We start from the raw sequence: 288,358 nt of genomic DNA, 5'->3' as shown, positions 1-288,358 counted from the left end.
GTTTTTTAAGGCACTCACAGTGCAATCCTAAGGGTACCCTCCTGGTAGTAAGCACCACTGAATAGACCTTAGTAGAATTCAAAGTAGACCTACTTGCTCTCGTAGTGACTGTTTTCTTTTATCTTTATAGCTAGATTCAAGTCTAGCAGCACCTTAGAGACCAACACGATTTTCATTAGATGAGCTTTCAAGAGTCAGAACTTCCTTCTACAAACCCCCATGGCCACCTTCTAAAACTATCTTAAACTTTTATGTATTTTATTAATGATCTGGATGAGGGTGTAGAGGGGCTACTCATTAAATCTGCAGATGACACTATATGGGAAGGAGCAGCAAATACACCAGAAAGGCTGAGGGATTTGGGAATGTTCAGTCTGGAGAAGAGGAGGTTGAGGGGGTACATGATTGCTCTCTTTAAGTATTTGAAGGTCTGTCACGTAGTGGAAGGCAGGGAGCTGTTCCTGTTGGCAGCAGACGACTCATAATAATAGGTTTAAATTAAGGGTGGGAAAGTATTGACTGGATGTTAGGAAAAACCTTTTAACAGTTAGAATTGTTCAACAGTGGAATCAGCTACCGAGGGATGTAGTGAGCTTCCCCTCACTGGAAATCTTTAAGCAGCGGCTGGACAAACACTTGTCAGGGATGCTGTAGGCTGATCCTGCATCAACCAGATGGCCTGTGTGGCCCCTTGCAACTCTAATTCTGTGCTTCTATGATTCTGCAAGAGCCAAGCAGAAGCAGAAATAGAGAAATGCCACTTGTTACATTTTGGATTCAGAGTGAGAGGGCTTGACCAGGTAATGCTTAACTTTGTGTCACCTCTTTATAGAAATCAAGCACACAGTACAGGCATACTGGAATCAGTTACCTTGGCTGAGAAATATGGCCCAACAGGATACAATCCATCTTCAAAATCTTGATAAAGCACAACCCTTTCAGAGTGACCTACAGCACAAAACAGAAATAATCATCTTGTGGTTCTTGCTACAGTGTCTCAGTGCTAAAGTTTGCTCAATTTTCCTTTTTTAATCTCTTGAAAGCAGTAATAGCATAGGAACTTACATTTTGTTATTCCTTCAAAAACGACAGTGAAAGGAATGAGGGCTCCTATCATATACAAAAGTGCTGATGTATCCTGAATAGACAGCCTGTTTTTTCCATGGCCATAATATAGGAAACCAATTAACAAAGACATTAGGAGGGCCTCAAATCCACGAATTAACAAAGCTGAGAGATCGCGGACATTGTTGGAGAACTGCCGACTGCAACAAGAAGAAACAGTGCCACTAAATATAAAGTCTGAAACATGGTAATTTTTTTTAATGCAATATGTTTTGTAGAAAGAAATTGCAAGAATGAGATTTATATGTGATTACATGTAAACAGAACTTCTGCCATAGGCAGGGAATAGAGATAACATGTAAACAGAACTTCTGCCATAGGCAGGGAATAGAGATAACAAAAAAGTGTCATTGCTATCATATTTATATGATGTTGAAGTGTAGACTCACTCCCAAACTAATCCATTTTAATTAGTTTATTCGATATATAGTGTTTTCAACATGAACAGGGTTTTACAAAGTACAAGAAGGCAGGTCTCTGCCCTGAAGAATTTACAACCTCAAACTTGACATCAGGGCAACAGCAAACAGAAGGGAGAGAAAGAGGAAGGTAGTGGTGTGATTAATGGAAGAATGTTAGATCACTTCAGTTACATTATACTTAAGCATTTCAGCAAAGGACAGAGTGTGAATAGGGTAGGAAGAGAATCATTTGTATTTTTATTTACAAAAATTGTATCCTGCCTTTCTTCCCTTACAAGGCCATAAAGATGGCTAGCCAATTTAAACATACATGATAAAATCACATTTTAAAATATACTCCCTCCAACACACATCATTAAGACAGCTAAAAACAGAGTTAAAATACATACAAGACAAGAAAATGGCCTTTAAAACATTGGTTAGGAAAGAGGGATCACCGAGATTTTTTTAAAAAAAGTCTTCACCTGCTGGTGGAAGTCAGCAACAGAAAACAACAGAAGGAGACAGACCAATCTTCCTGAGGAAAAGAATTTTGGAGCTTTGGTGCCATGACTGAGATGGCTGTCTACTGGGTTGACACCTGCTACTCTCTAATTTTTACGACAGATGACTCACATTTACTCATTCCTGGAATATAAAGGGCATTTTCGCACTTACCTTAAGCCGGAGCGACGTCCCTCTTCACCACGCAGCGTCTGCACGGTTTTCGCACTAATTGCTGCGGAGCACCTGGAAGAGCCGCAAAGTCCCGCGGCTTTTGCGGCGCAAATGTAAACCGATTTTGGCGGTTTACATTTGCGCCGCAAAAGCCGCGGGACTTTGCGGCTCTTCCAGGTGCTCCGCAGCAATTAGTGCGAAAACCGTGCAGACGCTGCGTGGTGAAGAGGGACGTTGCTCCGGCTTAAGGTAAGTGCGAAAACGCCCAAAGTTTTAGACCACTGTAGCAAGTAGGACTGATTTGTTTCAGTGTCTTGTGTTTTTCTTTACTGAGGCTTTTGTATGCTAAAAATGGTTCATCTGTTGTGAATAATTCCTACCAAACCCACCCAAAACCTTGGTAACCTTCATAACCACAAGAATTCATCATGTCAGAGTTCTCAGAATCTTCCCACAATTGCCACTAGTTTGAGGGGAAAGTTTACATTAGCCATGTTGGCGGATGGTGTCTGAGCTTTCTTTCTACTGTTCCAGGGCCAGTTCATCCAAAGGATACAGAATGGGTGTCACAGGGAAAAGGGCCCCAATGCACTAAAGACATTTCTCCCAGCCATCAGCAACATAGGAAATTACTGGCATCCACTCCTGGGCTCACACTACTGCTGGCCAGGTCCAAGTCAATGTCCTGTGTCATTGACATAGTAACTGGATTTGGACTAGCTCACAGCTCTGAAGGTTAAAGTTTCAAATGGTGTTAGAAATAGTGCGATGTGAAGCTTGACCAAGGTGGTCTCCACCTTAACCCTCCACCTGGCAGACTGATTTAAAGTGGCTTCTAAATGCAGTTGTTTCAGGTAAGGCATTAGGGAAATGGGGGAAAAGTAACTTCTACTGAGTTCCTTGGAGAGGGGCATAAGGGTGTTCAGCAAAGATGCTTGGAACTATCTACACTTGAAACACACAGCATGTGCTGGGCTCATCCAGCTATTATTTTACAGATGTCAGTTCCTGAGAGCAGATATCAACCAATCTTTTAACTCCTGTGGTGAGTATCTGGCCTTCCCACAACCTTATGAATATCACAGTATAAATGTGAACTCTTCCTTGAAACTCCAGGGTTTTCTGGCCAGTTTTTTTTTTTTTTGCTCTGAGACAATTAAAGTCTCCTGAGAGGGAAAATTCTTCCCATCTCACTCCCTGGAGGCTCTCCCATATGGCTCCTCCAGCATTTCATGGATCGTAATTGGCTAGTAGCTGCTCTTCCTACACACCAAACAGCCATACAGGGGACTGGTGACTGACAGAAAGGGGCAAACCTTTGCCCATCCATCACAGCAACATCTGCAGCGCTTTCCACCCTCCTTTCCTGTTTGTTATTCTTTGATATTCTATCAATGGAGAACCACTTTGTTCATTACCTTAGTAAGATGGTGAATTGCTGAAACCATCCTGGCAACTGCTCGACTGAATGGGGGTTAATGTTAATCAGCTCCTCTGAAACAAATGGGGGGCTGCCAAAAGAAAAAGAGGAGATGGGAATATCTCAAGATTTGCACAGCAGTGATTTCAGAGTAAGCTGATCATGCTGTCCATGTGGTATTTTTCACCTTAAGTCTCTGGAAACAGACACCATATTTTCATCTTCTTCTGGTCTTCTTTTCCATAAAAAGTCATTAAAGTGTTTGACTTTTTCATGGAATAAGGCAGCAAGTGAGCTGGCTCTCTGTTGGCTTTCCATCGCAGTTTCTTCAGTCTGCCTGTCAACACTAGTCAAATCAACTGTAAAACAATAACCAACCAAAGTTTATATAACCAACATGTACTATATTTATCTTCACATTTATTAAACTACTTCATATATTTTTAGTTACACAAAACCAATTATAATCAATTCTTTTAACAAAGGAGGTAACGAAATTTATGTCTTCTTGTGCTCTGTTTTCTTGGTTATATACAGAATAATTCTTACAGTAACCTCCTATGCAGTTACCAGTTATTTTTTTTGTTGAGAGTTTGTACATGTCCAATAAGTGTAGATAGGATTGTCAACCTCCAGGTGATCCCTTGGAGTTCTGGAATTACAACTGGTCTCCAGACTACAGAGATCAGTTCTCTGGGGGGGAAAAGATTGCTTTAGAAGGTGGACTCTATGGCATTTTACCTCACTGATGTCCCTTTCCTACCCAAACTATGTCCTTTCCAGGCTGCACCCCAAAAATCTCCAGGAACTTCCCAACACAGAACTGGCAGCCCTCAGTGTTACTACAATCAGAATCAAGTGTTTGAGGATTCGCCTCTTCAAGCAGGTCTCTGAAGCAGTAGCATACACATTTTTAAATTCAATCAATAAATAAATGACTAAGCTTTTCTTTAACTGTGCCATTTAAGTATGCCATTTCAACTCTGCAGTGTATTTGTTCCCTCATGGGAAAAGTCCATTATGATGCTAGGAGAGAAGAGTTCAGCCTGGCCATTTCCCCAAAAAGTATTTTTCTATGTGTACAGAGTTTTTACCTAGGAGTTCAAACATTCACAGATCCCCCCTCACAATATGAAATAATACACCCCAGAAAAATGTGTGTCCATTTAATGCTGTTGCATGTATCTCTCTCTCTCTCGGCTTGGCTTCGCGAACGAAGATTTAAGAAGGGTGCAATAGTCCACGTCTGCTGCAGGCTCGCTGGTGGCTGACAAGACCAATGCGGGACAGGCAGGTCCGGCCACAGTGGCTGCAGGGAAAAGTCTGATTTAGGGTTGGTGCTGTAGCAGTGCGATTCTTCCTCAATCTCCTTTTGTCCTCAAGACCAGCTATGCGTGCGATCTCAAAAGAAGAAACAGCCTGGTTGCATGTATACTCTGTTCCAAATAATACCTGTTGAAGTATTCCAATTTACAGCAGGTTTAAAAATTACTGCTCTCCTGATTCACTATAGAGAGTGAAAGTTTAAAAACTGTCATGTCATTGGATTTGAATTTTATTTTCTGGCTCTCATTGTGCCACAAATGTCTGACACAGGAATGTTTCAGCAAATGAACTACTAAAAACACTTGAAGACCTATTGCAAAGCTGCTTTAAGGACATATTTTCAGGCACAGAAGTTTTTTTTTTTTTTTACTTTTGAGCCTTTCTCACAATGTTTATAGTGCAAATGCAAAGGAAGGAGGAGGGGGGAGATGATTGATAGGTAGAGAGAGAGAGAAGGGCAGATATTCATAATACCAATTAGCATTAGGTTTAATTATTTTGTTAGAAGGTGCTTTAAGTCCTAGATTTTGTTTGGGGGGGGAAGAACCCTCACTTTTGGGATTGTAGGATAGCCTATGTGTTCAGCAACATAAATCAGGCTCCCCAAAATTACCCCATGACAGCTTGGTGGAAAGGCCACCCCAGTCCCACCACCAGCAAACCAGTGGAAATCAGAATTTTCCATTTAATATGATCATGTTGCTATGTTATGAAGTAGATGTTGTTTCATGAGGTAGATGCTGGATGAGGGAGCCACCTCCACCTGGCAGAGACAGCTATCCTCCCATCCAAACATCAAGGGCACAACTCTCAGGCTACATGCTGGGTCACCCAGGGGGATGGAGGAACATGCAGAGTGTTATGTCTTGAAACAGAAGTTAATGTACCGCATGGTGATCACTACAGAGGCGACCCTGGGAAACCCACGGATCTTGATGGGCTCGCTAGACGCCCCGCCCATCAAGATCTGTGGCGGGAAGTTTGACTGGCCAGGATTGGACTGGTCATACTGGGGGGCAGTTCCGGGGAATGTATATAAGCGGGACCCGGCCCGCGTGTTCCCTCTCTTGTAATGTACCACTGAATAAAGCATGTTGCCTTCAAACCGTCTTGGGACTCAGTACATTACACAGAGGGACAACAGGAGGCCTGGGTCCTACCTTGTGAGGTCCACAGAGGGGTAGCCCAGCAGGGGGAGGTTGACCTTGAGGAACACCAACTCATCCACCCTGGCCAGGTTAAAGCAGGAGTGGTGGGAGAACACCCACTCACTTTGGACACTGATGGGAGGGTGGGAGAGGAGATTGATAGCAGTGTAAGAGAGGTTGGGCCAGGTGGAAGCTTTGTGTGACCAGTATTCTAGGGGATTGGCAGAGGTGGGCTCAGGGATCTTGGAGAGCCAGTTTGGTGTAGTGGTTAAGTGTGCGGACTCTTATCTGGGAGAACCGGGTTTGATTCCCCACTCCTCCACTTGCACCTGCTGGAATGGCCTTGGGTCAGTCATAGCTCTGGCAGAGGTCGTCCTTGAAAGGGCAGCTGCTGTGAGAGCCCTCTCCAGCCCCACCCACCTCACAGGGTGTCTGTTGTGGGGGAGGAAGATAAAGGAGATTGTGAGCCGCTCTGAGACTCTTCGGAGTGGAGGGCGGGATATAAATCCAAAAAAAAAAATTAAATCCAAAAAAAAATTGGTGAGGTACTCCCTCATCATCACCTCAGCCAAATCCTCTGTCATCACATGCCTGACATCCCTACTGCTGCTGGCCTCTCAGTTCACCACTAACAACCAGTCAGTGGGACTTCTCCCTGGTTGGGCTCTTAGGCACAGAGGTGCCAGGATTCTGCATCCTGGAGAGTCATGATGCCTTTTATCTGAGTATAATATAGTGGGTTCAACGCAAGGAAAAGGCAAGGTGGTAGTGATCATAGCTATTCCAGCACATCATATTATAGGGCTGCACTCTAAGACTGCAGAACTGGGCCAACAGGGCCAACTATATACACTTCAGGGTTCCCGTGCAAGCACGCCATTGGATCATTCAAAACAGCAGGGGGCCTGTGATTGGAGCAGGGCAGCAGGGATTTGGATCCTACTGCCCATTGTTCCCGAGTCCCCAAGCTCAGTCCTACAGGCTCTAATGAGCCAGGCAGGAACACCATTAAATATACACATTACAGTTCACATACACAACACTGGGGGTCATACATACAGCTCAGCCTGTATTCCCCTTCCTTGCAGAGAGGATGCAGCCTGGTGGTGAGGGCCACCCACAACCTCTCTGTCAATGCCGTGGCCCATAAGCTTATGAGAGAATAGGTCTGACTCCAGAGCAGAGGCCAGAGCCTGCTCTAGCCCTTGAATAAGGGGGATGACTTGTCCCAGGGTGGCCATATGGGTGCAGAGCACGCCAGTGGTGTCCTGGAAGAATTTGAGAACATGTACCATTTGGGAGAGGATCAGCCAGTCATCGGAGCTGATGCGTTCTTCTGTGTGCAGGTTGGTTATGAGGGAAATGACATCCTGCATTGCCCTTTTCTGCTCCACACAGTCATGGCATTAAATAGAGTTCCAGCAGTTGGATAAGTCCAGGATGAGCCAGTGTTCAGGCTCATCCCCTGCCTATTATGCAATAGACAGACAGACTTGATGCTGTGCAAGATGGGCACCCAGGCACTAGCAGGTCTCCAGGAAAGCCCATATCTCAAGGGTTGCAGTGTCCCAGGTTGCCTGACATTGCTCCCCAGTCACACAGCACCCTTCATTACCTGTTGAAGCATATACACCAGGCTGACAATGCCATTGTCTTCACCCTGCCAGCATGTTGGTGCTGGTGTCCATCACCATGTTGCCATGGACAATGTTGCCACCACCAGTATGCTCCTTCAGGCTACTCTGTATCACAGCAGCTGATGTTTTGCACTGTGTAGTCTGCCTCCATTGCCTGTGCATGGGGCGGAATCACTTTGTAGCCCTGTGGCAGGACTGTCCCCTCCTGGGGCCTGGGCTGTGCTCTGACAGTCCAGACAGAGAGTTCCTCTGGTTGCTACCAGTGGGCAGTGAGGAAGAGATAGCCATGTTGCTGGCTGTTCCAGAGGTCTGTTGTGAAGTGCACAGTTTTGCCCTGCAAAGCAGGGCATGGTAGGTAAATGGTCCTTTGCGAGGAAACAGAGTGCCAGCAGTTGGTGAAGGGCTATGTCCTCCTTGAGGGAGAAGGGTTGGCCCTCCAGAGCAATCATCTCATCAACAAGGCAAGTGATTGCTACCTGGGCCTCCACATAGCTCTTCTGGATGGCCCTGTCTGCATCCCTGGGGGAATGACCACTTGGAGGGCAGCCTGCCGATGTCCCACCATCCACACCACCCTGAATGCAGGGAGACTTTCTTGGAGGGTTGTCCTGCCCCCCCCCTCCACTTCTTCCTGCTGAGAGGGAGTGGGCTTCTTCTTTCTCCTATTAGTCACCATTCTTTCCTCCAGCTTACCTACCCCAGTGGCAACCTAATGCCTGCAGAGGATGCAGAAGGTCAAACATTGGGGGTTTGCACTCCTCCAGATGTGGTTGTGGCACACATGGCACTCTGCCACACAGGGGAGGGTATGGAAATGGTTCCAAAGTGTGGAGTGGGCTCCTGTGGGCTGGCAGGATGGCTTTAGTGCCTGTGGTCAGGGCCGGCTCGCCCCCTAGGCAAACTAGGCGGTTGCCTAGGGTGCCGGGAGGTGGGGGCACCGAATTGGGCTGCAGAGCCGCAAAGGAGAGGAGGGTGGGGGTGGCGAGGGGGATAAGCATCAGCCTGGAGGGGTGGGTGACAGAGCGCGGTTCTACAAAGCAGCACCGCAAAGGGATGGATGGAGGCGGGGGAGGGTAAGGATCAGCCTCGGCGGAGGGGGCGATGGAGTGTGGTGCTGCCTTGTAGCACCGTGAATGAAAGGATGGTGGCTGCGGCAGGGGGGCCGCAGCCAGGGAGCCTGCCTGGGGTGCCACCACGGGCCCACAGGCTGGCACTGCCTGTGGCATGAGTAGGATTGGAAGTCTTTTCCCCCCATGACAAACACCCATTGTACTCACTTTCACCCTCCTGGCACAGAAAGGTTAGTTCACAATCAAGAGGGATGGGAGGGTATAAGATGTGGGTCCTCGGATTGACATGAGCAGAGAAATAGGAGTCTCGGTGCCCTGAGCCCACCTAATACCAAAACCCCAGCAGGGGAGAAGAGTTCCCAGTCAGGAGGAATGTGTTCTTCTATTTCACTTTAAGAAGTTCCCTGCCTTTCTCTGTAACTGCAAACAGCCGAGAAAAAACCTGAGCGTATATATAGCATTCTGATCCCATAGAGCAGAATGGGAATTTTGTTATGGTCAGCCAGCAGTAACTGTTAAACTTTGAAGGGCTGCTATTGGTGTTTTCATGGCTGGAGAATTCTCCTCCCCCCTCCAATTGCTTTGGAGTTTTGCAAATGGTTTAATTGATCAGAGATTGTCTGGAACATGTATCCTCATGAACTGTCACGAACTGCCATGAACACTACCAAAGATAATGAAATGTTCATAACAGGCACTGGCACCCTTCCACAAACATCACTTCATAAATCACAAACTGACCAAAATTTCTGACAAACTTTTAGTTTGTGAGCGGGTTCATGTCCATCCCTAGGTCTCACTTTTCAAAGGCAGGGGGCACAAATTAATAATCCCTAATTATCAACAACTAATATATGACACTTTTATTTCATCCTGTCTCAAAAAAACACAACAGCAAATATGATTTCTCCTTTCCTTACTTTATTCCCACAACAACCACCCCAGGCAGATTAGGATGAGGAACAGAGGTGGCCCAAAGTTATCCAGTGAGCTTCATAGATTAATTGAGATTTAAACCAGGGTCTTCCCAATCCTAATCCAACACTATAACCATCTTTCCATGTTGATGTTGATGATGATTAATATTAACAACAACAACAAAACTGCCCTCCCCTGAGGGTGGTGTACATTGTTATCAAACATACAACAAATTAAAACATGCAATAAATAATTAATCACAAATAAAATCAATAAATCAGTAAATGTCATTAGTCATAAAGGTGCCATGGGACTCCTGTTTATTTAGAAAATTTTAAGAGCTCAAGACCACTCATGGTTAAGAAAGCACTGACAATACCAACCATAGTAATCAGCAGGGTTGCTGTATGTTGGGCAGGGATATCCATTTTCCTTGAAGTACTGGACCATGTCCCGGGCTGCTCCAGCATAGATTGTGGCTCCAGATGTCATCAACAGAACCAGGTCAAAGAGCTGGAAGATATCTGATCGTGGCTGGTGAACTGACAGAAGGACTAATCTGTTTCCTCTGGCCAGCCTAGATAGTGTTATTACTACGTTGTGGGCAGTGAAACTGTCCAGTCCAGATGTGGGTTCATCAAATATTAGAATTCCTGCCACAGACAAAACCACAATTATGATCAACTATAACAAGTTCTAGCTCCATAGTTACTGGGCTGCCAAAAGTATGCCAGCATTGTGGGCAATCGCCCCCCCCCCCCGGCTATAAGCACAGAGCAACATTGATCTGCATTAGATTTTGCTTGCCTGTGTTGTGAGGGTTCCCTCTAGGCTGAATTAGTATGAGCTAGCTCACAGTTTTTTAGCTTCCAGCTCCCACATTTTTGTCTTAGCTCAGGTAAAATGGCCCCAGAGCAAGCTAATTTATGCAGTAGCTCACAACTTTAATGCCAGTAGCTCATGAAGTAGAATTTTTGCTCACAGGACTTGTGAGTGAGGCTGTCTCTACACAGGTATCCTGGATATGTGAGCCTCCAGAGACCCTCTGATTTAGCCACAGAGGCCTAGATAAAATGATCCAGTATGATATCAAAATAGGGAACCATCAGGAATTTCTCTGTGGCTCCTTCTACCATATTTGGTGGCAATGTCCCAAAGCAAAAATATATTGGGGCCAAATCCACAGCTGGCTCCAAAAGGTATTAAGAAGATACATAAACCACCAATCCAAGATGTATTTACTAAATATATGCCAGAGGGGTATTTCCAAACCTGTATACAGATTTCTAGTACATGCAGTAACAGCGGCTAGAATGGTTTATGCAAGATAATGGAAAAGTAAAGCAGATTCCTAAACAAGAAGACTTTTTACAAAAACTGCTTGAAAAAGCAGAAATGGACTTCCTTTCAGTGAGATTGAAAGAAGGAAATGTACAAGTGTGTAAAGAAATGTGGCAATCTTTGTACGATTGGTTAAAAAAGCCATGATAGTTTATTTATAGAGATAAATGAAAATAAGGGAGAACAATATAAAAATAAGAAAAAGATGGAGACAATAAGGAAAAAGTTCATAATGTTAGAAATTGGAAAAAGATTAATAGACTAAAACAAATATATTGCATTATCAACATAGAATACCATCGATTAACAGCAAATGTATTGGGATTAACTAATTTCAACCTTCATTCTCCAGTATATTGTTTTGTTTCATTATTTTATGCTGTTCGTCTTTTTGTTGTTGTTTGTGTTTATTGTCATATCAATATTGTTAATAAAAACTATAAACTGAGGGGGGGGAGGAATTTCTCTGGATGTTCTCACAAAGCAGTAGCCCACCTGATGGAATGCTGCAAAAAGCACAATGTTTAAAGGACTATGATCCTCAGCATTCAGAAGCTCCCTGACATTTGAGACTCATTGACTCAAGTTTGCTGGTTAATAACCTAAGACTATAGAGCTTTCCACTTCATCCAGCCTAACCCAGCAATTCAATCCTGAACCTATAGAGAAATATTACAAAGCTGGTACTCAACCTTGGGTAGAACAATTTGAGCTGTTCCCAAGTTCCAGTAACTCAATCACCTCACCTAAAGAAAACTTCTTACTACCTACTACATGTAGTATCCCACACTCTTGATCCAATCTTGCTGTAGAATCCAACCTCATATTTACAAAAGCCTAGAAGATGGGCATTTCAAACCCCTGCAGTTCTGTAGCTGGTTTCATAATTCAGCCTGCATCACCAGCCTCAGGGTTCACCTGCTTCCCAGACCCTTCCCATTTTGCTGAACCCCTTAAGTATCTCATTTTGGACCCTGAGCTTCTTACTTGGTTTTGGTTTGGATTTTCCCTATGTCCCAGACTAGCTTTCCTTTTCTTCTCCCCTGGATCACAGTCTCATAGGCTCTTCTCTTCAGGATAAGGCAACATATGTTTTTCTTTTCACCCTTTATTTTCTCTTAAACTCCCTATTGACCCTAATCAGGCAACAACCAAGGACAGCATTGCTAGGATTATGTTACTATATTGCAATATCATTTCATGATTTTGCTTTCCCTTGCATTTCCTCTTTCTAGCCTTGTATCTTGCTAGGAGAATAAAATTATTTCTCTTTGAAGATCCCCTGTCTCTGTCTTGTTTCTCCTTCCAAATCAGAATGCTGAGCCAAATTGGGACCTAGGTATCCTCCAGGCTGTTTGACCCCAAAATAGTTACCCCAGTGACATGTGTAGGGGGCAACCTGTATATTATGGACCCAACACATGTTATTGAGGGGGCTGTCATCCAGGGGAGAAGAAAAGGAAAGTTGCTCTAGGAAAATCCAAATCAAACAGTATGCTGAGAGGAGTTGTTACTCCATCACCCCCCCCCCTTTCTCTCACAAAAGGTTCAAACTAAGGAAGCCACAGCCCTGATGTGGCCACCTCTCCAAACCCCCTGACTGGTAAGCAATGAGAGACTGGTTTGGGAAGCCTCCCTCAACATTAGATGCTTCAGAGTGGTCACAACTATCTTGAGGCCAAGCCCATACTATTCCAACCAGTTCCAGATAGACTTAACCAGTCCAAATCAGGTCTATCTATGCGAGTCTTACTCACTATGGGAAGAGTGAACCAGATTAAAAGAACTCCTCTGTGGCCAATTACAAAAAATACTACTCAGTCCTGAAGCAACCAGCTAATTCCCACTTTGACAAATACAGAGATGGATGGGTGGTCACAGCAAGTGCTGTTCCCAAAGGAGGAGCAAGTATGTAAAGTTTGCTTTCTTTCCCTCTGTAACGGACTCAGGCAAGTTAGCCTGGAAGCTGGAAACAGCCTTGCAACGATTGGCTGGACTCCAGCTATGGAAACGAGAATGTAATGAATTGAAGGGGCTTGCAGAAGGAAAAACTGCCTCAGAGTTTTAGTCTGGAGTTGGGGCTTGAGTACTGAACAGTGTGAAGAGTGGTATTTAAGCTGGTCAGTTGTGGTGTGAAGCAACTGGGCAAAGAGTTGAGAACAGCCAGTGAGGCTGAGTTCCTTGGTAGACAAAACTGAGCTAAGCTTCTGTCTGAGTAGGAGAGTTTTTGGACAAAAGGGGATCACAGTCAGGCACCTTCTGTGAGGAGAAACTCTGTGGGGTTCTATCAGCACAACAGGGCAGACGCCTAGTATAAACTGAGAACACTTCACTACACAAATACTGTGACTAGATTCTTGTGACTAGAAAGGGATCCCAAGAGTCAGACTAGGAATCTAGCTGGGACTGAGACACACCAGGAGTTGAGGGGCTGGTTAGAGCACTCAAAAGGGTGTGAGTCCAGTGAGCTAGTGTGTATGTCTGTGAGGGAAAAGTTATCTAGCACAAGTAAGGGGTCCTCAGTGTGTGTGGAAAAGAGTGAATGTCAGTTTATTATTTTTATGAGTTGAGAAGCCAGCGCATAGAGCAATATCATCATCTCTCCAAAGCATTTCTAGTGCCCAGTAGGCACTGCCTGCCTGTCCAAGGTTTTTGTATAGTTCTAAAGCCTGCCTGTTCATAGTTTTGATATCATATTTCCCTTACCTTTTGTGAACCAATAAACATTCTTTTTGATTTTTTAATTTAAAACCATCTGGTGCCTAGTTTACTTTAGTTCTGATAGGATTTCTCTGTGTGTGCCTGAGGAATGAGGGAAGGTGACTGGAGAAAAATTTATAGTGGTCACCCTCCCAAGCCAACCCTGACCAGTTCCTCACACCCTCCTTCATGGAAAAGGAGCCCAGTCTCTTCAAACAGCCACCAACCACCTCAAAGCTTGCTGTCTCCCTTTTTTTGTAAAAGGAAGGTAGACAAAGGTATCTTCCAAGCCACAAGGGATGGAAACTGGACTTCCTTTCACAAACAAACATCTGTGTTGCAGTGGCCATTTGGAAGCTTTTTATGAGTATTATTATTTATTTTATTTATTTAGCAAATTTATATTCCGCCCTTTCCCATAATGGGCTCAGGGTGGATTACAGACATAATAAATAACAGTTAAAACCCAACAGTAAAATAATAATGAAACAATGACATAATAAAAATAATAAATAATAAAATGATTAACAATAATAATAAAACAACAAAATTAAGCAACCAAATGGGGATTTGGATATTTGCTTAGTGACTTCAAAAAGAATTGAAATTGTAGAGTAATGAGAATGGAGTAAAATGTACCTCTTCATGCGGTGGCCTGTATCCAAGACAAAGTTTACAGGGAGTCACCATGTGACAGACAGTTATATGCCCATAGCTGAAGCGATACCTGTCTTGCCTCACACGTTATGTCTTTTCATATAATGCCAGTTGGGTGCTAAAGCACTAGGTCAGAAACCTAAAATGGTAGCATATGGACCATCTCTTTGTTCTTACCAGGATTCCACAAAAGCTGGACCCCGATGCTTACTCTTCTCCTCTCACCCCCAGAAACACCACGGATATACTCATTCCCAACTTTTGTATTTGCACATTGTCGCAATCTCAGTTCTGCTATAACTTCCTCTACCTGAAAATTTGATCAAGGACAAAACACTGTTTTTATTTTAGCACAGAGATCACATTCAAAATATTCTCTCTCTCTCTCTCTCTCTCTCTCTCTTAATTAAATTACCTTTTAAATTAAATTACCTTTTCCTGAGGCAGCCTTACTCATGGACCCCAGTTGGGGCAACTGTGCTAGTTCAGGTGACAAATTTTGAATGCAGTCATTACACATCTGCCATTCACTGGCATAGAACTTCAAAGAAGAACTTCCTAATGGACTTTCCTATTTTAAATAAGGGGAAGTGGATCTCCTACTTCTACTACCATACCTGTACTAAAATGGCAGGGGAGCCCTGTTGTCTAGCCCAGCTTTTCCTGGAGCCACTTCCAGTCCTAATCCGATACATGGAGCCCAATTTAAAACTCTGTATGATGATTTCCCCCCCCCTTTGGTTTAAACTAGATTAGATGCTGTAGACCTCAAAGCATTTGAAGTGGCAGACTGGATTTAATTTGGGCTGTGAACTCCAAAGGCTGAGAGAGTGGCAGAGGGAATTTTACATTTTACATTCTATTCAGGTATTCCAGTCAGATTATTTTCTTCTCTTAAAGTAAATCAATTCCCTCAAAGATGAAGCAAGCAAATGAAGATATTGCCATTGGTAAGACCCATCTTAGGCTGGAGCACATCTCAGTTGCCGGTCCTGACCTACCAAATGAAAACAAGTGCTCTATCTTACATTAGTGATTAAAAATTTCAAAAACTACAAAAAAAACTTTAAAAAATGACTGTAATCCATTTTTCTTTGTGTTCCTTTCAGGAGTTAGAGAAGTGCTTGCATTAACAATCTGCCAACTCTTAAATTTCTGTAGGAAAGTGTAAACCAAGCAAAACTCAATGGCAAGGCAAATGAAAACCAAAGATAGCTAAAACAAACTTTAACAATAAAAAAACAAATAATCACATTCAAATTAGTTTTTCTTTATCCAACATGCTGCACAGTCACTTAAGTAATGTTATTAAATAAAGTCTTGATAAGTTAATTTTCTTTGTAATTACCCTTTTTTCTCTTTCTGACTCAGAAAATGTCTTTGGGAGACGCAGTTTTGCAACGAACAATAATGTTTCCCTCACTGTCAAGTTGGGTAGCAGTCTGTCATCTTGTCGTACATGAGCAATGCACTTCTTAACCAGTTGGTGGGTACTGGGTTTTCCATTGATTATAACTTGACCTGATACAATTTTGCCTCCATGGTCCCTACATGTTATCACATCGAACAAAGATGTTCTTCTGCAAGCTAGAAATATAATAGATTACAATGTTAAACATCTATGGTTTGATGGCTTCTTTACAAAATCTATGCCTCCCCCAGGGAGGATGAGGTGGATCCCATAGTTCTGTTTTAATAATGGCAGCACTTTCTCTTGGTGAATGGAGGCATCCCCTCGTGTGAAAGGCTCAAAGAACCTGCTATTGTCAAGAAAAAACCACTTGTGCTGCCATTCATGAAGATGCTGCCATTAATGAAACAGATCTGCAGCATCCAGCCCAGTAACTATGCCAGAAATAATATGAATCCATGTCATTTTCAGGTGGCTGGCAAAACTGATCATTTATCATGCCCCTGATTGGCAACCCACTGGACATAGCTTGTGGGCTGTGTGCCTTGCCTGATGCACATTATGGTTCTCTTTCTGGTATATTAAGAAGATATTGGATTTATATCCCGGCCTCCACTCCAAAGAGTCTCAGAGTGGCTCACAATCTCCTTTACCTTCCTCCCCCACAACAGACACCCTGTGAGGTGGGTGGGGCTGGAGAGGGCTCTCACAGCAGCTGCCCTTTCAAGGACAACCTCTGCCAGAGCTATGGCTGACTCAAGGCCATGCTAGCAGGTGCAAGTGGAGGAGTGGGGAATCAAACCCAGTTCTCCCAGATAAGAGTCCACACACTTAACCACTATACCAAATTGGCTCTCCTTTATTAAACTCTTTTAAACTAAATACAATCCATCAGAAAGTCCTCCTCCATAGTGTGGTTTTCCAAAATGAATGGGAGATGTTCTAAAGCATGAATATGCTGTAGCACAGCTTTCATTCACTTTGATGTGACATGACAGCGTATCTCTGTAGGATTTGTGGAATAATGGAACTGGTTGACTTGTGGCAACAATTTCACATTACAGCTATACCATGGATAGCACCCAACCAGATATTCTATATACAACATGTGTAATTCACAAGAATCACCATTCCATACGTTACAGCTGCCATGTGAAACAGCCTTGGCATGTAAGTTATCGTGAAAAGCTTTCCTCATATAAGCACAGACTGTGGACTGGCCTTTGTTCCATAGCAAATACTTGGCAGTTTTTCCTCAGCTATGGCTTAGGTTTAGCACATTTCCAGAAACCATACAAGAGAATTTAGTAGGGAAATATTCAGGGGATTAATCCGAAGAATGAGGAATTTGTACATAAATTGCACAATTGTTATTGAATTGCAGCAGCATACTAAGTCCTTGTAGAATGATGGAACATTACACTTAACTTCTAAAGCTCTCTTCATAGATTACCTGCAAGAGAACATCAGAACTCATGTTCTTTGACAGGTAGTAGTGGAAGACCCTGGAAGTACTACTGTGTGTTAAAGTCTCCATCACAGCATATAGGCTCAGCAATGACTCCTTGTATGCAAGAGGATGGGCTGAGCAGGGAAAGTGTAAAATTTCAGCCAGATTCCCAACTGAATATTTTGTGTCTTCCAAAAATACAGGTTGCATTTTTTTAAAAGAAAAGAAAAGAAAGCTCATCAAATGCATCATAATATAATAGTCATTCAGCAAAATATGTTCCATTTTTCTATACCCAGTCTTATGGTATATATTGCTATTAATCTCACCTATTACTTCTTTTGTATACAATCAATAGGGTGGGGGAGAAGCAGAAATCTTTTTACAGGGCTTTTTTGAGCAGAAACACACAGGAAATGCAGTTCCGACTGGCTTGGTGTCAGGGGGTGTGGCTGAATATGCAAATGAGTTCCTACTGGGCTTTTTCTACAAAAAAGCCCTGCTTTTTAAAAGCGTTTCCCAGTAGGAATAAGTGTTTCTGTATATAGGTTAAATTAAGACAATTTATCTTGCTTAATATATTCAGAGCTTGGCCAAGCAAAAACATTTCCTGACAGACAACTGACACTGTGTGCATGGAACAAGTGTGATATTGTTATACTATTTGAACACATGACATTTCCTTATACTGAGCCAGAGTTTACCAGGATCGAACTCAGGTCATGAGCAGAGTTTGGACTAAAGCAACATCACCCCAGAGTCGGAAATGACTGGTGCTTGCACAGGGGACTACCTTTACCTTTTACTATAGCTTACCACTCTGCACCACGAGGCTCCTCCTCTGCGACAGGAGCCACATGGTGCAGAGTGGTAAACTGCAGTACTGCAGTCCAAGCTCTGCTCACAAGCTGAGTTTGATCCTGGTGGAAGTTGGGTTCAGATAACTGGCTAAAGATTGACTCAGCCTTCCATCCTTCCAGGGTTGGTGAAATAAGTACCCAGCTTGCTGGGGGTATAGTGTAGATGACTGGGGAAAGCAATGGCAAGCCACCCCATAAAAAGTCTGCCATGAAAACGTCATGATGCGATGTCACCTCAGAATCAGAAATTACTGATGCTTGCATGGGGGACTACCTTTATCAGTTTGGTGTAGTGGTTAAGTGTTCAGACTCTTATGTGGGAGAACTGGATTTGATTCCCCACTCCTCCACTTGCACCTGCTGGAATGACCTTCAGTCAGCTGTAGCTCTCACAAGGGTTGTCCTTGAAAGGGCAGCTTCTGGGAGAGCTCTCTCAGCCCCACCTACCTCACAGGGTGTCTGTTGTGGGGGAAGAAGATAAAGGAGATTGTAAGCGGCTCTGGACTGATTCAGAGAGAAAGGTGGGGTATAAATCCGCGGTCTTCTTCTTCCTTTACTCTTTATCTGATTTGGAGCTCTTGCTACTTAGTTAATTTGGGAGACTCTGAGTTCTAGTGTTATGGGACACTGAGCTGCTTGTTGACTAGATTTTTTTTAAAAAAAAATCATTAAACTCTTTGGGGTGGGGAAACTGTTTTAGGAAATTATTTGGCAGAAAATGTTAAAAATAATGGTAAACTTTACATTCTAAATTAAATCAAGTGCCCAGAAAGACAGGGCTCCTTGTATTCATTAATTATGTTCTGGTGATCTTAGCATTCTGGTTTAGAATATTTGTCTATAAAGAATGTTTTTCTCAAGTAGATGACTTTGCTCTGATGATGGACTGGTAGAATATGCAGAGATGACTGGTTCAAATCAGAATGCAATACTTCTTACCAGAGCTTTCTATGAGGGCAAGCATCTGCCCACTTCTGACTTTAAAGGTCAAATTTTGGATGGCCATCACATGGGAACTGTGGTCTGTGCCACATGTCCAAGGCATCTTTAGCTCTGATAGTTTCTGATACCATGAAATCTGTGAGGCCACATCAATCTAGTGAGAAATAACATAGTTAAAAAGTCAAAATATAGGCAAACATTTACCCACAGATGAACTTAAACTACAGAAGAGCTAGAGTAATCTTCATTTTAAATCTAATGATTCAGTTTTATTACAGTCCATGACCAGATCCAACTGACAAAACAAAATATTATCAGGAATACTACTGTACAAGTTAAGAGTTGCAGTTAAAATGTAATAATAAAATGTATCAAAACCTAGATAAAATTACACTGTTGTGAGAAATCCAACCTCAGAGTGTGCCCAGCTGAGATTTTCCATAGAGTAGCAGCACCTGATACTCCCTTCCCCCTAAAATCCCTAAGTTACAAGAACACACCTGAATCACTTCTATAACGTTGTATAGATAGGCTATTACAATGTCTCATAGATAGGGCAGGCTATAGGATTGATCAGAAGAGTGAGAGGGAGCCTTCAATTTTACTATATCAGAGCTGGCACATTTTTTCCTAGTGTCCCACAAAATGCTAAGAGTGAAGATACACATTTGCTGCATTTGTTTTCAAGGCAGAGAACATGTGTTCAGACCAGCAATGTCACCTTTAGAATGCTTATCAGTGTCTACCCATTTTCATGTCCCTTCCATCTCTAATCTCTAAAACTCTACTAATTCTAGTACCCCTTCTTGCCATTACCAGACTCCCTTGTACCCAACATCTATCCTTTCCAACAAAGAAACTTGAAATATCATCTGGTTGTTCCATATTTTGGTCTTCAGTTCTTTTTAGATGGGCTTGACTATGTTAACCAGATTGCTGCCAAGCCCATTTATTACCCCTTGTATCCTGTTCTTGGAAGCTAAGCAGGGTTTGCCCTGGCAAGTATTTGGATGGGAGACTGCAAAAACTAGGGTCACTATGCAGAGGAAGGCCACCTCTGAACATCTATTGCCTTGAAAACTCGATGGGGTCACTATAAGTCAGCTGTGAATTGGTGGCAGGAACAACAACAATAATGATGGATCATAGATAGAGCAAAGCCAACTTCTCACCTGATAGTTGAGGTCTCTGACCTCCAGAACATTTGATTTGCCACTGTATGTGAAATACAGACTGCTATCATCTTCTGAGCAAAAAATACTGTCTTGGAATCCTACCTTTGCCTGTAGAAATCATTATTAGAAAGTCATTTTCTTAAAACTGTAGTGGTTTTAAAAACAAAAGGAGAGAGAGGTAACATATGAAGCTGCCATACTGAATCAGACCATCAGTTCATCAAAGTCAGTACTGTCTACTCAAACTGGCAGTGTCTCATTAGGGTTTCAGTCATTCACATCATGGACTACCTGATCCTTTTAACTGGAGATGCCAGGGATTGAGCCTGGGACATTCCATGTGCTAAGCAAATGCTTTACCATTGAGCCCTTTTCCAATGCACACTCTAGAGTTGCTGCATCACATTGACTACTGAATCAGTACTTGCACGATCAACAAGCAGAGCACTTTTCAACACAACATAGCAAAACATTCAGGCCTCCAATGAGCTTACAACAGAAGTGATAGTGACAAAGTGATGGGGGGGGGGAGGATTTGACTAACACATCAGTGACTTCTTAATGCTCCTTCACATTTTGATGTCCTAATAAGATCATTTTAATGCTTTCCATATCAGTACTAGTTCAAGTGTTAATCAATCTAGATGAAATATGAAGTTTTCTGATTACATTTCTTGATTTATTTACATTTCAAAAACCTGACTAAAATCCTTTTGATTTGTCATACTTCTGGATCTCAGTCTTAAAATTTTGCTCACCTTCTCGTTGTCCTCCTTCACAGTGGAACAATCCATCTTTATTTTCCTGCTGTGATTATTATTGATCACCTCCTTTTAAACTCTATTTCCAATTGATTGTGTGTTTTCTTCTCCTTTTATTTTAAAGCCTAACTACCGTCTCCTTTTCTCTCTAGGAAATTCACCCAGACTGGCTTTCATCTGGTCCACACCTACTTCTGTAACTAGTAAACAATTGTTGCTATCATTGTACTACAATAAAAAAAAACTCCCTTTGACTAAAGGTTCATCAGATAATGATGGTGGACGAGCAACTGGAAAGAATTTTTTTAAATGCAAGAAGCAACAGACTGGGATCACAGAAGTTCAAGAGCTACTCAGTACAATGCTTTTGGAACACATGTGTTTTAATTTGATTAACTAGCTTACCATTGACTGGTAATCACCAGAGAAAAACATACATATTGATTGGACCCATATCACTGGAATGCCAAGGAGAAGACAGGAAGATGGCTTTAATATCGCACAATAGTGTTAGTATTGTGAAGGTGTCTTATGCAGTCAGGTAAGTACATGCAGCTGCATATGTTGAGAGTTTATCTCAATTATCCACCAGGGACCACTATTGTAGAAGGCTAGTGTGTCATATGAGGATCTGGAAGACCTAGACTGGATCCCCACTCTGCCATAGAAGATTGCCAGATGACCTTGGGCTAGTCATACATACTCTCAGCCTAACCTACCTCACAGGTTTGTTGTGAGGATAAAATGGAAGAGGGTAAAACAATGTATTAAACTCTTTCAGGTTTCCATTGGGGGGGGAAGCAAGATAGAAATATTTATGTAAATAATGCCAGAATAAGCAGAATACAATCATGACCAAAGTATGTTTGATCAAGGTTAATCCTCAGCTTGTTTCAAGAATTGTGACCCTGTCATTGACTCAAGATATCCAAAAGGATTCTCCATTATATATTATATCAGCAATTTAAGTGGTTGATTTCATTTAAAAAATCCAATTTCTCTGAAATTATTCTTTACATCCTGTAAAAGTATACCAATTATAGTCAGAAAATCCTGGCATAGTATTTCTGATTCTTCTTGGATACAAAAATATGGGGAGCACAAATTTGAAAGCCCTGTGACAACAAAGATCCTTGGACTACATTTGTAAGGTCTTTTAATTCTTCCAAATTACTCTTCATGTGCCTCTCTCCTTCTCTCTCCCTTTTCCTCTTGAAGGGAACGTGTAGGATCATGGTGGGATATACCCTCCTACCATAGGAAGTGGAAAAGGCAGATTCTCAAAGACGTTTCATTTCATATAGAAAGTGGCGAAATCATGGGCATTTTAGGAAATTCTGGTAAGTAAATATATCTATGTTTCTGAGTCAGGTCAGAATTTCAACAGTGTGGTGTAGTGGCTGAATGCCCATGCTGCCATGGAATCTTGCTGGGGGACCTTTGGGCCATATTAAGAGGATTTGTTGTGATTATGATTTGTTTATGGTTTGGTATGTCTATATATCTATTTCTCAAATGTGGCCCCAATCTGCAGATATCTAAATCAGCAGATTGGGGCCACACTGAAATGAAACAGATTTCCTGAACATTTGGGCACCCCCCCACCCCCGTTTACAGAAAACATCTGAAATGAAAAATACAGAATAAATTAAATACATTGAAATACATTGGGGCTTTAAATCCCTTCCACTTATCTCTCTCCATTTGAAAATGTTCCTTCTATACCCCATGCAAATTTCTATCATGCCCCAACCTTAGTTGCTCCCCCACTCCTAAACTACCCTTGGCTGACTGGCTTGAATTCTCTCTCTCTCTCGCTCTCTCTCTGTCTCTCTCTCTCCATTTGAAGCATTAATATTAGGCACACATTAGCATTAATGTGTTCATCTAAGTAATCTCAAGTGGAAGAATATTTTAGGAGTTTAAGATAGACATGAGAAATCATATGGTAACAAATCCAGATTTGCAAAGGGCATAGCTAAAGATACAGTGTTAACTGTGTAAGGTATATATATATTTAGGACCAAGTATCCTTCTTTAGAGATCAATCTCAAACCATAAATTGCTTTAGGAACATTACATTGCTGGAAAACAATTCAAATTGTGCCCTGGATATGAAAGTGCCTTGTGAATGGTTTCACTGTGAACCTGGTGATGTATATTGTGTTGCTCTTTTTTAATTGGAGCAAACTCCCTTGGTAATTTGGTATCCTTAGTTAGCATTAGATTCAGCCCCTGACAGAATGCCAGCACAGGATGCCAGCTAGCTAAAACTCTGGACCAATTAAAATCCATGTATGCACTGTAAATATTAATTATATTTTATAATGTTTGCTTATGTTTTTAATTGTAACAAGCTTTGCAGTGGAAAAAACAGCTTATACATCTAACATCTCCTATGGGCTCTGTAGTTCAAATGGTTCCAGGAAAGCTGATGTAGTCTTGCATTCATATTGGCAAATATTGAGGACTAGGAATGTGGGTGTATGTATGTGACTGCTGTGGTTAATCCTGTACCTACTGCCTATCAATATGGCTGTGATAGAACAAATTATTGTTGTAGTTCCAAATCTGTAGAAACTATTGAGTTTCCCTTGAAGAATGTAATGTTTCAAAGGCAGCCTACTGGGTTGCCAATCAGCCAGAAAAGAAAACCCAACCTGGTCTGCTGTTTTAACATAATATTTTATCTGCACATATCAACAAGTTATGTTTTAATGTCATAAATATAATGACCTCCTAAATGTGTCAGCTCAAACTGTACTCGCAGGGATAGCTACAGAAGTTGTTTCAAATGCTGGCAGATCATTTATCTTAACTATTTGTACTAGGATCTGGGAAAACTACTCTGTTGGATGCCATAGCTGGAAGACTCAGCCATAAGAGCAACTTTGTCGGGCAGGTTTATGTCAATGGACGTGAGCTGCATCGGGATCAATTTCAAGACTGCTTTTCTTATGTTCTCCAGGTCTGGTTTTTAAAATTCAGCTTCCATATTTTTGCACATATTCTATGTACACCCATAGATGAGGAATGCATGGGAGTTTGGAATATGATCTCATGTCCCTTTCATGCATTCAGCCAACATAGTTTCCAATCAGGGGCGTAGACTTTTCACTTTCGGGGGGGGGGGGGGGGCTGGGGCCCAGCCAGAGACATTTGATCCAGTGACATCATAGGGAGGAGCCAGTGACATCACAGGGAGGGGTCTCCATTATCACTACCTATGAATTTATGGAGAAGCTCCCTCCCCATAAATTTAGGGAGCACCCCTCCAACAATAATAATAATAATAATACTTTTTATTTGTATCCCGCCCTCCCCGCACAAGCAGGCTCAGGGCGGCTCACAACATATAAATGCAATACAATGCAATAAAATCAAACATAGCAATAAAATCATCTTAAATCAATATACAGTTACATTAAAATTAACATTAAGGTGCTAAATAGATCTTCTTAAGTTCAGCGGAAAGAAAAGAAAACATACACAGCGGCATTATCTTAGCTCGGTATGGGCGAAGGCTATTTTGAAGAGGTATGTCTTACAGGCCCTGCGAAATTGGTCTAAACATCGCAGGGCCCGTACCTCCTCCGGGAGTTGATTCCACAGTAGTGGGGCCGCAATGGAGAAGGCCCGATCTCGGGTGGTCTTTAATCTGGCCTCCCTTGGCCCAGGGATATTCAGCTGGTGCTTACCAGCTGACCTCAGTGCTCTCTGGGGCTCATATGGGGAGAGACGGTTTCTCAGGTAGGCAGGCCCTCGGCCATATAGGGCTTTAAAGGTTATGACCAGCACCTTGTAACGAACTCGGTAGACCACTGGCAGCCAGTGCAGTTCGCGCAGCCCTGGCCGCATGTGCTTGGGAGCCCCAATAGCAGCCTAGCCGCAGCGTTCTGCACCAGCTGCAACCGCCGAGTTCGGCACAGGGGCAGCCCCATGTAGAGGGCATTGCAGTAATCCAGTCTCGAGATGACCGTAGCATGAATCACCGTTGCCAGGTCCCGGCGCTCCAGGAAGGGGGCCAGCTACTTTGCCTGCCGAAGATGAAAAAACGCGGACTTGGCAGTGGCCGCTATCTGTGCCTCCATTGATAATGAAGGCTCCAGAAGAACCCCCAAGCTCCTGACCCTGTGGGCCACTTTCAGCGGCACACAGTCAAGAGCTGGCAAGGGAATTTCACTTCCCGGGGCACCGCAACCTAAGCAAAGGACCTCCGTCTTCGCTGGATTCAACTTCAGCCCACTCAGTCTGAGCCAGCCAGCCACGGCCTGCAATGCAAGGTCCAGGTTTTCTGGGACGCAGTCAGATCGGCCATCCATTAGTAGATAGAGCTGGGTGTCATCTGCATATTGATGGCACCCAAGCCCAAACCTCCGAGCAATCTGGGCAAGGGGGCGCATGTAGATGTTAAACAACATCGGAGAGAGGACTGCCCCTTGTGGCACTCCACACACTAGTGGGTGCCTCCGGGACCGCTCTCCCCCAATTGCCACCCTTTGTCCCCGACCATCAAGGAAGGAGGAGAGCCACTGTAAGGCCGACCCCCTAATCCCTGCATCGGCGAGCCGGCGATCCAGATGCCGCTGGAGGTCATCGACCAAGGCGACCAGCACTGTCTCCGTGCCATGACCTGGACGGAAGCCGGACTGGCAGGGGTCTAAGGCGGAAGTGTCATCCAAAAAACTCTGTAACTGTAGCGCCACTGCCCTCTCAATAAGTTTACCTAAAAATGGTAAGTTCGAGACCGGTCGGTAATTCGCCAATTCGGCCGGGTCTGCTGTACTTTTTTTTAGGAGGGGGTGGACCATGGCCTCTTTCAATGCTGTTGGAAATTGCCCTTCCAAGAGGGATCTATTTATGATATCCCGTACAGGATATCTAAATGCCCAGGGACCAAGCCAAACCCAGGAAAAGGTGGGCGTTGGCCAGTGGCTATAGTGGATAGCCATGTTAATCATGTAATCCCTGCAGCTTCTAAATTGTTATAATAGCATTTCAAATTTGTCAAAGTATTTTATAACTTTTTATCCAAAAAACCACCATGTAAAATAAGCCGCAATAATATTGTTATATGCTTAGAAACCAATTTGTGTTAGTTGTATCTGTCTAGGTAGGGTTGCTAAGTCCAATTCAAGAAATATCTGGGGACTTTGGGGGTGGAACCAGGAGACTTTGAAGTGGAGCCAGAAGACATTGGGATGGAGCCAGAAGCAAAGTTGTGAAAAGCACAATTGAACTCCAAAGGGAGTTCTAGCCATTACATTTAAAGGGACTGCATGTCGGAGCGGGAGTAGCAGAGTGAGGGAGATGACTTGCCCGACACAGGGCTTCAGGAAAGAAAATCAGGCAGACACGTGCAACTAGTGCCAAAAGGTGTATTAACATATATACACAACAAGTGCTCTCTTGTGCAGTCTATACAATATCACCTCCACGGACAAAGTGCTTCGCCTAACCACCATCTCACAGGGAGAGACCTGTGTGATGCACACACAGATCATATATAGTCCAAGCAGCCAATCCTGGCCGTGCTGACTCAGCAGATTGCATCACTTGGCTTCTGCCGGCTCAAGCCGGTCTGCTGATCAGGTCACTGTGACCTAGCCTGGCAGCTAGATCACCAGCTGTCATACTGTAGCTGTCAGACTGGGTTTATGTAGATTCTTGCTCCAACACACCTCCTAATCTATTTAAACCCAGTGCACCAAAACACTTTACACAGTTTACATACATGTCCACCAGCAACATTACAGTTCATATTTACGTAGCTCGGAACCCTTTCCGGAATTCGTTCAGGAACTCATCATGATTGTAAAACACATCATCGTGTTCCTGTTCAGCCAGCTCTTTCAGACGCTTGGCTTCAGCCTCCTTCTCCCTTGCCTCGCACTCTGCCACCCAGGCTTTCCATTTCTTAGCCTTTTCTTTTAACACTTCCTCAAATCCGGGTGGGTCTGGATTGACAGTCAGAGTGACATAGGGACACTTGTACCTAGCGGGACGTTGGCCTTTGGTGGACCTGGCAGACACCCGTGGCCCTGTGCTTGGACCAGCTTTGTCTTCTTCGGGTTGCTCTGTTCCCACCTCCTGGGCTGGTTGCTCTGCCCCTGTAATTGGGTGTTGAACCTCCTGACTCTCACACTTTACCTCCAGTTCCTGCATTTGAGGCTCTGCCTCCTGACTCTGCTCGTCAGGCTCTGTGCCAGCATTCGGCTCACCTTCTCCAGCCCCACTGGGTGCCACCTCCTGGGCTGGAGTTCTGGGCTGCGCTCCAACATCGTTATTGCTACTTGGCAGCAGGACAAATTGTTTCTGCAAGGAGTGCAACCTTGGCCAGCTGCTTTCTTCATTGAACTGGGCACTCTTACTAAGTGTTATCTTGCTTTTGCTATTGCAGAAACGATAACACCTGGCCCTTGGCTTGTAGCCCAGAAAAATTAGGCTCACTGCCCGGTCACCTCCTTTCCTTCTATGTTTCAGAGGAATATTCACCCAGGCTTGGGTTCCAAATACCCTCAGAAAGCTCAAATCTGGGCAGTGGTTATATAGCCGCTTATAAGGCAAATCATTTACAGGCTTACACCAAACCCTATTATGTACGTATGCCGAGCAATGCATCGCTTCCGCCCAATAACGAATTGGCAGCTTTGCATCCTCGAGCATGCTGTGCATTAATGTTTGTAACACGGCGCCTGTTCGCTCGGATAGCCCATGTTCTTGGGGCGTTGCTGGGTTCGTCAGACGGTGGGCAATGCCCTTGTTCTCCAGCCAACGTTTCATCTGGTTAGATAAGAATTCCCCCCCTCTGTCGGTTTGTACAGCCAGGAGATTAACCCCTAATTGTCTCTCCACTGCTTTGACCCACTTGGTGAATGTCTTATACACCTCAGACTTATGCACCATGGTGAAAACCCACGCGTACCTCGTGTGGTCGTCGGTGGCCACCAAGCAGTATCTCCTCCCCGACAGACTCTTTGGCAATGGGCCAATAACGTCTAAATGGACTAGTTCCAGGGCTCGTGTGCTTTCCCTTGAGCTTTCTTTAGCAACAGCACACGCCTTGCTTTTGGTCTTCTTGCAGACCTGGCAATCCAAGTAACATTTGCAAGGATTTACTTTCAAACTAGGCACAAGCTCCAGGGTTTTCTTTAACGCCCTAAATCCGCAGTGCCCGAGTCTCCTATGGAGCAAATGTATACAATTATTGTGCACAGGCTCATTCGACACCTGAGCCACCTGGGCACAATCACTCTGGACCACATACAGTTTACCTTCCCTCTTTCCTGTCACAAGCAACTTTCCCCCACCTCCCAGGATTTTGCAGCGGGTTTTCTCAAATCTCACCTGGTATCCCTGGTCAAACAGTGTGCTAACACTCAACAGGTTAGACTGCAGTGAGGGTACATACAACACATTTTGCAACATACATTTCAGTGCAGGAAATTCCACATTGCCTGAGCAAACAGAATTGGCAGTGGTCCCATCAGCCAATCTCACATACTTATGCTCAGGACTGTCAATGTTTTTCAACAACTCCTTCTCGCAGCAGAGATGGCTCGTTGCCCCGGAGTCTAAAATCCAAGCAGACCCTGTGCTCTCTACTGCAGACGTGACCAGCCGGGTTGCTTCCTCACACGGGCTGGCGGTCCTCCGCTCTCGCCGCACACGCCCCCGCCTCTTCTCCCTCTCAGGGCAAGCTCGGAGCAGGTGCTGCGACGACCCGCATCCATAGCAGCGACGGACTGCAAACGCAGTCGGCTCCACTTCCTCCACCTTCGGACGCCTGCCAGCAGCAAAAGCTGGCTCATTCTTGGCTGTCTTCCCGGACACACCGATAACAGCACGCTGCCTGGCCGACACCCCCGGACAGCTCACGGCCGCAATTCTCTCTTGGAAGTCAAGCAGGTGGGCACAGACGTATTCCATGGTCAGGGTCGCTACGTCCACCGTCTCCAGAGAAGTTATCAGGGGAGTGTACTCAGGTGGCAACGACGACAGCAAAATGTACACTCTGTCGTCTGGAGCTACAGTCTTGCCTCTTGCCTCCAGCTCAACGAAACAGTCCGTTAGCCGTTTGATGTGATCTTTCACACACCCTCCAGCCGGCATAACGGTGCGGAACATCCTCCTTGTCAAGGCCATGAGGGAACCAGCAGTGGTGCTAACATGCACCGCACTCAACGCGTCCCAGGCAGCCTTGGGAGTGTCCTTCCCTCGCACATAAACCAGCTGGTCATCTCCTATAGATAGCACTATGTTGGCCAGTGCCTTATCCGATAACACAGTCTCGGCAGGAGATAAGTCAGCAGGGGGGTTACTCACGAACAGCCATTGCCCTTCACGCTTGAGGTAGTGTTGCATTCTCAGGCTCCACACCGCGTAGTTGGCTGAGGTGAGCTTCTCAACGGCTACTCCAAGCTGTTGCTGAGCCATCGTGCCGACTCCTCCTCACGGCTGGCTGCCGACGTCCCTCTGGCTCTCAAACAGAGAACGGTGGTGCTTCTGTGTCCTTCACCGGCGTTCCTTGCCTCCGGCTCTTTCCAAACTCACAGTCAGCTCAACTCTCAACTCTCTCCTCCGCGCAGCGGAACCGCCCTGGGCCCATAACCCTGTCGGAGCGGGAGTAGCAGAGTGAGGGAGATGACTTGCCCGACACAGGGCTTCAGGAAAGAAAATCAGGCAGACACGTGCAACTAGTGCCAAAAGGTGTATTAACATATATACACAACAAGTGCTCTCTTGTGCAGTCTATACAATATCACCTCCACGGACAAAGTGCTTCGCCTAACCACCATCTCACAGGGAGAGACCTGTGTGATGCACACACAGATCATATATAGTCCAAGCAGCCAATCCTGGCCGTGCTGACTCAGCAGATTGCATCACTTGGCTTCTGCCGGCTCAAGCCGGTCTGCTGATCAGGTCACTGTGACCTAGCCTGGCAGCTAGATCACCAGCTGTCATACTGTAGCTGTCAGACTGGGTTTATGTAGATTCTTGCTCCAACACTGCACACCTTTTCAATGCCTTCCCTCCATTGGAAATGATGACGGATATGGGCACCTTCTTTGGGGGCTCATAGAATTGGATCCCCTGGTCCAATGTTTTTGAAACTTGGATGGTGTTTTGAAGAAAGGCACCAGATACTATGCTGAAAATTTGGTGCCTTAGTCTCAAAAAACAGCCCCTCCAGAGCTCCAGATACTCACAGATCAATTCACCATTATACCCTATGGAAATCGATCTCCATAGGGAATAATGGAGTGTGTCCAGCAGACATTTCCCTTCCCCCTGATGTTTTCTGATGACCCTGAAGCAGGGGGAGGGCCTCCAAACTGGGGGATCCCCTGCCCCCAACTGGGGATTGGCAACTGTAATGTACTGAGTGATGAGATAAAAATATGGAGCAGAGGTCCATCAGTGGCTATTAGCCACAGTGTGTGTGTATATATAAAATTTTTTGCCACTGTGTGACACAGAGTGTTGGACTGGATGGGCCGTTGGCCTGATCCAACATGGCTTCTCTTATGTTCTTATGAGATGAGTTGAAGGCAACATGCTTTATTGGCGAGTACATCACAAGGCGAGGAAACGCGGGCCGGGTCCTGATTATATACATACCCCGGAACAACCCTCCATCTGGCCAGGTCCAATCCTGGCCAGTTAAACTTCCTGCCACAGATCTTGATTGGTGGACCGTATTAGCAAGCTACATCTGGGGACCAGTGGGCTTCCACTGGTCGCCTCTGTAGCGTTCGCTGTGTTGTAACTTCAGGACTGAAATGCAAGACATAACACTCCTCCTCTCCTAGTTCAGGACACAAAGTCTTTCAAGTAGGCTGGCGCCCTGCGTTCCCTGGTCGACCTCCTCAGGGCTATTTGGAGAGTTGGAGCGGCCGCCGTGGCTGGCGGGGCGGCTGGTTCCTCATGGTGGGGTGACGTCGGAAGAGGACTGTCCGCCACTTGTCGCTCTTCCGGAATCTCCTCTCTGAGGGGGTCGCTCCCACCGCTGTGGTGCTCTTCCGCCCATATAGTCGGTGCGGTCGGCATAGGCTGGGTAGCTCCCGGGAGTGTTGCTGTCAATTCTCCCCTGCTCCCCGATTGCTGTCGGTTCCTTCAGCAAAGTGTGGCGGCGCAGCTGGTCGAAATGCCTCCTTAGGATCTCCCCCCCCCCTCCGACGAGACCTCGTAGGAGCGGGACCCGGTGACCTGCAGCACATGGGCGGCTAACCACTCTGGGACGCTTGCAAAGTTCTTAGCGTACACCGGATCCCCTGGAAAGAACCTCCTAGCGGCTTCCCTGGTTTTGGGGGAACTGCGGAGGTCCGTGGCCCGGTCAGGATGCAACCTGTCTAGCCTCGTGATCAACTTCCTCCCCATTACTAACTCGGCAGGGCTTAACCCAGTGACGGGGTTGGGAGTGATTCTGTTATCAAATAGGAAGGCTGTCAGGTGGTGGTCCCAATCTTCCTGTACAATGCGACCCAGGGCCTCTTTAGTGGTGCTCACCATGCGCTCTGCTTGGCCGTTGGTGACCAGATGGAAGGGGGCAGACCGAATGTGCTGGATGAGGTATCTATTCAAGAACATGGAATTTCCAGAAGGTGAAAGCGGTCCTATTGTCCGTGATGATGGTATCAGGGATCCCATGAGTGCAAAAGACCCTACGCAAGGCTCTGGCCGCCGCCACAGTGGAGGTTGAAGCTACAGGAATCACTTCCAACCACTTGGTGTATGCATCTACAAAAATAAAGAGTATTTGGCCCTGGTATGGCCCCGTAAAGTCTAGGTGTAACCGGGACCATGGCCTCCTATTGGACTCCCAGCGGTGGACAGGGGCACTGGGCGGATCAGGCCGGGACTCTTGGCAGAATTGGCACCTTCGAACCCACCCTTCTATCTCTTCATCCATTCCCGGCTACCATACATAGCTACGTGCCAGGGCCTTCATCCGCACTATCCCCAGATGTGTTTTGTGTACGGCTTCCAGCACTTGTTTCCGCAATGGGGGGGGGGAACCACCACCCTGCTTCCCCAGAGAAGGCACCCCTTGTGCATGGACAGTTTTTCTCTGCGTGATGTGAACGCCCTGAATTCTGCATCCTGTTTGCCCGCGGACCATCCCCTTCCCACCCAGTCTAAAACACGGGCGAGGATGCGGTCTCTACCCGTGGCCTTAGCTACCTCATCGGTGTGGAGGGGCCTCTCTGGTAGAGTCTTTATAAGCATCACATGGTGGGCAGGGGTGGGATCCGGGTCCATAGAGGGCAGCGGCAGGCAGCTGAGGGCGTCAGCGTGTCCCATAGCTTTGCCAGGGCGGTGGACCAGGGCACATGTGTATGAATTGAGGAACTGATTCCACTTCAGGACACGCTGTGACAGAATTTGTGGCATCTGGCGGTCTGGGGCGAGGAGGCCCAGTAGCGGCTTATGGTCCGTGGCGATTGTGAAACGCCTACCATACAGATAGTCATTGAATTTATGCACACCCACCACTATTGCCAAGGCCTCCTTGACTATCTGGGCATAGTTGCGCTCGGCGGTAGTCAGGGGCCTTGAATGATAGGCCATGGGAACCTCCCTCCCGTCTGGGAGTTGGTGCCCCAAAATGGTGCCCACCTCGTACGGGGAAGCATCACAAGCCAGAATCACTGGTAAGGATTTGTCAAAATGGTGGAGCACATCATTGGAAACTAGGAGGTCCTTGACTGCCTGAAAAGTGGCAGCCTGCTTCTTTCCCCAGACCCATGGGGTGTTTTTATTGAGGAACCTATGAAGGGGTTCTACGATGGCCACTTTGTGGGGCAAAAATGAATGATAAAAATGTAATAATCCCAAGAAACTTTGCAACTCCGTCTTACACGTGGGGGCTGGGACGTGGACAATAGCCCTGGTCTTGTCGGCCGTCAGGTGGATGCCCGCGGTGTCTACTGCAAACCCCAAGAACTCTACCCTCAACACCTCAAGGGAACACTTCTCCCGCTTTACTTTAAGTCCGGCCGCCTGGAAACGGTAGAGTACCTCACGCAGACGGCTGCTGAACTCCTCAGCGCCCAGGGTGGCAATCAAAACGTCATCAAAAAATGGTTGCACCCTGGGGATCCCTTTGAGAAGAGAATCCATTATGCTCTGAAAAATCCCTGGAGCCACACTAACCCCAAATTGCAACCGCCGCACCCGAAAAGCTCCCCTGTGAGTCACAATGGTCTGAGCTTCTGCTGTCTCGGTGTCCACCGGGAGTTGCTGGTACACCTGGGCCAAGTCCAGTTTCCCAAAAACCTTAGAGCCAACTAGGGCTGCCAGTACGTGGCTGACCACCGGAATGGGGTATGGATTGTCCTGAAGTACCTTATTTATTGTGCACTTATAGTCAGCGCATATGCACACATCTCCATTCAGCTTCACTGGAGTGACTGTGGGTGTTTCCCATGCAGCATAGAAAACCGGTTCTAGCACTCCCTGGGCCGTGAAGCAGTCTAGCTCCACTTCTATTTTTGGCTTAAGAGCGAATGGAACTCACCTGGCCTTCAGCCTTATTGGTCTCACGTGGGGATTGAGTGGTAAGGTGATGGGAGGCCCTTTGTAGCACCCCTGGGACCCATCAAACACTTCCAGAAATTCCCGGCACATGTGCTCGAAATTTTGCGCTCGCAACTGCTGCACCCCCAGTATCTGAATACCAAGCGGTCAAAACCAGGCCAGCCCCAGTAATGTGGTGAGCTGGTGTTTGACCACGAGTATGTCCAGTTTGTTTTGTGTTTAGTTTAGTTTATTTGTAATTTGTATCCCGCCCTTCCCACCAGGTGGCTCAGGGCGGCTTACAGCATATAAAATCTAACATAAGAATATAAAAATTTAAACATTTCACACAGTTTACATAGTTAAAACATTAAAACATACAGCAATCTTATAAAAACTACACTCAGTTTCAAGTTTCAAGTGCCGGTTAGTTGTAAGCCTCCGGAAGAGGACTGTCTTACAGGCCCTGCGGAATTGAGCGAGATCCCGCAGGGCCCTTACCTCCTCCGGCAGCTGGTTCCACCAGGAAGGGGCCATTATGGAGAAGGCCCTATCCCTAGTAGATTTCAAACGGGCTTCCTTTGGCCCGGGGACAACAAGGAGATTTTGAGTTCTTAAACTCTACCCTAACAGTGGCCCAACCCAAAATCCCACAGTATGAAATCAGCCGGTCGCAGCCTGGGCTGGCCACGGGGGCAAAGTTTTCTTAGAGACTCCTCCAAAACTATGGAGATGGAGGAGCCTGAGTCCAGCTCCATTAGGCATGGAGCGCCCTCAATTAGGACTCACACCCTGACCTTATCGGGGGTGGTGAGGGGCAAGTTCATTACCCGCAGGCTAGTCGATGTGGTCGAGTAGGCATTGGTCAAGTCGTGGTTGGTGGACTGGCATATGCGGATGGCCTTGGCCCGGCAAGCCTGTGCTATGTGGCCCACTCTTCCACAGTTCCTGCAGTCTACGTTGCGTTAGGGGCAGTCCCGTCACTTGTGTAGATCCCCACAGCTGGCGCACTTGGTGTTGGTTGGTCTCTTGGTCGCTCGTGGCTGATTGGTTGCTCTTGGCCCCATTCCTGGTTGGCAACGGAGCTGGTGTGCCTCCTCCTTCTCTGGGTTGCTCGGCGCCATTTCCTCTTGGTGGACGGCTTCTGCTCGTGGATTGTGGAAAGCTTTGGTGGCTCTCTCAAATGCGGTGGCTTCGTTGAAGGCGAGTTGGAGGGTGAGCTCCTCCTTTGCAAAGAGCTTTTGCTGCAGTCTTTCGTCTTGGAGGACCCAGACGAATCAATCCCTCAGGGCTTCATCCAGCTTGTTGAAGCTGCAGTTCCCTGAGAGTTGGGGGAGGGTGGCCAGGTAGACTGTGGTCATCTCTCCCGCCCCTTGATCCCTCTTGTGGAAGAGAAATCGGCGGGCAATGATGGATAGCTGGGGCAAGAAGGTCCTGGTCAGGGGTCTGACTATTTCCTCATACGTTTTCTCCGTGATCTTCGTGGGGGCCGAGAGACCCTTTGCGATCTTGAATGTGGCCTCCCCACAGACACTCAGGAGCACATCTCTCTTACGGCTGTTGTCCGTAATCATGTTCGCTCATAGGTAGCAGTCGACCCGCTCAGTGTAGGTCTCCCACCTATCGGGATTGGCAGGGTCGAATTCTACAAGGTGGGCCATCGTCCCACTTGGGTCAGCCATGGCGGCGGCAGGCACTTCAGTCTCCCTAGACTGCGTGCCTTCCTCGTCTCCGGCCAGGTCAGCGAAGTCCCACTTGGGAAGTTACCTGGCTAGGATCCCACCTTCGTCGCCACTGTAATGTACTGAGTGACGAGACGAGTTGAAGGCAACATGCTTTATTGGCGAGTACATCACAAGGCGAGGAAACGCGGGCTGGGTCCCGATTATATACATACCCCAGAACAACCCTCCATCTGGCCATGTCCAATCCAGGCCAGTTAAACTTCCCGCCACAGATCTTGATTGGAGGAGTGTATTAGCGAGCTACATACGGGGACCAGTGGGCTTCCACTGGTCGCCTCTGTAGCATTTGCTGTGTTGTAACTTCAGGACTGAAATGCAAGACATAACAGCAACCCTATACCTAGGTGGTGAACAATTGTCAATACACACCTACTTGACCAAGTCTTTAAGAGTATAGTCATTTGGGGGGGAGGCTTGCTGGGGCCATTAATTTTCAAAAGGATCTGGTTCAGCATTCACTTAAATGAATGTAAACAATCACAGGCTTGAAGAAGACACAAAATATCTATCTGCCAAAAGAACCCCCAAATATTATAGCAATATGTATGCAACATAGTAATACTGTGTTATTCTTCCCCCCAATTTCTTCTTCAACATATCTACCCCACCTGAACTGAATCCATTAGGAAATTTTTAAAGGCCTCTGATCTTCATGTCCACCCACACTCAATCTCACTTTCCCCCCAAATGTAAATTGGAACCAAGCAAGTATGTTGAATCCACCAAAGAGAGCCTGCAGCCTAACTGTTGGTACATTAAAAGTGGGTGTAGCCAGCCAGGCTTTATTTTCCAACAGACACCAAACTTATAAGGATTGATATGTGCTGGATATTAACACTTTAATCATTAATCTAGAGAATCTAAAGATACAACTGAAAACTTTTGCAGATCTCAATTACCTTACAATATCAAGCATCTTTCAACACTCTAGATCGGCTGGATGGATGAAAAAAATAGCCACTTTAACTAGATCTCAGAGAGGTCTGTATCTCCTGTGTGCTGCAAAAGCTATTGCCAGAAAGTTACCAGATCTCCCCATCCTCTGCCAATGTATTGATTTACCCAATTAGAGTTTAGGAACACTGGTTAATATGCATATTGACACCTAGACTCTGGCGCCAGGGAGGAGAAGTTTCTCCATCCAAATATCTAATCCATTTGTGTCTTCTAGCTCAATTAGCATTTCTAAGAAGCTGAGGTTCTAAGATCACCACTGACTTCTTTGCAGCCCAGAGGGAAAATCATGCATACTCTACCACCCCATCCATGTCCTTGAAGATAATCTCCTCCTTGAAAAACTAAAATGGAAGCCCCCAAGTCCTGTGTTGGTTGCCCGGAGGGGGCTCAGTTCCTGCTGGGAAAATCCGGCGGGGGGGGGCTGAGCCCCCAAGCCCCCATGTAGTTTACACCTATGTTTCCAATCGCAAGAAAAAGGGACCAACAAGTATATTTTAGTTACTGTGGTTCTGCTCTTTTGCATTAGATTGACTGTACAGAAGTTAGTGAATTTATACAATTAGGTTGCCCCTACAAGGTTAAAACAGTGCATGTGTTTCTCTTTCAGAATGATACTTTGCTAAGCTACCTCACCGTAGAAGAAACTTTGACATACATTGCTTTACTGGCCCTTCAGAAACATTCCTGTGACTTCATAAAAAAGAAGGTCTGTACCTTTTTCTTTTGGAATATATATTGGGTGAAATGTCTTTGAACTCAGAAAATAGGGGTATAATCCTGTACACACACTGCTTGAATTCCACTGAAGGCAATAAGATTTAAACAGCCTAATATTTTGCAGGATTGCAATCCAAGTTGGTAAAAATCTGGGCACTTTTTTTCTCTTAGGGATGGAACTGGTAAATTAATTACAAGAATGTCTGCTTCTTCACTATCCAAGGAATCAGCAATCCTACCTGAAGTTGTACCCTCCTGAGTCTACTGAAGTCACACAGCTGGCCAGAAGCAGATCCTAAGCAAATTTAATCTCCCAAGGCTCAATTTTGTTCCCATTACCATTATTTGGGGAATACTTGGAACATCTATTGGTTCCATTGTTGATGTAAAATGTATCTCAGTATGGAAACAGCTTGATTGGAAGTTGCGCAATATATACTCTGTAGTATTTTAAAATTATGATTCTGTGCTAAAAACTTTAATTTGTATGTCTTTGTAGAAATTATGCATTTGTATTTATTTCTTTTTTATATATTCATTTCTATCTCTGTTAGTTCCACTCACCCACTAGCATTGGACATTTTACCAGGAATTGCCTACACACTTTCAAATCTGTATCCATAGCCATTTATTTACTTATTTACTCTATATCCCACTTTTCTCCCAGTGGGGAGGGACCCAAAGCAGCTTGCATCATTCCTCTGTTTTATCCTCACAATAACCTTGTGAGGTAGGTTAAGCTGGGAGTTTGTGACTGTCCCAAGGTCAACCAGCTAGCTTCTGGGGCAGAGTAGGGATTCAAACGTGGACTGGGAAGATCCTAGTCCTACACTTTAACCATTACATCATGCTGGCTCTCTAGCCAGAAGGGCTAGAAACCTGCTTTTGGTTTTAAATTGAAGGGAAGGTTTCCAGGAAGCTAAATTCTATACCTGTGCATGAAAGCACTGAATGGTTGAATCCACACAGCCCAAATTCTGCATTGTGATGGCTCTGATCGGAAAATGATAGATGCACCACCCACTTCAATTCAAACAGGTAAATAAAGTAAAAACATGATGCACTGAAAATGACAGACACTGCTATCCTAAGCAGAGTCATGTTCTTCTAATCTGTTGATTTCAATGGAAATAGAAAATAAATCTGCTTAGGGTGGCACTGTTAGTAATTAACTGAAATAGTATGATGACTTCTTTCTCTTTCAAATCCTTCAAGGGCATCCTATTCCACAATCATTCTGAATTAAGAGTATTAAAACATTCCTATTCTGTCATGTGTTTTGCAGGTTGATGCTGTTATGGCTGAGCTGGGGCTCACACATGTTGCTAACAGCATAATTGGAAGCCGTATTTTGGGGGGAATTTCTGAGGGTGAAAGGCGTCGCGTTTCAGTCGCAGCACAGTTATTACAAGATCCCCGTGAGTATGGCATGTAGCTTTTCAGAACAAAACAAATATTCTGTCCTTTTTTATTAGACTTCTGCCTGGTACACACTCCTACCACCCACCTCCACCCAGTGTTTTTCAATAGAACTTTCAATCTGTCACAGAGCCAAAATCATTACTTTCAGGAGAAGCCCAATCTATAACCTAACTCAGCAGTGATTTAACAGAGTCTGAGTTTCAATCTCTGCTTGGCCACTGATGGGAGATGAAGACTGCAAGTAACCAGCATAGGAAAATGTTTTACAATAACCCAATTCTAAGAAAAGGATGGCAAGTTTGTACTGTTGGATATGAGGAGCTGCTCAGTGGTTCATCCAGCCCAGTTCTGCCTATGCGGATTTGCAGAAACCTTCTGGAGTCTCAAGAAGACTCTGCACATGGGTACTTGGGATCTTTTGGTTCAGCTTATATGCTATCTTTATGGTGTGATTATCACTACAAAATGTCCCACCCAACAATCAGAGCCCACACTGCGTCAGTAATCAGTTGTCTTTTACCATACATGATCTGGAAGAGAACTTCTCACATGTTTTCCATCTACTGAGGCTTCTGATGCTGGTATCTATATCATCAAGCCATCCAAGTTTGGGAGATAATATATTTATGTTCAAGAAAGCATTATCAAATGAACTGGTATGCACAATGAGGAATAGGTATTAGTATGCTTGAAGATGATTTTATGAAGCATACTCCAGAATAACAGGGTGAGGGCTGTGAGCTGGCTCTAGAGCATCTGCTTTGCATGCCAGAGGCCCCAAGTTCAGTCCCTGGTTTCATCCAGTGAAGAGGATCAGGTACTATGAGAAGAGAAATATCTCCACCTGAAACCCTAGCAAATCATTGCCAGTCAGAGTAGGCAAAATTGTCCTTGCTGTATATGATTTGACTGAGTATAAGGTAGTGTTCAATAACCTTATATACCAATTTCTAAAAGTAAACATTGGTATAAAATCTTTTTTTAAAAAAAATATTTATTTTATTTATATCCCAGCTTTCTTCCTAACAGACACTAAAAGTGGCTTGCATATAATATATATGTAGCAAATATGAAAATTATTCAATTTATCATACACAAAGAAAATCTTAATACTTTCATTCTATCTTACTATATAGACAGAAAGGTGTAAGTGCTTAGAATGCAATGTAATCCTTTCACTAAGGCTATTGTGCTATTAGCAAGCAAATTAATCAACAAATGACTTAGCAACGGAACTAGATGTTACTGCATCATGTTACTTTGGTTTGCGGGGAGGGCAGGATATAAGAAAATATAAATAAATAAATATTATTGAACTGACTTTGGTTTTGACAACAATTTTGAACTGGGAGGGCATTCACAAAGGATAACTAGTGATGGGCGAAGAGCACTTAACTAATATCCTGCATGTTCCCCATCAGCCTTTTTCTGCTTTCCAGTATTTCTGGCCTTGACTGGAGGAAGGAGAATAATTAGGGAGAATGTAAGGTTAGGCAGGGAGAAATGGTGAATGGGAAAGGGTAAATCCTATTTCAGTCCAATGACTGACCCTGGTAAAGCCCTCATCCTTGCTTGAGTACTATGAGGCTAACACAGATTTAGGAATCCTCTATTTGCAATTAAAGCACATGGATTTAGCTGAACTTCCAGGAAGTATTCCTGCTGTTTTCACAGAGGTCATGTTGCTAGACGAACCAACAAGTGGTCTGGACTGCATGACAGCCAATCAGATTGTATTGCTGCTTTCAGAACTTGCTCGAAAAGGCAGGATAGTAATTATTACAATCCACCAGCCACGATCAGAATTTTTCCAGGTAAGAAATATCAAGACACAGATTTCCATTCTGTTAGGCTTCCATAGAAGCTATATTTGAAAGAAATAATGGGATAGATCCAGCCTAGAGTTGCCAGCTGCCTCCCCGCAGCCACTTGCAGGTGATGGTGGGGGGTAGAGTTGTCAGATCCAGGTTGGGAAACTCCTGGAAGTTTGGGCATGGAGTCTGGGGAGGACAGTGACTTTAGTGGGGTGCAATGCAACAGAGTCTACCCTCTAAAGTATCAGTTTTCTCCAGAGGAACTGATCTCTGTAGTCTGGAGATGATTTGTAATTCCAAAAGATCCCCAAGTTCCACCTGGAGGCTAGCATCCCTATGAGACCACTAAGCAAAGTTTGACACTTTTCTAAGGAATCTTTCTCCAATTGAAAAGACTTTTCCTCCAAACATAAGAGCTACTTAATTTGTACAGAGGCTCCTTAGCTACAGCACTGGCTAGTCGCACCCCAGTATGAGAGTTATCAGAGAACATTGCTGAAAATCCAAGGTTCTGGGGTAAATTGTACTCCTATCCTATCATCCACTGACCAAAGTTTGAAGGTTTCCAATAACATGTGGCTTTCCTTCAAACAGAAGAGCCACTTGACTTAGAGGAAGCTGGAACTACATCTTGAAGCTCACTAGAGGACGCTTCATGAACACACAGATTTCCATATGTGCAGAGGTGTTTCACTTCTCTGATTCAAGGAATGCTCCACAGAGAAGTGCTGATGACTGAGCCCTTCGGAGATCTGAATGTATCTGAGCCCTTCAGAGCTTTGGTTTTCCACTTTCCTTTATCACAAACATTAATTTGTAGCCCAAGGCATACTTTCTTGGAGGGACTCTCCCCCCCCCCCCGCCACAATATGATACACTGTGCATTTTCAAAACCTTGTTCTTGTTAGAGTTTTTCACATTAATGTATTTCTGTTTTTCCCAAAAAGGTATTTCATAAAATTTGCATCATGAGTTTTGGAGAATTAGTTTTCTGTGGAGGGCCATCAGACATGATTGCATTTTTTGGGGGTTGTGGTTACACTTGTCCAGAACATTCCAACCCCTTTGATTTTTATGGTAAGCATTTCTAAGCTGGGTTTTTAAAAAGAGCTGCTTCTAGCCAAACAAGTTGGAGGGAATGTTTGGGTTGGATTCCTGGGCAGACATCATTTATTCTGCCTCTTCCTGAGCAAAACAATTACATTCAGTTGTTTTTCTGTTTTTGAACGTTCCCTTTATCTACAGCAAAACAGGAGCTATGCCATTTTTCAAAGTCTTGTGGTCTAATGCTTATTTTAAGCAAATAGTCTGAACATAATAGCGGGAGTAGTGCAGAAACAAATCAGGATTTTATGATGCGAATTTTAAAAAGGATTTCTTTGAGTAATGTTGCACACACTCTCCATGTTTGTGCTAAGAGTTTAGGGCAAGAGGAGTATAACATGCATTCCATAGTTCATTTATATAGAAAATCTAGAATGAAGAAAGGACAAGTAGAAGACCCGTGAGACTTGTGTGGTGTGTTAACTCTCCCCTTGCCTTGCTGCACTGCCCACTCTGTGCTGGCCACTCAATGGCCAGCCCACTTGCCTGTTGCACAGCTGCCTTTGCCTGCCTGGCTCAGGAGGCAGCCCCTCTTCCTTCTCCTCCCACCTACAGCACCACCTCCTCCATCTGACTAGCTTATGCAGTGGGGGGCAGCTCCCACTCTCCTTGCCTCCTACTCCACCTCTGCCCCTGCCTAGGCCATGCAGGAATGGTGATGAGAGTTCCTGCTCCTCCCCCCTATGCCTTTGCAGTAGCAGGAACAGGAAATGGGACCAAGGAAGGCAGCCCTCAGAAGGGGCAGCACACAGCTCGAGTGGATCTGCTCCATCCATTTCATGCTTCTCATGAGAGGGAGCATGCCCTCCAAATGATGGTCATTTTCTCCTCCATAGTAAGATGTATATATATTCAGATCTTTTTTGCTAAACATCTTTTGTCTCAGTACCTAACCCCAGTTTGTGGATTTAATGATCTGCACTCCAAGGTTCCAGTTCAGAATTACATGTATGATAATGTATAGCCTGATCCACAAATCATCCATATACATGGCTAAATGACTAAATGTATTTATATGGATAACTTTAGATATAGTAAGTATCTAAGAAACATTGAAGAATGAGGGAAATCTATGGCATATAGCCTTTTCTGGATATAAGCTCTATAGGCAGGACAGGGAGGGATGTGTTGAAGGAAGTGTTATGCTGTGCATCAGAGAGCATAGAATCCAATAAATTTGAAAACACTGGGGGATTAACTCCTCAACAGAAGTGACAGAAAGAACTGAGTCAAATTTAGGTGATGAGAGTTGAAGTTCTATACCTAATTGAGAAATTAAAAACTAATAGATCTCTAAGTCCTGGTGGCATATACCCAACAGTTCTCAGGAATTCAAAAGTGGGATTGTTAATCTACTAACCCATATTTGGGTCACTAAATTCAGCCGCTGCACCAGAAGACTGGAGAGTAGTAAATATTACACTGGAGAGTAACAAATGGTTTTTAAACATTTTTAAAACAGGAAATTATAGGCCAGTTAGTTTAATGTCTGTCCCAGGTGAATTAATAGAAACTATAATCAAAGATAGAATTATTAGGCACATAGAAGAACACAGGAACAAAGTCTGTTCAGGGAAAATCAGCGTGGCTTCTGCAAAGGGAAGTCCTCCCTCACCAAATGTTTAGAGTTCTTTGAGAATATGAACAAGCATGTAGATAGCAGTGATCTAGTAGACATTATATACCTGGACTTTCAAAAAGCTTTTGGCAAGGTGCTTCACCAAAAACTCTTGAGGAAAATTAGTAGTCATGGGATAAAAGGACAGCTTCTCTTACGAAATAAAAACTGGTTAAATGATAGGAAGCAAAGAGCAGAAATAAAGGGAAAGTTTGTGCAATGGAGGGAAGTAAGCAGTGATCCCACAAGCCAAGGATTGGTATTGGGGCTAGGGTTGCCAATCCCCAGTTGGCAGCAGGGGATCCCCTGGTTTGGAGGCCAGTTCAGGGCCATCAGAAAGTGAGGGGGAAGGAAATGTCTGCTGAGCATTCTATTATTACCTATTGAGACCAATTCCCATAGGGTATAATGGAGAATTAATCCGTGGGTATCTGAGGCTCTGGGGGGCTGTTTTTTGAGATACAGGCACCAGATTTTCAGCATAGCATATGGTGCTTCTCCTCCCCAAGTTTCAAAAAGATTGGGTCAGGAGGTTCAATTCTATGAGCCCCAAAAGAAGGTGCCTCTATCCTTCATTATTTTCAAATGGAGGGAAGAAATTTAAAAGGAGTGTGGTCCCTTTAAAATGTGATTATCGGAACTCCCTTCAGAGTTCAATCATGCTTGTCACATCCTTGCTCCTGGCTCCACCCCCAAAGCCCTCAGATATTTCTTGAGTCAGACCTGGCAACCCAAATTGGGGCTGATGCTATTTAATAAATAATTTAGGGGTGAGTAGTGTAGTGGCCAAGTTTGCAGATGACACTGAATAGTCAGGCTTGTGAAAACAAAGTATGACTGGAGCTCCAGGAGGATCTCTCCACAAACTGGGTGAATTGGCAACAATGTGGCAAATGAAGTTCAGTGTTTGTAAATACAAGGTGACACACATTGGAATTAAAAAATCTCAGCTTCAGGTATAGGCTAATGGGGTCTGAGCTTGGTGAGAAAGAGAGGGGAAAGATCTTGAGGTTGTGTGTTACAGTCGTGAAAGAGGCAAACCCTATGTTGGGGATTATTAGGAAAAGGACTGAAAATAAAAAGGTCCTTGTACAGATCTGTGGTGCAGCCTCATTTGGAATACTGTGTGCATTTCTGGTCACCGTATCTCATAAAGGACATTGCAGAGCTAGAAAAAGTACAGAAGAGGGCAACCATGATGATTAGGTTGTTGGAGCACCTTCCCTATGAGAAAAGAGACAACTAAGGGAGAACATGATAGAGGTTTATAAAATTATGCACTGGGTAGAAATAGTAGACAAAGAATTGTTTTCTTCCCCTCCCAAAATACTTAGAACTCAAGGGCATTCAATGAAGCTGATAAACAATACATGCAAAACAGATAAAAGGAATTACTATTTTGTATAGTAAGTAAATAAAATGTGGAATTGGAATTCACTGTCACAGGATGTAGTGATGGCCAAAGGCATAGACAGCTTTAAAAGGGGATTAGATAGATTCATGGAGTATAGGTCTATCAGTTGCTACTAGCCATGGTAACTAAAGGGAATCTGGTTTAAGAAACTGAACCTCTATGTTCAGAGGCATATGTTCAGAATCCCAGTGCCAGGAGGCAACACCAGGGGAAGATTTCAGCTTCTATGCCCTCTTGTTGGATCTTCAGGGGAACTGGTTGGCCAGGCCACTGCGTGAGACAGGATGCTGCACTAGATGGACCGCTGGTCTGATCCAGCAGGGCTCTTCTTATGTTCTTAATGTGGAAAAAATGGCTCCAGGCTTGATAATTTTCTGACGGGCAGGTAAATTACAAAAACTTTGTAGTTTCAGTATTTGATTATGCTAGCTCTGCGTTACAGGGGAAGAAAGCTCATAAATGGAGGAGATATAGTAGACATGGCCCCTTGTTTCTACGTGTCTGCCCTATGAAACCTGTGTTGTGTAATACTGAGGTGAAATAAAGCAAGGTCACTCAGTTCACATTTCTTCATCTCCTCTGTGTGATTAACTGTCTTAGTCAGTTAATCAAATTGATGTCTTTATAACCAAAGTTTTGTGGGGGTTTTTTAAAGCATCGTCTCTTGAGCAGATAAATGTCTGTGCGTGTGCGTGCACACACATGTATAATTTAAGATGAAGAGTAAAAATGCATTCATATAAATTAGGGATTATTGCAATGGTATTGCATTTTTTTCAGTGGATCTAACATCAGTTGACACTCAAAGTAAAGTGCGCGAACTGGAAACATACAGCCGAGTCCAAACTATATCCACAGCCTATAAAAGTTCAGAAATCTTTTGTAAAACTTTAGAGGCTATTGAAGAAACGAAGTGCAAAGTGAAAGACCTGCCACCTATACCTTTTAAATACAAGGACTCGCCCAAATCTTTCTGCAAACTATGGATTCTTTTGAGGTAAGTGCTCACCAAACAAGTCAGTGGCCATGAATGCAAGCCGACAGCAATGAAACCTCTGCCCTCAACCCCAGTATCCCACCACTGAGAAATTGAGACACAGGAGAAGAAATGGTGGCTGGGGAAAAGCCTTCACTTTAGCATTTTCCCATGTCTCTATCGCATTTGGGACAGAGCTTACAGAAAATTCCTAGAACATTACCTGGAAATCATTTCGTATCTTCCCCAAACTCTCCCCTTCCCAAGTGTCATACTTGGCATTCCAAGTGTCTCCTGGCATTTTCCAAGGCAGTGCTTGCAACCCTAATGTAAGGCCAATTTCAAAGCAAGCATATCTTGGTCTGGGTTGGAAGCAGTGCAGTAATGCTTCTTCATTTTCAGGAGGACAACAAGGAATTTCTCCAGAAACAAGGCTGGGATAATCATGCGGCTTTCCCAAAACTTATTGTTTGCCCTTTTCATGGCATTCTTCCTCCTGAGGCTGAATGATGACCTTCTTAAAGGAGCAGTGCAAGATCGTGTAGGGCTCTTTTACCAATGTATGAGTGCTCCACCATATACAGGAATCATTAATGGTCTGGCCCTGTGTAAGTTTCTACATTCTTATTGCTAACAAGTATAAAAAAGGACTTCCACCCAAAAAACAACGCTACTAAAGAGATATATGTGCTTTATCTAATAATGGCTAACTTCCCTTTGTATACATTCCAGTTCCTGCATTACGGGCTGTGGGAGACCAGGAAAGCAAAGACGGTTTATACCAGAGATGGCAGATGTTGCTCGCCTACATACTTCATTTCTTGCCCTTCAGTGTCATCAGCATAGCACTTTTTAGCATCTTTATATACTGGTAAGTGCTTGGCAAATAAGCAAATCTTCTTGCATATAAATTGCTACTTGTCAAGAATAAGACTTGTGCTGTTGTCAAATAACACTTTGCTTTCGTGGAGATTTAAACGACAAGAATAATGACACTGTGGATTTCATTCTGTCACTTGTTCCCATGATAAAAAATGTGGCCCTTGGCCTAAACTCATTACTGGGTAGTAAAGATTGGTTTCCACATTTGGTAAACTACATAGTACCATCCTTTGGGGTATGCACCACTTGGGACTGAAAAGAATCATATTTTTTATTGCATGCCCACGTTAAAAAAAACCCCAACCCTCTGCTTTGGCCCTCTGCATGATATTCTTCTGATCCACTGCTGGATTTGATTCTCACCAACAAGGAAGAATTGATTGAAGTGGAAATAGTGGGCACCCTGGGCAGTAGTGACCATGTGATTTTGGAATTTACAGTCTTAGGGAAGGGAAAAGCGATACGTAGTCAGACTTATAGGTTGGACTTCAGAAAGGCAAACTTCGATAAACTTAGAACTATGCTGAGTAAAATCCCATGGTCAGAAATACTTAGGAGGAAGGGGGTTCAGGAGGGGTGGGAGTTTCTTAAAAGCGAAATACTGAAAGCGCAATCACAGGCGATTCCTATGAGAAAAAAAATGGGAAAAGCCTAAAGAAGCCGAAGTGGCTCCATGGACAGCTCTTTAAAGACTTGAGAAATAAAAAAAGACTCTTTTAGGAATTGGAAGGAGGGCCTTATAACCAAGGATGAATATAAACAAATCACCAGTGCTCATAGAGAAAAGAAAGGAAAGCTAAAGCTCAGTATGAGCTTAGGCTGGCCAAAGACGCTAAAAACAACTTATGTTCAGAGTAAGAAAAAGAGCAAGGACATGGTAGGCCCATTGTGAGGGCAAGAAAGTGAAATTGTAACAGGTAATGAAGAGAGGGCGGAACTGCTCAATTCCTACTTTTCCTCAGTCTTCTCTTCTGAGGGAAATGTTGCTCAACATGGAAAAAACAGAACATATAAGGAGGGTATGAAGTTCCAACCTAGGATCAGCATAGGGATAGTACATAAACACCTAGTTTATTTAAATGAAACTAAGTCCTCTGGGCCAGATGAATTGCATTCAAGAGTTCTAAAAGAGCTTGCGGATGTAATTTCTGGGCCTCTGGCTATTATTTATGAAAATTCTTGGAGAACAGGAGAGGTGCCAGAAGCTTGGAGGTGGGCAAATGTTGTCCCCATCTTCAAGATGATCTGGGTAACTACTGACCCATCAGCTTGACGTCTATACCTGGAAAGGTTTTAGAACAAATCATCAAACAGTCGGTCCTGGAACATTTAGAAAGAATGGATGTGACTACTAAGAGCCAGCATGGTTTTCTCAAGAACAAGTCATGTCAGACTAACCTGATCTCTTTTTTTGAGAAAGTGACTACCTTGCTGGATCAGGGGAATGCTGCAGACATCATTTATCTTGATTTCAGTAAGGCTTTTGATAAAGTTCCACATATTAACCTTGTTGACAAGTTGGTAAAATGTGGTTTGGATCCTGTTACTGTTAGGTGGATCTGTAACTGGTTGACAGATCGCACCCAAAGAGTGCTTGTGAATGGTTCTTCATCCTCCTAGAGAGGAGTGACAAGTGGAGTACCTCAAGGATCTGTCCTGGGACCTGTTTTGTTCAACATCTTTATCAATGATTTGGATGAAGAAACAGAGGGAATGCTTATTAAATTTGCAGATGATATGAAAATTGGGAGGGGTTGCAAACAGAAGAAGACAGAAACAGGATACAAGATGACCTTGACAGGCTGGAAAACTGGACTAAAATCAATAAAATGAATTTTCACAGGGATAAATGTAAAGTTCTGCATTTAGGTAGGAAAAATCCAATGCATGGTTATAGGATGGGAGAGACTTGTCTTAACAGTAGTATGTGCGAAAAGGATCTAGGGGTCTTAGTAGATCATACGCTGAACATGAGTCAACAGTGTGATGTAGTGGCTAAAAAGGCAAATGCAATTTTGGGCTGTATCAACAGAAGTATAGTGTTCAGATCACATGATGTGATGTTATTGCTTTACTCTGCTCTGGTAAGACCTCACCTGGAGTATTGTGTTCAGTTTTGGGCACCACATTTTAAGAAGGATATAGACAAGCTGGAATGGGTCCAGAGGAGGGTGACGAAAATGGTGAGGAGTCTGGAGACCAATTCCTATGAGGAAAGGTTGAAGGAGTTGGGGATGTTTAGCCTGGAGAGGAGTCAGCTGAGAGGTGATATGATCACCATCTTCAAGTACTTGAAGGGCTGTCATCTAGAGGATGGTGTAAAATTGTTTTCTGTGGCCCCAGAAGGTAGGACCAGAACCAATGGGCTGAAATTAAATCAAGAGTTTCCGACTCAACATTAGGAAGAACTTCCTGACCGTTAGAGCGATTCCTCAGTGGAACAAGCTTCCTCGGGAGGTAATGGGCTCTCCTTCTTTGGAGGTTTTTAAACAGAAGCTAGATGGCCATCTGACAGCAATGAAGATCCTGTGAATTTCGGAAGAAGTGTTTGTGAGTTTCCTGCATTGTGCACGGAGTTAGACTAGATGACCCTAGAGGTACCTTCCAACTCTATGATTCTATGTTACTAGTAAATGATCAGCTAACAAAAACCTGTTTCCATAGTGATCTCATTTATTTGCTCAGCCTTCCTCCCTCACCACCCAATACCTAAGTGTGGCTGAAAAGATGGAATAGTAATAATATTGCTTCTTTTAAAAATACACACTTTTATCTGTACAGGACTGTAGGATTACACCCAGATGCTTCAAGTTTTGGATATTTCTTTGCTGCGGTTGTAGTACCCCATATAGTAGGAGAACTGCTTACACTTGTTTTTCTTGGGGTAATCCAAAATCCCAATGTGGTCAATGGAGGAGTAATGCTACTTACCATAGCAGGAGTCCTAGCAGGAAGCGGACTTGTAAGGTACAGTAAAGCATTACCTACAAATTGGGTTTTTAATAATATGCTAACAGGAAGTCTTTTTTGATAGCTATGAGAGCACAGATGGATTCTCTGCTGTGTTCCTTGGGAATATCATCTATTTATTTTTGAAGTCAAAAGAAGAAAGTTACAGAATTCATCTCTTTTTTCTCTATCTTCTTCTTCTTGTTCAAGCTAATATCGTGGCTCTAACAGGTAGTACTAATAATTCCCCCTTTCATGAAATCCTGTTTTCATGATGGGGTGGGGTGTGGGGAATAACTTCAGTGTTACCATGGAATTTAAGATTAAAATTAGCTGTTCTGGAAAATGCTGCTAAAAAAGTACTTCATTATCAAAAAGTCTTCCCTAGAGATAGTAAACAAGTGCACAGGTGAGAGGGGGTGAAATCTTTCCCAAGCTTATCCCTCTGCAAACATTCACTTCTGGCACTTTTCTTGCAGCTGGACTCCAATAGCAAAAGAACTGAAATCAATAGTAATGGAAATGCTTTAACACTGGTTGACTTCCAACTCAGGCTAGAATTAGATTTTATGGTGGATGAGGATCTGCTGTTTTCAGTGGCAACCCTGTGTCTTAGGTGGAATACAAGTCAACCAAGTTAATTTTTTTTCATTACTACTGATTTCAGTAGGATAGTTATGTGTGTGACTAAGTTTTGTCATTTAAATCCATGGTATTTAGAAGTGCTTAAAGATGGTGTCTTGAAATACCAGAGATGATCAGAAAATTTATTATTATTATTAAAATACATGGTAACTTACAGGAAGAGCTCTAAAATAAAGTATGTTTGGTAATTGTACTGAGGAATAAAAAATCTAGAGGGAGAACTTATAAAAGGGAGGAGGGGAGGCAAGCTGTATGAACATTTCTGCAGTTCCAGAGTACAGATGAGCACGGATCAGGACAATGCATTTCAGTATGTGGTTCATGGTGTACCCAGTTCATGAACCATGAGCAGCCACAAGCCTTGGTGGGGCTAAACAAACCAGTTCAGTCCATGATGCTGTAGAATGCCCTGCCCCAACTCACATGGGATCTCTGGCTGACTCTCCTCTACCTGCCTTCCAAGTTTGGTGCCTTCCGAAGAATGTGCCCCCAGAAAAGTGCTTTTTGGAGAAATAAGAAAATGTTGTAATAAAGATAGTAACACTGCCAATTAATGTATTATAAATCTTAAAGTTAAAAAAATTACTAAAATAATCCAATAAGATCAAGGAAAGAGCATGGAGTCTTCGTTGGGGTCTCAAGAACAATCCAGCTAGTGAACTTCATAATTCATCAAAATTCACACGAGAATCTTAGGTATAATGCCTTGTTTTGGTTCCCTTCATCACTGAACAATTTTACAACAATGTCTCTTATTATAATCTTTAGAGTCTTACAATATCTTATAAGTTTTGTATGAATATCCACTAGAATAATTATGTCCTCATCGGTTCAAATAGCAACTTGCTTGTCTGGTGTGGCTGGGGTGTCCACCAAATAACCCCCAACAGCTTGGCAGGTACCCCAGCTACACCAGACAAGCAAGGGAAGCTTGGCCATAACTCTCACGGCCCTCCCCCTGAGGGCTGAAACATGCAGGTCCTGATCAGAGCACACCCATCAACGACAGTGAATTCTTCTGCTCTGCAGAGGGAAAGAAACACCGGTTGAGCTGACTGGGCCACTCCCAATTCTCCAAAGGCAGATTTGGAATGACAGAACATAAGAGAAGCCATGTTGGATTAGGCCAATGGCCCATCCAGTCCAACACTCTATGTCACAGAGTGGCCAAAAAAATTATACACACACACACACACATATATATATATCGATGGTGCGGTCTCATTTGGAATACTGTGTGCAATTCTGGTCACCGCACCTCAAAAAGGATATTATAGCACTGGAAAACGTCCAGAAAAGGGCAACTAGAATGATTAAAGGGTTGGAACACTTTCCCTATGAAGAAAGGTTAAAACGCTTGGGACTCTTTAGCTTGGAGAAACATTGACTGTGGGGTGACATGATAGAGGTTTACAAGATAATGCATGGGATGGAGAAAGTAGAGAAAGAAGTACTTTTCTCCCTTTCTCACAATACAAGAACTCGTGGGCATTTGATAAAATTGCTGAGCAGTCGGGTTAAAATGGATAAAAGGAAGTACTTCTTCACCCAAAGGGTGATTAACATGTAGAATTCACTGCCACAGGAGGTGGTGGTGGCTACAAGCATAGACAGCTTCAAGAGGGGGTTAGATAAAAATATGGAGCAGAGGTTTATCAGTGGCTATTAGCCACATTGTGTGTGTGTGTGTGTGTATATATATATATATATGTGTGTGTGTGTGTGTGTGTGTATGATGTCACGATGTCACGAGTGACATCATCACACCAGCAATGTCAGGAGAGGATTCCCCTGCCAGCCCACTGCGGGCTGGCAGGTTAGAGACCCCTAAAGCAGGAGACCCACCCCCTGTGAGCAGCCCTCGTTGAGCCAGTCAGACCACTTCCAAGTCTCCAAAGGCAGATTCTGAATGACAAAAAGGCAGACATCTCCAGAGTTTCCACAGGGGTCCCTCAAAGTAACCCCACACCACCATGGCAGGCACTCCTTGCAAGCAGCAGAACCCAGTGAGGCATATCCACAACACTCCCAGACCCCCTCAGACCCAAATGCATCAGTCCTTTGGATTGACCTACCCCTACTTGAACTTACTGGTTATTCACCATTAGCACCACACATTGTACAGTTAAGTGATCACATGTTGTGCATAGTACAAATGCAATGGAAAGGGGCTTGCTTGTACAGGCAGATGTTCAATGAGGTAGGTGTTGTTCTGAAGTAGATATTGTTTCATGAATTAGGTGTTGGGTGAGGGAGCCCCCACCCCCACCTGGCAGAGGTGGCCATCCTTCTACCCAAGTTCCAACGGCACAACCCTCAGGCTGCATGCTGGATCACTCAGAGAGGAAGAAGAATGGAAGGGATATGTAGGGGACAACAGGAGGCCCAGACCTTACCCTGTGAGGTCCAGAAAGGGTTAGCCCAGCAGGGGGAGGTCAACCTTGAGGACGGCCATTTTGTTCACTCTGTCTGAGTCCAGGTGGGAGTGTTGGAACTGAGAATGTCTCCCTGGTGGGAGAACGCCTGCTTGTTCTGGATGCTGGTGGGAGGGCAATAGAGGAGACTCATGGACATGCAAGATAGGTCAGGCCATATGGCAGCATTGCATGACCAGTACTTCAGAAAATTGGCAGAAGAGAACTCAGAGGACTTGGTAAAGTACTCCCTCACCATAACCTCTAACAGATCTTCTGCCATTGCCTGCATGGTATCCCCACCACTGTTGACCTCCCAGTTCACCACTGACAGCCAGTCGCATGGCCTCTCCCTGGTTGTGCTCTTTGAGTCAGAGGTGTTAGACTGCAGCTTCTCTTCCCCCACCTCTTCCCCTGTTGTTCCTTCTGGCTACATCTGTTGGCCTGTAGCCTCTGTTTAAGATCACTGAATGCTATCCTTAAACTGTATGGAAATTAGCACCAAATTGTTTTAATCTAATGTTTAATTTAACTGTTTTTATTGTTATTCTATTATGTATTGTGAGCCCCCCTGAGCCTGCTTCAGCAGGGAGGGTGGGATATAAATAAACTAAACTAAACTAAACTCTGTACTTCTTTGCAGAGTTCATGCTTTCATTGCATGCGCTCTGCATTCTGGAGAGCAATGCTGCCTTTTATCCAGGGGTCACACATTCAGCCCTGCTTATACTCCCCTTTCTTACAGAAGAAGAAGTCTGCAGATTTATACCCCGCCCTTCTCTCTGAATCAGAGACTCAGAGCGGCTTACAATCTCCTATATCTTCTTCCCCCACAACAGACACCCTGTGAGGTGGGTGGGGCTGAGAGGACTCTCACAGCAGCTGCCCTTTCAAGGACAACTCCTATGATAGCTATGGCTAACCCAAGGCCATTCCAGCAGGTGCAAGTGGAGGAGTGGAGAATAAAACCCAGTTCTCCCAGATAAGAGTCCACACACTTAACCACTATACCAAACTGGCTCTCAGAGAGGATGCAACTGGTGGTGATGGCCATCTGCAACGTCTCTGCCAAAGTCCTGATCGGTGAGAGGACACTTGTCTCCTTGGGTCCTGGCTCCACTTTGAAGGCCAGCACCTGGTCCAGCCTTTGAATCAGGGGGATAACTTGCCTCAGGCTAGATGTATGGGCACAGAGCATGTTGGTGGTGTACTGGAAGGGCTCAAGGACATGCACCATTTGGAAGAGGGTCAGCCAGTCATTGGAGATGATGCTGAGTTCTTCTTCTCCAGTGTAGGATAGTCATGGAGGAAATGACATCCTGCACCATGCTCTTCTGCTCCACAAAACATGCGATCATGGCATAGGTGTAGTTCCAACAAATGGATAAGTCCAGGATGAGCCGGTATTCATGTTCATCCCCTCCCCCTGCCTCTTGTGCAGCAGATGGACAGACTTGATGCTGTATGGGAAGTGGGCAGCCAGGTGCTGGCAGGTCTCTAGCAAGGATCACATTTCAAGGTTGGCAGCATCACAGGTGACCTTGAAAGTGTTCCACTGCTCCAGAACTATCCTTCACCAGCATGTGAAGCATGTGCACCAGGCAGACAATGCTCTTGAGGTGTGTAGCCTTCACAGCTGCCAGCATCTGTCACCATGTAGCCATGGACAATGTTGTTGCTACTCACTACTCTCTCAGAGTTTGGTGTAGTGGTTAAGAGCAGCTGACTCTAATCTGGAGAACTGGGTTTGATTCCCCACTCCTCTGCCTACAGCTGCTGGGTGACCTCAGAGCTGTTCTCTCAAAAGCACTTATCGAAGAGCTCTCTCAGCCCCACCTACCTCACAGGGTGCCTGTTGTAGGAAGGGGATTGTAAGACACTCTGAGTCTCCAAGTGAAGGGCGGAGTATAAATTTAACCTCCTCCTTTGTATCACAATGGCAATGTTTTATAATAATAATAATATTTTATTTATATCCCGCCCTCCCTGCCGCAGCAGGCTCAGAGCGGCTGTGCCATGTGGTCTGCATCCATCCCGAGCATGGAGCAGAACCACTTCGGAGCCTGGTGGCAGGACCATCCCCTCCTGGGGCCTTGGCTGTGCCCTGACAGTCTGGACCGAGAGGTTCTCTGGTTGCCACCGGTGGGTGGTAAGGGAGAGGTCAACATGCTGCTGGCTGCTCCAGAATGCATGGTTCTGCCTTGTGCTCTAGAGAGCTCAGCCTTGACCATCACCATTGTGAATTGGTGCATGGGGGGTGGGGGAGTGGAATCACTTGGCTCATGGTCCTCTGCTAGGGGACAGAGTACCAGGAAGCCAGATGTTGCAGCAGCCAGCAAAAAGCTACTTCCTCCACAAGAGAGAAGGGGTTGCCATTAACTGCAATCATCTTGCTAATGAGGTGAGTGACTTCTTCCCTGGGTCTTCCATATAGCCCCTCTGGATGGCACTGTTGGCATCCCCAGGAGAATGACATCTTGGAGGGTGACATGCCTTGATATCTCACCTGTGGCAACCCAAGTGCACTGAGCCTTTCTTGGAGGGACCTTCTGTTCCCCTTCTGCTTTTCCCTGCTGAGAGGGAGAAGGGCTTTTCCTCCTGCTGGCTGCCACTCTTTCCTCCGGTGGGAATATAAAGGGGTGTACCCTTTGCAGGCACCTGTGGATGACGGAGAACAAGTGTGGGGGGTTTGCACCCCTCAGGACATGGGTGTGACACACCTGGCACTCTGCCACACAGGGGTCGTTGGGGAAGGTGCAGAAATGTTTCCAAAGTGTGGGCTGGAAACAGCCACAGAGGGGTATACTTGAGGTGGAAACAGCTGCAGGAAGTTGTGATGTGGAAGGGGAGGATACATCGCTGCCCTCTGAATCACTGCTGTCAGAGTCCTTCTCTCCAAAATGCATTAGAAACAGCTGGTATCTGAGCAGTGCTGAGAATACTACAAGGGTTGAGCTACAACAAACAAAATTTTATCAAAAGAAATATTTATTACTTTTTACTTATTACTATTTATTACACAAAATATAATTAAAATATTACACAAAAATATAATTTAAAACATAGTATCTAAATATCAGGTACATTAAAAATAATCGAGAACAAGCTTTACCTAAGCTGTAATAATTTCCCATACAAAGTTGATAAAAATGTCAAATGACTGACACAAGACCATACAAGTTTTGGCCACAACAGTGGTCATTAATACATAACATATATCAGCTCTGTTTTTCTTCCCCTCTCTCTTTTGGGAGCAGGATTACATGCCACATGGGAGGTATTGCATCGTCCTTTCTTTCCATCATACAGCTAATCCTATAGTGACAAATGCACCATTTGATTTCATTTTCTGGTTGATAACGTACACATCTGGGACTATTTGAAACTATGTACCAGGTTAGTGGCATTTGCTTTTCTGAGACTTAAATGTTCATTTGTACATTTATAAAATTTAGCTAATTTATAATTTTTGATTTATAGATTATTATATCAATGAAGATGTATGTGTGAGTACAGTTACCATATGAAAGGATCCAAGGTCTGCCTTATAAGCTTACATCAAGCCACACAGTATATGAGGTGCAAATATTTTTTGCAGAATTTTCCAGTTCCCCCCCCCCCCAAAATAGAATTTATGATGCTTATAACAATTTGGCTTTTGTCTTCCCTGTTGTATTTCCAGATAACACCACCTGGTCAGGATTATTTTCTGGATGTGTTTCTAAACACAGTGTATTAATGACCACTGAGGAAGGCTTTTGTGGCTGAAACCTGAATGGTCTTGTGTTGGTCATTTGACATTTTCATCAACCTTGTATGGGAAATTATTACAATTTATGTAAAACTTGTTCTCGATTATTCTTAATGCAGCCTGATATCCAGACCCTATGTTTTTAATTATATTTTTGTGTGCACATTGTAATAAATATTTCTTTTGATAAAATTCTATTTGCTGTAGTTTGGCCCTTGTAGCATTCTCGATATATTTTGGACTGAGTTTGTTTCCAACTTCCTTTGTCTGGGCAGTGGTAACAACTCTTTGTTCTGTGAGGAGAGCCCCAAGAACAGATCAGAGAAAGGAAGCTCCTAGACCCCTGGTGATTCCCTGCTAGGGCCAGAATAAAGTGGGCTGGCAAGATGTGTTTGGTGCCTGGGATGGCGGCCTTGGTATGGGGAGGGGGGGGCAAAGGATTGCTTTCCTCCGTAATGAGCAACCTTTGCACCCACTTTCACCCTCGTGACACAAAGGTATCCACAATCAGGAGGGTATTGGTCCTCAGCCAAGGCACCCAGTAACTGAGCCCCTCTGCTTGGTATAAGCAGAGAGACAGCATAGCTCAGAGCCTTGAGTCCATTAACACCCAAACCTCAACTGGGAGAGTAGTTTACCATCAGGAGGGTATGGGTCTTCATCCAAAGCACCCAGTAGCTAAACTCCTCTGCTTGGCATGAGCAGAGAGACAGGGTGGCTCAGAACCCTGAGTCCACCTAACACCCAAATCCCAGCAGGAGAAAGTTGACAGTCAGAAAGAATAACGTCAATGCCTCTCTGCATAACTGCCAATAGCAGAGAGGTGTATGGAGGGTATATATAGCATTCTGATCCCATAGAGCAAAATGACGACTCTGTTATTGGCAGCCAGCAGTACCTGTTGAGCTTTGGAGGGCTCCAATAGGTGTTTCCAAGGCTGAAGAAGTTTGCCCACCTGTTACTTTGAAGTTCTGTGAACAAGCCACGACAAACAGCACCAAAGTTTGTGGAATGGTCATGCTATTCATTCTTTCATGGACATTGCTTTGTGAATGAAGAACTGGCCAAAATTCATGATGAACTTTAGTTTGTGAGCCACTGTACCCATCCCTATTCCAGAGTTCAAAGGGCTTTGATTAAAGGTAGTGCCAAACAGCAAATATACTCTTTGACTTGAAGCTTTCAGTTAGTGTCATAACAATCTTTAATTTAATATTTTGGCTTGAAGGTCATGTTTGCTGATAATTTATCTATAAATTTATAATTGGGAGAAAGGATAGTCTATCAGTAAAGTGTGGAAACCTTTACTACATAACAAACAAATACAATTACATTATCCTTCACTTGCTTTGCAGAGAACAGGAAATTCTAGTGTTGCCAGCATAATGACATCTACGTAGCACAGATAGAAACAGACTTTCCTTCTCAAGATTCTCGTTAGTTTTATCAACAGACTTACTATTGACGCTGACAGCAAAGATTGGCAAAACGTCTAAAGAGATACGTTTTTATCAACAAACATGGCTTTCAAGCCCAAAAAATGTAATTAAAGATTAGCACATATATTCCTTAATGTTCTGCTTCTTCAAAGAAAACAACCCTTATTCCAAAGGCTAAGGCAGACAGAGGGATGAGAAGTCTGCCTTGAACTTCTCTTGCCCAATCTTCCTAGCCTGACTCATATGCAACATTAGACCCGGGTAGGGAGAAAAGTATCTGAAGAGATGAGTGCAGGAAGGTAAGGAGGCAGGCTGAGAGTCAGCTCTCATCCCTCATGTTCTCTGGTGATTTAAATAAAGAAAGAAACAAGACTCTCGTGCCCTTCCTCCACATTATCTATGAACATGCAAACGATAAACCTGCTTCCCTGTAAACTGTTATGCATTAATACATATATTTAAGTAGTCCAGTCATTAGCAGCTTTACTGAAGTGGGATACAAGTGTACCACAGACAGCACACATCCATGTAAAGATTTCAATTTCCAGGCAATTCATTATTGAACCCAGAAAAACAGTTAATACTTAAAACATTAGATGGAATTGAGCAGACTTACAGAAATCGGGGTGTTTAAAATTAAGCAGCAGAGAGAGATCAGCTGTGGCAAATGTTCACTGACTTTCATCTCATTTGTTTTGTCAGGAGCTTGGAAGACATGCCAACTGCTTTTAAGATGCTAAGTTATTTTACTTTCCAAAAGTATGGCAGTGAAATTCTCATTGTGAATGAATTTTCTGAATTAAAATTCACATGCGGTGGTAAGTGCTAAAAAATATTCCCTAATGTACATGTTGTTATGCAAAACCCACTTCTCCAAGTGATGAGATGTTCCAGGACCAGCATTCATCTAAGCGGGGTCCCTTTGGAAGACAGAGCGTTGAATATTTGTCCCATTTTTGTAGTATTTGCTTTACTTAAATGTATACAAGCACATGTGGTGGAGGAGGCAAAGAAGCATTCCTACAGGTCAGCAGAACCCCTCCCCCACTTCAGCTCCCAAAGTACCTGCACTCACCAGATGCTTTAACCAAATCAGTCAGTCTGCTTCGCTGGCTCTTCCTGCAGAGTGAAGCTCCCTTGTTTTAGCCTTCTGACACAAGGCTAAAACATTTTTGTTCACCCATGCTTTTAATAGAATTTTATCTCTTTGCTCTGTCATATTTATGCTACTTGATTTTTTGCTCTGATATTGCCGTTTTTATTGTTTGCTACTTCAAAATAGTATTGGCTTTATAGTTGCAGTTTTACTTTATTTTTGTCCACTGAATTATTTTCTTATGATAGTATGATAAATTGGATTTTTATTGTTCAGCTACATTGGGCAAACTTTGGAGAGAGTGGGATATAAATCTTTCAAATAAATAAATAAAATGACCAAAATGTGGACCAAGTAGGAGAATATGAGTTTACTAATCCAAAATGAAGTTTTCTTTGGCTGCTGACTTATCCTTGGGAATCTGTGCCCCTCTCAAAGTTTCCAAGCTGTTAACTCGTCATGTAGGTCTAACATTGTACAGCATATTCTTAAAACAAGTCAGAACTAACAACACAGCATCATAATGTAAACATACTCTTTTGCCAGGTCTTTTTAATGTTTCTACTGGAATTGGAGCATCTTGTCCATTCTCTCACGGGATTCAGTTCGTTGAAAGAAGCTATCCTGGAGCAGTATCCCGGTTCACAATTGACTTTTTACTATTATATGCCTTTATCCCAGCACTCGTAGTTTTAGCAATTATAAGTTTTAAAATAAGAGATATAATTATTCTTAGGTAATAAAAGTGCCACTAAATGGTTTGTAAAAGTGCTATTTTTATACTTTTTTTGAAGCTGAAAGTGCAGCTTGAACTGTGAAATCAAAGCCTTTTTCTGTTGTTGAATGACTAAAGACTTTCCATTTAGTCTTCCATTAACACTTCAAAAACAAACTAAGGAAAAAAACCCAGTTCTTTTAATTCACCTTAGAGAAATTAAATAGATGATCCAAGAAGAGGCAACTTGATGGTTATTTTTCTCTTTCTGTGATATCACAACCTGGCTTGCATTTTCAGTTATTCTTTTTAGGTTGTCTTAGGAACAAATATTAAGTATTACGACAAAAATAAGAAACTATAAATGCTATGGAATAAATTAAAAATCTTAAAGTTACCACATTCAATGTTAATTTCAACATTGCACTTTGCACTCACATTTAACACATTCATACCAATTTAGAAGTCTGTGAAGAATGGGGGGGTGGGGGGGTTGGAAGACCCACACAATATCATCTTTCCCTGCAGGATTCTATCAACTCTACACACTCTTTAGGCTGGAAAGAGGTTCCTACCTACCTTTTAAAATCAATGCTCAACTGTCTTGACATTATTTTCCTTCTGGAACATTCTTAGACCTCATAAAACTGTTTTGAGGGACCTTTACCTCTTTTGATTAATTGACAAAGTCATATGTTTAGTGATCCCTGCTTTGTGGGTGGCCCAGTTTTGCTACTTTTATTACACAAGTATCAGCTATGTAGAAAATATGATCAAATTGTTCCTCCATTCTGATTCCTCACACGCTCCCAGCTTATCCAGTATTAACTAATACAACATACATATACTGCTGTTTCTTATCAGGTACATCTGAGTTTCTTCTTAGTAAGAATGAGTGAAATGAGATATTCAGGCATAACCCACTGGTATCTATCATGAACTGATAACCACAATTATGATGAACTACTTGCTATATGTTTCTTACATATTTTATCAAATGTTCTCAAATCCAATGTAAAGGTACAAAATACAACATTAAAGTTGAAATCTGGTTGAAAGCCAAGTATTTCTCATAGTCAAGAATCAAACTCCATTTCTTTCCATGTCTTTGCAGCATTCCTTTTGTACTGTTCAAGTTCCTAAAATTAAAGCATATAATAATGGAACATTAATAGTCATTATATTAACAATTACACATCTATTTTTAATCTGAGCAGGCGCCATTTCCTCCTTCATTATACCAAAAACCTCACCTAGTTACACCATTAGGGGAAAGTTCAGTTCTTTGTATGCTGAAGGACTGCCAACAGGAAAGGGATTTAGTTGTGGTAAAGGTGAGAGCAGACCGGTGGGGAGCAAACTGGGTTGAGTTTGCACTGAAGGTATACAAGACATTTTCAGGGGAAAAGATTCCTTCTGACTGGCATTTAAGTAGTAACTTCAGAGTGATGTACTGAAGAAAGTTATTATGGCATTATAATATCTACCAATGCTAACTCCTATGACCCTTCCCAAAAATGATATAGTTTCTTATTTTAAAATGGGTATAGAACACCAATCTGGTATTTCAAGAATCTCTTTTATATTAAAAAAATACATACAAGTCCAGTAGTACTTTAAACACCAATCACATTTATTTCAGCACAACCGTTCATGATTCAGAGCTTACTTCCTGAAATAACTGTCACTGTTAGACTTTTAGGTGCTACTGGACTCCTGTGTAACTATGACAAAATAGGAATTCAGAATTGTGTGTAAATAGCATAGTATGATGCAGAATTTTACTGTTGTCACTATCTCCTCTTCTGACAGACTAAAACAAGTAGTTTCTCCTGGAAGGTATACTGTTTTACGTGAAGAAACCTTCAAAAGTTCATTTAAGCCCTAGTGCAGGCAAGCCCAATCTCACAAGCTAAGCAGGGTTAACTCTGAAAAGTACTTGGATGGGAGACCTTCTTGATATACCAGAAGTTGGGAAGGCAGGGAAGGGCTTTATTTAGCAGCTTCTCAGAATATCCTCCATGCCTCCAGTAGAGGTCAGTCACCAGAGGTTGCCATGGCTTCCAAGTGTGTGCATGTGCGGACACACACAAATATAAAAATACCCCCCAAAAGTTCATTTAAGGATTCTAGTTTATCCTCTCCTATACTGTCTCATGGTTTTGGAAAATATGTTGTTTTCCCATCAGACATAGGTCAAGAGGCCAGCAATTTACAAATATTTTTTATTTTCTCCCATGGAAAGGGTTAACAGATTGCTTTGCGAAGAATTTTGAAAATATTTACAATTCCACCACACATCTTAGGTTGGGAACAGCCAGTAGAAAAAGAATACAGTTAAAATGTATGTGTTTAGGAAGCAGAAAGCAGAAAGCAAATATTAGCCAAGCTTATGGCCTTTTATTGTAACATTTTAAATGATTTGTTCTCCTGGTTCATTATTCAGGAGATACACACTCCCCCATCTCCTGTTTGCCTTTTCACATACACCTACTTTAATTTCTCCATAAACACAGAAAGACTACATATCAAATGTGAGCCTCTCCCAGCAACCATGCTTCATTGGCATGCTTCCTCAGAATATTGGTTCTGAGTCCCTGAGATTTCTGCCCCAGTACCTCTGGTAGTTTATCCCTGTCTGACCAAATCCAGAGGTCTAACAGATTTTTGCTGTAAACTCAGGCCCTTAGCAACAAGAGGGGGAGATTGGGGGCAATGCTCCCCACAGAAGAGTACCATCCCCCCACAGAAAAATTCAACCCCCCCCCCCCAAATTAAAAAAAAAATTAAAAATCAAATGCAAGATTAGCACAGAGTTTCCAAAATGACCCTGGGCACAGTTAGGGAAGCTTCAGTCTCATTTTCTTTTTTTCTAGACAAGATATAGTTTTTTTAATGCAAAGCAAAACAAAATAAAATAGAAAAATACAAAAGGGAGTCTGAGATTCTCTCCTCCCTCCCAAATTCAGGTAGATAAGGAAGCCAGTAGGGTAACAACTGGCTGCGGGTAGGGGAGCTGTTCTGTCAACAGTTTTCAAGTCTCTTATTTTTTCCCTCTCTTCCCCTAGCTCCCCTACCCCAAAGGACTTTTAAATGCCCTGCCACTCAAAATTTTCTGGCTACACCCCTGTAGTTCCTCCATAATTCCATCGACCCTGAAGGGCCACTATCTGCTCTTTACACACCAACCAGGCATAAAGGGGACAGGTTGTGTATAGAAAGAGGCAGGGCCTTTGCCCATCCATCACACCCTCTATAAACAGTCCCAGTCCCGAACACAGTTATGCACACTTAAGAAATCTGAAATCACTGCGTTATGGTCAAGTGGTAGGAAAACTTAAATGGATTAATATAACAATAAAAACAAAAAATGCAGCACTTTTGAAATAGAATAAGCAAGCACAACAAGTCATAAAAAGAAAACTGTGTGGGATACACTAGCAATACTTGTAAATCAGTTGTAGACTTTGCAGGCTGTATGGCTGTGGTCTTGGCATTGTGAGAACTGACGTCTCATCAGCAACTGTGACTGGCATCCTCTGAAGTATAACCTAGAAAACTGGAGTTCTCTTAAAGACAGGGCCAGTGCATGGGGTTCTGCTGCCCACGGCAAAATCCTGATTTCTCCCAGCCCTGCGCGCCCAGAAACAACGCAGTGCCTTTCAGTTCTGGCTGCCCCGGGTCAAAGCTCTGCCGGACATTGTGCACCTCCTGCAGCCACTGCTGCTCCGAGCCCAGCAGCAAATTTGGCTGCACCACCCGCCCCAACATCCCGGGCAGGTGCCGCATCTGCAGCCCCCCCAGCCCCTGCACCAGTCAATCCCCCCAGCCCGGGTGCAGCACTCGGTCAAAGAGCGGACACTCCACCCCTGCGCGGACAAAGTCCTCATCCAGTGAGTAGGTGAAGACCTCTGCACCAGACCCTCCTCCTGCTCCTCTTCCTCTTGCAATGAGGGGGGCCGGGTCATCGCTATGGGGCCGGGAAGAAGGGAGGGAGGGTGACAGAGACCCTGCAAGGGAAGAGAGGCCCAACAAGTCGCGCTCAGCAGGGAAGGCTGAACCGGAGCAGCAGCAGCAGCTGAAAGGGGTGCACCAGCAAGTGGATGCTCCCAAGGGGGAGGCGGCGGCAGCAACTGGACCTCCCTCCCTCTCTGTGTGGGGGGCTGAGGTGCCCAACCCCTTTCCCACCCAGCCTGGTGGTTGACTTGTGGGGGGGGGGAGGCAAGCTGCCGGCGCTGTAGCGCCCATAACTGAAAGGCACCACATTGTTTCTGGGCGCGCAGGGGCTGGTAGAGTTCTTCCGGCCCTTATGTGCCTCCCCCCGCGAAGAGCTGGCACCCGAGGCAACTGCCGAATGTTGCCTTATGGATGCCCCGGCTCTGCTTAGAGAGAACTCCAGTTTACCAGAGAGAACTCAAGTTTTCAGGGTTATACCTTTGAGGATGCCGGTCACAGTTGCTAGTGAAAAGTCAGGTCTCAGAATGCTAAGACCACGGCTGTACAGCCCGGAAAATCTACAACTAATGAACTTCAGCTTTGAAAGTCTTCAACAATATGATACTTGTAAACCTTAATTATAAATATGTTGTAAATGAAATCCATCCTGTAACACACAGACTGTAATCTGTAAAAGCCACTATCAGACATCTTTCAGACCACTAAACAAATAGCAGTTTTATCTTTCAATTTCACAATCTGGTTGTACTGTATGTCATTCTGATTCTAAAAGCTATTGCTCTAGCTATGTTGCTTTATATACTTCAACAGCAACAGTTCAGGATTACTTGTACATTATTTTATTGCATCCATATCATTTTACTTTTCATTATTATCTACTACTTGCAGTTCAAGGACCAGCTATCCAAATGCTACTGAACTAAGGAAACATGTTAACATGCTCAAGTACAGTCTAGAGCAGAAGTGTCAAACTCATTTGTTATGAGGGCCGGATCTGACATTAATGAGACTTTGTTGGGCTGGGCCATGTTGGGTTGGGCCAAGCCATGTCAGGCTGAGCTGTGTGTGTACCTATTAAACATTAGATAAATATAAAGAACACAGAGATAGATAAATATAAAGAACCCAAACACAAATATATATTTTAAAAACTTAAAACATGCTTAAAATGTTAACACTCATTGGTCTTAAAGATGCTTTCTTTGTATTTCTCCCACGGGATCCAGGGAACTGGGCAAAGGAAGCACTGGCTCTTTTCTTCCTTCCCCAGGGGACTGGGGGAGAGCCTCAGCCAACAGAAGGAAAAGAGGCTTGGCTCAGTAGCTCTGCTGTACGATTGAGAGAGCCTGACAAAGCAAGCTCTCCCTCTCCCCCTTCCTCCCCAAGGGAGTAGCCTCAGCCAGTGGATAAAATAGAGAAATAGCTCCAACAAGGCAGTGCAAAACTGTATAGTGGACAATATCAGCCTACTTATCTGGGAAGTCTAGGTTAAAAATCCCCAGTCTACAAGGGAAATGGGCTGGATGAACTTGGTCTGGACACAAACTCTCAGCTGAATCCACCTCAGTGGCTTGTTGTTATTGCTTATTTAAATAGTTCACAATGCTTTCCTACTGAGAAAGACTGGATTATGAAGGCATGAATACTGTGAAAAGAGGGAGGCAAACCCAGTTGCACTCAGGAGAACCCTGGTGTAATAAGCCAGCAAAACACGCACATACTTCCTCTCTTTCTCTCTCTGTAGCAAAGCAAAAAGCTCATTCTTTGAATAAAACTCTGTTGGTCTTAAAGGTGCTTTTTATCTCTCTCATGTGATCGAGGGAACTGGGCAAAGGAAGCTGTGGCTGTTTCCCTCCCTCCCAGGGGATGAGGGGGAGGAGCCTCAGCCAACAGAAGGAAGAGAAGCTTGGCTCAGTAGCTCTGCTGTGCAATTGAGACAGCCTGACAAGCAAGCTCTTCCGCCCCCCCAAGGGAGGAGCCTCAGCCAATGGAGAAAACAGAGGATTTGCTATGTAACTCCAGTGTGATTGAGCAAGCCTGGTGAAGTAAGCTATGATGCAGAAGGAAGCGAGAGAAAGAGAGAGAGAAGGTAGTAGATTTGCTTGCGGGCCTGATAGGAGCCCTCTGGGGGCCTGATTTGGCACCGGAGCTGCACGTTTGATACCCCGGTTCTACAGAGTAAGGCAGAAAGCACCACCCACTAATCCAAAGCAAATACCAAAACGGCAAGCAGTACCTGCCAATCCAAATCAAATGTCATCAAAAAGAGAAATATTGTTATACCCCTTTGAAATATTTGGATGGATGGCACCAATTTCACTTCCAGTAAAAGTTCCACAAAGTTGTCTGTTTTAGAAGGTAAAATGCTACCTGGTCAATCTTTGTACTTGCCTATCTAAGCATAACGCAAAGCTTAAAATGACCTGGAAACTGCAAGCCTGGTATTTTAGAGGGAATGTAGGAGATGGACAAGAAGATGAATTTAACATAAACTACCACATTCAGCCAAAAAGGAGAGCCACCACCTCCGCCTCCTCCCCACTTCCTTCCTGGATCGCGTGGGAAGGAAGTGGGGAGGCAGCAGCGGCTCGATTGTCCTTCCCACCGCCGTTGCCCCCGTGCTGATCATGAGCGCGCCTGAGGGCCAGCATAGGAGCCGCTGGCCTCTGGCACGGTTTTACCCGTTGATCAGCTGATTGGCATGGGGGGCCTTTAAAGAGCCTGGGGAACACAGCGTTTCACCACCCGTTCCTAGGCATTAAAATTATGAGGAAGGGAGGGAGGGGGAGGCAAATAGGGATTTGCCTAGGGGTGGGGGCGAGAGCCGAATTTGGCACACCTGCCCTGCTGGCGTCCTAGGCAAATGCCTAGTTTGCCTAGTGGGTGGGCCGGCCCTGGTTGGATGGGAGGAGACTACCAAACTTTAGGAAGGCCTTGGCCTAGTCTCCTGTCTGTAACCAGTAATCTGAAGGCAACTCCCTAGAGTAGGGGTCCCAAATCCCCCGCCTGGGCGGGGGTCCCCCGATTTGGGGCCTTCTCCCCCCGCTCGCCAAAAACCCAGAAAGCGGGAGGAAAGGCGGCCCTTCCCACCCAGCCGCGATCCCAGCAGCTTCTCCCCACCTTTGAGGGCAGCCTGGCCAGCAGCTCCAGAGGTGGTGGCGCCGCCGGGCACGCCTCACTTCTGGCTGGCTGCCCGCTGCAGCTGCTTCCAAAAGCGTGGCCGGAGTTAGAGGCGAGCTGCAGCACTTCCCTGGGGCCCTGCCTCCTGCCTTGCCCTTGCCTTTGGTGGCTGAAGGAGCATCTGTGAGGCGTTGCAGGCGCTGTCGGGGAAGGGAAGGCGCGCGGGGGAAGGCGTTGCAGGCGCTGTTGGGGAAGGCGCGCGGGGGAAGGCGTTGCAGGTGCTGTTGGGGAAGGCACGCGGGGACCAAGCGGCGGCCTCCCTGCAGCCTTCGCCGCTCAGGCAGGCCGGGGGGCAGGGACGGAAGAGATCCAAGGCCCCGGGAGTGGAGCAGAGTCCAGCTGGGAAGGCGGCGCTCAGCTGGGCTGGCCGGAAGGCTCTTATGGCGCCGCAGAGGGAAGGCGCGGTGGTCAGTTCTACATCTACACTGGGGAGAAGGTGGCCTCAAGGAGCTGAGCGCCGATCAGCGTCTTCCCTAGTCCCTGATCGGTTTGGCAGCTCCTGTGCCCAGGAGAGCAGAGAAGGAAGCCGCTGAGGGGGGGGCCGCACCCCCCCCACCTTCACACCACCCCCTTAGCCAGGCCTCTGGAGGGAGGCCCAGAAAAGGCCACGGAAGGGGCGCCTTTTTTCCGAGAGCGCGCAGAGCGCACGCCCCACAGAAGAGCTCTGGCAGCTGCAGCCAAAGAAGAGCCGAGCGCTCCCCTTCCCCGCTGCTCCTTTTCGGGGCCTTGAGCCTGCTGCCTTCCACCGCTGGGCCCAGCAGCCCCCCAGCCTCCAACATCAGCTCCGCCCCGACGGTGGTGGTGACCTTGGCTGCGGTGCTGCCCGAGCGCAACGTGCGCTGCGTGTGGGCCTGGCCGTGTGTAAAACCTGCCCTGCGCTTCTGCGCTTGGCCCTGGGGCGCTGAAGCCCTAGCTGCTCCGCAAAGGCCTCGCCCTCCGCATTGTCTTCGCCTCTGCCGACCACCACGGGGACTGCTCCTACAAAGAAGCCGAGCAGAAGGCCCTGAAGCTGCGGGCCTCCCGCGATCCCGACGCGCTGCTGGGCCTTGGCTGCAACTCCCCCACCTTCGTCGCCGGGCACAAGGCCTCGCAGTGGTGCCTGCCGCTTCTAAACACAGGCGACTACTACCAGGAGCCTGGGTTCAAGACCCTTGTGTACGCCGGGCCGTCGGGGCGGGAGCTCAACGTCTTCCTGACCCTCCTGCACCGCCGCTTCAACTGGGCTGCCTGCGCCACCTTGGCCTCCAGCGGCGAGGCCCTGCATTTCCACCGCTATCACGCCCTGTTGCGCATTCAAGGGCGGTGGCTGGGTGCCCCCAACTTCTTCATCAGCGGAGGAGTGCATGATCGCCCCCAGGACACTGTTGAGTTCATCCGAGCCCATGGACGAGGTGAGTCCGGCCAGACCAGGGCTGGATTATCAATTAGGCCAAGTAGGCACCGGTTTATGGGATTCTGTGCCTTTAAGGGCCCCGGGCCAGCTTTTCCTCCATTTCCCAAGTGCAGCCAGTAACTGAATCGCTCTTTGCCCGACTGGAGATGTGGGGGGGGGAGGCTGTTTTTTGAGGTAGAGGCACCAAATTTTCAGTATAGCATCTAGTGCCTCTCCCCAAAATACACCCCAAGTTTCATAAAGATTGGACCAGGGGGTCCAGTTCTATGAACCTCAAAAGAAGGTGCCCCTATCCTTCATTATTTCCTATGGAAAGAAGACATTGAAAAGGTGTGCTGTCCCTTTAAATGGGATGGCCAGAACTCCCTTTGGAGTTCAATTATGCTTGTCACAGCCTTGATCTTGGCTCCACCCCTAATGTCTCCTGGCTCCACCCCCAAAGTCTCCTGGCTCCACCCCCAAAGTCCCCAGATATTTCTTGAATTGGACTTGGCAACCCTACCCTAGAGAGGACAGGAAATTCCTCAAGGTTAGAGGAAATCTGCCCCAGAATGTTGCAGATGAGAGACAGTTCCTGGAGTGGGGGGGGGGGAACTGCTGTATATATTATTGAGTTGCCAGGCCCACTATATATTTTAATACTGCATGGTTAATAATTAAAGTATTTTAATGATTTTTCTGTGTTAAGGTAAAGACGTAAGATACAGTTTCTCTTTCTCAAGTTTAACATAGCAGGGGTTGGGGATATCACATAAATCAGCAGACAGACCATACAGTTCAAATAAGCTAAACATAATATTGTTCTGAGTCCTATCTGCACATTGCATAAATAAAATGCTTTTGCAATGTGTGGCACAGTGGTAAGCGAGTCAGTCTAAGATCTAGAATACCCAGGTTCGAATCTCTGTTCTGTCATGAAGCTGGGCAGCCTTGGATCAGTTACACATATTTAGCCCTAACCTGTGGTTAACGGGGCTGTTGTGACAATAAAATGAAGGAGAACCATATCTGCAACTTTGAGCCCTTTGGAGGAAGGGCAGGGCAAAAACATACCAACCAGATTCTACGAAGGAAAATCACACCTTGAGGCAAGCTGTTTCCACAAGCGCAAACAGGATTAGACAGATTCATCAGAATGTATCTGTCAACGTATACTAGCAATGATGACTGGAGGGAACTCCACATATAGAAGCAGCAAACCTCTGAATACCAGTACTAGCGGGCAATTTCAGGAGGTGTTCATTGGCCCTTCACAGCAACTTTAGCCAATGACTCAAACAAGAGACCAGTTCTGGACTAGATGGACCACATGTCTCGTCTAGTAAGGCACCTCTTATATCCTTATGTTCATAAACCAAATAACTTGAGAGAAGCAAATTCTGTTTAAACATAGTACTGTTAATTTAAAATATGTGAAACAAGGGTAAGGTATCTCTGGGCAAAATGTTCAGTTCCTGGTACCAGTTATATGTCCCAATTCTATACCCTACTGCTCTACAATGTTAGCATTTAATGCCCATAGTAGACATATTTTACTGTTTTCCATTATAGGTTTTAGTCAAATTTCAGATTTTTTTCTATTTAATTTCCCCCAACAACCTGCAAAATCTGATCTGTTCTGAGAAAGTCACAAGAGTCTAGAACAGGAGTGGCCAAACTGCAGCTCGGGAGCCACAAGTGGCTCTTTTACACATATTGTGGCTCTCGAAGCCCCCACTGCCCCGTCTCTCTTTAAATCACTTCTCCAAGCCAAGCCAGCCAGAGGCTTGAAGAATGCATTTAAAGTTAACATTACTTTCTTTCCACCTCTCCCTCCCTCCCCATCTTCCTTCCTTCCTCTCTCCCCTCCTTTCTCGCAAATGTCTGATGTTCATGTCTTGTGGCTCTCAGACACCTGATATTTATTCTGTATGGCTCTTACGTTAAGCAAGTTTGGCCACCCCTGGTCTAGAACATTTGGACTATATAGCTCTTATATATCACTGCATAAGGGTTTGAAGAAACACTGATGGATCAGTAGATAGTGATAGTTTCTTTCATGCCCTTCTTAAGAAGGCTTCTCTAGAAATGGAGTGCCTCGTTATTGTTTACAGATGCATAGCCCTAATGTCAGCAGTTATATTATGCAAAGAATGTGAAGTGAATTAAATGCTATAGCTAGTAGTTCTGAATCCAGAGGGCAACATGAAATGATCTGGGAAAAATGCACAAAAGTATACTTTTCAACTGGAATAAGAAATTCACATGCTTGAATACTTTTGAGAAACAGAAACACAAAGCATTATGTTTGATGCTACATTTTAACATAAATGCTCCTCTCTACATAAATGCTTTATCTTTAGAAATAATGTATGGAACAAAGGATTGTAAAAAGAGGGGGGGAGTGGAGGAGATTAGGCTTTTGAAGCATTTAATACTTATGATAGTTGATGCTTCACTTTCAGTTTTCATATAATTATTGGAAATCCTAATGCATTTAAAAACTGAATATCGCCAGGGAATTGTTTTCTTACAGATGCATACAGGGTTATCTTGCAGCTTTTAAGACCAAATAAAATACACCCCCCCCCAAAAAAAATGTTTTCATAAAAGCCAGTTCAAATTGTACAATAATCTTATAATAATAACTGAACTTCAAGGTGGAATTTTAAGGGAAATAGCTGCAGATAATTTTCTTATGATAGAAACTTGTGTATTTCAAAGGGTTCCCTCCCCTGTAATAGTACAAGCAACAAAAGCTATACCAATTTCCAAAGGCATGAATAAAGATAAAAATCTTCATAAAAAAAGAAGGGTATGGAGGGGGACAATTAAAAAACATCTGGGAAAAATATTAATTTTCGGTATCACTTAATAGCCCTTTGTAATAACTGATTTTAATTAATAAAAATGCAATCAATAAACACAGTCTTACTGTATCTCTAACTGAAAATTCTACTTGGGTAACACACTAAAATAAATGCGCCATAATGTACAAGGCTTATGCAATCCATTAATTTTATCTCACATGTAAATGCATGGTCCAAAAAATTGTTTATATTCAGATTAATTTTGCCTTCTAATTTAAAAATGATAATACTTTGGGAGGTAACTGTAGATTAATACCATAGAATATTCCTTTGTTTTCTTCTCAATTCCTTTGTTATCTAGAGGAAGTGGTCTGGAGCAGTGTTCCATCTAAGCTGAGTTATAGGGTTGCCAAATCCAATTCAAGAAATATCTGGGGACTTTGGGGGTGGAGCCAGGAGACTTTGGGGGTGGAGCCAGGAGACATTGGGGCGGAGCCAGGAGCAAGGGTGTGACAAGCATAATTGAACTCCAAGGGAGTTCTGGCCATCACATTTAAAGGGACAGCACACCTTTTAGAATGCCTTCCTTCCATAGAAAATAATGAAGGATAGTGGCACCTTTTTGGGGGGCTCATAGAATTGGACCCCCTGGTCCAATCTTTTTGAAACTTGGGAGGTATTTTGGGGAGAGGCACTGGATGCTATACGGAAAATTTGGCACCTCTACCTCAAAAAACAGCCTTCCCAGAGCCCCTGACACCCGCGGATCAATTCCCCATCATTCCCTATGGGAATCATTCCTGGAGGTGCATAATGGCTGTGGGGGTGGAGCTTCCCCCGCCGGCCAGCTGGCTGGGGGAGGGGGGGAGCCTTTAAAACCAGGGGATCCCCCGCTGGGACCTGGGGATTGGGAAGCCTACTGAGTTAGTGTGAGCTAGCTCACAGATTTGTAGCCTCCAGCTCACACATTTTTGTCTTAGCTCAGGAAAAATAGTCCCAGAGCACAAAAATTGATACAGTCTCTAGCTCACAACTTTAATGCCAGTAGTTCACAACTTTAATACTAGTAGCTCATGAAGCAGAATTTTTGCTCACAAGACTCTGCAGCTTAGAGGGAACACTGGTCTGAAGTATATATATTAACTGCAAGGCTTTTTTTTTTAAATCATAAGTAAATAGTATAAATTTACAACATCAGTATGATTACCATTGGGCTTGGTTTTCAAGACATGGTCACTGAACTGCATTCCAGATGAACTGAAGTAACCCTAAGTTTACAGTGTGAATTATGAAACTTCTACAGAAAGGTTACCTTAGATGAGTAGTTGCACTACAAGGTTACCTTAGATGAGTAGTTGCACTCATGCAAAGGTTGTTAATGTCTACAATTTTAAGCTGTTTTAAAACCCAGTTTACTATAAAGTAAAATATTGCTTTCTAAAAAGGGGCCATATCCATTTTAAACAACTGCTTTATGAAATAAATTATTAAGGATAATTCATTTTTACAATTAGGGTTGCCAATCCCCAGGTGGGGGCAGGGGATCCCCTGGTTTGGAGGCCCTCCCCCCGCTTCAGGGTCACCAGAAAACAAGGGGGGGATGTCTGCTGGGCACTCCATTATTCCCTATGGAGAACGATTCCCATAGGGAATAATGAAGAATTGATCTGCGGGTATCTGGGGCTCTGGGGAGGCTGTTTTTTGAGGCAGAGGCACTAAATTTGCAGCATAGCATCTCCTCAAAACACCCTCCAATTTTCAAAAGGATTGGACCAGGGGGTCCGATTCTATGAGCCCCAAAATAAGGTGCCCCTATCCTTCATTATTTGCAATGGAGGGAAGGCATTTAAAAGGTGTGCTGTCCCTTTAAATGTGATGGTCAGAACTCCCTTTGGAGTTCAGTTATGCTTGTCACAACCTTGCTTCTGGCTCCACCCCCAAAGTGCCCAAGTGAATTGAACTTGGCAACCCTATTTACAACAAAAGATGCCATTTTATATTAAATCCAGGTGGGCAGCCATGTTGGTCTGAAGCAGCAGGGAAAAAAATTAAATTCAATGCTGGTGGGGGGTTGTCAGGAAGGGCTAATTAGAGTCAAGAAAGAGATGGTAAATTTTTACTGCTCACCCTCCTCCTATATGTACAAATGTAATTTCCATTTTTGTTTCTGTCTCTTTCTAATTGGCTCTTTCTGGCAACTAAACACCCCCCCCCCTTCCTATATGTAATGGTTATGGAAGTTCTGTTTCACTGTCTGAGGAAGTGTGCTTGCACATAAAAGCTTATACCTTGAATAAAACTTTGTTGGTCTTAAAAGGTGCCACTGAATTCAAACTTTGTTCTACATTTTATTTTGAAATCCATTATTTATCATCATTTTTCTAAACAGGAAAATGGAAACACAGATCAAGAACTTTGGAAATGTTCCTGACCTATAGATATATTTAAAGGTAAAAGGGTAGTAATGCTGTTTTGGCTGTAATCAAACTTTATAGTTTATTCTCTGTGACTAGGCCTCCAAAAGGAAAGTTAAACAGAGCCATCAGTTGCACAGGTCACCCCTAGAGTGAACAAACATTACAGAGAAGAAATACTGTATTTGTGGCTCCCATTCTTCTTGTGGCCAGGGCTCACTACTAGGGTTGCCAAGTTCAACACAAGAAATATCTGGGGACTAGGAGGTGGAGCTAGGAGCAAGGTTGTGACAAGCACAACTGAAATCTGAAGGGAGTTCTGGCCATCACATTTAAAGGGACCGCACACCTTTTAAATGCCTTCCCTCAGTTTGGAAATAATGAAGGAAGGGGTACCTTCTTTTGGGACTCATAGAATTGGACCCCCTGGTCCAATCTTTTTGAAACTTGGGAAGTGTTTTGAGAAGAGGCACCGTATACTAAGCTGAAAATTTGGTGCCTCTACTTCAAAAAACAGCGCCCCCCCCCAAGCCCCAGATATTCACAGATCAATTCTCCATTATACCTTATGGGAATCGTCTCCATGGGGAATAATGGTGTGCCCAGCAGACATTTCCCTCCTGTCCTCCATTCCATTTTCTGATGACCCTGAAGCGGGGTGAGGGCCTCCAATCCGGGGGATCTCCTGCTCCCAACTGGGGATTGGCAACCCTACTCACCACAGAATGGATTACGGAACACAAAGAAGTATGCTGTTTCTCCATATTATCATATATCATTTCTGTGGCATTTTCCAGTGTACAAAGGGCTTTGCCCTTATCTCACATCAGGTTACACTGAGATATCATTATTTCTCCAAGGCTACTGAGAAAATTTTATGGCTGGGGCGGGGGGGGGGGCGGAGAGGAGGATTTCTACCGAGAGCGGCTCAAGGATATGGAATTTCAACAAGTCTAGAGTTGCTGAGATAAGCCAGTAATATTTCTTGGTTTTATTACAACAATATAAGCAGCTTCAAAAAGGTGACATACCTGGTTTTTCTGAGCTCGCATTGCATCAACTTCATATTCAGCATATTGTGGATCCTGAGCTGGGTCCCTGACTTCTTTGAAAACACCAATGTTCTGATATTCAGAAAAGATAAACTATCAAATTGTGCCACTATTTTGAATGTAACAGGTTTGCGCTATATGCAAACACACTATATGTTCAAAATAAACAAACACAAAATAAAATTGTGATTTATGTGCAGGACCACAGTTTCATTTTTTGGAAAGTGTGTTTATGTGCATAATCCCCTCTGTACTAGCAGCAACATTTTTTATCCACCCCTCCACTCATTTTACTCTCTAACAAGTCTGTCCTACAGTATCACTCACTACTTTTGCAACAAACTTTGTTGGTCACAAAGCGCATTTCATACAGTTGCTGCCACATATTTGATCATTTGGAATAGTTGGTAGACTTGAATTAGCCATGACTACATGGAAGGGCCAGATGTATGAACTGTTCTGTAAGGCCACAACAAAGGTATTTTTTCATGCTAAGCCACCAATTCACATAACTCATTCTTCTCCTTGATCAGGTTGCAAACCTACTGGAATGTTTCCAGAGGTAATTGAATGAGGACGGTAGTATGAACCAGCTAAGAGTTCTCTTGGTTTGGGTTGGATGACAAAAATTAGCCTAAAAAGGTTATGTGAATTGGTTCTTAGTCTACCTGGAAAAAAACCAAACAATATTGCAGGACAGACCTACCTTAAGTATATGCTAGTATCTTCTGACAGTAAGAATACAGAGACTATTTGCACAACCATACAAAAGTACAGGATTTTAATATGAAGTTGTAGGAATGCTTACTTTAGTTTGTTGTACCAGAAAAACCACTGATGTACTGCTGCACAGAAAAAGCTGTGCTTACACAACTGCAAGCCTAAACATACCCGGAAGTCCCACTAAAATTAACAGGGCTTATTTCTGAATAACCTTAAACTATGCTGAATTGAGGTAAACTGAACTCAATCCCTGGGCACATAACTGCAGCCCACAGAAGCAACAAATAGTATAAAACACTTCAAAGAAACAAAGATCAATGCCTACCTTAGGTGGAAATTTATTTTCAAACACTTTTCTCCATAGATTCATAGGTGTCTGTGCATGCAACTTCCCAATATCACTCTCAGAGGCAGGAGGGGGCCCTAGCAATCATAAATTTATAATATTTACTCCATCATTTTAAAGAAAAGTAAAGTGTGTGGCTCAATCTATTCTCCATAACTTAACAAAAGTAAGAAAAAGGATTATAAAATGCCCTGCATGCACAACCATTAGCATGAAAGAAATGAATTTTTGAGCATAAGCACTAATTAACTTACAACGCTAAAAGTATTATACTAATGCATATAAGTGTAGATATTACAAATGGAAACAGCTGTGCTGACAACACTTTGTGATCAATTTTTTTACACATGGATACCTTATGAAGAGGATTAAGAATTTATCCTCCACTTTGCTCATTTGTCCCATGCTCCCCCATTTCTAAAATCTATCTAGGAAAAATACTAGATAAAAAATTACCAACCTATTTGACTAAAAGAGTCCAGTCCTGCTGGGATAAAGAGTGGTTTATTCTGATCCACTGACATGAATTTGCTTCAAAAGAATATGAACAGAACATTAGCAAGTTGATATCAGCTACTCAAAACAATCAGAACTTGCTAAAGTACACCTACAGGCACTGAAATCAATGGCTCAAGCACACACTAAATGCTTAACAACCAGTGATGGGGCTTAGGCAGACTTTTGTTGGATTGTGCTCCAAGGCTCTAGCTGTGATGATGCTTTCTGCCAACCCAGAGAAACTGTGCTAACTTACATTCTACATTACTGACTGTGCAATCTTAAGCACAGTTACATTCTTCTATGCCTACTGACTTCAATGGATTTAGAATGTTAAAATATTGCTTCGATTGCACTGTAAGCCTTATATTGATTCTGAAGAGGCCCTTCCCAGCTCTGTTGCCTTCAGTCCTTTAACTGCAGATGGTGGGGCTGAGCATCAGGATTTACGCATGTAAAGCGTGTTTTCTGCTACTAAGTCACTTGTCCTTCCCATAAAAGACAGACTACAATTGCAACTGTAACTGCTTGTTCAGGCTTCAAACCCTGGACCTCTGGTAGTCAAAGAAAGATATCCCTAGAACACACAGCCTTTTTAGACCCTCTGTCTTCTCAAAAATTTACCAAAACAGAGTCCTTGAAGCAGTTAAGTTTCCAGCAGAACAATTATATAATATACATGTGTTCTGAAAAACAACAATGTTCATTCAACAGAGGACTCTGAGAGACTCTAAGATAAACAATCATATGTAATGTATCTTCTCTATAAAAGAGACATTGGATGACTGCGTAATAAAGAGTATTTTGCAACAAACCTTCTATCAAAGCCAAATGCTAAATGGTTAATAAGCATACGTGTTTTCAGCAACAGAGCTTCTGATTTGCCAGTGAACTGAAAAAAGAACAAATCATAAAACTTATTTTATGGTCTTCTGTAGTAAACATGCTAACACAATTCTGCAAAACTAAGCCATTTGCAAGATGAATTTTTATATGCACCATTTGTGTGCCCTCTTTCATGTGGGACAGTACCATGTTGACGTTTACTTTCCCAATTAAGAGATCAGATACTTCTTTGAAGCAAAAGAAAAAAAACTATGCTATGAGCAGTTGAATGTAAGAAAGCCCTAATTACCTGCTTTTTTGGAGAAAGGCTAGGAATAGAACACAAATATAATAAATAAAATGCTTTATCTTAAATGGTTCTCTTCCACTTCTTAGTCTAAACTGTTATTCACAATGCACACAAATAGTTTAAAAATGCAATCCATCCCCACTGACTGCATTCTGAGTTGTGTTACACAAAAGAATAAAGGAGGCACCTGAGGATAATGTCAGCTAGTGGCACTAGCTGTCAGAACTTCAGCAACCACTGGAGGCATTAAGCTGGCTTGTAGGAGAGGCAGGACTGGGGTGCATGCTTGCCCAAAGATGGGTCTGAGAGGAAGGAAACTGAAATCTGGACAATACCAGTTAACTGCCCATTCTGGATAATCAAATGCCAGAGAACAACATTTTTACTGTATTGTGCTACTGTTGCTTTATTTTCAACCCCTTTCTTAACAGTCAATAGATGTTGCTGTTCCAATGCTGATGCACACAAAGTATTTTTCCCAGTGCAAATAATGGGAATGAGATCACTTAACTTTAATTGAGTTATGCTTGTGAAGTATAGTTAACACGCATACCACTAAAGAGGCTCCATAATAATGAGAAACAAATCGAAGAGTCTTATGTATTATTTTTTTCACCTCAGAGTCAAACTCCTAGAAAAGAATGAAGAGCAAGAAAAAGATTTAGCTAATAATTCACTAGTTTTTACAATGTAACATAACAATACATCTCATATTCACCAATTTATATGTAATCCACTACATGCCTCCAACTGCCACCCCAACCACATCAACCCATCCATTGTCTATGGTCATCTATAGTCAGGCCTTTTGCTATAGTCGCATCTGCTCCAACCCCTCAGATAAAGATACTCACTTGAACGATCTACTGACTTTAATGGATTTAGAATGCTATAACATGGCTTATGATTGCACTGTAAGCAAGGCCAGAATGATACCCAGGGATAGCTTGCTACAAGACAAGCCCAAAGAAAATGAGAACAGAGCACCACTAGTGGCCACCTAAGGCTCACAACTCAAGCCAGTTCAATGCATTATAAATGACTTACAATGCTGGATACTTCCCTCACAAAGGTATGGGGGGGGGGCAATTTTTTCTTGTTCACAGGCAGCCTGCTAACCTAAAACAACTTCTCACCCGCAATGACAAACTACTTTACAGTAACATGGACTCTGGTATGAAGGCTTGAAACGAACCAAGATGCCTACTTTGCTGTCATAAATATCCTACCATCAATAAACTCAACAACATCAGCTATACCAGGGGTGTCAAACATGTGGCCCAGAAGCCCAATCAGGCCCCCGGAGGGGTCCTATCAAGCCCACGAGCAAGTCTGCTTCCTTCACCCTCTCTCTTGCTTCCTTCAGTTATCAGAGACTGTTAAATAAAATACTGCAAGAGTGCTAATTTTTAAAGCATATTTTATTTAAAAATTTTTTTTAAAAATCTTTGTGTTTGTCTTTGTCCTTCAAAAAGTTTTTGCCTCCACTGCCTGTCATTACATTTTATGACACACATAGCCCTGTCTGACAAGGTCTCATTTATGTCACATTTGACTCTCTTAACAAATGAGTTCAACACCCCTGAGCTATACCATCTCAAGTTCTTACTCCTGATCATCCTCTAATGTGATTTATGCCATCAGTGTCAGCAAGCGAGTTTGGTGCATTGGTTAAGTGTGTGGAGAACCAAGTTTGATTCCCCACCCCTCCACTTTGTTAACAGATAAAGTATACAGGGTTCTACACCTATATACTAAAAGGGGATCTTGCACCTGCTGGAATGGCCTTGGGTTAGCCATAGCTCTGGCTTGAAAGGGCAGCTACTGTGAGAGCCCTCTCAGCCCCACCCACCTCACAGGGTGTCTGTTGTGGAGGGAGGAGATAAAGGAGATTGTAAGCCACTCTGAGTCTCTGATTCAGAGAGAAGGGTGGGGTATAAATCTGCAATTCTTCTTCTTCAATGCCCTTCCACCCTCTACACTGGACAAATAGGCCAGTCCCTTCAGCAAAGGGCATAAGTCTGACAACATTCAAAAACCAGAGGGGGGACATTTAAACCTTCCAGGATCACTTGCTGATCTGAGAGCAGCAGTTCTTTTTCAAAGGAATTTCAAAGGCAGATTAGAGAGATTGCAGAATTGTAATGCATAATGAAGCTCAAGACAATGCAATAGGGTTGCCAACCTCCAGTTGGGGGCAGGGGCCCTCCCCACACTTCAGGGTCATCAGAGAATCGGCAGGGGGGGGATGTCTGCTGGCACTCCATTATACCCTATGGAGGCCGGTTCCCATAGGGTATAATGGAAAATCAATCTGTAGGTATCTGAGGTAGAGACACCATAATTTTCAGCATAGCATCTACTGCTTCTCCTTAAAACACTCACCAAGTTTCAAAAAGATTGAATTCTATGAGCTCCCAAAGAAGGCACCCCTATCCTTCATTATATCCACATGGAGGGAAGGCATTTAAAAGGTGCACAATCCCTTTAAATGTGATAGTCCGAACTCCCTTTGGAGTTCAGTCATGCTTGTCACAACCTTGCTCTTGGCTCCACCCCCAAGTCCACAGATATTTCTTGAGCTGGACCTGGCAACCCTACAATGCATCCAGCTGGACTTAATCAAAACCCACGTTTCCTGTCTCATCACCAACACTGATTTCTTCACATCTACTACCCCTCTGCCTATCACACCTAATCCAATCACACCTACTATTGTCATTCACCTGTTATTGTCATTTGTCTGCTATGTCATTTGGCATCTGAAATCACCCCACTTTCCAATAATTAGGATGATGGACTCACATTCTAGATGTAACTAAACAAGTGAGCAGTGACTTATGAAACTTCACATCCTGCCACAAATTTCATTAGTCTTTAAAGTGCTGGATAAGCAGAAACATGGTTCCTTGTTTTTGCTATGTCACATAAACTTTGGTTGATGCTGCAGACGTCTACACATATTTTCCCAGAGACATGTAGAGACTGGAGTCAGCAGGACCTTGTAGCAAAAATAGCTTACATCTGGAAGAGGAAGGGAGTACCATCTTACCCTGGCCTACCAAGTAAGGTGTACCAAGCCTTTGAGATATCATTTGCTCCTGCGGGAACAGGGCAGAACTAATCTGCAGTAAAATTAACAGGCCTGAGGCCCATCAGAAACTCTGTCCATAAATCTAGTTCACTTTTGCCCTTCTGGGGCTCAGTGGATACTTGTCACGAAGTATGTCAGTGGTTACTCAGCTCCATTTCTCATGCCATCCATCTTGAACTGCTGCTCATGTGGACTACAGCCCTTCTTGTCTGAGGATCAGAGTTGCTTTGTTGCTGAATCTGTCAGCTTTTGGGATTTACACAGGAGTTTTTGTTGTAGAAAAAGTACAGCAGGAACTCATTTGTATATTAGGCCACACCTCCTGATGTCACCATGGTTTTGCGCAGGGTTTTTTTTTTTAGAAAAAGCCCAGCGGAAGTTCATTTGCATATCAGGCCATACACCCTGGCACTGAGCCAGCCGGAACTGCGTTCCTGTGTGTTCCTGCTCAAAAAAAAGCCCTGAATTTACATATGGTAATCTGGAACTTTGTTTTATTGTACTAGCTAAGCTGGATAAGCATACAGTTTGTTGCTTTATTCTTTCACAGTCTTGTCTATTTTAAACTATTTTTTGCACCTTAATAACAATAATTATATTTTTATTTAGTTGTGGATTTTTGCCTTCATCAACCTCAAAGCCTAAATCCTTTGACCAGTTAACAGGTAACATTTTAGCTTGTGAAACTCAGACTGCAATCCTACCCTGCAGGGCTGACTTTTCTTGTGCACCCCTAGAGGCCTGGAGACTTGTCCTTTAAGAACATAAGAGAAGTCATGTTGGATCAGGCCAATGGCCCATTCAGTCCAAGACTCTGCCATAGAGTAGCCAAAAAACCCAGGTGCCATCAGGATGTCCACCACTAGAAGCCCTCTCACTGTTGCCCCCCTCCAAGCACCAAGAATACAGAGAGCTCCATCTATACTTTGTGGCTAACAGCCACTGATGGACCTCTGCTCCATATGTTTAGTCAATCCCCTCTTGAAGCTGTCTATGCTTGTACCTGTCACCACCTCCTATGGCAGTGAATTTCATGTGTTAATCACTCTTTTATCCATTAATCATATTCTTTTATGTTTTAACCCAACTGCTCAGCAATTTCATTGAGTGCCCACAAGTTCTTGTATTGTGAGAAAGGGAGAAAAGTACTTATTTGTCTACATTCTCTATCCCATGCATAATCTTGTAAACCTCTGACTGATTTCTCACTGGCATTTGCTCCATCTCCACGCTTCTCTCTGAACCGGCTCAAGCAATGCGATTCCCCACTAGTTGCTCCACGGGCGCCTCTTACATCACGGCTCCTTCCTAATACTGCCGCAGCAACAAGATGCTGGTTTTTGCAGTGGCACACTGTCTTGACATTTTTAGTGAGTTATCTACCATGACTCGAAGATCTTTCTCTTAGTCAGCCTCTGCCACTTTGGAACCCATCAACGTATATTTATAGTTAGGATTATAGTTAGGCTGCAACTTGCCTTCCTCCCCCAAATTTTGCTACCAAAGGGGTCAGCAGCCTCCTTGGAAAAGTATGTAAGGCAAAATAAAGTCTCCTGTGTGACATGGGGCAAAAAGCCTCTCCCTCTTACATGGAAGGAAAAGCTTTACTTCGATAAGCTATGCTCTTATGTAGAATTTCTCCAAACAACAGTAAAAGGCCTCAATGTTTTTTAATAAAGCTATCTAAATGAATAAACCTTATAACTAAATTAGACTGGTGATGATTTCCACATTTCTTCAGTTACACAGTAATATCTAGGGATGGTGTTGCAGATTGGATGTTTTCAAAATTCTGCAATACAAATTTCTGATTCTACAAACAAATATTGTCTCAAAAAATAAAACTGGTCTTTAAAATAAATTTTTGGTTATCATTTAGGTTTCCTTCATTAGTTGACACCTGAACATGGTTATACTTATGACCAGTAACTTTTACAAAAGATCTTTAAACCCTGGCGAATTCAACCACTTATGTCTTTTTCAAAAATAAAATATTTTGACCCTGACTCATGTGTTTGCTCTTTACAGTAGTGTGACTGACCTTCATTATAAAAGTGTTGTCTATACTCCAAGAAACCTTCAGCTTGGATCCTGTTTAGATTCTTGCACTCTGAAGGAAGGGGGGGGGGGGTGTGAGCCTCCACTTAGCAGGAGACTTCCAATCCCACTCTAAGCTATGGGGGGGGGGGCTGCCATCCTCAAGGACTAGAATTTTGAGCGTGTTTCAACCAGCGTGGGAAGGATGAATTGGTGAAAGCCATCCCCCCATCCATGCACCCATGGAAATCTGGGTGTGATCCAAGTCTTTGGCTACTGCATAAAGTAAACAAGCAGACAAACAAACCTACAGTGCCAATCTACAGAGCTGTATCCTTCTAGGCCTATTGACTTCAATGGACAGAGAAGAGTGGAATTTAGGATGGCATTACTAGGGTTCCACTAGCAGGAATTATATATATCACCAGAAGTTAACTGTGCAAAAATGTACTCTGTTGCCACTTAGGGGACAATAATGAATGCCTCCTCAAAATGTACTCTGCTTTGCCTGCAGTTTTCAAGTACTGCATAAAACAGCTGTTCCCAACCTTCTCAGTATGGTGACTTAGAAGTCCAAATTTACTTGGTATGTTGACCCATCCAGGGCTGGCCCAAGGGTTTTTTTTGCAACCTGGGCACCCATCTAGTTCAGCATTCCATTTTCTACAGTGGCACCCATCTAGTTCAGCATTCCATTTTCTACCAGCTGTTTTTGAGAAACCAACAAACACTGCACAAAACAGCTGTCCACACTATAAACCCCAAGCAAGTGGATACACAGTCTTTGTATGTGGGGTTACAGTCCAGCCTTTGACCACCCTCTCCTTCTCCATTAGTCCCTGTACTCCCCCATAAAGTTTCTAAGGAACTCACTCTGGTAACCATCAGGACATGCTTTACTTGATCAACATGCATATGCAGTGAAGAAAAAATACAGACTAATGTATGATATGGAAGATACTGTTTCCAGGATCAGATCTTGGTTTCCCTAATACAAAAGAGATCAATGGAAAGAATGAATGCAGCCATTAGGGACAGCTGGCCCACACTCCATTTTCAGAGGCTTCCTAACCCATTGTTGGGTCCCAACCCACAGTTTTGAAAACACTGGCATAGAAGTGAAAGCTGAAATTGTTACTGGTACAATAACAAAATGGGAACTCATTTCATTTCACTGGTATTTGAGTCATGTCACTCCCCAGGATTGCAGAAAAATCTGAAAATTAAAAAAAATACCCAGGGGATTTAAATTCCCCCAAAATAAAGTAGCATTCTCTGTGCAAGTTCAGAGAATGCTCTTTCCTTATTACCTGTTTGGTGGAATCTAGGCGGTGTGGTGAGCCATTTGGGAGCTGCTCGATGCCCTGCCACAGGGCAATGAAAGCCAGAAGACATCTGGGGCCCTGCTGTGGTAAATACTGTTCTCAGAATGGCTCCCAGACTGCTGCAAGTGGGCACCAAGGCTCATCAATGGGGAGAGGGGGGAGAGATGGGATTCCCCCTGCCAGTTTTGTGGGGCCCCACTTGTATATATCCGCCCCTCAGCCTTTGTTAATCAAGCAAATGTATACACACCTGGTATATGTGCAATGAACCAGTTGAAGGAGTGGTGGGAGAAGACAAATGACTGGTACTAATTTTATGATGGGGCAAGAGATTTTATTTATCTTACTGCCTTTATATCCCAGCTTTTTTCCAACATGGAACTCAGGGCAATTTACATAGGGTTCCCAAAAGGTCTCTATGACAGATGGCCCCTAGTTCCGCCCTTCCAGCAAATCTCTGCCTACAGGGAGGTTGTGGAATCGGGGAGGGTGGGAGGATGAGAGAAGTGGAGGAAAACTATGTCATTGACTCAGATAGAGCTTGGGAAAGCAATAAACAGGTAAAAACAAACAGATTAGTTAGGCAGTTAGGTTTTATTCAGTGAACGAAAAGAACTAAGACCTCTACAGTATAGGTACATTAGACTCAGGGGCCAATGAACAAGCAGGAACAGAGGAGGTACCTTGAGTTACCTTAGAGAAATAGTGGGTTAGTGACTTGTGAGGAGAGAAATATCCCAAGAGACAAGCAATGCTATTTCCATATGCTGAGACACTTTGGTTGAAGAGAATTTCCAAGTGTAATATCCCACCCACCCCCACACCCCCAGTAGAAACAGCCTGTCAGTTCAGTAAAGTTGGGGGTATGTGAAACTGTAACTGTTCAAAAACAGATTTCTGCTATCCCTTGCTGTACATAAATAATGTGCTACATTCCTTGACTTACCCCCAAACCACTAGGCACTGAGTTCTTCAAAAGGAGAGACAAACTTATTTGTGTTATAAAAAAAAGTGTTAGTGTGAATTACTCCAGGAGAAGGAGATGGGAAAGGAACAGATTAACTCAGATTCCTATTTTACCTCCCCAGGCTTCCTCTGTAATAGCAGTATATAAACCAGCACAATTATAAGTTAACATTGCCTCACTGACTACTCACAACCCATGTTATAGCTAAAATCAACTCGTTCACTGGTAGAAGAATGTGTGACAAGATGGATGGGGAGCAGAGAAAGCACCTGACTGTCACACTATCCCAGCTAGGCCCTTATTAGGCTGCTATATCACATGCTTTACAAGTATACCCTATGGATTCAAGGTGCTCAGTGTACATCAATGCATGTCTCAGGTTTTTTTGGTCAACCAGAGAACAGCTCCTCCCAATATATATTAGAAGGTGAAAGTTGGATTCATTCTGGGGACAGGAACAATCCTATACTTAACTAACAAGAAGTACATTGGTTTTGGAGGCATATACATTGATTAATGTTCATTCATTCACTCCAAAAGTCCTTCACTGTTACATGTTCAGTCTGTTAGCAGTAACTCTTCAATATAGTATAAAGCCCCATTTGAGAAACAATACAAATCATAACAAAAACATGTAAGGCTGTCAAAAATAAAACCCACCTCTCACATACAGAAAGTATAAGATTTCTCACCCACAACAGAACAAAAATATACTTACATAAAATAGGTCATATTTGCTTCCAATTATAACCAGTGGGATTGGAAAGGGGTCAATCAGTTCACGATCCTGTTAAACAAATGGCAATTCATACTTGCTGAAGAGGCTTAATGCTTCAGAATATTATGTACCAGTTTCCAAAGTCATATCAGAATCTGAGTAGGTGAAGACAGGTGATATGTGGGAGAAAGTATCAATGAAGCTATATGGATACCTCTCCACTTGATACATGTTTGATAACCTTTGGGTGTGATAGTTCCCATCTTGTTAAGAACATAATAGCTTTTGCATTTTTCTATTATCTCCTGCTGTCAAAGAATGGTTGTATGAATTTCTGGTAATCTGCATTCCCTCTGAAGTGCTATAAGCAACATTATACCTTGGGCTGGAATAGGAAGGCTTGGGAAGAGAAGACTATATTTAAAATGATTTTTCCTTTCAATCAGATACAATCCAAAAGAGAGTCTCTGTAGCTTGAGCTTTAGGTAGGCAGCATAGGTACAGCTCAGATTAGTGTCACAATGTACAGGGCAACACTTTCTCTCTCAACCTCCCCTCAAAGCCTAACTGAGGAACTGCTATCAGTTGGAAGCTGCCCTGAGCCACTTGTGGGAAGGATATAAATCCTAAATAAATAAAAATAAATATCAGGGCATATGAAGAGTAACAGCCTCTGTATATAAAGAGGCCAAAGTGGAGGAAGCTTGAGTGGGTCACCTATTTGTGCCCAAGTTAAGCCACCCTAACCATGCCATCTATAGCCAAATTGTATGTGTGTTAGCACTAATACAGTAAATTAAACAAGGAAGGAACACAGGGAAAAATGGTTATCAAAAGCTGAGTTCAACTAGTATGCAATGGGGTGGATCCTATCAATGTACCCATTTTTGTCCACATGGATCTCATGATCCTTGGAATAGCCATTTTGATAATAAAAAGGGACTGCCCCTTCATCGTTCGCCAATAGAAAGCCGGAAGGTTCAAACCCAATATACTGGCCTGTTGAAAGTTATACAGAATGCCAATCTACCTATACTATGCCTTTAAAAAAGTAGTTTTCATTCATATTAGCATTTGCTTTATTGTATTATTTTACATATCCTTTGTGCACTATAGAAAATATATATATATATATATATATATATATATATATATATATATATATATATATATATATATGTTGTTTAGACACTGTGTACGCTCAACATTTGTACAAGATGAATGCATGATGCCAGGCACCTTTACAATTGCATCCTGTGCAATCTATTTTACTTGCTTAAGAGAGCACATTAACAATTGAATTTCAAGGGCTGATGTTAACATCCCTGAAATTTTATAATTTAATTAGTTGTCACATTATCAAAAGGCACTTAGTTTGTGACAGACACTTGAATAAATGCAAAGTATAGTCATTTTGAAGACTATTATAACTACACCCTTTCCTTAAAATCTGTAGCTTCATCAAGTAGCTTAGTTTTCACATTCATTTCAAAAGATTATAAAATCAATATCAAAGTGCTTCTTTAAAACTCTATTTCTTTTGATTGTTGTAACATGCCATAACAATCACATTAGATGTCTAACAAGAATATATAAGAAATCTTCTCTCCTTGTTTCTGCTCCTACTGAATTTTCATTAAATTGCTATAATTTTCCACTGAACAAGTTCTTATACATCAAATGGATTTTCAGTCATGCATAAAAAATTTAAAGGAGTTGTTTATGATTTTCACAACGATTATATTTAACTGCGTATGAGCCATCTCTGACATCTGGAGAAAATACTAGTTCTTACTGGGTGATCCTTCGGTAAATTGTTCCATATTTTCTGTTTAATTTCATTAGCTGCTTTAGGATTGATCTGTCCAAGCGTTGTTATAATCTTCTCTACATGCTTCCTGGTGACTTGTAAAAGACTCTCCATTGCTGGCCATAGTGCATTTGGTGTTGAAAGATCCAAAACAAGAACTACAGCTAATGACCTATTTAAAAAAAAACATACACAAATGACAGAATATTTTCTAATTTTTAAAATGGCATCATGATAAACAGCTAAATTTTAAAGATTAGCAGTTAAAAATAAAGTGTTACAAAAGCATGAAGTATGAAGGCAAAGATTGCTTTCTGGAGAATGACCTGAACCTCTACTATCATTGCTATTTTGTATTTAACTGTTCAGACATAAAGTTTATATAATATATAATGTTTCTCTATATCCCAAGGTAAACCATCAATGCCAAATACTATTTCATTAGTACCATGATCTTATTTTACCTGGATACACTGATATCTAGCCATCACCTACTCTGAGATACTTCTCTAAGTCCTAAATGACAGTTGCTAAAATTAGTGACCTCAGGGTTTGGGTTTTTTTGTAGCAGGAACTTCTTAGGCCACCACCGCCCCACCCCCCCATGTAGGCAATCATCCAAGAGCTTACAGAGCTCTTAGTACAGGGCCTACTGTAAGCTCCAGGAGGATTGGCTACATCAGAAATGTGTGGCCTAATATGCAAAGGAGTTCCTGCTACAAAAAAGCCCTAAGTGACTTCATCCATGCCTCTTTCTTTGAGCATCAGCACTGCTGACAGATTCTTGACATTAGCTGCCCAATAACACTAAAAGAGAGAGATCATGGTTTTTGTTAATTCTGTAATTATGAGATTATCTAGTTTGGATGTGGTTTGTTTGATGTTTTGTAAGGTTTCTTAATGTTGTAAGCCACTCAGAGCCCACTTGCGGGCTGGCGCGGGGTATAAATGGAAAAATTAAATTAAATTAAATCTCCCATTCGGTAGGAAAAGACCTTTTTACATGTGCAACTTCTTCTCCGCTGTCTGTTGATTTGGCTTTTCCCTTCCCTCATATGAGAGTAGCAAAGCAATAGTCACCCAGAAGAGGGAAAATTCCATGAAGTTCAGGGATCCTTCCTCCTCAGAACTGTTTAAGATTCTTTCTGCTAAAACCTATAAGGGACTAATTTAGATATGTATGTTGTTCACTGCTCAATGGTACGTTTCATGTGTAACAGCAAATCACAATTTGCCCTTAAGAGACCAAGCCTGAGGAATCCTTGTATTAGCATATCCCTTCCTCCACTGCTAGAAAATTAAGTACTTTTGAGGTGACCATAATTTGTTCTTACATCCAAATCATAAACAATGCCTTGTTCTCTGCCCTACAGTCCAGAACTCCCCATTAAAATGTAGTCCTGGTTTGAGGGTAGGAAATAAGCCATTGTTTGTGAATTTGATGAAACAAGAAACTATGGTTTGCATGCAAAGCAGAAGCTGTACACAAAGGGATGAGGGTGGGCAAGTGTGCAAGCCTGAGGTTGCCCTCAACTCATTCTTACATGTGATTCTTGCCAACACCTCATCAACAATTAGCATGACATTCAATAATTTATAGCTAAAAGTATGAACTACTGAAATTACTGTTTTGAGCTGGCAGGCAACTTCATCTGGCTTGTTTGATTTCTGATTACTGATACAGATCTGTAACTCATAATTTGAGGTGGCATTTTAGAGAAACAAAGTCTGAGTGAGCCCTAAGAGCTCCCCTAAGGATATTAACAGACAGAGAAGAAGAAGAAGAAGAAGAAGAAGATGATGATATTGGATTTATACCCCACCCTATGCTCTGAATTGCAGAGTCTCAGAGTGGCTCATAATCTCCTTTACCTTCCTCCCCCACAACCCTGTGAGGAAGGTGGTGATGGATCCAGGAGAGGGGGGGGGGGTTGGAGAGGTTGGAGAGGGGCATAAGCATGGTACAATGTCATAGAGTCCACCCTTCAAAGCAGCCATTTTCTCCAGAGGAGCTGATCTCTGCCAGCTGGAGATCAGCTGTAAAAGTGGAAGATCTCCAGGCCCCATCTGGAGGCTGGCAACCCTATGGGAAAAAGCTCAGTCGATAACTGAAGCACATCTTAGTGATGAATGCTGGGCTTGGCTGTCATGAAATTCTGTTTCAAATTCTCATTCAGCCATGATGTTAATGGGTATGCTATCAATATTTCTCTATTTACCCTAACTCAAGGATTGATAGGAGGATAAAATACCCTTGTATCTAGACATTCAAAGCCCATTACAGTTCAAAATATGAAAAGATAACACTGTAAACAGTAAAAGTTGTCTCAGGCTATTTTTTTTGTCAGCAATGGATGGTATAAACTTCTTGGGCTTAATATCTCCTCTTTGCCTTTCCCTCAGGTCAAACTGGGAAAGTTGGGGGCAGGGAGGTCCAGATGTTAACGGAAGTTCCTTCAGCTAATGGCATAAGATCTCTGGCTTAAACTCTTCCTTTTAACAATTTACCACCAACAGTTTGGTACTGACAAACTGATCTACCTTCTTTCCATCTCTTGGGAGACTCATGTTTTTAGATTTCAGCCAGGGCAGAGTGGGCACATTATACTTGTTTCTGTACAATGTCTTGTCACAAATATTTTGTATTGGGTTTTAATCACTGTGAACTACTTTGGGATACATTTTTTTTTCTGAAAAGGTGGGTAAAAATGAGATAAACTTATTTAATTTTTACCAGTATCTAACTTTGAAAGTACACCACTATCCAATCCCACTAATATAATAAAAAAGCAGATAACATTTTTAATAAAATAGAATGCAATGACTTCTGAACAGAAAGATTTATGAACATTTCAAAATGAATGCCATTACAATTTAAATATCTCTGCAACAGAAAGAGCAAAGACTTAATTCCATACAAGGAAGTTTGTTTGAAAATCCCAGATACTTCATTCATTACCTGATGTTAGTAGTAGTTATTGGGATGTGAATCAAGTCCAACAATGAAGTTCCACCACCTAGTTCCCAAAAATGAGCAATGTCTTTGGGCTACAAAAGAATTTCTTCATATTAGCAACTTGTGTGATATTCTGATGCGCACTAAGATGTCCTCAAGTACACATATAACTGACAACAGAGATATGCTTTTCAGATATCAAATAATAATCCACCAGAAAAGCCTGGCAGTCTTATAACTTGATTATAAGTATGTTGATGAGCTGAGAGTAGAATTTGCTGGTGAAGCATAAACAAACAATTCTCAACAGGACTTTAAAAGCAACAATGCAAGAATACCACGTTGAAATACAATACAAATAACATATGAATGAGTTGACATATGCTTCAAATATACATGTGGTACATCCCAGGAAGTCATAACTCATCATAGTTCCCTAATATGTATCATATATGTTTGTGGAGAAACAAATATGTGCTATATTTTGTGGATTTATAGTCTGTCCTTTCCCGTAATGGGCTCAGGGAGGATTACAACATAATAAGACAGTCAAAAGATCCAACAATAGAACAATTAAGCAGTTAAAACTATTAAAACCATTAAACAGAACTTAAACAGAGGCAGCGTGAATGGTGTAAACATATTTCACTAATTGAAACATAAATATCATAGGTGTCTAAGATGTCAACAATGTCGGCCCAATCCCTAACAATCAAGATGGTAAATCAGTAAAGCGAGGCCAGTTAGATGGTATAATCACTAAATGAATGAATGAAAAGGATGCCTGTCTGCCTCAACCACAGGCCTGGTAGAACAGCTCCATTTTACAGGCTCTCTGGAATGGTAGTATATCCAGTAGGGCCCGAATCTCCACAGGAAGCTGATTCCACCAGGTCGAGTCAAGCCTGGTCGAGGCAAATCAGATGTCCTTTGGGCCAGGGATAGTCAGTAGATGTTGGTTAGCCGATCGTAATAAATTCTGAGGCTTGTATGGGGAGTCGGTCCCGCAGGTATGTCGGTCCCAGGCCACGCAAGGCTTTAAACATTAGTACTGGAACCTTGAAGCGGATCTGGTACTCGATTGGTAGCCAGTGTAAACTGCGCAGCATTGGCCGACTGTTTGCCCGTAAAGGCAATTCAGTGAGCAATCGTGCTGCAGCATTCTGCACCAGCTGGAGTTTCCGGATCAGCCCCAAGGGCAAGCTTGTGTAGAGCAAGTTACAGTAGCCCAACCTGGAAGTGACCATTGCATGGATCACCGTAGCTAAGCCCTGAGGAGCCAGATATGGCGCTAGTTGCTTGACCTACCAATACAGTTTATAATATGCAGTACAACTTATCCTGCATGCCCATAACATCCATGATGATCTACAAAGTATAGTAGATTGCCAAAAATACTTACTGTGTTATGTCCTTTGGCTCTTCTTCCAAAAGTATATTCCAAAGCTAATGTTGGTTTTGGAATTTCATCCCTAATAAATCAAGAAACCACCACCCCCACAAAAAAAAAAAAAGATCCCTGTCAAGTTCCATTGAAATTATTTTGGATAAAACTACTTTTGCTCTAACATCAACACAGCTTATTCACAAATATAGAAGAGGAACAAACAAGATAGTGATACCCTACTGGCATCCTACAGGAATGACAGCACTGAAAAGGAGTAAAAGTTGTATCCTATTATTCTCTCTCACTAAGTCTTCCTTCAATAGAAGAAGACTTTCTGCACTGGAGAATTACATTTTTCTGATGAAGAAAAGACTTTCATTCTTGGAGAAAGTCTTCTCCTGTTTGAGGAAAGCCTGATTGAAGGAAGTCAGGATCCAAGTTAAAAGGAGTGTGAACCAATACACACTTGCCATTAACACTAATAATTGCAATTCTATTCAGAGTTACTTTAGTGCAGGAGTGAGGAACCTTTTTTCTGCCAAGGGCCATATGGATATTTATAACATCATTCGTGGGCCATAAAAAATTATCAACTTAAAAAACAGTGCTCTGCCAAGGGAGAATGATTCAGGCCAGCAAAATTAATGCAAATAATTGTTTTACAATTTGAAATCATTTGTGGAGAGCCTAATTTGGGACACGTACACAAACACGGCCCGCCGTCCTAGACAAATTCATAGGTCCAGGGCTTTTTTGTAGCAAAAGCTCAGCAGGAACTCAATAGCATATTAGACTACATCCCCTGATGTTAGCATATTAGGTCGCACCATCTGGGATAATCAAGTGCAAACTGAACTGTGACAGTAACTTTTCCAGGCCCTGCAGCAATTCTGGCTGGCCAGCCAGGCCCCAGGGAAGCTGCCGCACAGTATATCTGGGCCCTGTGATCCCTGCCTAGCCCTGGGGAGGCTGCTGCACAGCACAGCTGGGCCCCACAATCCTCGCTGGCCAGCCAGGCCCCAGGGAGGCTACCACATGGCTTGGTTCAGCAAAGCAATCCCTGAGGGCCACACCAAGTGACCTTGAGGGCCGCATATGGCCCTCAGGACAGAGGTTCCCCACCCCTGCTTTAGTGAAAGCCCACTGATTTCAATTCGCTTAAGTGCAGTAACTGTACACATAATGGCGAGTAACAGTATAATGGTAAATAGAGTTTCATCCTCATAAATTCATTGAAGGCAGTGAGTTTAGAGAGGCTTTACTCTGCTTAGGATTTCACAGTAAACTTCGCTGAATTTAGTGGGGACTTTTTTTGTGTGTGTAAACATAATGTGTAAGAACTAGAGCTAGGGTTGCCAGGTCTGTGTTGGAAAATACCTGGAGACTTTGGGGGTGGATCCAGGAGAGGGCGGGGTTTAAGGAGGGGAGAGGCCTCAGCATGGTACCGTGTTACAGAGTCCCCCCTTCAGAACAGCCATTTTCTCCAGGGGAGCGAATCTCTGCCAGTTGGAGATCAGTTATAAAAGCAGGAGCTCTTCAAGTCCCATCTGGAGGCTGGCAACCCTAACTAGAGCTTGTAAAATTCTTTGCCTACATTACCAAAGCAGAGACTGCAGAGATAAAAGAAATCCCCCCCTTTCTGCATGTTAACAGAACATGGACATTTATCTTCAGCTAAAAATGCAGAATGTGTACCAATACATTATGAACAAACCTACTAATATATAAAATATCTTATTAAAACTCACCCTTACCAGTTTACTGAAATTTGGCTCAAATAATAAGTCTCATAAAATACCAAAATATTGGGATAGAGAATTTTATAACTAACCCACCATGAAATGTGTGGAACCTTCTTGACTACCACATTATTATGAGGCCAAAGACAGGCCATCTGGGAAGTCCAAAGGGTCATGTGGATGACAGGTTTCTTTTTCCATAGCTATGTGCCATTAGAAAAAAGAGTAATGCACAGTGATGGGAGAAAGATTAAATCATTCTTATCTAAAGTATGAAAAAGTCTAAGTCTAATCTCAAAACTCAAACAGTTTAACAGAGGTCAGAGACATTTTATAATCGAAGAGCCAAACTATATTAAAATTCAAAGCAGGAGCCAGTATTTATTTACTTCATTTATCACTGCCTTTCTTGCTGAGTCTCAAATATAAGAAAGCCCATTGTATAACTGAAAATATACAACTTAACATTATTGATAATTAACATGTTGATTAATAACCTTTCAGGGTTCTGCAGCCGGTCACTGGTTGCTTTGAGTGCTTTATTAAGAAGTGGCACACACAAGATCTCACAATAAGTAAGCAATGTGTATGGTTTGCACTTGGACCTGGCAACTTTCCCCTCTATCAGTTCTCTCTAAAAGATCTCCAAGAATCCCTTAGTCCCATAAAATTAACCTGCTATTCTCTTCACACACTGGCTAATTCTCTTCACACATCCTATACTGCTCCAATATACCTTAAGGATTTAATTTTCTTTTTCCAAGATTTGGCTATGCAGCCATAGGTTGCAGACCCCTTAACTACGGGCTCAAACCATCACTCTGCTCTGCAAGGACTGAAGATCACAGGTTTGGTATAATCACTCCTGCTAGCCTATGAATAACATTCCAGGAAAGTTCATGTAGAGCACACTGTTACAGTGCTGGTGCTTACATATCATATAGTTGGCAATGTTTCACCACAGCTGCTTTAGAGAACATAGGCTGGATCCGATGGATTCATTTCATTAGCACAAGAGTCTCCTTGGCCTCAGAAAGCCTTCTGTCTTGCTCAGGGAAAGAGCCACAATCCCACTCATATTTCCATTATTTGAAAGTTCCTTATTTTGCCATATCTCTAAAAAGTTGTTGAATTCTGAGTGCCCAGGAACTATAAAATACTTCTCAAAACTTAACACATACCTGTCAAGACACCTCAATATAATAGCAGTCTTTCCCTAGAAATTAAAAAAAAACAGAACACTTTTGTAATGTCATTACAGCATAAACATTATATCAATTTAAATGTTGCAATGCATGCTTCTTATCTCCCCCCTCCCCCCCCAAAAGTGTCTGATTATTATAAATTTAGGCAATTATTTGTAGTCTGATTACCGGAAAGTTAGCTGCCAACTTTCTATTAGAGGGCAGCTACACTGCTATTATGATTATGATTATTATAAACTAGCAGAGATGACAAATATAGTTATAGCAATAGCATACTTAGAAATAAAGACATCACAGTAGCAATCAGTCTAGCCAACTGTATTCATCTGGGAAATCAATGCTAATTGTAAATAACAGGTTAATCTAATGATTTACTCCTAGTGGAATTGCTATAAACTAATGAAACGGAAATCAAAAAAGTAATGAAATATATATAACCAAAATATACATTGGGTATAACAATTATGGTGTTAGGTGAGACAGCTTGCTATGAAAAATGGTTCTTAACTTTAATTGTTATGGGCGTTTTTTCCAATAAAAATGCAGTTTCTTAAGGCTCAGCATAGCTTATTTTTTATTGATTGCTGATTACCAACATTTCCAACATTGTTATATATTAGGTACACTGAGAATCTTCAACTGATCTGCTTGGAAGTAAGTGTCAGAACTGGAACGAACTTCAGACGATTCCAATACTTGTTACAAAGTAAGGATCTTTATTGAAGAACTACAGTGCTAGAGCTACAAGATAACAGTAATGCCGAGTCCTGGCAGTTGGTTACATTTTATGCCACCAGTAAAGTACAATAAAGCTATCATTCACACGGGTTACAGACAAGTGTCTCTTTTCCCAGGCTTCGTTATCAGAAGGGAGGATGCTTCCCTGTGGTGAAGGCCAAACGGCCTGTCTTCAAAAGGGCACCTGTGGATGTTGAACAGAGACTATCTGTCGCCCGTCCTGGAGCCCTAAATATTTGGAATAGCTATGAGGTGCAGGGTTAATTGCTCAGGCTATGGACTCTGTGTTAGTGTTAGGTTACAGCATGGAGTCAGTTTGGTCAAAGCAGACAGAGAGAAAGTTACAAGTTCTGACAGTAAGTCCCATTTTATTCCATTCTTAGCATTCTTAGGATTGCAGACTTCCTTAAATAACCACAGCAGTGCTACCATGTTAGTCTGTTGCAGCAAAAACAAAACGGGGTCACAGAACATCTTAAGGTCTAATAGCTTCATTAAAGCATGGGCCAGAGCTCTCTTCATCATATGTATGAAACAAAGCCTTAGTCAGTATACATAGTGGGACTGGTGCAGCCGAATTCTGAACAAAGGTCAAAAAGGCTATCAAATACATGAGGACTTCAGAGGTGTTTACTTTAAAAAGATGTGTTCAGAGCAACAACGGCAATCAGAATTTTGCCCAGATTACAGCCACAGTGTACTAGGCCATAATAGCTGGGGTCAATGTTTCAATCAAACATTATAGAAAAGTATCCCTTCTATCATTACATTAATGCAAGATATATAAAGTAATGTCACTTGTAGCAATACAGAGGTATCACTGAATGTATGAATATATGTCAGTTCTAGTCATTCAGCCATTTAAACTGCATTGGATTGCCAGCCCCCATGTCCCAGCGGGGGATCCTCAGTTTCATTGGTTCCTCTCTGCTGTGGACCAACTGGCCGGCAGGGGAAACTCCTCCTCTAAACAGGGACGTTGCTGCACAATATACCTGACATGACGTTACCCAAAAGTGACATCATCGCATCAGGGATGTCACATGGGGGCACTCTGGTATTTCGGCAAACTCTATGGTTTCGAGGGTGAAAAAACCATAGAGTTTCATCCAAATACCAGAGCATCCCTGATGTGACATCACATCATCGCAACAGGGACATCGCATGATGTCCCCACCCATCACTGGAATGGTCCAAAATCCTCCTGCCAGATGGAAGAGGGGCCTTGGCAATCCTAAAACAGCAGGAATTTATTTTCACTCAGAAAGTTTCCAAAAAACGAATTTATACACCAGATTATTTCTACAACTAGAACAGACTTCATTTAAGAATAGGCAATTTTAGCCAGAGTATTTTGCATATACACAGATTTAGGAACCCATGCAGTGAAGGAAAGATTCTGCCTCATTAGAATGGATAATTTCAACTATTATTTATTTTTTAAAAATCTCATTTAATTTAAATTATAGCAATTTGGTAAAATCAGTTACCCCATTTTTATTTCCAATAAAGAATATGGATCTTTCCCAACATTCCAGTCCATCTCTGTCACCTTCCTGATTTTCTCTCCGCTCAACTTCAGCTTTAGCAATATCCCATATAGTGTCACTGGCAGAGAAAACAAAACAAAAATGACAATACAAAATAAACTTCCAGTGCTTCCAGTTAAGACTTCCTACTTCATATATTCTCTTTCCTTCTTTTCTCACTGAAAACTTGCTTTAAAATAGTAAGTTATGGTAGGCATGTCACAGGAATATTGAGTGAGCAAAATATCTGCAGCAAAAGTAAATATTTATTACTTTTGCAAATAATTCATTTTTGTCAACTATACATAAACCTATTGGGTAATCAGCCCTCATTCCAGATCTTAATTTTTGCTATGACTAATTACACAGCCTAAAGCAAGCTTCTCTTTATCTGCTTTTGTTTTCTATTAACATAGTAGAAATAGTAACCAATGTCACAAGAAATATAATACATGTGGCAAATGCTTTGCAAACAAAAAAGGGTATGGAAATGATTAATTTTCAATCATTTAACTAATTTTCAACATGGCCAAATCTGTGGATATGTAAACATAGAGAATGGAGCCATGAATCTAGGTGTTCCTACAAACCTGAGAAAAGCCCCAGGTTTGCAGAAAAACCTGAAGTCTTTAAAACAACAACTTAGGGAGTTAAGATCCCCCAAAATATCAGAATCAGCCCTCTGTGGCTATTGCTCAGCAACCACAAGTGTATTACCAACTGAACATTTGGTTGCTATCAGTAAAAGGCATGGCCCTTACTAGTGTTGTTCTGGCTTATGAGAGAAGAGATATCAGGGCCAGGCCTGACACCAACCACTGGGCGACTTGATATTACACAAATTCCATGACTCATCCCGGCTCAGTTGCTTGCTACTATTCAGCAGCAGCCATGCCACAAAAGTTAGTGTGGTGCAGCATTTCAAACTAGGATCTGGAAGGCCCAAGTTCAAATCCCTGTTCTGCCATAATGTTCAAAGTGACGTTGGGCAATAGCTCCTAAAATGACTATTAAAAAAAACCCACCTGATTTCAGCAAAAACCTGGAAGTCTGCTAATTAGAAGGGATTACCCAGAAGTTAACTAAAAAGTATAACAAAAATAGACAACCAAGCATATTTCCATTGGTGTCTGGGGAAGGCAATGGCAATCCACCCCATAAAAAGTCTGCTGTGAAAACGTTGTGAAAGCAACGTCACCCCAGAGTCGGAAATGACTGGTGCTTGCACAGGGGACCTTTCCTTTCCCTTAATTTCAAGAAGCAACAGACCCCCTGTAAGTTTCTATTCCATTACACTTACTCAATAGGAAATCTACTTTTGAACAGGCATGCACAGGCTCGGGATGTACTGCTGTAATCCTATACTGTGTCCAGTGAAATTGTCCCGCTGAATCATATCAGACTTACCTTTACAGTTGCCAGCTCTGTGTTGGAAAATACCTGGAAATCTTGGTGGTGGATCCAGGAGAGGGTGGGGTTTGGGGAGGGGCCTCAGCATGGTAGAATGTCATACAGTCCACCCTTCAAAGCAGCCATTTTCTCCAGGGGTAGAAAATACAACCAGGCTTCAGTGTGAGCAATACAGGAACAAACTATGCACTGAAATAATACAAAATTTATAACGTGTTCACTTTCTAAATAAAGCAATGTAGCATATATGTAATGTCTATTTCTCAATTCTTTGTACAATAAATATGTTTTACAGCATTTATAATAGGTACTACAAATAACAACAGCCACATATCCAAAATCTAAAGGCAACGTCTCCTTAAGTCCTCATGCTATGATGCTCCTTTTTTCAACTTCAATAGAAATGTCCACAAATACGTTTTAGTGAATGTTGATCTGGAGCTGTTTGCACCTTGAGAAAATTCAATGGAAGCCCACAAAAGGAGAGAAAGAGAACTCACCTTTTCTGGAGCTTTAGACCAGGGGTGTCAAATATGCAGTTTGGGGGTTGAATTAGACCCCCGGAGGGCTCCTATCAGGCCCCCGAACAACTGGCTATCATCTGCTTTCTTCTCCCTATATCTTGCTTCCTTCTGCATAACAGCATGCTTTGCAAGGCTTGCTCAATTGCACAGCAGAGCTACTGAGCCAAGCCTTGCTTCCTTCTATTGGCTGAGGCTTCTCCCACCCCCCAGTCCCCTGGGGAAGGAAGGAAAGCACCAAAGCTTCCTTTGCCCAGTTCCCTGGATTCCATGGGAGAAATATAAAGAAAGCATCTTTAAGACCTATGAGTGCTAACATTTTAAGCATGTTTTAAGTTTTTTATATTTGTGTTTGTCTGTGTTCTTTACAAAATTTATATCTCTGCTATGTAATCTTAAATAGGTACACACATGGCCCAGCCCAACATGGCTTGGCCCAACCTGACACAGCCCAGCCCAACAAAGTCTCATTTATGTCAGATCTGACCCTCATAACAAATTAGTTTGATACCCCTGCTTTAGACAGTTTTGATGCCTTTCTGCTCAGTCTCTCATACAAGAAATTTCTTGCGAACCACATAATTCCTCTCTTGCACATGGATCACCCAGTCTCATACAAGAGATGCTACATTGCTTTATTTAGAAAGTGAACACATTATAAATTTTGTATTTTTTCAGTGCATAGTTTGTTCCTATTTTCTCCAGGGGAGCTGATCTCTGCCAGCTGGAGTTTCAGTTATAAAACTGGGAGATCTCCAGGCACCACCTGGAGGCTGGCATCTCTACTTACCTTTCAATAGACAGGTATTATCATCAGCCTGTATTGCTGCCAACACCAACTCAACCCACATTTATTTGGGAACAAACAAGCCCTATTGTATATGGGGCACTTCCATGGAAGTCAGGGCAGCACATTATATTTGTTGCTCTGTTCAAAACTCTGTAACGAATTATGAATGTTATCGGTCGGCAAAAATTCAAGATACTCTTTAAGTCAGAAACTATCTTTTGAGCAAAGCAAGCTTGACAAGCCAGAAAAATACTAATTTCCCCCAGGTTTCTTTCCGTTTACGTCCAACACAATAGATCGGGCCCGGGCAGAAAGACTGAAGAGTGAATAATGGCATTTTGCCGTTTCTGGCCACGAACCGGGATTCAGACCAAGAGATAACTTGAAAGAGGGGACGGCAGAACAGTTTGGGGTTTGGGCACTCAGCGTGTGCCATACGTATGTGTGGGAATCATGCAAACACATATTCAGGACGACACCCTTTCTTCTCCTGGTAGAATGCTGAGCACCAAGTTAACAACCGCTGGATGCATCACACGCTGACAGAGCGAGGGCGAAGAAGGTGATCCCATATTTAGCTCACTTACCTAGTCCCAGGCATCGTCTCCCGGACTCCACACTAGCTCTTTAAATTCTTAGGCCTCTACCGATTCTCGGTTTCCATAGGAATGCCACCGATCTCGGAGACATGGCAGAAGCATCATGGGAAACGTAGTTTTACAGCCTCGGGAGCTTCCTACTAATGCCCCCCCCCCCAACCCGGAACGCGCCCGTTCTTTGTCCTAGTTTCGAAGTGCCGGTGAGCCTTACGCACAAACCTAGTGTGGCGACTGAATCACCAATATTGACAACTGCCGCAAACGTGTTTTGGATTCTAATTTGCACCAAGGCAGTTAAAATATTTTTGCTCGATATACTTCATATTCGAATTTTATTTTACTCGTATCTGATCCAGGGACTTTAGGGGCTTAAATTTTATATATGGTGTATTTATGAGATAAAAATGAACATGTAAAAATTAACTTAAAATGTTTAGTTAGGATACATGGATATCTTACTCTTTTGGACAGTGTCCTTTTTAAAAAACATGATGCTTCTGCCTTGTGTGCTTTTGTGAAATAGTCTACACATTTAATATTTGTGTGTATGTTTTCACAAATGAGGGATTTAAATTGACTAAATAATATTGTAAATTAAAATTGCTTAAGACTGATCTTGCAGGATAAAATGCTACAGGTTTTCTTTGATAATCTCTTTATTAGAATGTTTTACAGTCATATAAAAATATCTTATACAAAACTGCTAAATATCTATAAAGTAAAATACAAATACTCTACAAATAAAAATTATAGAACATTAATTTATATGAAGTACCATTAAACTATCCCTTTATTTAAAGTCCATTAAACATTTTCAAGGACTTTGCATTTTTGGATTAAACTGACCTACGTAACTTCATCCCTCCTGAACTGTAACCATCACTAACATACATAATTTAATTGAGACACTCCGGCTCTTGTTGCATCTCAAAATTGTATTTGTAGGATTCTATTTTAGAATACACATCCTGCTGAAAACACAATGAGGAAAAGCAGTGTCAGCTTTCAGATGCAAATCTGGATGGATACGATGATATACATCTGAGTTACATTTTCAGGTCCTAATCTAGCAAGTGATGTGTGTGCAAAGGCCTGCTTTTGCACACAGATCACTTTTGCTAATCAGAGGCAAGAACATGTAGAGATCATGTATGATACAATAACCAACTACTTTAGTTTAAAACCATAACAGAAAATCAGGGATCACATTAATTTTTAGATGGATATTACTGAATTACTTTGAAAGAAGCAGCAAACATGATGATAGGTGCAGTGTGTAAATGCCTGCCAACTCTACCTCTTAGGATTGCCCACCTGCTCCTCTAAATGGTGATCCAGACTGCCTATTACTTCTGTAACTCACAGTACATTTGGAATGCTCTCACACTTTTAACATTCTGCCATATGTGCAAAATTGAAATCTTCAGAAGGGCATAATTAATAAATGGATTTGAATGGCAATATAATAAATATTGTTTTAATACAAAAACTAATAAAAGTCCAGAAGGGTGCTTTTATATGGCAATAGGATGGTAGTATATTGCAATGTTTATGTATTATCTTGCTTTTAATGCCATGTCTTCTACCTTTGTAATCCACTTTCTGCATTGTTTATGGTCTGTTATGCCTTAGATAGTTTTCTATTTGCATTGTTTTCTAATTATATAATCCCGATCCTATTTCATTTTTAATTGGATGTTTCATGTGGTCTGATTGATAAGAGAGCTATAACTTTCTTTACAGGAGTAGTAGGGACACCCAAAGAAGTACAGTTGATCTGAATAATCTGTAAGTGATTTTAGTACCAAGAACATTTGCTGCCCTGTTGCACATTATTTATAACATCCTCTGTTATGAAAACTCTTTTAATTTCATCATAGTTCTTTAAAAGGAAAACTAACTCAGAGGCACTCCAGAGTTAAAATATAATTGACTATCAAAAATAAGAAATTTGATTTTAAAAACATGGAAAAAATCTCAAATTCATAAGGAAACAAAACTCTTTGGCATCAAGTATTAGTAGTAAAAGAAATAATAAATATATGCTCTTGGTAGACTACCCCAGATCATTATATATAAATCAGCGATTTCACCACTGGCATTTACAGTTCCCCCCTCTTCTGCAAAGAAACCTGCTAGAAAGATTTGTTCTATATAAATGCTATACCAAAACAATGAAATGAGATTTACTAGGCAGCCATTTAAAACTGTAACCAGACTTCAGAGGCAGTGCCCAAGTGTGTCAGTGAGAACTAATTTACCCATATAAATATATCACTAGATATTGTAGTATTCACTGACTTTCATCTGATTTGTAGAGACAAGCAGGGCTTTTTTTGAGCAGGAATGCACAGGAATGCAGTTCCGACTGGTTTGATGTCTGAGTGTGTGACCTAATATGCAAATGAGTTCCTGCTGGGCTTCTTCTACAAAAAAGCCCTGGTGAAACAACGGTGATGTCAGGGGGTGTGGTCTAATAGGCAAATAAATTCCTGCTGGGCTTTTTCTACAAAAAAAATCCCTGGAGACAAGACTTACAAATATGTGTTCAATCAATAATGTGTAGTTTTTAGAAAGAAATCAAAGCAAAGCAATCTAAGCATCATTTTTGAATTCATGGTTATTTGTTACATTATAGCCCAATGGGTGCTGGATTTAATTTGTTGTTAAGTGTCTGGGTTTTCAGGTTCGGTAACCTGAAACAGAGGGAAAAGTAGCAGAACTTCTAGAAATGACACTTTGAAAACAAGTCACATTACTTTATGTATCTTCCATGAATGTAATGATAGAAAGGATGCCTTTCTAGAATGTTTGATTAAAACATTGACCTCAGCTATTATGGCCTAGTACACTGTAGCTGCAATCTTAAAAAGGAGGAGCTATGGCTCAGAGGACCAAGGACATTTGCTGCCCTGTTGCATATTATTTATAACTTGTGGGGAGCATCTGCTAGGCATGCAGAAGATCCCAGGTGCAATCCTTGACATCTCCAGCTCAAGAAACCGGGCAGTAAGTGGTGTGAAAGACCTCCATCTGAGATCCTGGAAAGCTGCTGCCAGTCTGAATAAATCATATTGCGATGGACCAAGGGTCTAATTCAGTATAAGGCAGTTTCACATCTAATCAGACTTACTGAAGAGTAAGCCCACTGAGCTCAATTAAACTTACAACTCAGTAAACATGCTTTTAGGATTGCACTATTTGTGACCATATATCCTGATACATAACATACCCTCTACACTTTCCTTCTCACATTTTATTTCCCTTTTTTCTTCCTCTATCTTGTTTCCCATCTTCCTATTTAACATGTAGGAAAAATAAAGCTGGATGAGGTCTCTTTTCTTCATTTCTCTTACTACTTGTTTTCATTCTATAAAATTAAAAACCATTACCATATATCTTATTTCTGAACCTGACTTCAGAGTGCAGCAAACTGTGCAAAGGGGTCCTGAACAGAAAGGAGAGATAATTTCTACAAATCTGGGAAAAGCCTAAGTTGCAGAAAAATAACAATTTTTTTTTAAATGGAGGTTTCTAATATACACCTACCTTTGAACAAAGAACCTTTTTTTAAAAAAAGCAGAGACCATGTGAGATCATGGTCAATACCACCATAAAACCAGACTTAAAAAAAATACAGAAGCTGGGGAGGGGAAAGAATTGGAGGAAAGGGAGAAACTGGTGATAGTGGGAGACAAGCAAAAGGAAAGGAAGTGAGAGGATTTTCCTCCTCAATAAACACTCATCTCTTGTAAAAACTAATACTAAACATTTACTTTCATTTAACAATACTGTGCCTGAGAAAATACAGCAGCTTTGCATCTAGTATGTGATCAATACGCATGTATAAACTCATCCTGCTGCTAAACAAGTAACTACACTATCTCAAGTAGCATTACAAGTATGTGTAAATTAACCTCAAAACTGATAATTTTAAATATTGGGGTTTAGAACTAAAAGGAAAAAAGTCTGTGTTGGAAAACTTTCTAAAAATCTCTTAATACTGGTTCAAAATATTCAAAGCTGTAATGAGAAGGTATTTTTTAATATTAAAAAGAATCACTTGAGGGGACAAGAAAGGATGACTTGTATATAAATAAGTAACTTTAATCACTGGTTAATGCTTGTTATTTAGATTAATGATTTTTCTTTATTATATACATGTGCCTATATCAATCTTAAAGAAAGATATCCCAGAATGTAAACTCATCCCCTAAAAAATGGTTTCACTCAAATACTTTTTAATTGCTACATGTAATTAACTTGTTGGGAATTTAAGATGGCCAGCTTGAGGTTGACTCAGCCTTCCATCCTTCCGAAGTTGGTAAAATGAATATCCAGCTTGCTGGGGGGAAAATATAGATGACTGGGGAAGGCAATGGCAAACCACCTTGTAAAAAGTCTGCCATGAAAACGTTGTGAAAGCAACGTCACCCCAGAGTCGGAAACGACTGATGCTTGCACAGGGGACCTTTCCTTTCCTTCATTTTCTTAATGTCATATGTAGGAAGAAAAACTAGTCTTCATTTCAGGTTTACAGGGTCTATATCAGAACACTCATCTATTTAAATATTTGCAAATGCTATTTAGATGCTCCAAGAGTCTTTCTAAAAAATGAGGTAATCTTTTACATCACTTTCAGTTTAGGCCAGAATAAATTCATGGTAATACCACTAATGAATCATCAAAATCCACTATTTTATTTTAGCTCCTCTAGCACAACGTAATGCTATTGTCCAACATGTAATCACTATTCATTTCCATAGGTATGACCTTTTCATAACAAAGTAGGTCCTTTAGTTGGTCTGTTCTTCAGCAAAAATGGGCAACGACCTATGTCCTTGCAATTTTGTCTTTCTGCTTGAAGAGATAATATTGCAGGAGCAGAGAAGTGGTGAGAAGTTCCTTTTTGCTGATGCAAATTGTTAATGTAGCTGGCAATATGAAGAGTGATCTCAAGAATCTGAAATTTAAAAAATACTGATAATTTTTTGAAGCATAAGAGAAACAGCTTTAAGCAAACAAGATAACATGCTGCTTACTGACAGCTTAACATTTACACATTTTTCTGGAAAATCGCCAAGACCCAAACTAGCAGCTTGGAAGTCTTTAGTGATGCTGGTTCATTTTCAAACATTTAAAACTGATTAATGAGATATAGATAGGCTTCCCAAACCTCCCGCTCTGGTGGGAGACCCCTGGGTTCGCAGCCTCATCTCCCGCTCTTCAAAAATTGGGAAGCGGGGGGTGGGGGGGAGAGAACATACCTGTAGGCTTCATGTTATTATAGAGCTCCTGAGCCGTTTGTAAAATGTATGCCCCTTTAAGGCTGGGCAGGAAGCAGGAAGGGCTTGGGAGAACGGCCCCTCCCTTTCTTTTGCTTTCGTTTTCACAGCAAGAGTTCTCCGGTCTGGTAAGTATTTGTGTGTGTGAGAGAGGGAGGGGGCAGGGGATTCCCTGGTTTGGAGGCCCTCACCCCTTTAGAAAGCATGGGGGGGGGGAGGGAAATGTCTACTGGGCACTCTATTATTCCCTATGGAGAACGATTCCCATAGGGAATAATAGGGAATTCATCCATGGGTATTGGGGGCTCTGGGGGGGGTCTATTTTTTGAGGTAGAGGCACCAAATTTTTAGTATCGCATCTAGTGCCTCTCCCCAAAATACCCCCCAAGTTTCAAAACGATTGGACCAGAGGGTCCAATTCTATGAGCCCCAAAAGATGGTGCCCCTATCCTTAATTATTTCCTATGGAAGAAAGGCATTTAAAAAGGTGAGCTGTCCCTTTAAATGTGATGGCCAGAACTCCCTTGGAGTTCAATTATGCTTGTCACATCCTTGTTCTTGGCTCCACCCCCAATGTCTCCTGGCTCCACCCCCAAAGTCTCCAGGCTCCGCCCCCAAAGTCCCCAGATTTTTCTCTAATTGTACTTGGCAACCCTAGATATAGATGCATTTATCTAACAGAAACACTACTGATGAATTGTGTGGTTGCCTGGCTTTCTGCAGGATAATCTGCTAATTCCATGAATGGCCTACAACATAAATCCCAAAGTGGATGAGTTGGGCTGCAAACCTAGCACAACCTTATAAGGCTTACTTCCAAGCTGACCTACTAAGGCTTGCTCCTTTAATCAGCTTCATGTTGTAGGCTGATTCTTCTACTAGTCTTCTTAACGTGGGTTATAATGTCACAACTACTCAGAAGGCACTAATAAACATTAGTTTGGGGGCCCCTCCTTTCTGAGCCCATAGACCCTTTGAAATTATGACACAGAATGGTGGGCACAGCTACATAATGTCTGATATAGGAGGTGGAGCCAACCACAAAATGGCTGCTGCAGGGGAGATTGAGATAACCAAAAAGTATCAGGGAATAATGTTATGCAAAATTCTAATAGTAACTCTTGAATACTTCAGACAGGACACACAGCTTACTTTCACTTACACAGTGAAGATCAGAGTTATGCTGGGTAGAATCCCATGGTCAGAAATACTTCAGGAGAAGGGAGTTCAAGAGGGGTGGGAAATATTGAAGGCATAATCACAAACAATTCCTATGAGAAGGAAAAATGGAAAGGGCCTAAAGAAGCCAAGGTGGCTCCATAAACAGCTCTCTAAAGACTTGAGAAATAAAAAAGACTCATTTAGGAAATGGAAGGAAAGATTTATAACCGAGGATGAATATAAACAAATAACCAGTGCTTGCAGAGAAAAGAGTTAGGAAAGCTAAAGCTCAGTATGACTCATTTAGGAAACGGAAGGAGGGTCTTAAAACCATGGATGAATATAAGCAAATAACCAATGCTTGTAGAGAGAAATTTAGGAAAGCTAAAGCTCAGTATGAGCTTAGGCTAGTGAGATATGCTAAAAACAACAAAAAAGAGTTCTTTTCTTATGTACAAAGTAAGAAAAACAGCAAGGATATGGTAGGCCCCTTGTGGGGACAGGAAAGTGAAATTGTAACAGGTGATGAAGAAAGGGTGGAACTGTTCAATTCCTACTTTTTCTCATTCTTCTCTTGTGAGGGAAACAGTGCTTAACATGGCAAAAACAGAACATATGATGAGGGAAGGGAGTTGCAGTCTAGGGTCAACATCACCACCTAGTTGCTTTAAATTAAATTAGAAGAAGATGATATTGGATTTATATCCCACCCTCCACTCCGAAGAGTCTCAGAGCGGCTCACAATCTCCTTTACCTTCCTCCCCCACAACAGACACCCTGTGAGGTGGGTGGGGCTGGAGAGGGCTCTCACAGCAGCTGCCCTTTCAAGGACAACCTCTGCCAGGGCTATGGCTGACCCAAGGCCATTCCAGCAGGTGCAAGTGGAGGAGTGGGGAATCAAACCCGGTTCTACCAGATAAGAGTCCGCACACTTAACCACTACACCAAACTGGCTCGGGGCTAGATGAACTGCACCCAAGGGTACCAAAAGAACTTGTAAACATAATTTCTGAGCCTCTGTCCAATATTTTTGAGAATTCTTGGAGAACAGGTGAGGTGACAGAAGATTGGTGGCTGGCAAATGTTGTCCTCATCTTTAAGAAGGAGGAAAAGGAGGATGTGGGTAATTACCAACCTGTCAGCTTGATGCCTATACCTGGAAAGGTTTTAGAACAAATTATCAGGCAGTCAGTCACTGAGAATTTAGAAAATATGGCTGTGATTACTAAGAGCCAGCATGGGTTACTCAAGAACAAGTCATGCCAGACTAACCGTTATCTCTTTTTTTAGAACGTTATTACCTTGCCGGATTAGGGGAATGCTGTAGACATAGTTTATCTTGATTCAGTAAGGCTTTTCACAAGGTTCCACATACACATACTATTCCTGTTGGCAAGCTGATAAAATGTGGTTTGCATCCTGTTACTGTTAGGTGGATCTGTAATTGGTTGACAGATCGTACCCAAAGAGTACTTGTGAATGGTTCCTCATCCTCTTGGAGAGAAGTGACAAGTGGGATGCCTCAAGGATCTGTCATAGAACCTGTTTTGTTTAATATCTTTTATAAATGATTTGGATGAAGAAATAGAGGGAATGCTTATTAAAATTGCGGAAGATACTACATTGGGAGGGGTTGCAAATACAATAGAAGTCAGAAACAGGATACAGAATGATCTTGACAGGCTGGAAAACTGGGCTAAAACCAATAAAATGAATTTTAGCAGAGATAAATGTAACATTCTGCATCCAATGCATGGTTATAGGATGGGGAAGACTTGTTTTGGCAGTAGTATGTAGTTGATCCCATTTCTGGGATCCAGGATCTCTGCAGATGGTGACTGTAGCCATGAAATTAAAAGACGTTTGCTCCTTGGGAGGCCAGCTATGGCGAACCTAGGCAATAAAAAGTAGAAACATGACCCTGCCAACAAAAGTCCGTATAGTCAAAGCTCTGGTATTCCCAGTAGTAATGTATGGCTGTGAGAGTTGGACCATAAGGAAGGCTGAGCGCAGAGGAATAGATGCTTTCGAGCTGTGGTGCTGGAGAAGAATCTTGAGCGTCCCTTGGACTGCAAGAAGATCAAATCAGTCAGTCCTAAGGGAAATCAACCTTGACTGTTCTCTGAAGGTCAGATGCTGAAGCTGAAGCTCAAATACTTTGGCCACCAAATGAGAAGGGAGCACTCACTGGAGAAGATCCTGATGCTGGGAAAGACAGAAGGCAAAAGAAGACGGGAACAGCAAAAGATGAGATGGCTAGACAGTGTTACTGATGTAACTAACACGAATTTGAGCAGACTTCAGAGGATGGTGGAAGACAGGAGGGCCTGACGTGACTTTGTCCATGGGTTCACAAAGAATCAGACTCAACTGTGCGACTGAACAACAACAAATGTGTGAAAAGGATCTAGGGGTCTTAGTGGACCATATGCTGAACATGAGCCAATAGTGTGATGTGGTGGCTAAAAAGGCAAATGCAATTTCGGGCTGTATCAACAGCAGTATAGTGTCCAGATTACGTGAAGTGATGATATTGCTTTACTCTGCTCTGATTAGACCTCACCTAGAGTACTGTGTTCAGTTTTGGACACTACAAGTTAAGAAGGATATAGGCAAGGGGGTTTTTGTAGAAAAAGCCCAGCAGGAAATCATTTGCATATCAGGCCACACTCCCTGACATCACCATAGTTTCACCAGGGCTTTTTTGTAGAAAAAGTCCAGCATGAACTCATTTGCATATCAGGCCACACCCCCTGATGCCAAGCCAGCCGGAACAGCATTCCGGTGCATTTTTGCTTTTAAAAAGTCTTGGATATAGACGAGCTGGAAGGTGTCCAGATGAGAGCAATGAAGATGGTGAGGGGTCTGGAGACCAGGTCCTATGAGGAACGGTTGAAGAAGCAGGGTATGTTTAGCCTGGAGAGAAGTGGACTGAGAGGTGATATGATCACCATCTTCAAGTACTTGAAGGGCTATCTTATAGAGAATGGTGTGGAGTTGTTTTCTGTTGCCCCAGAAGGTTGGACCAGAACCAGTGGGTTGAAATTAAATCAAAAGAATTTTCGGCTAAACACCAGGAAGAACTTCCTGACAGTTATATCAGTTCCTCACTGAAACAGGCTCCCTTGGGAGGTGGTGGGCTCTCCTTCTTCAGAGGTTTTTAAACAGAGGCTAGATGGACATCTGACAGCAAAGCTGATTCTGTGAACTCAGGGGGAGATATTTGTGAATTTCCTGCATTGTGCAGGGGGCTGGACTAGATGAGCCTGAAGGTCCCTTCCAACTCTCTGATTCTATGAGAATGGCTTGCATCATTTTTTTCTCATCATGACAATCCTGTGAGATAGATTAGACTGTCAGAGTGACTAGTCCAAAATTAGCTAGTCAGCTTTACCTAACTCTCCTTTGGGCCTGGCACCTTAAGCACTATACCACATTTTTTTTGGGGGGGGGGGACGGGACTGGATACTATTTTATAAAGGGCTAAGTATAGGTTAGTTTTCAAAGAAGGGAATTCTGACATGCAGCACTACCACAGAGAATGCTGCACTGCCTACTTGCATTTTTTTCTAAACGGAGAAACAGTAGCATGTTCTGCTTTTCTGCAACTTGTGAAAGCCAATACAGCTGCTGTATTCTTACTGGATGACATTGGCTGCAGCACTATATAGGCAGACAGCTACTGAATGGCTAGAAGAACCCAGTGCCAGCAAGTGATGGTATTACATGTGCCCATGATGGATTCTTCTACTGATTCACTAGTCACACATGCAAATCACTGAAGTCTGAAAAGTTATAGTCAATATAAAGACAGGTTGCTTACCTGTAACTGTAGATCTTCAAGTGGTCATCTGTGCATTCACACACATGGGATAAAGCGCCTGCGCCAATCCCCGAATCAGTACCTAAAAAGCCCGGGATTTTTTAGTGCTCGGCACCAACGGGCACGCGCAGGCGTCCCAGTACGCATGCTCGCCGGCGCCAGCGGGAGGATCCCGCCAGTTCCTTCCTGACCGCTGGAAGCCCCTACTGGAGGGAGACCTTCAGCAGTGGGGAAGGAGGGCGGGTAGTGTGAATGCACAGATGACCACTCGAAGATCTACAGTTACAGGTAAGCAACCTGTCTATCTTCTTCGTGGTCTCTGTGCTTCACACTCATGGGAGATTAGCAAGCAAGGCATACCTGGATGCAGGAAGACGGTCAACCAGAAGAAACAGCTTGCAGCACCGCTCTTGTGAAACAGCTTGCAGCATCGCCATCGCTCTTGTAGAGTGTCCACGAATGGGCCCAGGCAATGGCTTCTTTGCCAACAAATAACACAGTTTAATAGTCTCAGTGAGCCAATTTGAAAGCTGCTGAGACGAGATTCTGGAACCCAACTTAGGAGCAGCATAAGAAACAAAAAGATGCTGGTCCTTACGAAAACTCTTGGAGTGACTCAAATAAAACAATAAGGCACGCTTAACATCTAGAGCATGCCACCTACGTTCCTCATCCGAGGAAGGTGTAGGATAAAACGTGGGCAACCAAACTTCTAACTTAAGGTGAAACTGAGAAACCACCTTGGGGAAAAAAGAAATATCAGGAGCTAACGACACTCCAGACTCTTGAAAAACTAGATATGGGCAGTCACAACGCATAGCCGTGAGCTCCCCTGCATGGCGTGCTGATGTGATGGCTACCAAAAAAGCAGTCTTCCAAGATAGAAGCTGTAACAAACATGTGGCCATTGGCTCGAAGGGACGCCGAGTCAATCTATCTAACACTAAAGTCAAGTCCCACAACTGTGGGGGTGATCTTGATGGAGGATGAAGCCTAAGCAAACCCTTCAAAAATCTCTTAGAGTGAGGGTGTGCAAATACTGAATGCCCCTCTACTGGCTCATGGAACGCAGATATTGCTGCCAAATAAACTTTAACCGATGAAAAAGCAAGGCCAGCATCCACCAGAGATAACAAAAATTCAAAAATCACCGACAGTCTCACCCATTGGGGTGAAACTGCAGGATCAACTAAAAACTGAAGAAACCTCCGCCACTTCCTATCATAGGAAGCACGAGTAGGCAACTTCCTGCTGTTCAGGAAGACGTGTTGGACTCTGCTGGAGAACTCGCAGGGTCAATGAACCATGCTGTCAGCTTCAGGTGAGGCACGTTGTGATGGAATACATGACCGTCCTGAGCCGACAGGAGGTCCGGTTCCGCCGGGAACTGGTAGAAGAACCCACTCGCCACCTTCAAGAGGGGTTTAGATAAAAATATGGAGCAGAGGTCCATCAGTGGCTATTAGCCACAGTGTGTGTGTATATATAAAAAAATTTGCCACTGTGTGACACAGAGTGTTGGACTGGATGGGCCGTTGGCCTGATCCAACATGGCTTCTCTTATGTTCTTAAGATCGTGAACCAGTTCTGCCGAGGCCACTACGGGGTCACCAGGATGCAGCATGGTCTCTCTCTTGCGATCTTGTTGACAACTCTTGTCAACAGTGGCAGAGGTGGGAACAGATTTAGGAACTGACCTTCCCATGGGAACAACAGACCGTCTCACAACAACTATGGATCCGTGCCCCCTCTGGAACAAAACAGAGGACACTTCCGGTTTCTGGCTGTGGCAAACACATCCACCTGAGGGGTCCCCCAGAGCTGAAACACGGGTTGAAGGAAGCGCCACTGTATCTCCCACTCATGTGGGGAAGCTGCACCCCTGCTCAGAGTCCGCTTGCAGGTTTAGCACCCCTAGGAGGTGCGCAGCCTTCACAAAGATGTCGTGCTGTGGGCACTCCGACCACAGTTCCAGTGCCAGCGCACAGAGCCGTCGAGAAACTGTCTCACCCTGCCTGTTGCTATAACACAGGGCAGTAGTATTGTCTGTTAGCAGGGCAACAACCTTCCCCGCCACCATGGGGCAGAAAGACCGAAGAGCAAAGTGAACTGCTAGCAGTTCCAGGTAATTTATATGACAGTGAGTCAATTGGGAAGGCCAAGGGCCCCCCACACACAGAGAGTCCATATGAGCCCCCCAGCCCCACAAAGACACATCTGTGGTGATTGTCACTGTTGTTGCAGGTAGGTGGAAGGGAGCTCCCTGACATATGTTGTCCTTTGATTTCCACCACTTCAGTGTTCGGAGTGCCACAGGTGGAATTACAAACCTCTTCCAAGGTGAGTCTCTTAAGGGTCGAAACTGTCGAAGATGTTGATTTCCACTGTTGTGCAATTAATATTTTTGCAGCCAGTAAAAGCAATGATGTTAATTCTGCTTTATATTTCGGCACTTGTTTATTATTCCAAAGGTTTAACAGAATCGATTCAGGAGAAAAAGGAATTTTGTGATTTATAATTTGTTCAATTGTTGGTATAATTAAATTCCAGAAATTTAAAATTAAAGGACAATCCCACCAGCAATGAATAAATGAACCTATGTTGTTACATCCTCTCCAGCAATTTGCATTAGTTGTTCTCTTTGCAGAAATATTTGTAGTGGTGTTAAATACCACCTGGAGAATAATTTAAAATGTTGTAGTCGTAAGTTTAATAAAGGAGTATGGTATAGTTTTGACGACCAAATGCTAAACCAATTTTCAGTTGTAATATGTTTGCCACAGTCTTTGATCCATGCTTTTTGTTGGGAATTTTCTTTGTTTAATTTATACTGAGTAAGTGCCTTATATATAATTGGTGTTTTACCCTTAAGTTTAGGTTCTATGTCTGACAGAGCTTTTTCAAAGGAATTTAATGGTCTGTTAATTTGAGATAAAATGTTTGGATTATGCATTAAATGATGGACTTGGCTATATTGCAACCAATTGGCTTCAAGTTGGTATTTTCTTTCTAATTTGTTCTCATTAAGTTATTTATATTTAAGTGTTTAAATCTAAAGACTCCTTTTTGCCTCCAATTTTGAAAATTTAACCTAGCTTTGGCAGCTGGGAACCAATCCTGACCTAAGAAGACTGTTGCAGGCGAAGGAGGAGGAGCTAGCCTAATTTTGTTTTTATTCCACACCTGTAAGGTAAGAGTTAAGAAGGGATTCAGTTGGATATTGGGGTTGCGATACTTAGGCAGGTTCCATATTGTTTCATGGAGTAAATCTGGTTATGCATATGTTTGCTGTATTAGAATCCAATCCTTTTTTCTGTTGGGTGTAGAATATAAAATAATATATTTTAACTGTGCAGTAGTAGTTTTCCAGATCTGGTAAAGCCAAGCCACCATGGTTTAGTTAACACAGAGTAGGCAATTCTATGTTTCTTCCCTGCCCAAATATAGTCTAGTATCAAAGTTTTCCATTTTTTGAAAGTCTCAGACTTTATTAGCCCAGGGAGGTTTTGAAATAAAAATATAAATTTGATAAAATAAATACTTTGACCTGTTCAATTTTTTCTAGTAGGTTTAATGATAGCTTAATTAACTAGTAACCTTTTCTTCTCTTTTCTAATTAATTTTATAAGAATGTATATTTAAGCTATTATCTTAGGAAGGCTTTGTTGACTAAACTTAACTAATAATTAGGAGAGTGTAATGTACTGGAAACCGAGACGGTTTGAAGGCAACATTCTTTATTGCGAGCACATTACAAAAGTGAGTACACGCGGCCGGGGTCCCGCATATATACATTTCCCCGGACGGCCCCCCTGGTCCGACCAGGCCAATCCTGGTCAGTTAAACTTCCCGCCACAGATGTTGAGGGGCGGGGCCACTGGCGAGCCACATCCGGGAACCTGAGGGTCTCCCTTAGGTGACCATTGCCATGCAGCCTGGCCACTTATGAACAATACATAACAGAGAGATACCATATAATTCATTTTAGGAGTATTGTTAATTATGTTTCAAACACTATACTAAACTAAACTAATTGCATATATTATCTAACCTTAATCATTAAACTTTAAGGTCACCAATTATAAAAATTCATTAACTATAGCAGAACCAAATAAATTCATAAAGCTATACACCTGTGAATGGCCATATGCACTATTATAGCCCTGAGTTATGCATTAACTGCTTAATTTAAAACAAACAGCTCATTGTAATAAGTATAAATCTCAGTTATATCATTAAAAGAGTTTCTTATAAACTATTTACATCATGCAAATTTTAAGCAAAGGTTTTGCAGTTCATTTTTAGGCTCTTTTTAAACAAGAGTTCCTCTGTATTTCTTGAAGGATCTTTTCAGCTAAGATATTCCAATAGTCTCAGAAACGAAAAGAACTGTTCCTTTCCGATCTGAAGCTTTGCTTGGAGCAATTCTCTGGAATGAAACCTAAAAATTGAGGTTAATAAGTTTTAACATATATACCAATGTATAGCACCTTAGTATAAAAAACAGTTCATCTAGCCTCATTTTCAGTTTGGACGGTAGAGAGCAGCATTTCTTCTTCTTCTTGCGTGATAGGGACGTTAAGAGCCGCTAATAACGCTTTGCCTGTGACTCCATCCGAGGCTTGGAAAAGCGTGCCATTTTTGAAAACCAGAATATCCGACACCGGGCTCCAACGAAATCTAATTTTTTTCACAAAGAGCTTTGACAATACAACCCTAAGCATTCTTCGGTTTTTTAGTGTCTCTGGTGATAGATCTGTGAGGACCAGCACTTTCTTCCCTTTAAATTTCAAATCATTTTTCCGCGCCTTCTGTAGAACTGCATCTCTAAGCTCTGTTGTATTTTTTCCCAAAAAGGGCTTTTGATCCTATTCTGTATGTTTTATTTATGGTATTTAGAGATATCCCATCTATATTCAGAGACTTGTCAAGCCAATCTATCATGAATTTTGTTATGGAATTATTTTCTTCCGCGCCCTCTATCCCCTTATCTTCAGGTTTCGCTCCCTCCAGCGATTTTCTAGCGCCATAATTTTTTCTGTTGCCCTAGTCTCAAACCTTTGTAGGGCCTTAATTTCATCTTACGCAGCATATAACATCTCTGTGGCATTTTCTGCCACCTTAGAAGTTTCTTTCAAGTCTGCAGCAAGGGAGTCAAGTTTAGCATTCATTGGTTGAAGTTAGTCATCGAGTTTGTAAAGAACATGCAGATCTCATCTTTAAAAGCAGATAAGTCTTTTTTTGTAATAGGGGCTTCGTCATTCTACATATTGGAATCAAGAGCGGGGAAAATTAGTAACGGGCGCCATTTTGTCTAGCACTGGAGAGCCTTTATCACCTGGGGATTTTCTATTAAATGCTGGCGTAAAAAAGCTTTCTACCAACTTAGCTGTCTTTTTAGTTGATCTGGGCGTCTTCCGTGAGCTCCTCCTCATATTTCATGACTTCTGGAGCTATCCATAGAGATTTCTTCAAGGTAAGGGAGGGAAAGAGGTCGGAGCTATCGTAAAACACATCCGCCATGTTGAAGCGATGCCCCCCCCCCAAGTAGGCATCCTTGAGGCGGATAGAAGAAGTAGGGGTGGTGACGCATGCTACCAGAAAGTCAAAGGCCCTGCTTTTGCGGGTAAATACCCTTAGACTTGCCAGTGGTCTGGGCTGAAGCGTAGCAGTTTCTATTGTTCCCCCGTATGGGGACCTACTCTCAGGTTGGGCAGAGTGAGGTCTCCACTGTTGTTCTGGGGAGAACTTCTGATATGGCTTCTTGGACCAGGGTTTATGCCACTGTTTCGGTTTAGTGGCCCTAGAAGAAACCAGGAAACCCAGGTTCCTTGATGCTTTTATGCTCTTACCCATCTCCTGAAGAGCATTGTCCGTGGTCAAGTTGAAGAGGCCTTCTCCCTCAAAGGGCAGATCTTCAACGAAGGCCCTGGTGTCCTGCTGAAGAGCCGTCGATCTGAGCCAGGAGTGGTGGCAGAGGCAGACAGCCGATGTGATTGTCTTCGCTAACACATCTACCATGTGCTTTGCTGCAGCCAGTTGTTGCTTGGCTACAGCAAAGCCTTCCTTCTGCAACTTCTCCGCAGCAGACCTTTTCTCGCTCAGGGAAGACAGGAGGGGGGTGAGTTGTTCCCACACCGAGTATTGGTATCTAGCCATGCACGCAGCATAGTTAGATACCTTAACCCACAATGCTCCAGCTGAATAAAACTTTCTTCCCACATTATCCAGCTTCTTTCCCTCCTTGTCCAGTGGGGGGGAGTGTGTCTTGCGAGCCTTTGATGAGGAGGATACAACCACAGAGTTTGGCTTCGGGTGGGTGAAAAGGAATTCTGCACCAGCCTCTTAGACGTGGTACATGTGGTCCAATCTCCTTGATGTAGAAGCCGGCTTTGCCCAGGGATCCTTCACCGCCTGTAAGATGACCTTCGTAACAGGCAAGGCAACCGCCGTCGACGTATCCTGCTGCATGATGTCAAATATGGTATCGTCTATGACGGGTTGCGGTTGTGTCACCAGGAGGGAGAGGGAGAGTGCCATCCTCTTCACCAGGTCCCCATAGGACTTCAGATCCTCCGATGGTGAAAAGGGAAGATCCTCAGCTGTATGCGACACCGGCGAAGACTTCAAAGCCCTGTCCGGCTCGTCAGTACCGACCTCGGAGTCCGACAACGAAGACTCACTCCTTATCGAGTGTTCGGAAAGCACCGGCATTGAAGCTCTCACAGGTGACCCAATTGACACCGATGACTGAGCCTGGACCTCTTCCACTGTCACGCCATGTCTCTCAGGCGGGATGGACACCAATGCTGACGAACGCCGCCGAGAGTGCTGTGAAATCCTCGACAGGTGAGATGCCTTGGACTGTTGGTCCCAATCGACGAATTCGCAAGGAGGGTACCATTGATATGGTGGGTATGGATAGGCGTAGGGAGAAGGCCACTAGCGCTGATCACACAGTGGAAGTGGTGGGAAACGACAAGCTACAGTGGTTGGCTCGAGCTCTCTACGTCCCCTCGCCTGATTCAGCGGTGCTGACGGCTCAATCGGTACCGAGACTTCTACCTCCGAGACAGAGCCACTCTCACTCCGACGACACAATCCTGATGAGTGGGAACGTTGGATCACGTCAATCTCGTGCTCCGATGCCAACAAGCGCAACTGCTGCGAGGCACTGGCTCTCGACACTGAAGGGCTCCGACGTGGAGACGCCAAGCTCTTCCTAGGCGGAGCAGCCTGCATCGATGCCGAAACGTCTTGAGAAGGGGAAGGAGTGCGGGACAATCTCTTCTACCGCTTATCCTTAGATTTCGCCTTCTTCGGTAGGGATGATTGGGTCCCCGAGTCGTCCCAACACTTCTTAGCCGGGGTGTCCACTGACCCTTCAGAGGGCCGTTTTGTGGAACGCCCTCGCTCGGCAGGCATATTGGCCCAAATCGGTGATGCCTCGACCAATGTGACTGCAGGGGCCGTGGCTTCTCCCATCGGTACCGACGGGCCCGTTGCCATCTTCGGAGGATGAAGTGCTGATTCCACTAACATGGCCAACAGTCTCGCCGCACGATTCTTACGCGTCTGCTTTGAGAAGCTCAGGCAGTGCAGACAAGAATCCACACGGTGTCCCTCACCCAAACAGAGAAGACAGAGGAAGTAACTGTCCGGGGGTGCAATCTTTTTTCCGCAGGAATGGCACCTCTTAAAAAAAAAACAACGCCTTTCCATAGACGCCAGAAAAACCCCACACAGAAATAACACTGAGGGGGGCAAAACGGGGGGAAAACGGGGCCCCGAAGGACAAAGTCAAACAATTTTTTTTTAAAACAACACTATCTTATCAACTAACTAACTAACTATACTAAGGAAAACAACAAACGGGCTGTATACAGCTAATAGAAATAATCCAAAGATTATTTTACCTACCGGGAACACAAAAGGAGATCCTCTCAGTGCAGCGGTCAGAAAGGAACTGACGGGATCCTTGCGCTGGTGCCGGCGAGCATGCTTACTGGGACGCCTGCGCATGCCTGCTGGTGCTGAGCGTGAAAAAATCCAGGGCTTTTTAGGTACCAATTCGGGGATTGGCGCAGGTGCTCTATCCCATGAGTGTGAAACACAGAGACCACGAAGAAGATAAGCAGGTTGCTTACCTGTAACTGATGATCTCCGAGTGGTCATCTGTGCAGTCACACACATGGGTCTTGCCGCAGGCAACGGATCCATACCTCGGAGTCTCCAATAGCTCACCTAGAGCATTTTTTGGCGCGCTTTCCATTCGCTCTGGGGCGCAGGCATCGACCACGCATGCCTGGAGAGAGCGGGAGGCGCCATTCCCATTCAGTTTCTTCCAGCTGCTACTGACAGTCTACAGAGGTAAAAATCAAGGCAGAAAAAGCCAGCAGAGGGGAAGGCTGGGTGGGCGTGTGTGACTGCACAGATGACCACTTGAAGATCATCAGTTACAGGTAAGCAACTTGTTTATCTTCTTCGTGGTCTCTGTGCAGTCCCACACATGGGTGACTAGCCAGCTGAAAGTCAAAAGGAAGGTGGGTGCTGGCAAGGAAAAAACATTTTAATAGTCACAACATAAGAATGCACTCACCGGGGTGAATTCAATGGAAGATGGACCTGAGGACCACTTGGCCGAAGGAGGCGTCCCGTCTGGCACGAACGTCCAAGGCATAGTACGAGACGAACATGGATGGCGAGGACCATGATGCAGCAGCGCAGATGTCCTCTAAGGAGACGCCCTCCAGGAAGGCCGAGGAGGTCGAGACCGCTCTGGTCGAGTGAGCCTTAAGGCCTTCAGGTAAAGGTTGCTTAGCAACTTCATAGCACAACCGGATTGCAATGGATATCCATTTAGAGAGTCTCTGGGTAGAAATTGTGCGTCCTCTATGAGGATTGCCGTAGGCTACAAACAAGTTAGGGTCCTTATGGAACGGTTGTGTACGAGAGAGATAAAAGGACAAGGCTCTTCTGGCATCGAGGGTGTGTAGAGCTCTTTGTCCAGAGTCCTTAGGAATAGAAAAGAACGTAGGTAACGAGGTAGAAGTTGAAAGATGAAATTTCGATACAACTTTTGGTAGAAAAGTGGGGTCTGCTCTCAGGACTACTTTGTTGCTATGAAAAACTGTATAAGGTGAGTCAGAGTGGAAGGCACATAAGTCCAGAAGTGAGAGCGACCAACAGGGCAGTCTTCCAAGAGAGAAGATTAAGGGCCACAGTAGCCAAGGGTTCAAACGGAGGTTTCATAAGTTGTGAAAGAACGACAAACTCCAACCAGGAACAAATGGTTTGATGGGAGGGTGAAGGTGCAACATGCCCTTGAGAAAGGATTTGGAAAGTCTATGGGAGAACACAGTCTGACCGTCAATAGGCTCATGGAAAGCAGAAATGGCTGAAAGGTGAACCTTCAAAGAAGAGTAGCTGAGACCTGACACCTGCAGAGACAGGAGGTATTCCAGGATCGAAAGAAGAGGTACAGACTCAAGATTAAGATGGGAGGATGCAAACGAGCAGAAACACTTCCACTTGCACTGGTATGAACGCCTGGTAGACGGCTTTTGAGCATTCAGGATAACTTCGGCTACTTTTGGTGGTAAGGATGTAGCTGAATTCTCCAAGCCGTAAGACGTAGAATTTGTGGTCTGTGGTGCCAGACCTGGCCGTGACCCTGTGTGATGAGATCGTCTGCCAAGGGAAGGCGGCGATAAGTGTGATGAGACATTTGAAGGAGTCTCGTGAACCACGGATGTCGCGGCCATCATGGAGCTATCAGTATGCAGTCTGTACCATCCCAAGCAATCTTGAGCAGAGATCGGGTGATCAGAGGAGTTGGTAGAAAAAAGTAATGAAGAGGACCTTTCCCGTTGTGAAGGCAAGCATCGTTGCCTCTCCTTGCATAAAAGTGGGGGCATTTCGTGTTGTCCTTCGTAGCAAAAACATCTACTTTGGGAGTCCTGAAACATGCAAAGATTCGATGCAAGTAACGAGGATTGAGAGACCATTCGTGGTCGTCTATGTGAATTCTGCTGAGAGAATCGGCCAAGACATTCTCTATCCCTGGAAGGTGAATGGCAGTCAGGTAGACATTGTATTGAATGCACCATTCCCAAAGAAGAATGGCTATGCGGCACAGACAACGAGATCTGGTACCGCCCTGTTTGTTGACATAGAAGACCGTGGCCATGTTGTCGGTTGTGATCTGGACATGTCGGTTGGTTACAGAAGGAAGGGACAAGTGAAGAGCCCTGTGAACAGCTATGAGTTCTAGACAGTTTATGTGCATAGCCCTCTCGGGCGCAGTCCACAGACCTCTGACAGTCTTGTCCTCTAAGTGGGCTCCACATCCCCACTTGGAGGCATCTGTAGTCACAATGACCGATGGAGGAGGAAGAACAAAGGGCATTCCACAAAGTAAATTGTCTGCTACTGTCCACCAGGTAAGGAAGAGACGAACCCTCTGAGGCACATGAAGGGCGGTGTTCTGTGGTTGTACGTGCGGATAGTAGGCATGAACAAACCAAAGCTGGAGATGCTGCATGTGCAGTCTTGCGAATCGCAGAACGGAGGTTGTCGCAGCCATGAGGCCCAGAAGACATTAAATGGTGATTGCTGGTTGCGTTGGGGTATGCATGACCTCCTGAGCCAGGGACATAATGGTACGGGCACGATCCTCGGGGAGGAAAACTAGATGAGGGGATGTGCAGAGACGAGCACCTATGAACTGTAGGTCCTGAGTTGGTGTGAGTTGGGACTTGGTAGTATTCACACTAATAATAAGCGTCCTGAAGATCCAGGGATGCCATCCAGGAATCCTGCGGAATTAGAGGAAGGATGGAATGGACGGAGATCATTCTGAATTTCTTGTAGACTATCCGCTTGTTCAGTCTCTGGAGATCCAGAATGGGTTATTTGCCCCCGTCCCGCTTGGGCACCAGTAAATATCGTGAGTAGAAACCTTTCCCCCGATGGTGAGGAGGAACAGGTTCTATGGCATTTTTTTGGAGCAAGTCCAGAATCTCTTGTTTGAGTTGAGAGGAATGTGGAGTAACGCTGAAGTAGTGGTGGTGAGGTGGCAAAACAAACTCGATTGCGTACCCTAGACGGATTATGGTGAGCACCCAAGAGTCCGTGGTGATTGAGCTCCAGGTTGGATAAAACGGGAGAAGACGTATCTGATAGCAGGGGTTCAGCTGTGGAGTGAGATGTAGAGGGGAGTCAAAGAGACTGCTTGGCTGGTTGAGCAGACTTCTTTGCAGGCTAAGAGCGAGGCCTTTGTTGGAAAGGTTGTTTTTGCTGGGAAGGCTTCCTCTTCCAATAATCGGACTGCTTAGGAGAGTGCTGACACCTTTGGAAGGACGGTCTCCAAGACTTGGGTCGATTTAATTGCTGAGAGGCTGGCTGGAAAACTCCAAGGCGCTTTGCCCTCTTGCGGCCGTCATCTACGGACGTCAGGACCTCATCTGTAGAGGCATGGAAAAGGCCAAGCCCATCAAAGGGTAAGTCCTCGATTTTTTTGCTTAATGTCGGGTTGTAGGTTGGTCGACCTCAGCCAGGCGTGACAATGCAAAGCCACCGATGAGGCAAAAACTCAAGACGAGCATGAAACAGAATGTCTGACAGTGTTGATCTGCTGCTTCAAGACTCGTGATAGCTCAGAAACTAGATTGGACACAGCTTTCTGAGAATTTTCAGGCATGGATGGGATGTGTGGAGTAATTTGGTTGGCAAGGTTAAATGTATATGCCGCAAAATAAGCCAGGTAATTATTGAGTTTGGAGTTGGTCGAGGCAAGGCTGTAAATCTTGCGAGCCAAGGTGTTCAGCTTCCGGCCCTCACGATCAGGTGGAGTAGCGTGCCGAGATGGTTTGGCCTTTGTTGCTGAGTGGACAATTATCGAGTTTGGAGCCAGATGGGAGGCTAGAAACTTTGAGTCAGGTGCGTGCACTCTATAGAGGGAGTCAAAGCGCTTCGAGGTAGGTGGGATCGAAGCAGGTTTGTCCCAGGCCTCACACAAACCCTCCAAGTGTAATGGCAACATAGGTAGAAGTGAGCCCGCTGAAAATCTGCCTGAACAAGATAGTGGACGATGTCAGAGACTTTAGGTGAGTCCGAAGGAAGAGTGACATTAAGGGCTTCAGCCATGGTGGTGATCAAGTTAAGGTAGGCCTTTGAACCGTCTGATGGGGAGAGATGGGCAGCCTATGTCGAATCCGAGGCAGGAGAAGCAGGAGAGTCCTTAGAGTCGGAAGGATCAGAACTGCCGAGTTCGGATTGAGATTCCTGGGTTGCAGGTGAAATTGGAGGCTTTGTAGGTGCAGAGATGGATGCATGTTCCTCGGAAGGATTAGCCTGTACGGCAGTCGAAGTCAAGGCCGATGCAGAGGTTGTAGCCGGTGCAGCAGATAAGGTGGCAGAGGCTGTACGAGGCATCAGAGACTCTCTGTACGGTTCCCGGTACCGAGGAGGTTCACGGAGTTGAAGGGTCTCACGGTTCCGAGAAGAGAGATACTCCTGGTCTCTGGAACGAGAAAGCTCACAGTATCGAGAAGATGCGTGGTCTCGGGTTCAAGAAAACTCACGGTACCAAGGAGATTTGAAGTCTCGGATTCAAGATGTCAATACGTCACGAATGTGGGGCTCGACATCGAATTCACAATACCTAAAGTGACGGGAACTCTCGTCAGAGGGGGAACGGGAGTAACGATGGTAAACCCGGTGGCGTCTGGGAGATGGTGACCTGGAAAGCGAGGAATGATCATATCAGCCCCTATGGTAATAGTCCTGGTTTGGAGAGCATGAGCGGAGATCACGACGCCGAACGGGAAAGCAGGATCGAACATGCTGGGTGGAGACTTGAGTGGAGGACTCTCTATAGAGTGGAGAGACTCCGATTTCCCAAAAGGATTCAGCCTGTATCAGCAAACAGGGATGCTCCCGAGATAAATTTGGATCCGAAGGGGGGTCCGGTTCGAGGATGTCGTATGGTACAATGCTGTGAACCGAGGGCAAGCGAGATCGGACCGGTATAACCTCAACTGCAGCTGGGGAGTGAGGCGTGAGCCGAGGCATTTTGGAAATGACACTGGAGGGCGGCGAAAGCTCTGGTGGCACGATCGAAGTCGCTACAACAGTCGAAGTGGTAGCCCTTGGGGAAGTCGTGGGAGTTGACCGTATTGGATCGTGGGATCTCTTCGGAGCCGAGGCCGACGAATCGGTATGGCGAGACTTCTTCGAAGCCTTATGGCCGGTGTCGGAGTGCTTGGGTGGTCTCTTGTCAGACTTATGCTTCTTATGAGGGTGAAGAGCAGCCGACGCAGCCGAATCTCCCGCTCGTTGTGGGGGAGGAGGCGAATCAGAGCTGGGCATAGCCTGAAGAGACTTCTCGAGTAGAAAACTTTGAAGTCTGGCTGCTCGGGTTTTTTGCGCCTGTTTACCAAAGCTGGCGCAGTGAGGGCAAGTATCTACTCTGTGAGATTCACCCAGGCAGAAAAGATAGAAGGAATGTCCGTCTGAAGTGGGGATTTTAGATCCACAGCTCCAACACTTTTTAAACATGATTTCCCTTCCATATGCTCCAGACGGGAGGGGAGGAAGGGGAGAAGAAAAAAGGGAAAGGAAAGCGCAGAGTAGGGGCTTTTTAAAAAAAAATTATAAGGACGAAAACGATAGAAGAAAAATCTAGAATGAGGGAGAAATATGATACCAACAGGAGAGATGAGCTGAGGGAAGGACGCGCTGAGAGAGAGGAACACAGCAAGGTAGGTGTTGTCCGGGAAGCGGAAAGGAAGAAACTGAGTGGGAATGGCGCCTCCCATTCGCTCCAGGCATGCGCTGTTGATGCCTGCTCCCCAGAGCGAGTGGAAAGCGCGCCAAAAAATGCTCTAGACGAGCTATTGGAGACTCCGAGGTATGGATCCGTTGCCTGCGGCAAGACCCATGTGTGGGACTGCACAGAGACCACGAAGAAGATCTTGTTATAACTATTAGAAAAAGTCAAAATTAGTATAATTTCTTACTGTTGTGCATGGCCACCTATAACACACTAACTGCAAACATACAATTATGATAATGGAAGACTTGAACGGAACAGTGAAAAATACCCTGGACAGAACTGGGAATAAAAATAATGAAGGGAAACTACCAAAATCATTCTTTGAATTGGTAAAACAAGAGAGTTTAGAGGACATATGGAGGGAATTAAACCCCAAAGAACGTGATTATACTTACTTTTCGGCAAGGCACAACTCTTTTTCAAAAACTGATATGATTTGGACCACTAAAGATTTTGGACTTTTAACGAAAAAAATAGAGATACTTCCTAAAATAAGAGCAGACCACAATCCAATACTGTGGTCTGCAAGATCAGGGAAAAAGACTCTAAGGTGGCAGATAAATGAGGACTTGCTATAGAAACAGGAAATAGTGGTGTCTCTGGAAAAAGAAACTAAATGCTTCTTCCAAAGAAATGAAAATTAGGATACTCAATTTCGAATCGTGTGGGATGCTTATAAAACAGTAATGAGGGGCATTTTGATCACATTAAACAATAAAGATAAAAGAGCCAAAAATAAGCAAATGATGGACATTCAGAAAGAAATTGGCAAAAAAGAGAAAGAGCTTTAAAAACAACCTGGGAAAAAGAAGATCATAAGAGAAATTACAATATTACAAAGCCAACTGAGTCATTTGCTGAATAAAGAATCGGAATGGAATTTAAAAAGAATGCAGCAGAAATCTTTTGAAGGTGCGAATAAACCAGGAAAATACCTTGCATGGCAAATGAAAAAAAGAAGGGAGAATAAAGTAATTAACAAAATTGTGTCGGGAGAAAAAGACATTATTGACCATGAAGGCATTAAAAGGGAATTTTACAAATACTATGCCAAGTTGTTTAAAAGCCAAAGTGTAGATAGAAAAAGAATTGATGTGTATCTACAGAAAATTAAGGTTAATTCATTAACAAAAAATATGGAGAATATGTTGAATAAACCAATTGAGAGAGAAGAAATAGAGGAGGCGATTAACTCAATGAAACTAGGAAAAGCACCTGGTCCAGATGGCTTTACGGCAAAATTTTATAAAGTTCTAGCAGAGACGCTATTACCAAAACTTCAGAAATTGATGAACATTATAAGAGGAGACGGAAAAATTCCTAGTACATGGAAAGAAGCAGTAATTTCTTTAATACCAAAAGAAGACAGAGATACCACAAATGTGAAAAACTATAGACCAATTTCACTACTAAACAATGACTATAAAATATATGCAAGAATTTTAGCAGAACATCTTAAACAGCATTTGAACAGTTTTATGAAAGAAGAACAAGCAGGATTTCTTCCCAAGAGACAAATTAGAGACAACATTAGAACAGTTATAGACATTATCGAATATTATGAGAAGCACCCTGAAAAAGAAGTAGCATTATTTTTTGCAGACACAGAGAAAGCATTTGATAATGTGCATTGGGATTTTATGTTTGCAGTGATGGAGAAATTGAGATTGGAAGAAGATTTATTAGAATGGTAAAGGCGATATATTCTGAACAATCAACAAGGCTCTGTATTAATGCAGACTTAACGGAAAAAATGATAATAAATAAAGGAACAAGACAAGGTTGCCCTCTATCTCCACTGATATTTATAATGACTTTAGAGGTTTTGTTAATTCAAATTCAAGAAGATAAAGAGAGAAAGGGACTAAAAGGGTTTTCTTATAAATACAGAGCATTTGCAGACGACGTAATGTTTATAAATGAAAATCCGACTCATGTAACACCATTGTTACTTCGCAAGATACAAGAATATGGAGAATTGGCAGGCTTTTATATTAATAAAGAAAAATCAAAAAAATTGTGTAAAAATATGTTAAAGAGTAAACAGGAAGAACTACAGAGATTAACAGAGTGTGAAATTACCTCAAAAGTAAAATACTTAGGCGTAGAAATAACAACAAAAAAACAATTATGAGAAACTCTGGTGCAAGATAAATGGAGATATGACAAAATGGAACAAATTGAATCTGTCTATGATGGGCAGAATTTCTGCAATTAAGATGAACGTCTTACCGAGAATTATGTTCCTGTTTCAAACAATTCCAATAGTGAAAGACAATAAACAATTTAATAGATGGCAAAGGAAACTTTCAGAATTCATATGGGCTGGGAAAAAACCAAGAATTAAAATGAAAATTCTGATGGATGTGAAAGAAAGAGGCGGATTTCAACTGCCTAATTTAAAGTTGTATCATGATGCAGTGTGCCTGGTGTGGATTAAGAAATGGATGACATTATCAAACAGAAAGTTTTAGCATTAGAAGGACATGGAAATGTCTTTGAATGGCATGCTTACATGTACTATGGGAAAAATAAGATGGACGGTTTCTTCTCACATCACTGAAGTCAGAAGTAATCTATTAAATACTTGGTCAAAATATAAAACATATGGTGATGAAAGGAAACCGCTTTGGATCGTTCCAACAGAAGTAATAAAAATGTATTCAGATATTAAAGAAGAGAAGTGGTTAACATATAAAGAACTTTTAATAATTCAAGGAAGAAAGGTGGAATTAAAATCGGCTGAAGAAATACAATGTAAATATAATTGATTTCAATTGCAACAAATAAAGAGTTTGCTTGAACAGGACATTAAGAACTATGGAATAAGACAAGAACAAACAGAACTGGAGAGAATGCTGTTTGGGGAAAATGAAAAGCTGATTTCAAAGACATATAAACTATTATTGAAATGGTCTACGGAAGATGAAGTAGTTAAATCACAAATGATAAAATGGGTAATAAATATAAATAAGGAAATACAGATGGAGTCATGGGAATGCTTATGGAAGAACTTTATGAAAATATCTATGTGTTATAACATAAAAGAAAATTGCTTCAAAATGTTATATAGGTGGTACATGACACCTAAGAAATTGGCAAAAATGAACAATCAGGTGTCGGATAGATGTTGGAAATGTAAATGTAAATGTCATGAAGGATCTTTCTACCATATGTGGTGGACTTGCAAAAAGGCGAAACAATTTTGGCAAATGATTCAGCAAAAGATTTCGGAAGTTTTGGGATATAATTTTAAGAAGGCACCAGATATCTTTTTGTTGGGATTACAAATGGAAAAATTTCAAAAGCAAGATAGAACAATAATTTGGTATATGCTTTCAGCTGCACAGACATTATATGTGCAAATGTGGAAGCAAGACAAAATACCAGAAAAGTGGAAATGGACTTTGAAGGTCATGCATTGGAGTGAAATGGACAAACTTACAAGAATCTTAAAAGAACAAGATCTAGAGAAGTTTAAAAGCGAGTGGGGAAAGTTTCAAAAATATATTGAAAAACAATGGAATGTTAAAGGACGTTTGGTGACCTTTGACAATTGTTAATCTTTAAAGAAACTATATATAGAATACAGTTTAAAAAAACAGAATTATTGGATTATAACTTTTTCATTTACTTGCTAACGACTAAGAAATACCATGAAGATGGATTATAATTATAACCTTTGGGTTTTTTAGAGAAAGATTCTTTAATAGACAGAATTTATTACCTTATAACAAACTAAATTAAATAGTAATATGGAGATGTTTGTTAAGGGGGAAGGCACTGCTGGCGGTCACCAAAAAGGGGGGTGGGGTGGAGAAAATGTGATATATGTGTATGTGTATATATGTGTATTAACATTTAATGACAAATGATAACATACCATTACAATATATTACATTATAATAAATTCTTTTTAACCAAACATAACTGCAAACATACTAACCTTTGGTTTGGTCATAGCGAACAACTGTTTCTCAGTTGGCTTTTCATTGGTGTGCATGTTATTAACCACCAGCATAAAGTCATCTTGATAACCTCCAAAGGTCATCAGGTTCTTGTATAAATACGTCACTATTAATTTCTTCAAAGATAAAAGAAAAAATGTTCAATGCAAGCAGGAAAAAAAATCGCTTACCAGTTTTTCTATGTTCAGCTAAACACCAGGAAGAACTTCCTGACAGCAAATTTTGCCCTTTTTTGAAAGAAGTATGAATAGACTACATAAAATTAGGGCTTTTATTACATGGATAACGTATATAATTAAAGCACACACTGCATATGACTACTTGGATAGTAACTTGCAATGAAAACTTTCTGATGTATTTCTGTGTAAGGATTACTGAATAAGGATACATAAGATTGGCATGTAAGTGAAACAAGCAGTTCCAAGACTGGCTGTGGTACGTTAGGATTAAAACAAAATAAACTACTTATAAAAAACTATTTGTAAAACACCCCATAATTGAAAACTGGTAATATAAACATTACTTCAGAGGAATAACATTTCCATCGTTTCCTTATTTAATTGAAATTTTAATCTTTAACACTACCAAACTTTTACTAAGATACAAAAAAAATATATTAAGGCACACTGCCGTAAAATATATCCAGTTCACCACTGTCCCACACAAGCTAAGCATTTCTGCACATTCACAGAGGATAATTTGGCACACCTCACCAGGGGCTATTCTGGAGGGTCCACTAATCTTGGGCAGTGAATGATTTGGGGGTGGGGGACAACCACTGGAAGGGAGAAGATGAAAAGTCTCCATGGCCCCCCTCACATTAACATATGGTGCTTTGGATCTTGGTCAGTATTTCTTGTGCAAAATAATTAGAATATTCTACATCAGTAGTGATCAGTCTATATAGAAATGTTCAAGCATTTTCTTTAAAATCTTAGACAGGTGCCTAATTATACAGGACACATTAATGTCAGAACTTGTATCTTTACTGCTGGTTCCCTATAATGTGACCAATGCTGTAATGTGTTCTTACTGTGGCTTAGAGCTGCTTTGTTACTGAACCAAACTGACTCCATGTTGTAACCCTTGCTTGACCCAAAGTGCTTTAATAGTAATTAACCTTGCCCCACTGGTATCCAAAATATTTGGGGCTGTAGAATGAGTTATGTTATGTCTCTGCACATTCTCACACTGGGACCCTTGGAAGCCGAGCAGCATGGCCTTCGGAGTAGGGAGGCATCCTCTCTACTGATAGTGATGGTGAGAAGACAGATGTGCCTGTAACGGTGTGAATTGTGGCTTTGTGAGATGTTTGCTTTACGTGTATAAAATTGTGCTGGTGCTGGCTCTCGCCATCACTGTTATCTTGCCTCTTCCAGTGCTTAGTTCTCTTCAATAAAATCCTAACTTTGTAACCAAGTATGGGATCCGTTTGAAGTTCTTAAGTTCTGACATTATAACAGTGATCCCATTGTTCGTGGCTTATCTGTACTGGAGGCTTGGCCCGATGGCGGCAAAAGTGCCAGACGACGGAGAGCCCACCACCCCAATAGAGGACCCGCCGCTCGACCCAAATGTGACGGGGGTTCGGCGCAAAATTAAGGTCCCGGCGCCTTTCTCGGTCGACGCCGCGTTCCCAGCCCCGCGAACCTGGAGCCCGCGGAAGTCCACGGCAGCAATCGACGCCGCGGAGCAGCGGTACCGAAGCATGTTGGGCGAAGGGGGAGCCGGAGACGGCGACGGCGACCAGGCGGAGGGCCCGGAGCCCCGAGGGGGAGACGACCAGATCCGGACCCTCCGCAACGACTTATTCGACTGGGTGCGGGAGATCCACGACGACGTGCATCGATCCCGCGTGACGATGGCCGAGGAGTTGCAGCAGAACCTGGGCGCGATCTACGACCAGCTCCGCACTTTGCAAACTGCGGTCCTGGGAGTCCCGATTGGAGGGCTACCACTGGGGCAACCGCCCGTAGCCCCGCCGGCTCCGCCGGCCCCAGCTCCGCAGGCTCCGGCCGCCCCGGCCCCGCCGGCTCCGGCCGCCCCGGCCCCGCCGGCTCCGGCCGCCCCGGCGCCGCCGGCTCCACCTGCCCCGGCACCACCAGCCCCGCTGGCCCCGGCTGCCCCGGCGCCGCCGGCTCTGCCCGCTCCGGGGCCCCCGGCGCCACCCGCCCCGATCCTGCCGGCCCTACCGGGCCCAGCGCCGCCGCCGGGGGCGCCGCGAGCCCCGGGGGGGGCCGAGGGTCGAGGAAGGGAGTTGAAGATTACTTTCGATGGGAATCCGGAGGACGTGGAGTATTTTACCATACAGTGCGACACGTTCTTCACCCACTGGGGTGCGGATTACCCGACCGAAGCCAGCCGAGTGTACCACATCGCGTCCCGACTGAGAGGTGCGGCCCGCAAGTGGTACGTGGGGCTTTTCATGGGGAGAAAGCCCGAACTAGCTACGGTGGCGGGGTTCCTGCACGCGATGCTCCGCCAGTATGGCGATCCTCTACGGGAGGAGAAGGCTGTCGCCGCCCTTCAGCGCATAGAGCAAGGCAACCGCTCCACTCGCGAGTATGCCACCGAGTTCCTGGGGTACTGCGCGGCAGCGAGGGGATGGAACGAGGTCATGAAATATACCGCGTTCATCAATGGTCTGAACCCGAACATCCTCGACCGCTGCTACAGTCAAGGGAGGCCCGACACGTTGGTCGGATGGATCCAACTGGCCGGAGAAGTGGAGACCAACCTCCAACATGTGGGGATGCGACGGCAGCAGCTGGCGAAGAAGGGGGCAAAGCTCGCACCGACTAAATCCGAAGGGAGGAAGGCCCCGGCGACCTCCACCCCGTCTCCCGCTCGCAAGTGCTTCAAATGCGGAGACCCAAATCATCTCGCTGCCAACTGCCCAGTGAAAGCGGGTTCCACCCCACCCACGGCGAAGACAACTACCCCGGGGCCGAAAAAGAAAAAGAGCGGCCGCTCGAAGGAGCCCAGCCGGGGCTCTGTCGCCACTTCCTTGGCGACTGACGAGGATTTTACCACCGACTTGGCGACAGTGGAAGAATCGACCGAGGAATCGGACGACACCGAGTCGGCGGGAAACGACAGCGACCTGCTTTAATGGGTGCCGCAAAGCAGGTCCAACAACAGCCGGCACTCCTCACGGTGAGAGCAACAGGGGGTTTACTATTTATGGCCGTTACCCTCCTCAACCCTAACCTAAAGAGATTCATGCACGCCCGAGCGCTGATCGACTCCGGGTGTAACAGGGACCTGATCACCCCCCGCCTAGTTGAGGCGTTGGGATTAGCCACCTCCCCCCTACCACAACCGATGCAGTTCCAGCAGATGGACGGGGGGCCCATGAGAGGGGAACCATGTACTTTAGAGACTCAGGCAGTCCCGGTGGGAACCGAGGAGCATTGGGGGATTGAGACTTTCGTAATTGCCCCCTCTTGCTCTTTTGACGTGGTGGTAGGCTCGTCTTGGCTCGCCCGCCACCAACCAGACATAAGGTGGGAGGAACAAATCGTCCGGTTCCCGGATTGGAGGTGTGAGCATCACCACTGGCGCCCCGAATGGGGGCCGCACGCTCCCCCCCAAAACATGCGGGCTTGCCTCACTCTCGAGGAAGTCGCCTCAATCCCCAAGGAATACCAGGATCTAAGATTAGCGTTTAGCGAGAAGGAAGCGGACGAGCTACCGCCCCACCGCCCTACGGACTGTGCCATTGAACTGATCCCAGGGCAACAGCTTCCCAAGGCGAAACTGTACTCCATGGGTTGGGCGGAGAAAGCTGAACTCCGAAAGTTTTTGGACAAGAATCTTAAGCGCGGCTTCATACGGCCGGCCACTGCCCCCCATGCCGCCCCCCGTCCTCTTCCGAAAGAAAAAGGACGGGTCTCTTAGGCTTTGCACAGATTTTCGTGCTATAAACGGGATTTCCATGTCCAACGCCTACCCGATCCCGTTGATAAAGGATTTGTTGAACACCGTAGCAAAGGGAAAAGTATTTACAAAGCTTGATCTCCGAGACGCGTACTTCCGCGTCCGCATCAAAGAGGGGGACGAGTGGAAGACAGCATTCAACACCCCCCTGGGACAGTTTGAGTACCTAGTCATGCCCTTCGGACTGCAAGGAGCCCCTGGTGTATTCATGAACTTTATCAATGAAGTGCTACGGGAATTCCTGTTTAAGGGGGTGGTGGTGTACCTTGATGACATCATTATCTATTCACAAGATCTAAAGTCTCATGTGCCCCTGGTCCGAAAAGTGTTACGCACCCTTTGCAAACACAAACTGTATGCCAAATTGTCAAAATGCGAGTTCCACAAGACCGAATTGGACTATTTGGGTTTCCGGGTGTCGGGGGAGGGATTGGCCATGGACCCCGCAAAGGTCCAAGCGGTACTAGACTGGGAGCCCCCTCGAACCCGCAAACAATTACAAAGTTTTATCGGGTTCGCTAACTTTTACCGCGACTTCATTGAGGGGTTTGCCACAGTCATGCTCCCCCTCACGGAACTCCTCAAAACCAAAGGGAAGGGTGACGAGGCGAAAAAGCCAGGCGCACGCCTAACGTGGACGCCTGAATGCCAAAAAGCTTTCACTGAACTGAAACGCCTCTTCACCTCCGAACCCGTGTTGGCTCATCCCGATGAACTGAAACCCTTCGTGGTCCAATGCGACGCCTCCGACGCCGCAGTGGGAGCCATATTGATGCAGAGAGGGGAAAATGGGGTGCTCCGTCCATGTGCCTATATCTCAAGGAAATTTTCCAACGAACAGAGAAATTGGTCGGTCTGGGACAAGGAGGCGTTTGCAGTCATGTTTGCCCTAAAAACCTGGCGCTCCTGGCTTGAGGGAGCGAGAGTGCCCTTTGAAATCTGGACCGATCATAAAAACCTTGAAGCCCTCACCGGGCGTCGCAAAATGACTGCAAAACAAATCCGGTGGGCAGGTTTCTTTGCTAAATTTGACTTTGTGCTGAAACACATCCCGGGCTCAAAGAACTTTTTAGCAGACGCCCTCTCTCGCATGCCACAACACGACAGTCTCTGGGAGGAGGTAGTGGACTCATTAATTTCCCCCTCAGCCATCTCGGGGGGGGTCACTACCCGCTCCGGCAGGCAGACCAGCCCTCCGGATTCAGATCTGCTGCCTCGATTCCTCTCAGAATATAACCAGGAGGCCGACCGCCCCCCTAACTTGGTTAAAGCCGAAAACGGGCTCTGGCTGCACAATGAAAAAATCTATGTGCCCACTCCCCTCAGAAAAGATGTCTTGGAGCGCTGCCACTCAAGTCGCCTGGCCGGCCACTTTGGCTATGTCAAAACCCTCAACTTACTCACCCGCCAGTTCTGGTGGCCAAAAATTAAAAAAGATGTGTCGGAGTTTGTTCTTTCATGTCCCACTTGCCTCATGGCGAAAAGAAGGGGGGGTAAACCCCCGGGCCACCTGGTTCCCCTCCCTACAGCCACCCGACCGTGGTCGGTAGTCTCCATGGATTTCATTGTCGAACTCCCACCTTCACAGGGCAAAACGGTCATCCTGGTCGTAGTCGACACATTTTCAAAGCAAGCCCACTTCATTCCGTGCAAGAAACTACCCACGGCCAAAAAACTCGCCCAGCTCTTTTTCACCCACATTGTACGCCTACACTCGTTCCCAGACAAGGTCATTAGCGACCGCGGGACGCAGTTCGTTGCCAACTTCTGGCGGGAGTTCTGCAAACTCGCTGGCATCGAGCAGGGACTAAGCTCTGCCTACCACCCCCAGTCGGACGGACAGACGGAGAGGGTTAATGGTCTTCTGGAACAGTACCTCCGCTGCTTCATTAATTTCTAACAGTCCAACTGGGTGGATCTCCTCCCCTTTGCAGAATATGGCTACAACAATAGCCTCCATAGCTCAACCAAAACCTCCCCTTTTCAAATTATTAATGGTTACGAGGGCAAGCCGTTTCCCACTCTCGCCCTCCCCGCCAGCCCGGCCGAACCCACATCCTGTCAACAATGGTGGGAGGGCCTCCGTGAAGGCTGGAAGGGTATTCAGGAAAACCTGGAGGAAGCGAAAAAAGCCTACAAAAAGCAGTTTGACAAAAAACACTCCCAAGAGTGGGACCTGAAGGTGGGGGATACAGTTTTCCTGTCCACAAAAAACCTTCCCCTTCCCCAGCCTTGTCGCAAACTCGCACTGAAGTTTCTTGGGCCTTTCAAAATAAAAAGGGTAATAAACAAGGTGACCGTGGAACTCGAACTGCCCAAATCTCTAAGTAAGATCCATCCTGTTTTTCATTGCAGCTTGCTTCGGAAAGACCCTGGCGCTACGTCCTTCCATCCCAGGGCCCCACCGCCCCCTCCGACGACAGTGAGGGGTCAGAGTCACCATGAGGTCCAGGAGATCCTGAACTCCAAAGTCAAAAGGGGGAAACTGTATTATTTGATCAGGTGGAAACACTTCCCCCCGAGCTGTGACGAGTGGGTCGAATCTCAGAACGTAGCCGCTCCGCAACTGCTGAAAAAGTTTCACCTACTGTACCCGCACAAGCCCAAGGCCGGCCCCGCGGGAGGGGGCGCTTAGGGGGGGCAGTATGTCAGAACTTGTATCTTTACTGCTGGTTCCCTATAATGTGACCAATGCTGTAATGTGTTCTTACTGTGGCTTAGAGCTGCTTTGTTACTGAACCAAACTGACTCCATGTTGTAACCCTTGCTTGACCCAAAGTGCTTTAATAGTAATTAACCTTGCCCCACTGGTATCCAAAATATTTGGGGCTGTAGAATGAGTTATGTTATGTCTCTGCACATTCTCACACTGGGACCCTTTGAAGCCGAGCAGCATGGCCTTCGGAGTAGGGAGGCATCCTCTCTACTGATAGTGATGGTGAGAAGACAGATGTGCCTGTAACGGTGTGAATTGTGGCTTTGTGAGATGTTTGCTTTACATGTATAAAATTGTGCTGGTGCTGGCTCTCGCCATCACTGTTATCTTGCCTCTTCCAGTGCTTAGTTCTCTTCAATAAAATCCTAACTTTGTAACCAAGTATGGGATCCGTTTGAAGTTCTTAAGTTCTGACAATTAAATACCCAGACGAAGCTTGCTAAAATGAATGGAGGGATTGCACTGATTAGCATGGCTCATGAATTTCATACTACATTTGTCTTTGCGCAACATTCAAGAATATTTTTTTTCTTACCATACAGCTGTATTCAAGAACATTTATGCCATCTTCATACACCGCAAGCCATACAAAAGTATTCTGTAGTGAAGATATTGATAGAGGCTGGAAAAATATATATTGATATTTGCAATTAATAAACTGAATAAAATATTGAACTCTTCAAAGCTTTGTTTCAATATAAAAAAAAATCTAAAGTAGTTGAAGTCAGGTAAAAATAAATGTTTTGGTACTTTTTAAAGGCACAGCAAAAAAAAAAAGGCTTATATTGCCAACTTCCCAATGGGGTCTGGAGATAAACAGGTTGCTTACCTGTAACTGATGACCTTTGAGTGGTCATCTGTGCATTCACAACTGTGGGGAAAGGGCACCTGCACCATAAGATTTACCTTCCCATGCTCCGTCAAGACATGCACAGGGTTCTATCCTGCATGCCTGCTGGGGCAGAGCTTGGATACCTCACCAGTTCCTTCTGACCACTGACTTACCCAAACAAGAAATGAGTACCGTATTTTTCGGTCCATAAGGCGCTCCGGACCATAGGATGCACCTTCCTCCTGGGGGGCGATCCGCTGCCTCTGCCTCCGATCCCGGCGCTTCTCCCGCGCCTGCCTGCCTGGCTCCAGCTTCTTCCAGCAAGCACTGGGATCGCTCCACGCTGCCCCCACCGCAAACCCAGCACTTTGTGAGCGCCGGCTGCGGAGGGGCAGCGTGCTTTCGCCGTGCCTGCCTGGCTCCAGCTCTGACGTTCACAGCAAGCGCCAGGATCACTCCCTCCGCCCTCCGATCCCGGCGCTTGCTTTAAGCATCAGAGCTGGAGCCAGGCAGGCATGGAGGAAGCACGCCGCCCCCTCCACAGCCGGCGCTCGCGAAGCACTGGGTTTGCGGAGGGGGGGGATGATTTCTCTGTGCCTGGCTTCAGCTTCTGCTGATAGCAAGGGCTGGGATCGGAGGCTTGGCTGCCTCCGAACCCAGCCCTTGCTATCAGCAGAACCTGAAGCCAGGCAGACAGGGACAGAGGAAGCACCCGCCCCCTCCGCAAACCCGGGCGGCGTGCTTTCTCCCTGCTTGCCTGCCTGGCTTTAGCGCTGATGCTTAAAGCAAGCGCTGGGATTGGAGGGCGGAGGGAGCGATCCTGGCGCTTGCTGTAAGCGTCAGAGCTGGAGCCAGGCAGGCAGGGGCGGGAAGCGCCGGGACAGAGGCAGCAGATCACACCCCCCCCCCGAGGAAGGTACGTATAGTACCTTCGCTCCATAAGACGCACACACTTCCCCCCCCTTTTTTGGGAGGAAAAAGTGCGTCTTATGGTGCGAAAAATACGGTAAGCTGACAGTGGTGGGGAAGGTCAAGCGGGTGATGTGAATGAACAGATGACCACTCAGAGATCATCACTTACAGGTAAGCAACTTGTTTATCTTCTTCATGGTCTCTATGTATCACACCTGTAGGAGAGTAGCAAGCTCTGTCTCACCAGCAGAGGGTATGGGAGCTACTCAGTCAAAAGCAGAACTGACTGTTCCACTGGTGCTCTCTGTGTGGCATGGACATCCAGGGCATAATGCTTGATGAAGGTGTTAGGAGTCACCCACACACTGCCCTACAGATGTCCTGTAAGGGGATCCCCTTAAAGAAGGTGGTAACGGTCACCATGACCCTTGTTAAGTGTGCTCCAAGGGGCCCCAGCAGGGGTTGCTTTGCAAGCAAGTATCATAGCTTGACAGTCTCGACAATCCATTTAGATAGTCTTTGTTATATATAATAGCATACATAATAACAATATTTATAATCATCCACTAATTCACTCTAGTACAGAAATGACTAGTATTATATTACATAACAAATCTCAGTAGTATGGGTTTTTGGGGGACAATTTCCCTTTCAGCTATATATTCGACTACAGAAAACCAAAGGGCTTGAAATGTGGTTTGGTAATTTTCTAGAAAAGCCATAATAGACTGACTCATGATTCTACTAAAAATAAAATGTTCCCATAGTTTGTTTTGCCACATTCGAAGTGTAGGACCTACATTCTTTCTCCAGGCAACCCTAGTCAGTCTTCAGTGTTATTTGCAGGTGAAAAAATGAATTGAAGTAATTATTTTATTTCCAGCTCAGTTCACAGTGCATGGGATCTAACCCACAGTGTTTCTATAGTACTTTCCAAGTTATAGGAAGATATACCAGCATTATTTTTCTGAGAAACTGATATGCTTTCACTTTTTCAGTCTAGAGATATTAGTTTACAATAAACCAAAGTGAAGTGTAAGACACCATGTTTATTCACTTACTATTTGCATTAATGTCAAAATAAAACCCAAATGTACTGAAAATTCTTACTTTTGCCACAAATAGCTTTGCACCAAAGAAAGGCCACTTTCGAACAACAGCAAGGTAAATACGCACACAGTCAGCAGCGCAATGACCACGGAGAGCCATCCACTTCGTTGACAGTCGCTGGCAAAGCTGTCTATTCACATTAAGCATAAAGATACAGACGATGAATTTTGATGTAACAAAGGGGAAAATATGTCAAATATCAATCCAATCTAAACAATAAAATGAGTTCTAAAAAAATTTAGAAAATTTCTGTTGTCTCTCCAGAAAAGCGATTCAAAGCAGCAGGCTGAAGTATTTGGAACCTCTTTGATAAATAGCATATCTATGTACTTCGCTCTAGAAACTACAACTTGCCTCCCATAATATGCGATTAAAAATAAGCAATATTAGTGTACCACACACACCTTCGTTTGTCAAAGTTCAACACATGTAGTTTATTTATGTGATGTAGTTTATTTATGTAGAATCTGTATCTGATGACGTGGGCTCTGTCTCATGAAAGCTTGTGCCATGATGCCAAAGTTGCTAGTCACTAAGATGCCAAAAGACTGTTATTTTATTAAATGTATACATTTTTAACAACCAATTTTATAGGTATTTTGCAAAGAATTGGACAAAAAGATATATAGTTGGAGAACATGACTAGGAGTGGGCCACATAGTAACTTAAACACTAAAATCTTTGCATATGCAAACTATGTATTTTCAGACTCAGTAGCCAGAAGATTTCAAAATTGCTTTTTAAAAAGTGCCACCAAAACATGAATATTGGACTTTTCAATAATCCAGTGGCCAACTCATGTAATAGGTGCCAAATTTGATGTGCAGTGAACAACAAAATGCTGCCAGTCAATTTAAAAAACAACAAAAAACCTTGAGTTTTTAAAAACAAAAAAGTTAATAAATATTTATTGCTTATTTAACACAAATATATTTTTTTCATTTTGACAACCATAATCCTCTGGCTTGGTACAAAAAATAATCCTCTGGCTAGGTACAAATTGTTGCACATATAACATAACACAACACTCATTATGTATGTATGTAGGTAGCATACGTACTTCAGACTAGCAAATGACTTATGAGGAGCATGCTCTAGTATAGCACAGCAGCTCCGTTAAATTTAAAAGTGTAATCCTCCATTTTACCAGCATGGCTATCATGTTTTGACACAAATATATATATATATCTGACAGCAATACTATTACTGAAACCCATTCAGTATGATGTTGTATATATAAAAGTGAAAAATGTAATAATAAATTTTCTTTAACCTCACAAAGTGACAAATATCAGATTTTAATAACAATACTTAACTTGTTTAGTGTATACAGAATCTAATTCTTACCATCATTGCTTAATCAAATCATTATGCAACACAGTTTTGTGCTTAGCTAAAGAAAAGAAAAGCATTTAAGCAGTGTACCTTAGTTGTTCCTCTGAGCAGCTATCCCTATATCTTTTTGGATAAAACTTTTCCACAACCTGTTTTAATGTTTGATTAGATTTGGACTGGGAAGTTCCTTGTCCTGCTGGAGTTGAGAAAGGCCTTTCAAAGTCCCCAATCTCCACCTAGCAGACAGGTGAGGAAAAATAAAATGATTACTACTATTACAGAAACATTTCAGCAATGCCATATATTTCAGAACCAATAGTATAATGCAATAATTCTCAAGAATCTCCCAAGTAATTTACATCAAGAGGCTTGGTTATGAGAAGACATACATATAAACAAATTAAACCATTTACTCAATAAGTCTAATTATGTTATGTCAAATACATGTGAATCTGTTTTTCCTGTCTGTCCATCCCCCCCCCCCCATAAGATCTGCTCCCTAGATTATTATAGTGCAGCAATGAACATCTTTCCAACTGTATAGCTGTAGTCATTCTACTTTACTAGCTGTGAGGCTTTTTCCTGCCCATCTGCTAATGAGAGTGTATCCTGCTTACAATGGAGCCAAATTAACAATGAAAATAAAAATGTCCCCACAATTAACTGGAAAGGCTATAAAGAGTCAAAATCCAAAAATCTATGAGCTTTGGTTCTTAGCCTATATGCACCAGAGCAAAGTCTCACTCCAGTGGCACCTTTAAGACAACAAAGTTTTATTCTGGGTATAAGCTTTCAAGTGCATGCTTATACCCAGAATAAAACTTTGTTGAACTTTAAGGTACCACTGCACTCAAACTTTGTTCTACAGCTTCAGACCAATCTACCTGAATCTATAAACACTTGGACACTACAAATAAATAAATGAAGAAAACAGAGGAAAAATTCAAATCTAATTAAAAGTACTCCAGTGAGATCAGCAAACACAACACTGGATTTTGACCAATGAGATCTGGATGCAAAGATAACTCAGGCATGAAAGTCACCGGTGCACACTCACAGTCCTGACTCAGTCTATTTGTGCCCTGAGATCCCTAGACGAAGTACATAGACTGTAATAGATAATTTACTAACATTTTGTGTCATAAAGACAGTAACTGTAGGTATTTCCAAATAGACAACTGATGAACACATTACCTGAGCCAGCAGTGCTGCCAATTCTAATGCTAGTTCTTTGTTTACAGGGAAAAGCCCATTTAGAATTTGATCGTTTGTCTGGTACATCATTAGCAGTTTTTCCCGTTCTGTCTCTCCACGGACTTGAACTGTAAAATAGAGCCTGCAAATGAAAACAAAGAGATGTATTAGGCTAAGGCAGGCTAATCAGTTTCATATGCTGCAGTTGTGGGTTTTTCTTATCATTTAATCTGAATCTGTAGCTGACAGAAGAGCAAGAGGTTATGATTTAAAATTTAACAGATTTAAAGCTTCACATATTTTGGATGCACATGCCTTTGAACATGGTTTTATAACTTAATGGCAGAATATACATCAAATGCCTGTTCGGTTATCCAAATCTCAGTGAGTGGGAGCTTCCAAAACTCCATCTAAGCAAAGAACAGGTGGTCTGCAATTAAAAAAAAAGTTTATCTAAACAGCTTAGAAAAAGAATACAGACCAGTTTTCTAGATATCTGACAGTATTTTTTAATCTAGTGGTTAACAAAAATTGCAATGTGCTCAAATGACCAAATCGATTGTGTTAGTCAGCTTTTCAAAAGTGAAGAGCCAAGGATTAAGTTTACTGAGCTCTCTAACCACAGATGTATGGGGCTGGCCAGTGGTGAGGAAAAAGAAGTCTGTTATCTGTCCTTTATTTTTAACTCATGTGTCTCAGCTCTTGCCCTGAATATAAGCACAGACCCCAGCTGCACTTAATCTACCAAATACAGCAATTTCTTGGGATATCTTATTCATTCAATTCTGTCTTTCCTCCAAAGAACACAAGGAGCTGTACGTGCCACATCCTCTTAAGTATGTTTCTCCTTATAAAAGTCCTGCGAAGTTAGTGTATCTGGCCCAAGATCACCCAGAGAGCTTCATGGCAAAGGGATCTGAATCCTGGACTGCTTTTACTCCAAGGATCTTTCAGCCATCTGACTGGTGCAATTTGTTTTTTATGTTTCCCATGAGTTTGACCTTCATTTGTGCACAGCCTATTAACAGCCCACTCATTCCTCAAAAAAGTCTGCCCTATTTTAAACCTTTTGGAAAAAAAAGTATTTCCTGGACAGGGCACTATCCACAGGAGTAATTTCTTGGGTCTGAAGAAGAAACAAAAAAGTAATAGTAAAACTTCTGTGAAGTGCTGGCCAACTACTCTTTTCGTTTCTTAATGACCCAAAGGGTCACTCCCTCACAGAAATTAACATAACATGAGAATATCCTATGCCTTAAACAAAAGAGAAGGGATCACTGGAAGATCTACAAATACTAGTTTTTTAAAGGTTGTTAAAGGTATTGCATTATTCTTGTCCAGCATTACTCATACTTGCAGAGAAAAAAGAAGAACCCATAAATAAGCCTTTTAAGGAAGGAGGAAAAGGATCATCAGAAGTGTCTTGAAAACAGAGGTGTTTTTTTAAAGAAGTTCTTTTACAAGTATTACATTATTTCTATGCAGCGTTACCCAAAGTACCATAGAAAAAGACAGGTTGCTTACCTGTAACTGTATATCTTCGAGTGGTCATCTGTGCATTCACACTCATGGGATAGAGCACCTGCGCCGATCCCCGAATCGGTACCTAAAAAGCCCTGGATTTTTTCATGCTTGGCACCAGCGGGCATGTGCAGGCATCACAGTACGCATGCTCGCCAGCACCAGCGCGAGGATCCCACCAGTTCTTTCCTGACTACTGGAAGCCCCTACTGGAGGGAAACCAGTGGGGAAGGAGGGTGGGTAGGGTGAATGCACAGATGACGATTGCAATAAAAAAGGCCAACGCCATGATGGAAATTATTAGGAAGGGAAATGAAAACAAATCAGCCAGTATCATAATGCCTCTGTATAAATCGATGGTACGGTCTCATTTAGAATACTGTGTGCAATTCCGGTCACTGCACCACAAAAAGAATATTATAGCATAGGAAAAAATGCAGAAAAGGGCAACTAGAATGATTACAGGTTTGGAACACTTTCCCTATGAAGAAAGGTTAAAACGCTTGGGGCTCTTTAGCTTAGAGAAACATCGACTGAGGAGTGACATGATAGAGGTTTAAAAGATTATGCATGGGATGGAGAAGGTAGAGAAAGAAGTACTTTTCTCCCTTTCTCACAATACAAGAACTCGTGGGCATTCCATGAAATTGCTGAGCAGTCAGGTTAGAACGGATAAAAGGAGGTACTTCTTCACCCAAAGGGTGATTAACATGTAGAATTCACTGCCACAGGAGGGGGTGGCGGCTACAAGCATAGCCAGCTTCAAGAGGGGGTTAGATAAAAATATGGTGCAGAGGTCCATCAGTGGATATTAGCCACAGTGTGTGTGTGTGTGTGTATATAAAAATTTTTGGCCACTGTGTGATACAGAGTGTTGGACTGGATGGGCCATTAGCCTGATGCAACATGGCTTCTCTTATGTTCTTACCACTCAAAGATCTACAGTTACAGGTAAGGAACCTGTCTATCTTCTTCGTGGTCTCTGTGCTTCACACTCATGGGAGATTAGCAAGCAAGAAATACCTGGAGGCAGGAAGACGGTCAACCAGAAGAAACAGCTTGCAGCACCGCAGCTCCCAGACAAGTTGTCTGCTGAGCATGCACATCCAGAGCATAGTGTAGTGTATCGTCAGCTAAACGCGCCATGCGCAGAGGCGACTGGGCTGCCCCAGGCGCTCCAGCGTAGGGCACGGAAGCCCCCGCCAATCACCAGCTGTGGCGGGAAGTTTAACAGGTCAGGATTGGCCTGACCTGTCCAGTAGGCTGTACCGGGGTTTGTACATAAGCGGGACCCGGCCCGCGTGTTCTCTCTCTTGCAACGTGCTCCGAATAAAGAATGTTGCCCTACTCGCGCCTCCAATTTGAGTACGTTACAGTGGCGACGAGGATGGGATTCTAGCCTCATTGGCTACGTCGGAGACCAAGGGCACCACCAGGCTACGACCGCCGCCGCAGCCACCATGGCCAATCAGGGCGGAAACACCGGTCATGTTGAGCCGTTCGACCCCGCGAATCCAGAGGCCTGGGAGTCCTACTTGGAACGGGTCGAATGCTACCTGAGGGACAACAAAGTCACGGAAGACACTATGAAGAGGGACGTTCTCCTGAGCGTCTGCGGGGCGGCCACCTTTGAGATCGCTAAAGGTCTCTCGGCCCCCGCCCGCCTCACGGAGAAGTCCTTCGCGGAAGTCAGCAGACTCCTTGCCTCAGCCTTCGCGGGTGGCCCGCCGGTTCCTGTTCCACAGAAGGGAACAGGCTGCTGGAGAATCGGCCGCCGATTACCTGGCGGCCCTACGCAGGATCGCCGGGAACAGTAACTTCCCTCAGCTAGAGGAGACCCTGGCCGATCGCTTCACGTGGGGTCTCCGCGACGAGAGGCTCCAGCAGAAGCTCTTCGCCAAGGAAGAGCTCACCCTCCAGAGCGCCTTCAGCGAAGCCGTGGCGTTCGAGAGGACCTCGAGGACCTTCCCCAAGGCCCGGTCGGACGCCGTTCACCACGAGGATCTGGACCACGACCGCCCGGAGGAGGGAGAAGCCTACCAGCTGCGCCGGCCAGCCGGGCCACCCAACCGAGCATCCCAGCGCCCCCGAGCGCCCGAACGACCTCCAGCGGCGGAGAGGTCTCCAGCCACCAAGTGCGCCAGCTGTGGCGACCCCCACGACAGGCGGGACTGCCAGTACCAGACCTGGGACTGCCGGAGCTGCGGGAAGACCGGACACATTGCGAGGACCTGCCGGGCCAGGCCCAGCTGTCGGAGGCCGGCCACCCACCAAGAGTCGGCGGAGTTCCATGCCACCGCCTCCACGTCCCTACAGGTACTGAACTTGCCCCTAAGCGTCCCTAACAAAATCAAAATGGCGGTCCTAATAGAGGGAGCCCCATGCCAAATGGAGGTGGACTCGGGTTCCTCCATTTCAATTATATCGGAGGAGACCCTGAGGAACCTGTGTCCCGGGCGGCGGTTTCAGACAAGACCGGCGGACTTTGTTCTAAGGGACTTTCAGAAGAACCTGGTCCAAATCGCGGGGTGGGCCCGGGTGCATGTCGAGCAGGGGTCCTTCAGGGGGCCGTTGGACATTCTGATGGTCAAGCGCCAGCTGACCACCCTGTTAGGACTGGCGTGGTTCAAACCCCTGGGAATACGGCTGGAAGGGGTGGGGCAAATCCTATCCACCAGTGGGGTTGGGGATGTATGCCGCGAGTTCCCCGATGTGTTTGATGGGTCCCTGGGGAGCTACAAGGGGCCGGCCATCTCCCTACCGCTGGACCCCACGGTCCGACCAATCAGGCTCAAGGCCAGAAGGGTCCCATTCGCCCTCAAGCCCAAGATAGAGGCTGAACTGGACCGCCTAACGGCCCAAGGGGTACTGAAGCCAGTAGACTACGCCACGTGGGAGACCCCAATAGTCACACCGGTCAAGCCTAACGGAGAGGTGCGGATCTGTGCCGACTATAAGTGCACCATAAACAGGGCACTTCAAGACAATCCGTACCCAATACCGGTAGTAAGCCACGTTCTGGCAGCTCTAGCGGGGTCAAAGATCTTCGGGAAGCTGGACCTGGCACATACCTATCAGCAGCTCCCGGTAGATGAAAAAACGGCAGAGGCCCAAACCATTGTCACACACAGGGGGGCCTTCAGGGTGCGGAGGCTACAGTTCGGGGTGAGCGTGGCTCCGGGGATCTTCCAAAGCATAATGGACGCTCTCCTTAAAGGAATCCCTGGAGTCCAACTGTTTTTCGACGATGTTTTGATCGCCGCTCCCGACCCCGAGGAATTCAACAACCGCCTCTGAGAGGTGCTCCGCCGGTTCCAGTCTGCGGGGCTCAAAGTCAAGTGGGAAAAGTGCTTACTCGGTGTCCCGCGAGTGGAGTTCCTAGGGTTCGCTGTAGACGCTGCAGGGATCCACCCGACGGAGGAGAAAACACGAGCCATTGTACAAGCCCCGGCCCCCATGTGCAAAGCTGAACTCCAAAGTTTTTTGGGGTTGCTAAATTTTTATCACTCATTCCTCCCACACAAGGCAGCCTTGGCAGAACCACTACACCGGCTGCTAGACAAACACTCCAGGAGGTTAAAGACATGCTGGTCTCAAATGCAGTGCTCCACCACTTCGATGAGCACCTCCCGGTCATACTGGCTTGTGACGCATCGCCATACGGGGTGGGCGCCGTCCTGGGGCACCAACTCCCGGACAGGAGGGAGGTGCCAGTAGCATATTACTCCCACACGCTCACGCAGGCAGAGCGCAATTACGCGCAGATTGATAAAGAGGCTCTGGCCATAGTAGCGGGGGTCCACAAATTCAATGATTACCTTTATGGGCGGAGGTTCACGATCGCCACTGACCACAAGCCGCTCTTGGGTCTGCTAGAGCCGGACCGCCAGACCCCACAAATACTGTCCAAGAGGGTACTGAGGTGGAACCAGTTCCTAAATTCCTACATGTACACACTGGTCCACCGAGCGGGCAAGTCCACAGGCCACGCGGACGCGCTCAGTCGCTTGCCGCTACCCGAAGTGGGTCCAGACCCCGCCCCCGCACACCATATCATGCTAGTGGAGAACCTCCTGGAGCAACCCCTCCACGCAGCGGAGGTCGCCAAGGCCACCAAGAGACACAAGACACTGGCACGGGTGCTCGACTGGGTGGTGAGGGGTTGGCCAGAAGGGAACATGGGGGAAGAATTCAAACCATATAAAGCCAGGAGGGAGGAACTAGCAGCCCACAAAGGGTGCCTCTTATGGGGAAGTAGGGTGGTGGTTCCGCCCCCGCTACAAAAGCGTGTACTGGAGTCCCTACATGAGACCCACCCCGGCATAGTCCGAATGAAGGCCCTAGCCAGAAGCTACGTATGGTGGCCGGGGATGGACGGGGAGATCGAGAGCTGGGTTCGAAGGTGCCAGGCATGCCAGGAGTCGCGGCCCGAACCGCCCAGCGCCCCCGCCACACGGTGGGAGTCCTCCAGAAAGCCGTGGTCGAGGCTCCACCTCGATTTCGCGGGGCCATTCCAGGGGCAGGTCTTCCTGATAATCGTGGACGCCTACACCAAATGGCTGGAGGTCTTCCCCGTAGCGTCCACGTCCTCAGCCTCCGCCATCCGGGCACTGCGCAGGGCATTATACACCCACGGCATTCCAGACACTATAGTCTCGGACAACGGGGCGGCCTTCACCTCGGGGGAATTCCAGGCGTTTTTCCAGAGGTACCTGATCAAACATATAAGGTCCGCCCCGTTTCATCCGGCCACCAACGGCCAGGCAGAGCGCATGGTGCGCACCACAAAAGAAGCCCTCAGCCGGATCGTACAGCAGAGGTGGGGAAGGGAGTGTGGTGATTACCACAGATTGGTTCAGAATCTGAGTGAAGTCTATTTTGTAGCCTTCCGCAATGATGGAAAGCGCCCACCTGTCTGTAGAGATGGACTCCTAAAAATTTGGCAAAATTGACTCCTAAAAAATTGGCAAAGATGAACAATAAGATGCCAGATAGATGCTGGAAATGTAAAAAACATGAAGGTTCTTTCTACCATATGTGGTGGACTTGTGAAAGAGCAAAGAAGTATTGGCAGAGGATTCAGCAAGAAATTTCTAAGAACTTGGGATATGAATTCAAGAAAGTTGCAGAGACTTTTCTGTTGGGATTACAAATGGAAAAATTTCCAAAAGAAGATAGAACTGTAATTTGGTACTTGCTTTCAGCTGCTAGGACATTATATGCGCAGTTGTGGAAGCAAGAAAAAATACCAGAGAAATGGGATTGGATTATAAAAGTTATGACATAGAGTGAAATGGACAAATTAAAAAGAATATTAAGAGACTATGATTTAGAAGTTTTTAAGACGGAGTGGAAAAAGTTTAGAAGATATGTAGAAAAAGAGTGGAAAATAAAAGGACATTGGACAATTTTTGATAATGATTAAGTTTTTTAAAAAAAGAATATAAATTTTTGTTTTAATAGTTAAGGGTACCTTTAAATATTTGCATTTTAAGTAAACAACACTGTCGGGGGTCAAGTAACGGGGGGAGGGGTAGATAAAAGAAATATTTAAAGATGTAAGAAATAGATTTATTACCATATGTTACCAATAAAATTGTTTTAAACCAGGAATGGGTGAAGGCGGATAGAAGAAGAAGTGGGGACAGTGACGCTTGCTACTAGAAAGTCAAAAGCCCTGCTTTTGCAGGCGAGCACCCTTGGACTTGCCAGTGGTCTGTGCTGAAGCGTATCGGTTTCTGTTGTTCCCCCTGTATGGGGACCTACTTTCAGGTTGCTCAGAGCGAGGTCTCCACTGCTGTCCTGGGGAAAACTACTGATATGGCTTCTTGGACCAGGGTTTATGCCACTGTTTTGGTTTAGCAGCTCTGAAAGAAGCTGGGACACCCAGGTTCCTGGAGGTCTTTATGCTCTTATCCATTTCCTGAAGAGCACTGTCCGTGGTCGAGCTAAAGAGGCCTTTGCCCTCAAAGGGCAGATCTTCAACGAAGGCCCTGGTGTCTTGCTGGAGGGCCGTTGACCTGAGCCAGGAGTGGCGGCGGAGGCAGACAGCAGACGTGATGGTTTTTGCTGAGACGTCCACCATATGCTTTGCTGCAGCCAGTTGTCGCTTGGCTACAGCACAGCCTTCCTTCTGCAGCTTCTTCGCAGCAGACCTCTTCTCCTCGCTCAGGGAAGACAGAAGAGGGGTGAGTTGTTCCCACACGGAGTATTGGTATCTAGCCATGCACGCAGCATAGTTAGATACCTTAACACCCAGCGCTCCAGATGAATAAAACTTCCTTCCCACATTATCCAGCTTCTTTTCCTCCTTGTCTGGTGGGGAAGACTGCGTCTTGCGAGCCTGCGATGAGGAGGATACAACCACCAAGTTTGGCTTCGGATGAGTGAAAAGGAATTCGGCACCAGCCTCTTGGACGCGGTACATGTGGTCCAATCTTTTTTTATATATAGTTTACGGAATTAATATATTGTGTACAAGCCCATAACCAACCAAAAAAAATACTATTATTAAAACAGAGATCGAAGGCAGTGTTTTCACTGTTATATATACATTCAAATTCCATTATCTCTATTCACCATTTAATACATTCACCTTCACTACTGCATTACAAATTAAACCCATTTATCCATTTCACTTCTCTCTCTCTCTCTCTCTCGGCTTGACTTCACGAACGAAGATTTAAGAAGGGTGCAGTAGTCCACGTCTGCTGCAGGCTCGCTGGTGGCTGACAAGAACAATGCGGGACAGGCAGATCCGGCCACAGTGGCTGCAGGGAAAAGTCTGATTTGGGGTTGGTGCTGTAGCAGTGCGATTCTTCCTCAATCTCCTTTTGTCCTCAAGACCAGCTATGCGTGCGTTCTCAAAGGAAGAGACAGCCTGGTGGATGTATGCCTCCATGCTTTGCGATCTGAGGCTAGGTCAGACCACTAGTGATGGTTGATGCGACAGGTGCCAAGGGATTTCTTCAAGGAGTCCTTGAACCTCTTCTTTGGTGCCCCTCTATTTCGATGGCCGGTGGAAAGTTCACCATACAGGGCAATCTTGGGAAGGCGGTGGTTTTCCATCCTAGACATATGCCCTGCCATCGCAGCTGCGTCTTCAACAGCAGTGCCTCGATGCTTGTAACCTCCGCCCTCTTGAGGACTTCAGTGTTGGTCACAAAGTCACTCCAGTGGATGTTGAGGATGGTGCGAAGGCAGCGCTGATGAAAGCGCTCGAGGAGTCGCAGGTGATGATGGTATAAAATCCACGATTCGGAGCCGTAGATGAGGGTTGTCATCACAACCGCTTTGTAAACATTGATCTTTGTGCCTTTTTTCAGATGCTTGTTGCTCCACACTCTTTTGTGCAGTCGGCCAAATGCACGGTTTGCCTTTGCCAGCCTGTTGTCAATCTCCTTGTCGATCTTGGCATCTGAGGAGATGATGCACCCCAGGTAGCTGAACTGCTGGACTGTCTTCAGAACTGATTCACCCACAGTGATGCAGGGAGGGTGATAATCTTCCTGGGGTGCAGGCTGGTGGAGAACTTCTGTCTTCTTCAGACTAACTTCTAGGCCGAATAGCTTGGCAGCCTCTGCAAAGCAGGACGTCATATGCTGCAGAGCTGATACCGAGTGAGAGACGAGTGCAGCATCATCAGCAAACAATAGCTCCCGGATAAGTTTTTCCATTGTCTTGGAGTGAGCCTTTAGTCGCCTCAGGCTGCCATCAGTGCGATAGCGGATGTAGACACCATCGTCATCATCTAGATCCACTGCGGCTCTTTGAAGCATCATGCTAAAGAAGATTGTAAAGAGAGTTGGTGCGAGAACGCAGCTGTCAGAACTGGAAGAACTTCAAGCGAGGCCCAAGACTTTGTTGCAAAAGTATAGGCGTTTATTGAGAACTATAGTGCTGAAGGTACAGGATAACACTGATAACGAAGCTAGCATTGGTTACCTTTTATGCGATTGTAGCAGCAACAATAAAACAATCTTTCACACGGTCAGAGACAACTGTCTGTTTCTCAGGGTCTGTTATCAGCTAGGGAGGATGGAGCCCTGCTGAGCTGTCCTGAGCGGCTGGCTTCAAAGGCCACCTGCAGATGTTGACCAGAGGCTATCTGCCATACTCCAGTGATCACAGGCTGCTTGGAATGCAGACTATTTTAGTTAGTGGCCTGGCATAAGGCATGCTGGGTTAGTGTCTGGTTTCAACATGGAGTTAGTTAGGCTAACAGCATACAAGAAAGTTACAAGTTCTGACATACTGCCCCCCCTAAGCTCTTCGCCTTGGGCTTGTGTGGGTACAGTAGGTGGAATTTCTTAAGCAACTGCGGGGCGGACACATCACTGGCTTTGACCCACTCGTCACAGCTCGGGGGAAAGTACTTCCATCGAATCAGATAGTACAATACCCCCCGCTTGACCCTGGAGTCCAAGATCTCCTGCACCTCATGGTGGCTCTGGCCCTTCACTTGAGTATGAGGCGGCTCTGGAGGGCGAGGGTGCCAGGATGTGGCTCCAGGATCTTTGCAAAGAAGGCTGCAATGAAAAACAGGGTGGATCTTACTCAATAGCTTGGGTAGTTCTAGTTCCACGGTCACTTTGTTGATCACTCGCTTTATTTTAAAAGGACCCAGGTATTTGTAGGCCAGTTTCCGGCAGACCTGTGGTAAGGGGAGGTTCTTTGTTGACAGAAATACCTTTTCCCCTTCCTTAAACTCCCACTGAGGGGCGTGTTTCCGGTCAAAGTGCCGTTTGTATTCTTCTTTGGCCCTCTCCAGGTTCTCCTGGATTACCTCCCACCCTTGGCGGACTCCCTCCCACCATTGTTGACATGAGGTTTGCATGGGAGTCCCCGCTGGTAATGGAAGGTGAGGGAAAGGCTTGCCCTCATACCCATTAACGATCTGGAAGGGGGAGGTCTTGGTGGAACTGTGCAAGCTGTTATTGTACCCATATTCGGCGAAGGCTAGAAGTTCCACCCAGTTTGATTGTTGGTAGTTGACGTAGCACCTGAGGTACTGCTCTAGAAGCCCATTCACCCTCTCCATCTGGCCGTCAGTTTGAGGGTGGTAGGTGAAACTGAGCCCCTGCTCTATCCCCGCCAATTTGCAGAACTCCCGCCAGAAGTTGGCAACGAACTGTGGCCCGCGGTCCCTAATTACCTTATCTGGGAACGAGTGGAGGCGGACCACGTGGGTGAAGAATAGGTAGGCTAATTTCTTAGCCGTGGGCAATTGCTTGCACGGGATGAAGTGAGCTTGTTTTGAGAACGTGTCTACCACCACCAGGATCACTGTCTTCCCTTGGGAAGGGGGAAGTTCTACTATGAAGTCCATCGATATCACTGACCAGGGTCTGGCCGCGGTTGGAAGTGGGATCAAGTGGCCGGGTGGCTTCCCCCCCCTCCGCTTGGTCATGATACAGGTCGGGCAGGAGCTTACGAATTCTGACACATCCCTTTTCAGGTGGGGCCACCAGAATTGCCGGGTGACCAGGTTGAGGGTTTTTACATAACCAAAGTGCCCGGCGAGGCGGCTGGAGTGACATTGGGTTAAGACTTCGCCCCGTAGGCTTTTTGGCACATAGATTTTCCCGTGGTAGTACCAGAGCCCTCCTTCCCCCTTTTCTACGCCTTCGGGCCTTTCCCCTCCCTCCGCCTCCGTTTCGGCCACGAAGCGTTCCTTTTCCTTGAGCTCTGGGCTCCCAGTTTTTTTTCCTGAGCGGGTGGTGACTTCGCCCGCCACTTGGGTGGGGGGAATGAGGGAATCTATTACCTCCTCCCTCTGGCTGTCATGTTGGGGCATGCGCGAGAGCGCGTCGGCTAAGAAGTTTTTCGTCCCAGGGATGTGCTTCAGCACGAAATCAAATTTGGCAAAGAACCCCGCCCACTGTATTTGTTTGGCGGTCAGTTTACGACGGCCGGTTAGCGCCTCGAGATTTTTGTGATCCGTCCAAATTTCAAAGGGGACCCAGGCTCCCTCTAGCCACGACCGCCAGGTCTTTAGGGCGAACGTGACTGCGAAGGCCTCCTTGTCCCACACTGACCAATTCCGTTGTTCATTTGAAAATTTGTGGGAGATATAGGCGCACGGTCTGAGCCCCCCCTCATCGTCTCGCTGCATCAATATTGCCCCCACAGCGACGTCGGAAGCGTCACATTGGACCACGAACGGCTTCAGCTCGTTTGGGTGGGTTAACACTGGCTCGCTCGTAAATAGTCGTTTCAGCTCGTCGAATGCGCTTTGGCACTCCGTCGACCAAGTGAGGCGTGCCCTCGGCTTTTTTGCTTCCTCCCCCTTTCCCTTGGTTTTGAGGAGCTCAGTGAGGGGTAGCATGACTCGGGCGAACCCTTTGATGAACCCGCGGCAAAAATTTGCGAACCCGAGGAAAGATTGTAGCTGCCGTCGGGTTCGGGGTGGTTACCAGTTTAGGACTGCTTGGATTTTTGCGGGGTCCATCGCTAGTCCCTCCCCCGAGACCCTGAAGCCCAGGTAGTCTAGTTCCGTCTTGTGGAACTCACATTTTGTCAGTTTGGCATACAGTTTGTTCTGGTACAAGGTGGTTAACACTTTTCTGACTAGTGGCACGTGCGAGTCAAGGTCTTTAGAGTAAATAATGATGTCATCTAGGTACACCACCACCCCCTTATACAAATATTCCCGTAACACATCATTGATAAAGTTCATGAACACTCCCGGCACCCCTTGCAACCTGAAAGGCATCACCAAGTATTCAAACTGTCCCATCGGCGTGTTGAACGCCGTTTTCCATTCATCCCCCTCCTTGATCCGAACCCTAAAGTACGCATCGCGGAGGTCGAGCTTGGTAAATATTTTGCCTTCCGCCACTGTGCTTAGCATGTCCTTTATCAACGGGATCGGGTAGGCATTGCACATGGAGATCCCGTTTATCCCACGAAAATCTGTGCAAAGTCTCAAACTGCCGTCCTTTTTCTTGCGGAACAGGACGGGGGCGGCGTGAGGGGCTGTGGCAGGGCGGATGAACCCCCTTTTCAGGTTTTTGTCTATGAATTTTTTCAGTTCCGCTTTCTCCACCCAGCCCATCGAGTAGAGCTTAGCTTTTGGTAGCTCTTGCCCTGGTATTAACTCGATGGCGCAGTCAGTTGGGCGATGGGGGGGTAGTTCATCTGCCTCCTGTTCGCTAAACGCCCTTTTCAAGTCCCGATATTCCCTGGGGATCGACTTCACTTCCTCTATGGTTAAGCATAGCCGCTTGTTCTGTGGCGGCGCTTTGGGGCCCCATTCCTTCCGCCAATGGTGGTGCTCACACCGCCAGTCTGGGAACCGCACAATCTGTGCCTCCCATTGTATGTCTGGCTGGTGTCTCGCTAGCCAGCCCGCCCCCACCACTACATCAAACGAGGATGATGGGGCTATTACAAACGTCTCGATCCCCCAGTGGTCCTCGGTCCCTACGGGCACGGCTTGGGTCTCTTCCGTGCAGGGCTCCCCTCTCAGTACTGACCCATCCATTTGCTCGAACTGGATGGGGTGGGGCAGCGGAGATCGGGTTGGCCTGAGCGCCTCTACCAGGCGGGGTGTGATGATGTCTCTAGTGCACCCTGAGTCTATTAGGGCCCGGGTGTGCATAAAGCGTTTTAGATTGGGGTTCAATAAAGTCACGGCCATAAACAATAGTTCCCCGGTTACTCTCACCGTCATTGGTGCCGGCGTTTCTCGGACCTGCTTTGCGGCACCGATTAAAGCAGGTCGCTGTCGTTTCCCGTCGACTCTGGGTCCCATGATTCCTCGCTTGATCCGGCGATGGTTATAATTTCCTTGTCAATCGCCATGGATGTGGCGACAGCGCCCCGACTGGGCTCCTTGGCTCGACCTCCCCCTTTCTTTGGAGTGCCCGCAATGGGCTTTGGGGCCGGGGAGGTGAGCGATGATTTCTCCGGGCAGTTGGCGGCCAGGTGCCCCGGGTCTCCGCATCTGAAGCACTTTCTGCCGGTTCCCACCGGGGTGGAAGTCGAGGGGGGTTTCTTTCCTTCCGGCTTGGGCGCTGGGGTGCTCGGTCTTCCTCCTCTTTTCCCCAGTTGTTGCTGGCGGCGCATCCCCACATGCTGCAGGTTTGTCTCCACTTCCCCTGCTAGTTGGATCCAGCCCACCAGAGTGTCGGGCCTCCCTTGGTGGTAGCACCTGTCGAGGATGTTCGCGTTCAGGCCATTCTTGAATGCCGTGTATTTCATCAGTTTGCTCCAGCCTCACACCGCCGCGCAGTGGGTCATGAACTCGGTGGCGTACTCCCGGGTGGTGCGGTTCCCCTGTTCAATTCTCTGGAGGGCCTCAATGGCTTTCTCCTCCCTCAGGGGGTCACCGTACTGTCGCAGCATCGCCTGGAGGAAATCCGCCACCATCGCTAGTTCTGGCTTCCGTCCGGTGTAGAGCCCCACGTACCATTTTCTCGCGGCCCCCTTTAGTTTAGATGCGATATGGTCTACTCGGCTCGCCTCCGTCGGGTAGCTCGCGCCCCAGTGGGTGAAGAAACTGTTGCACTGGATGGTGAAGTACTCCACTTCGTTTCCATCCCCACCGAACGAGATCTGCAGTTTGAGGACCCTTCCTCGGTCGCCGGCCCCCGGGGCGGCCGGCCCCGCTGGCGCCACTGGCGGCGGTCTGGCCGGAGGAGGAGGGGCCGGGGCTGCGGGTGCTGGCACCGCCGGCGCCCCCAACGGAGTGGCGGGACCGGGTATCAGCGGCCCGGCCGGGCTTCCCCATCGGCGGGAGGGCCCGCGGGCTGGCCCGGCACCCCATCAACTGGTGCGGCCGGTAGAACGGGTCCGCCCCCCAGGAGGTCCGGCCAGCGCCCCGGGCCCAGCTCCCTGGAAGGCCCGGATCTGGTCTTGTATCGCGCCCAGTTGCAGCTGCATCTCTTCGGCCAGCTGGACGCAGGTCTCGTGAACTTGCTTGTGTATTTCTCTCACCCACTGGAACAGCTCGTTGTGTAGTGTTTGGGCCGGATCCCCACTCCCGGGGACCTGGCCCCCTTCTCTCTCGAGGTCCCAGTCGTCGCCACTGGTCCCTGTGGCCAGCGTCCGGTACCTCTCGTCCGCCACGTCCATGAGCGTGGTGGACTTCCGTGGGCTCCAGCTCTGCGCAGGAAAGACAGCCGTGGAAAGGTGAGCTGGGTCTTTGACTTTCCGCCTCACGGCCGTCACCCCAAGCTCTAACGGTCTCTCCTCCGGCGGGGTGTTGGGCTCTCCGTTATCTGGAGCCTTTGCTGCCATTCAGCCAGGTTGCCAGTTCGGATAAGTCCCAATAAAGAGGGATCAGTGTTATAATGTCAGAACTGGAAGAACTTCAAGCGAGGCCCAAGACTTTGTTGCAAAAGTATAGGCGTTTATTGAGAACTATAGTGCTGAAGGTACAGGATAACACTGATAACGAAGCTAGCATTGGTTACATTTTATGCGGTTGTAGCAGCAACAATAAAACGATCTTTCACACGGTCAGAGACAACTGTCTGTTTCTCAGGGTCTGTTATCAGCTAGGGAGGATGGAGCCCTGCTGAGCTGTCCTGAGCGGCTGGCTTCAAAGGCCACCTGCAGATGTTGACCAGAGGCTATCTGCCATCCTCCAGTGATCACAGGCTGCTTGGAATGCAGACTATTTTAGTTAGTGGCCTGGCATAAGGCACGCTGGGTTAGTGTCTGGTTTCAACATGGAGTTAGTTAGGCTAACAGCATACAAGAAAGTTACAAGTTCTGACAGCAGCCTTGCTTTACACCTGTGCCTATTGGGAAGGGCTCCGAGAGGTCGTTGCAGTGTCTGACGTGGCCTCGCTGGTCTTCATGTAGCTGGATGATCATGCTGAGGAACCTTGGGGGACATCCTAAACGTTCCAAGATTTGCCACAGGCCTTTCCTGCTAACGGTATCGAAAGCTTTGGTAAGGTCGACAAAAGTCACATATAGACCCTTGTTCTGTTCCCTGCATTTCTCTTGGAGCTGCCTGAGAACAAATACCATGTCGGTGGTGCTCCTGTTAGCTCTGAAGCCGCACTGGCTCTCTGGGAGGAGTTCTTCTGCAATGGTGGGCACCAGTCTGTTCAGGAGTATTCTGGCAAGGATTTTGCCTGCGATGGAGAGCAGGGTTATCCCCCGGTAGTTCGAGCAGTCTGGCTTTCCCCCTTTGTTCTTGTGTAGAGTGATGATGATTGCATCTCGAAAGTCCTGTGGTAGTTTGCCTTGTTTCCAGCAGGTGACAAGTACTTTGTGAAGTATGCTATGTAGTACTGTGCCCCCATGCTTCCAGATCTTTAGTGGGATTCCATCAACTCCTGCTGCCTTGCCACTTTTCAGTAGCTTGATGGCTTTAACAGTCTCTTCTAGGGTGGGGATCTCATCCAACTCTGTTTTCACTGGTTGAAGTGGGGTGAGGTGGATTGCTGAATCTTGAACTACGCGGCTGGCACTGAAGAGAACCTGAAAATACTCTGACCATCGGTTCAGTATGGATGCCTTGTTTGTGAGGAGCACTTGGCCATCTGCACTACGCAAGGGACTCTGAGCCTGATATGATGGGCCATATACTGCCTTCAGGGCTTCGTAGAACCCTCTTAAATCACCAGTGTCTGCACACAGCTGGGTTCTCTCTGCAAGCTTGGTCCACCACTCGTTCTGAATGTCTCGAAGCTTGCGCTGGAGGTTGCTACATGCAGCGCGAAAGCATGCTTTTTTCCCGGGACAGGAGGGCTGAGCAAGATGTGCTTGGTAGGCAGATCTCTTTTTCGCTAGTAATTCTTGGATCTCTTGATTGTTCTCGTCAAACCAGTCCTTGTTCTTCCTTGTGGAGAACCCAAGGACTTCTTCAGAGATCAACAGGATGGTAGTTTTTAGGTGTTCCCAGAGTGCTTCTGGAGAAGGGTCTGTGGGGCAACTGGGCCATTTCACTTACAGTCAAGGAAAACTCATTAAAGATGTTTTAACGTTGACGCTCGAACCTTATATAATACTGTCGCACCCCAGGCGTTCCTCCCGGTCTCCCGGTGCAGCCATCGTCCCTCTATCCCGGGCGGCCCCACTCGAGTACTTTGTGGGTGTTCCCCGGAGGTCTCAGAAACAGGGGTGGGAGCCAGCTTACTTCACCACAGGCCCCAGTTCCTCTTCTGGCTGTGCAGCGGCTCCTGTCCCTCTCTCTCTGGAGGCAGCCTCAATAAGCACTGGCCAGCCTCCTCCTTGACCTCCTGCCTCCCTCCCGTTTATCCTCCCGTCCCAGTCCTTCCCCCCTCCTGGGTTCCACCCCTCTCTGGCTCGACCCCCTTCAAAGCCTTGGATGCCCGGGAGAGGCGTGCCAGGGCTGGGCTGCCTGGGCATGCCTCGGGCGTCCTGGGCCTCAGCAGCATGCTGGGGTGCGGTGTCTCTCGCCGCCGCGGATCAGGCGGCTCTCCTCCTCTTTGTCCAGCAATGGGTTTGGCTTCTCCCTCCTGCTCCCCGACATCTCGCTCTGGCCATGATCCTCGGACCCGGAGACGAGCACGTCGGTTGTGGGGCATTGCTCGGGCCGCCGCTGGAGCTCCGTTGGCCCAGGTGAGCGGTGGGGCCGCCGTGGGGGCTTGGGGAGGTGTGGGAAGCTCTTGGGGCGGTGACGGGGGGGGGAATGGCTGGCGAGCGTAGCGGGGTCGCCCTCGAGCAGTCCTCGTCTGAGCCGGGCGGGACACACCCCCTCCCGTGTCGCTCGCTTCTCGGCCTCCTCTTCGTAGATCCTGGAGAGGTAGTCGGCCACGCAGTGGTCCGCCCCAGCTTGATGGTGCACTGTGAAGGAAAAGGGGAGAAGAGACATATACCAGCGGAGGACACAGTCGTTAGAATCCTTCATCCTCGATATCCACAGCAGGGGGGCATGGTCCACCACCCACCGGAATGGGTTGTTGGTGAGGTAGAACTTCAATGCCCCGACGGCCCACTTGACCGCCAGGGCCTCCTTCTCCTCTGTGGAGTACGCCCACTCAGCGGGCAGGAGCTTGCAGCTGATGAATAACATCAGGCGTTCATCCCCGGGGCTCCCCTGGAGCAGGGCCACCCCTATCCCGGTCCCTGAAGCATCAGTGTGCAACACAAAGGGCTGGGAGAAGTCTGGGTTGTGCAGCACAGGGTTGCGGGAGAGGCTGGTGCGTAGTGTCTCAAACGCTGCGTCCTGGGTCGGTCCCCACTGGAGGATGTTCGGGCACGTCTTCCGCAGGCTGTCCGTTAACGGGGTGGCCACTGCCGCGAAGTTGGGGATGAATTTACTGTAGTAGCCCGCGAACCCCAAGAAGCAGTGTAACTGCTTCTTGGTATGTGGGCGCGACTGTTGTTCCAAGGTGACGACCTTCTCCGGCAGGGGTCAGAGCTGGCCCTTCCCCACTAGGAATCCCAAATATTTTAACTTCTGGAAGCCGAGGCGGCTCTTCCGCGGGTTGGCATGGAGACCGGCGGCATGCAGGGATTGGAACACGCGGTGTGGGTGGAGCAGGTGGGTTTCCCAGGTGGCTACATACCACGATGTCATCAATGTAGGCCCGAGCGAAACCCTCACACTGGGCCAGGGCCTTGTCCCCCAGCCGCTGGAATGTGGCCGCAGCCCCATTCAAGCCAAAGGGCATGCGTTCAAATTGGAATAAACCTTGGGGGGTGGCGAAGGCGGTCTTTTCCCTGTCGGCCAGGTGCATGGGTACCTGCCAATAGCCCTTGGTAAGGTCCAAGGCCGAGAGGTACCGGGCCTCCCCCAGCTGGTCAATCAGGATATCCGCCTGGGGAATCGGGTAAGCATCGAATTTGACCATCAATGTAGGCCCGAGTGAAACCCTCGCACTGGGCCAGGGCCTTGTCCCCCAGCCGCTGGAACGTGGCCGCAGCCCCATTCAAGCCAAAGGGCATGCGTTTGAATTGGAATAAACCTTGGGGGGTGGCGAAGGCGGTCTTTTCCCTGTCGGCCGGGTGCATGGGTACCTGCCAATAGCCCTTGGTAAGGTCCAAGGCCGAGAGGTACCAGGCCTCCCCCAGCTGGTCAATCAGGATATCCGCCCGGGGCATCGGGTAGGCATCAAATTTGGCCAGTTTGTTCACCTCCCGATAGTCCACACAGAAGCGCACGCTGCCATCGGGCTTCGGCACCAGGACCACTGGACTGTGCCACTCGCTCTGCGATGGCTCGATGACGTCTCCTCCACCTTCCTGGCGATGATGTTCCAGCGCTTCTGTGGTACTGGTCTCCAACAGGCTCGTGCCACCTGGCCTGGGGGGGTTACTACCCGATGCTTGACCAGGGTGGTTAAGCCCGGCTGATCACTGTCGGGCACTCGGCCAGGACCTCCTGCAGGGCCTGTCGTTGGCTGGGTGTGAGTGCAGCGTCAACACCGGGCCCCCCCAGCGCCCTCCGCGATCGTCCAGGGCAGGGTTCCATCCTGGAGCTCGCTCAGGTCTTCGGCCAAGAGCCCCTGCTCAGTCCCCGCCTCCCGCTGCACCCATGCCTTTAGGTTGTTCACATGGATGGTCTTTCTTTGGTGGGCACGGGGTCCACATTGTACTTCGTACGTCAGGGGACCTAGGACTCGGGTGACTTGGAAGGGTCCCCGCCACGGGTCTCCTTGCTTCCGGCCCATCACTCCCCTGTGTACCAGGACGTCATCTCCCACCTGGAACTCACGGGCCTTAGCGCCCTTGTAACGTCTCTTCTGGGCTTCCTGGGCCTGTGCGAGGTTCCCCCGGGCCTTCTGCCTCACGTCTTCCAGGCACTCCTGCAGCTGCCTGACATACTCCTCCGGGGTCTCCTCTGACCCTCCCCTGCCTTGTACCCACTGTTCTCCGAGCAGGCCTAGGATCCCCCAGGGTTGCCTCCCATACAGCAGCTCGAACGGGGAATACCCCAGGGATGCTTGGGGCCTCTCTCAGATGGCGAAGACCAGTGAGTCCACATAGAGATCCCAGTTTGTGGGATGGTCATACGCTGTTTTCCTTAGCATGGCCTTCAAGGTCTGGTTCATCCGCTCCACCAGCCCGTCAGTTTGGGGGTGGTGGACGGAGGTGAAGAGCTGCTTGATGTGCAGCGTCTGGCACACCTGTCGCATGAGGCTCGCCATGAAGGGCGTGCCCCGGTCTGTGTATCTCTCGGGGCAGCCCTACATGCGCAAAGTAGTGCATCAGGGCCCTGGCCATGCCAGCACTCTTCATGGTGGGCAGGCGGATAGCCTCCGGATAACGGGTGGCGTAGTCCATGAGGACCAGAATGTAGCGGGCCCCCCGGGGGGTGCAGGGTAGGGGCCCAACAAAGTCCATGGCCACCCGCTCGAACGGGACCCCCACTACCGGCAAGGGGGCTAGCGGGGCTTGCGGCTCTGCTCTAGACGTTAGGCGTTGGCAGATGTCGCAGGAACGACAGTAGGCCTGGACCTCCCGAGCCACAGAAGGCCAGAAGAAGTTGGCTAACATCCGGGTCAGAGTACTCTTCACCCCCTGGTGGCCTGCCCATTGGTGGTCGTGGGTGCCCTTCAGGACTTCTGGCCTGTACCGGTGGGGGACCAACAGCTGTTTCCCGTGGCCCAATTGCCCTTTTATCTTCCCTGATGATCCGAGGCAGGCGCTGGCTCTGGCGTTCATCTACGACCACCCCGTCCCGGACTGCTTTGTGCCGCCGCAACGCTTCCAACTCCTCATCCTCAGCCTGAGCTGCCATTGTCAACCATGGTCCCCCTCGCACAGTCCTCGCCTGGGCCGGTAGGACAAATACCTTACTATTTCCATACTCCTTTAACCGTGTATATGACCTGCCCCACTAATCTAACTATTTGCTTTGGCATTCCATTCAGCAGCACCATCCAATTATCTAATTTTGATAAATTCCATACTATCCTGATGAATCCTCCATTTTTGGTATTTCTTCCGTTTACGCCAATTAAATGCCTAATTATCCATAATATCTCTTTCATTATTTTATTTTTCTGACCTCTAGAACTAATAAGTTGCTCCCTTTCCCTTCTCCAAACTGCAGCTTTGATCTGTTTCCTTATGTCTCTTGAATGTATTTCTCTAAGTGAACCATTCTTTTTTAGCTTTAGAGAATTTAGCCTATATATATATTCAATTTCCCTCTCGGCTTTTTTTTCTTTCTCCAGCATAGGGGCCAATGTTTCCGCTACTAAACAAAGTAAATCTTCATTTATTTCTTCTGGTATACTTAAAAATCTTGAAGTATATTTTACCATATCTATGTCTGATCTAGTAATCCTATTCTCTCTTTCTTCCTGTTTAATTTCAAAGTCTCCTGTACCTTGCTCCTTTAGTATTTGTTTTGTATCAATAGAATTTTTGGTTTGCGTCAACTTTGTCATGTCCGTTTTTATGTCCTTCAATCCAATTTCTAATCCATCAAGCTTAAATTTTAATCCCCCTATCTGTTCCATTAAATTGTTCTGCATCTGATTTAATGTCCCCATAAAAAAGTCTTCAAAATATGACTGAAATATTTTGAGAGCATCCTGCGACATGATTCCCTCTATCTTTGAGTTAAGCAGGAGAATTCTAAATTATTTTATACTAATATAGAATGAAGACCCCAATACAGAGATTTAGTATCCCCTTACCAACTAGTCTAAATCAATTTGTTCCCCAAGCAATAATGGTTCGTGTTCAATTGATTTCAATAATTATTCATTATTTGCCTTCCTCTTGCACCACTTAACCCCTTCAAACACTCCACTCACTACTTCTTACAGACTACATACACTCACTTCTTCATTCATTTTCCATCCGAATCCTTTCTCATTAGCCATACACTTTTACATAGGCCCACATACATTCACCCACTTTTATAAATTATAGAGTTATAGACAAACAGCATTCAGTTCCTTGCTTTCCCTCTCTTTCTTCTTCTTTCTTCCTTCAGTCCTTCTGTTTCCCCTTTCTTCCTCTTCTTCTTTGTCCGTTTTGCCCCCTTTTTGTCTTTCTAGTCTTTAAATTTCTTCTTCCAAATTTACTTATATTATATTGATTGAACACAGTCTTTTAATGAACTATTAACTGTTTTTTACAGTTCTCAGTCCAAAAGAATAATCCACCTAATCCTTAGTACAAATCAAATCTTCTTTAACATTATAAAACGGATAAAAGGAAGTACTTCTTCACCCAAAGGGTGATTAACATGTGGAATTCACTGCCACAGGAGGTGGTGGCGTCCACAAGCATAGCCACCTTCAAGAAGGGGTTAGATAAAAATATGGAGCAGAGGTCCATCAGTGGCTATTAGCCACAGTGTGTGTGTGTGTGTGTGTATATATATATATATATATATATATATATATATATATATATATATATATATATTTGGCCGCTGTGTGACACAGAATGTTGGACTGGATGGGCCATTGGCCTGATCTAACATGGCTTCTCTTATGTTCTTATGTTCTTATACATTTTCTCCCATCCAATCTCCACTACACGTAGCAATATTTACACGCAATGTTTTGAGCAAGTCTTTAGTTTTGGGCAAGTTTCAAGAAATTTACTTTCTAACTCGAGGGCTTTCCACTCTTGTAGCTCCAAATATTCTTCTGCACTAACAGGGTGATCACTTTCCGTCTCCTCTCTTTTCCACGCCCTTCGGCTAGAGATACAGTGTTTTAAATCGCATTTCAGCGTTCTTTAACAAGAAAAAAGTAAAATACTTCAAAAAGAAAGAAAAAATACCTATTATGGTGTTTGTTAGCCACGGAGAGGAGGTGAGACAGGGAAAGAAAAGGTTAGTTTGTTCCTTCGGCGCCAAATCCACTGCTGCTGCCACCGCCCACCTGGTCCAATCTTCAGGATGACACAGGTGTAGAAGCCGGCTTCACCCAGGGATCCTTCACCACCTGTAGGATGACTTTCGTAACAGGCAAGGCAACAGCCATCAACGTATCCCGCTGCATGATGTCGAATATGGTATCGTCTATGACAGGTTGCGGTTGTGTCACCGGAAGGGAGAGGAAGAGTGCCATCCTCTTCACCAGGTCCCCATATGACTTTAGATCCTCCGATGGTGAAATGGGAAGATCCTCAGCTGTATGCGACACTAGCGAAGACTCCAAAGCCCTGTTCAGCTCGTCGGTACCGACCTCGGAATCCGACAATGAGGACTCCCTCCTTATCGAGTGTTCGGAAAGCACCGGCGTGGAAGCTCTCACAGGTGACTGAATCAACACCGACGAACGAGCCTGGACCTCTTCCACCATCACGCCACGTCTCTCAAGCAGGATGGACACCGATGCCAACGGGCGACGCCAAGAGTGCTGCAAAATTCTCGACATGTGAGATGCCTCGGACTGTTGGTCCCAATCGAAGAATTCGCAAGGAGGGTACCATTGGTACGGTGGGTATGGATAGGCGTAGGGAGACCACTGGCGCTGATCCCACGGTGGAAGTGGTGGGAAACGATGAGCTACAGTGGTTTGCTCGAGCTCTCTATGTCCCCTCGCCTGATCCAGCAGTACCGCCGGCTCCATCGGTGCCAACACCTCTACCTCCGAGACAGAGCCGCTGTCACTCCGACGGCGGGACCCGGAAGAGTGAGAACGTTGAGTCAAGTCGATCTCGTGCTCCGATGCCGACAAATGCAACTGCTATGAAGCACTGCCTCTCGAACCCTAAGGGGTATGATGCGGGGACGCCAAGACCTTTCTAGGTGGAGCAGCCGACATCGACATCGAAGCGCGTCTGTTTCAAAAAACTCAGGCAGTGCAAGCAAGAATCAACGCGATGTCCCTCGCCCAAACACAGGAGACAGAGGGAGTGGTTGTCAGGAGGGGCAATCTTCTTTCCACAGGAATGGCACCTCTTTAAAAAACCCCAATGCCTTTCCATAGACGCCAAGAAAAAACCCACACAGCAATAACTCTGAGGGGGAAAACGGGGGAAAAACAGGCCCCAAAGGGCAAAGTCCAACAATTTTTTTTAAACAACACTAACTATCTAAACAACTAACTAACTAACTAAACTAAGAAAACAACAAACGGGCTGTATACAACAAGAAGAAATAATTCGAAGATTACTTTACCGACCGGGGACACGAAAGGAGATCCTCTCAGCGCAGCGGACAGAAAGGAACTGGCGGGATCCTCGTGCTGGTGCTGGCGAGCATGCGTACTGGGATACCTGCGCATGCCCGCTGGTGCCGAGCGCAAAAAAATCCCAGGCTTTTTAGGTACTGATTTGGGGATTGGCGCAGGCGCTCTATCCCATGAGTGTGAAGCACAGAGACCACGAAGAAGATTCACCCCAGTGTGAAAGCAGCCCTGGTCCAACACTCCATCACTATGCTATTTTAAAAAGATACTGCAGAGGCGGAAAATATGTAGGAGAGGGCAACTAACATGATTAAGAGATTGAAACACCTTTTTCATGAGGAAAGACTGAACAGCTAAAGGATGTTCAGTTTGCCATGAGTACATCCATTTTGGAGTCTAGACAAATGATGCAGTGGGAACTGCTGTAGAGGAGAATTGGTATGTTTAACAAGCTTGCTAGCTTATCTAAGGTATTAAGTCTGTAACACTACACAAGTAACTTTATCACCCTGAGACTTTCACTTTTGAGGAAACCTGCTTAAACTGGACTTGATAACAGTGAAGGGGGGGGCAAGGGGTATGCTTTATATGTAGAGAAAAAGGTGCCTAGCGCTTTAAACATGCAATGGTCTGGACCCAAGGGTATAATTGTAATCTTGAGCCTGAGTGCCCCAGTCTCACCAAGACAAAGTCTTGGGCCTGTAACATCTTCATTTAATGAATAAAACCTAATTAGATTTCATCATTGAAGTTGTCTTTGATGGGGACTGTACCTGACAGGCCATGATAAATTATGATGGGCTGAAGAAAATGGATATATTTTAATCTCCAATTATACTAGAACTTGAGGCATCCAAATATTGATAGGCAATAGACTGAGGATGGACCAAGTAAGTACTTCTTAATTCAATGACTAAATTGTGGAATTCATTTCCAGCATCTATTGCCTGCCTAATTTAGATGGCTATAAAAGGGGATTAGACAGATTATCTAAGGATAGGTCCATCAAAAGTTACTAGCCATGATACCTACAGAAAACCTCCGAACTCGGAGGCAGTCACCTTCTGAATTTTAGTGTTAGGAAGCCTTGGCCTCTTATGCCCAATTTGTTGGCCCTCTAGGGCAGCTGGTTGGTCACTATATGAAAAAGAATGTTTGACCAGATGAACTACCTTCAAGGCTCTTATTTTCTCTTTTACCTGTTTTTATAAGTAAGCCGTACTGTTCTTGTGCCTTCACATTTCCCCGGATGCTGCTCTTTGGAGGCTTGTTCCCATCTAGAAATAATGTCACAGATCTACAAGAAAAATCACAAACATGCCACAAGAGAATTTGTATATCTTTATTAGGATTCTCTTTTTTCCCCAATAGTCACCAAAGTCTTAATCTGCAGTTTTAGGATATCTGACTAGAAGTACCAGCAAGATCTATTGACAACTAGGACCATGGAGCTTCCCTGGAAATCCTTCTGCATGATGGATGTACTACAGTTTCTACACCTTATGAAGGCAAGGAACTTGCCACACGGATTGGTGCTATCTCATGGAGAGTCTCCACATAGTATTACTTTCTCCCACAAGGGAACTAGTGGTCAGACCTTCCTCATTCTAAGTGTAGCACTACAGTGCAAAATCACAGAGGGAGTTGCCTTATGCACAAACCATGATCATAAAAAATAATAAACTGTGGTCACTAAAAATAATCTTCAAGTAAATATTTTTCTAAATTTCCTGACTACTTTTGATCAACTTTATTAAACACCCTGACATTCCCAAACAACTTCTGTGTTTATTTTCTTCTTTTCCTTTAATAAGGAACAAGTTAAAAATCAAAATATTTAAATAAAAAAATTGTATTTTTAGCATTAAAGTCAGTGTAAAACCATGAAAGTGAAATCGATGACCTTGAGCCAGACATCCCAGAGTGTGAAGTCAAATGGGCTTTAGAAAGTATTACTAACAACAAAGCGAGCGGAGATGACGGTATCCCAGTTGAGCTGTTCAAAGTCCTAAAAGATGATGCTGTTAAAGTGATGCACACATTACGTCAACACATTTGGAAAACACAACAGTGGCCACAGGATTGGAAAAGATCAGTTTATATTCCAATCCCAAAGAGGGGTAATGCCAAGGAATGTTCGAACTATTGCACCATTGCACTCATTTCACATGCCAGCAAAGTCATGTTAAAGATCCTACAAGCTAGGCTTCAGCAGTATGTTGATCAGGAACTACCAGAAATTCAAGCTGGGTTTCAGAGAGGTAAAGGAACTAGAGATCAAATTGCCAACATTCGCTGGATTATGGAGAAAGCACGAGAGTATCAGAAAAACGTCTATTTATGCTTCATTGACTATGCTAAAGCCTTTGATTGTGCGGATCACAACAAACTGTGGCAAGTTCTTAAAGAGATGGGAGTACCAGACCACTTCACATGTCTCCTGACAAACCTGTATAAGGATCAAGAAGCAACTGTCAGAACGGGCTATGGAACAACTGATTGGTTTCGAATAGAAAAAGGAGTTCAACAAGGATGTATATTGTCACCCTGCTTATTTAATTTATATGCAGAGTAAATCATGCGGAATGCTGGCCTGGATAAAGCACAAGCCGGAATGAAGATTCCCGGGAAAAACATCAACAACCTCAGATATGCAGATGACACTACTCTAATGGCAGAAAGTGGGGAGGACCTAAAGAACCTCTTGTTGAGGGTGAAAGAGGAGAGCACAAAAGTAGGCTTGAAACTCAACATAAAAAAAACTAAGATCATGGCATCTGGCCCCATCACACCTTGGCAAATAGAAGGGGAAGACATGGAAGTAGTGACAGACTTCACATTTCTGGGATCCAAGATCACTGAAGATGGTGACTGTAGTCATGAAATTAAAAGACATTTGCTCCTTGAGAGGACAGCTATGGCGAACCTGGGTAGTATAATAAAAAGTAGAGACATCACTGCCAACAAAAGTCCATATAGTCAAACCAATGGTATTCCCAGTAGTTATGTATGGCTGTGAGAGCTGGACCATAAGGAAGGCCGAGCACGGAAGAATAGATGCTTTTGAGCTGTGGTGCTGGAGAAGACTCCTGAGAGACCCTTGGACTGCAAGAAGATCAAATCAGTCAGTCCTAAGGGAAATCAACCCAGACTGTTCCCTGGAAGGTCAGATGATGAAGCTGAAGCTCAAATACTTTGGCCACTAAATGAGAAGGGAGCACTCCCTGGAGAAGATTCTGATGCTAGGAAAGACAGAAGGCAAAAGAAGGGGACGGCAGAAGATGAGATGGCTGGACAGTGTTACTAATGTAACAAACACGAATTTGAGCAGACTTCGGAGGATGGTGGAAGACAGGAGGGCCTGGTATGACTTTGTCCATGGGGTTGCAAAGAGTCGGACTCGACTGTGCGACTGAACAACAACAACAACAAAAACTGAGATATTTATGAATGCAAGGAACTCATTAAAGAGGGGCTTTTTTACCTTGATGTTTCCCTTAAGACAATGTTCTATATCCTTGCCAGAAGGATCATCAGTAAACAAAGCAAAACCTGACTGAGCAGGTTTTCTCATTCCTGTGTCTTGATTAAGTGTATTCAGAAATTCTTCTACTGTGGTGGAAGCATCAAATCCAACAACCTAGAGAGAAACAAATGCAACATGAAATGGGAAAGCGCCAAAAGGGAAAATAGTTGTTTTCCTTTGGAGGAAATATGGTTAACTTCACTTAACATTTTACTGAAAAGGGAACTCTCTCAGAGGCTTGAGCAATAAACTTTAAAAATAAACAACCACTTTGAAAAAAAGGGGCACACAGATGTATTTTAAAAGTAGCAATCACTATGTTATCTAAGCATGTTTACTATGTTAATAGCAGATATAATTATCTCTCTCTAGGAACCAGCTCTTAGAAAATCATTCAGCAGCAGAATTTGTCTGTGCACAGACCCAGCTGGCTGGCAGCTGTGATCATCATGTCTCACACACTCTCAGTAGTAGCACTTTATTTTTAAAAGTATCAAATGAAGATAAACAGCCCTTCTAAAGCTGACAGAGGGAGGAACAAAACTACCATCAGCACCAAAACCACTAATAGGCATAAGCCCATACAAATGAAGGTGAAAGTAAGGCAAGTTTCCCCTATTGAAAGAAAAAACATACAACTGTTGTTTCTAAGCATGTCTGAACCCACTCAGTTGGTACTTCTGAGATACTATCCATGAAGAATGAGAAACTGTTTTGCCATCAGAAAGAAAGAGCTTATGAATCTGCATGAAGAGCTCCACTAACCTACTGAAATTTATTATATAGTTTTGCACATGTTCTATTTACTGCAAACTGATCTGTGTATTTAATGTCAATTATAAAGGCGAACAGTTATTCCTCTTTCAAGTATTTAATGATAATATAGTAACAAAGGTAAAAAATGAAATGTTTCCACATATGTAAGTAGTTTTCATCAAAACCTACTTGTTCTGAAAAGCTAATCAAATCTGACAGTGTTTACTGATAAGGAGGCAATAAGGACCACATACTTCCAAATATTTGGGATGTCTACACCTGCACAGTTCTTTTCAGTAAAATGTTAAGTGTAGTTAACCATATTTACTCCAAAGGAAAACAGCTGTTTTTCCTTTGGGGGCTTTGCAAAAAAAGGGGGGAGAGTCATCTTCCATTTGGGTATATTCTTGGGAAGGGGAGGGATTCTCCTCTCTCGATCTCAGAGCCGGCTCCAGAAGCAACAGAGGCATAGAGGAACATTACTCCACCACCACTCAGGTTGCTTTTAGTCTAGCAAGTCAGCTTCTGGATACCTCCTTCTATTTCCACAGAAGCCACAGGAGCAGAAAGAGAAGTGTGCCAACCCCAGGGGCGGCCCAACGCCCTATGGAGCCCTACGCAGACTCGCTGCCTGGCGCCCCTGCCAAGCACCCCTGCTCCTCTCCCCTCCGCGTCCCCCCTCTCCCCTGCACCTCCTCCTCCCTCCCTTCGGACCCTTTCCCCCGATGTCATTCTCAATGCTGGAACTGGCTCTAGCGCCGTGTTCCAGCTCTTTAAAGTCCCCCCCTCCCCGGCTGAACACTTGAAACTCGGCTAAAACCGCGCCGCGGGGGCGGGGCACGCTCACCGGCTCTCAGAAAGAGCGTCCTGAAAGGGCAACCCCCGCTGCCACTGACTCCTCTCTCCCAGAGGCAGCGTGGGGGGGGGGAGCCACGGGGGGGAGGCGAAGGGAATGGAGGGGCAGGCGACAGCAGCAATGGTGGCGGGCGGCAGTAGTGGTGAGGGGCGGGGAAGGCAGGCAAACTAGGTGCTTGCCTGGAGCACCAGGAGGGGGGGTGGGGGAGCCCAATTTGCCGCCCCCACCCTTTCGCCACCCTAGGCAACCGCCTAGTTTGCCTAGTGGGTGAGCCGGCCCTGGCCACCCCTATCCCACTTCTGGCTTGCTGGGCTGCTTGAAGTCATTGAGCCAGCTAGTGGATGTCATACTCACATTGTGGTAGCATTGAGGCGGAAGTAGAAGCATATGATCCTTGTGTCTAGCTGGGCGCTTCCCTCTATGTTGGCAGCAGACACAGAGGCAGAGAGAGGACTGCACCCAGGCACACCTGGTTCTCTGGGCTACCTGCAATCTAGGGAGGCAGCTAGTTGGTGCCTCCCTCTACGCCTGCAGTAGCCATAGAGAGAAGCAGTAGCCATAGAGAGAAGCCCTTGGCTGGCTTCCTGGGGCTGCTTGCAGTCCAGAGAGCCAGCTGTAGAAGGGCAAGCTCCTCTTTGTCTTCTTGTATCTTCTGGTTCATGACAAAAATTATAGGGGTGGAGACTGGATCATCTTAAATTCAAGGTTATTTTCCTCCCCCCTTCTTTGGGAGGGTTGTCTTATATTCAGGGACAGGCCTAAGATTCAACAGGAGCTAACAGGAGTGCAGCTCCTTAACCTTTTTGATGGCTCCCCTCTTCCTCCCCACCTATCTTGTCCATTGAATAGTAGGTGCAGCTGCATAACAATCCCTGGATTAGGAGAGTGGGCAGCCAGTCAGCCACCAGGGGCTTTATCACGCCCCTAGCAGTCCTTATTAACCTCTGGAGAAGCCTGCACCACCCTTTCTCCACTTCTTATGTGATTTTGGGTAGCAGGTGGCTTGCTGGTCTTTTGACTGGGGGGGCAGCCCAGTAGAGCCCCAGGCAAGTGAGGCCTGTTTGGGCTGGCTGGATCTCTAGTCAGCCCAAGCAGGTCTTGCTCACGCAGGGCTCTCCTTTCCTGCATCGAGTTGCTTTTGGCTGGGGGGCATATATGCTAATGAGTTATGCTAATGAGCTCCACCACCTATTTTTCTACAAAACAACCCCTGTTCAGGGACATCCCCCTTTCAAGTAAATATGGTATACCTTTCCAGCTCACTGACTTCAGTGGACTAAGCAAGGTCTCTGCTCAAGACTGCACTCATATCCACTACCCACTTCTATTAGTAGCTTATTGTTCACCATTTCAAGTTTAAAGTATACCTGGTATATGCCATTCATGAAATGTACTGGGATACTAAAAGGTAAGGAATGATGGTAGGGATTTCGTAGAAGTGTTGAAAGAATTTCCATTCTTGAAGGCCTGGCTTCTCTGTCCCCATTCTGTTGTGTTCTTTCTACACAGCGCTGACAGTAAATTGCATACTTTCCAAATTCTGTCCTGCAGAAACAAAACAAGACCTCATGGCATGAACTCTGGGAACAGTAGGGCATGAAGAACAGTATGAATTTCAACAGGTCAGTTCAACATGAACATAGGCACAATATTCATGTTTTATATCTGTCTTTTCCTTCTCTCATCCCTCCCTCCCACTCCAAACACCAATTCAGGGTTTCAAATGTGAAATATATAATTGTGTTGTAAATATACATGCCAACATTCCCTTCATCTTTCTTCAATGGAGATAATGTATTGCAGCGTGTTTTGTATTTTGGCCTCTTTGAAAAAAGGCGTGGAGATCAAATTAAGGCTTAAAAATGAAAAGTCAGATGATGCTTGGGTTGGGGTGATATATGTAATAAATTTTATCCAATTGTTATCCAATGAAGCTATAGCATTATATATAACCTTCTAAAATAATGCCAACCAAAGGCAGTAGCTCAGCTAATAAAACCACATGAAGTATCTAAATTAACAGCAATGGGAAAATTAAATGTGATGAGAAAATCTGAACAGACAACACCGCTGTACTATTTCCCCCTTACCTTTACATTTAGAAGAACAGAGGTCATATACCTAGTTTATTTGACCAAAAAATTCTACTTTTAGAAAGTTCATTAAAGAAAACTATCCTTAAGCTCTGTATGGTTTGATATTCTAGTAAAGTTTGTGTATACCTTGGATCTGCATTGATCTTCAAATGGATCTTGAGAAGCCAGAGGAATGGATGCTGAGGAAGAAAGAGTCCAACAGAAAGTGCTAAAAGTTGCCAAGCCTGAGGATGGAACAAAAACAGTATTATTGTCTGAAGTTTCTTGCAGCATCAAAGTCAAACAAACAAGTTTGAGGCACAAACAGACATTGTGCAACTAGGAATGCGTGTAGGGAATGTGTGGTTAGGGCAGAATGCATAAAATATTGCCACCACAGGCAGCCACAGTGTTATGTGAACTCTGTAGGGTGGACAGAAGATGGAGGTAAAAGAGGCACTAATATATCAAAATGCATTTTAATATATATACTATAGCTGCCCTAAAAATATCAGACTCCTAACCTGATGAATTATTAAAACTGGTTAATATATTTTTCTTTTCAGCCATTTTAATAATTGAAACAAAAGCTAACCATTGTAGTTTTTTTTGTTTGGGTTTCATGCAAATGCTGTATAAAAGAAAATCTAATGCGGCTTCTGGTGCAAAATAAATTGTTTCTATATATAATATTGTACAAAATAGTATTAGACAATTTTCTAAATTTCTTGACTGACGTGTCATATGGATTAGCATTTACACAAATGCTACAGGTAAATACATTTCTTTTCATTTAGCCTTAGGTGAGAGAAAGCAATGTACATAACATAATCAGTGTACATAACTGGAACAGCTGCAGCCTGCTGTGGTCATGTGCAGTTCCTGCTTCGCCAAGATTTATGCTTTTTTGTATAATGCTACAGACTTAAAATTATGACCTGTTTATTATGGCATACGCTGTCTTATGCATGGTAATGGATATATATAACCACATACCATATGTTGGAGAAAACAGGCACAGCAATTTCAATTGGGTATCAATGGTCATATGAAACAGCCAGCACTCAGGGACATAGCACAATTGCCTCTTTAAAAGTGGTGGGGGAAGGGATCAAAACAAGTATTTCACTTCCCTTGGATTAGCAAGAGTCCACATCAGTGTATGACCTGCATAGCCCACGCTAGCTTAATCTCATCAGATCTTGGAAGCTAAGCAAGATCGATCCTGGTTAATATTTGGACGGGAGACTACCAAGGAATACCATTGCTACTCAGAGGTGGGCAGTGGGCAATGGCAAGCCACTTCTAAATGTCTCTTGCCTTGGAAATCTTATGGAATCACCATAAGTTGGCTGCAACTAGATGGGGAAAAAGGCTATTGATAAGAGCAAGAAGATTAAATAAAACGTAAATAAAAAGAAACAACAGTATTTGCATTCTATTGATTTCCTAGAGCAAGATTTCCTTCAGGTTTACTGAAGTTAGTGTTTTAAGTATTTTGTTAGAAAAATGCTTCAGTACCTGGATTGGTCCTGTCTGATTCGGGGGCTGCCTTCTCCTTGTCTGTTTGATCAACTGGCAACAGATTTCATTTTGAAGTTCTGGATGTGTGAGACAGATTTGTAAAGCACTTTGGGCCAAAGATACATGGTAATCAATGGCTGGAGAGTCTACTGCAGCATTTATAAACAACTGGCAAGTCTGCAGAAAAGAATTAAAAAACTGCAAATCACTGGAAGTTTTAGCGAAACCTTTTTACTTTTAAATAAAAAGATTCATTTCAATTTAAACTAAAGCAGAAATATATTTAGAAACAAATGTAAAATTTAAGATTTAAGATTCATAAGAACAAAATGTTAAGAGAGCTGCAATGCAGCAGTGGAACACTGGCAATTAAAGTCTTCAGGCTGCAGTCAGGTCTTCATCCTTATTTGTACTGCTGGCTGGCAGCAGCCACCACCATCTGACTGTTACCACATGTAAAATATCATACCTTTGGAAACTCTGAAGCCCATGGCTGGCCAGGCTTTAGAAAGTTATGCAAGACAAGCACCTTTGGGCTAACTTTCAGAGTTTAAAATTGAAAGACAGGTTTTAGCAGCCATTACTGACTTTTGCTGTATTAACAGGATACCTATTATATTAATAAAGACAGGTTGCTTACCTGTAACTGTAGATCTTTGAGTGGTCATCTGTGCATTCATACTCATGGGATAGAGTGCCTGCGCCAATCCCCGAATCGGCTGAGACAAGATTCTGGAACCTAACTTAGGAGCAGCATAAGAAACAAAAAGATGCTGGTCCTTACGAAAACTCTGGGAGCAACTCAAATAAAACAAAAAGGCACGCTTAACATCTAAAGCATGCAACCTACGTTCCTCATCCGAGGAAGGTATAGGATAAAACGTGGGCAACCAAACTTCCTATCATAAGAATCGTGGGTAGACAGATTCCTGCTGTTCAGGAGAACTTACAGGGTCGATGAACCACGCTGTCAGCTTCAGGTGGGGCACGTTGTGATGGAATACGTGACTGTCCTGAGCTGACAGAAGATCCGGTTCCACCAGAAACTGGTAGAAGACCCCCCTCGCCAGTTGGAGCAAGATCAGGAACCAGTTCTGCCAAGGCCACCACAGAGTCACCAGGATGCAGCATGGTCTCTCTCTTGCAATCTTGTTGACCACCCTTGTCAATAGTGGCAGAGGTGGGAACAGATATAGGAACCGACCTTTCCACGGGAACAGCAGACCATCTCCCAACGACTCTGGATCCAAGTCCCCTCTGAAGCCCTCTCTGGAGCAGAACAGAGGACACTTCCGGTTCTCGGCTGTGGCAAAGACGTCCACCTGAGGATACCCCCAGAGCTGAAACACGGGTTAAAGGAAGCGCCACTGTATCTCCCACTCGTGCGGGGAAGCCGCACCCCTGCTGAGGGAGTCTGCTTGCAGATTGAGCACCCCTGGGAGATGCGCAGCCTTCACAAAGATGTTGTGGTCCAGGCACTCCGACCAGTTCCAGTGCCAGCGCACAGAGCCGTCGATAAACTGTTGATGTAACACAGGGCAGTGGTATTGTCCGTAGGCAGAGCAACAACATTCCTCGCCACCATGGGGCAGAAGGATTGAAGAGCAAAATGAACTACCAGCAGTTCCACGTAATTTATATGGCAGTGAGTCAATTTCAAAGGCCGAGGGCCCCACACACACAGAGCGTCCATGTGGGCCCCCCAACCCCATAAAGACGCATCTGTTGTGATCGTCACTGTTGGTACAGGCAGGTGGAAGGGAGCTCCCTGACAAATATTGTCCTTTGATTTCCACCGCTGCAGTGTTTGAAGTGTCACAGGTGGAATTACAAACCTCTTTCAAGGTGAGTCCCTTAACGGTCGAAACTGACGAAGAAACCAAAGTTGTCGGCCTTTCATCCTCAGCTTCACGAACATCAGCACGCTTGTAGTCGCTGCCATCAGCCCCAGCATCCGCTGCAGCTACTGTGCCGTGCCGTGCCCCACTTTCGACTCTGCAGAAGTTCGACAAGGTTGATAATGTCCATTGCTCTCTGCTGAGGCAGGAAAGCATGATGAAGGTTCGTTTCCAGCAACGCCCCTATGAACTGAACTGTCCGTGATGGAGTAAGGTGTGATTTCTCAAAAATGACCTGCAGACCCAAGGCGTGAAGAAGACGAAGAGTGGTGGCAATATGGTTTGACAAACTCTCCTTTGACTCCGCCACAAGGAGCCAATCGTCGATGTATGGAAAGACGACTATCCCTTGAAGCCGGAGGTGGGCAGCCACAACGCTCATCATCTTCGTGAACACCCGAGGTGCAGTGGACAGGCCGAACGGAAGAGCCTTAAACTGGAAGTGTTGAGAACCTACTGCAAACCGAAAGAAACGTCTGAACGCAAGATGGATGCTGAGGTGGAAGTAGGCATCCTTGAGGTCCAGCGTTGCCATCCAGTCCCCTTGGTTGATGAGGGGCAGTATTGTTTGCAGAGTGGACATTCTGAACTTCTGGTACAGAATAAACTTGTTCATATTCCGAAGGTTCATGATTGGTCTCAAACCCCCGTCCCACTTGGGAACCGGGAAATAACGAGAGTAGAAGCCTCCCGTCCTGGCCTCCACCGGGACCCGTTCTATGGCGTGTTTCTGTAGGAGGTTGCTCACCTCCACCAGCAGAGATGGGAAGAGGGTGTGGTGATTACCACAGATTGGTTCAAAAGCTGAGCAAGATCTATTTTGTAGCCTTCCACGACGATGGAAAGCGCCCACCTGTCCGTAGAGATGGACTCCCAGGCCGACAGGAATGGACGGAGGTGGATAGAAGAAGAAGTGGGGACGGTGACACGTGCTACCAGAAAGTCAAAGGCCCTGCTTTTGAGGGCGAGTGCCCTGGACTTGCCAGTGGTCTGTGCAGAAGCGTAGAGGTTTCTATTGTTCTTCCTGTATGGGGACCTACTCTCAGGTTGGGCAGACCGAGGTCTCCATTGCTATTCCAGGGAAAACTTTTGATATTGTTTCTTGGCCCAGGGTTTGTGCTACTGTTTTGGTTTAGCGGTTCTGGAAGACGCCGGGACACCCAGGTTCCTGGAGGTCTTTATGCTCTTATCCATTTCCTGAAGAGCATTGTCGGTGGTCGAACTGAAGAGGCCTTCACCCTCGAAGGGCAGATCTTCAACGAAGGCCCTGGTCTCTTTCTGGAGGGCCGTTGACCTGAGCCAGGAGTGGCGGCGGAGGCAGTCAGCAGAAGTGATGGTTCTTGCTGAGATGTCCACCATATGCTTTGCTGCAGCCAGTTGTTGTTTGGCTACAGCAAAGCCTTCCTTCTGCAACTTCTTTGCAGCAGACCTCTTCTCCTCACTCACGGAAGACAAGAGGGGGGCAAGTTGTTTCCACACTGAGTATTGGTATCTAGCCATGCACGCAGCATAGTTAGATACCTTTATTCCCAGCGCCCCAGCAGAGTAAAATTTCCTCCCGACGTTGTCCAGCTTCTTCTTGTCTGGTGGAGAGGAGTGCGTCTTGCGGGCCTTTGACAAGGAGGATACGACCACTGAATTGGGCTTTGTATGCGTGAAGAGAAATTCCACACCAGCCTCTTGGACGCGGTACATGTGGTCCAACCTTCTTGATGACACAAGTGTAGAAGCAGGCTTCGCCCAGGGCTCCTTCACCGCCTGTAAATGACCTTCGTAACAGGCAGGGCAACCGCTGTAGACGTATCCTGCTGCATGATATGGAATACGGTGTCGTCTACAATGGGTTGTGGTTGTGTCACCGGGAGAGGGAGAGTACCATCCTCTTCACCAGGTCCTTTTACGACTTTAGATCCTCCGATGGTGAAATGGGAAGATCCTCAGCGGTATGAGACACTGGCGAAGGTTCCAAAGCCCTGTCCAGATCGTTGGTACCGACCTCGGAGTCCGACGATGAAGACTCTCTCCTCAAAGAATGTTCCGAGAGCACTGGCGTTGACTCTCTGACGGGTGACTGGATCGACACCGACGACCTAGGCTGGACTTCCTCCACCACCACGCCGCGTCTTTCGGGCGGGACAGACATTGATGCCGAGGGGCGCTGCCTAGAGTGCTGGGAAAGCCTTGACATATGGGATGCCTCAGATTGCTGGTCCCAATCTGCATACTCCCCAGGGGGGTACGGCAGGTATGGATAGGCGTAGGGAGGCCACTGGCACTGCTCCCACGGTGGAAGCGGTGGGAAGCGGCGAGCTATGATGGTCGGTTCCAGCTCTCTCTGACCTCTTGCCTGATCCAGCGGTGCCAACAGGACCATCGGTGCCGACACCTCCACCTCCGAGACAGAGTTGCTCTCACTGCGATGCCTCGAATCCAAAGAATGGGAGCGCTGAGTGAGGTCAATCTCTTGTTCTGATGCCGACAGACGCAACTGCTGCGAAGCAGTGCCTCTCGACACCGAAGGGCTACGATGTGGGGACGCCAGGATCTTCCTCGGTGGAGCAGTCGACATCGATGTCGAAGCGTCATGAGAAGGGGAAGGAGTGTGAGATGATCTCTTCTTCCGCTTCTCCTTAGATTTCACCTTCCTTGGTGCGGATGACCGGGTCCCCAAATCATCCCGACACTTTTTAGCTGGGATGTCCACTGACCCTTAGAAGGTCGCTTTGTGGAACGCCCGCGCTCGACTAGCATCTCGGTCCTGATCGGCGATGTATCAGCCAATGTGACCGTCGGGGCCGCGGCCTCTCCCATCGGTACCAATGGGCCCAATGCCATCTTTTGACGATGAAGTGCCGACTCTACCAATGCAGCCGAAAGCCTCGCCGCTCGATTCTTGCGAGTTTGCTTGGAAAAACTCAGGCAGTGCAAGCAAGATTCCACACGATGTCCCTCGCCCAAACAAAGAAGACAGAGGGAATGGCCATCGGTGGGGGGCAGTTTTCTTCCCACAGGAGCGGCACATCTTAAAAAAACCCCAACGTCTTTCCATAGACGCCAAGGAAAAAACCCACCCAGGAAAGTCTCTGAGGGGAAAAACTGGGCCCCGAAGGGCAAGTCCAACAATTTTTTTTTAACAACACTAACTATCTAACAACTAACTAACAAAGAGGCTATATACAACAAGAAAAAGCAATCGTAAGATTACTTTACTGACCGGGGACACGAAAGGAGATCCTCTCAGCGCAGCGGTCAGAAAGGAACTGGCGGGATCCTCATGCTGGCGCCGGCGAGTATGCGCACTGGGATGCCTGCGCATGCCCGTTTGTGCCGAGAGTGAAAAAATCCCGGGCTTTTTAGGTACGATCTGGGGATCGGCGCAGGCACTCTATCCCATGAGTGTGAAGCACAGAGACCACGAAGAAGATCCACTGAAGTTAGTGAAGGCTATATATTTCAATTTTACTTCTAAAGCAAGTTAGTGATGAGTGCACTAAAACCACTTAAACTGCCCTACCCCCTTTGTTAGTATGATATTTTACTGCAGGGTAAGCTAAGGATCCTGATGGAAAGGTTGGGATCACCCTTTAACTTAAACCAGGAAAGGTCAGATGAAATCAGGGGTTGAAATTTCTGAGGTAACTCGATATAGATAGGAAAAAAAGAAGGAAAGGAAAGGTCCCCTGTGCAAGCAACAGTTATTTCTGACTCTAGGGTGATGTTACTTTCACGTTTTCACAGCAGACTTTTTATGGGGTGGTTTGCCATTGCCTTCCCCAGTCTTTTACACTTTCCCCCCAGTAAGCTGGGTACTCATTTTACCAACCTCAGAAGGATGGAAGGCTGAGTCATCCTCAAGCCGGCTACCTGAAAACCCAGCTTCCGCCGGGGATCGAAATCAGGTTGTGAGCAGAGCTTATGACTGCAGTACTGCAGCTTTAACACTCTGCGCCTCAGGGCTCTTTCAATATAGATAACTTTGAGGTAAAACCAGTACATGCCCATACTTTAGTTCTTACATTTCACGATAATGAGAGTTTACTACGCTGTCTGATCCACCCCTTCAACCTGATCAGTTTTGGGCCACCAAGCCGTGCCCTGCTACCCCATTCCTTTTTGTCGCTATTGGAGCATCAAATGAAGACGATTGGTAAAGTATCCCCTTGTCTGTGTTTTACCGCTGTGTTATTCTTATCCATTTTCATGTCTAGTTTCCTAGGTCTTTATGAGTGTTGTATGGATTTATTGCCTTGTATGTGTGTTCTATTTTTCTAATAAAAATCAATTATTTTACCTTAATTAGTCTCCTCATCATTTAAGAGGGAGTTTCTGGAGGTCATCTCCTGTATACATTGGTTCTGTATCCCACTGAGCCATAGCTGCCCACCTTTTAAATTCCCCAACCTTTTTTTGAGGGCAATTTGGCTTACAGTGGGTCAAAAGTCCCGGTTTTTCTCATTTTGGATCCCCCCAACTTTATAAATTCATCTCCCCTTTCTGTACTGTGCAGGTGTTTTGATTCACAGTCTGAGGCCAGGTTATTGGAATTAAGTGTGTGATCTACTTCACTTTGATGAATTAGGTGTGTGATCTACTTCTACTTTGGTGTAGTGGTTAAGTGTGTGGACTCTTATCTGGGAGAACCAGGTTTGATTGCCCACTCCTCCACTTGCACCAGCTGGAATGGCCTTGGGTCAGCCATAGCTCTGGCAGAGGTTGTCCTTGAAAGGGCAGCTGCTGTGAGAGCCCTCTCAGCCCCACCCACCTCACAGGGTGTCTGTTGTGGGGGGAGAAGATACAGGAGATTGTAAGCAGCTCTGAGTCTCTGATTCAGGGAGAAGGGCGGGGTATAAATCTGCAATTCTTCTTATTCTTATTCTTCTAAGAAGTCTAAGAAGCTTCAATCAAGTGTCTGAAATAGTTGCTCACTGCTGGCTAACAAGAAGCACCTACCACCAAAAACAAAATTTGACCTTTTTTTGTCCCAATTAGCTAAACTCATGCTTTACATAACTAATATGTACTTCACATTATGTTAAATTCATTACATTAGAGGGGGAAATCATCCTAAGAATAATAAATGTTAAAGAAAAGTTTACCAACAATTTACCTTAAATAATTTTATAGCCTCTGTTTGCAAAGCCTCAGATGGTAGAGTTGTTAAAGGTGAAGTAATCCCATCTTTGCTGTGACAAAGAGCAGGATGCCTCCATATCTGAGATGCTGGGAGGAAAAAGTAATCCATTTCAAGCAATCTGTTATTTAACATTAATTAAGCACAAGTTAACAAAGCCCCAGACTTCCTTACATGTTAGTTAGAAATAAGCTCATGAGGAAGAGCTCAGCTGTGAAGACTGGCATTTCCAAGATACTTAAGAGTGCCTCTGAAGCCCTGCTATTTCCAGCCAGAGAACAGCAGGACTCACAAATTTAAGTTGGCTCCTAGTTATATTTTACAGACATAGAATATGTTGGGGTCATGGGACGGAGACAGTCTTGGTCGCCCTCATGGATGACCTCCGGCGACATCTGGATCGAGGCGGCTCAGCGGTACTGCTGCTGCTAGACCTATCAGCTGCGTTCGATATGGTCGATCATCGGCTGCTGACCCGCCGTCTCGCCGACGCAGGAATTCGGGGGCTAGCCTTACAGTGGCTCTCCTCCTTCCTCGAAGGTCGGAGACAAAGGGTGGCAATTGGAGGGGAACGGTCTCAGAGACACCTACTTAATTGCGGGGTGCCTCAGGGGGCAGTTCTCTCCCCGATGTTGTTTAACATCTATATGCGCCCCCTTGCCCAGATTGCCCGGAGGTATGGGCTGGGCTGTCACCAGTACGCTGATGACACCCAGCTCTATCTATTGATGGACGGCCGGACTGGCGATGTCCCTATAAACCTGGACCGGGCGTTACAGGCCGTGGCTGGCTGGCTCAGGCTGAGTGGATTGAAGCTGAATCCGGCGAAGACTGAGGTCCTTTGCGTAGGTCGCGGCGGGCCGGGAGGAGAGATCTCTTTTCCAGCTTTTGACGGTGCGTCACTGATACCAGTGCGCAGGGTCAAGAGCTTGGGAGTGCTACTGGAGCCTTCCTTGTCAATGGAAGCCCAGATAGCTGCCACTGCTAAATCCGCCTTTTTCCACCTTAGGAGGGCGAGGCAGTTGGCTCCCTTCTTGGAGCGCAGCGACCTGGCAACTGTGATCCACACAATGGTCACCTCGAGGCTAGACTACTGTAATGCCCTCTACATGGGGCTGCCCTTGTACCGAACCCGAAAACTGCAGCTAGTGCAGAACGCGGCAGCCAGGCTGTTAGAGGGACTACCTCGGTGGGAACATGTACGGCCTGGGCTGCGGGAACTGCACTGGCTGCCAGTTGTGTATCGAGTTCGTTATAAGATGCTGGTTATCACCTTTAAAGCCCTATATGGTCAAGGACCCGCCTACCTTAGGGACCACCTCTCCCCATATGTTCCCCAGAGAGCACTGAGATCTAGCTCCCAAAACCTCTTAAAAATCCCGGGATCAAGAGAAGCTAGATTGAAAACAATGTGAGAGCAAGCCTTCTCAACAATGGCCCCCCCGTTGGTGGAACCAACTCCCAGAGGAGGTGCGAGCCCTGCGGGATCTGAATCAGTTTTGCAGGGCTTGCAAAACCGCCCTCTTTCAGCTCGCTTTTAAGATAGAACCCGGCTAAACTGGCTAAACTGACTTCTAGCCATCCTATACATGCTCCTGAATTGTAGCACCTTAATTAACAATCTATAACAACTAACTGTTTTATCTAATTTTTAACCTAATCTATAAATGTAACTTAACGGTATTTTAATCTGTTTTATTGTAATGACTGTATTTATTGGAATCATGGCTGTGCCATGTCTTGTGAGCCGCCCTGAGCCTGCCTTTGGCGGGGGAGGGCGGGATATAAAAATAAATTTATTGTTATTATTATTTATTATTAAAAGTCAGTTCCACAGGATATTTGCAAAAGAGTCCAACACAGTCAAGTATGCCACGAATAAATATACAAGAATTAATTCAACATTTTCACTGTGTGTTCTTTCCTTGCAAACTTCATATGGTTTTATTTCCTGAGAATGGGCAAAGCCCCAAATCAATAACTTTGAATGGCAAGCACTAGGAAGCTATGTGTGTACTGGTTCATAATTCAAGCATCTGAAATATTACTGTCTTTTTGTTAAATGGTAATATACCCCTTGCTCCATTCCCCTCTAGTAAAATAACGACGATATTGACACTAAAAAATGTAACACTTTGATGACTTAACTGGGCCTCAGATTTTCTATTATGTCTAACTATGACAAAGAAATTGAAAAGGCTTTTTAAAAAAACAGAAAATGGGCAAAGCCCCAAATCAATAACTTGGAATGGCAAGCACTGGGAAGCTATGTGTGTACTGGTTCATAATTCAAGCATCTGAAATATTACTTTTTGTTAAATGCTAATATACCCCTTGCAGATGTTTTGATTCACAGTCTGAGGCCAGGTTATTGGAATTAGGTTTGAGATCTACTTCACTTTGGTGAATTAGGTGTGTGATCTACTTCTACTTTGGTGTAGTGGTTAACTGTATAGACTCTTATCTGGGAGAACTGGGTTTGAATCCCCACTCCTCCACTTGCACCTGCTGGAATGGCCTTGGGTCAGCCATAGCTGTGGTAGAGGCTGTCCTTGAAAGGGCAGCTGCTGTGAGAGCCCTCTCAGCCCCACCCACCTCACAGGGTGTCTGTTGTGGGAGGAGAAGATATAGGAGATTGTAAGCCGCTCTGAGTCTCTAATTCAGGGAGAAGGGCAGGGTATAAATCTGCAATTCTTCTTATTCTTCTTCTTTAAAAGGCTTTTTAAAAAAACAGAAAACCAAGCTACAATACATGTAAACTAAAGGAAAGCCCCATAGATATATCATTTTTTTAATTTAGAGAGACCAACACAATGCTCTAGATCTTGCCTCCCAATGCATGTGGCTGTCACTCCATATGAGTCCCACAACCCCAGAAATAAGTTTTTTGCCATGGTCAGAAAGGACTGCTGGGGTGAGGAGAAAGAAAGCGTGGAAGGTCAGAAACTGTAAGCACCTTGTGCTGTCAGGCTCATGGGTTCCAGTTAGCAAAACAAATTGTTCCCATGCAATGACAGGTATGTTCAGGCCAAGGAGAGTTTGTGTCTAAGACAGAGAGGTCTGTGTGAAGAAGCAAATTGAGGAAGTTGCTCTGGAAAATCAGAAAAGTATTCATGACAAGATTTTAAAAGGTAGATCAATAATAGCTATTATGTTTTTCATGTACAATTCAGAGCAGCTGAAGTTAACTGTATGCAATGCAAGATATTGACTTACTTGGCTCCCCTTCAATATTTAACAGTTTGCAGACAAGCTGCTCAAATTCTGTCCCAATATTTACATTTGCGCTTCCAGCAGCAACTGTCAGATAATAAAGCCAAGTGTCCTAGGAAAGAATACACTTTATAACTTATGATTTAACAGGAAAACTCAGGGTTGAACAAAAATTACATAAAATAGTACTTGTTAAATATACCAATCTACACTGTGAATGATTTATACACTTAAAAAAAATATCACTTGCAATTTCCAGTGCAACAATACTTGACAAATGTTATTTCCATGGCCCCTCCCCCTATTGGATCATGCCTTTAAGTCAAATAGGAAGTCTTATATGAGATTAGAAATTTTCCCAGGTTTTACATATTGAAAAAGGTAAATGTTGAATGTTGCAAAAACTAAAGTGTATTTGCTACCTTCTCATGTTTAGATCCTATAAGAAGATAGGTAGGTCCTTGCTCTTTAGGATGGATGACAACAGTATAATGGGTTGACAACAGACTGCGGCCACTAGCCTCATAATCTTCATCTGAGTCACATGACCTATCAACTTCTTCAACTTTTGCCTCCCAGAGCTTTATCTGGCCTAAAGGAAACTGTATAGAAAGATATTAGCAAAGATCAAACAGGAAGCATGCATATAGCTTGACAAATAAATAAAATAAAATACGTTAAAATTTTGGTGCAGCAGTCAACCTAACATCCAAATAAATGTGCTAAGGATCATATAATTAGTGTATATGCAATGGACTCCCTTTCATAAGGTGGATCGGGAAAGAATATATATGTCTCTGACTCTAAGGCTGAATTTCTCATATACTTTATGTATATAATGTCCAATGAACATAATGGTTGACTGCTTCGAAAACTGCAGTCTGTAATGCTTAAAGATTGCAAAGAATGGAATTGACATTATCTGCTAATCCTGACAACAAAACTAATTTGACACAACTACAAGTCTGTTAGCCATTTGCTAGAACAGGATAGGGCATATGTGCTAAAGGACTTCTGAAACTCATTCTTGCCCCAAATAAACCATTGGATTTTCCTTGTGTGTGTGTAGCATATGAATACAGGTTATTTGCATATTGAAAAATGCTCTATAACATAATTTCCTTGGCATTCCCTCACAGATTTTACTTAGTACACATGTACATGCATTAGTCTGTAATGAATGAATACAAACAAATTATGTTGGCTTTAAAAAAACATACTTTATCTTCTTGGCTGCGGAAATAATACAAAGTTTTGCCAATAAGCATACACCATGCTCTCTTGGAGTATCCATGTTTCACCTGCAAGTGAACAAATGGAACAGCAATGAATGGGAACATAGCATCAATTTTTTTTAAAAAAAACCTCCTTAAACTCTGTATGTTCAGTTCATACGGCATCATTTTAATAAAAGAATTTTAAAAGATATTAGAGTTAATTAAATTGACATTTAGGATCTATGTTAATATAGTATATGCCATAACAACAACAAAATTACAACATTAAAATATTCTACACTTTTATGAATAACTGAGATCAATAAGAATCTATAAACTGTACAATCAGGAGGCAAATTCTCTTTTTAACTAAACTTAAACAAAATTTAAATGTTTAATTGCAGACTCAGAGCCACATTAGAGTATGTTAGACATTTAACTGAACCAGGCCTTAAATAAGAATATATTGCAGAAAAGAGCTTTATATTACAAAATAGGGAGAAATTAAACACAAGGAAATGAACTAATCCATTAATAATCATGCTCTGTATAAGATGAAATCTGGAGGAGGTCTCCTTAGGCTGGAGGAAGGAAGCCTGCTTGGATGATGGCTGGATCTGCCAAGTCATCTCTATTTACATGTTTATTGATGTCTTCAAGAAGTTCTAAAAAGGTGAGGCAAAGCTTCCCTTTGAGAAAGCCATGCTAATTCTTCTTGAATAAAGCTTGTCCTATATATTAGAGATTGCCCTTCTATATTTTAGAAATTTCTATATTAGAAATTTCAGAAATTGTTTCTATTAATTTAGGTGAAACGGACTTCACGCTAGCAGACTGGCAGTTTTGGGAGTCCCCCCTTGACTGAATTTACATAAACTATTTTCCAATCTTTGTAAGGAGACTATTTTAGCCAGAAAGTCATTAAAAGATCTAAAGACAAATTACATTGAGTATTTTTAAAACTCTCAGACAAATGTCACTCACACCTTGTAAATGTAATTTATCGGTTCCATAACTTTATCCTTTGCCATTTTTGTATGTTTTTTAAGCTGTACTCTTAGAAAAAGACAGGTTGCTTACCTGTAACTGTAGATCTTTGAGTGGTCATCTGTGCATTCACACTCATAGGATAGAGCGCCTGCGCCAATCCCCGAATCGGTACCTAAAAAGCACAGGATTTTTTCGCGGTCGGCACCAATGGGCATGCACAGGCGTCCCAGTATGCATGCTCGCTGGTGCCAGCGCGAGGATCCCGCCATTCCTTCCTGACTGCTGGAAGCCCTTACTGGAGGGAGACCGTCAGCAGTGGGGAAGGAGGGCGGGTAGTGTGAATGCACATATGACCACTCGAAGATCTACAGTTACAGGTAAGCAACCTGTCTATCTTCTTCGTGGTCTCCGTGTCTCACACTCATGGGAGATTAGCAAGCAACACATACCTGGAGGCAGGAAGACGGTTAACCAGAAGAAACAGCTTGCAGCACTGCAGCTCCCAGACGAGTCCTCTGTTGAGCATGCACATCCAGCACGTAGTGCTTTATAAAGGCATGCGGAGAGGACCAGGTGGCAGCCTTGCAAACGTCCGTCAGGGAAACGCCTTTCAGGAACGCCACTGACGTCGCCATCCCTCTTGTAGAGTGTCCGCGAATAGGCCCAGGTAACGGCTTCTTAGCCAACAAATAACACAGTTTAATAGTCTCAGTGAGCCATTTTGAAAGTGGCTGAGACAAGATTCTCGAACCTAACTTAGGAGCAGCATAAGAAACAAAAAGATGCTGGTCCTTACGAAAACTCTGGGAGCAACTCAAATAAAACAATAAGGCACGCTTAACATCTAAAGCATGCAACCTACATTCCTCATCCGAGGAAGGTGTAGGATAAAACGTAGGCAACCAAACTTCTAAGTTAAGGTGGAACTGAGAAACCACCTTGGGAAGAAAAGAAATATCACGAGCTAAGGACACTCCAGACTCCTGAAAAGCTAAATATGGGTAGTCACAACGCATAGCTGTGAGCTCCCCTGCACAGCGTGCTGATGTGATGGCTACCAAAAAGGCAATCTTCCAAGATAGGAGCTGTAACGAGCATGTGGCCATCGACTCAATAGGAAGCCAAGTCAGCCTGTCCAACACTAGAGTCAAATCCCACAACTGTGGGGGTGATCTCGAAGGAGGATGAAGCCTAAACAAACCCTTCAAAAATCTCTTAGAATGAGGGTGTGCAAAAACTGAATGTCCCTCTATTGGTTCATGGAACAGATATTGCCGCCAGATAAACCTTAATGGAGGCAAAAACAAGGTCAGCATCCACCAGAGATAACAAAAACTCAAAAATAACTGGCAGTCCCACCCTCTAGCGCAAAACTGTAGGATCAACTGAAAACTGAAGAAACTTCCACCACTTCCTATCATAAGAAGCGCGGGTAGACAGCTTTCTGCTATTCAGGAAAACATGTTGGACTCTGCTGGAGAAATCACAGGGTCGATGAACCGCACTGTCAGCTTCAGGTGGGGCACGTTGTGATGGAATACGTGACCGTCCTGAGCTGACAGAAGATCCGGTTCCACCGGAAACTGGTAGAAGACCCCCCTCGCCAGTTGGAGCAAGATCGGGAACCAGTTCTGCCAAGGCCACCACAGAGTCACCAGGATGCAGCATGGTTTCTCTCTTGAGATCTTGTTGACCACCCTTGTCAATAGTGGCAGAGGTGGGAACAGATATAGGAACCGACCTTTCCACGGGAACAGCAGACCATCTCCCAACGACTCTGGATCCAAGCCCCCTCTGGAGCAGAACAGAGGACACTTCCAGTTCTCGGCTGTGGCAAAGACGTCCACCTGAGGATACCCCCAGAGCTGAAACACGGGTTGAAGGAAGCGCCACTGTATCTCCCACTGGTGCGGGGAAGCTGCACCCCTGCTGAACGAGTCTGCTTGCAGATTGAGCACCCCTGGGAGATGCGCAGCCTTCATAAAGATGTCGTGGTCCAGGCACTCCGACCACAGTTCCAGTGCTAGGGCACAGAGTCGTCAATAAACTGTCCCTCCCTGCCTGTTGATGTAACACAGGGCAGTGGTATTGTCCGTAAGCAGAGCAACAACCTTCCCCGCCACCATGGGGTGGAAGGATTGAAGAGCAAAACGATCTGCCAGCAGTTCCACATAATTTATATGGCAGTGAGTCAATTTCAAAGGCCAAGGCCCCCCCACACACAGAGCGTCCATGTGGGCCCCCCAACCCCATAAAGACGCATCTGTTGTGATCATCACTGTTGGTACAGGTAGGTGGAAGTGAGCTCCCTGACAAATGTTGTCCTTTGATTTCCACCACCGCAGTGTTTGAAGTGTCACAGGTGGAATTATAAACCTCTTTCGAGGTGAGTCCCTTAACGGTCGAAACTGACGAAGAAACCAAAGTTGTCGGCCTTTCATCCTCAGCTTCGCGAATAACAGCACGCTTGTAGTCACCGCCATCAGCCCCAGCATCCACTGCAGCTGCTGCGCCGTGCCCCACTTTCGACTCTGCAGAAGTTCGACAAGGTTGATAATGTCCATCGCTCTCTGCTGTGGCAGGAAAGCTAATGAAGGTTCGTATCCAGCAACGCCCCTATGAACTGAACTGTCCGTGATGGAGTAAGGTGTGATTTCTCAAAAATGACCTGCAGACCCAAGGTGTGAAGAAGACGAAGAGTGGTGGCAATATGGTTTGACAAACTCTCCTTTGACTCCGCCACAAGGAGCCAATCGTCAATGTATGGAAAGACGACTATCCCTTGAAGCCGGAGGTGGGCAGCCACAATGCTCATCATCTTCGTGAACACCTGAGGTGCAGTGGACAGGCCAAACGGAAGGGCCTTAAACTGGAAGTGTTGAGAACCTACTGCAAACCGAAAGGAACGTCTGAACGCAGGATGGATGCTGACGTGGAAGTAGGCATCCTTGAGGTCCAGCATTGCCATCCAGTCCCCTTGGTTGATGAGGGGCAGAATTGTTTGCAGAGTGGACATTCTAAACTTCTGGTACAGAATAAACTTGTTCAGATTCCAAAGGTCCATGATTGGCCTCAAACCCCCATCCCGCTTGGGAACCAGGAAGTAACAAGAGTAGAAGCCTCCCGTCCTGGCCTCCACCGGGACCCGTTCTATGGCGTGTTTCCGTAGGAGGTTGCTCACCTCCGCCAGCAGAGGTGGGAAAGGGGGTGTGGTGATTACCACCGATTGGTTCGGAATCTGAGCAAAATCTATTTTGTAGCCTTCCGCGACGATGGAAAGCGCCCACCTGTCCATAGAGATGGACTCCCAGGCCGACAGGAATAGACGAAGAAGAGGTGGGGACAGAGACACGTGCTACCAGAAAGTCAAAGGCCCTGCTTTTGAGGGCAAGCGCCCTTGGGACTTGCCGGTGGTTTGTGCAGAAGCGTAGCAGTTTCTATTGTTCCCTCTGTATGCGGACCTACTCTCAGGTTGGGCAGAGCGAGGTCTCCACTGCTGTTTCAGGGAGAACTTTTGATATGGCTATATAAAACAAGAAAGGCAATCCTAAGATTACTTTACCGACCGGAGACACAAAAGGAGATCCTCTCAGTGCAGCAGTCAGAAAGGAACTGGCGGGATCCTCGCGCTGGCGCCGGCGAGCATGCGCACTGGGACGGCCGTGCATGCCTGTTGGTGCCGAGCGTGAAAAAATCCTGGGCTTTTTAGGTACCGATTTGGGGATCGGCGCAGGCGCTCTATTCCATGAGTGTGAAGCACGGAGACCACGAAGAAGATCAACATTTTTTTGCAGTAAAATCTGAGACAAATAATTTTTGCCTTTTTGCATTTTTCCATCTCTCTTTTTTTTTTGGTACTATCGATTCCTTGCTGAATTATCTGCTTTCACAGTATTTTAAGATAATTTTTATTAGTAGTAATTTCAGTCTGACAGGTAAAGTTTTGTCACTCCACCCACTAAAATAAAATGGCAGATACAGACAATATATAAACAGAATAGAAAAGAATACTGGAGAATTTCTACCTTAGTGAGCAAACCTTTCATGGATGGTTTGACATCTGGCTGAATGAAAAGTGGTCTTGCAGCCTGTACTTTAAGAACATTCTGAAGTACTTTGATCCATTCTTCAAGGATGTTTGGGGAGTCAGCAGTCAGGTAATAAGTTCTCTTTTCAGTGGTCAGCTACAATGCAATAGAAGACATAATGTTGAATTATGGGAATGTAAAGTGAGATTTTAACATTAAACATGTACACAGTTCATTCTACTGTGACAAAAATCAGGACAGCTAAATTGAACAAATAACTATTAATAAATATGAAATATCAGTAAAAAAAACACAGAGTCACAATTTGATTAGAAGGATTCATTAAATTCCCCTCACAGATGTTATCAAAATAAAAGTTAAAACCCTTGCTACTCAACCTATGACAACATTCAGAGCCATGGAACACTGCATTACCATCACTTCCTACATTTTCCATGCCCACTTCTGGACAAGGAGAAGGTTGGAAAGGAGAAGAGCCAGAGTTGCCAGGTCTGACTCAGGAAATATCTGGGAACTTTGGAAGTGGAGGAAGCAGCAAAGTTGTGACAAGCATGATTGAACTCCAAAGGGAATTCTGGCCATCACATTTAAGTGGACAATGTTCCTTTTAAATGCCTTTCTTACACTGGAAATAATGGACAATGGGGGCACCTTCTTTTGGGGCTCACATAATTGGACCCCCTGGTCCAATCTTTTTGAAAATTTGGGGGGGGGGGTAGAAAAGGCATCAGATACTATGATAAAAATTTGGTGCATCTACCTCAAAAAGCAGCTCCCCTGATACCCACAGATTGATTCTCCATTATAACCTATGAGGACCAGTCTCCATAGTGTATAATGGAGCTCACAGCAGATATCCCCCACCCCATTTTCTAATAACCCTGAAGTGGGGGGAGGGCCTTCAAACCAGGGGATTCCCTACTCCCAACCGGGGATTGGCAACTCTAGAAAGGAAGAGACATATATTTAATACTTCCAATTGAGAGTGACGGGGTAGTGCAACTATTTTTGAAAAAACAGTCCAACCCAGATCTGCCTTTTATGCCACCTGAAGCAACAGCCTCTTGATAGACATTAATGTGGGAAAAGAACGAAAGCAGAACTCTGTAAGTCTTCGAAGTCCCACTAATCACCAAGACTATTGCTATGCTTGCAGAAGGAGAGGTAGCTTAAATAGCAAGTAGGGCTGGGAAACAACTTGAACTCTTTTTTACTCATTATTTAACTTGTCAGCATTTCACTAGGAAGCAAAACAGTGAGCAGTCATCCTTCTAAATCAATATCATGAAAGTCTAGATCAATTGACTATAGAAAAAAAAATAGTAATCTATGGCAACAGATTTCTTTTGAGACAAAAATAGTTATTGGATCCTACCAGCCAATTACTGGACATATAGAAAGATAAAGAAGCACCTGAACTGTTTGTTTTCCATCACCCCTTACAATATGGCTAGATGTACTTAATTCAATTTGTCCTTGAGGTTTTCGTATTACATCACTCTGTAGAGATTAAATTAGAAAAATAATTATTCGTATTCTGTAACAACATAATGTAGCAGAGTTACACAATCAGGACTTGATCCTCCAAGAACTCATACCTATATTCATTTTTAAAGCATTGTGGACACCCAATATTATTAGAAATGTTGAATCTACATATTAGGTAGTTCAGCACTGAGATACACAGTGCCTGCTTCAATATATTTATTGATTACTTTTTAAAAATAATACTTTTTGGCTTCCAATTCTATAGGTATGATACATTCTACCTATTTTCCTCATATAATAATTTAAGGAACAAGGCTACAAAGTGCAGTTTTCTTCGGATATGAGAGCACTGATGACAATATTTTAATGCTATTTTTACACACAAATATACAAGTATACAACTATTGTATATAAAAATATAGTCTACATATTTTAATGCTATTTTTATTGACAAAAATATAGCATATTGCATATACAAATACACAGGTATAACCTATAGAAATCAGGTAGACACCTAAATTGCAATGAAAGTGCTGAGCCTACATCAAGTTCACCCAAAGCAACAGCATGGACATCGCTACAGCCTCCACACTCTGCTGCTTCAAGTTCTGCTAAAATCTGTTCTCTCTGTGTCCAAAATCAAAGATGTCACTATTTGCAGTCAATTATTCTTTTTTTAAATTTCAGACCATGCTTTGGCTGCCTAGAGATAGACCCATTCACGGTAATCAGGGCAACTAAGTTCATAATAACACCATAGAGCAAAGGGACTACATTTGCTTACCGGTGATTTATAATAAAGCAGTTCACCTCCTTTAAGCACAAACCATCGTCGTTTCCAGGTCTTTACTTTACCACCCATTTTTAGCAAATATCCAGATTTTTCCAGTGGTTCCTGTGATTAAAAATACAATTAAAAGTATTTAAAAGGTAATTATAGGGTATCTTTGCCTTAGCTGCACTTGAACAGTTCCGCAGGGCCTGCAAAACAGTCCTCTTCCGGTTGGCATACAAGTAAATTGCTATCGGAATGCCTGAACATCTAATCTCAAACATCAGACTATCTAATATTGGAACACTGAAGAACTGATTTGAAGAATGGCAGCATAGTATATATATTGATGTGAGCTCTACGAGCTTTATGTGTTTTATGTATTTTATATGTATTTTAAGTATTTTATTGTATAATTATAATTACTAATGTATTTTTAATATATTTAAATTGATTTTGTTGGTTTTATGTTGTAAGCCGCCCTGAGCCCGCCTCGGTGGGGTAGGGCGGGATATAAATTGAATTAAATAAATAAATAAATAAGCTATGTGGCAGTTTGAAACCATTTTGAAACCAGATTAATCATCAAATGCTATCGATAAAGTGGTACAAGTTGGTAAGTCACATCCATGGAAAAGTGTAGCTGTTCCAACAAAAGAGGCCTCTTATCACATTGTTGATATAACCATCTTAATATAATTCATTAGCATGAACACAGATGCTTTTGCCTTTTTGCCATTCATATCCTTTTCACTACTATCATATGTAATCTGCTTTGAGACTCAGTGAGAAAGCCAGACTATAAATAACATTTTTTTCATAATTAATCCTTTTAGATTCTTTCTTTCTTTTCATCTTGTTCACTCCTAAAAACCTAGATGAATTAAAAGAGCCTGATGATAAGGGCGGGAAGGGGTCTGTTCTTTGGTTAGAGGAGGAGGGGGCTGTTGTTAAATCTTCTACATACACTTTTACTCCAATAAACTACATATCTCAAGTTTCCCTATAAATACATATACCCAGTCTTCAATCTGTTATCTAGTTCCCTTAGTCTTCCATCTTGAGCTTGTAAAATTTTAAGCTAATAAGTAACCCTGGCAATATATTCTACTCCCACACACATCCCTTTACAGACATCTGAATAATTTGGAAATATAGGGATGTCAGAATAAAGCTAATAGACATGTTTACCTTTATCTGAAACCCTCTTCAAATAGCCCCCTATATGAAAGATGAGAAAGCATTTTATCAGAAGAAATAATGAATGTCTCTTCATGGGAAAAGAAGGAAAGAAATGATTAACGAAGGGAGTACTACTAGTACATAAGCATGTACACATTACATTTATATATATGTAAAGTAACCAAGAGCCTTTGTTTTACACAGAGGCTAAACCATACTTACATTTTTTCCACTTTCACTAGATAAAGAGCAAGTTTTAGGCAATTTTTGTTCAGGTTCTGAATAGTCTGTATCAGTAGAGTAGGCATCAGGAGGAATGGCATAATCACCTTCTGAGATCACTGAAGACAGAGAGACACCTGAGTGCAAAACAGATAACATATACCTACATGTCTCTTTCAAAGACCAACATCAACAACAAAACCAAACTGGATTAAGATATTATATATTATGAAACATCCTACAGTTTATGGAGTATTATGTGTTAGATCCCCTAAACTGGATGGGCCAGAGTAGCTCAATCTCATCAGATCTTGGAAGCTAAAGAGGATTGGCTCTGCTTAGTCTTTGGATGGAAGAGCACCAAGGAAGGCCATGGTCACTATGCAGAGGCAGGCAATGGTGAACGACCTCTGAACATCTCTTGCCTTGAAAACTCTAAGGGGTTGCCATAAGCTGTGTAAGACTTTGTTTCACCATCAAATGTTCAGTAGTATTAGCTTTTCCCTCCATAAATGGGAAAAAAACCAGGTTGCCTACCTATAACTGATAATCTGAGTGGTCATCTGTACAGACACATACCTGGGTTCTGCACCTATGTTGGAACTTGTAGAGCTTTCTCAAATACTTCTTTTTGGCACATTCTTCCCTGGGGAGCAGGCTTGCACTATGCATGCCTGGCACTGAGGAGAAAGCGCCAACTACCCAGTTCCTTTTGCCCACCACTGGTAAATCCCATCATCAAAAGTAAGCGATTGAGAGATGCCAGTGGTGTGGAAGGATTGGCGGGTGTGTGTAGCTGCACAGATGACCACTTGAAGAGAATTTGTTACAGGCAAGCAACCTGTTTATCTTTTCATGATCTCTGTGCAGTCCACACACGTGAGTGATTAGTGAGCTATGATTTTATTTCTGTTAATTTATTCCGCATTTCTCCCACGAACAGCTCCTGCAATTGATGCAGCAGGATGGCAGATGCTGACAAGAAAGAAAAAGTTAATGATCCACATTATGTACCTGTTTCAAGCTCACCAACAAACTTACCTGGAAGATGCTGCAGACACAGATTCAGTGGAATATTGCTTTTAGTGTTTTTTGGCCAAAGGAAGCATCTCTGTGTGCCTCGATGTCCAGTGCATGATGAGACATGAAGGTTGATGGTATAGACCACATGGCCACATGACAAATGTCCTCTAAGGTCACTTCAGCCAGGAAAACTGTAGACAATGAGATGGCCCTTGTGGAATGTCTCCATTCAGGTGAAACTTCTTTCAAAGGAGGAGATGTAGCATAAAGGTTTTTGCGAAAGAGTGGGAAAAAGAGGTCGCCCATCTATAGGATCACGATGAGCAAAGATAGCAGCAAGATGGACCCTGAGCAAAGAAAACTGAGGCTTGATTTCTGCAGCTCGACTCTGTAATAAAGAACTAGAGGGAGTAAAACTGTCTTCCAACCAAAGTGATGAGAAGTGACGTACCAAAAAAACACTTCAATTTGGCAGTGTAGGTATGTTCTGCCAGGCCTGCAAGACCATCCTCTTACAGCTGGCTTTTTAATGTGGAACTACTGTACCATCGCCATGAGCAATTGTGTCATATTAAGATCGTAGCACCAAACTAAATTGTGGTTTTAAACTGTGGTTTTAAATTGTTAGTTTAATTGTTTATTTTAATGTAATATTTAATTTATATTTAATATATTTAAATTGAGGATTATTGTATTATAATGTTGTTTTATGCATTTCTTGCACTGTAATGTTGTATTGTATACTGTTGAAATGTGGTATTTTATGCTATGTGAGCCGCCCTGAGCCTGCTTCGGCGGGGAGGGTGGGATATAAATTAAAAATTATTATTATTATTATTGTTGTTGTCAATGGTTTTTGAGCTTTGAAGAAGAGATTGGATTCATATCCCACCTTTCACTCGAAGTCTCAGAACGGTTTACAATCTCTTTTCTCTTCCTCTGCCTCTGTGCTGTTGATTCCTGGAACATGAATGAGATGGATGTCATGTCGCATGCACCAGTTCTAGAGTGTTATGGATCTCTTGCAGAGTCTGGAAGATGCTGTGATTTGTTTGTTGATATAATACATGGTTGCCATGTTGCCTGTAGCAACCTGTACCACATAGTTCTAGACTTTTGGAAGAAATGAGGTGAAGGGCCTGATGGACTGCTAGTCTAAGCAGCTGATGTGGGGTGACTGTTCCACATGTCACAAACACCCCTAAAGATCCTCACAATGGGCTCCCCATCCCCAAACCAAGGCATATGTGTAAAGAACCATGTCTGGATCCCGAAACCTACTAGTGATCCCTGGGCCAAGGAAGGCAAGACTAAAATCTACCATAGAGAGGGCCCTCTCGGTAGCAGTCCCCTACCAGCTACCAGCTACCGGAGGAAGTGAGGGCCTTGCAGGACCTCGCCCAGTTCCGCAAGGCCTGTAAAACCACACTCTTCCGGTTAGCCTTTAACTAATCTAGAGTTACCATCATAGTGGGAGAAAATATAAGAATACTGAAGCCATTGGAAGTGAAACAACTACATGATATCAGCACCAGATTGTTTTAATGATTGCTTGAATTATTGAATTTTAAATTGTCGTATTAATATTATGCAATTTTTAAATTGATTGTTTTCATTTTGTTGTTGTGAGCCACCCTGAGCCTGCTCTGGAGGGGAGGGTGGGATATAAATCAAATAAATAAATAAATAATTTGGTTTCCATGTGTCCTTTATAGAGTTTATATCTCCTTTACCTGGCATTACATTTATGGCATAGGTGGCCTGGCCTGACAAAGTGACATTTATTTCATATCTGTCCCCTATAACAATTGAATTTGACACCACTGCTCTACAAGTTCCGAGGTTGTGGCCTAAGCTATTGTGAGTCACAATACTGTTGCGTACAGATGTTGCATTTAGGCAGAATGAAAATGGTGGCAGTGGATATATTACAAAAAAGAGACAAGAATCCAGTATCAGTATCTGAATAATGGTATGCAACAACTGCTTCTGCTGTTTCCTGTGACATAACTGTCCTGGAATGCTAGGGGTATATGTGAACACACTTTCACAAGTGTACCTCCAAATTCCCAGGTCAAGCAATGTTTGATCTCTACTGGAATAGGTGCAAACTAGGGTAATACCTCAAGGATTTGGAACAGCAGACAGTGAGGGAGACAATATTTGAATTTTAATCTTGAACACAAAAATAATAACAAAAAAAGCAGAAAAAGGCAAAGAGACTTAAAGAGCAATGTACCTGAGGAATTACTGAGCTACAGAATCACACAAGTGTTTGGGAGTCAAGCAACAACAAGCAAATTATGGTCCTTAGAGAAAACCATCCTGTTGCTAGATTTCCTTCAGGCGAGACCAAAATTAGAACCCAGAAAACTAGAGACCAAAGTTTTTTTACCAGAATAGTGTTCCGAGAGAGAGATAAAGTAAGATGGTTGTGGCTTTTCTGTCTGAGAGGAATTTAGAGCAGAGGAAGTAAAGGGATAAGTTCAGAGAGAGTTTCTTTCTGTCACAGGGCCAGATTTCCCAAACTCTGCATGTAACTGGAGAAATTCTAGGAACTATATTCCCACTGAGGAACAGCCAGAATTCCGGCTCCTACTGGCAGATTTTGAAATGTCTGGAAAAGGATGATGAATACAAGGTGAGACGATGGTGAAGATGGGATGGATTTAGGTGGGATAACTGATTTCCTGACTGGCAGACCTGATTAATGTCTGTTAACAAAGGCCAGGAAACAGGTGATGATCCTGGCTTCTCCTATGACTAGTCTTCCAGAGAGTCTGCATCGTAAAGTAGATTCATGGATGGTCCTAGATCATTGTTTTGCGAACCTCAATCATTAATCCTAGCCCCAGGAAACAAAAAAAATATATACTTTATCCTTTCCCAAAGACCCTATTTGCAAATTCTTGTAAGCATGCTGTTAAATACTGGGTTCAATGCATTGAAGTTCAAACTGGAATATGCTTTATTGATAATGCTGGAACAAGACAACATGGCGGGGCCGTGACCCCACTTATATTCATGCACAAGAACCATCCCCCAGATCCCCACAATAAATCAGGACAGTTAACCTTCGCGCCAAACCTGCTTATTGGTCCTGATCAGAATCCAGGCCTCTAATGTAGCAAAAAGTCCCTAGCACCCTGCTGCTGCCAGGCATGCGAAAGCTTCCTGCCAAGCATAGAACTCAGTACATAACACCCCTCCCCCAAGTTCCAAAATACCTAACATAGTCCTCCAGGTACTCTGGCCAGCAATGTTCCCTCTGTGAGCGTTGAGACTGTCTGAAGAGGAGGTACCACTGCAGCCAAGCTCGGTGTAGCTGAAACTTCGCTCAGCTGAGGCAGGGAAAAAAGGAACACAGTCAGGAATGTCCGCAGCCTGGGGAAGAGGGTTTGCTTCCCTGCGGTTGTCAGACGATGGGCTGATCGGTGCTGGCTCGCTCTCAGTTGGCGGCCCTTCTGGCTCTCCCCGGTCATTGTCGTCATCCATTGCTTCTGGGCTCTCCAGCTCCTCTGGAAGCATTCTGCGGCGCAACTCATCGATGTGCCAGCATAGTAGCTGGCCCCCTTCAGTGAAAACATAAGAAAGAGGGCTGGTGACTCTAGTCACCCTGGCTGGAACCCATCTTGGGCTGCTTGCCAAGTTCCTCTCATACACGTGGTCACTGAGAAAAAAAACCCTGGGCGCCTCCTAATTCACTGGGTTGGGGAGCTGTTCTGGAGCCCGGTCTGGGTGCAGCCAGTCCAAACAAGTTGCGGGGCTGCACTCGGGGTTACACGGTGGCTGAACAGGAAGGCTGCCAGTCTGTGGTCACAGTCCCTGTGTATGATTCTGCAAAGGGATTCCTTGGTCGTGCGCACCATTCTCTCCGCTTAGCCATTGGTGGCTGGGTGGAAGGTAGCGGACCAACTGTAATAAATGAAATAACATTCCAAAAACGTATGGAACTCCTGGAGGTGAGGGCAGTTGTTGTTGGACACAACTGTGCCAGGCAGACCATGGGTGCTGAAAACCCATCTGAGGGTCCAGATGGTGGCTTGTGCTGATGTTGAGGCTATGGGTATTACCTCCAACCATTTGGTGTAGGAGTTCACCAGAATGAAAAATATCTGCCCGTGGAAAAGGCCTGCAAAGTACAAGTGTAGCCTCACCCATGGTGAGCGCGTAGACTCCCACCTATGCACAGGTGCACTTGGGGGCTGGTACCACTTCATCCATATCTTGATCTCCCTGTCCAGCCCAGGCCACCACATATAACTCCTGGCAAGGGTCTTCATGCGCATGATCTCCAGGTGTGTCTTGGGTAGGCCCTCTAAGACTTGTTTACACAGCAGCAAGGGAACCATTATATGGCTTCCCCAAAGTTGGCACCCTTCGTGGGCCGACAGTTCATCCTTGTGGGAGGCAAAAACCATAAAACCTGGGCCCACCCACTTCCTTCTTGATCCAGGAATAGTTCCTTTTCGCAGGTGCGGGAGTAGTAGGCCATGGGCACCTCCTGGCCATCTGGCAACGAATGCCCCAGTACTGCCCTGATGCCATAGGGACAAGTGTCGCATGCAAGGACCACGGGCCAGGACTTGTCAAAATAGTGTAGGACCTCGTTGGAGACAAGAAGGTCCTTGACTGTTTGAAATGCAGCTGCCTGCTTCTTACCCCAGACCGACAGAGTCTTCCTGTCCAGCAGCTGGTTGAGTGGCTCAGCCAGTGCAGCCTTGAGGGGCAGGAAAGAGTGGTAAAAGTTCAATAGGCCCAGCAAAGCCTGTAATTCTGCCTTGGAGGTGGGCATAGGGGCCTGGACAATAGCACGGGCCTTCTTGGGCATGGGGTGGATGCTGGAAGTGTTGACTACAAACTCCACTTGGGGAATGCCCAGGGAACGCTTTTCTTTTTTCACTTTTAGGCTGGCAAACTGGAACCATTGCAACATGGTGCAGAGCTGGTGGGCAAACTTTTCTTCAGTGGAGGTGGCAATTAAAACATTGTCGAAAAACGACTGGACCTTAGGGATTCCTTTAAGGAGAGATTCCATGAGATTCTGAAAAATCCCTGGAGCCATGCTCACCCTGAACTGCAACTGCTTAACTCTGAAGGCCCCCCAGTGGGTGACTATGCCAAGCACCTCGGCAGTGGCATCATCGACAGGAAGTTGCTGGTATGCCTGGGCTAGATCCAGCTTACCAAAAATCTTGGCACCAGTCACCGAAGCCAATGCGTGGCTGACCACTGGGACTAGGTTTGTGTGGTCCTGCAGTGCCTTATTGATCGTGTACTTATAGTCCGCGCAGACACAGATGCCCCCATTGGGCTTGATGGTTGTCACAATCAGGGTTTTCTAGAGGGTGTGGGGAATGGGCTCCAACACTCCTTGAGTTACTAGTCAGTCTAGCTCGGCCTCAATTTTCAGCTTGAGTGCAAATTGGACGTGCCTCGCCTTCAACCTTATGGGCTGCATTGCTTGATTCGGTTGTAGTGACACCGGGGGACCCATATAGCAGCTGAGAGATCCATCAAACATTTTGGGAAACTCATCGCAAATGCTCAAGAAACTGGAGGGTTGCAGCTGGTGTATCCCAATTACTTCGATACTCAAGGGCTCAAACCAGACCAGCCCTAGTAAACTCGTGAGCCACCCCCACCAAGTCCAGCATGCCATCAAAGTGTTTGTATTGCACCCAGAAACTGTCCCACTCCTTAATAGTCACTGGGTTCTTTTGGAAGTCTCTCAGGATGAACCTAGGTGGCCATAAATGAGGGCCTCCCTGGGGGCAAAGTTTCTTAAGTGTGCCCTTGGAGATGTTTCGGAGGACCCGGTGTCTAGCTCCATCTGGCACAGAGCGCCCTCAATCATCACCATGACCTTTATTTTATTGGGGGTGTCCTGGGGCAAATTAAGTACCTGGAGATGGCCAATGGTGGTGTGTGCAGTTTTACAGACTCTTGGTGCACAGCTTGGCGCCTCTGGGCCGTCTTGGCTAGGCAGACGTGTGCAATGTGTCCTGTCTTGCTGCAGCTCCTACATGTGGTGCTCTGGAAGCTGCAGGAACGACGCTCATACATGTCTCCACAGCTTGCACAAGCTGTTGGGGTCAGTGTGTCAGAAAGACAAGTGGTTGCTGCTGGTCAAACCTCATGATAAGGAGGGCATTGAATTTGATGGGCCTCCTCACCATTATACTCTTATCAGTTTCTTGCAGAGCCGTGTCAGTAGTAGTGCTGAAGAGGCCTTCTCCCTCAAAAGGCAGATCCTCCACGAAGGCCCTGGTGTCTTGCTGGAGGGCTGTTGACCTCAGCCAGGAGTGGCGTCAAAGGCAGACGGCCGACGTAATCGTTTTCGCGGAGACGTCCACCATGTGCTTTGCTGCAGCCAATTGTTGCTTGGCTACAGCAAAGCCCTCCTTCTGCAGCTTCTTCGCCGCCGCTCTTTTCTCCTCGCTCAGGGAGGACAGGAGAGGGGTGAGTTGATCCCATACCGAATATTGGTATCTAGCCATGCACGCGGCATAGTTAGATACCTTTACTCCCAGAGCTCCTGCACGGTAAAATTTCCTCCCCACATTATCCAACTTTTACCCTTCCTTATCTGGTCAGGAAGAATGAATCCTGCGAGCCTTTGAGGATGATGACACAACCACAGAATTCGGCTTCGGATGTGAGAAGAGAAATTCTGCCCCAGCCTCTTGGACACGGTACATGTGGTCCAATCTCCTTGATGACACCAGAGTGGAGGCAGGCTTCGCCCAGGGCTCCTTCACTGCCTGAAGGATCACCTTCGTCACAGGTAATGCAACCACCGTAGACATGTCCCGTTGCATAATGTCGAAGATCTTATCATCCACAACAGGTTGCGGCTGTGTCATAGGGAGGGAAAGAGAGGTCGCCATCTTCACCAGGTCCCCATACGACTACAGATCCTCCGATGGTGAGATGGGAAGATCCTCAGCTGTATGCGACACTGGCGAAGGCTCTAGGGCCCTGTCTGAATCGTCGGTACCGACCTCGGAGTCCGACGATGAAGACACTCTTCGTAAAGAATGCTCTGAGAGTGTCAGTGTCGACTCTCTGATGGGCGATCGAATCACTACTGACGAGTGTGAATGGACCTCCTCCACCACTACAGCGTGCCTCTCGGGCGGGACAGAGATCGATGCTGAAGGGCAGCATCTGGAATGCTGGGAGAGTCTCGACATCTGGGGTGCCTCAGATTGCTGGTCCCACTCTGCAAAGCCCCGGGGAGGGTACCATAGGTACCGACGGCCTGATGCCATCTTCTGCGGCCAAAGTGCTGATTCGACCAATGCAGCCGAAAGCGTCGCTGCTCGATTCTTGCACGTTTGCTTGGAGAAGCTCAAACAATGTGAACAAGAATCCACACAATGCCCCTCGCCGAAGCAGAGGAGACAGAGGGAACGGCTGTGAGGGGAGCCAATCTTCTTCCCGCAGGATTGGCACCTCTTAAAAAAACCCCAACGTCTTTCCATAGACACAAGGAAAAAACCTGCTCAGGAAAGCCTCTGAGGGGAAAAACAGGGGGGAGGAAACGAAGTCCCGAAGGGCAAGTCCAACTACAACAACTCTTTTTTTTACTAACTAACTAACAACTAGCTATTAACTACTAACTAAGAAAACAACAAACGGGCTATATACAATAGGTAGAAGCAATCCAAAATTACTTTACCGACCGGGGACAAGAAAGGAGATCCTCTCAGCGCAGCCGTCAGAAAGGAACTGGTGGGATCCTCACGCTGGTGAGCATGTGTACTGGGATGCCTGCGCATGCCCACTGATGCCGAGCACAAAAAAATCCTGGGCTTTTTAGGTACCAATTCGGGGATCGGCGCAGGCGCTCTATCCCATGAGTGTGAAGCACAGAGACCACGAAGAAGATCTTGTGGAAGATCACTAATATTTCATCTGGTTCACCCAGGTTTCCCACAAGTCTGGATGAGCAGGGTCAAATTCTGGCAGATGATGTCTTGGAGCCACAGCCATGATTCCAGCCGTGATGCATTGCAAGTAGGAGCGCAGGCACTAGAGCTCAGTGTGTGGTGCAGTGTGCCTGAGTGATAGGCTGACTCAACAGGATCCCACCTTCGTCACCAGTGTTAAATAGTGGTTCGATGCATTCAAGTTCAAGCAGGAACATGCTTTATTGATAACTCCAGAACAAGACAACATGGTGGGACTGTACCCCCACTTATATTCATGCACCCCCAGATCCCCACACCAAATCATGACAGTTAAGCTTCTCACCAAACCCACTCAAGGGTCCTGATCAGGGTCCAGGTCTCTAATGTAGCAAAGAGTCTCTAATGCCCCACTGCTGCTAGGCATGCGAAAGCTTCCCACCAAACATAGAACTCAATACATAACACATGCAAAGGATAGTAAATTTTAAATTGGAGGAAAACTTAACTGAACTTCACAGGGAAACACCGCAGTCTGCAATTCTAAAGGCAGTTTTCTGGAAAAGTCCCATTGAATAACATGGGACTCACTACTTAGCAGACCTGCTTAAGTTTGCTCCTAGAAATTCATATAGTAAGATACTGTTTTGAAAGAAAGCATTATTTTGGTAGTTTGTATCTTTATTGAAACTGTGTAATGATTATGAGATTTATGCACACCTCGTTTCATAGCCCTCGGACTACCTGGGCCACTTCTATTTCGAGAATCTGTTTCAGAGGTCCGTGAACTGGATTGGGAACTGCCTTCTTCATCAGATCCAGAGGAGTCATCTAAGAATGGGTTGTTGCTTATTTGTGTTGCTTTCTAAAGAAAGAAGCAAATAATGTTTTTTAGCCTTGTGTAAATTTTACCTGTAAAAAGTTAGGTATTTTTCTAATTTTGAAAATACTGTATCACCATGGCAGTCAGAACCGATGTCTAAAAATTTTGCTATAATAGTTGCATTTAGAAAGCTCCTTTAAGGACCTACACAAATGATATGCAAGCTATATGGTTGTATAAGTAACTGCTGATTTACTTTCTGTTTAATTTTTAACTATGCTTAACTAATATGAACATATGAAACTGCCTTATACCGAATCAGACCCTTGGTCCATCAAAGTCAGTATTGTCTACTCAGACTGGCAGTGGCTCTCCAGGGTCTCAAGCTGAGATTTTTCACACCAATTTGCCTGGACCCTTTTTTGGAGATGCCAGGGATTGAACCTGGGACCTTCTGCTTACCAAGCAGATGCTCTACCACTGAGCTACCATCCCTCCCCAATTTTCAGCTATGCTTAACAGTTCAAGGAACAGGCATGCTGCCCAATTAAAAGCATTGGTTCACTTAATGCTCCAAAGTACAATTTACTATATATATATACACACACACACACACACACACAATATGTCACCAAAGTGAGTACACCCCCTCACATTTTGTAAATATTTAAGTATATCTTTTCATGTGACAACACTGAAGAAATGACACTTGGATACAATGTAAAGTAGTGAGGCTACAGCTTGTATAAATGTAAACGTGCTGCCCCCTCAAAAGTACACAACACACAGCCATTAATGTCTAAACCGCTGGCACCAAAAGTGAGTACACCCCTAAGTAATAATGCCCAAATGGGGCCCAAGTAGCTGTTTTCCCTCCCTGGTGTCATGTGACTCAGTGGTACAAGCTATCAGGTGTGAAGGGGGAGCAGGTTATCGCTCTCACTCCCTCATAAAAACATAAGAGAAACCAGTGGCTAATAGCCACTGATGGACCTCTGCTCCATATTTTTATCTAACCCCCTCTTGAAGCTGTCTATGCTTGTAGCCGCCACCACCTCCTGTGGCAGTGAATTCCACATGTTAATCATCCTTTGGGTGAAGAAGTACCTCCTTTATCCGTTTTAACCTGACTGCTCAGCAATTTCATCGAATGCCCATGAGTTCTTGTATTGTGAGAAAGGGAGAAAAGTACTTCTTTCTCCATCCCATGCATTATCTTGTAAACCTCTATCATGTCACCCCGCATACTGGTCACTGGAAGTTCCACATGGCACCTCATGGCAATGAACTCTCTGAGGATCTGAAAAAATGAATTGTTGCTCTACATAAAGATGGCCTAGGCCAGGGGTGACCAATGGTAGCTCTCCAGATGTTTTTTGCCTACAACTCCAATCAGCCCCAGCCATTAGTTGTAGGCAAAAACATCTGGAGAGCTACCATTGGCCACCCCTTGCCTAGGCTATAAGAAGATTGCCAAGACCCTGAAACTGAGCTGCAGTACGGTGGCCAAGACCATACAGCGGTTAAACAGGACAGATTCCACTCAGAACAGGCCTCGCCATGGTTGACCAAAGAAGTTGAGTCCCCGTGCTCAGCATCATAAGCAGAGGTTGGCTTTGGGAAATAGACGTATAAGTGTTGCCAGCATTGCTACAGAGGTTGAAGGGGTGGGGGGTCAGGCTGTCAGTGCTCAGACCATACGCTGCACACTGCATCAAATTGGTCTGGCAGGGCTGTTCTCCCAGAAGGAAGTCTCTTCTAAAGATGATGCACAAGAAAGCCTGCAAACGGTTTGCTGCAGACAAGCAGACTAAGGACATGGATTTCTGGAACCATGTCCTGTGGTCCGATGAGACCAAGATAAACTTATTTGGTTCACATGGTGTCAAGCATGTGTGGTGGCAACCAGGTGAGGAGTACAAAGACAAGTGTGTCTTGCCTACAGTCAAGCATGGTGGTGGGAATGTCATGGTCTGGGGCTGCATAAGTGCTGCCGGCACTGGGGAGCTACAGTTCATTGAGAGAACCATGAATGCCAACATGTACTGTGACATACTGAAGCAGAGCATGATCCCCTCCCTTCGGAGACTGGGCTGCAGGCCAGTATTCTAACATGATAACGACCCCAAACACACCTCCAAAACGACTGTCTTGCTAAAGAAGCTGAGGGTAAAGGTGATGGACTGGCCAAGCATGTCTCCAGACCTAAACCCTATTGAGCATCTGTGGGGCATCCTGAAACAGAAGGTGGAGGTGCGCAAGGTCTCTAACACCCACCAGCTACGTGTCGTCATGGAGGAGTGGAAGAGGACTCCAGTAGCAACCTGTGAAGCTCTGGTGAACTCTATGCCCAAGAGGATTAAGGCAGTGCTGGAAAATAATGTTGGCCACACAAAATATTGACACTTTGGGCCCCATTTGGACATTATCACTTAGGAGCGTACTCACTTTTGTTGCCAGCGATTTAGACATTAATGGCTGTGTGTTGCGTAATTTTGAGGGGACAGCACATTTACACTCTTATGCAAGCTATAGACTCACTACTTCACATTGTAGCCAAGTGTCATTTCTTCAGTGTTGTCACATGAAAAGATATACTTAAATATTTACAAAATGTGAGGGGGTGTACTCACTTCGGTGACATACTGTATATATGCTGAGAACATTCCTAGAGATGCTTTGCAGAAGTCAATATGCAAGAGGAAGGGACAAATTCAGCTCTACTATATACATCTGTGATATGGGAATGCTTGCTGGTTCCTCTATTCCTGGTAAGTCAGCCACATCATTTCACTAAAATGCAATGCAAACCATGTCTTTTCAGGTACCAAAAGATAAAGTGCTTCTCTTTGCATTGACATTCTTTCAAACAATGTTTATGGTTCTACTAAATTTGGTGTTACTGATATGTTCAAGATTTACGTTTGTAATATACAACTAGAAAACCATCTTAAACAGAAAAATCAAAATACTAAATGTTCACTCTTCATACTGCAAAAGAGTGCCAGACAATAAGTAAAACTGTAATCAGATACTGCAAGACACCCTGAAAATACAACAAGACAAAGCTTTTGGCAAATGCATGACTTACATTGGGAAGACTGTGTCCTGTGTTTACACACAGTTATAATAGCCTGAGACCTCAAAAACAAGACGCTCACTTGTAATACTTCCTAAACAGAAGTAACTGCTTTCCCAGTCACTTAAAAAAAAGCACCTTTTTGAAAACACTTGTGACAGCCAGCGCCATAAAAATGAACTGACATTTTTTTGAAAGCAAAGCCTAGCAGTACATCCTCCCCATGCCCAAACAAGGTTACCCCTTTAAGAGTGGTGTACACTGGTGTAGTCACATTCTTGTATATCAATGAAGTATAGAGTCCTGATGGAGAATATGAAGTTGATGTTGAAGACAGGGAACCTGAAAGAAAGAACATTTCTTCAAAATAACTTCTGAAAACACTGGGTCACATATTTATCCTTACTTATTAAAACTAGTAAGCCAATTAAGTATCTGTAAAAACATTACTCTTGTAGATATAAACTTATAAGCAGTGTTCCCTCTAAGCTGAGTTCACATGAGTTAGCTCACAGATTTTTAACCTCCAGCTCACATCTTTTTGTCTTAGCTCAGGAAACATGACCCCAGAGCATAATAATTTATGCGCTAGCTCACAACTTTAATGCCAGTAGCTCACAAAGTAGAATGTTTGCTCAAAAGACTCTGCAGCTTAGAGGGAACACTGCTTACAAGCCCAACAAAGGTAAGAGTACAAAGGGACCTAATCCACATTTGTGTTTTCTTTGTTTTAAAATTTTCAATAAATTAGATAATTTTAACAAAACTATAAGTAAGCAGAAAAGTGAAAGTGAAAAAGTTAAAAATATAGCTGCATTCAGACACCATGGTGAATTGTGATTTGTTTATATAACAGATTGTTGTACATGAGCCTATCAAACATACCAACCAGTTGATCCTAAGTTGAGTTAATTTAGTTCCTGTTGAGTTAATTTAAGATTGCAGTTATAACAGCAGTTTTATTTAATACACTTACTTTTATTGGAGTCAGCACCGAAGGCCTCAGAAAACCGGAGACCCGACTTAGCTACAGCATAGATTCTGCTTTCCTGGCATAAAAACAGAAGGGTTTTTTAAAAAATACATTTCATTAATTTTCCCATCAAGCATTAAGAACATAAAAGAAGCCATGTTGGATCAGCTTAGTGGCCCATCCAGTCGAACACTCTGTCACACAGTGGAGAAAAAAACATGGGTCATTAAGCACTATGCATCAACAACTGATTACTGCTCACCTCAAACAGAATGAATAGAAAAAGGCTTCTTTTCATAATAAAAATGAAGTTTTAAAACAGGTATAGCCTAAAGCTGATGTTAAGTTCCCCTGGCTGTTGTACCCACTTACAATTTGTCTAGACTCGTTACATACATCACTGCATTACTGCATTAGCGACATGAAACGTAGTTTCATCCTTACTGAAACAATTTCTGCCATTCAATACCAGTTTACTAAACTTCATATTGTAGCATTGTCTGATGGCATTTAATAATCATACCTGTCACCTTGTTAATCATGTTAGTGTTTTCTATTACAGACAGGGTTTTTTTTGAGCAGGAATGCAGTTCTGGCTGGCTTGGTGTCAGGGGGTGTGGCCTATTATGCAAATGAGTTCCTGCTAGGCTTTTTCTACAACAAAGCCCTGATTTTACAGGAATTATTTTCATACTGCCATCAAAATGCAATTAACCTTTTATATGTTAAACATTTATTTATTCTTTTGTTGTATTTAGTGTTATCAGTGTCACTGTATGTATTTATTTTATTTTATTTATATCATGTCTTTCAAAAGTGGCTTAAATCTCCCACAAAGGAAATGGAACTCTTTTTTATGTTTGTGTGATATGTAAATGTATAAGGATCCTGTGAAAAAAGTTTTTAAAAAATCTATAGTATTTTTCTGTAAATAGCCCACAATCACAAGATTAGTAGCATGTATGATTGGTTTTATTGTGTAATTTGTTTTTAATGTTTTATGTGGTTTAATTTGCTGTTGTTAGCTGCACTGAGCCCGTCAGGGGAGAGTGGGATATAAATCTGATAAAATCTAAAAATATAAATATACTGCTCCATGTTCTATTCGCTATCTAAATTAGCATGGAAAGAGCAGTTAAAAGAAAATCATAGTAAACAAACCACATAGGAAATAAGCAAATTTGTGTATTAGTAGAATGTTTTTTTTCATAGTATCTTCCAATCCAGACTATGGAATTAAAAGCCAGTTTCTTGGTTCTATAAAAGAAGATACTGAGACAAGCACTCCTGGAAAAATTCTGAGGAATATGCTAAAGTATATCTGTAGAATGTATTAATAAACAATTTGTATTGTCCTCCTCAATGGATACTGAGGAATTCTAGTTTCTAAGTGATTGTGCTCTTGTAGCTTGAATATATTAGAATCACTACAGTATTACTTTCAGACTTTCCCTTTATGGAAAAGAATATGGGTGGCTGGAGCAGATTCTGCCACATGGGAATTTTGGCCTTTTCACAACCAAACTGAATACTTAACAAGACTAATTATGTTATCCCATAAAACTGCAGTATTTGTTCATCCAGCTTCTAATATCAGAGTTATATGGGTAGAGGAACATGTTGTTTCTTGTCAATGTGATGGTTATCTGAAGTTTTTTTTAAAAAAAATTAAAGGCTGAAGTTACAGTTTGATATCTAATAATGGCTTGCCTGTCTTCTCATGACAGTTTTGCAATGTTTTATTAATATTTTATTTTGTTGTTAGGGTAAATCATTGGAATCAGTCACTTCAGCTTTTAGTTAATTTCATTTTATAATTTTTATTAATTTTAACTACAAAAAGAAAAAGCATAAGCACAAGTTCAGAAACATCAAGAAGGGGGGGGGAGTACAGAGTGGGAGGTCAGAAACAAAGAAAGCTGCAAATATATCATTTTTACCTCAAAACAAAATACCTAATCCTTTCTACCTGCAAGTATTGAGTTTTCCCCTTATATTCTATCATCTTCATTTTCCATTATACATTTTTACTAAGCTATTACTTAAAATACAAGTCTGACCTATTCTTCAGCAAACATAGATATAAAAAAAAAGTCACCAAGGTCTCAACACAGAACTGGATAAACGTAACCATATTAAAAATACAAACTGACTTATTTTAACAATATCATCATTTAGATAGGCATAAAAAACAAATACTTCTTTATCCTTCTAGCTTACATATTTCAAACGGATAGAGAAAAAGATCAAATTTAAAATAACGTAAAAAGTGGAGAGATAAAAAAATGGTAAACAAGGAGCTTATTAGTTTATCTATCTCAATATAAGCAATTTCTCCAAACAAACATATTAAGAGCAGATCTACCAGATTACAAAATAATTTTGTTGTCTGACTTCTTAAAAATTAATCCAAGTTAACTGTTTATTTAAATTTCTTTTCAGAACTTTTCAATCCTTTAATTCTTATGTCCATATTAAACAGAGAGGAACAAACCTATTATGTCTCAAAGATCTCACTTTGCCTTTTAAAATCGCGTATCTTGCTGAGAGTTCCATATTATCCAGTTACCTAGAGGGAGAAAACAATTTAAAATCCCTTCTTCCTATAAGTTTTCCACATTTTGATTTTTTTGATGAAATGTGCATCCTCTCTCCTTAATGCAAGCACCCCTCTCAGTAACGACAATAAAAATCCCACGCCATTAGATCCTCTCAAAAATACTTCAAACAGCCTTAACTTCCAGTTCTTCTTAGTAACTACACCATAAGGTTCCATTTTAGTTTTCTTCTTTTCATTTCCCAACGGATCTTTTCCCATTTCCAGCTCCACAGATGTCACCAAGACCTCTTTGTCACTCTGCTCATGTAGATTCAAGTTTTCGCTAGCTTTCAACATAAAAGCTCCCATTAGCTTTTTTATCAATCCTGTTAATAAATCAAGGTCCTGACTTAGAGAGAATATGATATCCATTGTATCTTTTTTATGAAACATTTCACTTTGTGATGCCATTTTACTCCACAGAATAACTCAGTCTAATAATCAAAGTTGAAAAATAACTCAGAGATCCAATTAGTCTATCCTTCCAAATCTCCACCAGCCGTATATCTTGATTGTTGCCATTTCAGTTGCACTCAGATGACAAATACAAATCTCTTTGGAATATATCTCATTTGTTCAGACCAAATTATAACCAAATAATAGTCTCTTTATCACTTATTCAATCATAATCCAGGTCAATTTAAGTATCTATATTCAGTCAGATTCAGATTGTTGCAGGCATTCAAAGTTATTCTTTTTATCTTTTGGAAGCCAGATTCACGGGAATTCACCTCTTTCCCTTCCTTTGAACTGACCCATTTGTTGTTATGTAAAACGACCCTTTAGCCGATGGTATGAAAAGCAAACTTACTTGCAGAGTAGAATTGCCATGTTTGAGATGGGAAAGGCATACATCAAAGGCTTGTTAGCAGCAAAGAAAGAAAGCGGTCGGGTGTTCACTTCGTTCTGCCGTAATGGCGATCAAGGCAGCGGAGCATTGAAGCGCACAAGAAGAGCAGGAACAGCTGCCACTATATCCCTGTCTTCCTGTAAAAGCCCCATGCAAAAAGGAAAACCCTCCAGGGTCCCCCCAGGCATGGCACCTCTCCAACAGCCTGATTCATGGGGGCTGCAAGAGACAAACTCCGCGGACCCCCACTTAGTTCAAGACGACGAAACCCAGACTCAGCTTTTAGTTAATTTCATTACAGCCCCATAGCCAGGAATGTTTAAGTTGGGGGGGGGGTACTTAAAGTTAATTAAAGTTTCTACAAAATTGAGGACAGATTCTTTATGCCTCTGTGCCACTTTTAAGTTCAGAAGGTTTCCCTATTATTTCCTTAGGAACGGAAGATTCTATTCACTTACCGTGAAGTCTTCCTTCTCTGTGGTCCCGGAGTGGTCCAGTCCTCACTCGTGGGATCTCAGCTCCTCCTCTTCCATTGCAGGGCTTAACAAACTTGACCCGAAGGGGAGGTGCTGGATCCTCAGCAGTCAGTTCTTCTGCCAGCTATCCTACCTCCCTAATAACAACTCCAAGAACAATAGGAGAGAACATCTCTGGGGAAAACAAAACCGTCCCCTCCCTCCAGAGCTTATCCTGAACCCTTCCACAAGGGGCTTTAGCGAGGGACCCAGTAACCAACACTGTGTCCACCTCCAACTCCAAAGTCTCCGGACAAAGCCCATACCCCCTCACACAACTGGGTGGGTAGGACTGGACCACTCCGGGACCACAGAGAAGGAAGACTTCACGGTAAGTGAATAGAATCTTCCGTTCTCCAGTGGTCCCAGGAGTGGGCCAGTCCTCACTCGTGGGACATAAAAAAGCCGAGTCCCTGGGCGGGCACATCAGCTTTGTCCCGAGACCACCTTCCTACCGAACGCAGCCTCGGCTGAGTCCGCCTTATCAATCCTATAGTGCTTAGTAAAGGAGTGAACTGACTTCCAGGTCGCTGCCTTACACACTACCTCCAAAGAAGGAAAAGCCCTATAGGCTGCTGACGTGGCTGTTCCTCTGAGGGAATGAGCTGTCACCCCTGTCGGGGGCTCCAAACCTCTTGCCTTGTAAGCCTCACAGATGCACCCCCTAATCCACCTACTAATGGTGGAGGCTGACACCTTGCGACCATTGTTTGAAACCCTAAAGGAAACAAACAAAGAGTCGGACTGATGAAACCCCTTGGTCCTGTCCAGATAGAAACTAAGGGCTCTACGGACATCTAGACAATGCCACAGCTTCTCTGTCTCATGGACTGGATTGGGGCAAAAGGAAGGCAGCACAATGTCCTCCGCCCTATGAAAGCGTGAGTTCACCTTTGGGATGAATGCAGGGTCAGTGCGAAGCACAACTTTGTCCTGATGGAAAACACAGAGATCCTTATGAATCGAGAGAGCCTGAAGCTCCGACACTCTGCGTGCCGAGGTGATGCCCACTAAGAATACCACCTTAAAGGTCAGCAACTTGAGACTACACGATGCCATGGGTTCAAAAGGCTTGCCACAAAGCACTTTTAGTACCGTGTTCAGATTCCAGGAAGGAAACCTATGCACCTGCGGTGGATTAACCAAGGACACCCCCTTCAGGAACCTTCTGATATGCGGGTGTGTGGAGATAGACCTGCCCTTCCTAGACCCTCTGACCGCTGCTATGGTGGCCACTTGCCTCCACAGTGTACTAGTGCTAAGGCCTTTTTCTAGCCCCTCCTGCAGAAAAGATAGTACAATGGAAACGGAGGCATGCAAAGGGTCCTCCCCCTTATTTGCACACCAGATACGAAAAACCTGCCAGGTAACATTATAGCTCCTGTTAGTGGAGCTCTTCCTTGAGGACAACATGGTGTCTACCACCTTATCCGAATAACCCAGACTAATCAACTGTTGCCGCTCAATCTCCAGGCAGTGAGCTGCAGCATTTCCGGTCGTGGATGATGCAGTTTGCCTTGAACTAGAAGATTCCCTCTCAATGCAATTCGCCACGGCTCCAGTACTGACAGACTTTGAAGGTCCTGGAACGAGGCTCTCCTGGGCCAAAAGGGGGCCACTGCAATCACCTCCGCTTTCTGCTCCCGAACCCTCTGCAGAAATCTCTGTATGATCTGGAACAGGGGAAAGGCGTATAACAGCTTTCTCCGCCAGTCTGAGTTCAGAGAGTCAACTGCCGCCGTCCCTCTGCTTCTTGTTCTTGAAAAATACTGCGGCACCTGGTGATTGTCGTCCGAGGCGAAGAGATCCACTTCCGGGGTCCCGAATCTTTGCCAGATCTCTTGAAATGACTCGCAATGAAGAGCCCATTCCGACTGGTCCAAGGATTGCCGACTCAGCCAGTCTGCTACCACATTGTCCCTTCCTGCCACATGGATGGCTCTGATGGATCGAAGATGGGCTTCCGCCCATCTGAATAGGACCTGAGCTTCGTCCTGAAGTTTCCGGTATCTGGTGCCTCCCTGACGATTCACATAGGCTTTTGCCGTCATATTGTCTGTTTGGACCAGGACGTGAGCTCTTGTTAACTTTTGTCTCCACTGAAGCAAGGCTAGACGTATGGCTCTCAACTCCAGAAGATTTATGCTTTCCTTGGCCTCTTGGATGGTCCACTGATCCTGTGTCACCGCTCCAGTCGTGTGCGCTCCCCAGCCAAAAAGGCTGGCATCTGTGGTCAACACCACCCTCTTGGGTTCCCGCAATTCCTGACCCCAGGAAAAGCGGTCGGGCGTCTGCCACCATCCAAGATCCTTCAACAGGCCGGGTGGTAATGTTAGTGAAATCGGACTTTTGGAACCTATTTGCTTCTGGAAGGGCAACAGGAATTTCTGGAGTGGCCTCGTGTGGAACCGTGCCCACTGAACTATGTCCTGACACGACACCAACATCCCCAACAACTTTGCCAGTAACATCAGCTTGACCCGCTTCTGTTGCTGGACTTCCAAAATCAGCTGCGAGATCTTTGACTGTCTTTCTGGCGTCAGAAAAACCCTGTCCAGACTGGAGTTGATCTGAACCCCCAAGTGTGTCAGAGACTGGGACGGCTGAAGCCAGCTCCTCTGAACGTTTATTACGAATCCGTGCAATCTGAGGGTCCTTATGGTCAACTCTAGGTCTAGTCTCGTCTGCTTTTCCGACGGGGCCTTGACCAGATTGTCGTCCAGATACGGAAACAGAGAAACCCCCTGTAGCCGGAGGACCGCCACGAGGGTGACTAATACTTTTGTGAACACTCTGGGCGAGGATTTTAAGCCAAAAGGCAGAGCTCTGTACTGGTAATGACGCCCGTCGTAGGAGAAGCGAAGAAACCTGCGGTGCCCCTTGGCTATAGGAATATGAAGGTAGGCTTCCAACAGATCTATGGAGGCCATGAAGTCTCCCCTTTGAACAGCTAGCAGTATGGACCTCAGAGTCTCCATTCGAAACTTCTTTGTAACAACCTACTTGTTTACCCACTTCAGGTCCAGAATCGCCCGAACATCTCCGTTCTTTTTGGGCACTACAAAGAAGACGGAATATACACCTTGAAACTTCTCCAGCACCGGTACCGATTCGATGGCTCCTATCTGAACCAGATGATCGATGGCCCTTAGTAGTGTACGATGTTTCTCGAGAGATTGAGCTCTCTGTACCTCCAGGAACCAATGACGTGGAAGAGAAGAAAATTCTAGGGAGTAACCGTTGGTAACTATGTCCAAAACCCATCTGTCCGAAACCGTTTGATGCCACACGTGGGAGAATCTTTGAAGCCGTCCCCCTATCCGATCGTGGTCCATTGGGACTGCCCAGTCATGCTGAGGTGGACTTCTTCTGTCCCTTAATTGGTTGACTTTGATTCCTCCAAAGGAAGGTCTGCCATCTCTGGCCTTTGGTTGCCACTTTGCCCTGTATTGTTTGAAGGAGGTTTGTCTTGAATCTCTCCTATTTCCACGAAAGGACTGGGACCTCTGCCTCGTCCTGTTCTCACGTCTCTTGGAGGGCAGGACTTTTTTCTTATTTCTGTCCTCTATGAGATATCTGTCTAGACCTTCCCCGAAGAGCGAGGCCCCTTTAAAGAGAACCGCAGCCACTTTTGCTCTGGCTGAGGGATCAGCATCCCAATTACAGAGCCAGGTATTCCGCCTAGCCGTAACGCTAGAGGCCATAGCCCTAGCAGAGAGTTGAACTGCTTCGAGGGTCGAATCTGATGCAAAGGCAGTGGCTAGCGTAATTTTCTTAAGTGAGTCCTTAACATCCCTAGGCAGATCCTCTCTCTTAGCTAGGTCGGAAAGCCACATGTACGAAGCCCTACAGAAGAGAGACGTGGTAGCTGACACTTTTAGAGCACTAGCGGAGGCTTCAAAATCGCGACGTAAGGCCTGCTCTATGCGCTTGTCCGTTGGATCCCTTGGCATCCCATCCGCATCCATCGGTAGAATGGAATTAGAAGCCAAGCTGTTGACCGGGTCATCAACTACTGGCAACTTAAGCCTCTTGGTCGCCTCTGGGATGAAGGAGAAAAACTTAGAGAAGTTTGACGACACCGTCTTAGGCTTGGCTGGATGTTCCCACTCAGATCTAATTATTGAGAAAAACCCAGAGGGCAACGGGACCTGTAGTGGTTTTGAACCTGACTTGGGTATAATATCCTCCATTGCAACAGGAAACTCAGCATCCTCCTCATCCTTGGATTTTGGAGTATACTGTATCTGCAATGTCCTAATCACTTTTGGCAGTAGGCGTGGATACACATCTGCTGGAAACAGTTTGGAATGAGTAGAGGCCGGCCCCTCCTCTTCCTCAGAGAGTTCTCCTGAGTCAGGTGACGAAGAGCCCTCAGACAAGTCAGAATCCTCTTCTTCTTGATCAGAGGGAGCTGAATGCAATTCTAACCTACTGCGCTTGGGAGGCCTGGAGGAAACCCCTTCCATTTCCTTATCTACCTCTCTATGTTTCTGTTTGGCTGCCCTCTTAAGTGATGGGGTTGGGGTGGCCACACAGGCAGCTTGAACCTCTTTTTTGACCAGCTCTTGGATCCAAGAAAGAAGATTAGACTTAGCTTCATCTGCTGAAAGATCAGCCTGATGCACTTCTGTCCCCTCTTCCTGTGCTGGTGAATCAGCCAGCTCCAACTCACATGTGCCCTCCTCCAGCATTGCTCCCATAGGAAATCTAGTGGGGGCGGCCATCTTAGAGTGAATGGCCCTATAAGACACAAGTAGTATAAGTAAAATGGTTTCCATTCCCGCCAAAAACCTCCCCCCCCTCACCAGCTCCTGACTGGTTTTCTAACTCCCTTTCCCTTTTCAGGGGCCTCTTCCAGCCGAGGTCACCCCTCCTGGATGCAGGAGCAAACAGGGAAGCCGGAGGGAAGAAGGGAATGAGGAGAGGGGATGGGGGGGGGGGGGGAGTGCTGAACAGAGACGTCTGAATCCCAGCTTCCTTTACAGCCCCGTGGGCTTAAGCTGCCAGCACCAACAAAAGGGGCTCTGGGAGTCTGCAGACCTCCTCTCCCCCTGGAAATCCCCTAAGGGTTCCCCCTCTTCCCATAGAGCTTACCGCCGCTTCTGGGAACCACCGCGCTGTCGCGCTGTCCACGGCGCTTTGGGAGGGCAACGTGAAGCACACGAGTCCTCTCCCTTTTTCCCTGGCCTCTGCCGGTCTTCCCTTCGACTTGCTGCCCCGCAGGCCCCCGGGGTGCCTTTGCTGGGAGCAGCTGGGAGAGACCTATCCATGGCCCCGTGCGTCCGTCAGGCTGGGAAGAGGTGGGGAAGAACAATTAGGCGCGAACGCGTGCCTTGACAAGAGAGGCTACTGCGGTGCGTCGTTCAAGCCCGGGAGGGATTTTCCCTCCCCGCTTTCCCTGAGGAGAAAAAACAGCGGCTCGTTTTAATCTCCCTGCTGGGTGATTTCTGCCACTGACTCCAGGTATTCTTCTCTTTCTTTCTTTCTTTCTTTCTTTCTTTCTTTCTTTCTTTCTTTTCTTTCTTTCTTTCATTGTCTCAGGTCAAAGAGCCTCAAGGGGGCTCTAAAGCACGTCCTGCTTGGATTGCAGGGCTAACAAAACTGACTGCTGAGGATCCAGCACCTCCCCTTCGGGTCAAGTTTGTTAAGCCCTGCAATGGAAGAGGAGGAGCTGAGATCCCACGAGTGAGGACTGGCCCACTCCTGGGACCACTGGAGAAAAGGAAATTTCTTCTCTCCTTTAAGTCAGTTCCCAGTCCTGCCAATGATCATTGTTCCTGAAGGGGTAGCATTGTCTGGAATCTGACTGAAATAGGAGATCTACCTTGAAAAAAACGGGTGGTGTGTGTGCTTTTTCTCTCATGCAATGCAATATAATGACACTGAGCAGTCCTCACCCGCATCTTGGAAAGTTAATTCACCATTACACTCAGTGGATGCATGGCTTACTTTCTGAGTAAGCATTGGACTGTACAGCATTGCATTTGGACTGTATTTGGACTGTACAGCATTGCAAGCTAAATCATTAAAGGGACTGTTTTTTCCTCTAATGAAATGCAATAAAATCACACTGAGCAGCCCTCACCCACATCTTGGGAAGGTGCAATACAATGTAACTCAGTGGGACTGCTTCCTCCAAGTCAGCAAATTGGGCTGCAAATCCTAGGCACGCTGTCTGAGAGCAAGGCTCAGAGAGCAGATGTGCCCAGGGGCTGGGACCCCATGTGCCTCACCATAGTTATGAGCCCGTTTTATCACCAGTGCTTTTTGGATCCAGTTTTTACTATTTATTCAAGTGAAGGCTTTTGAAATGAGATCTGATTTCCTTGTGTATTATATGGAATTCCTGTGTTCTTAATTTAGGTGGGCATATCTGAGCCAAATCACATATTACACTAGATATGGGTCCAATACAGGGCCACCAATGCCTTTCTATAGGAAAATTTAGACATTGAAAAATAGCTGCAAATACCCAATCAGGTGCTGTAGCAGACCCAGACTATCTCGTCCCCATGCATACACCTTTTCAAGTGACGAAATAGCCATGGGGGGGGGCGGTGTTTCGGCATTTTGAAAGGAGGAAGGACAGATTGCCTCCATGCTGTGGGCCAAATCAGGATAGGGGCCTTGTGGTAATTTCTAAATGCCTGAATTTTCCTCTAAAATTGTGTCAGTGGCCACGGATTGGAACCATGTTCACTATCATGTATAGTTTGATTCCAGATGTGAACAATGAGAATTAGGGTCTATATGTCAATGAGGTCCCTCAAAAAAGTAAAAGGGATATCAAAACTGCTAAATGCGATTCCATACCATGCCCTCAGTATCCTTGCTTTCCCTAGAATCATTCCTTGTTTTATATGCATATTGCCTGTTCTATTACAAGTTCCATATCTTGATTATGTTTTATTATGAAAAGGTAAGGATTATTGTTCTTAAAAAATACTTTATTGACAGTTCCATTGAAGACAATTTCAAATGTGATAGAGCAACCATATGTCTTCTGAAACCCCTGTACCTTATTTGTTATCATGTATTCTGCAATTGAAATTGGTACCGGCGGGGGAGGAGGATTTTACTCTTACTATGGCAGAACAGGTCACAAAACACAAGGAAATTTTAATGGCTACTAGAGTGACTGCTTTAAAAGAAGGTAAAGTAATGTCTCAGTTGGACAAGAGCTGGCAATCATTCCCCCCCACCCCCCACCCCACCCCAAAAAATCTACTAGATACATAGATGTTTCTCCACTCCTGTATCTGTTTATCCTCCTAATAATCTGTAATATGCTTTTTTCTCCTTTTGTTTTCCCAGTGAGTAAAAATGTTCTCTTCAAATACATTTTTAAAATTAATTTAAAAGAATTTTTATTTAGTATATTAAAAATAACACAATTAATTAAAAAGTAAAGGTGCTGGGGTGACATTGCTTTCACGTTTTTAAGGCAGACTTTTTTATGGGGTGGTTTGCCATTGCCTTCCTCAGTCATTTACACTTTACCCCCAGCAAGCTGGGGACTCAAGTTTACCAACCTCGGAAGGATGGAAGGCTGAGTCAATCATGAGCTGGCTACCTGAACCCAGCTTCTGCCAGGATCAAATTGGGGTCGTGAGCACAGCCTGGACTGCAGTACTGCAGCTTACCACACTGCGCCATGTGGCTCTTAACACAATTTTTATACACACACACACATGCACGTGCAGTTGATTCTGACCACAGGGTTTCAAGACAAGCCCCCGACAGTCAACACACTATATATCTCAACTTTTAAAATAGCCTGCCAAGTTATGAAACAATATAATGAGAATGTGAAGCTGGTTTAAATAAAGTTACACCAATAGAGAAAGGAAATATACATGTCATTTCACCTTCTAGGATTATTCTATCTATTTTATTTTATTTTTACAAAATGGTGCTCTCAAGTCTAAAATTTAAAGAAGGCATAGGGATAGTCAGTTACCACTTTTTCCTTGTAAAAACCACTGTTTCCCAAGTTGCTCTTACTCATGAACATAAGAACATAAAAGAGGTCATGTTGGATCAGCCCTCCCACTTCCCCAAGCACCAAGAATACAGAGCATCGATGCCCCAAAAATAGTGTTCCATCTCTATCTTGTGGCTAATAGATTCTAATGGACCTCTGCGCCATATGTTTATCCAATCCCCTCTTGAAGCTGTCTATGCTTGTAGTCACCCCCACTTCCTGTGGCAGACCACTTCCTGGAGCAGGCCACCACTTCCTTTGGCATTGGGGAGGCAACTTCTGGCAAAAAAATGGCCAATTTTCCTGCCAGAAGTTGCTTTCCCTCTTTCCCTTTAGCAAGCTTCCCCTTTCCTCACTGCTGTAATCTTTTTTTTTTAAGTCAGGGAAGTTATCATGGAACCATATAGGAGGTCTAGTTCTTCCCTAACAAATTAGAAGGTTGTCATAAATAATAACATTTACCCAGGAGGGGAATCGATGCAGTGGAGGAGTAGGAGGCTTAGTGCTGGTTGTTTTCCTTGTATCACCAGGGTCCACGGCTTCTGAACACTGAGTATCGCAGGCATCATAAGTAAACAACTCATCATTGCAGCTAATCTCCATTTTCTCTAAAACTTCTGGACCTTCCCCATCCACCTGATCTATGTCTGTTTCCTGAGGCTTAAAGGGACGTATCATGCTTATAGCATTTCTGTTTCTGCCAAACATTTTGTCTGAACACAGAGAAGGTTGACTAAAATGTTTTTTTGCCAATGCTGCACTTATCGTAAAGACACTGGGAGTTCTCAGCTTTGGAGGTGGCAGATCAGATGGAGAATTCAACTGTTTACCAGTCTGAGAGCCTGCTGCCAGAATCAGTGCTGGATGCTTTGGTGCTAGAGCAGGAGTTAAAATTGGACTTGGAGTATTTGCCTCACTAGAGGATGAAGAATAATCTAGCCTCTGGGACTGAAATCTCTTATTCAACTCATCTGAAAAACTATCGTGGACTTTCTTATCACCAAAGGATTCCAAGTTGCTTTTTCCAATTAGATTATTCTGGTTTTTCCATGGACACCCTTGTTGCCACAAATATAGTTTTTTTTGTTTGCTGATTTGAGTTCCAAAGCTCTCTTCTTCCAATAAAGAACTGCTGTCATCTGATGCTGTCAAATACATTTCACTTCCAATTTGGCTGTAGCCTGTTCCTTCTTCAGATGTGTGACTTGAAAGGGTAGATACACGCCTGGATTTAGGTCTTCCTTTACCTCCTTCCTCCTCATCAGAACTCCAGTCACTTACTGTACTGCCAGAGTTCTTGGATATATTGTTATCATGATCTTTTGACTTTACTGTTTGTCTTTGTTCGGAGCCAAAAGAGTTTTGTTGCTGCAGTGGTTTCAAGCTTCTGTTATTCCCATACAGCTGACCAGCAAGGTATGTTTCCTGAATTTTTTTCTCTGGAAAGAAAACAGATAATATGATTGGAAAGTTATTTTAAGTGAAGGCAGCACAATGTAAGTTGTAATCAAGATGTACAAGTAATATCAATTCAAAACTCACTTATATATTTTTTTTTAATTTCAGGAAACAGCAACATATATGAAAAGCACATCAGATTTATTAAGATGCTGACACCTTCCTCTAAGATAGTGGTCCCCAACCTTCTTGGTACCGAGGACCGGCAGCAGAGCTAGCCCGCCCACTGTGACCCCAGGGCCAGCAGGGTGGGGGCACTGAATTTCCCCCCCGCCCCCTGTGGCACTGTGCAGCCTCGCCACCCCCCCAGTGCTGTGCAGCTTTGCTGCCCTGCCCCCTTCCCCTCACAGCACCTCTGCAGTGGCGGGCAACCCGCTGAAGCGGCCTGCCAGAGTTTAGCTCCGTCGCCCCCCACCCTGCGTGACAAGGCTCAGGTTCCCCCTCCTACTGCCTTCCCTCTCTCCCCGGTGCTCCATCATCGCCCTCACCCCCTCCTCCCTCCCTTCTCCCCTCCCTCAGATCGAGCACAGCAGAGTCAAAACTGGGCCTTACCAGTTTTGATGGGGCCAGTGCGCCATCTAACATTTTGAAGTACGCATGAGAGAATGCTTCTCCCCCCTCACTTCCGGTTCGAGGAAGGACGTAGGAGAAGCATTTTCTCACTTGTACTTCAAAGTGTTAGACGGCGCACTGGCTCCATCAAAACTGGTAAGGCCCAGTTTCAGTGCGGCTCGGCACAATCAGAGGGAGAGGGGAGGGAGGGAAAGAACGGAGCGCTGCACTGCATTGCAGCACAGGGGAGAAAGGGAGGGTAGTGGCAGGGGGGTGACAAAACTCCGTGGGGGGGGAGCCTCCAGGCTTCGCGGCCCACTTGCAGACAGGCCGCAGCCCGGTAGTGGTCCCCGGCCTGGTGGTTTGGGACCCCTGCTCTAAGAGAGCTCAGTTTTGATGCAAGTGCACAAAACATCATAAGAAGAGCCCTGCTCAGTCAGACCAGTGGTCATCTAGTATACCATCTTGTTCCACACACAGTGCCCAGCCAGTTACTCTGGAGAGCTGAAGAGAAGGAGGAAGAATTGAAGGAGTTGGTTTTACACCCCATCCTTCTGAAGGAGTCTCAGAATGGCTTATAATCACCTTCCATTCTTCTTCCCACAACAAAAGCCCTGTGAAGTAGATGGGGCTGAAAGAGTTCTGAGAGAATTGTGACCGATCCAATATTAACCAGCTGGGGTCATATGAAGGAGTGGGGAATCGAACCCTGTTCTCCAGATTAAAGTCCACTGCTCTTAGCCACTACACCAAGCTGGCTTCTGTAACAGGGTATAGAATCCTGATGTTGCCTTCTGGAACTGGATTTCAGAGGTTTACTACCTCTGAAATATAGAGGTTCAATTTAGTCACAATGGCTGATAGCCACTAATAGACCTCTCTTACATGAATCTATCTAAATCCCTGCGTAAAGCTTTCTATGTCTATGGCTATCCCTACATCTTCTAGCAGTGAATTCCAAATTTTAATCACTCATTGAGTTAAGTAGTATTTTGTTTTGTTTGTCCTCAATCTGCCGCCCATCAGCTTCATTGGATGCCCTTGAGTTCTTAAATTTGGGGAGGAGAAAAAGTTCTTTCTGTCAGCTCTCTCTATCCCGAGCATCATCATAATTCCCTAATGGTGGTGTAAAATGAAGCACTCCCATTGGCTGATGAGTGCACTCAACAAACCATTGGCCCATCATGTGTCAGTCACTACCTCTGGGTTCCCATTGTCTGACTCCCCTATCCCCTGCCTACTGCAGGCCTGGGAGAACTGAACAAACCACCAAAACAGTCTCATCTCAGAGACAGACACATTTCTACGCTTCTCTGAGTCCTCTCCATCAACCAGCCTCAGAAAGGCTTGCCATTCTACTGCCGCTTCATGAAGCATTTCCCCTCAGAGGCCATGGCAGCTGCCTTTTTCCTGTCACTCTCTCCCTCCCTCAGCCTCGCCCCAGGACAGATGAGGATTGGGCCACTGGGGAAGCTGCTAGCCAGAGGTTGTTGCTAGGCAGTAAAGGGAGAACCCTCAGCTGAATATAATGCCACAGAGTCCACCCTCTAAAGCAGTTTTTAAAAATATATGTTATTAAATATTAATAAGTATCCAATAGCAAGTCAGTAGAAAGAAAAAAATTAGAGAAAAAATACACTTGGGAAAATAAACATATACATAAATATATGCATTACAAACCTAAATAAATTAGTCTATATATTTTTCTTTTTAAAAAAAAATTAAACAAATATAGAGTCTTAAGAAATGCTGTTAATAACTTCCAATCAATGCTCCCTTTAAGCTGTGGAGTCTTGTGAGCAAAAAATCTACTTTGCGAGCTACTGGCATTAAAGCTGTGAGCAAGTAATTTGGCTACTGCATAAATTAGTTTGCTCTGGGGTCATACTTCTTGAGCCAAGATAAAAATGTGTGAATTGGAGGCTGAAAAATTGTGAACTAGCTCACACTAACTCAGTTTAGAGGCAACACTGCTTCCAACATATTACTATACTCTTCTTTAGATGCTAGATATTCTGTAACTGGAAACCAGACTATCACAAATTTAGAATCAAATAAATTTCCTTGTTGGGTGAGAGAAACTGAGATTTTGTCTATAGTACAAAATTCCAGAACTTTTTGTAGCCAATCTCCAATTGTGAGGTTTTTAGAGGATTTCCAAAATTTTGCAATTCCAAAAGTATTAAGAAGGCTGGTCGTGCATATATTCCACATGTTCAAGATCAAAGGTCAAAGTATTTTATTGTTGTAGCCATAGGCTATAACAACCCAGCAAACCCCCCAAAGTATACAGTTTACTTCCAGCCATAAAAATTAAAACATAAAAAATACATAGCAAAATACAGTACGATGAACAAGATTTAAAACATATATAATAAAACAATGTGACAGAATGAGGATATAACTTGGCCAAAATTTTTGTATGCGTGGCTATAGTTATCTTCTTCCTTATTTTTATTGCTAAAAAGATGAAAGTAGCCACCTTTAAGGTAATATTTATTTATTTATTTATTTATTTGGTGACTTCTATCCCGCCCTTCCCACAAGTGGCTCAGTGGAATGGCATCAGCCAATAAAAATTTAATACATTCCTCTTCTGATTTAAACTTTGAGTGAAATTGATTCAGCAGTTTATTTCGGATCGGTCCATGAAATGGACAGGATATAATACAATGAACAATATCTTCTATTGGTACCACAGGAACAAAGACGCTGGTCCACGGGTATTTTTTGAAATCTACCCTAAAGGTACAAGGATGGCATGGTTTGGAACCGGGCTTCGGTAAATGCTTTTCTTAACGGGGCATTTGAGAGTTAGATAGCGGGAAAAGAATTTATTTTTCTTGAACTGGGGATACCAGACAGAGAATTTAGAGTGACGAATCAGATTGATGTCACGAAGGGCATCCTTTTCAAAAATCCAGTCCCACAGTTTACCTGGGTCCCAGACTATTACTGACTTTAAAGAGGGTAAAGAGTACATTTGTAAAATGGGAGAAAGGTATTTGGACCACACACTCATATTGCTGAAGTACTGAAAACTGTGTTTTACCAGGTGGTTGTCTGGAATACTACTAAGCTTCTTATAGTATTTTAATACTATCAAGTGGGCTCTAGAGGTGACTGAGGGCAAACTGACTTCTAGTCTCAGGTGTGGAGCCAGGGTACTTTGGGGAAGGCCTAAAATTTTCCTTAAAAAGGAATGTTGAAGATCAGAATTTCCATTTCAAAAGGAATATTAAAATGAGTACTATCATACATTTATAATGATTTTACCATCGCACAATCCCACCAACGGTAAAACTTCCTATAGCATTACAGCCCTTCCAGAATAAAGGAGGCAATTATTTGTGCATATAATGAAATTTTTGCGGGGTAAGGGACCACTGTGTTAATGTTCTACAGAACTGTGTCCTAATTGAAATATTGTGAGCTCTAAATGTTGAAGACCTCCACATTAGTTTCCATTGATCTGGTGGTATATTAAAATTAAGACCTTTTTGTCAGTATTTAACATAAGAGGACAACCCTCATAAGCATATAGTAAAATGTTATAAATAACAGATATATTTCCCTCCATAGCAGTTATTTTCTCCAGGGAGAGAGAGATCTGTTGTCTGGAGTTGTTATGATCCCAGGAGATCTTCAGGCTCCATCTGGAGGTTGGCTACCCTAGGCCTGGCAGCACCCTCTGAGTGACTTGATGCCACCTGCCTGGCATGACTTGACTAGGCCTGGCTGCTTGCTCCTGTTCAGCAGCAGCCCCCTATGACAGCCAGAGTGACTTAGCAGTTGCAAACTCCAGATTGGCAAATTCCTGGAGATCTGAGGGGTGGCGCCTGAAGAGGGTGGGTTTGAGGAGTGGTGGGCCCTCAGACAGGCACAATACCATAGACTCCACCCTCTAGATCAGCCGTTTCCCTACTGCTTTGGTCCCCACTATGGAGAAAGACTGTACTTTTCCTAGGTAGAGGCTGTGGGGAGGGGGAGGAGATGGAATGCTGAAGTCAGATCAGTTCCCCTACAGAAAATGACTGCCCTAAGGCACATACTCTATGGTATACAATTACACAACCAGGCCAGGCAAAAAAACCCCAGATTATGCCACAAATTCATGCTGATGCTAAATACCACAAGGCTGAATGTCACGAGCTGGGGCCAGGCCAGGCGAAGTCCAGGGGCAGTCCAAGGTCTGTAACCGGTGAGCAAGAGTGTCCAAGGTGCCAAAGCCAAATCGTCGTCCAGGTATCGTAGGTCAGAGGTTCAGAAGCCGTAGTCAGGGGATCCAGAAGTCAAGCCAAGGTCAGGAGGTCCAAAGTCAAAAGCCGAAGTGGATGCTAGGACGTCAGGTAGATGACTAGTTGCTTCCACAAAGCCTTCTCTCAAAGCCTACAGCTATATAGCCCTCTGCTGTCTGTTGCCCATTTGGGCTAATTGCTGACTCAGAGGGCAGCCAGGATCCTGCTGGGACTCAAGCACCCTCACTCCTAGAAGGGCCAGAATCCTTTCAAAACTCAGGGCTCAGGGAGCGTCTTGCTTGTGAGCGTGCCACCCTCCTCCGATCCCTGAGGTCCTGACGAAGGCGGTCACGCACATGAGCCACCCGAGAGGGCGAGGCAGGGGGGCTTGGATCTTCTCCAGCAGGAGGAAAGGGCACTGGTGCAGGTGGCAGGGGCACAGTTTCTTCTGCAGGCTCGGCTTTTTCTGCAAGGCCCCCAGCACCCATGACACTATCCCCCCCAGGGCCCCCCTCCGTCGAGGGGCCTGGGAGGTCGGGATGGTCGTTGTGGAACTGTTGCACCAAGTCCAGGGCATGAAGATTGTCCACGGGCTCCCAAGACCAGTCTTCCGGGCCGTATCCCTCCCAGTCCACAAGGTACTAGAAGCCTCCACGATGGTACCGGGAGTCCAGGATCTGGCGCACCTCATATTCTTCTTCGTCATCCACCAGCACCGGTGGTGGTGGCATTGGGGAAGGAGGCCGAGCTGGGTCAGGGGGTGCAGCCGGAACAAGGAGGGAGCGATGAAACACAGGGTGAATGCGGAGGTGGGGTGGCAACTGGAGCCTGAAGGCGACGGGGTTTATTTGTTCTAAGACAGGGTAGGGTCCAATGAACCGTGCATCCAGCTTGTGCGACCGACTAGGCCGGCGCAGGTAGCGAGTCGAGAGCCACACCTGATCCCCCGGCTGCACTGGAGGGCCTTCTTGCCTCTTCCGGTCCGCAGCCAGTTTATACGCCTCCTTGGCCCGCTGTAGCTGCTCTCGGAGCAAGTCTTGGCTGGCGCGGAGTTCTTGCAGGTAGGCATCGAAGGCGGGGACATTCGTGGGTGGCAGGATTGCCGGGAAGAACCGAGGGTGGTACCCGTAGGTTGCAGCAAACGGGGTCATTTGGGTGGATGAATGGACCGCGTTGTTGTATGCAAATTCCGCTAGGGGCAACAGGGTGGTCCAGTCATCGTGCTGGTAACAGGTGTAACAGCGGAGATATTGCTATAGCGTGGCATTGGTGCGCTCTGTCTGACCATCTGTCTGTGGGTGGTAGGCTGAGGACAGGTGCACTCGAGTACCCAGGCTGGAATGGAGGGCTTGCCAGAACCGAGAGGAGAACTGGGGGCCCCGGTCTGAGATCAGGTGGGCTGGGAGTCCGTGCAGACGAAAGATGTGTTGCAGGTAGAGCTGGGCCGTCTCCTGAGCTGTGGGAAGTTTCGGGCACGGAATGAAGTGGGCCATCTTTGTAAACAGGTCGACGACCACTAAGATGCAAGTCTGACCCTTGGATCGCGGAAGTTCTGTGATGAAGTCCATTGAGATGGTATCCCAGGGTCCTGAGGGTGTGGGCAAGGGCTGTAACAATCCTGGGGGTTTGGCTGGGATGTCTTTGGCCCGTCGGCAGACGTCACAGGAATTGACATAACAGGCAACATCGGAGCGAACTCGTGGCCACCAGAATTCCCGTGTCAGCAAGTGGGTGGTCTTATGTTGTCCAAAGTGCCCAGCGGGTAACGCGTCGTGGGTCATGCATAGTACTTCTGCCCGCAAGGGCCCGGGCGGCACATAGAGGCGTTCGCGGTGTAGCAAGAGGCCGCCTCGAGTCGTGAACTCCCCTGTTGAGCCATCTTGGAGTGCCTGGAGGTGTTGCTGGACCCAGGGATCATTGGCCTGGCTAGCACGAATGTCCTCCACGAGTGCTGGTGAAGTGGAGGTGGCTGCAAACACTGAGGGTGGCAGGATGGGAGCAGCAGGCGCGGTCTCAGTCGAAGCAGGAGCGTATTCCGGTTTCCGCGAGAGCGCATCGGCTTTCCGGTTCTGGGTATGGGGGATGTAGGTGATCTTGAAGTCAAAGCGGGAGAAGAATAGGGACCACCAGATCTGGCGCTGGTTGAGACGGCGGGTGGTCTGGAGATGCTCCAAGTTCCGGTGGTCGGTGAGCACTTGGACAGGGTGGCGAGCCCCTTCAAGGTAATGTCTCCAAACCTCAAAAGCCACCTTGATCGCGAGCAACTCCCTCTCCCAGATGGTGTAGTTCCTCTCCGCAGCAGTGAGCTGGCGTGAGTAATAGGCGCAGGGCTGGAGTGGCTGGGACGGCTCCTCGCGCTGGGACAGCACTGCTCCCAGGGCCACGTTGGAGGCATCAGCTTCCACCGTAAAGGGAAGCTGGGGGTCGGGGTATCTCAGGAGTGGCCCGGTGGCGAAGCGGGTCTTCAGGGTGGAGAAGGCGTTATCGGCCTCTGGGGACCAGTGGAAAGGTTCTTTGGGGCGGAGTAGTTGCGTCAGGGGCGTGGTCAGAGATGCATAGGCCAGGATGAATTGCCGATAGTAGTTGGCGAAAAAACAGGTTTCCTACCTGTAACTGATGATCTTTGAGTGGTCATCTGTGCAGTCACACTTGTGGGAGTAGGCGCCAGCGCCGATCTCGATCGGTAAACTTCAAAAGCTGTGGATTTCCGCGCCGCCGGCCCAGTGCGCATGCCCCGAATCCCCACTGCGCACGCCCACTGGGACGGCCGCGGACATCCCGCCAGTTCCTTCTGGCCGCCGCGTTAGCCCCACGGAGGGACCGGCAGCAGCGGGGAAGGCGGGCGGGTAGTGTGACTGCACAGATGACCACTCGAAGATCATCAGTTACAGGTAGGAAACCTGTTTATCTTCTTCGTGGTCTCTGTGCATCACACTTGTGGGAGATTAACAAGCTCAGGCCTACCTGGTGGAGGGTACGCCGGTCCATCACGAGGAAACGGACTGTAAGACGGCACGGCCCACGGAAGAAACTTGTCTGTGCCTCAGGTCCAAGGCGTAGTGCGTCACAAACGTGTGAGCCGAGGACCACGTGGCTGCCCTGCAAATGTCCTGCAGGGGAACTCCCTTCATGAACGCCTCCGACGTTGCCACCACCCTGGTTGAGTGGGCACGCAGTGGTCCAGGAAGAGGCCGCTTCCGAAGAAGGTAGCACAGTCGGATGGTCCCTGTAATCCATTTGGATAAGCGTTGGGAGGAAATGCGCTGTCCTAGGGAGGACGTTGCGTATGAAATGAACAGCCTGGCATCCTTCCGGGAAGGGCCAGTGCAGTGCAGGTAGAAAGAAAGTGCCCTTTTAACATCTAGGGCGTGTAACAGTCGCTCGGAGTCATTGGCCGGAGAGGGGAAATAAACTGGTAGGTAAATTTCCGAGTTGAGATGGAAGGGAGACACCACCTTAGGTAGGAAGGTGATGTCAGGGCGCAGCGTGACCCCTTCAGGCGAAAACAGTAAGTAGGGGGAGTCACACCTGAGCGCAGCGAGCTCCCCCACCCTCCTCGCTGAGGTGATAGCCACAAGGAAGGCCGTCTTCCAGGCCAAGAGGTGGGGCGGGCATGTCGCCATCGGCTCGAATGGCTTCCCTGTCAGTGCTTTGAGGACAAGTGGAAGGTCCCACGCAGGTGCAGGTGCCCTCACTGCCGGGTACAGTCTCGCCATGCCCTTGAGGAAGCGTTTAGTGTCCGGATGCGTGAAAGGCGAGTAGCCTTCAATCAGCCCGTGTGCTGCCGAGATAGCAGCTAGGTAGACTCGCACTGAAGAGGGCGCCAGGCCCGCGTCCAGCAAGGTAATTAGGAAGTCCAAAATTATCGATAAGTCCGCCCTTTTGGGAACCACAGAGAGGTCTGCAGCGAACTTGGCGAACCTGGCCCATTTAGCCGCGTACGACCGTCTCGTGGAGGTTTTCCTACAGTTCAAGATCACGAACTTGGTCCTGTCAGAGAATCTGGATCCAGACGTCATGCCGTGAGGCGCAGATGCGGGATATCGTGGTGCAGAACCCGGCCCTCGTGAGAGAGCAGGAGATCCTGCACCTGGGGAAATTGATGGTAAGTTCTCCCCGACAGGCAGAGGACCAGGGGAAACCATGGCTGTCGGGGCCACCAGGGCGTTACTAGAATCCCCTTCGGCCGTTCCCTCATTATCTTCTGTACTACCTTGGTGAGTAGTGGTACAGGAGGGAACAGATACACCTTGTGGTGCCTCCACGGTACCTGTCCCCCAAGGCGAGAGGGTCCGAGCTCCCCCTGCAGCAGAAGAGGCGGCATTTTGCGTTTTGCCTTGTAGCGAAAACGTCCAGGTCCGGGGTCCCCCACCGGCTGAAGACTAGTCTCAGGAACTCCCAGTTGAGCTCCCACTCGTGGAGGAGAGCTCCACCTCGACTCAGAAAGTCCGCTTGAACGTTCCTGTCCCCCGGAAGGTGGGTCGCTCGAAGGAAAATTCCTATGGAGATGCACGTTTCCCATATCAGGGAGGCCAGCTGGCAGAGCCTCCTGGACACCGTGCCCCCTTGTCGATTGATATAGGCCATTGCTGTGGTATTGTCCGTCATCACGGCCACCGACCGACCCTCCAGAAGAGGTTGGAAAGAGCGAAGCGCGTGGAAGATGGCCAGTAGCTCCAGGAAGTTTATGTGCTGGTGGGCATGATGGCTCGGCCAATGGTCCCCCACGCATAGGGCCCCCATGTGAGCCCCCCATCCCCAGAGGGAGGCATCCGTGGTGAGCGTCAGGACCGGTTCCGGCTTGTGGAAGGGCGCCCCCTCGGTCAGGCGACTCTTCAGGCTCCACCAGGAGAGGGACGACAGGATCTCTACAGGCACCGTCAGCAACCGGGATGGCTTCTCGACGTTGCACCTGAAGTTCCGAAGGAACCAAAGCTGCAGGGGCCGCATCCTGAGCCTCGCAAACGGGAGGACGGAAGTCGTCGCTGCCATAAGTCCCAGGAGCCGCTGCAGCGTCCTTGCAGGGACAGTCGGGTTCTGTTGGAGAGAGGACACCAGCTGCACAATGGCGTCTGCTCTGTCTGGAGAGAGAAACGCCTTGCAAACTCGTGTGTCGAGGATCGCTCCAATGAATTGTACCTTCTGAGAAGGCACCAGATTGGACTTTTTTAGATTGATCTGGAGCCCCAGATCGTCCACCAAGGCCAGGGTGATGGAAATGTGCCGCAGTAACTTCTCCCTCGACTCCGCCACCAGGAGCCAATCATCTATGAATGGGAAAAGTGTCACACCTTGCAGCCGCAAGTGAGCAGCAATGACCACCATTGTCTTGGTGAATACCCTTGGGGCTGTACAGAGGCCGAACGGTAGAGCCCGGTACTGGTAATGGTCGTCCCCGACCACGAAGCGTAGGTACTTCCGATGTCTGGGATGAATTGAGACATGGAAGTACGCGTCTTTTAGATCGAGGGTCGCCATGCAGTCCCTGTTGCCCAGGAGGGGAAGGATGTATGGGAGCGATGTCATCCTGAACTTGTCGCACCTCACAAAGGCGTTCAGTGCCCTCAAGTCCATGATCGGCCGGAGGCCCCCATCCCGTTTGGGGACTGCAAAATAACGGGAGTAGAATCCCCGACCTTTCTGGTCCATAGGGACCTTCTGGATGGCTTGCTTCTGGAGGAGCGACTGGCCCTCCTCGCAGAGAGTTTGCGATGGTGCGGTGGAAACGAACCTCGAGGTACACGGGGGGTGGAGAAATTCTATACAATAACCCAGCCGGATTATTGACAAAACCCACTGGTCCGAAGTAATATGGGACCAGGCAGGGAAAAATTTGGCAAGGCGGATAGAGTCCAAGTCCGGCGGGCCAAGAGTGTCCAGGAGGAAGTCAAAGACCCTGTTTTCCTTGCTTCGCCCCCTTCTGGCGGGTCGTCTGGGTGGAAGGGGGAGAGTACTTGGGCTTCGACTGGTAGGAAGGGTGGGTAAAGGAGGCCAACTTCGATCGCCACTGCCTCTCTGGCGACTTGGAGTACTGCTTCTTCTGCCAGGTTTTAGGCCACTGACGCTTAGGTTGAGGACGTGGTCCGGATACACCCAGGTTTCTGGAAGTCTTGATGCTTTTATCCAGCTCCTGGAGGACCGAATCAGTCGTAGAACTAAATAAACCCGCTCCGTCAAATGGCAGATCTTCGACATACGCTTGTGTGTCGGGTTGGAGTGCCATAGATCTTACCCACGAGTGCCTGCGTAGAGAGATAGCCGTGGTTAGGGCCTTCGCGCAGATGTCACCTGAATGCCTGGCCGAGTTTAACTGTTGCTTAGCCAGGATCATGCCTTCTTTCTGCAACTTCTTTAGAGCGTTGCGGCTTTGCTCGGGAAGGGTGGCCATTATAGTGGAGACCTGGTCCCAGAGTGCGTATTGGTAGCGGCCATAGCATGCCGCGTAATTGACAATTTTTACGCCCAGGGAGCCCGCCGAGTACAGACGTCTACCCATGGCATCCAATTTTCTGCCCTCTTTGTCCGGCGGAGTGGAATGTGTCTTTCGCGCCTTGGAGGACGATGATACGACCACCAAATTTGGTTTGGGGTGGACATATAAAAATTCTGCCGAAGCTTCCTGGATTCTATACATATGATCCAGCCTGCGTGAGGAGACAGGCGTGGAAGCAGGCTTGTCCCAGGAGGCCTTGGCAGTTTGGAGCATGACGTTCGTCAAGGGTAGAGCCACCGCTGTGGATGTGTCTTGTTGGACTATGTCGAAGACAGTGTCCGTTACTGTAGGTTGTGGCTGGACTGTAGTGAGCAAAAGAGTCTGAGCCATTCTTTTTATGAGGTCACCATAAGATTTTAGGTCCTCTGAAGGTGATATTGGCTGCTCCTCAGATGTTTTCCCGGGGGGTGAAGGTTCGCCACCGGAGGAGACCTCCCTTTCGGGTGAAGAGTCGTCAAGAGACCTGGGGGATACCTCTGGCGAATCGGAGAGCTCAGATTGGTGCCGAGGAGGAAGCTGCGGGGCCACTGGTGTAAGCTCTTTCACCGACGGGGTACGTTGCTTGGGTGCTTTCTGGACCGGCCGGTCCAGCTCCGGAGGCTTTGATGCCGACGCCGACGGGGCATCCCTCTGCGTCCTGTGAGACGTTCGGGATCGATACGAGGTCTCGGAGGCTTGGTCCCAATCCTTCTGGCGTTGTTGAAGCCACGGAAAGGGGGGTTGCATGGGGTAGGCCCCATAAAGGTATTGCCACTGTCTCTGGTCCCAGGGAATCTGGGCCGGCTGGCTTCGTGGCGAGTGATTGTCTTCCCGACAGCGAGGAGAGTGGCTGCTGGAAGATCGGTCCCGACGATGGTGTCGGTGTTGAGCAGGAGAGCTTCGAGGCTGGGAGGTCGATCTGTCGAGTGGACTACTCCCGGTACCGACACGCTGCGCCGACTCGATCTCTGAGTCCGAATCGGAAACGATGAGTTGAGTCGGCATCGATGCCAATTGCGAGCTCGGCTGCCGGATAGGAGAGGCAAAGAGCTTCAGTGGCAGGACGACCGGTGCGGTCGGGTCGACCGGGGATGCCGGAGAAGACTGGGTAGCCGATATGCGTTTGGGCTTCTCAGACTTCTTGTGCAGCTTCTTTTCAGAGGGCATCCCTTTGTCCTCCTTGGGCCTTTTGATCGGCACCGAGGAGTCCGAGGCGGCTACCGAACCGGATTGTTTCCGAGGACGGTCGGTATTGATGTTAGCCCGCCCGGTATCGACTGGCGTCGACGGTGGTGGGGCCACCTGGCCTGTCGATGACTCGGCCTGTTCGGTTCGCGGGGAAAGTGCTCGCTCCATCAGGGCCGCCGCGAGTCGTGCCGCTCTGTTTTTCCGCGTCTGCTTGGAAAACTTGGCACAGTGGGAACAGGAATCCGGCCTGTGCCGCTCTCCCAGGCACAATAAACACAAGGAGTGCCCGTCTGGTGGGGCGATTTTACTCCCGCATGCGGAGCAGCGGCGAAAAAAATCCCCACTTTCTTTCCATACGAGGAAAGGCAAGGCAGGAAGAAAGAGAAAGGGAGAGGGGTCCCCCCCTCGAAGGGCGGGAAAACAAAACCCGCTCTCCCGCAACAATAGGAAAAAAACCTACTCTATCTACAACTAACTAACAATACTAAAACTATGTACAACTAACTATATAATTTCCGGATGGAAACGAAAAGTTCACCGACCGTGGCAGAGAGATCAACCGATCAGCGCGGCGGTCAGAAGAGAACTGGCGGGATGTCCGCGGCCGTCCCAGTGGGCGTGCACAGTGGGGCTTCGGGGCACGCGCACTGGGCCGGCGGCGCGGAAATCCACAGCTTTTGAAGTTTACCGATCGAGATCGGTGCTGGCGCCTACTCCCACAAGTGTGATGCACAGAGACCACGAAGAAGATCCAAGGAACCTCTGCAGGTCTTTGCGATTCTGAGGGGCCTGCCAGGTCAGGACCGCTTCCACTTTTTTCGGGTCCATGAGGATTCCCTGCGGTGACACAATGTGACCAAGGAACTCGAAGGAGCGCAGGTCAAAGTCGCACTTCTCCAGCTTGGCATAGAGGCCATGGGCTCGTAGGCGCTGCAGGACCTGGCGGACGTGCTCGGCGTGCTGGGCAGGATTGCGGGAGTAAATTAGGATGTCATCCAGGTATATGATCGTGAAGCGGTCGAGCAGGTCCCGGAATACATCATTCATGAACCTCTGGAAGACAGCGGGGGCATTGGTCAATCCGAAGGGCATCACTAGGTGCTCGTACTGCCCGTATCGGGTCCCAAACGCGGTCTTCCATTCGTCTCCGTGCCGTATGCGCACCAAATTGTACGTTCCGCGGAGGTCCAGCTTGGTGTAGATTTGGGCCCCCTTTAAACGATCCAAGAGTTCAGGGATCAGTGGTAGAGGGTACCGGTCGCGGATGGTGATCTTGTTCAGGGCCCGGTAGTCATTGCACAGCCGGAGCTCCCCACTTTTCTTCTTCACGAAGAGGACTGGAGCAGACAGGGGAGAAGTTGAGGGTCGGATGAATCCGCGTTTCAGGTTCTTGTCCAGGTAGTCTCGCAAAGCTGCCAACTCAGGCTCCGACATTGGGTACAGACGCCCCACCGGGAGTGGTGCCCCAGGTACCAAATCAACGGCACAGTCATAGGGTCGGTGAGGGGGAAGCTGATCTGCTCCTGTCTCTTCAAAGACATCGGCGAAATCCGCATACTTCTGAGGGAGCTGAGGACCATCACTCGGGATGCCGGCTGCTAGAGTGGTGGGAGGAGTCAGATGGGGGCATGGGTCTCGGAAGTGTAGTTCCTGCTGGGCCCAGTCCACGATGGGGTTGTGCAGCTTCAGCCAGGAAAGGCCTAGAATCAGCGGGAAGCAAGGCATGCGGGCGACATCAAACTGCAGCTGTTCTTGGTGCTGCTGGACGTGGAAGGTGATGGGACAGGTCTCCTGGGTGACGGGGCCAGAACGGAGGAGGCACCCGTCAATAGCCTCCACCAGCGTCGGAATCTCTTTTGGCTGCACTGGGATCTGGTGCTGCTTTACAAAGGCGGCATCTACGAAACAGTGGGCCGCTCCCGAGTCCAGCATGGCATACACGAACAGCCAGCGTCCATCGGGCAGACGGAGTTTGACTGGTAGCAGGAACGGGCCCGGGGTATCAGCCTGTTGTTCGGAGGACCCAGCTAGTCGCCCCAGGCTGGAGGGTCCACTTACGCCTGGGGCTGGCCTTTTGGCGGCAGTGGCAATGTAGGTCCGGGTATCCGATGTTTAGCAGGGCAGCCAGAGGCATAGTGGCCTGCCGTGCCGCAGTAGAGGCACAGGTTCTGCGTCCAGCGTCTGGCCTTTTCTTCTGGAGTCAGGCGGGGTCGAGCAGCTCCAAGCTGCATAGGCTCACCCTCGTCTCTGGTACTAGCTGGGGATGGGAGAGGAGCCAAGTGGCATGGCGCAGGGAGCTGGCGCCCTCGGGTCTTGGCTTGGCGGCGACTTTCCAGGCGGCCATCGATGCGGAGGCAGAGGGTGATAAGTTCCTGGAGCGTGGGGGGCCGCTCCACCCTGGCCTGTTCATCCAGGACTTTCTCTGCCAACCCCTCGGTAAACTGGTCCATCTGAGCAGCCTCATTCCACGCCAAGTCTTGGGCCAGGAGCTTGAATTCGGTGGCATACTGAGCCACCGAGGACTGGCCTTGTTTCAGGGCCCTGATTTTCCGGTTGGCTGTGGCTGCTTGGACTGGGTTGGAGAAGGCAGCAGACAGGTGGGCCTCAAACCCCTGGTAATCAGTCAGTAGGGGAGAGGACCCAACCAGTAGAGGTGTGGCCCACTTGGCCGCCTGCCCCTTTAACAGACTAATGATAAAACACAACTTCGTCTTGTCATTGGGGAAGTCCCGTGCTCTTAGTTCAAAGTACAGCTGACACTGTGCCAGGAAAGCAGGAAATTCTTCCACGGCACCCCCAAATCTGTCAGGTGGGGGAACTGGGCATTTGGCTGGAGCACTGGCTGCAGGCTGTTGCTGCAAGTGCACTACTGCCTGTGTCAGCTGCTGTACCTGGGCTTGGAGGGCAGCCAGTAGTCCTGCGGTTCCACTTGCTTCAGCATCCATCCTTGTTGGAAAATGATATAAAATTGGAAGGAATTAGACGAGAACAAACAGAATTGGAAAGGGTCCTGCTTGGTGATAATGAAAAATTGATATCAAAAGTATATAAGTTATTATTGAAATGGTCTACAGAAGAAGAAGTAGTAAAATCTCAAATGGTCAAATGGGCAATCAATGTGAATAGAGAAATACAAATGGATGCATGGGAATACCTTTGGAAGAACTCAATGAAGATATCAACTTGTCAGAGCATAAAAGAAAATTGTTTTAAGATGATGTACAGGTGGTATATGACCCCGAAAAAATTGGCTAAGATGAGCAAGAAAATGTCGGATAGATGTTGGAAGTGTAAAAAACATGAAGGTTCTTTCTTCCATATGTGATGGACATGTGAAAAAGCGAAAGAGTATTGGAAGATGATACAACAAGAAATCTCCAAAATATTGGGTTACGACTTTAAGAAAATTGCAGAGACATTTTTGCTCGGATTACAATTAGAAAAATATCCAAAGGAAGATAGGACTCTAATTTGGTACCTGCTATCAGCTGCTAGGACATTGTATGCGCAGCTTTGGAAGCAAGAAAAAATACCGGATAAATGGGATTGGACTATGAAAGTTCTATCGTGGAGTGAAATGGATAAATTAACTAGAACATTAAGAGACTATGATTTGGAGATATTTAAAAAAGAGTGGAGGAAGTTTAAAGAATACATAGAGAAAGAGTCGAATGTAAGAAGACATTGGACAATTTTTTAGTAATAATGGGGGGGGGGAACGAAGAAGCAAGAAGGGGGGGAAAATATTTATATAACGAATTTTGATTAGTCAGATGTATCTTTAGTATTGAATTAGAATCTATAACCTCGGGGAAGTCTATATTGGAGGGAGGGGGGATTGAAAAGTCATATGGGTTAGTATTGAAGCAACAAAGGGAAATTAAGTTCTGTAACCATATGCTATCAATAAATTGGTTAAAACATCCTGTAGAATGGGTGTTTGTGTGGGTGGAAGCAATCTGTCATGAGCTGGGGCCAGGCCAGGCGAAGTCCAGGGGCAGTCCAAGGTCTGTAACCGGTGAGCAAGAGTGTCCAAGGTGCCAAAGCCAAATCGTCGTCCAGGTATCATAGGTCAGAGGTTCAGAAGCCGTAGTCAGGTGGTCCAGAAGTCAAGCCAAGGTCAGGAGGTCCAAAGTCAAAAGCCGAAGTGGATGCTAGGACGTCAGGTAGATGACTAGTTGCTTCCACAAAGCCTTCTCTCAAAGCCTACAGCTATATAGCCCTCTGCTGTCTGTTGCCCATTTGGGCTAATTGCTGACTCAGAGGGCAGCCAGGATCCTGCTGGGACTCAAGCACCCTCACTCCTAGAAGGGCCAGAATCCTTTCAAAACTCAGGGCTCAGGGAGCGTCTTGCTTGTGAGCGTGCCACCCTCCTCCGATCCCTGAGGTCCTGACGAAGGCGGTCACGCACACGAGCCACCCGAGAGGGCGAGGCAGGGGGGCTTGGATCTTCTCCAGCAGGAGGCAGGGGCACTGGTGCAGGTGGCAGGGGCACAGTTTCTTCTGCAGGCTCGGCTTCTTCTGCAGGGCCCCCAGCACCCATGACACTGAACATGACAGGTAAAGACAGCAACAATGTACTGCAAACAAAAGGAATGCTGAGCTTCAGCATCTGTGTGACTGTCCTCATGCCTCCCCACAGACCCCATAATTATTCTTCTGACTGGCATGACTTAACCAGGTCTGGCTGCTTGCTCCTGTTCAGCAGCAGCCCCACCCCCACATGACAGCTAGTGTGACTTAGAAGTTGCCAACTCCAGGATGGCAAATTCCTGGAGATCTGACGGATGGAGCCTGGAGACGGTGGGTTTGAGGAGGGGTGGTACCACAGACAGATACAATGCTATAGACTCCATCCTCCAAATCAGCCATTTCCTCCTGGGGAACCACTGTTGCAAATCTCCAGGTGATAGCTGAAGATCATTCAGAATTACAACTGCACTTCAGATGGCAGGATTCACCTCCCCTTAAAGTGTGGGGTGGGGGAGTGAATGCCTTCACTTGGGTGGGTGGGCACTCACCCAGAGCCTCTTTCTAGAATCTGTTGTATTTTTCTGCACGACAGGCATTATTCCTAGTAATTTTATAAAACAATACCATGGCAGGTAACAGAAGGTATCATGGTAGAGTTCAGACCTCATTAGCATCAAACAGTTGCACTGCAGCAAGCAGGCCAGCATGGCTGCACATCACAAAAAAAATCCCCCAAAGAACACAGGTGGAGACTAATGAGTGTTTTCTCAGCATCAGGGTCGGTCCAGACTGTCTGGTGCCCTAGGCTGGGGTAACTTCTGGTAGCCACCCCCTACAGCACAGGGAAGCTGGCCCGGGTCTCATGCTCCACACACACAGTTCCACCTCCTCCTTGCGAGTCATGCTGTGCCTCTCAACACACTCCACACACATACACATGGCCCTGCCTCCTTGCGAGTCATGCCATGCCTCTCAACACGCTGCACACACATGGCCCCGTCGTCTCCTCACAAGTCGCACCGCACCTTTCATGCTCCACAAAATACTTTAGAATAATTACATTTTTAAAAAAGGCTTTGAGAGCTGTGTCTTTCCTGTGCTTGTTCACTTCAGACTTGAATTTTTACCCCTGTGCAAATACACCTGGATGTCAAAGTTAAAAGCAGAACAAAAGTCCTTACAACTAAATTAACTGCGAGAATACCAGCAAGTAAAAGTGAAAGCTGCAGTAAGAATTTCTTCCACATAATTCTGTTTAGGATTGAATTGCGCAGGGCGTTAAAATTTTTCTCAAAATACCTAGTGTGCCTGTGCTTGCACTAAATTCAGCTTGCTTTAAGGAAGAACTGTTTGTATCTTCAGCCTTAGTGACTTGTTGAGGACTTCTTGCTCTGTTTAAGAAGCATCCAAAGGTCAGGCTGCTTAGTCTTTGGCCCTCCCCAGGCTTTTGTGTTGAGGGAACAGATTTCTTTCCCTGAAGATCTGTGTAGATACAATTCAGAAAAAGAGGCTTAATATTTTCTGGTATTGCATACCAAACAGATTGCTTATCTTTAGCATTCTTATAACAAGTCCTTTGATATTATGCACTAAAGGTATTTGAAACCCTTCCTATGATTCAGTCAAAAATCTAGTGTTTCTGTTTGTTTACAAAACAATAATCTTATAGGACAAGTGAACCCATAGAAGAAAGCGAACTTAGTTTGACTCCAGTGGCACATTTAAGACCAACAAAGTTTAATTCTGGGTATAAGAATTAAACTTTGTTGGTCTTAAAGGTGCCACTGGAAGCAAACTTTGTTCTGTTGCTTCATATCAACATGGCTATCCACCAGAAACTATATCAGAAAGAATACATAAGATTTATTTATATGCAACACAGACAGCAGAATGCACAAAAAGACAAGATCATTCTGTAAGTTTTTCTTTTAATACAGCAGTTTATTTATCAATAAAACCATACACACACACACACTTGTAATCCCAGTATGCAAGATGCACTGCACATAACAAGGAACACCAGTCGCCTAAAGCAAAACATAAAATCCAGTGTTTGCTTCTCATGCCTTTATAGTATTCTGTAACTTGAGTTATGTAGAGTTCAACTGAGAAAGCAAACCCAAGCAGTTCTACTTAATACTCTACTCAAGTCCATTCAGTGAGTCTTACTCCCAGAGAAGTGTTGCACTTGTTATTAATTTTACCAATACAAAGACACTCTTAACTTAAAACATTATGCAAGACTACTTACATATATGAAATTGAGATTCTCTTCTAAAGAAATAGCAACACAGAATAAAAGTATTCAATCTGTTTTCAGAGTACCTGCACTGCTTACCTTGTAATTTAGTCTGCAGCACCCTTATCTCTTCAGTTTGATTCTGATTGATCATGTGAAGGTTGTGATTTTCCACTTCTAGCTGAAAGCATATTCATAAGCCCCCACTGAGTAAAACATTTAAAATGTAGTATCTATAATAATGTTGCAATTTTATTTCACTGCATACATGATATAAGAATGAGACAGTATTTCAAACTAAACATGTTGTTGACCTTTGTTATGACTGAGAGCATAACTGGCTCTTAGAACACCAAATGCTGAACTCAAAAAACTTCAGTGCCATTTCATCTTAATTTTTATGGATTTTGGCTCTAAAGAAAACCAAAACCTCTTAAAAAGTATTCTTTGTCAGGTCCTGCGAAGGAAAGTAGGAAGCAGCTGAAGGTTATTGAGAGTGAACATACATGAGGAAGACGCAGGAAATGTTTTCTCCTCCATCTCTGGGTTCCAAGATGGCAGTAACAGCTGATATTACCATCCTGAGGTAAGTCCTTTTTGAAATCCAACACTGACATCCATATTACTTGCTGGATTCACACCTTCAAATCAAACTCCACTGCAAGATCAGTCATCTTCTTGATCATGAATGGGAGAAGCTGATTCCAGTATGTTTCAGAACTCACAAAAACACAGTATTTGGCAAACTCAGCTATGAGTTTCAGCAAAATCATGTAACCTGATAGCTAGCTAGACAGGATTGGTCTGGGAAACCAGGCAGCTACTCCCAAGGATATTCTAATAACCTGTTCTGGCCTGGAGACAAATGAAGGTGAGATGATAATCTTATCTATTTAAACAACTTCCTCAAGTAGCTATTGATCACACCCTTTTTGATTTCAATATAATTGGGAATATATTTTCGAAGAGTAAGTTCCCTATCAGAGTATATACTGACCTTGATAGACCAAAGTGATGACTTGGTATAAAGCAAAATGTATCTTGAAAAATTAACAAATGCATAACCAAAGAAAGGATTAAGAGAACTGCAATGTAATATTGCTTTCTGAATCTTCAAGATACATATGTCACCACTATCTTTATTTTACAAATACTTCTTCTTTTGTCTAGTTCTACGCCATTTATAGTGCCACCCTAAGATGAGTAACACCCTTCTAAGCCCTGACTTCAATGGACTTAGGACACAACTCAGCTTAGGATGCCAATGTTCTTCATCTCACTTTCCTGGATAACACGGAACAAAGAATATGTCTAATCATCACATATAGGTTGTACAACACTGTAAATAGCCACATACCTGGCTACCTGTGGTAAATAACAATCACCTCCAGGTAATCAGACAAAGAAGCTTCAGTTAACAGGGAGTCAGTTCTTTTTATCTAGGTATGCCTCAAATGTCTATATACAGTAAACAACTATAGGGGTTTTTTGGGGGAGGGGAGGCTTATAGATGTAGCCTACAAAGCACCACCCATGGGGATAAGCTGCTCACATGATAAGCCTGTGGAATCTTGTACAAGTGAAATACTAGAGGAGAGAAAACGGCCACTAGGGTCTCTCCCCACTTTGGGAAGCAGATTCCCTGTCATTAAAGAGAACTTTACATACTTTTTAACCTTACATACAGAGGAAATAAAATGCCAACTAAGTCTAGAACAGCCTCAAGGCACCAGTCAAGGGCCTTTCTTACTAACTTTTAATATTTTTACCTGTGACTATATGGAAACATTGCTGTGTGCTAAGGGTGCATGGTTTTGAGTTGACAACTTATTTAGCAGAGAATTATCCATTATGCTGAAGAAAACTATACTCAAGTACATCTGCTGGGCTACCAAAGCTACCCAAGTATTTAATTTACTGAATATTTGCACTTCAGATGTTTTAACAATTTCAATTTGCATTAATTTTCTACACATTGTACTCATAGCAGAGATTCACCTCATGGAGCTTGACAGTCACCCATTCTTTTATCTTAGCTGCTTTTTCTTCTATAATTTTGGCCTCTTGTATTCTTATTTGCTTCTGAAACAAGAAAATAATAACCTTTTGACACTCACATCCCAGTTAGAAAAAGAAATATAGAAGAAGGGAAACATCATGAGGCTCACACTGAACACACTAATGGCTTTCAGTCACTCCTGATGATACAATGTCTCGTGAAAAGCATTTGTGTGGGAAGGCCAGAAAGGGGGAAAAGAACCCAACAGAAAGTCATGGCTGCTTTGCAGTATCATCAATACCATGTTTGGGTTTAAATGCAGGTAACAAAGATACACAAGGTAATGTTGAGAGCCGTGTATGATCTTAAGAGCAAGTTTTCTTATTGCTAGTACATCTGGTAAATTTCTGAGGGAATAAACAACACAATTTAAAAGGAAATGAAAAGTCTTCCTCTTGCAACAATGAAAAAATATCGGGCCTCAAAAAACTAGAAAAGATTTTGTTTCAAAACCCATCACAAGCAAGATAGTCCATCTATGATTACCTTGTGATGAAGTATCTTTTTGACTTTTCGCTGTCATATTAAGTGAGACACACGTCTTCTTAAAATGTGAGACCTAGATAACTTGAAGGGACAGGGGAAAAGTGAGGAAGCATAATTTCCCAGGAGACATTTAAATCTTGGCAAACAAGAACCAGGCAGCTGAAATCAGGGAGCAGAAGTGTACATGGCCCATTCTTCCTCTGGATCTAAAGACCCACCAAAATGAATGTAGAGGTGCAATCTGAATGCTTGGCCCCTACAAGGTATCACCCCATTAATCACACATATAAGCAGCTATCATGTTATTATCTGAAATTGTTTTCAGCAAGGGTATCACAGAAGTAAAAGTCAGATAATATAATCTCTTTCCTTTCCTTGATCACTTATACATCTATTGTACTTACAAATGTAGGTAACAAAATAACTAGCAAAACTATAATTTCTAACCTGCTCTTCAAGTTGTTGCTCCAAATTCTGAATAATGTCATCTTTCTCCTGCACCCGAGTCTCCAGGTCTTGGCACCTCTTATACAACCTCATCTCTGATTCACTGGTTTGGATATTAGCAGCTTTCAACTTCTCCTCCATAATCTGCACCTAGAGGTAAAACAGATTTTATATACCAGTTATATTTTAAAACGTGCAAACAACGACAGCAGACATTTCAAAAATAATTAATTTGAAATCATGTTCTCAGCTAGGATTTAACCTTTAAAACAAGGTGTGAGGGACCCAGTCAGAGTCTGCTTGGAAGGGTGACCACAATGAATTTCTCCCCAGCCATCTTCCCTCAGTGCCTTAGGCACAAACTCAAAAATCCTGTCAGACCTCAAAAATAACAGGCACTCAAAAACCACAAACAGATTTATTAGATAACAAAAGGCAAGTAAGAGGGATAAAATAATAATGATTATCTGATCAATATAAAAAGGCACATCACTTGGCAGCAGATGGATGGCAAAATCAATTATTAAACAGAGAATTTTATCAGGCTGAAGTAAATATATATAAATATATCACTGGCAGAAGATATTTAAACTGGCAAACAGGCAAGCTACAGAATTCTATCAAATTCTATGGCAGGCAAGATATGCCTTCTGGGCACTCAGAATGCTACTCAGATCAGCTGATTAGCCCTAGGCTCTGGCTATTCAAAATAATAAAAAACAACAAACTTACAATCACTCTTCACACACACATAGAGAACTCCTGACTGGTGCCAGTTTATTCTCCTTCACAGACACTCCACTAGCTAACTTCCAGGATTCACACCACTGCGGTCTAATTCCAGCCCCTCAGTACTGTTGCATCTCAGCCTCAAGCTAGTTTTCTGGTCTGAGTCTTGGGTAACCCTGCTGACCACCAGAATTCAGTCCTCCCTTCTGTGTGTTTGTGTGATCTTGGTTTGTAGATGGAGATTGCCTGAATGCGCTGGAAATCTCCCTTGGAGAGTTTCCTTCACAGAAGGGCTTGGTTTTGCCCCCTTCTGGCTTCAAACTCTCTCTCAGACTGAAGCTAAGCCCAGCTCTGTCTCCACAAGGAGCTCATCCACTGGCTGTTCTCAGCTCCTTGTCCAGTTGTCCCCACAACTGACCAGCCTAAGCCCAAAGTCTTCACTTCAGACTCTCTCTGAAGACTTCCAGATCAGAACTAACTCCTGAGGTGTTTTTTTCTGCTAAATAAGCCTCATTTAGTTACTTTTTCATTACTAGGGCATTTCAGCCAATAGCTGCAAGCCTGTTCCTCTGCTACTCAGGCTAAATTCCTGAGTCCGTCACACAAGGATTCAAACCTGATGAGATATACAGTCTAACAAATACCAAATTGACCCAAACACAAATTCCTGCATGTCTCAGTTTCAACAACCAGTGACAATCCTGGCATGGCATGCTTACTTATATTCTGCCATCTGCTGTTTATTTACATGCCCATAAGGAAAAGTAGCAATTGCTGCTGGGGAAACAACAGAACAACAGAACTTGTGTAACCCTGCCAATATTAAACAAAATGAAACAAGTATTCCTTATGCTCTAGTGTACTGGAAGGGAATATGTGCTCTATTTATATAGCATGATTTGGCCACAGTGATCCATGTTCTGATTAAATCCAGGTTAGATTACTATAATATGCTTTATATGGGGCTGCCATTGAAAGCAATCTGGAAGCTTCAGTTGGTCCAAAATGTGGCCACCAGCTTATTGTCAGGGTCTGGATACAGAGATCATATCATCTTGTGTTGAAAGATCTGTACTAGCTACCCATCTGTTTCTGGCACAGTTCTAGGGGCCAGTCCTTGCCTATAGAGCCCTAAATGACTTGAGAACAAGGTACTTGAAGAACAGCTTCCATTTGTACTGTCCAGCTATCCAGTTAAGACAATCTTTTGAAGACATACCCTCTGTGGCCATGTCTTCAGAGCTTTTTCAGTGGAGGCACCTCACTTTTGGAATACTTTCCTCTGTGAGTCTCTCCTAGCAACCACCTTATTTTCTTTTAGGTGCCAAGCTAAAACATTCCTTTTTACCCAAGCTTTTTGTCAAGCATAGGAGTTTCAAAAGAACCAAGCGATAATTAGAAACAAAGTATTGGTTTATTGATAATCCATGGTACTCATAGAAGGACAAGATTGAAAGTGATACAGTTTAATGCATAGTAGCTAGCTTTAAGGGATACATCAAAGGGATACTAGAGATTGCTAGGAATTCTAACATATGCATGTGAAAAGCTACAGTCACAGGTTCAGTTATCTTTTGCAGTTAGCAACATCCTGGGTCCCAGGCTCAGGCCTGGGAATTGTTCCGGTGAGCCACTATCTTCAATGCTGGCATTCCTGCATTTGTTACAAGAGGTGCGAACTAGAGAATGGGTTACATAGCTTTGATATGCACCAGCACAACAATAAACAATACAGCTTTCTACTAGGAATAAGTTGCATGCTTGACACTTTTAACCAATGATTCTTTATCTTTTAAATGTTTTAGGGTCTGCTTTTGGTCTGAGGGTCATTTTATTTACATCATTTTATGAGGTTTTGTATGTATTGGGCTGCTGTTATGCCCTAACTTATGTTAATGGTAATGGTCTGTTTTCCAATGGTTGTGTTTTAATTAAAAGTCTCCTGAAGTCACATGCTGGGAAACTTCTTTTTATGCACCTTCTTGCTTTTCATTCTTTTGTGTAAAAGAATAATTTGAAATAAAAATGAAACGAAATCCACTTTAATAGGCCTATCATAAGCTTCAACAAAGTATTATATTTTGAATTAAAATTCAATAAATAAGTTATGATAGTGCTTCAAAAATCAAATAGTCAATGAAAGACTGTTTGGTATTTTGACTATGTAACATTTGAAGTGAATTACAGAGTTGTAAACAATGGATGTATATCCAGAGGAGTTAGCCATGTTCATCTGTTGGTGCAAAATAGAAAAGAATCCAATGGCACTTTTAAGACCAACTAATTCTACTGCAGCATAAATTTTTAAGAAACACATCTCTCTTCGTCAGATGCATGGAGGAACTCAGAGAAGTTTGCAACAACAAATGGGAATCTAATATATCAGTGCATTTAATTCTCAACACAACCAAATCTGCAGATACTTAAATCTAGAGACTGAAGCTAGGAACATCTTTCTACAAGCCTGAGAAAAGCCCAAGATTTGCAGAAAAATCTGAGGTCTAAATTTTTAAAAATATACCAGGGGGGTTAATAGAACTACCAAGCTCCCAGGCAGGGTGGGGGTTCTCCTGCTTTATTCAATCCCTAACAAATCCCTGCAATTCAAAAATAAATCAAGATTTCTTCTTTAGCAATCTCAGCCAGTTTAGTTTTATTCTGGTGTATAATAAAAGGATGTCAGTGCTTCTATGAATTTCCCCTGGAAAATTCTAGTTCCTACCCAGAATTTTTAATATACTGGTATTTTTTCCGTGGGCCTCATAGACTATAAACTATAATTTCCAAATCCATGCTTCTATGCCAAGTACCTTTACCTGGTTCTAGACCCGTGCTAATAACAACCTAGATGCTGCAAAGAAGTTTCCAATTATATATTTCATTTTATCCAGAGAAGAGCAAGGAGAAATAAGGAGGCCTTCTTGAAGGAACAATGCAAAGCAATAGAGGAAAATAATAGAATGAGAAGGACAAGAGATCTCTTCAAGAAAATTGGAGAAATCAAGGGAACGTTTCGTGCAAAGATGGCCATGATAAAGGACAAAAATGGTAGGGACCTAACAGAAGCAGACGAGATTAGGAAGAGGTGGCAAGAATACACAGAGAAATTATACAAGAAGGATCTCAATGTCCTTGACAACCATGATGGTGAAATCGCTGATCTTGAGCCAGACACTGTGGAGTGTGAAGACAAATGGACCTTAGAAAGCATTACTAACAATAAAGTGAGCAGAGATGACAGTATCCCAGTTGAGCTATTCCAAGTCCTAAAAGATGATGCTGTTAAAGCGATGCACACATTATGTCAGCAAATATGGAACACACAACAGTGGCCACATGATTGGAAAAGGTCAGTTTATATTCCAGTCCCAAAGGGTAATACCAAGAAATGTTCAGACTGTCACACCATTGCACTCATTCCACATCCAGCAAGGTCATGTTAAAGATCCTAAAAGCTAGGCTCCAGCAGTATGTAGATCGGGAACTACCAGAAGTTCAAGCTGAGGTAGAGGAAAAGGAAAGGAAAGGTCCCCTGTGCAAGCACCAGTTGTTTCCAACTCTGGGATGACGTTGCTTTCACAACGTTTTCATGGCAGACTTTTTACGGGGTGGTTTGCCATTGCCTTCCCCAGTCTTTTACACTTTTCCCCCAGCAAACTGGGTACTCATTTTACTGATCTTGGAAGGAGGGAAGGCTGAGTCAACCTTGGGCCGGCTACCAGAATCCAGCTTCCGCCGGAATTGAACTCAGGTGGTAAGCAGAGAGTTCAAACCATAGTACTGCAATACTGCTGCTTTACCACTCTGCACCACGGGGCCGCTAGAGAACAAATTGCCAACATTCGCTGGATTATGGAGAAAGCACGGGAGTACCAGAAAGACATCTATTTCTGCTTCACTGACTACGCTAAAGCCTTTGATTGTGCGGATCACAACAAACTGTGGCAAGTTCTTAAAGAGATGGGAGTACCAGATCATCTTACATGTCTCTTGAGAAACCTGTATAAGGGGCAAGAAGCAACTGTCAGAACAGGATATGGAACAACTGATTGGTTTAGGATAGGAAAAGGAGTTCGACAAGGATGTATATTGTCACCCTGCTTATTTAATTCATATGCAGAGTACATCATGCGGAATGCCGGCCTGGATGAAGCACAAGCCAGAATTAAGACTGCCGGGAAAAACATCAACAACTTCAGATATGCAGATGACACCACTCTAATGGCAGAAAGTGAAGAGGACCTAAAGAACCTCTTGTTGAGGGTGAAAGAGGAGAGCACAAAAGTAGGCTTGAAACTCAACATCAAAAAACATCACTGCATCCGGCCCCATCACTCCTTGGCAAATAGAAGGGGAAGACGCTTTCTGGGATCCAAGATCACTGCAGATGGTGACTGTAGCCATGAAATTAAAATACATTTGCTCCTTGGGAGGACAACTATGACACACCTAGGCAGTATAATAAAAAATAGAATCACCCTGTCAACAAAAGGGTGACAGCCGCCCTGAGCCGCCCCGGCGGGGAGGGCGGGATAGAAATAAAAAGTTATTATTATTATTATTATTAAAGTCCATATAGTCAAAGCAATGGTATTCCCAGTAATAATGTATGGCTTTGAGAGTTGGACCATAAGGAAGGCCAAGCGCAGAAGAATAGATGCTTTCAAGCTGTGGTGCTGGAGAAGGATCTTGAGAGTCCCTTGGACTGCAAGATCAAATCAGTCAGTCCTAAGGGAAATCAACCCTGACTGTTCCCTGGAAGGTCAGATGCTGAAGCTGAAGCTCAAATACTTTGGCCACCAAATGAGAAGGGAACACTCCCTGGAGAAGATCCTGATGCTGGGAAAGACAGAAGGCAAAAGAAGAAGGGGATAGCAAAAGATGAGATGGCTGGACAGCGTTACTGATGTAACTAACACAAATCTGAGCAGACTTTGGAGGATGTTGGAAGACAGGAGGGTTTGGCGTGACTTGGTCCATGGGGTCGCAAAGAGTCGTAATCGATTGTGCGACTGAATAACAAAACCTTGTGGAATAAGCTATCTTAGGGTCATGAGGTAAATCTTGTTTGTAGGATTTCATTCACAGTCCTAAATATTCTTAACCAATATTTTTAAACATCTGGACAGTGCCACCGGATGTGTATAAAGGATCTGGATTGTTTCTCACACCTCCAGCACTTACCAAGTCCATAGGTGCAATTTTAACTATCCTATCCAGAGTAAGATACAGTCCATATGCAGTTTTAAATATATTCTTCCTTAAACTCACATTTGCTGATTTTTAAAATTCATTTATGTAAACTAGTCCACATTTTTACTTTTATGTTCACCAAAATGTTGTCTTCCCATTTGTTTTCATAAATACTATTTTGGCTTTTTCACATTTGCCCTCAATTAAGGAATAGTTGGTTCTAATAATATCTGCTTGGCCAGCTGATTTAGGTTCAGATTTGCTGAGTGGCTGAAAAACATCCAACTGAGACTGCTTATTTTATTTAAAAGCTCGTAATTTCAAGATATTGAAGGAACAGTAGGACAGACTCACCACTTTTTTTGTTATCCTGAGAACATAACATATTCTTAAATGAAACCAGCTATTTAACTTAAGCCCAATCTGATCCATACCTCAAAATTATTGACAGGCTTCTGCAAACTACCTTTTAAACCTAGCTATGTAGGAGATTGAGAAAGAATCGCACTGCTACAGCACCAACCCCAAATCAGACTTTTCCCTGCAGCCACTGTGGCCGGATCTGCCTGTCCCGCATTGGTCTTGTCAGCCACCAGCGAGCCTGCAGCAGACGTGGACTACTGCACCCTTCTTAAATCTTCGTTCGCAAAGTCAAGCCGAGAGAGAGAGAGATGTCAGTATGTACCATAACACATATCTTGAGCATTCCGTAAATTATGTGTTGTGTAAGTATTTTCTTTTGTCTGACCTGAATCCACTGCCTATGCATATTTAAATTTCTTTCTATATAAAAAATCAACAATGTCCCAAAAGCCATTTAACTGGACTATTCAATTCAATGCCCATTTTAGAAATAGTACCATTAATTTTCACTATAAGTAAAGGCAGTGTTGAAATCTAAACAGCAACTTTGAACTTATGCCACTCTGATTTTTGTTCTTTTGCAAAAAAAAAAAAAAAAGGATTTTAACTGTGTAAGCTGTTTTTTTGGAATGACATGGAACTGTCTGCAGTCCCCACCTTTCATCATGTCTGTTTGCACTCATTATTGTCACAAACCATCTGTAGTGACACACAATGGCTTATCACCAGGTGGGACAGAATCCAGATTTTCATCCTATTGAAAGCAATGTAGTGTGGGCAGATGACAATAGGTTTGGACACTGTTATTTTCCATCAAATACACCCAGGGCCAGCCCTAGGGCGCATGGTGCCCCAGGCAGCCTCACCACCCCCGCCCCCCTCCATGGCACCACGCTGCTCCCCTCCCCTCCTAATTTCAATACCTGAGAAGGGGCAGTGGAGCACCGCACTCCCCAGCCTCTTTAAAGGCCGCCCCCCCACCAATCAGCTGATTGGCGGGTAAAATACGGCGGAGGCTTGCGGCTCCTATGCTGGGCCCTCCGGTGCGATCAAGATCAGTGCAGGGTCAAGGGGACAGCTGCGGCAGGAAGGACAAGCGAGCCGCTGAAAGAGCAGCCTCCACCTCTGCCTCCTTACTTCCCCCGCGATCCAGCAAGGAAAGGGGGGAGGCAGCGGCTGCTCTTTCAGCGGCTCGCTCGTCCTTCCCGCTGCTGCTGCCCCAACCCCACACTGATTTTGATCGCACCAGAGGACTGACATAGGAGCCGCGAGCCTCCAGCATGTTTTATCTGCCAATCAACTGATCGGTGGGGGCAGCCTTTAAAGAGCCCGGGGAGTGCGGCGCTCCACTGCCCCTTCCTGGGCATTGAAATGGTGAGGGAGGGAGGAGGAGGCTGGGGAGGCAAATAAGGATTTGCCTAGGGGGCAGGCGGGGGGGAGGGCTGAATTCTTCATCCCCCTGCAGGTGCCCTAGGCAAATACCTAATTTGCCTAGTGGGCAGGCTGGCCCTGAATACACCTGATTGGATTGGAGCCTCCCAAACTAAGTCAGGGGTATCAAACTCATTTGTTACAAGGACTGGATCTGACATAAATGGGACTTTGTAGTGCCAGGCCATGCATGTCATAAAATGTAATGCCAGGTAGCAGAGATATAAACTTTATAAAGCATAGAGACAAATACAATTACAGATATTACCACTAGGGAAGAAAAGGTATTTTTAAACACTTGTGTACTTCCTGTAAGGGATGCAATATGCATGTGTTTTCCTTCGAGAGCTCTGGCTCAACTGCTATACACTTGATCTTTAATTCATATTGACTTAAAAGTACAGGAGATATATATACACGTTATACTAATTAGTCAATGAACATATTTTCAAATACTAGCCACAGAGTTTGTCTAATTCTATAAGGGAAAGAAAGGCCTTCAAATACTTTCTTCTTCCTTTATGTAAACATAGCTTATATGAACTAAACACGCCCATCTCCAAAATAAAACTCTAGTTAACACTATGAAAGCTTTATAAGCCAGGCGTACCAAGATTGGTAAACTGCAGTACTGCAGTACTGCAGTCCAAGCTCAGCTCATGACCTGAGTTTGATCTCGGTGGAAGCTGGGTTCAGATAGCCAGCTCAGGGTTGACTCAGCCTTCCATCCTTCTGAGGTCAGTAAAATTAGTACCCAGCTTGCTGGGGAAGGCAATGGCAAACCACCCTGCAACAAAAAGTCTGCCAAGAAAATGTCATGATGTGATGTCACCCCATGGGTCGGTAATGACTTGGTGCTTACGTAGGGGACTACCTTTACCTTTTTACCAAGATACATAGATGATGTTCACAGTATTTTTTTAAAAAAATACAGCTTCACCAGCTAAGCAAACCTGGAAGGACTATAGTGGTTGCTAATAAATTAAATCTAAGAATTTAAAACTTCTATCTATATCTAATTTTTATCACAAGATTTTGAAATGCTTCCTAGTTAGGCCCTATATGGCCGAGGACCTGCCTACCTGAGGGACCGTCTTTTCCCATATGAACCCCAGAGAGCACTGAGGTCAACAGGGAAGAACCTGCTGACCATCCCTGGGCCGAAAGAGGTAAAACTGCAGAGTACCCGCACGCGGGCCTTCGCTGTTGTGGCTCCACACCTACGGAACCAGCTCCCGGAAGAAATGCGGGCCCTGCGGGACTTTGAACAGTTTCGCAGGGCCTGCAAGACCATCCTTTTCGAGATGGCCTTCACCGATTAAAAGAGAGAGACTGCTTAAGTAATTTTACCATCTGCTGAAATAGCACCAGAATGTTAATTTTATTAATTTATTAATTTTAGAATTTTAATTAAATTGTTAAATCAGTTATTGTTTTTAAACATTATTGTATAACTTAATGCATTGATCTAATGTTGTTAGCCGCCCTGAGCCTGCTTCGGCGGGGAGGGCGGGATATAAATAAAATGATTGATTGATTCATGTTACAATGAGCCTTTTCCACACAGACCTAACTTTCAGGTATAAACATGGTGTAAACAAATACAATGAACACAGTGACTGTTTTACCATATAAATCTTCTGCCAGTCAGGGTTTTCTAACATGCTAATATATGTTAGCACGACACTGCAGGAAAAAAATCACTGCACACCAAGCCATATCTCATAAATGGTTTCTCACATAGTACTGTCTCCTTCCTCTGTTTGCCTCTATTAATGGGTTTCATATAGATGCCATTTGCAGAAGTTGCAGAAAGATATGGAAATTTTAGCCACACCAGGACAAATCAGGCTTCACTGTAGTGTAACATCACTGACTTGCCTTTCAAGAGATCTCATTTTCTTCTTTGCTGAATCAACTGCTATTTATGAAGCCTTCAAAGAATATGCTTACTCATAGAACTAACCATATATGTATATACATATGGCAGCCAGTGTTCCCTCTAAGCTGAATTAGTGTGAGCTTGCTCATGGTTTTTTAGACTTTGGCTCACACATTTTTGTCCTAGCTCAGGAAAAATGGCCACAGAGCAAGCTAAGTTATGCAGTAGCTCACAAATTTAATGCCAGTCGCTCACAACTTTAATACCAGTAGCTCACAAAGTAGAATTTTTGCTCACAAGTCTCCACAGCTTAGAGGGAACATTGATGGCAGCCCACATATTTCACTCTTAATTTCCATTTGAGCATTAAAAGGGGGTTGAAACATTACAGTTTGGTTCAGAAAACTGATATTGAACATAGCACGCATTAGCAACATACCTGCTGGAAAGCTTTTTCTGCTTGACGATCTGCATCAATAACTTGTTTTTCAAGCTGCTGCATCTGTATGGAGAGATATAAGTAAAAATGCAATCTCCCTTGATAGCCATCACTGAAAGTACTTATATAATCATCACCATTCAATAATACTGTGGAACACAGCTTTAGTTGGGAAGGCCACAAGTAAGCTTAAGTAACAGCTTTAAGGGTTAACATGAAGCTACGCCTGATTAAGGAGAAGATAGAAGAGTTGTCAACATTCCAGTCTTATCTATAACAGAAACATAACTTGCATTATGTGTTATTACATTTTTACTGTGTTTCTAATAGAATTAGGGGGTTCTTAGAGCCCACACTAGAGTTATCTGGTCAAGGCACATGCTGCAACATAAATTCTGGCCAATGAACTTATGCCAGCCTGGCAAAATGTATCAGTAGTGTGTAGTTGGCTCTCACAATAATGTTATACTGGATGTTGCAGCCAATTAGTATGTGTATATGCCAACATGCGCCAATGTGTCATCAAGACTATATAAAGTAGGGGGTTATCTGAGCAGGAACACACAGGAACGCAGTTCTGGCTGGCTTGGTGCTAAGGGGTGTAGCCTAAAATGCAAATGAGTTCCTGTTAGGGTTTTTCTACAAAAAGCCCCGTACAAATCAATGGTGATGTCAGGGGATGTGGCCTAATACGCAAATGAGTTCCTGCTGGGCTTTTTCTACCAAAAAAGCCCTGATATAAAGTAATGACCACCCTAAAAGGGAGTAGAACAGCTTGTTATTGCAAGCTTTGGCTTAGCCTTGCTCTCCATTAATTGCAAGAGACTTTTCTTTCTTCCTCCTCACCTGGACTTTGACTGCATGTCTTTTATTGGACAAAGACATTCAGATTTGCAGATCTGTGCAACAATATTTCAACCAAATCACCTCCAACCAAATGAGCTTCACCTCTGACATGAGGCTCATTTATTTGTTTGTTTATTAATCTTATATCCTGCCCTACCCCACATAGGTTCAGGGCAGCTCACAACATACAAGTAACAATATATAAGTCATAATATATAAATAACAGTAAAGCTGATAATATAAAAACAAGTCAGAGTCAAAACAGGATGAAACTAAAACAGACCAATTCCTCCTGTAGCATGTTACAGATGATGGTAATGCATCCTGATTTACAACAGTGCCCTTTAGGTAACAAGCATCTAGCTGGGAGGCACTGAACAGGTACTGTGGGCAGGGGAGGCCGAGATGATTGTGTGCCCACTGCCTCAATCATCTGCTCGTTCCCAAGCAGGGTCAGCCATGCCACTAGGCAAATCAGGTGGTTGCCTAGGGCGCTGGCCCTTTGGGGGCACTGAATTGGGCGCTCCCCACGTAACCTGGTAATGTGAGGCACCTCCGCTAGCCTGCTTCCCTCCCGGGCTTCCAGCGTAGCACTAGGGTTTACTCATCCAGTAAGTGTGTCAGCAGCCCTAAAACCACAACTAGAGCAATGTTTCAGTGGGACTTACTGCAGAACAACGCAATCTTGCCCGGGGATCATACTGTTTGCTCATTGAACAAGGAATGTGCAGTGCTCCACTGCACACAGCAGATCCCTCACCTGTGTAAACATGCCCTGAAGACCTCCCACTCCTAAATTAGCGTGCATAGGACAGAGGCTGCAGCTGCAACACACAAAAGTGGAGAGGAGGGGGACAGCAATGCAGGCGATGGATGTGTCGTCTACACACAGCTGGTGACCCACAGCTGTAGGTCACCAGAGGGCCAGAGCAAGCAAGGTCTCTTCCTTGCCTTCCCTTCTAGGCTTGGGAGGAAGCGGGCAGGGGTGGAGATGGGGGCCTCTCCGTCACCCGGCAAGCACCGCCCCTCACCTCCATTGTCACTACAGCTGGCTGGACCATGGTGGAGCAAGCAGACAACATGCCATTCTACTTCTGGGTCAAGGGCCCAGTGGTCTCTGTGCCAGAGCCGGTGAAGCCCAGCCTTGGGGCAGCAGCAGCCGTGGCAAGAGGGAGCCAGCGGCAGCTGCTCTGGCTGGCTTCGGTGGGCTCCTCCAGGAGCCAAACTCAGAGCAGGTGAAAGAGGATCAAGATTGTGGCGGTGTTTGTAGTTACCTTCGACCTCTGCATGGGTAAGAGATCCAGCAGCATCTCCCTCCCCTCCCCTGGGACAATGGATGCCTCTCTCTCCTCTGCCTTCCAGAGAGCACCCTCCATCCTCTGTCAGGTGACAGAGCTTTCTCCTTTGCAAATAATTTCCTTTGCAGGAGCAAAACCATTTTCTTTTTCTAACGGTTGGTAAGAGTCACAGTTTCCCTCTAGGAAGCTGGGAGCATAAAGTGTTCTCTGACCATGTGCAGAATGTGCTTTCTTCCTCTCCTTTAAAGGCCACAGCCCTCCCGCACCTCAGATCCATGGCAAGAGTTTCCAGGTCAGATGGTGCAACTACTCAGCCTCTACCCAAACAGTCCAGAAACCAACTGGAGGACTGAAGAGCTTTTGTGTTCAAATAAACTCAATAAATCTCTCCCCTCCAAGCACAGAAAGGGGGTAGGGGGAAGGGAAGTCTTGCTTTCTGGGGAGAAATTTCAATCATTTAATTAGTAAAACTCCCCAGCCATGTCCAGCTCTCCTCCCTCACCTCAGATTTGAGTCCCTCTCCATTGGGAACATCTGTCTTCAGTGGCCCTAGAAAGTGTGTACAGGATGGCACCTTAAGGACAGACTTCATTCACACATCACCTTTCAATAGCAACTGGCTCCTAAGCAGGTTTAATCAGAAGTAAGCCTGGAGTCAGTGACATGTTAAAACAAAGTTTTATTGAATGTATGAGCTTTTGAGTGCACACACATGAAAGCTCATACCTTGAATAATTTTTATTATTATTTATATATGATCTCTCTGGCAAGCTGCTCAGCCAATTTGTTTTAATTTAAATTCCAATAAACTCCAGATCCAAACATAATACAATATTATAATCCATGGACCAAAAAATGTCCAGCTGAGAAGTAGTAAACACAATCTGAAGCTGAATGGATTCAATGCCACGATTAAATTGCAGGAGTCAGTATACATCTCTTAAGATTTGCCTAGGCCCAGGAATTTAATACAACTGAAGGTCAATTATATTACATGGAGGCCTGCAGTAAAATCATAGATTATTCCACAGTCATTCTTGGGACTCCTCAACTTTTACCACGCCTTCCTTCCCCACAAGGTGGCGGTAGCGGAGCCTCTGCATCACCTCCGAGACAAAAGGTGGTTTGGGGTCGCTGGAAAGCCGCTGCTTTTCAGGCAGTGAAAGACATTTTAACTTCAATAGCTTGCAGGCACACTTCCGATGAGCAGCTGCCTGTTGTCTTGGCCTGCAACACATTACCATAAGGGGTAGGGGCGGTCTTGGCACACGTGCTTCCAGATGGCCACGAAGTCCCACTAGCTTACTATTGCCGAACTTTGCAAAAGTCGGAGCACAATTATGCGCAGATCAATAAGGAGGGCTTGGCTATAGTAGCAGGGGTTAAAAAATTCCATGATTACTTGTACGGCCGGCCCATCATGATCCACACGGCCCTCAAGTCCCTTCTCGGATTGTTTGCCCCCGACCGCCAAACGCCACAAATGCTCTCCCCGCAGGTCTTATGGTGGTCCATCTTCCTTGCAGGGTACCAGTACAACCTTTAATACTGACCAGGGAAGGCGATGGGCCTTGCGGATGCATTGAGCCGGCTGCCGCTGCCTTCCATGATCCTGCAACAGCATTCACTTCGGCCGAATTTCAGGATTTTTGCAGTCGCAATTTAATAAAGCATATAAGGTTGGCCTCCTTCCATCTCGCCACAATTGGCCAAGCAGAATGGATGACAACCAAGGAATCGCTCCACCGCATCATCCAGGGAGACTGGGAAGCCTGCCTAGCAGAATGCCTTCTCGCCCAGCATTAAACCACTAGTACGGTTACCAGCCAGAGTCCAGCCTAACTTCTCATGGGTAGGAGGCTAAATGCACTACTTGACTACATGCACCTGGACCGGGCCCCAAACCTACAGGAGGTACCAGAGGCGGTCCGGGCACCCCGGGGGTTCGACACTGGGAACTTTGTGTTTGCTAAAAACTTTTTGTGGGGCCCAGCATGGATACCAGCCCAAAACTCCAGGGTACTAGGGGCGGTCATGTATGAAGTCACCTCAGAGGGGGGATTCACTGAGGTGACACGTGGACCAGTTACAATTATGTGAGGCACCAGAGGTCGGCGAGGCGAGCCCAGTTGACCCACTGGACGATACCCCAGGGCCGGAGACAACAGAAGCAGAAGCCCCTGTGGCTGCAGCTCAAACACACCCGAGACTCTAGGGGAACCGGAACATCCGGCCGTACCCAAAGCTCCAGGAGAACCCGAACCACCAACCGAGGCACCAACGCCACTGGCCCCACAGCTCCCGAAGTCACAACTGCACCACTGGCAGCTCCAGCTCTCAGACTGTCAACACATGAGCACCGCAGGCCTGCGTACTTACAGGATTATGTGCAATAGGGCTTGCGAACTTAGGGGGGAGGGATGATATGTATATGGTTTTAATATGTGATTTCTGCCTGGCTCATTGGAGCCATGAGAGCAGAGCTTGGGGACTTGGGAACAATGGGCAGCAGGATTCAAATACCTGCTGCCCTACACCAATCACAGGCCCCCTGCCTGTTTGAATGATCCAATAACGTGCTTGCACAGGAACCAGTAGTTGTATATAGGTTTGGCCTGTGGGCCCCCTCTTCAGTCTTGTTAGTGCAGCCATCTACCATGTTGCCTCTAATAAAGAGTTGTTATCACTGTTGCCTCGTCTCCTCGATGCTTTGAACTCACTATATCAGGGGTGGTCAACAGTAGCTCTCCAGATGTTTTTTGCCTACAACTCCCATCAGCCCCAGCCATTGGCCATACTGGCTGGGGCTGATGGGAGTTGCAGGCAAAAAACATCCGGAGAGCTACCGTTGGCCACCCCTGCACTATATTATACTGCCTTTGTTGTTTTCCCACACTAATACTATCCAGATCAAATGTTCTTTCCATTTGTTAATTTCACTATTCTGCCATTGGATTCTAACTTTATACCACTTTGCATTCTTAACCACTGCCCATCAGCTATATGTAGCGCTGTTCACTGTACCGCATTCCATTGTCTGATGAAGTATTCATGCATACAAATGCTTACATTCTGAATAAAACTTTGTTGGTCTTAAAGGTGCAACTATACTCCTACTTTGTTCTATTGCTTCAGACCAACACAGCTGCCCACTTGAATCTATCTTTTTCAAGGTGTGGTGACCAGAATTGTACACAGTATGACAAATGAGGCCGCACCATTAATTTCTACAGGGGCATAATGATATTAGAGCACCAAGCCACCACTGTGTGTGTTCCTGGTACCAACAGCATTTGTGGGTTTCTTCCCTTCTCTCCATAAAACACGGGCTATTTTGCTGTTTCTTCCATGGACCTCTACAGGACGTGGTAAAAGTAGTCATTTCTCCTTCATCTATGCCTGCTCCTCCCTGTATTCCTCTTAACTAGCTTGTTTAAGTGTTTTTGTGTTCTGACCTTTTATTTCTCTTTTAATAAAAAGCCTTTCTGGTTTGATGAACATATGCCTGGTTTATTTGAAAATTTCCTTAAAGGGGAAAAATCCTGGTATATATTGTTGGAGATCCCAGTTACTCACCTCTCACTCTGTCTCCTTAAGCTAATTCCTCCAGTTAAATAGGAGACTGCCTCCTAGTGGATCACATCAAAGGTCCATCTAGTCTAGCATTCTGTTCACAAAGTGACCAATCAGCTACCTCTAGGAAGCCCAAAAAAGGAAGACTGCAATAGCAGCATCCTGCCTATGCTCCTCAGCACCTGATTTAAGGAGGCATACTACTTCAGGAATTGGAGGAAGCAGATCTCCATCATGATTAGTAGCCATTGATAGTCCAGTCTTCCATGAATTTGTCCACTCCCCTTTTAAAGCCTTCCAAGCTGGTGATAATGACCAGCTATGGCAGTGAGTTCCACAAATTACCTATGCACTGTGTGAATTACCACTTCCTTTTGCCTGTCTTGAATCTCCCACCCTTTAGCTTCAGTGAATGACCCCAAGTTCTAGTATTATGGGAGAGGGCTTTATCCCTATCCACTATTTCCCTGTCATGCTTGATTTTGTAGAGTTCAATCTTGTCTTCCCCTCTTGGACACACAGCTTAACTTGGTGAGGAGTTTGTGTGCGCCAGTGAAGCTGAGAGCAATGCCTTAAGGCAGGGGTGTCAAACATGCAGCCCAGGGGCTGAATCAGGCCCCCGGAGGGCTCCTATTAGGCCCCCTGAGCAACTGGCTGTCATCTGCTTCCTTCTCCCTCTCTCTTGCTTCCTTCTGCATCACAGCTTGTTTTGCCAGGCTTGCTCAATCACACAGGAGCTACAGAGCAAAGCCCGTATTTTCTCCATTGGCTGAGGCTCCTTCATTGAGGAGGGGGGGGGATAGCTTGCTTTGCCAGACTCTCTCAATCGCACAGCAGAGCTACTGATACATGCCTCTCTTCCTTCTATTGGCTGAGGCTCCTCCCCCTTCTGGTCTCCAAGGGAAGGAAGGAAGGAGTCAGAGTTTCTTTTGCCCGGTTCCCTGTATCCCATGGGAGAAATACAAAGAAAGCACCTTTAAGACCAACAAGTGTTAATGTTTTAAGCGTGTTTTAAAGGGTTTTTTAAATCTTTCATTGCGTTTGTCTGTGTCCTTTATAAAGTTTATACTTCTGCTACCTAATCTTAAATAGGTATACACATGGCCTGGCCAAACCCAACCTTACATGGCCCAGTCCCACAAGGTCTCATTTATGTTAGATTCGGCCCTCATAACAAATGAGTTTGACATTCCTGCCTTAAGGGAACTGGAGAGTCAAAACAGAAATCAAATAGATTACATCAATGGAAAAGATAACAGAGCTCTCTCTGCTAAAACGAGACCAGGAGTCGACTCTGTTACAGACCATGGATTGTTAATATAAGAACAAAGCTAAGGAAAAACATCAAAACATTCATAGTACTAAAATATAATCTACACAACATTTCTGAAGAGTTTAAAGACAGTGTAAAGAGCAGATTTCAATTACTAAGTTCTAGTGAACATGAACCAGAAAAACTACGGGTTGAAACCAGAGATATTATCAAGAAAAAATGCACAAATACTATTCCTGTAGCCAAAATAAATGAAAGGCCTCGATGGATGATTGAATAAACTCTTAAAACTGCTAAAGACGGATGAGAAGCAAAAGTAACGGGTGACAGAAACAGAATCAAAAGTCAAAATGCAGCCTGTAAAGAGAATTACTATGATAATCAGTGCAAAGAAAGAGAAAAGACCAATTAAAAAGGAAAAACAAGAGGTATGTTCCACAAGATTCGAGAAATCAGTTACCATATATGGCATGATACATGCCAGATGTTCAAACTGGATTCAGAAAAGGAAGAACTAGACATCACATTGCAAATTTACATTGGTTACTGGAGCATATGAGAGAATTTCAGAAGAAAATCAGCTTGTATTTCATAGATTACTGTAAGCTTTTGACTGTATGGATCATGAAAACCTATGGTTGATTTTAAAAGAAATGGGTGTGCCATAGCATCTAATTATTTTGATGTGCAACCTGTACTCTGGACAAGAGGCTACTGTTAGGACAGAGTATGGAGAAACAGAATGGTTTCCAACTGATGCATTTTATTTTCCTATCTGAAGCTGGCTTAGATTTAGATGAAGGTAGAGTGGAAACTGGTGGAAGGAACATAAAAAATTTGAGATGTGCTGAAAATACTTACAACATGAAACTACTAATGAAAAGCAAGGTAGAAAGTAGCAAAGCAGGATTACAGTTGAATATCAAGAAGACAAAAATAATGACTACTGGGGAATTGCACAATTTTAAGGCTGACAATGAAGACATTAAAATTGTTCAAGATTTCCAATTCCTTGACTCCATGGACTGCACCCACGAAATTAGAGGATTGAGACTGGCAAGAGCAAACATGAAGGACCTATGAAAGATTCTGAAGTGTCATATGTTTCTGGCAACCAAGATCAAGATAATTCATACCACAATATTCCCTTTATGTATGGACAATGAAGAAAGCTGACAGGAAGAAAGTGGATTCCTTTGAAATGCGGTGTTGGAAAAGAGTTTTATTGATACCATGGACCTTCAAAGACAAATAAGTGGGTTTTAGATCAACTCAAATTCTCCCTAGAAATTAAAACCACTAATATGAAGCTATTGTAATTCGGTCACATTATGAGAAAACAAGAGTCCCTGGAAAAGGCAATAAAGCTAGGAAAAGTTGAAGGCAGCAGGAAAAGAGGAAGAAACAGCTTGAGATGGATAGATTCTATAACAATAACAATATAGCATATGTTTGCTTAAACATCCATGTTTGTTAACTGATGTGGTTAAACAAAATATATATATTTTAAAATATATATATTTTAACTTAAACTGTTAGCCCAGCCTACACATGAAAAACTTAAATACTGTCCTCTTTAGTTCACTTGTCATCTTCTTTGTTCATAATCTGGAAAAGAAAAACAAGCTTTCCTGCTTTGTCAGGTCCCGAACGATTTCTCAATTTAGAATGAATGAGTCCAAAAGAAGAGAATATTCTTTTCTACACCTGCAGAAGAAGCTACTGCTGTTAAAAGTGAAATCATTATTTGAATATCTAAATCCAAGTGCTTCAGTGACTTCCACCAGTTCACTGGTTTGACTTTCTTCAAAACATCTTCAGCAAACATATATTTCTTGAATGGTTCCCCCTTAGCTCTGAAGTTTATTAAAGTTGGCATTACAGATGGATGATTGCTGGATACCTATGTCATAAGTAACTCCTCTTCCTCAGCACTTAAGTTTTGACCCTGGTACCGGATATTGACAATATTTGCCAGAAAATATGCTGGAAACAGTGGTTGTCCCATTTGTTTTTTTAATGCCTGTAATTTAATTTTGTCAATGTGTAGCTCTGTTTTTAAGTGCTCACTCAGTTCCTTCCAAATTTCAACAGCATCAGCAATAAAGCAATTGTGAATATTAATGTTATACCAGCAAAAATTAGTCTTTATGTAGAAAACTAGGATTTAAATCAAGTCTTACTGACTAGTGATTTAAATCAAATACACCCTGGCAGGTTTGCTAGCTGCAGATGTAGCTAGCAAATTAAAAGCATGATCTGGCCAGTGATCCCTGCTCTAATTCCCTCCAAGTTAGGCTACTGTTATTCACTGTACGTGGAGCTGCCTTTGAAAATGGTTTGGAAACTTTAACTGGTCCAAAATGCAGAAAGTCCCAGGTTCTATTCCAGTCATCTTCAATTAAAGGATCCCGAGTAGCAAGTGTTAGCAGGAAATAACTCCCTCCCCATGAAACTACAGTCAGTCACAGTAGATAATATTGAGCTAGTTTCCTCCAAGGAGCCCCAGGCTGCAAGAGGGCTTTAAACTTTGTTCAGTGGAGTGGTAGGATGGAGCTGCATTAAGTTGCTCAGTGTAATATTTATTTTTTCATTCAGAGTGAAACTGGCATAATTTTTTCCCAATAACCACTAATATCACTCTACAATAAGTAGCTATTCACTTAGGATGTCAATTATTACACAATCGCTACTCATGCACATTTATGCTTTCCAATCTTGTTGCTAATCAGTCCAGCAAAAACAGTGCAAATTCTTGGAATAACTCCTTTAGTCAGACTAAGCTGTATTCATTGTCATCATAGATTACCGTAAGTATATTTTGATGAGCCAAAAATATCTAAAAACACCATCAAATGTCACCTTTTAATACCGCATTCCTTCTTTTTGCAACTATCCTTTAAAATTTCACTGCAAAATTGATTCTATAAACATGCCACTGTGCAGCTCTATGTCACAACGATTTCAAGATTGTTTACTTGAAAATAATGTGCACTTCCTACATATGAAAGCCAGGATATGCTATTTCTCCCCTGATCATCCACAAAAATTCTACAGGCTATTAAGCTCCAAGAAAAACAACGATGCCACCTACTGTGTTCAAGTTTTTCCTTTATTACTGTATCAGTGAATGAACTGTACTGGTCAGATTTTTTCTTGTACAAAGCAAGTAAGCTTATTTATCAGAATATCTGTTGTTATAAAAATCTTAATGAGTACAAAGCTAGCACTTGCGGGATATTGCTACACATTCCCCACTCACCTGTGAAGGTGAGAAGTCCAGAGATAATGCTACACAGTTCCCTTTGAATAAAAAAAGATTACTGGAACTCAATGGGATTTTGTAATTATTTTATTTAGATACATGCAAACACAGCACACTGGAGAACACACACAACTCATTGGAGAAGATCCTGATGCTGCGAAAGACAGAAGGCAAAAGAAGATGAGGACGGCAGAAGATGAGATGGCTGCACAGAGTTAGTGATGTAACAAACATGACTTTGAGCAGACTTCGGAGGATGGTGGAAGACAGGAGGGCCTGGCGTGACTTTGTCCATGGGGTCACAAAGAGTCAGATTCGACTGTGCAACTGAACAACAACAAAACACAGCACAATGGAAAAGACAGGTTGCTTGCCTGTAACTGTAGATCTTCGAGTGGTCATCTGTACATTCACACTCATGGGATAGAGCGCCTGCGATGATCCCCGAATCAGTATCTGAAAAGCCTGGGATTTTTCCACGCTCGGCGCCAATGGGCATGCGCAGGCGTCCCAGTATGCATGCTCACCGGCGCCAGCGCGGGGATCCCGCCAGTTTCTTCCTGACCGCTGGAAGCCCCTATTGGAGGGAGACCGTCAGCAGCGGGGAAGGAGGGCGGGTAGTGTGAATGCACAGATGACCACTCGAAGATCTACAGTTACAGGTAAGCAACCTGTCTATCTTCTTCGTGGTCTCTGTGCTTCACACTCATGGGAGATTAGCAAGCAAGGCATACCTGGAGGCGGGAAGACGGTCAACCGGAAGAAACAGCTTGCAACACCGCAGTTCCCAACCGAGTCCTCTGCTGAGCATGCACGTCCAGTGTGTAGTGCTTTATAAAGGCATGCGGAGAAGACCAGGTGGCAGCCTTGCAAACATCAGTCAGGGACACGCCTTTCAGGAACACCATTGACGTCGCCATTGCTCTTGTAGAGTGTCCGCGAATAGGCCCAGGTAACGGCTTCTTTGCCAACAAATAACACAGTTTAATAGTCTCAGTGAGCCATTTTGAGAGCCTCTGAGATGAAATCCTGGAACCTAACTCGGGGGCAGCATATGAAACAAAAAGCTGCTTGTCCTTACGAAAACTCTTCGAACAACTTAAATAAAACAATAAAGCACGCTTTACATCCAAAGCATGCAACCTATGTTCCTCATCTGAGGAAGGTGTAGGGTAAAAAGTGGGCAACCAAACTTCTAAGTTGAGGTGGAACTGAGAGACCACCTTGGGAAGAAAAGCAATGTCAGGAGCTAAGGAAACTCCAGCCTCCTGAAAAACAAGGTAGGGATAATCACAACGCATCGCCGTGAGCTCCCCTGCACGACGTGCTGATGTGATAGCAACCAAAAATGCAGTTTTCCATAAGAGGAGCTGCAAAGAGCACGTGGCCATTGGTTCAAAGGGGCGACGAGTTAGTTTGTCCAGCACCAAAGTTAAGTCCCACAACTGCGGGGGCGATCTTGATGGTGGATGCAGCCTAAACAAACCCCTCAAAAACTTCTTAGAATGACGGTGTGCAAAAACAGAATATCCCTCCACTGGATCATGCAGATATTGCTGCCAAATAAACCTTGATGGAGGAAAAAACAAGGCCAGCATCCACTAGAGATAACAAAAAGTCAAAAATTACCAACAATCCCACCCTGCTAGGTGAAACTGAAGGATTAACTAAGAACTGAAGGAACTTCCGCCACTTCCTGTCACAGGAAGCACGGGTGGAAGGTTTCCTACTATTCTGGAGGACTTGCTGGACTCTGTTAGAGAACCCCAAGGGTCGATGAGCCACACTGTCAGCTTCAGGTGGAGCACGTTGTGATGGAGTACGTGACCACCCTGAGCTGACAGGAGGTCCGGTTCTGCCGGAAACTGGTAGAAGACCCCCCTCGACAGTTGGAGCAGGATCGAGAACCAGTTCTGGCAAGGCCACCAGGGAGTCACCAGGATGCAGCATGGTCTCTCTCTTGCTATCTTGTTGACCACTTTCGTCAACAACGGCAGAGGCGGAAACATGTAGAGGAACTGGCCTTCCCAAGGAAACAGAAGACCGTCTCCCAATGACGCTGGATCCACTCCCCCTCTGGAACAGAACAGAGAACACTTCTTGTTCTCAGCCGTGGCAAAGACATCCAGCTGCGGGTACCCCCAAAGCTGGAATACAGGCTTGAGAAAGTGCCATTGCAGTTCCCACTCGTGCGGAGAAGCCGCACCCCTGCTGAGGGAGTCTGCCTGCATATTGAGGACCCCTGGAAGATGCGCAGCCTTCACAAAGATGTCGTATTGCAGATATTCCGACCAGAGATCCATCGCCAATGCACAGAGCCGACGAGAGACTGTCCCTCCCTGCCTGTTGATGTAGCACAGGGCAGAGCTATTCTCCATTACTAGTGCTACAATCTTCCCTGCCACCAAGGGGCGGAAAGAGCGTAGGGCAAAATGGACTGCCAACAGTTCTAGATAATTTATGTGGCATTGAGTCAATTTTGGTGGCCAAGGGCCCCACACACACAGACCTTCCATGTGGGCCCCCCAACCCCACAAAGAAGCATCTGTTGTGATAGTCACAGTGGGAGTCGGGAGATGGAAGGGAGCTCCCTGACAGATGTTGTTCTCTGACTCCCACCATTGTAGCATCTGAAGAGTCACGGATGGGATGACAAACCTCTTTCAAGGTGAGTCTCTGAGTGGTCGAAACTGGCGAAGAAACCACAGTTGTAGGCCTCTCATCCTCAGCTTCGCAAAAAGTAGAACGCTTGTCGTCACCGCCATCAGCCCCAGCATCCGCTGCAGCTGCTGCGCTGTGCCCCACTTTCGCCTTTGTAGAAGTTGCACCAGGCTGATGATGTCCCTCGCTCTCTGTGGAGGCAGGTATGCGCGATGCAGGTTTGTATCCAGCAAGGCCCCTATGAACTGCACTGTCCTTGATGGAGTAAGGTGAGATTTCTCCAAATTGACCTGCAACCCCAAGGTGTCGAGAAGACGTAGAGTGATGGCAATGTGAGTTGACAAACTTTCCTTCAACTCCGCCACAAGAAGCCCGTCGTCGATGTATGGGAAAACGACAACTCCTTGAAGACGGAGATGGGCAGCCACAACGCTCATCATCTTCATAAACACCTGAAGTGCAGTGGACAGGCCAAAAGGAAGAGCCTTGAACTGGAAGTGTTGAGAACCCACTGCAAACCGAAGGAAACGCCTGAACGCTGGATGGATGCTGACATGGAAGAAGGCATCCTTGAGGTCCAAGGTCGCCATTCAGTCCCCTTGGTTGAAGAGGGGCAGGAGAGTTTGCAGAGTGGACATTCTGAACTTCTGGTACAGAATAAATTTGTTCAGATTCCGAAGATCCATAATTGGTCTTAAACCCCCGTCCCGCTTGGGGACCAGGAAGTACCGAGAGTAGAAACCTCCCGTCCTGGCCTCCATCGGAACTCTCTCTATGGCTTGTTTCTGTAGGAGGTTGTTCACCTCTGCCAGCAGAGATGAGGAAGAGGGAGTGGTAATTACCACGGATTGGTTCGGAATCTGAACAAACTCTATCTTGTAGCCCTCTTCTATGATGGACAACGCCCACCTGTCTGTAGAGATCAACTACCAGGCAGGTAGGAAAGGGCGGAGGTGGATAGACATAGAACCAGTGGGGACAATGATGCATGCCACGAGAAAGTCAAAGGCCCTGCTTTTGAGGACGAGTGCACTTGGATTTGCCAGTGGCCTGGGAGCCATAACGGTTCCTGTTATTCCCCGAATATGGGGGTCTGCTGTCAGATTTACCTCAGCCAAGAATGACGACAGAGGCACATGGCTGACGTGATGGTCTTCGCAGACACATCCACCATATGCTTTGCTGCAGCCAATTGTTGCTTGGCCACAGCAAAGCCTTCTTTTTGCAGCTTCCTTGCAGCAGCTTTCTTATCTTCACTCAGGGAAGAGAGGAGGGGGGGTAAGCTGTTCCCATACCGAGTATTGATATCTAGCCATGCATGCAGCATAGTTAGATACCTTTACTCCTAGGGCCCCTGCAGAGTAAACCTTTCTTCCCATGTTGTCCAGCTTCTTCCGCTCCTTGTCAGGTGGGGAGGAGTGGACCTTATGCGCCTTGGAGGAGGACGAGACGACCACTGAGTTCGGCTTCGGGTGAGTGAAAAGGAACTCGGCGCCCGCCTCTTGGACCCCATACATGTGGTCCAGCCTCCTTGATGACACCGGCGTCGATGATGGCTTCTTCCAGGGCTCCTTGACTGCCTGAAGAATTACTTTGGTAACCGGCAGAGCGATTGACGTAGATGTATCCTGCTGCATAATGTCAAAAACACTGTCATCCATAATGGGTTGCGGTTGCGTCACAGGAAGAGAGAGAGAGGTTGCCATCCTCTTCACCAGCTTGCCATACGACTTCAGATCTTCTGATGGCGAGATGGGAAGATCCTCGGCTGTACGGGACACTGGGGAAGGTTCCAAGGCTCTTTCTGGATTGTCGGGACCGCTTTCAGAGTCCGACGAGGAAGATTCTCTCTGTATTGAATGCTCAGAGAGGATCGGTATCAATTCCAGGATGGGTGAATGGGTTGATGCCGATGTACGCTGATGAGTCTCTGCTGCTAGTGCGGAACGCCTCTCCGGTGGGATCGATGCTGATGCCAATGCCGAGGGCCTTCTGGAATGATGAGAGAGCCTCGACATGTAGGATGCCTCCGATTGCTGATCCCACTCCGCAAACTCCTTAGGTGGAAACCACTGATACGGTGGATAAGGGTACGGATAGGTGGGCGGCCACTGACGCTGCTCCCACGGTGGTAACGGTGGGAAACGACGTGGTACCATGGAAGGCTCCAGGTCTCGTCTGCTTCTAGGCTCCATCGGGGTCGACGGTTCCATCGGCTCCGATGCCTCTATTTCGAAGATTGAACCACTCCCACTACGTTGCCTCGACCCGGAAGAGGAGGATCGTTGAGTGAGGTCAACCTCGTGTTCGGACATCGAGAGACGGGATTGAAGAACGCTGCCTCTCGATGCCGACAGGTTGTGACAAGGGGACACCAGGATCTTCCTAGGTGGAGCAGAAGTCATCAGTGCCGAAGCATCGCGTGAGGGTGAAGGAGTGCGGGATGACCTCTTCCGCTTCTCCTTGGACTTCACCTTCTTTGGTACGGATGTTCGGGTCCCCGAGTCATCCCGATGCTTCTTGGCAGGCATATCCACTGATCCTTCGTGGGATTGTTTTGTGGAGGAGTCTCGCTCAATCGGCATCTCGGTCATGACCGGCGCCACATTGGCCGATGTGACCGTTGGGGCCGCAGTGTCTGCCATCGTCGGTACCGACGGGCCCGATGCAGATTTTTGAGGTCGAAGTGCTCACTCAGTTAAAGCAGCCGAAAGCCACACTGCCCGATTCTTCCTGGTTTGCTTGGAGAAGCGGAGGCAATGCGAGCACGACTCTACATGATGCGCTTCACCCAAGCAGAGAAGGCACAGGGAATGGCGGTCTGGGGGGGGCAATCTTCTTCCCACAAGAGTGGCAGCGTTTGAAAATTCCCCAACATCTTTCCATAGATGCCAAACACAAAAAAATCCACTCAGAGTCCTCCGAGGGGAAAAAATTGGGGGGGGGAACGGGGGGAAGGCCCCGAGGGGCAAGTCCAACAACAATTTTTTTTAAACTAACTATCTAATAACCAGCTATGTATCTACACTAAGAAAAAACAACAAACGGGTTATTTACAACAATAAAGGTAATCCACCAACTACCTTACCGACCAGGGACACCAAAGGGAATCCTCTCCGTGCAGCGGTCAAAAAGGAACTGGCGGGATCCCCGCACTGGCGCTGGTGAGCATGCGTACTGGGACGCCTGCGCATGCTCATTGGTGTCGAGCGCAGAAAAATCCCGAGCTTTTCAGATACCGATTCGGGGATCGGCGCAGGCGCTCTATCCCATGAGTGTGAAGCACAGAGACCACGAAGAAGATCAAAGGGATTCCTGCAAGAAGGTGTGGCAGTAGGTGTTTTGAAGAGCTACTGACGAGAAAGATGAGGGCTAATAAACTGGAATTCAATCTTGAGAGAAATGAACTAGTATTAGTTAACACATTCTTAGACATGTGGGCTTTGGATGGTGCCTGGCCCTTGAATCACCTGTTTGAGTGGACAAGGGCAAGGCCACGAAGGACAGGTCCATCATGGTACTCATCTGGTGGAATGCTTTGTCTGAGGAGACTTGTGCACGGTGGGACCTGTCTGCGTTCCGCAAGGTATGTAAGACAGAGGTATGCCACCAGGCATTCCACTAATGTAATTTTGGTGGACTCTACCATCAATTATTTTTATGCCAAAACCGTTAGTTTGCAGTGTTTTGGGGTTTTAGCTGGATTTGGGTGGGACTGTGGTGTGTCAACCTTTGGTCTGTCAAACTATCAGTCAGGAGTACTTGCATGCCATTGATTCAGTCTGCTCCTCTCTGCCACACAAGTGGCTGTTGCTAGCCAGCAAAGTTGATTCTGTCAGTAAAATCAACCAACCAACCTTAGTTCTGACAGCTGCTGGCTCACTCTACTCTCCCATTGGCTGAACTGCCTGTTGCACTGATTCACAGAGGAGAGAAAGAAACCCTTCTCTAAACTGGCTGAGGGAGGGAGGAGGAGCGACACAGTCAGAGAAAGGTTTCCCTTGATTGGCTGAGGACTCCTCCCTATCCTCCTCTGGAAAGGGGGGAAATGGCATTATACCTTATTATAACCCATTATACCTTGAGGACTGAAGCTGGTGCTGTGATATAACTTTCAAAAAATTGGGGTTCCAATCATAGGAAGTGATTGATAAATAAAATGAAACATGTTTAGAATCTGACATGTGTCTCTTTTCCTGGGGGCACTTGACAACCAGAAGACCTACAATGTGATTAGAAGGATTTTTGTATAGTTTGGTGCCTTTGGTTACTTGGAAAACCGCTTTGCGAACTGCTTTTTGAAATTTGTACAGCTTATGAATTTTTGGGGGGGTTAGGGTTGTCAAGTCCTCTTCATCCCAGACTTTTGCATGCGTGCAAAGCACACGACACAATAACATCACCCAGAAGTGCTGTCATTACGCCGGCGATCCCGCAAGCAGCCATTCTAGGCGTTTTTGGGAATAATCTATGGTTTCCCAGATGTTATAGCCATTTGGGAGGGGGAAAACTCTATGGTACCTATTGTACCATTGAGTTTCCCTCCCAAATGGCTAGAGCATACGTGAAAACCACAGAGTTTTCCCAAAATGCCTAGAACAGCTGCTCGCAACATCGCCAGTGTGATGATGTCACTTCCGGGTTGGGAACCTCCTGGGTGGGGGAACTCCTGCCTGGACTGGGGGGCTTAGCAGCCCTATCTGGAGCACTTGGTGATTGGAACACCTACAATCTGACTAGAAGGATTTTTGAATAGTTTTGGTGCCTTTGTTTTACCTGGAAAATTATTTTGTGAACTGCTTCACTGAAAATTGTGCACTTTGGGATTCTTGTTCTTTTACATGTACTGCGTCTTTAAATAAGCCATTGTGCTTTAGTATATGTTCGTATCCTGCTGCAAGCCATTATAAATAATATAACAAATACATCTATGAATGCCTGTATGCACATTTTGAATATCTGAATAAAAGTTTGACGATTCTACTCCCCAGTGGTTTTTCTTTTCTGACTAGCCACCAGTGTGAGCCCAGGCACAGTAGAGAGGAATGTCTGCAGCTGGGTCCATGGTAGGTGACGTCACATCACCCGGTTCAGCAACAGGGAAGGATATGGGATTTCCCCTCATGAGTCCTGTGGGCCTCCCACTTGTATAAACTATTAATGAAACATATATTTTTCTCCACATTTAGTCACAAGAACTATGGTTAAAAATATAGTATACCATTTGTTCATTCTCTCCTTCGTTACTCTCCATACACTTTTCCTCCCGATTTAGGTCATTTTAGTTACTAATAAAGATGGGAATACCAAAATAAGCCATAGCTATTTCCTGTTTTTACAGTCATTTCTCAGTAAACAACTATTACTGAAAGGATGCAGAAACATCAAAAGATACCCTTCTAAACATTCAAAAATGGCACTGTTGTCATAGATCACAAAATAACTTTCTATCATACACACATACAAAAGTGACAGGTCACATATATGCTAAACAAGTTAAAAAACCTGAAGAAGAAGCCTATAGTAAGCTCTTTTTCAAACATGGAATTGTCTTCCAACAAAACCAACATGATTTATTCTCTTTGCTGGATGACAGGAAAAGGGGGATAGGGAGCAATGAAACTGCAAGAACTGAAAATAAAATATAAATTCTATGATGTAGCCGCATTTAGAATACTGTGTAAAATACTGGTCATGATTTTTCAAGAACTGTATTATAGAGTTCACAATGATTGAGAGGTACAATCTTCCCTATAAGGAAAAGATGAAGGTTTTTAGACTTTTTAATTTAGACACCAGGTTGACAGAGGACACGACAGAAATTTCTAAAGATATGCGTGGGTTAGAGAAGTAGATAGAAATAATTTTCTCTTTATTTCTCTTAATTGGGGTTATTCAATTAAATTTGCTGGCAATAAATGTAGAACAGATGGAATCTGCTGCCATAAGATGTAATAATGGGCAAGGATTTAGAGGGTTTTTTAAAGGAACTAGGCTTATACCCCTACAAATGTGTCTTATGGCTATTAATGTGAGCGCTAAAGGGAATCTCCCACGTAATGGATTTTGAATGAGAGCTGCTTGGGTGCCCATAGCAAGGAAAGGCCTTCATACTTTACTTCTGAACATATTTATTTATTTATTTATTACTTTACATTTATATCCCGCCCTCTCCGCAAGCGGACTCATATTAGAACCCCAGCCTGTTCATTATTGGAAACATGATGCTGGAGTGATGGACATTTTATCTAACTTAGAAGGTCTGTTCATATGTTCTCTTTTTGTTTGTTTATTCCAGGATCCCACAAACCTTTCTGCACTGCAAGAACTTGCTCTGTGATGTACTTCTTTAGGATATTCTCTCATGTATCTGTCCCTCTAGATCTGAATTTTCTGAAGGAATTTCGAATATCACCTGTTCAATTTATTCAGTCATTACAGCCTGGCAAGAACCTATAACGTTACTTAACTTTGTGCGTCTACGCTGTCTTTGCCTTGATCCCTAAGCACTTGATCACCTAGCTATACTTACAAGCATCAATCAATTAAGGCTACCTATGCCTCTGCTCTTGTCCTGACTGGCAGAAACAAATAAAAATGCTATTATTTTTAGTATTTTGTGTATCAGCTGAAAGAAAAACATAAACTTTAGGAAAAAGCACAGGCAATGCATTTTCCATTGTTAAGCACCAGCTGCATTTTAGTTTACAGAAAGGTACTTTCAACATTTCCTCAAGGAGGATATTTTCTTTTTTGTATTTTTTAACCTTTACAGAATCAGAAAACACAACTGTAACAAAATACATGGCATTTCGAGGCCTGAATGTGTTAAAGTAGGGCCACTTTCTACACCATTCTTTGAATTCCTATTAAAACCTCTCCCACTTACAGCAACAGCAGCTTCTTCTTAAATCTCAAATAAACCCTCTTTCTTTGTATATAAGGTTTTATAAAACACTCTGACAGCATAATGGTACAAAATAAATCCATGCATTTTACTGAATGTCTGTGCACTATTTCTGCTCTCAGATTCTTCATTCTCCCTCATAAATGCTGCAATAGCACTCTTAAATATCCTATGCAAATGAAGTTCAGAAACAAACACAAAACAAAGTCTAAACAAGTGTGTGTCCCTGTGTATTTTACATTGGCAGAGGGTAACACCCTTTCAGTCTGCCAGTCACCAGACATCTTTTCCCCTCCCCTCATTTCTGATGGCTGCAGACCTCCAAGTTACCTAGGAACCACATAATTTAGCTTTCGGCTACATGTGAATGGCACATAATCAGGACTAGGGGTGAGCACGAATCAAAGTATGAATCATGATTTGTGCCTAAAATAGACAATTTGTGGTTCATTCTGAATCGGCTCAGGTACTTGTGCCATGCATGACTCGCAAAAGAAGATGCTTGCTTTTGGGGTACTTTGTCTGCATCGTTATCAGCAGTGGATGCTTCTCACGCACTGCAATGTGCCTGGCATAAGAACATAAGAGAAGCCATGTTGGATCAGCCCACAGCCCATCCAATCCAACACTCTATGTCACACAGTGGCCAAAAAAACCAAGTGCCATCAAGAGGTCCACCAGTGGGGCTAGAAGCCCTTCCATAATGACATCCAGGGCTTTTTTTGTAGCAGGAACTCCTTTTCATATTAGGCAACACACCCCTGATGTAGCCAATCCTCCAAAAGCGTACAGGGCTCTTAGTACAGGGCCTACTGTAAATTCCAGGAGGATTGGCTACATCAGAGGTGTGTGGTCTAATATGCAAAGGAGTTTCTGCTACAGAAAAAGCCCTGATGACGTCATCCAGAAGTGATGTTATCATGCTAGGTATGCCACCCTGGCAAATGTGCCTTGGCAGAATAACGTCATTTCTGGGCACATTGCAGTGCACCAGTGCTTTCTATCCTTCCCAAACCAAATGAACCAACGAACCACGATTCATTCAGAAAAACAAACAAACAAACAAAAAAAACCGGAACCACCAAACCAAGGAACCATTAAATGAAAAGAACCACCATTTTCGCATTCCATGCCCATATCAGGACTGTTTTTCTCAATATCAAGGTTTTATTGTGCCCTAGTAGTACATTAGGTCAGTGTGGTGTAATGGTGTCAGATTAGGAGACTGAGGTTCAAATTTCTACTCTACCATGGTAGTTTGCTGGTGAATTTGGACCAGTCATAGTCACACACTCTCAGCTTAATCTACCTTACAGACTTGTTGTAAGGATAAAATGGAAAAGAGAATGAACTCCTTTGGGGAGAAAGGTGAAGTACAAAGGAAGTAAATAAATAAAAATACTGTATAAAAATTCACTGAGATACCTTTCATGGAACAACAAAATAAAAAAATCCTGAAACAAGAAGTAATCTGCTTGTAAGGTTAAACATACATTAGTGCACAAATCAAATTAGAATCATAGAGTTGGAAGGGACCTCTAGGGTCATCTAGTCCAACCCCCCGCACAATGCAGGAAACTCACAAATACCTCCTCCTAAATTCATAGGATCTTCATTGCTGTCAGATGGCCATCTAGCCTCTGTTTAAAAACCTCCAAGGAAGCAGAGTCCACCACCTTCCAAGGAAGCCTATTCCACTGAGGAATCGCTCCAATGGTCAGGAAGTTCTTCCTACTGTTGAGCCAGAAACAATTTTGATTTAATTTCAACCCATTGGTTCTGGTCCTACCATCTGGGGTCACAGAAAACAATTCTACACCATCAGCTAGATGACAGCCCTTCAAGTACTTGAAGATGGGGATTATATCAACTCTCAGTCGCCTTCTCTCGAGGCTAAACATCCCCAGCTCCTTCAACCTTTCCTCATAGGAATTGGTCTCCAGACCCCTCACCATCTTCGTCACCCTCCCCTGCAGCCGTTCCAGCTTGTCTATATCCTTCTTAAAATGTGGTGCCCAAAACTGAACACAATACTCCAGGTGAGGTCTTACCAGAGCAGAGTAAAGCGATAACATCACATCACGTGATCTGGACACTATACTTCTGTTGATACAGCCCAAAATTGCATTTGCATTTTTAACCACCGCATCACACTGTTGACTCATGTTCAGTGTATGAGCCACTAAGACCCCGAGATCCTTTTTGCACATACTACTGCTAAGACAAGTCTCCCCCATCCTATAACCATGCACTGGATTTTTCCTATCTAAATTCATTGTATTGGTTTTAGCCCAATTTTCCAGCCTGTCAAGGTCATCCTGTATCCTGTCTCTGTCTTCTTCGTGTTTGCAACCCCTCCCAATTCCATATCATCTGCAAATTTAATAAGCATTCCCTCTGTTCCTTCATCCAAATCATTTATAAAGATGTTGAACAAAACAGGTCACAGGACAGATCCTTAAGGATCTTGTCACTTGTCACTCCTCTCCAAGAGGATGAGGAACCATTCAAAAGCACTCTTTGGGTGCGATCTGTCAACCAGTTACAGATCCACCTAACGGTAACAGGATCCAAACCACATTTTACCAACTTGTCAACAAGGATAGTATGTGGAACCTTATCAAAAGCCTTAATGAAATCAAGATAAACGATGTCTACAGCATTCCCCTGATCCAGCAAGGTAGTAACTTTCTCAAAAAAAGAGATCAGGTTAGTCTGACATGACTTGTTCTTGAGAAAACCATGCTGACTCTTAGTAATCACATCCATTCTTTCTAAATGTTCCAGGACCGACTATTTGATGATTTTTCTAAAACTTTTCCAGGTATAGACATCAAGCTGACGGGTCGGTAGTTACCCAGATCGTCTTTTTTCCCCTTCTTGAAGATGGGGACAACATTCGCCTGCCTCCAATCTTCTGGCACCTCTCCTGTTCTCCAAGAATTCTCAAAAATAATAGCCAGAGGCTCAGAAATTACATCTGCAAGCTCTTTTAGAACCCTTGCATGCAATTCATCTGGTCCTGAGGACTTCGTTTCATTTAAAGAAACTAAGTGTTTATGTACTACCCCTCTGCTGATCCTAAGTTGGAACTTCATACCCTCCTTATATGTTCTGTTTTTGCTATGTTGAGCACCGTTTCCCTCAGAAGAGAAGACTGAGGAAGAGTAGGAATTGAGCAGTTCCGCCCTCTCTTCATTACCTGTTACAATTTCACTTTCTTGCCCTCACAATGGGCCTGCCATGTTCTTGCTCTTTTTCTTACTCTAAATATAAGAAAATAATCCTTTTTTGTTGTTTTTAGCATCTTTGGCCAGGCTAAGCTCATACTGAGCTTTAGCTTTCCTAACTTTTTCTCTACAGGCACTGGTGATTTGTTTATATTCATCCTTGGTTATAAGGCTCTCCTTCCAATTTCTAAAGGAGTCTTTTTTATTTCTCAAGTCTTTAGAGAGCTGTTTATGGAGCCAACTCGGCTTCTTTAGGCTTTTTCCATTTTTTCTTCTCATAGGAATTCAATAATTATTTTGAAAATGTAGCATTGTATGTAATTTATGCACATTTAGTTGCTTTTCAGGAAACCAATTATTGCCCCCTGAATTAAGAATAATCATTACAATCCATCACTACTAATTTTGCCTTCAAAATATTCTAAAACTGGCTGTAGCTGAATTCACTTGCACTGGTAAGTACAGTTGCAGACAAAAATGTCTTTGTCAGCTTTTATGACCTTCTAGAAAAAAAGATATCTTCATGATGGTACACATTCTCTCAATACCTTTTTTAATTAAACATATTCAGTAAGTATGAAAAATGGGAAAGGGCAGCAGTAGGGCAGCATTACAATTTATGTACTTATGACCTCCCTCTGTCCCTGTTATGAGGAGACACATTTCTTATTTCAAACATTATTTCAAGGCTTCTGCAGACATTTAGCAATTTACGCATGTTGTGTTGTCTACTGCTGCAACAGCAATTCTCTCCATATCCCTGACTGTCTGGAACTGCCACAAAGTACACTTCAGTCCAAATGGCACATATAATTTTAAAACTTATCCGTAAAACAAAAAGTAGCATGTTGTACTTAATTCATAAATAGCTAAAATATTCTGAATGCATCTTGTCTTTGAAATAAACACATTTACATTCAGCACAATTTTGAACAGGAGAGAAACACCACATTGGAGAAAAAATAAAACTCAATAAAATTTCCCTTTCAGCTCAGCCAGATACATCTGTCAAGACCAGTGTTCCCTCTGAGTTAGCTAGCTCACAGATTTTTAGCCTCCATCTCACACATTTTTGCCTTAGCTCAGGAAGGATGACCCCAGGGCACACTAACTTATGCAGTAATTCATAACTTGAATGCCAGCAGCTCACAACATAGAATTTTTGCTCACGAGACTCAGTAGCGTAGAGGGAACATTGGTCAGGACACATTATTTGAATGCTCACCTTATTTACTTATTTATTTATCTTATATCTAGCTCCTTTCCCCACCAAGCAGGGCTCAGGGTGGCTTCCAACAATCAAATATACAGTAAGCTCAACATATTACAGTTCTAAAATCCAAATATTACCAATTTAAAAAACCTAACAGTCAGTGTATTATGTCAGTTGGCACCCCAACAATCCATCACAAATACTGCAGACATGGAAGCTGTCCAATCTACCTTAAAGGATCTGCAACAAAATGGATGTATGATGACCTGGGGAAGGCAATGGCAAACTACCCTGTAAAAAGTCTGCCAAGAAAACGTCATGACGTGACATTACCCTATGAGTCAGTAATGTCTTGGTGCTTGCACAGGGGACTACCTTTACCTATATAATGATGACCACAAGATGTTGGAACAGATAACTAACATGGATTGACTAACAGATGGAGCTGTGACAAGAAATCTCCATTTCATTTCTCGGAATATTGCATGGTGGAGGAACAAAATGTTTGATTTAGATTTCATTAACTTCTAAAAGTCTTTCGATTGTGTTTTATATTGCAGGAAACATGGTCAAAAGATGTACTAAACCTAAAAGATTTAAAAGTTTTTAACCTTCCAGCTTATAAAATGCACCCTAATAGTTATTGTTAAGCAGGGCAATTTTGGTGAAGTATGAACTGTTATCACAGGTGGGCAACTGGAGAGGCAGTCGACACAGAGAAATTAGCCGCCCAACAGTAAATGAAAAAAGCAAGCTCTGGGGGGGAAAGGCAAGGAAAAAGAAAAATGAGTGGAAAGGAGGATAGTGAGATCAAGACATGAAGATACAAGATAAAGACAAACAGGATGCAAGGATGGGAAATGGAGGATAAGGAAGAGGGGAGAAAGAGGGAGGCCAGCTGATCTCTCCAACTGTCACTGTCCTCAACTATATGCCTGGTGTACCATTTTGGTCTTACAGGCCCTGTGGAGCTGAAGCAAGTCCCACAGGGCCCAAGTCTCATTAGACAGAGAGTCCCACTGGGTTGGTGCCAAAGCCAAAAAGGCCCTGTTCGAGGACAGTTGGACTGCTTTGGGGACAGGGATTATTACCAAGAGGTTGTGACCAGACAAGTGTAATGCTCTCTGAGGGGTATTTAGGGAGAGGCCATCCCATAGATATGATGGTTCCAGACCATTTAGGACTTTAAAGGTAAGTACCTGATTTGATATTCAATCTGAAGCCAGTGCAGCTGGTAGAGAATAGGTTATATATGTGCTCTCAAAGGGGTCCCAGTAAGGACCAGTGCTGCCGCATTCTGGACCAGTTAAAGCTTCCAGAGCAAGTTCAAGGGCAGCTCTGCATAGACCAAGTTACAGTAGTCTAATCTAGAGGTGACTGTTGCATGGATTACTGTGGCCAGGTCAGTACAGGACAGATAAGGGATGAGTTGCTGGGCTTGGCAAAGATGGAAGAACGCCGTGTTGGCCATATCTGTGACCTTAGCCTCTAACAAGAGGGAAGCATCTGGGATCACACCCAAACTACTGAGAGAGGGAGCTGGTAATAGCTGTACTACATCAAGAATGGGAAGCTGAATTCCCTGCCCTGCCCTCTGCCCCTCCCCCCCTCCCCTCCCCACACCCCAGCCAAGCCACAGGACCTCTGTCTTTGATGGATTCAGTTTCAGACAGTACTGCTTTAACCAGCAACCACAGCCTCCAAAATAAATGGCCAGGTCTTCTGAGACAGTATCTGATCAGCTGGCCATTAACAGATACAGCTGGGTATCAACTACATATTGATGACACCCTAGCCCAAAGTGACTAACTGAGCAAGAAGATGCATGATGCGTGAAACACTACAGGGCATTATCAACAGGTCCCTGATTGAAGGGATCTTTCCCACACCTCTTAAAGAGGCAGTGGTCCGTCCCCTCTTAAAAAAACCATCAGCAGACCCGGCCATATTGGCGAACTATCAGCCGGTGTCAAACCTTCCCTTTTTGGGTAAGGTCATAGAGCGGGTGGTGGCAATTCAGCTGCAGGGATTCCTGGAGGACACTTCCGCACTGGATCCATTCCAGTTCGGCTTCCGGCCAGGTCACGGGACGGAAACAGTTCTGGTCGCTCTCATAGATGACCTCATGCGACATCTGGATTATGGCGGCTCTGCGGTGCTGTTGTTATTAGATCTGTCAGCCGCTTTTGATACGGTTGACCATCAGCTACTGACTAGCCGCCTTGCCAATGTGGGGATTCAGGGATCTGCCTTACAGTGGCTGACCTCTTTTCTCCAAGATCGGGGACAAAGGGTGGTGATAGGGGAGGAAGCATCCCAGAGGCACTCTCTTAGTTGTAGGGTGCCGCAGGGAGCGGTCCTATCCCCGATGCTATTTAATATCTATATGAGCCCCCTTGCCCAGATTGTCAGGAGGTACGGACTGGGTTGCCATCAATACGCGGATGACACCCAGCTCTATCTATTGATGGGCGGCCAGTCTGACTGTACCGTGGAAAATCTAGACCTGGCGCTACAAGCCGTGGCTTCTTGGCTCAGACTGAGTCAACTGAAATTGAATCCGATGAAGACGGAGGTTCTTTACCTGGGTTGAGGCGGTCTGGGGGGAGAGATCCAGCTGCCAGCCCTTGACGGGCTACCACTGATACCGGCTCTCAAGGTCAAGAGCTTAGGCGTGCTTCTTGAGTCCTCCCTTACAATGGAGGCCCAGGTAGCAGCCACTGTTAGATCTTTTTTCATCTTCGGCAAGCGCGGCCGCTGGCCCCTTACCTGGAGCTCAACAACTTAGCGACAGTAATCCATGCTACAGTCACCTCAAGAATAGATCACTGTAATGCTCTCTACGTGGGGCTACCCTCGATGTTAACCCAGAGACTACAACTAGTGCAGAATGCTGCGGCACGGCTGTTAATGGGGCTGCCGCGATGGGAGCACATTCAGCCAGTGCTGATGGAGCTGCACTGGTTGCCTGTTGTGTTCCAAGTTCGCTTCAAGGTGTTGGTATTAATCTTTAAAGCCCTTTATGGTCAGGGACCTGTCTATCTACGGGACCGCCTTTCACCAAATATACCCCAGAGAGCACTGCGATCAGGGACAAAAAATCTGTTGTCCGCCCCTGGCCCAAAAGAAGCCAGGTTGTGTGTAACGAGATCTAGGGCTTTTTCGGTGGCAGCACCAGAACTTTGGAACACCCTTCCAGAAGCCATAAGGGCCCTGTGGGATTTGTCTGCGTTCTGCAGGGCCTGTAAGACCGAATTGTTTAAACAGGCTTTTGCTGTTGATTGAAAAAGGGCTGCCACCGGACATCTTATAGAAAGCTGGTGATCACAGTCGAGAATTCAATACCGCCTATATTGTACTGAAACAGCGCCATAGAATGGTTTTAAAACTGAAATAAGTAAATTATGGTTTTATATGTTTTATTGGACTGATTGTATTTTATGATGTTGTGAGCCGCCCTGAGTCCGCTTGCGGAGAGGGCAGGATATAAATTGAAAGTAATAAATAAATAAATAAACAAACAAACATTGGGGAGAGAAATGCCCCCTAAGGACTAACAGGTGTCGCAATGAGACCCTCTCCTCTTGCACCACCCTCTGTCCCTGCCATTGGAGAAATGAGCACAGCCATTGAAGTCTTATGTAATCCAATGGAGGCAAGGCACTGGGTCAACAAATCGTGGTTGACTGTGTCAAATGCTGCTGAAAGATCTAACAACAAAAGCAGTGCAGACTATGAAGATAGTTAGTAAGGGTAACCAGCACTATCTCCATCCATGGCCAGATCAAAAGCCAGACTGGAATGTGTCCTCCAGGAAAGCTTGCAGCTGTTCTGCCACCACCTATTCAACCACCTTACCAAGGAAAGGTAAGGAGCCTGGCGTGCCAGATCAAAACTGGGGAGCCAGATCAAAGGGATCTAGCGATAGTGTTTTCAAATCTGTGATTTTGGTGTACACCAAATTATGTATTTATGGAATTTATTAATTGTTTTTCCTTAACAAGCTCAAACTCAAATTATTAAAGACCCTCCCAGAGCAGATGGTCCTGGTATGTAGGAAAAGACTTCCTTCAGGACAAGGGTAAATATGGAGATAAGGGAAGTGCTAAGCTTGACTTCCGATATTCAACCCCCTGTTCATGTTAACTACTGCTGGGGAATCTTCTGTCATCTTAGGACCCCCACCCCCACTCTGAGATTGCACTTTTCTGGCATGAGTGTAATATATTTTGAGTTAGATGTGAAATAATTTGTACTTGATACAACACAATACTTTTCCAAACAAAAATAACTTATTTCACATAGTTTTCTCTAGTAAAGGAATACTTCACTTAATATAAGCTTATGAATATAAAGGTCCTATGGACTTCTTTTTATCAGGTCCATTATGGAGATAGCAAATTAGATAAATATACCACAATTCAACTATAATAGTGCCTAAGAAGCTATTTATGCATTATTAAGAATAAAGAATATGAATTCTAACGTACATCCCATTAACACAGTGCAAATAAATGGCATCCATTTTCAGTGCACATTTTGATGCAGTTTTGAAGATGTACCAGATTTATGCCAAAAGCTTCTAATTCAGCAAATTATGCATGTAAAAGCACGTTTTTGATCGTCCTTTGCTGGGATGGTGGCAAGCAGCCACCGTCCTGTTTCCACTACAAAATATTTTCCCTAGATAAAAATAAAGAGCAGCCCTGACCACAAATCTAGAGATCATCCTTGCCAAATCAACCAGATTACATGCCAGGCATCTATAAAGTCAACTGAATTTATAATTAAGATAATTACAGTAGCTTAACTAATAATAAAATATATTCATCTTGCAATATTTAAGACCTACCTTCTCTGCTAATAGCTCTCTAATTTTGCTTGCCTGAAGGCGAAACTTCATCAGTTGGGACTCCAAAGATATGCATCTTTCCTTCCAGTTTACTGTCCCTTCCAGCTCTAGTAACTCTGCCATATTTATGCTGTGAAAAAAGATTCGTTCATAGAAGTAATTATTTTTCATAATTATGTTTCTTCTTTCTTGATGTATACATACCCGAATGTTATGGAAAACAGGGTGGATATAAAACACATTCCTACATATCTTAATTCATCAAGTGTAATAAAACTAGAACAGTATGCTTAAAATGTTCCAATATAAGCTTTTATCAGGGCTATTAAAAACATGTACAATACCAAAAGTAAATATTTAAATTTTCTGTATGCTAATTACAGACTGTGAACAAACTGTACACAGTTAGTGTGTAACAGTCTGACCTCTATTAAAGAAGCAAAACATCATCAATTCATACTGCTTCCCTGGACCTTAAATGTTCCAGTTAAATTCATAATGACATTACATTTTGCAACTAATAATCAATGCATTAGAGTAGACAACTTTTTGGCCCAAATGCAACACCTACCTGTGAAGATGTTGATATGCCAGGAATCAAGGGTAATTTTATAGAAAAACAGGTGGTGGAGCTCATTAGAATAACTCATTAACACATGCTACTCCCCACCAGCCAAAAGCAACCCAATGAAAGAAAGGAGAGCCCAGGATGAGTGGGGCCTGCTTGGGCTGGCTAGAGATCCAGCCAGCCCAAGCAGGCCTCGCTCGCCTGGGGCTCTCCTTGGCCACCCCCCCCCCCAGTCAAAAGGCCAGCAAACCACCTGCAATTTAGCATAATTGTGTTTCTTCTTCCTTGATGTATACATACCCAAATGTTATGGAAAACAGGTTGGATTCAAAACATGTTCCTACAAATCTTAATTTAACAAATTCACATAAGAAATGGAGAAAGGGTGGTGCAGGCTTCTCCAGGGGTTAATGAGGGCTGCTAGGGGTGTGGCAAAGCCCTTGGTGGCTGACTGGCTGCCTGCTCTCCTAATCCAGGGATTGTTATACAGCTGCACCTACTATTCAATGGACAAGGTAGGTGGGGATGGGGAACCATCAGAAAAGTTCAGGAGCTGTGCTCCTGGGAGCTCCTGATGAATTCATCAAGTGGGAGAAGGGAGAGAGTTGCACTTTGCCAGATTAATGACACAGGTTGCATATAAATCTATTTTAAAAAAATATTTTATGGTAGTAAGGGATTGAAAATAAAACAGCTTTAGAACATCAGTGGTATAGTTTGCAGTTCATGCACTTAGGAATCTGATTGTAGCGCAAAAAGATTACTACTTGGTGTCTGGTCCTAAAATACACTTTGTGCATAGAGTCCTAGTGATGTGTGAGGGCACCAACTGGGAGTTTTGCACTTCTTTCAGAACTACCACTCTCTAATTTATTCAATTGCTGCTGTACTGGATGGGATCCCTTCCTTAGAATACTACTGTTTCCAGCCTGTCCTCTGGCCACCCATGGTGACCTGAGATCATCCTAGCATGACTGTGCCTCTGCTTTTAAGGTGGAACAAGGGGACTGCCATGTTAAGCATTGCAGTCTGGGATGCTGCAATGTGGTATACATTTTGGAACTGGCTACTGCCAGGCAATATAATTCACAATTATCACCTGCCTTCCTCAACCTTCCTCCTCCTGTTTATTAGTGTTGCTCCTACTTTTTTAACCCCCTATTAAAAAGACACATACATAATCCATGGTTCATCAGCTCAATTAGAAAACTACAATCAAAATAATTCTTTGGCTACAATACAATTATTATTCACAATGCTGTTTCCAATTTAAAAATTCAAAATCTGCATAGGAAGGACACCAAACAGTACACTGGAACCCCTCAGTGGCTAATTGGAGCTTTGTAAAGCAGTCAGCTGTATTAAAAATTCCCTGCATTAAAAGCAATATTAAAAATTGGGAAGTCAAAGCAAGTAATTACTAGTAGGATTTCTGATCACGTGAATTAAAATAACAGAAAATTTGTTTGCCACATCACACCTACAAAGAAGTTCAGAAATAAAGCCAAACTTCCATCATTTCATATTCATTTCATATAACAGCAATTTACTCTGCAACTGTTCCTGATAGAACTTATTTCCTGTCCAAGTGCCTTTGCATTTCTCTTTTAAGAACTTCTCTGTAGAGCAAACACTAAGGTTTTAAGGAAACATTACCTAAAAACATGATAATGAAAGCATCATCATGATAAAAAGGATGGAATTTTTCAGTGTTCCAATAAATTTAATATCAACTGAGATACAAATACAATTTCACTTGTATAAAGTGTGAGATGAACCACCATTAATTATTGTAGGAGTGTTATTTATATTAATAGCAAATTATTTGCTTTGGATTTTCCAAAAAGCAAAGGGCTATGGAAATATTTACTGGCACAATACATGCTGTTTACAGTTCCACAGTGAATGATCTTACTTATGAGTCAATGACTTCCCGTCTCTTGTTCAAGTCCTCAAGGGAAAAATAAATGAGTTCATCATGTTGGCTTGCCTAAGCATTCTGATTCAGCATTGTAAACCTACATACATTTTCCCTTCTGTGTTCCCCCCCATCTATCATCTACCTATCTGTCTGTGAACATAATAGCAGAGAAGAGATTTGAATTCACATCTCCTTCTCTCAGATTTTAGTCTAGCACATCAACCAGCATGGTATTTTTTAAAAATAAAATTACTTTTCTAAACTAAGTTGGTTGACTTAATGATTTAGAGCAGTGGTCCCCAACCTTCTTGGTAGCAGGAACTGGCACCAGGGCTGACCCGGCCACCGTGGCCGTAGGGCCGGCAGGGTGGGGGCACCGAATCCCCCCCCACCTCCTGTGGCTATGAACAGCCTCGCCACCCCCCCGGTACCGTTCAGCCCCACTGTCCTGCCCCCTCCCCTCGCAGCACCTCTGCAGCGGCAGACAACACGCTGAAGCGGCCTGCTGGAGTTTAGCTTCGTTGCCCCCCACCCTGAACGACGAGGCTCAGGTCCCCCCTCCTGCCACCTTCCCTCTCTCCCTGGTGCTGCAATGCAGCGCGGCACTCCGTCATCGGCCTCCCCCCCTCCCCCCTCAGATCGAGCAGAGTCGAAACTGGGCCTTACCAGTTTCGATGGGGCCAGCGCGCCATCTAACACGTTGAAGTACGCATGAGAGAATGCTTCTTTCCCCTCATTTCTGGTTCCAAGAAGGAGGGGGGAGAAGCATTTTCTTGTGCGTACTTCAAAGTGTTAGACGGCACACTGGCCCCATCGAAACTGGTAAGGTCCAGTTTCAGTACGGCTCAGCTTGGTGCAATCGAAAGGAGGGGGGGAGGGAGGGAGGGAAATGACGGAGCGCCGCACTCCATCGAAGCACTGGGGAGAAAGAGAGGGCAGCGGCAGGGGGGTGATGAAGCTAAACTCTGTGGTGGTGGGGGCTGTCAGACTTCACAGCCCACTTGCAGCCAGGCTGCGGCTCGGTAGGGGTCCCCTACCGGCCCGGTGGTTGAGGACCCCTGATTCAGAGCACAATCCTAGGGGGGGGGGGTGAAAGTGCTTTGGAAGTGAACTAATGTTGACATAAGTGCAAGCTCCACCATTCTAAGTCCCTCCATGCAAGCGCAAATGGGAGTTGCGCCCATCTATGGCTGCCTCAGCATATGCTCCCCCATGGCTGTCGGTGGAGGGGTGCTCTGCCCAGCCTGCAGTGCAACTGGGGCATAGGCAGCCACGCTGGTATTGTTCGGGGTGGCCCTGGGGGCGTGGCTAGCATTAGTTGGCTTCCTAAGACCAGACAGCCCAGAAACGTTCCCCACAAGAAGTGTAAAGTTACGCCAAGGAAAATGCTGCTGTATTCCATAGACACTAATTGAAGCAGAAAACAAAGGTCGCCACTGCCAATGCACAAGCCTGCAAACCCCTTTGGGAGCTGTGTAATTGCCTCACTAATCCCCTTGTGCCCTGGGCTGGGTGAGCCCCCTCCCCAACATCCAATCGCCGCTTCCTGCCTCCTTGAAAAACTTCTACTTTGGCCCCGCACAACTCTTTAGGTAGGGTGCGCAGCATGGAGTTTTGCTGCAGAGCTCTGTGCCATGCAGACTTAAGAGTGAGGTTTGGGGCACTTTGGTGGTGGAGGCTGAACAGCAAGGGCACTTAGTACAGAGCAAGTTCTTTGACTTGCAAGGAAGAGAGCGAAGTCTCTTCTCTGTGGCTAATTCTCCCATATCGAAGTCCCAACAGCTACCCAACATCACCGCTCAAGGATGGTCACACATGGACAGATAAGTGCGACTGTGCACCCCAACTATGCCTCCCCCCTCGCCTTGCTCAAAGCTGGGCAGAGTGACAGCATCTCTGGCAACTGACCTGGGCAGCAAGTTCAGGTAGGGGGCGGTTGCCATGGCCTCTACATGCTGCTGGAGGACCCCTCCCTTGGCTTTCCTCTGCCTTGGTTCCACCCCTGGCAGGGCAACTGGGTGGAGAGGGTGTCTGGCAGCTGCACCGATGCCTGTGGGGAGGTGGGCCAGAGACTGTAGCTTTAAGAAAGTCCCTTGCCAAAACACAGTCTCTTGCTGCAGCTGCCAGGGCTGATGAATTGCAAGCACTCCAGGAACCCCTTCAGGTGCTCTTGGTCTCTGTTTCTATTTTTCAGGTGGGGACTCATCAGAGAGGCTTCTGTTTGTGGTGATTCAACCCCCCTCTCTACTCGGTCAGCTGTTCCTGCCCTCTTCTCTGAGTAGAGCCTTGTGCCCTGCAAGATTGTACAAGTTGCACCTGGGATGCTGTTGCACTTGGTTCCAGAACAATAAAGTCTGAGATGTGCCTTACTTTGTCTCTACTGCTTGACGTCTGCTGCACGTTCCCTGTGCCCCTCTCCCTCCTCACCCCCTCTGTAACTCTGTCAGTGGGCTCTGCAAGGGAATGTCTTATAGGAAAGGCTCACTTGTTTTTTTTGGGGGGAGGATGGTAGGAACCCATGAGCTGCCTCGCCGTGAGGCTGGAAAGCAGAGCAGAGGAGGGACCTATGAGTCGCCTTGTTGCAAGGCTGGACAGGGGCATGCCCACCCAACCCCACAAGGCTGTTGTGTTCATGGCAAAACCTACAGCGGGGGGGGGGGGGAAGCCTAATGGAATGCGTTCATGGCTGGTGCCTCACACTCTTGTGTTCTGCAGCCCCTGGGGGAGGAGTTCCATGCACACAGCAGGGGGCGTAATGGCAACACGGAGGGTCTCAGAAGCTGTGTTGGGGGAGCTCAAGCAGGGGGGTCAGACTTGTATTTTTCACTAGGTGAATGCCCATGTACCATGCTGGCATGCGAGGAAAGCAGATGATTTTGATGTCTGCCTGTAAGGGGCCCATTTCTCTGTCAGGGGGTGGGGTGGGATGGGCGATCAGCTCCAGGGCTGCCTCTCCCTACCCCTGAGTGTCATGTGCCACAATGCCTTCACCGGACTGGCCAATCTGGTAGCCTTGGGATGCCCTGCCCCTCCTGCTGCCTCCGCCTTGGCCACATGCCGGGAATCCGCACTCCAGCGGAGTTGCCATGCTGATGGTCTCACATGCAGAGAGCTATGCTTCTTCTCTCCCCCCCCTTCAAGCCCGAGAGAAGTTGACTAGTGAAGCCTCACTTATGCCCACATTCCAGCAACTGGCTGCCATGTAAATTAGGATTAGGCTGCCCGTTATCATTACACCCTAAAACACTAATTCCAAAAATTCTGATAAGATTACAATCTTTTTAGAAGTTGTCAATCATTACCCAATGTAAACAAACATAAAATAGAATAACTTTGTTACATTTTGCTATTTTTCCAGTTTAGCAAGATATGACCTCTTCAAGTGCCAGGATATAAAAATGTGTTTTGAAATAAAACTATTTTAAATAAACCACTGGTTGCATTTTTACTTTTTTAACATGATAAGATTACATTCTTTTAGAAGTTGTCAATCATTTTATTCAATTTTCAACAGACTGGGATGGACTACATTTTCATTTCAATAAATTTATTTATTTACATTATTTATAGTCTGCCTTCATCAAGACGGATTACATAAGAACATAAGAGAAGCCATGTTGGATCAGGCCAATGGCACATCCAGTCCAACACTCTGTGTCACACAGTGGCCAAAAAAACACAGTCAATACAATCAACAAGATTGGACATTCTATAAACAGTGAAATCGGATTTGGGTTGTATAACCAACCAGAAGTCTAAAAAGAGAATCAAAGCAAGGCATGTGTTAACATTACATGTTAAATAGGATCCAACACCCTGCAAACCATACACAGTAGCATAGACCACAATAATTTATCCAAGTAACTTTGTGATGCCTTTTGTACCATGCTCCACTATCACCTACATAGAACACTCCTCTTGAATAGTTCAGTTTTGCATAAGAACATCTTACGTTCTTCATAATATCTTCAGTTTTCCATAATGAGGTTGCATTGTGTATGATTGATTTTAATATTTTATTTTAAAGTAAAATCATGATATAATAGATTAATATTTTGCATGTATTTGGGTAAATGGTATTGGCATGATAGAAAATGGAGGGGGGAAAGGATTAAAGTCCTGCAGGTGCTAGCCATACTTACTCAAGAACACTTGCTTTAATTTGTTACTTGTAATAGTTGCTTCTTTTGTCACCAAAAGAAAGTTAAGGTCCTGATCCACAGTGGATTCTATAGCCACTTATTCAAAGGTTCGTCTAAGAGTGTGAATAAAAACTTTAAGACTCTGCTAAATAGGACTGAAATAACTTTGAAGCCATTAGCAACTCTATAATGAATATTTATACCAAGAAGAGAGTGAAAAGTTGTTCCTATTTAAATCACAAAAAAAACCACTCAGTGACTTCAGTGAGGTCAAGGTTTTGCCCTAAATACTTTTCCAATACCCAATGTAAACAAATATAAAATAGAAGAACTTTGTTACATTTTGCTATTTTTTCCAGTTTAGCAAGATATGTCCTCTTCAAGTGCCAGGATATAAAAATGTGTTTTGAAATAAAACTATTTTAAATAAACCACTGGTTGCATGTTTACTTTTTTAACATACAAAATTCAAAATATGGGCTTCACTTCTCCACTACCTGCAAGCAAACTGAAGGAAAAATGCAGTAAGACATGAAGAGGGGAGCAGTGATTCGCATAACCTCATAACCTTCTACTTCAGTGGGTGACTGTTTAGTGATGTAACTCAATGTCAATGAAGTTACAGGCACAGAATCCTTGCGACTGACTCTTCAAGGTTCCAGAATACGTTAGGATATAACCAGTGCAAATTGGGGCTATATGTATAATAATTAGGGCTTTTTTGTAGCAAGAACTCCTTTGCATATTAGGCCACACACCCCTGATGTAGCCAATCCTCCAAAAGCTTATAGGGCTCTTACAGGGCCTACTGTAAGCTCCAGGAGGATTGGCTACATCAGGGTGTGTGTGGCCTAATATGCAAAGGAGTTTCTGCTACAGAAAAAGCCCTGATAAAAATTTTGTTCCACATAATCTTACAGTACCATAACCTGTACTGTGGGACTGTATTTTGGCAAGGGACTAGAAGGCATTGATATTAGGACTGTCACTGTTTTGTCCTTCACAAACAGGCCATAGCAAAGAATATAGGAAAATGCCTTCCTTCTAGGAACAATCTGATTGTTGCGTTCAGACAACTATATTTTGCAAACATAGCTACAGCATTTATTAAAATGCAAGATTA

At 44.9% G+C, this 288,358-nt stretch overlaps 4 protein-coding genes across 4 annotated transcripts in view; 1 reads left to right on the top strand and 3 right to left on the bottom strand.

Moving 5' to 3' along the window:
• ABCG8 (ATP binding cassette subfamily G member 8) overlaps window positions 1-21,053 on the bottom strand; it is a 29,898-nt gene extending 8,845 nt beyond the window's left edge. The window contains exons 1-10 of the mRNA XM_060246864.1: window positions 21,018-21,053; window positions 20,257-20,367; window positions 19,082-19,238; window positions 15,770-16,008; window positions 14,599-14,731; window positions 10,107-10,376; window positions 3,812-3,983; window positions 3,623-3,715; window positions 1,066-1,265; window positions 872-948 (exon numbers count right to left, since the gene is read on the bottom strand). Of these exons, the coding sequence (XP_060102847.1) occupies window positions 872-948; window positions 1,066-1,265; window positions 3,623-3,715; window positions 3,812-3,983; window positions 10,107-10,376; window positions 14,599-14,731; window positions 15,770-16,008; window positions 19,082-19,238; window positions 20,257-20,367; window positions 21,018-21,053 (1,488 nt within the window). The remainder of the gene's footprint in view (window positions 1-871; window positions 949-1,065; window positions 1,266-3,622; window positions 3,716-3,811; window positions 3,984-10,106; window positions 10,377-14,598; window positions 14,732-15,769; window positions 16,009-19,081; window positions 19,239-20,256; window positions 20,368-21,017) is intronic.
• A 452-nt stretch (window positions 21,054-21,505) lies between these two features.
• On the top strand, window positions 21,506-59,377 carry ABCG5 (ATP binding cassette subfamily G member 5). Its single transcript, XM_060246741.1, has 13 exons — window positions 21,506-21,561; window positions 22,239-22,360; window positions 23,852-23,988; window positions 36,852-36,950; window positions 38,247-38,379; window positions 40,058-40,197; window positions 41,145-41,274; window positions 45,114-45,330; window positions 45,712-45,917; window positions 46,042-46,180; window positions 48,973-49,158; window positions 58,092-58,207; window positions 59,032-59,377. The coding sequence occupies exons 1-13, from the start codon at window positions 21,506-21,508 to the stop codon at window positions 59,223-59,225; spliced, it is 1,875 nt and encodes a 624-aa protein (XP_060102724.1). The 3' UTR covers window positions 59,226-59,377.
• On the bottom strand, window positions 58,834-99,514 carry DYNC2LI1 (dynein cytoplasmic 2 light intermediate chain 1). The gene is made up of 13 exons (XM_060246611.1): window positions 99,501-99,514; window positions 96,154-96,382; window positions 93,902-93,936; window positions 90,997-91,066; window positions 89,598-89,686; window positions 86,624-86,810; window positions 84,829-84,897; window positions 77,241-77,318; window positions 76,368-76,444; window positions 75,515-75,585; window positions 75,034-75,131; window positions 73,965-74,057; window positions 58,834-60,339 (listed from the first exon to the last, which is right to left on the bottom strand). Exons 1-13 carry the CDS (start codon window positions 99,512-99,514, stop codon window positions 60,277-60,279), a joined length of 1,173 nt encoding a protein of 390 aa, XP_060102594.1. The 3' UTR covers window positions 58,834-60,276.
• Window positions 99,515-104,195: 4,681 nt separating this feature from the next.
• On the bottom strand, window positions 104,196-280,731 carry PLEKHH2 (pleckstrin homology, MyTH4 and FERM domain containing H2). The gene is made up of 29 exons (XM_060247539.1): window positions 280,605-280,731; window positions 251,487-251,549; window positions 241,450-241,599; window positions 240,456-240,539; window positions 238,557-238,638; window positions 237,518-237,700; window positions 218,300-219,276; window positions 205,890-205,962; window positions 205,155-205,255; window positions 201,732-201,876; window positions 192,076-192,212; window positions 190,684-190,794; window positions 189,825-189,911; window positions 188,388-188,546; window positions 183,376-183,456; window positions 182,578-182,757; window positions 182,159-182,267; window positions 178,919-179,031; window positions 171,911-172,090; window positions 170,537-170,634; window positions 169,682-169,859; window positions 166,661-166,816; window positions 164,376-164,473; window positions 139,625-139,766; window positions 138,521-138,666; window positions 137,096-137,225; window positions 134,777-134,863; window positions 127,565-127,702; window positions 104,196-104,475 (listed from the first exon to the last, which is right to left on the bottom strand). The coding sequence occupies exons 1-29, from the start codon at window positions 280,725-280,727 to the stop codon at window positions 104,290-104,292; spliced, it is 4,497 nt and encodes a 1,498-aa protein (XP_060103522.1). The 5' UTR covers window positions 280,728-280,731; the 3' UTR covers window positions 104,196-104,289.
• Window positions 280,732-288,358: the final 7,627 nt, after the last annotated feature.

The sequence above is a fragment of the Heteronotia binoei genome, chromosome 1 (assembly GCF_032191835.1).
Source record: "Heteronotia binoei isolate CCM8104 ecotype False Entrance Well chromosome 1, APGP_CSIRO_Hbin_v1, whole genome shotgun sequence".
NCBI lineage: Eukaryota > Metazoa > Chordata > Lepidosauria > Squamata > Gekkonidae > Heteronotia > Heteronotia binoei.
Note: the sequence above shows the minus strand (reverse complement) of the source record. Positions and strands in the feature narration are given on the sequence as shown.

Coding starts and splice junctions, on each gene's coding strand:
- ABCG5 (XM_060246741.1), top strand. CDS start 21,506: ATGGCTTTAATATCGCACAATAGTGTTAGTATTGTGAAGGTGTCTTAT. Junction 21,562..22,238: donor AAGGTGTCTTATGCAGTCAG/GTAAGTACATGC, acceptor TTCCTCTTGAAG/GGAACGTGTAGGATCATGGT. Junction 23,989..36,851: donor GCTTTTCTTATGTTCTCCAG/GTCTGGTTTTTA, acceptor TTTCTCTTTCAG/AATGATACTTTGCTAAGCTA.
- PLEKHH2 (XM_060247539.1), bottom strand. CDS start 280,727: ATGGCAGAGTTACTAGAGCTGGAAGGGACAGTAAACTGGAAGGAAAGA. Junction 219,277..237,517: donor TGCAAGCACAGGCACACTAG/GTATTTTGAGAA, acceptor TTTTCTTTCCAG/AGAAAAAAATTCAGGAAACA. Junction 137,226..138,520: donor TGCTCAGAGGAACAACTAAG/GTACACTGCTTA, acceptor TAATGTGAATAG/ACAGCTTTGCCAGCGACTGT.
- DYNC2LI1 (XM_060246611.1), bottom strand. Junction 93,937..96,153: donor TTATTGGAAATAAAAATGGG/GTAACTGATTTT, acceptor TTTAATTTCTAG/GGAAAGACTGCTATTATATT. Junction 75,586..76,367: donor GCATTTGGCTTTGATAGAAG/GTTTGTTGCAAA, acceptor ATTCTTTTGAAG/CAAATTCATGTCAGTGGATC.